Source organism: Pinus tabuliformis, chromosome 6 (genome assembly GCF_031772625.1).
Source record: "Pinus tabuliformis cultivar Carrire ecotype Pingquan chromosome 6, CPIR1, whole genome shotgun sequence".
Lineage (NCBI taxonomy): Eukaryota > Viridiplantae > Streptophyta > Pinopsida > Pinales > Pinaceae > Pinus > Pinus tabuliformis.
In genome coordinates this window covers 1486400878-1486689235 of record NC_142292.1, presented here as the reverse complement: position 1 = coordinate 1486689235, position 288358 = coordinate 1486400878, and positions in this window count along the sequence as shown.

Genomic DNA, 288358 nt, shown 5'->3' with positions numbered 1-288358 from the left:
GATAAAGGGAGTGAAGATCCAAGGCTTCACGGATGCAGATTGGGCAAGTAGTCCATCAAACAGGAAGAGAACTTCTAGAGCAATCTTCAACCTTGGGTCAGCTACGGTTTCTTGGTATAGCCAAAAACAGAGATTAGTTGCACTTAGCACAGCGGAGGCAGAGTACATGGCAGCTAGTCAGGTTACATGTGAGGCCATCTGGATGCGGAAGACTCTAGTGGGATTGTTTGGTCAGATGATGGATCCTACAGTGATATATTGTGATAATCAGAGTTGCATTAAACTCTCTGAGAATCCAGTGTTTCATGGCAGGTCCAAGCATATAGATATCCACTATCATCATCTACAGGATTATGTGGTTAAGAGGATCATGACGTTGCCATACATTTCGACCGAGGAACAGGATGCAGATATTTTGACAAAGGCATTGTCAAAAGGCAAGTTTGAGTTCCACAGAGACAAGATCGGGGTTGCTGATAATCCCTTTCTTGTTGAGAGGGAGTGTTGAAAAGTGTGCAACAAGAAATGTTAAATTTAGAATGTGCTAAAAATAGAACTCCTAAAAATAGCATGTCTAAAAATAGCAATTTGGCCAATGAGGTCATTGGCCACCTTGGGTGAGAGGTGAAACTGCTAAAAATAGAAAGTTCTAAAAATAGCATTTCTGGGTCCCTTCCTATTTATAGCAGTCCCTAGTCTATCTATAGGAAGTAAAATCAAATTTGGTCTTAACAGTAGTTTAAAATATTAACTGATTAATCTCCATGAGTTAATTATTTGTAAAAATTAAACTTGAAGTCTTTGTGAGAACATGCAATTAGTTGTCCCACTAATTAAGGAATTTATCCTTTATTCTCTCCATTGATTGTGGAATTAAGTATGAGTTCTATAATGAGAGAATTAGTTGACTTAGTGCTAACTAGTCAAGTCCAATTAGATTATTTTAACAAGTTGTTAAAATAATAAAATATAGTTTGTTAATGCTTGCATGCATGTGACAACTATTATTTTAGATAACTGAGTATTTTTTCATGGATAACTGATGCATGGTAGTTTAGACAAAGACCCAGTTGAGATCAGATGAGGGATAGTGTACTATTAGATGCTTGGATCTTCCCATGGAATATTCCTTGCATGCAGGAGGAACTAGTGTCCTCAAGGATTGTGTAGTTGGACCTGAGGTTGACAGCAGGTATGATCTGGGGCCAATTCATATATGTTTTGTAATTGGACCCCAATCAAAATTGCACAAGGAAATAGGGGATTGGAGGATAGGTGGCCAATATATTGAGGCTTAGTGAGTCTATGATCTTCATCTCTTGATTGCAGAGAGTACAGGATTGCTCTTGAGCTGAGATTTTTTGTAACCAGAAGAGGATTTCCACTTGATTGATAATACATTGTTGGGGGTTTTATGTTGGTTCTTTCCCTAGTGATACATCTTGTGTTACGTGTGATTATTTCTCTTGATCAATTATATGTGTTTGTGCTTGATTTTGCTCATGAAATCGATTTTGCTTCCACTTAATGTTTTGTAGAAGTAGATCAAGTATTATGCTTTAGGAAATTGCATATATCAGTTTGATCTACAGGTGAAATTTCTACAATTGTTTGAAAACGGTATGGAGGTTCTTAAAGAAAAAGAGGGTAAGGAAGATAGTAGAAGTATAGCAACAGCAAGGGAACAAAGCATGTGGACAGTTACAAAACAAAGTGTGGGATCTAGGAAGACAAGATCAGAAGACACATGATCAGGAGATCATGAATATTTTCTACTTTGGGAGTCTAATGCAGGAGCATTAGCCCAAGAGAAAATCATTGTAAATAAATAGACATAGGGGATCATGTAGCTTTAGAGAAATAGTTTCCTAAGTCTCAAGTCAATGTAATATTTAGGCTTTTAAGTGATTTAATTAGATAATGGGAGAATATGTAAATGCTCTCAAATAAATGAGAACATGAGTAGGAATAATGACAAAAGAGTCTAAAGTCAATTAGGACTCTTAAACAGTTCCACGATTCAAGGAACAAGAGAGGGCTTTTAGGAATTAATTAGAGTAAAAGTGGACAGAGTTCTGAAGTATGCAAAGGCATAATATGGTCCAGAGGAAACATGAGGGATCATTGAATCGAAGTGAAGGACAGAATTAGCTTTGGAGAAAAGTTGTGAAGCAAGAATTTGCTAAGGAGTCCAGCTCAGAGAAAGTTGAACAGTAGAAGCAGAAGGTAGAGTTCTGAAGGGACACGCAGAGGCGTAAAATGATTCAAAAGAATCATAAAAGGGGTCTTTGAATCCAATTGAGGAAGCGAAGTGATCTGGAGAGGTAGCAGAGTGAGGGAGTAAAGCTCAAATAATTTGAGTAGCATAGCGGAAGAAGGAAGCCTTTTGAAGAAACCGAGGGAAAAACCTTAAACATGGAGAAATTGAAGAAAACGGCATAAAATTCCAAATAAAAGGAACAAACGGAGAAGTGTAAAGAAATGCTCAGTAGCCGTTAGATCTCATAGATCAATGGCTAAGAATTAATCGCATCGGCGGGAGTCCTTTTTAAGTTATCAGAACGAGCCTTGGAGATTTACGAAGAGCGAGCAACAATTAATCATGGACCGTTGGAACATGGCCAGATCAACGGTCATGATTTAAATCGCAATTGGTGGTCGGAAGTGCAAAGGAGCGATTAGCGAAGTTTCGATATCACCGATAGCGATCTATCGGCGATCGGCATCGGGATTTATCAGCGATCGGGTGTCGGAAGTTTCGCAAATCGGAGGAGTGGCACGGCAGAGAGCCAGTGATGTGCCGATAGCCGTTGGATCGGTGATTGAAATGGAGGGCAGAGATTAAATATTGGCAAATCGGATTTTGGTTAAACAATGTTGTGGAGTGACTAAAGGAACGGACCCGATGGAGCTATAGTGGTGATTCTATAACATTTGAAATCTGTTATATGTGGATTTCCTATGTATTCCATGTATTGCGTGTTAATGCATTTCCATTGGAAATATAGCACCGATAGTGTATTTGCGACACCTGATAGCAATCAGTGATAAGAGTGGTGTCTCGGAATGCATGCAGAAACATATGAAGGGAGAAAGGTATGTTATGTACGAATTTCCTTTGTAAATGGGTTTCAATAGGAAATAGCACGATATGGCCTTTATGGATTAAATGCATGTGTAACCTATAAATGTTAAGGGGAAGGTTTATATATGCACGGCTTATGGATTATATAAGCGGTTAAGGGGTGATGTAAAGGTTCCAAAGGGTTGTAAACTCCTGAAAAGAGAGATTTGAGGCAGCCTTTAATAAAAGAGGCTAAAGAAGGCTTATAAGGGTAGATTGAGTCCCGAGAGAGGATTTAAGTGGGGTGATTGGTTCCGATACAAAGGAACTGTGTATAAGAGGTCTTTAACAATTGATATTATGAAGATTTGACTTTGTTGCAGAGTTAAATACTTGGGACAGTTGTGGATGCATTGGTAAATGCATATTGTGGGTATATGCTGGGTAACCCTGGCATCATTTTGTTAAGTATGGTTATATGCTAGGGGACCTATGCATCATGTTCTTCTTATGTGGAGCTTCATCAGTAATGTTTGGTTGATCCCTATCTCTCTTCTTATTCCTTGGATTTTTCGGACATTGATTTTTGTAGTGACCCATCTTGGGACAGTTGTAGTTCAATCTTGGATGGGTTCTCTTTCTTTTTTTGTCCATTGAACGTCTTGAAATTTCCTTTCTTCTTGTGATGAGAAGAATAAGAATTGGAGGTGTTTTTTCTTCATCCTCCTTCTTGTTTATTATTAATGATATTCGAGCTTCTTCTTGAATACATACATTCCACATTTGTTCAAATGTTGCAGTATCATTCCAATTGTTAAGTCTTGATGCAAAAGCACTCCAATATTTTGGTAGTCCTAGAAGAGAAGTAATTACAAGCTCTTTTCCTAGGATAATTTCAGGTTAGGAGGTAACTCCTCAAATGAACTATGTTTATTCATTAAGATTGTTCATGGTTATATACATGAGGGAGTGACTCTTGGGTTTCGCCTCCCGATGAATCTTCCTTTTCCATTATTTATTGTTTACATTATTTAAAAGTGTTCACCCAATCCCCATGATTAGGTGTCAAAATTCCCCCCCTTAATCTGAAGGGATGTTGGTGAGTCCAAGCATCGTTCTGAATCTTTCAATATTTTTTCTTTCAAGCGCTTTGGTGAAGATGTCTGCAATCTTATCATTAGAGGAACAATGGTGTAGATTGATTGTCTTGGGCTCAACATGATGTCGAACTAGATGGTGTTTTGGCCAACTTTGTTGCAAAGATATTATCAATCATGAGTGGGGTTGAATGTACTTGTTTTACCTACAATTCTTCCGTAATTTGCCTGAGCCACACAATTTCTTTTGTTGCCTCAGCTGCTGCCACATATTCTGCCTCTGTTGTGGAATCTACTAGAACTGATTGTTTGCATGATCTCCAAGAGACAACTCCTGATCTAAGACTCATAGCATAACCAAAAGTAGATACCCCAATTTCTTTGTCTCCATCGAAGCCTGAATCAGAGTATCCAATCAAGCTGAAGTCACCCACCTGTGTATACTTGAGTCCAAAGTCTTGAGTTCCCTTCAAGTACTTTAGAACTCTTTTTACAGCAGAAAAATGTCCCTCAGAAGGCTTTTGCATAAACTTGGAGAGGATTCCAACAACACACGAAATGTCTGGTCTGGTAGTAGTCAAGTAATTGAGACTTCCTACAAGCTATCTATACTTTGTTGCATCCTCAAATTATTTTCCTTCAATGGATGTGAGCTTTAAGTTTTGTTCCATTGGAGTAGTTAGAGGATTTCACTCAACCATGCCAAACCTATTCAACAGATCTCCAATGTACTTCTTTTAAGAAAGGAATATAAACTTCGGATGTTGAGTTACTTCAATACCAAGATAGTAATGAACATAGCCCAAATCAGTAATTTCAAAACCTTTCCTCAATTCCTTCTTTATGGATGCAATGTAGCTCTCATTGTTCCCTATCATCAAAAGATCATCTATATATACCACAATATATACAACTATTTTGCCAACTTTCTTGACAAACAAAGTTTCATCATCAAGATCATAATGTTTGAAGTTGAGTTTCAGAAGATGCTCAGTTAACTTTTCATACCAGGCTCGCAGTGTTTGCTTGAGGCCATACAAGGATTTCACAAGTTTTCATACATTATGTTCATATCCTTTCACAGAAAATCCTTTAGGCTGGGACATAAAAACATTATATTTTAGATCTCCATTCAAGAAAGAAATTTTTACATCCATTTGATGGACTTTCCAACCATTCTCAGCTGCTAGGGCAAAGAGTGTCTGGATGGTAGCCCATTTTGTTGTGGGGGAAAAGTCTCCTCATAATTAACCCCTTCCTTTTGTGAAAAACCTTTTGCCACAAGCCTAGATTTGTGCTTGTCAAGTGAGCCATCAACTTTATACTTGTTCTTGTAGACGCACTTGCAGCCAATTGGTTTGGTTCCCAGTGGAGGATCGACGAGCTTCCAAGTGCCATTCTTTATCAAGGCATCATACTCCTTTTTCATTGCTTATTTCCATTCATCATGAGAAGCAGCTTCTTTGAAGGAAGTTGGTTCAAAATATGTAGACAAATTCAGTTTACAATCATAAGAAACATCCATTTTAACAGGTGAATCAAAATCATTTACATCACCTCCATTTTTCCTAGTTGAATTTCTTGTTCCTGTCTTTCCAACCTCATCAGGATGAACACTTTCAAGTGTCTTTGTCAGCCACTTTAGAGGACCTTTCTGAGATGGTCCAAGCTGCTCAGTTGATATAGTTGGGACTAAATCAAGATTGAGTCTCCCAATTCTGTCAATCACATCACTCAAAGTATCATAAGTGGTTGGAGTTTCATGTGGGGGAGAGAGTGTTCCAGAAGAAGATTCCATAGATTGATCCAGTATATGAATCCCCCTTTCCATATGTAGAATTTGATTATCAAATTCCTAAAATGATTTTTCATTTCTGAATCTATCTGAGCAATCAAGTTGTCGCTCAATAACATTGTCAGATTTGGAAGATTCAAGGAATATTACATCTCTAGATACAACAAAATTTTTATTAACTTCATCATAGAGATGGTATGATTTGGAGGTATTTGAATACCCAAGAAGATACACTCACAACTCCTTGCACCATGTTTATTTCTATGTACTTTTGGCATCAAGGCATAGCAAGTGGAACCAAAGACCCTAAGATGCTTTACCAAAGGAATGTGGCCATACCACATTTCATAAGGAGTCTTGTTTCTAATAGCATTAGATGGACATCTATTCTTTACATATAAAGCACATAGAACTCCATCAACCGAAAACATCAATTTTACATTATTGAAAAACATCATGGAACATACCATATTTAATATTGTCCTATTCATTCTTTAAGCTACTCCATTCTGTTGGGGATTATAAGGCACAATTGTTTGATGTTTGATCCCATGCTAGCAAAGATATTTTCAAATTCATTTGAAGTGTATTCTTTTCCATTATTAGTGCAAATAGAGTTAATATGAGATTGTTCATCATTTTCAATCCATGTATGAAAGTTCTTGAATGTTTGAAAAGCATCAGATTTGTTCTTCAATAAATAAACCCCACACATTCTGGTGTAGTCATCAATAAATGTCATCATATATTCATTTCCATTTGCAGAAGGAACGGGTATTAGATCGCATAAATCTGAATGAATGTGTTCAAGTTTTCTATGTGCTCTAGAATGTGAATCATTAAAATACTCTTTTCTATGCTTTCCTAGAATGCAAGCATCACATTTCTTAAGTTCCCTAAGAATTATAGGCAAACCAGTAACACCATTCTTTTTCAACAAGTGAAGGTTGTCATAGTTCAAGTGTCCAAATCTAGAATTCCATAATAGACTTGATGGGAATGTACATTCGTCATAATGAGAATTGTATGAGAAATTTTGTGCACAAGCAGAGGTACCTTGTAGCTTGAGAAGCCTTTCTTCTTCTATCACCGTCATGACGAGTAAATGATATGATGCTTTTCTCACATCAACCTTTCCATAAAACATATGAATGGAGTGTCCTTGCTAGCAGATGTGGACCAAGGATAGAAATTTTCTCCTCAGTCGTGGGAGATATAAAACATCATGCAGAAGAATGTCTAGAAGTCCAGGCAATTTGAGCCTGATTGTGCCAAGCCTTAATGGCTTGAGTTTTGATTTGTCTGCAAAGTATACTGCTCCATCAACATTGTCAGTAAATTCTTCAAAAAAATCTCTTCTAAAAGTCATGTGGCAAGTTTCTCTTGAATCAAGAAACCAATCACTTTTCCAGGAAGCAAGTGAAGCATTAAACAAGTCTTCATTTACTCCAATATTACAATGTACCACAACATAGTGAGTGGATTCAGGTGCTTTAACTTTCTCTTTGTCATTGTTTTTACCTTTGGGTTGATTTATTTCCTGCTCAATTGTGTCCCAAGGAAACTTGCATGTGGATGCATCATGTGATCCATCTCTATTGCAATGTATGCAATGCAAATCAGACTTTTCTCCTTGAGAGAGTCTGCCCCCCCTGCCTCTGAAACTTCTTCTTCCTCTTCCTCTTTGACCACCTCTTCATCTGGAAGAATCTTGAGCATTATTATTCTCTCTATGTGCAAGACATATAGCTTCTTCAGAAGACTAAGGAGCTGTCTTTTTCCCAAAATCTTTCTCTCTCAGGAAATTTATTCACAAGGGATTCAAAGGTAATTTCTTTGAGGTTTACATTTGCTTGCAATAACTCAATATAATTTGAATAAGTGGGATCAAGTGCCTTGAAAAAATATATCAGAGGAATTTCTAGTTCAAAGTTAGTGACTTTGATATCATGCATAATAGATTTTACTTCTAATGCAAGAGCAAGAGGATCATGAATTTTGTAATTCAAGGCTGAACAATTTAATCATCAGTTGAAAAACTTCAAGTGTAGAGTGTGAGCCATAGAGTTCCTTCAATTTTTGTAAGGCTTCAAAATCATTCGAAAATGGTGAAATATGGCGACTCAACTCTTCATTTATAGATGCTACAATCAAGGCATAGGCCTTGCTGTTCTTGTTTCCCCAAATGACAAATTCCTTGTCTGAGGTAGGATTTGTTGGTTCATTGTCTCCTTCTCCAACACAATCTCCTTTCCACAACTCATTAAAAATGAGATTGCCTTTGATCTTCCACGACCATTCTAGATAGTTCTCTTTTCCTGTGAGAACCACTCCAACTATGGATATCAATGAATGCATTTAAATGTGTACTATGTAAAAAAAATGCTCCTCTACTGGCGAAAATTTGCACTTGCTGTGTAAACAAAACAGTAAAAATATCATTTTGATATGTAAATGTCAGAGGTATATATGAGAGATGTATATATGGGAGAGGTATATATGGCGGAGGAGTTTTAATGGGGAGGTATATATGGTATGGAAACACAGTATTAAAATGCAGTTATATATTTAAAAAAATCATGTATTAAAAACCGAGAGTGGGAGCGGAGTGGATTTGGACTGCATTAATGGGCAGCATTACAGTTATTATTGAACACAGTAATAAGCAGTAAAACTAGAGTGTGGTCTATGGACCTGCAATTAAAAAAACTGTATGCAGTGGTGGTATTAGTGCTGCGAGAAGTGGTGGTATGTAGAGCAGCATTTGGAAGCCACGTATGGAGGTATGGCACCGTATGGAGGATTAATGCACATATGGAGGCATCGTGAATAGAAGGTTCTACTGTGCAATATCCAGGAGTAAGGGAGAAACTGAAACAGAGAATAATGGTAGTGGAGATTGGTTTGGAGGGCTGCAAAGGGTGGTTTTATGCCTCCAACAAAGTCGGGAAGGAGGTGGTATTGAGATATTAACTAGAGCGGAGATAATAAATGTGATATGTCAGAAGTATGAATGCCATAAAAACACATTCAAATGCATTCGAGCACAACACGGTGGACTGTGGGGAAATATACAATCACATTGAGCAATAAAAAATGAATGGAGAGGGGAGTCAATGTGTTTGCAGAAGGGAGTCGATGTGTTTTCATAGGGGAGTTTTTGCATATGGACAACGTTCAATGTAACTATGATAGTGGTGTTCAACTTAATACAACAATGGAGTAATACCACCTATCCCCACCATATATCTCGAACCTACATATCGTATCAATGGTGTTATACGTAAAAATTTAACATATCCCAAACGTCAACATATTCATAGTCATAGCACCTTTGGTCAACTAGTTGTTCTCACCAAAACACAACACCTCCAAGCAGCACCCTTACAACCACAGAATCTCCAAGAAGCAACTTGACTCTTCAATAGTAGGAATAAAATGCACAAAATTAGGTAGGGATATGTCAATCTGTAGAAATATAGAACAGGGGCAGGAAGGAGTTACAAGGGAAAGGAGCAAAAAATAGAGTTGGCTCTGATACCATGTCAGGCTAGGAGGTAACTCCTCAAATGAAATATATTTATTCATTAGATTGTCCATGGTTATATACATGAGGGAGTGACTCTTGGGTTTCACCTCTCGATGACTCTTCCTTTTCCATTATTTATTATTTACATTATTTACAAGTGTCCACCCAATCCCCATGATTAGGTGTCAACATATAACTTTAAATATTTCTTGGAGTTCATCACTGATTCTAGATATCCTTATAAATTATGATGATACAATATTTTATTTCGTCATCTTAATAGTCCTTAATTCATTCTTGAGCCTTGATATTTGACCAATGTTCTTGATTGTGAATAATTTGGAGAGAGCCGCATACATTTCTTGAGCATAATCTATCTTGTATATGTATGGAATTAGGTTGTCCTTAACTCCATCCACTATTAGGTTCATAGCGAGGATTTTAGTTTCTCTTAGCTTTTCTTTTTCTTCTTCATTTGTAGGCTTCTTGATTTTTCCTTGAACAAGACCTAAAACTTTGTTCTTTTCGAGGATGAGATCTATCCTCTTTTTCCAAGCCCTATAGTTGGAGGCTCCCTCTAGTTTATTTTCTCCCTTCATTCAATTTGACATATTGCTATATTCTTCTCTTTGTGACCCTTTTCTTGAAACTCCTTTTCTACTTTAGTCTGTGTTTTTCCGTCTTCTTCACCTTAGCTTTGATACCATGTTAGAAAAACATAAAGAAGTAACTATTTTATTTTGTTGATAACTAATTGTGATATCTTTGAGTTCTTCCTACATTTCTTGTATTCTTCTTTTATCTTTGTTTCATCAAGAAATTACCAAAATAAAAACACAAAGATCAAAGACTCGAGATGTAGGTACTCTTCCAAGGCTAAAGCCCCTTTATAGGGGAAAAACCAGTCAAAATGATTCCTTTAGTATATTCAAAATGAGATAGACCAACAGACCTTCCTCCTCCACTAAGTTAGCCTTCGAGGATGATTTAGTAAATTTCAACAGTATCTTCTTATCCAACAACTTCAACCCAGCAACAACCCAGGATTTTGTCCCCCCAACAACTCAGAATTTCCACCCATCTTCAGCACTATAGTTTCAACCCCTTTAGCATCTTAGCAACTTCATACGTGGGAGGGGGAGAGAGAGAGAGAGAGAATTCCAGCTTCTTGTTCTTGATAGAGACCTTCTTCTCCTTCACTAGCCTTCTTATTCTTATCCCTTGAATTTGATACTTTTTCTAGCCCCATAAGTTTCATATATAACTTGATGACTGAGTGCTCCAAATGAGGTTGAGTTGCTACCTTTATATAGGAGTTTCTACCCCTCAATCAGGTTGACTTGATTAAGGAGGCCTAGAAGACCTAATTTACATTAAAATAAATTTATTTCTTGAAAAATAGAGCCTAGAAAGGGTCTTTTACATCATGACATGGACAAAACTATAAATAAACCCTAGAAGCCTTAGATGTTGGCTATGACATAAAACAATTGACCCAAGCATGGAATCCATGCTTTAATAAGTTAATTTTTTTGATAATAAAATTTATTTTTCTTTCTTTTCATAAATGCATTACATCACGACTTAAATACAATTATGAAGAATGACACTAGTTACATTTTTCAACAATAGATAATTTGTAGAAAAAGAAACATCTGCTCAAAATTTTCCTTGAAAGAAATTTCAGTCAGAACTTTTGGTTTAAATAGTGGTCATGTCAAAAGAACCCATTAAAACCAAATCATAAACAAAATGCATTAAAACATCAAGGAATATTTACAAAATTAAACTTCCGTGAAGGGATTCAGGAAAATTATTTTTAAAGGGATTGTCCATTGACTGTAAGGGATTTTGATTGTCCATCATGAATTTGCAGACAAAATGTGCTAGAGTGAATATTTTCTGTAATAATGAAAGGCCCAAGCCATAACTTCTAAAACTTGGTATATTCTCCTTTATCCTCATGTGCTTTGTCCCACTTGAGTACTAAATCATCTACTTCAAAGCTTTAGTTAGAGTATTATTTGTCATCAAACCAACATTTAATTATTTTTTGATGTTGATGAAACTTATTTTTACTTTTCTCTCTTTCTTCTTCTAACTCAAGTAGAGCATTAATGCTATTTTTCACACCTTGTGAGACAATTTTAAAGGAGAAAAAATATATTTGGAGGGAGTATTGCTTCTCGACCATAGATAAGGAAAAATTTAGAATTTCCAGTGGCCAATTTTGGAGCTACCCTATCATCCCACAATGCATTGAACAAGGGAGTGTGCCAATTATTATAATGATCAAACGCAACCCTTTTAAGATCTTTAGTGGATTTTTATTTGAATATTCAACAATATTATTACTCTCAGGGTAATAGCTTACTTAATCTTTAATCTTAATCTCTTTTTCTAAAGTTAAGGAATCTATATCTTGAGAAGAGAAATATGATGCATTTTCAAAACCTAGTGATTATAGAACATTGAAGTGAGTGGTATTATTATTATCTAAGAAATACTTTACCTTATTGGAATTTACTACTCATAAAGAGGATCCTCTACCTATCTTGTAAATTAATCCGTTGTTGCTATTATGTATTTATGATGTTAAGATAAGGCAAGGTTCATAGGACCAACTATATCTAAGCCCCATTGATGAGAAGGGGCTTCAACAGTTACAGGCTGAAGAGTAAAAGTAGGCTTTTGACCCTACCAATAAATCTTTGGTAGGTTTCACACTTTTGAACCAGAGCATAGGCATCCTTGAATAAGATGGGCCAATAGTACCCAGCTCTTAATACCTTATGAGTTGTGGTATCTCCACAAAAAAGGCTAAGAGTGGGACCACAATGGATTTCTTGTAAGACTTTTTGAGAATCCTCCTATTCTAAACAATGAATTAGTACCACCATCATAGTTTTTAAGGAAAAGAATGTTATTTATTAGCTAGAAAGGAGTTGACTTAAGACTTAAAGCTATCATTTTATTTGTGTCTAGATGAGGGGATCTATACCATTCAATAGAATAAATTTGAGGTCAACATACCATGAATTGGGGTTATCAACTGAAAATAAGACTTCATTTTACAATAAAGACACTTCCTTATTAGAACAAGGATCTTGATCAAGAGTATTAATAAATTAATTAGCAAGTTTACAAAAACCTTGACCTTTGACAATCTATGCATATTTTATTCCAAGATCATACTATTGAAGGGCTATCATCCAATGTGATATCTTATCTCCTAACTACTTTTGTTCTAGTATATTTCTAATCACTGGGTAAGGAGTAATAACTTTAGTTTTGGATTTCAACAGGTAGGACCTAAACTTTTTCACTTCCTTAAGGATAGTAAATTCTTGTTTTTCCATTGCTGGGTAATTAGGTTTTTCTCCCTTAAAGGAAAAGCTTATGAAAGCTGATAGGGATTTCATATTCAAGCTCGTTTATTTTTGTAAGTACAAAAACATATGTAGTATTAGAAGAAAAAATATAGAGTGTGAAACCTTTGGAGAAATTTGGGCTCAATAAGGTAGGAGCTTCAAAGATAGCTTGCTTGATTATGCAGAAGGCTTATTTTCCTTGGTCTACCCATTTAAAATTAGAGTTATTTTTTACCAAGTCTTGAAGTGGTCTAACAATTTCAGAGAAAATAAGGATAAACCATTGGACGTAATCAATCTTTTTTAGAAAGTACTACATAACTTTCTAGAAGTGGGTGGTGGCAAACTATCAGTGGGTTGAGTTATTTCAGGGTCAATCATTACCTCATTTTTAGAAATAACACATCTAAGAAATTTTCCCTTCGTTACATAAAAAATAGAGTTCATGGGGTTCATGGAAATACCAAACTATCTATACCTTTCAAATACATTGATGAGGTGTGACAAGTGGTAAAAGCTTGTTTTCAAGTAAACAATGACAACGTCTAGGTAAATGACAATAAACTCATTTATTAAACTTTGAAAAAGCAAGGCCTATTTCCCATTGGAAATTTTCCCCAACATTGATCAATCCAAAAGGAAATTTCCTATAGGAGAAGGTTCCCCATGGAGTTTTAAAGGTAATTTTTAATTGATCAACAAGAGCTACCAAAACTTGGTTGTATCCCAAAAAACAATCTAAAAGGGACATTATTTTAGATCTAGAAACCCGTTGTAAATTATGCTCCATTGGAGGAACTAGGTAATTGTACTTATCAAAATATTTATTCAAATTGTGAAGTCAACATAGAGAAAAATGTCTCCATTATTTTTCCTAACTAGCACTAGCTTTGTAACCCATTGTGTGTGACGGACATAAAAAATGATTTTGGCTGCTAAAAATTTTTTAAGTTCAATTTTGAGAGTGGGTTCAATACTAAGATGCATCTTCCTTAACTTTTGTTGAAAGAATTTACTTTGTGGTTTTATGGGGATTCAATTTTGCATAACATTATGGTTAAATTCCTTAACGTCATCGTATGTTTAAGCGAATATGTCCTTATATTCCTTGAACAACAGATGAAATCATTTTTTTATTTAGGAGTGCATTTTGTCCCCAAGTTTAGGTTTTTTGGATTAGTTCTAGTACCCAAATTAATGACTTCATATTGCATAGAAGAGTTATTAGTTTCGCAGTTAAAAATTATTTGAAATTTATTGTGTAAATCATAAAAATTTTGTAACCCTACAATAGGTTTAGGGGTAGAATTTACTAGATCAAACAATTCATCTACTAACCATTGTTTGTTCACTCACGATAAATTGTGAATTATCCCCGTGAGTAGTTTCATTAATCATAGCATCTAGGAAGATATCTTCTAAGTGAAGGAAATCAATTATCTTCTAATTATCATTAAAAACATGGTAATCAGTGATGTTATCTAGGAGAGATGATCTAAAAACAATTTAACAGAAAAAGAATCTAGCTGAAAACCTTCACCGGGAATTAGCCTAGATGTTATATGAGCTAATAAATAATATTCTTGGTTTAGATATCTATAAATAGAAGTAATATTAAAGGATGAAAAATTAGAAATATATCCTATACCGTAGCTTGATAACTCCTTAAATGAGCTAAAACACAATGTATAGCATTATACGCCTACTTAAAAATACTTTCTGAGTCACCACAGACCCTTAAAAATTCAGTTCCAAGGTCAATATCCTTTTCAAGTCCCTGAATGAGCACCTCATATTCTACAATATTATTAGTGCATTCAAATTCCAATCTACAAGAAATAAAATTTTTATTACCTTTCACATCTAGAAGCAAATAGCTAGCACCAACACCTTCTTTTGACTTGGGTCCATCAACATATAGTGACCAAAGCTCATTTTTTGAATGAATTTTAACAATATTCACATCAATTAATTTATTATCCATTGTCACCGATTTATTGGCTGACATAAGTTCAAATTGTTGTTGTAAAATTGTGAACAAGGAAGCTTCGGTGGAAAATTTTCCAAAAAATGAGTCAACTGTTAAAGAATCATTAAACATGATTGGTTTATTATAACTTTTAAGATCAATAACTACATGTTTAATGTAAAATTATCTATTAACTTTGATTTTATTATGTTCACCTTTCCAAGGTAACCATAAATGAGTCAAATCTATATTCAAGTAGCATTTTAAGTTTTGCATCCAATCCCAGCTCAAGAGCAATCCATATGCCTCTTGTATGTCTGCAATCACTATATAAATTATTTGATGAACTCTATGATCATATGATATTCTAATCAAAACATTAGTTAAATCGCCTACCACCTTGACATTAGTTTTTCCAAGTTGCACAATATTTACCTCAGATGGTTTCATTTGAGCATTGATCTTCTTGCACACTGAAAGGGGCATGACATTGGAAGAGGCTCCTGAGTCAATCATACAATTATGCACATTCCAATTAAATTTTTTGAAAGTAATCAAGAAAGGAGGTGGTTTCTTATTTTGTGGAGTATAACTATCAGAAGTTTGATTCATGATCTCAACATGATCAAATGAAGTTTTATTAAAACTATTCATATTTCAACCAAGAGCAGACTTATTTTCCTCAGTAATATGCCAATTGATTTTCTATTAAATTATTGGAATTTTAAGTAACTCAAAAAGGGAAATGTTGGCCTTTAATTTCTTGATATCTTCAATAAGGCCATATTCTATATTTATAGCAGAACATTTATGTGTTTCCTAACTACTTTTTCAAATTATTTACCTTATATAAAGATTATGTATCTTGGTTTTTAGCTAGGCCTTTGCTACATGTATTATAGGGGTGTTGATTTGCAAAAACAGACTCAGAATCATCTTCAAATAGATTATGTGTTAAGTCTGAAAAATGACCAATAGTAGGAGGTGGTTGATTTTCATCTTTTGTCTCATTGTTACCTTCGGCCTCTTCTAACTCTTTTTCATCAAAAGTTGATTCGGTTCTCAAAATTAATGTTTATAAAATGTTTTTTGTCCCTTCAATAGTAAGACCTTCATTAGGGGGAGTAGACTTCTTTTATAATTGCTTCCTAAAATATGGTATAAAATTTTCCCTATTGAATTGTCCTTGTGTTGACTTCTTTGTTAGGCCAATGATTTCATTACACATCTTAGTAATGACTTTTTGAATTCTTTCGTGATCAAGGGGTGATTTATGTTTCTTTTTTGCAAGTGGTTTAGACACTACTTCAAGTTCTTTATTGGAGGATGAAGCATGATTTTTTTGTTTATTAGGATTAGGCTGAATATTAGGTATGTCCATTTCGATAGACAAAACTTCATTAGATGTTTCCTAAAGTGTGGTATTTTGGTCTCTTTAAAACCACATAGAAATTTTAGTAGTCATGACTATCACATAATAAGCTATTACAAGGTTTTCAGTGACCATGGAATTTTTAGGAATCATGTTTTTCAATGCAAGAAACTACACATTGAAATCCTTTATTCTTTTCGCACCTTCCATTTTCATGTTAGATAACTCCATAAATAATACCTATGGTGTTTTTTCATCCCTAAATTTTTCCAACAAGGCAATTTTAAACTAGCCCCAAGACATGATACTTTGAGGGGTTTTTGTGAAATACCAACTTGTAGCCTTTCCCTAAAATATATATGGGAATAAATTGTAGACTACATATTCATGATGCACATTCTTATGCCTAATGTCTAGTATGAAAGTATTTATGTGGTCATCTACCAGTTGTTTATAGTTTGGGTTGAACTTTGGAAGAAATTTGTGAGGATTTCTACAAAGAGGATGTTGTATGCCTAGCACAACTACAACATCTTGGTATAGCCATGGACTGGAAGGGTTTTTTCCCTAATTACCTTAATTGTTTCCTTGGTTATTAGACAAATGTGTTGAACCCTGACAATTTGATAAATCAAATGATGAAGAACTCTCTTTTCCAAAGGAATCCTCAACAGAAGAGGATGAAGATGAGCTAGGTGGGGAAGGTGGTGAACCATATCCTCCTAAAAGAGTAGGTTGTGTAGATTCATAGATAGTTTTTCCAGACAATGATTGATTTATATCAGTCTTCATAGTTAAAATATCATGTAATCTATCAATAAAAATTGTGGTAGTCTAAGAATTTCCTACATGGGGATCCAACACAATAGGATATTCCAGATGAAACATAATTGGTGTAACAAGATGTTGAGACAAATGTATTTCAATGGATCCTGCCCTTTCAGTATAACTTAAGTTTGAGATAGTAATTCCTAAAATATTTGGAGACATTCAAAAATTTCATATCGAATTCGAGAATGTGTAGGAATTGTAGGCTCACTAGTGACTCAGTTTGAGAAGGTGGTGATAGAATAGAGTCAGGATACAAACTAGAGGTAGTTTCAATAGTAGGAGGGTTTGAATGAATTATGTGATGATAGGGGAGTGAATTATTTTCTTTTTATGACTACCCTTAGCCATCTAAAGTTTGATTGGCCCTCCTTCTAATGTCATTTGTTGATGTGGCCTTTTGGACCATATATCAATAAGGGGATGTGGCCCAGAACAAAGTGCTTCACATAACCTGAGCCATTTGAATAGCCACTCATAATAGGTTTATAGGCTCCAGTAGCATATATATCTCTTCCTCTTGCAAAGGAAAGAGAACTAGTGAATCCTAAGATAATCCTAAAGTTATATATACATGAACCTTAATATTTATGTTAATATACCTAAGTAATATGACATAGTTATAGAGTTATAGGTTAGCTATTAATATACAATGCTAAAATACAATACATGTTATAAAAATTATACAAGAGATATACTACAAAATAAAAGAAACAAGAAATTTATATAACTGGTAAAAATAATAAAGAATGAATGATATCCTATTCGTACAATGCTTTATATTGCAAATGCAAATTGAATAACTAAATTTAAATTATAAATCGAATTATAATTTAAATGCCAATAAATTTTAATGCGGTGTTTTATAAAAGAAAAAATCTACAAATGATGCAATCCTCTAGTGCCTTAAACAAATACAAAGAAGTATAAACTTGGTTTCACATTTCACATCAAGAATCAATGCAAATGTAGATATGTATACAATTACCTAATAATATCTCGGCCAAGGAAAAATTAAATGACCATAACAATTACCATAAAGAAATAAATATTTCAGCAAACAAGTGATAAAAGTTTATATAAATACAAAAAGTATTACAATCCAAGTATTAGTTCCATTTATATGCAAGGCACATACCCGAATGACCTAAATTCTTGAAGATATTTCTAATAATTTAGATATGAGTGATGGACATATTGAAATTATATTTTAAAACAACAATATTAATAGTTCAACACAATTATATATATATATATATATATATATATAATATATATATATATATATATACAGAATGTTGATGGTGCTAGACCAGCCAACATGTAAGGGGATCTCCCCGGTAAGAAGTCCCAATTAGACCTCAGACTGTTTGGTGTAGGATTCCCAGTAGTGGGTCGTACGATATCGCCTTGATCGCGGTTTCACATAGAGGCAAGTAAGATGTCCCTATTGGTATCAAGGGTGTGACATCTGCAGTAAGTTAAGGAAGGTGCATGAGAGGTTCTAATACACAGAGGGTAAGGTGAGTGCACCCCATGGAAACCTATGAAATGACGTAGTTAAGAATGGAACACACGAGCAAAGATGCATCACAACATAGAAGGAAAGTAAGCTAGAAATCCAAAGTGATGGTTAAACCAAAAACACATTTCGGTAAGATTCATACATACATATACACAAAATAGCTACACATGCATGTGTAAGCAAACAAATACATATATCATTTAGAGTAAACAAGATAGCCGAAATACAATATGACATATGCATGAAACATGTTAGTTTTGTTATATTAAGAAGTGTAAGTTCCAGTCATACAATACAACCATGACCAACCACTAGTTTTGACAGCGAAACGTTACAGTCACTGCCACCTACTCCTCCAAAGAGATATACTAGCTCTACATAGTGGAGAAGCCAAGGCTCATAACAATAATGTCCAAGCTCTCTCCAAGATACTCCTATCAGAAGCTTGGCTAACCAAAAGCCTTTACAATGAGTTATGAGGGACTATATATAGAAAAGGTTGGGGTGGCCCTTGACATTCCCCTTTGTGACAGTTAATCTACCCTCATGACTCTTCATCTATTCTATGACTATTACATCGAACTATCGACACTTGAACTTACACTTGACAAGACATTACATACAATCTATAAATGTACTCATGTGAGACAAATAGGCTTAAACAAGCCATGCAAGACATCACTATGACTCGGACAACTATGGGAAGACCAGCTCTTCAACATCTTCATGGGAGTCGACAGTAATGAACTGATGCCAAGCTCAGTAGTCCATGATGGTGTCCGTGTACTCTAAGATGACATCTTTCTAGAAATGAACTCTTGCCTCCATAGCATTTGGGTACACTGGTCGAGATCCTCTGTCCAACTCATCTGATAACATGCACATCATTGTCTTGAGTGTGACCAGACCAACAACATATTGATGCATGATATCTGCATTGATCACCAAGTCTGGGTTGGTGGCTATGTGCATCAACTCGTCAAAATACGAGTCAAGCTACAGTCGGACCTGTGCTTTGTTCTTTGCCTAGGTGAGTGTCCTAATAGATGGGATCACATGTGCATGTAAAACAACATCCATACTCCTAAATACTTGTACATGGGAAGCCTATAGACTAGTGATGAGCTATGGAAGGTATTCATAGTTACAGATCTAACTCTGGATGCATGTCTTCAGCTCGACCTCTCTGGGATTCATCATCTTTGGCAAGTGTAATGAGGCTCCCTTGTATCTCATTTTCCATGTTTGCATGTAATCAACAACAGCATGCATGTTCGACAAGATACATGCTCTCCTAGCACATCGCTGCTTCCAACCGTTGAGATGGACAACTGCCTTATGCATGGTACCAAACTTGGAATACAACACCCGCATGACTATGTCAAGGGACAATACTTCATCCAGTATTGCCTTCTTCAACTCTACTCTGGTGGATGCTATAAGCAGTTCTCTCCCCTGCTTGGTCGTCTGTAACTCCTTATCCATTTGCTCGTTCTCTGCTATCAAGAAGTGAACACTCGAGCTAGTGGCTTCGACATATGCTCTGGTAGCATCGACAAATGCTGATGGATGCTTGTGCGTGTTAAACATGATCACTCATTCCTCAAACTCCATAGGAGATGTGTGATCATCCAGAGTCGACACTCTGTAAGATTACACAACTCTATGCTGGGACTCATCGAATGATATGTTGTGCGTCTCTCCCTTCAGATTTTCTCCAAGGATCTTAGTGTCTCCTTGGTCTCTTGGGACTTACTCTGCTTCTGGATCCCATGAAGCTGGTGGGTCAGCCTCTTGGTGGTGAGGCATGAGGTCGATGTCTTGCTCTAACTCCTATTGCTCCATTACCGTATCCATTTTCTCAAGTGCTTGTTCAATCTCTTGAGTAAAGTCCTGCTTTTGCGATTGCTCACCCTGTCTGCTTGGTGCCAGCTAGTCGGATGAGTCGACTACCTATATGAGTGCAGTTTCATCTATCTGTACATGTTGCACCCCCTATTATACATGTTCTTGTTGCGCTGCCTTCTCCTGCCTGCGCAACTTTTGTTCCTTCTGGATTTTCTCCTTCAACTCATGCAACTCTTTCTCTATTTCCTCCATTCTCCATTTTTCTCTCTACCTTTGCGTGTTCTTCTTATCACGTTGTTGCCTCTTCACCTCTATTGCCAAAGCTTCTTTCTACGCAAGTGGTTATGCTTGGAACTTGCATCTTTTTTCCTCCTCTGCATTGTCGACAATCTTCCACTTGCCTTTGTCACGGGCCGGTATGTTTACCTCTGTTGTTGCTACTATTGTTTCTCTCCTGGATGTTGCTTCGCTAACCATTCCACAATGATACTGACCGGTTCATTGGGCCTAGAGAAACTGTAACAATATCTCCATGGGTCCTCCACCCAATGACATGCCCTGTGGATCCATCAAAACTATACTCTCGTGCAGTGATCTTTTACAAAACAATACGGGTCATACAGATTATAGCTTCAGGCTTCGAATCGATATTTCTTGATCTCTTCTGCTTTGACATTGCATGCTTGAAATTATGTATCTCATATAACCTGATCCACAATGGAAGAGCGAGATAAGGTGCCTTCTTATTCTAGTGCAGCCTAGCTAACAGTCCTGACAAGATGTGGTATGATACTTCTAGCATGACGAGCTTATCCAAGGTAAACTTCGGCAAAACATGTGGAGGCTTCTTCATGCTATACATCTGTATGAAGGTGTCAGATGGTGAGGCATACAAATCTGCTATATTGATCAGTGCCTTCATTGTTTCCTTCGACATGCAAGGTGGATCCTGTTCAAATATCATCTTGTACACCAGGGCGACAAAATGATCTGATAGTTGTGTGATAACTCCTCTTAAACTTCATTCGGACAACATTTTACACTAAGTGTTCACAAAGGTCTCTGTCGATGTCCATGCCCACTTCAAGCCCTGGAATTCCTAACGAGCACAGATTGCATCCAAGATGTAAGTGGACATGTATATTTCTACTTGCTGACCTTTTGGTAGCTGTCAAGCTCTTGCTACCTATTCCTTCAGCCTGTGAGCCAACATGTCGGACCAGTTGCATGTTTTTCCTTCACTGTCTAGTTGGTCCAAAGTGATCACCCAACTCTGCGGGAAGGTCTCCATTCTCTCTTGGTCATACAAGCAACATGAAAATATGACCAAGTATTGATACGCCTTCCGCAGTATCTTTTCCTTGTAAACTTGGTTGGGTGTCATCCTGAATTTGGCCAACTCCTTCAAGATATCCCTAAAGTCGTTATTGTTGTTGGGTATGGTGAAGGGTGTCTCCATGGTGATCACAGGCTTTGACATATGATACATTTTTTCATAATATTGTGCCCTGGAGGTAGCAATCTTTGTCCCACTTACACTGCTCAATGTCATTGTCTCAGGATCAGTGTGCGAGATGATCCAATGTATCATGTCTGTGCATGGGAACACAAGATACCTGCATGCAATATAGTACAAGCCTGACTTGTGAATGTTCACATAGACTTGGCAGTTTTTAAGGTCTTCCCCAAATGTGCCTGCAAATGTATCATTGACCTCTTTCCATTTCAGCTTGATGTCCTTGTCTACAATCAACTTGGTGTCTTCATAGATCGGCAAATTTGTAGACACTCGCTCAACTACTACTCCAATTGCACTTCTGTCAGTGTCCTTTGATCCTACTCTCTTAGAGGCCATTGATCCTAAACTGTTGAGAGATGGATGAACACCTACTAGATATGGATACATGGCGACATTCATGGAAAGAAATCTCTTGGCTAAAACCAAAGCAAACTTAAGGAATGACATGAAACATACTTTAGTATTGACTGGCAAGGATTGCACAATTTTTCTTGGGAGGTCTGGAGACTGGCTCTTGAAACTATGCAAAAGGCAGTCTAAAATGCTGGGAGGCTGGCTGGCTGCTGGAATTGCGCAATGTGAAATCCACACTGGCCTGCGGGCTGTTCGGATTGTACAATGCGCAATTCCAGAAATAGTTGAGCTAGATGTGTCGAAGACTCCTGGATGTGTTGTGGGATGTCAGAGCTCCAACACCAATGTGAAGAAATGAGCTATGAAGCATCAAATAAATAAGTTTGAGGCTCATGACGTGCATGCCACAAATCTAGGAAAAAGCGACACTTGGAGGAAAGATTCTAAAACGATCTTTGCATGTAACCTCCAGTTGCTAAAAATAGATCCCTAAAATCTAGGGATTCTTTTTGCATGTTTCCTTTTGCTATTTTGGGAAAAATCATCCCATGCATGCAAGTCAAGTTTTCTCGGTCCCGGGTGGAACCGGTCAACCCGATGGCACATGCAACAGCCTGCCTGACTGAGGGTAACTTTTGCATAGTTTCTGGGAGGAAGTTGGGCTGGCTGCCCAGAGGGATTGCACAATTTCTGGGCTAAGCAACTGACTGCTACCCAATATTGCGCAATTTCTAGGCTGAGAAGTCCTACTGGGTCATATTGCATAGTTTTCTATGGGAAGGTTGACTGCTAGGATTGCACAGTTTCTGAGCCTAGCAGGCTACCAGACAGGGTTGTGCAATTTCTGGAGGGAAGGTTGCTTCCCCTCCAGAATTGCGCAATTTCTTGAGGGAGCTTCTTATCCAATAGCTACACTAAGTCTGAGGAAACAACCTATGACGGGAATGCAACAAGCTATCATGCTACTAGAAAACCACTTGAGCTTGTGTACTTGACAGTGCAAGACATGTTGCTAAGGATGGTTGGTAGGGAGGCTCCAAAATGAGGCTAAGGAAAAATTTTGGAGGGTGATTGTAGCTACTACAACACAGAACTAATACAATAACAAAAGATGAAAATACATTATTGTTTATTTTCAGATCATGGTAAGAAAATAAAAATATTGGTCCTTCCTAATTTCCAAAAGCATGGTTATAAAAAAGTCAAAAAAAGGATTCATAAGAAATTATGGATTTCAAATCTCATATATGATTAAGGGTTAATCTATTGAACTCATTCAAACAAAACCAATACTTAAAATAAATAGAATGTATATAAAAGGCTCCACAGTCGTCATAATTTTATTATCATCCTTCATCTTCCCCTCTCAAAATGGAGGCTCTATATATGTATGTGTGAGTGTATGAGTCTTCAACGTATATAACAAACTCTCGAAAATAAAACAATTTCCAAAAACTAAGACAATAATATAACTATAATGATTGTGTGGGGTCATATCATAATTGTTTAAAATAAAATAACATAACTAACATAACATGCATAGGTGGTTCGAAACAGTTGATTCATATATACACCAACCAATGTCGTGAGAACCAATTCCATCATCTAAAATAAAAGTGTTACCTATTAAAATTGAAAGCATGGGATAAATAATCAAAGTTATTATAAAAAAGGTGGCTACAAAATCTCAAATTTTGTAGCTTCTTTCAAAACTAACCAACTAAAAAATAACTAACCATACCTTGCAAAACTTCCAACCTATAAATAGACAATTAACATCATTTTATTTAGAATATATTTTACCTTCAAAATCTAATGTTATTACTACTTTGAAATTATGACTACGACTTTTCCTTTAATCCATAAGCCTTTTTATCCTTTTCATTTTCCCTAAGTTGTCTCATCATTCTTAGTTGGATTTTTTCTTTTTGAAGTTGTTGATTTTATACTCCAGGAAAGGAACCATAACATAGTAGTAGTGTTACCAATTATTATCACCATCCTGAGCATGAGTGTTGTACTTGACAAATTCAAAATTGAGATATGGTTGGGGCTTATTATTTTTTACTATAGACTCCTCAGGAGAATCAACATTAATGAAAGCATCTTTGATAGGGACCTTCTTGCCTCTATTTTTTTGTGCTTGGGATATTCTACAAGCCAAATCTTTACTATAATTGGTTGATTACTTTCTTTGTTGTGTCTAGAGTGATTGAATAGACTAGGCTCGACATTTTCATTAAACTCAGGTTGCATCTCGAGATGTTGAAACCTTATTTTCTTAGCGATGTTACGAGCTATGCAAGCATACATCGAACTGGGAGTTTTAGCCATGGCTTCATCAAATAAATCATATTCATCTGAACGGTAGGGCTTATCAGGACCTAGATTGTCCTATCTATGAGACATAGAATGTTTTGGACTAATTGCTCAAGAACTAGGTGAAACCATAAGAGGGATTTCTATCTTGTCAGTAGAAAGAGAATTTTCGAAACTATTCCAGTGAAGGAATGATTCAGAAGAGTTTTTGAATTGAACAAAATAATGTTTAACGAGAATATAAATCAATGAATGATGAAACTGGGATTGTTCATTGTTTTTTCACTCGCCTTCATATAACCTAGCCATTTTGGAAAGGATTATGTGCAAATGAAATGGAATATTGATCATGAAGTCAATAAACACCATCAAAAGGCATATATGATACAGAAAGATGAGTCCATATCTACCCTCGCAAGTAATAAAATTCCTAAAAAAATAAATTCAGTCCATCTATTTGGTTTTGAGGGATTGGACAGGTGTACCTTTCACGTTGTAGGTGCAATTCATTGACACGAAAACTTCTCACTAAGAATTGTGATGCACATGGAAATTTTTAGACTAGTTTTAACCCTTAGTAAGAATATGTGCCACTTCATCAATGAAGCTTACTTCCACCCACATATGAATATCACCAACTATGGATTTTAGCCATTGTAAAGGGAGGTGAAACCTTTCACCACATTATCATTATAACCCTGGAAACTCTGAATGAAATCCTACCATCCAGCTTCTTTGAATAAAGCGAGGTATTCCTCATAAGCCTCAATAATCTCACCTCTAAGAAGATTTTTTCAAGCCACAGGAGCCATTAAACGAAATTTAAGAGAATTTGTATTAAAGAAATTTTGAGGTCTAAAATGAGCCTCCTAAGGAATATTATAAAATAATAGTGGAAATAATAAAATACGATTTGATTACATCATCAAATTTTAGAAGGAAAAACCAAAAAACCACTTTTTCAACTCATGTTTTCAACTTATCTCACTACGGTTTTACTCAAATTTTGAACACGAGCACTCTTTGGATGTGAAATTTCATTCCTCATCCAAGGGGTACCCATGTTGCATACTTTCAATGAACCCTGCTACATGAAAAATGAGAAATACCTGAAAAAAATGTGATTGCAATCATGTTTTTCATGTATTTCTCATTATTCGTGTAACAGAATCTATCGAAAGTATGTAACATGTGTACTCCTTAGATGAGGAATCAAATTATGCATCCAATGACTTCTCCCACATGAAATTTGAGTAAAATGTAAGGAGATATGTTGAAAATACGAGTTGAAAAAGTAGTTTTTTTTTAATATTTTACTCTTTTACTCCAAAAATGGTGAATCATCCCCCATTGTTGACATGATCATATTGAATCCTATTGGTTCTTTTAAAGTTTATTTTGGTTGTACATTTTTGTTTTGAGGTCTATTTTTTATCACAAAATTTCTCTAATGATTGTGGTTTCATTTGTAAGGGAGGTCATACAAAATAGATAAGGCTTCAAGGAACAAACCCTAACCTTACATAGTGACATGCAAAGGTGAAAGCTAAAAATTGAAATGCAAATTATGTAGGAATAAAAACCTAAGCCTCGAAATGACTGATTGGCATACAGTACTGGCAGTACTAAGCTTAGTTGATAATGTTTTAGAGCAGTAATATAACCACAAATTTTAAGACATTACAATGATGTCATGGGTGTCTAGGTGTTAATACTTTTGTATTCAAACTCAGATGAGTAGAGCCATGTCATTATATAAACATATAATTTATTTAATACCAAATCCCATTGCATCTATATACATATCCTCTTGTTGTTAAGTGTCAATTCTAGGAATTATAACTTATCCATTGTGCGGTCATATGGTGAATTTTCCCATCATGAATTTAATTACGAAATGAATGAATATACATAGTGTTAGGTTGCATCACCTCAACTCATAATAAAAACCATCGAAAACATATGTAACAAGATTTAGTAATGCTAGGTAGTTTGAAATAGTTTTGAGGTTGAACCCTTTTAATATAGCATGAAACATAAACGAAATAGCTACATATTATAATAAATTTCAAAAGGATAATTAAATCATTCATATTCCAAGACCATATATCATACAAAACACCATGCCATAAGAAAAATTCAATCCATTAGTGGGGAATAGGGATTGCACAAGAATAAAAATGAAAACACCAAATTTATATGTGAACTTGATCAAATAGATCTACAATATTATCAAGTTGTTCATAATAAAAAAAGGAAAGTGATACCTATAATTGTATAAAGATTCTTTTACATTTTCCATGTAGCAAAATACATTCGTCAATGACTTTTTGTTAGGATTTGGCGGCTTCCCTTACATTCTTTCAAGAACATCATTGAAATCATATAGCCCATGAAAAGAGAATCATTTGAAAGTCTAAAATAAATTTACACACTCATCACTCAAGCATAAAATCTCATTCCGTACCACTAAAGTAAAGTAAAAAATACAAAATAAACAAAATGATATGAGGAGGGACCCATTTCATTTGAACATGTAATGGGATTCTGTTGGGTGGCCATTACAACCCTAAAATGTCAATTTCATTTCTATGACTCTAATGTTTTCATGTGCTACAATGTACCCTTCACTAGTTTTTTTCAAATCAGAAATGTTGTATGTATCCTGCCAATCTAAGGTTTAATTATTTTTTGCTACCACCTGAAAAAAATAGTGCCATATATCTTTGCATAATTAGTTCATAAATACCATCAAAAATTTCCTATGGAAATCTTTGATGCTTTGAAAAATTAAATCCATGTCAAATCAGTTTATGACCATTGTCTCCACCCTTGAGGAAACAACTAATTTTTTTAGCTTCATTACCATATTCCATGAAAAATAGAATATCTATATATATAAACCATGTCTAATAAAAACACTTCAAAATGTAGACAAAATAATTGCCCATAACAATTGATGATAGTTGGCATCCTAATAGATTCTCGACCCTGAGTGAGTTTGAATTTAATAATTATAGTGAAAGGTGCAACTATCATGCACATGAGATTTTTGCTCATCTCTCACATGAGCCATAGAAAAGAGACTATCTCTAACTAGGTTGCATTTAGAGCTAGCATAGGGGCAGTTGTAGGGCTTAAAAGTGTGCGAGCATGAGTATTGGGTACAACTACCAACTTCCTTCCATTATTATGCATATGTATCAATAACTACAACGTAAAACCACTAAAAGTTGTCCATGTGATCTAGTGATGCATTTGTACTCCTTTGAAAATTCATAAATTATGAGACACACACCTCCTAAATCTTGGAAAGGCACTCATCCATTCTTTATATGCAAGTGATCACATGGATTAAGAGATGAATAAAATAATCCATTGTAGTGATAAATTTCCAACAATTAACAAACTCGTGAGACAATGTCATTCGCATTTTTTTTGTTCTTATTTGAGAAAATATTTTTCTTTTCATTCATGATTACACCATTCTATGTTGAAGCGATAAATATACACACTCCTCGTCCCTCCATTTTCCTTATAAAATTTTCCTCCCAATGATAGTTCAAATTCACCTCTATAAATTCTCTCACTGCTACACCATGATCTTAACTTTCTATCAAAATTACACATTTTACAATTAGAGGAAAGAACAAGTCTTCCTAGAGCTATTGCAGCAAGGAAGCAGGGAAGTTTTTGACATCGTGAAGACTATATTGGATACTATTTTATTTGACCAATCTATCCATGATAATTGTAGTGGTTGATCATTCAATAGTAGGCCATGGAGCTTTCATAGACTGCTAGCCTACATAACATCTAGTTGGGTGTAGGTTTTAGGGTTAGGTATTAATATTATGTAAAGATAGGAATAATTTAGGAAATCTTAACACTCGTGGTATCCTATCACACCCAACAATTCTAGGATATTCCAATCTTTACCAAACACTATTGTTTGCAAAATAGTTAGCATTTGTCTTGCAAAATTAGAGCGTTTCTATTTTGTATTTGACCACCATTAAGGTTTGGGTAACGTCCTCTATGTCAAATATGAATAGTAGTACTATTTGGGTGGATTGAGCATTTTAGTGCCCTACCATTCTATTGTAGCGGCTACAACCACCCTCCAAAATTTTTCCTTAGCTTCGTTTTGGAGCCTCCCTACCAACCTTTCACAACAGCATGTCTTACTTCGTCAAAGTACACAAGCTTCAGTGATTTTTTTGCAGAATGACAGCGTGCCCATCAGAACTTGTTTCACTCCCCTCACAAGTTGTTCTCCCAAACTTGTTCAGCTATAGGCTGAGAAACTCCCTAAAAAATTTGCACAATTCTGGAGGGAAACTAGCCTTCCCTCTAGAATTTATGCAATTCTATCTGGCAGTCTACTGGGCTCCAGAATTGCACAATTCTGCTAATCAGGTTTCATCCAAAAAATTGTGAAATTCTTCCCAGTAGGGCTGCTCAGCCTAGGAATTACAAAATCCTAGGCAGCAGTCAGCTTCTCTACCCAAAAATTGCATAAATCTCCTGGCCATCTAGCCCAGATCCCTCACAGAAATGCGCATTTTTTCCTCCCAGCTGAGCAGACTGTTGCATGTGCAATTGAGTTGACCTGTTCCCTCTGAAACCGAGAAAAACTAACTTGCATTCATGGGTTGCTTCTCCCAAGGTAGCATGAAAAGGCATCCCTTATTTTAGGGATCTATTTTTAGCAGTTGGAGGTTACATGCAAGGATCATTTCAAAAACCTCCCACCAAGTGTTGGTTTCCCTAGAGTTGTGGCATGCGCGTTGCAACCTAGATTTTATCAAAATCATGAACCGGATGCTGTAGAGCTCATTCATGACATCAACCTTGTAGCTCTGACATCCCACATCGTATCTAGGAGTCGTCAGCACATTCATCTCAGTTGTTTTGGGGTAAGCCCACTTCCCATGTCTTGTGTTGCATTTCTGGCGCTTTTTGTGTTTCGCTTCATACAAATGTTTTTTGCTTGATTTCAGTGAGCGCTTGCTGTCATTTTGATACATACTAGCTTGTACTAGCACCATTTTAGTTTTCATTAGCACCTCACTATTGTCGCATTCATGAAACTGTTTTTCATGAATGGTCGCCGATTTGGCGACTTGCCTCACCCACATGCATGATGATCCATTTTCTGAATCTATCATTCACCATTTCCATGCACGATAATTCACTTATTCTTACATTCAGTATCGCCATGCATCCGCATTCACATTCGCTTTCAGTTGCCCGTAGGTGAGTTTGGGCAGCCTTGGCCCGGACTCTGCCTCACCAAGACAACATTGCACAATCTTGAGAGGGAATGCTCTGTCTTCCTCTTAGGAAATGTGCATTTCTACCCAGTGACTATCCTCCAGTCTTGCATTGCACTATTCTGAGGGGCAATGACTGCTAGCCCAGAAAATTGTGCAATGCAGTCACTAAGCCTGCAACCATTTCCAACTAAGATTGCACATTACGCAATTCCAGCAATTAGCAGCCAGACTAGACTATGCTTACACAGTTTTAACAGTCATTCAGCCTCACAGCAGCCCAAACTGTGCCTTGCGTAGTCTTGGAAGTCAGTCTCGCGACCTCCCATCAAAAATTGCACAACCTTCATGATCAGTCACACAGGTATGTTGCAAATCAGTTCTCAAGTTCATTTTGGTTTTTGACTAATAGGTTGCTTTCCATGCGTTTTTCCATGTCTCCAAGTATCGTAGGTGTTCATCTGCCTCTCAGTAACACTGGTACAATGATTTCCAAGAGAGTAGAGACGAAGACACCATTCAAAGCACACCTGGGGATGAAGTCAATCAAGTTTCTATGAACTTTCCTACCCATGAAGACATAAAGTTGTTCGTAGACAAGCACATCAAGATATGATGGAAGCAACATCATAGCAAGAAGCATCATGAACAACAGTTGAATGCATCATACTAGATGTAGCGAATGCAAGAGGAAGGTTGTTGACAACACAGAGGCAGGACAAAGTTGCAAGCTCAAGCAGATCCACTTGTGATGAAAGCAACTTCGGAGACTCAGGCTATGAGGTGACGATGTGACATGAAGATATTGCGAATACAAAGAATGGAACAAAGAAGGAGTTGCATGTGCTGAAGCAGCAACTCAAGGAAGAACAGGAGTTGCATAGACGATAGAATGAGTTGCAGCAAGAACATGTATAGCGGCGGGCACAACATGCACTCATAGAAGAAACTACACCCATACAAGTTAAAGATCCATCCCAGTAGATGGCATGGAGCAGACATGGTTAGCATTGTTGTTGATTGCATGCAAGGGAATTCAGCAGCATGCATCTCATTGTGTGCACACATTGGATCTAACGCATTTGGAAACCTCACTGAGGTAAAGACAAGAAGCAAGTCTGACTAGAGCTGAACATGTAGTTGACAATTGATGGACATGACCACCAGCACACACTGGAAGATCATCATAGACACTATGCATTCGTGTGTTTCTGGTTCAACCGCACCCATAAGACCATGCACATGTTAGCATATGAGTTGGATGGAGGAACCACACCAATGCACCGAGATGCAATGGAGGCAAGAGATCACTTCAGCAAGATGTCACCATGGAGCGCATGCACACCATCACGGACGACCAAGCTTGGCATCAGCTCACCACCTTCACCATCACAAGCATGTCAAAGAGTTGGTCTCATCACAACGGACCGAGTGTTAGTGGCATCTTGCATGGCTTGCTCAAGCCATTTTGTCTCACATGGACACATGTGCATTGCCATGTAATGTCTTGTCAAGTGGAAGTTCAAGTGTCGATAGTTGGATGTAACAGTTATAGAGTAGATGAAGAGACATGAGGGTAGATGAATTGTCACAAAGGGGAATGTCAAGGGTCACCCCACCATTTGCTATAAATAGAACCTCATAACTCATTGTAAATCTTTTGGTCATCTAAGCTTCCAATGGGACTATCTTAGAGAGAGCTTGGACAGTATTGTAATGAGCCTTGGCTTCTTCACTGTGCAGAGCTAGTACATCTCTTTGGAGGAGCAGGCGGTTGTGGCTGTAACATTATGCTATCGGAACTTGTGGTTGGACATGGATGTATTGTATGACTGTAACTCACACTTCTTAATATAACAAGAACCAGCACGTTCCATGCATATGTTGTATTGTATTCTATGCTATTTGGTTTACTCTAAATGATATATGTATTCATTTGCTTATGCATGCATGTATAGCTATCTGTGTATGTATGTATGAATCTTTTTTTAACCATCACTTTGGATTGTTTTTTAACTTGCCTTCCATGTTTTGATGCATCTTCGCTCATGTGTTCCCTTCTTAACAACCTGCTATCACAGGTTTCCAAGGGCACACTCATCTCAACCCCCATGTGTTAGAACCTCTCATGCACCTTCCTTGGCTCATTACAACTGTCACACACTTGCTACCAACAAAGTTATCCTACTTTCCTCTGTGCGAAATCATGATCAAGGCATTACCATACGACCCATTGTTGGGACTCCTACACCAAATGGTATGAGGTCTAATTGGGACTTTTTACTAGCGAGATCCCCTTACATGTTGGTGGGTCCAGCACCATCAACACATTCTAGTAATTATATTGATTGGACATCGATAATATGATTATAGTGGGTTGGTCATGAAGGAACAAAATACTACTACCTACTTTCTTGAGGATATTCATTTACAATAATGATTGCATGTCAGTTATGAAGTAGGCTTTCAATCATTACTAGACTACAATAAGGACTTTGTGTGACACTCCCTAACTCATTTTGCACTTTCTCAATCTGTGAATATATATTTCTTCCCATAGAAAGAATATTGTGAGCAGAGGGAATTATTGCTACTCTTGTTACTCAATTCCCCTGCTTGGAATAAGATAATATAATAAATTGATGTTAGGAATGAGGGCTTAGTGCACATTTCACTTTATCTTTGACAAAATATTTAGTTGTGCATGTCATGCAATGACTCTAATGGGCCATACTTCCCCAATATTTTCCAAGAAGATGATATCCAAGATGAAAAATTCTCTATATGTATTTTTTATATGGAAATCCATATCACAAATTGTTACAATTGAATCTCATAAGCTCTTGGAATTAATTGATCGTTAACTAGGAGGGCCTGAATCCTGGTCATCAAGCCCTATGCTGACACCATCAATTAGAAACCATGAATGAGTATCTTGACACATACATGTTTGTTCAAGGGTGGACCATGATATCCAAGGATATTTTTGTGGCATTTGAGGGCCTCGGTTCCATATGGAAAAAGACCACATTACTCATATGGTGTTTCTTCATTCTTCGATAGATATGAACACAAAGGTGGTGTATGAATTCCAAATATTAATCATTATGTCCATATCGTACTCTCCTTGTGGTTTTTAATGTACTTACACAAACTTTTTTGCAACTAAAACTTGTATTCATATACATATGAATGGTTCTCCATTTGAAAATATTACCACATACGACATCACCAGATGTAACTCAAAATAAATACTATAACTAAATGCAATGCCACTAGGAGAAATTTTAGTGACCGATAGAGAATGCATCTATCATCCCTATGGTTAAAATGAACTCAATTACAGATGAAGCCAAGTAGACTTTGACGCTGATATAAATTCTCCCACATCTAACACTAAAAACAATGACTAGGCCATTGTAGATATTTATCTTGCCAATGAAATTTACACTACCAATATGTGGCCATTGAATCAGGAGTGAACCATGATGTATCTTCCAATCCTATTGATAATATTTCTTTTAAGAACTATTTCTAATGGTGGTAAGCCTTCTGGTCAAAGTTTCACCTTGTCCAAACCTTGTACATATAAGTACATGGATAAGTAGAATCCTAACAACTTATAACTCTTCACCTATGTAAACATAAATGGGGAAATCCTAAAAACATGGTTGAGAAATCCTTTCCAAAATTGGCTAACTATAAATTCCACCAATTATAATGAACTCATGCAAGATGAGGATGAAGATGAAGAACAAGCAAGTCTAGACAATGTGCTCTATGAAAATGTGAGACGTCATAGTATTTGATGGTATATAGGTTATTTAAGGCTTATAGCCAATCCAATCTACAAGAATACATGTTAAAACCTTGAAAAGAAAAGGGGCACCAAAAATTTAGGCATACAAGCTAAAAAATTTAAGGGTTTTGTAGCAGCTACAATAATTGGCAAACAATTGGTAGAATTTGTATCTCTCCCTCAGTCCCTTCCAAATATGTTACTAAAAATAATGACATGAGTAGGATTGAATTGATACTTTGGGTGCCAATTGAATTTCCTGACCATTAATATATGTTCCATTTGTCTATCCCATAGTTAGGTCCTATTAACACTTTTGCACACTACATCAAAAGTTCACAGATGTAAGTCTTCGATGATGACATAGATAGCATGACATAAGGTTTATTTTGTTCATAATTTAAGAGTGAATTCCTTATGTTTCTCTAGTTCTAGTGAGTTTCCATAGCCCCAATGGAGTCACTCAAGAGATCATTTCTTTGCTACTAGTGGATTTCCATAGCCCTGTCAAAGTTGCTTGCTTCACCTCTCTACACAAGAAGCCTTTCTCATGCATTCACCCCTTCTTATTTATTTTTTCTTGTTCTAAGTAGCATTATAATGGGGTTCTTTGGGTCAGGGAAGATGAGGGATATCAACTTATTTTAGGGTAGAGAGTTTGTTTCTTGTCTTGTGGAAAATAAATATTTTTTTGACTTAGGTTTTCCCTTATTTCCAAATCACATTTCCAACCCACGGGTGGATAGTAAAAGAACACAAATGAAATATGCTTGGTAGCATACTAGAAATAGATTTAAGGTTATAAATATAGTCCTTATCAACTATTTATATTTCCCCACAAGTATTGGCTCATATTTTCCTTGCTAATAGTGAAGACTCGTGGAAAAATTATCCATGATAGAGTTTTAATACCAAGGTCTACAAGTGGCTGCATTTTGGAGTGACAATCACAACCATACAAAACCATTGATTGGGATTTCAGCATTTTAGGGGAGATAGATAAGGAAATATATTCATGGATTTATTTGTGTACAAACTTGAAAAAAGGTGCAGAGAATAAGGCTTAAATGGAAATGTAAATGTATAATGCAATGGAATGAATTAAATGAGATTAGAAATGTAGTGAAATGAGTAATCTATGGAACGAAGTTAAATGCAAAATAAAAGAAATGCAATGGAATAAATTAAATTAAAAAATTGATTACAGTCACATGCAATGAAAAAGAAAAATAATGCAGAGAAATAGAGTTAAATGAACAATATGTGAGTGATGTAATGCAACTAATTAAAGCTAAATGCAATGAAGATAGAAGGAATGCTAAATAAAAGATAATTGGTCAAAAAAATGAAGAAAACATGTGAATGAAAAAGAAAAAAATTGTTAAAAGGCTAAATGAAAATACAAATGAACAGTGCAACATGCGAGAATGAACTACAACTATATACCATAAAAAAACATAATTTAAAGCATGCAATCATCTATGAAAGGAAAATATATGCATAACTATGGTTGTAATCTAAATGAAAAGAATATTGGGATCATGTGAATTCAAACTTCCAACATAGGAACCAAAGCTTCTTCCGACTTGCAAACACAAAGATATCAATGATTAGTACTAGCATGAAGTAATGTGCAAAAAAAAAAGATGTTAACTTGTGTAACTTGCATAAGAGATTAAAGGTCTCATTTGCTAGAAAAAGTGTTTTCCATAAAGGATTGCTCTAACTAGGTTGCAATTCAATCTAAATATACATAATGGTAAATGTGAAAACCCTAGAGACCTCTCAAACGGGTGCATTCATACACGTTTTCCCTTATACCAAACATAAGAAAAATAAGAGGTTTAATTGCAGAAGAGTTTGCCAAAAAAAATCTTCCAGGAAATCAACAAATATGTCTTAATATTTAAAATGAGTAACTTAAAAACACTAGAAATCTTTCAATGATGAGCATTCATTCAACAAAATTGTTCTATGGAAAGAATCTTGCATGGAAACCCTAATACGATCTCATTCAAAGATCTTGTCAAGATCATGAGGACCTAACATAACCATCAGTGAGAGATGAAGTGGCTCACCATCCTAACAAGACCCTAAACCTTCAAATGGTGGATCATCAAATTTTTGTGGCTTTGTGAAATCAATAGATGTTTATAAAACAACCAACATTGCATATATCAAGGAGATCATGGTCAACTAGATTAAAGTTTTTAAATCTAGTGCTTTGATCAGATTGGTCATTTAACACATACGATTTTTCATTTTTCATAAATGTAAATGAGTCAATTGGAGAGATTTCATGAATGGTTTTGGTTACAAAATCTTCCTATTCAATTGTTGAGGATCAAAAACAGAAGAAAGATGGGTTGGAAATTCATTGGTTTCCTCTTCCAAATATGAGGAGTCATATCCTAGTATCTGATTACAAGCTAGACCAAAAAATGGGAGTCTAGGGATTAAAAATGGTAGTTGGTATATAAGATTTGGCAGACAATTCAGGATACAAGGAATAGTGAGTACAAGATGAAAGAAGATTAAAATAATCCTTGAAGAAACATGAATTTCCATTAAGTTTTCTTCAAAATATAAATTTTATAAATTCATATAATCTTTAGGAATCAATAGATTATCATTCATGTTATGCTTTATAGTATTATTTGAATATTCATTGTCACCAAATAAAATGCCTTGGTCATGGCAGGAAGTTGAAGGTAAGAGCACATCATTAGAAGAGTTAAAAAAAGTTCCTGATAGAAAATTAATAGAATTAGCTTGAATTTTACCAGCATTAAAATCAAGAGATGGTTTACTAATTTCAGCATCATCCTTCCCCACTTCAAATGAAATTATTATAGTTCCTAAAACAAGACAACATTTCTCCTTTTCATGCAAAATTTCATTGTTACCTAGATTACTTTAGACAAAATTTTCATAGCCAACATAATAAATCATTTCATTGGGTAATGAAGATGATGGATGATGAGATATTTTAGGCGAAACGATTTCTTCCTCCAAGTCTTGAGATTTTCTTTTAGTCATATCAGAAAAATATACAAAATTTGGGATAACAAAATTAGGGACAAGACTACTAGAATCATTTGACGTAGAGCTCCCAATATTTTGTTTAAATTTAGTTTGTCTCTCAAAAAGTCCAACCAAAAGTGAAAACTCTACTACGAGATGATGCCAATATATATTTATGAGGAATTTTATAGCAAATATTGAGAAATATATGAGAAAAATATTTCATTGATTCATCTGGTCTCATTCTATGCTCGTCAATTTCTTTAAATAATTTTTTAGAAGTATGCTCTTCAAAAGTAGACACAAACTCATCTATAAATTGTTCAAAATAATGGATATATGTGTTTAGTAAGGTCTTACACCATGATTTGACAAGACCTTGAAATGGAAGAGTGAAAAGTCTAGATATAGCACTGTCATGACACACGTTGTTAGAGATACAACTCTTAAGAAATTTAAGGATATGCTCAAATGAAAAGATTTCACCATTTCCATCAAACATTTTCTTTGACAAGAGATTGAATAACTTAATAGGGATTTGAATATTTTCTCTTTCATAAAAACAACTTGGAATGAGGGCTTGGGAAGGAGGCATTTAAAAAAAAAAATTAAAACAAGACTCAAAAATGTTATCTTGTCATCTACCCTCCTTCTAGTGCCAAATATTTTGATGGGAAAAAATGTATCACCAACAATAAGGGGGTATCCTTCTATGAATTCCCAAATATACCTCACACATTTTGGGATAGGATCCCCATCCAGTATGTGGGCTTGGCTACCACCATGTGCCTTTTCCTCTTGGCTATCAAGTGAAAATAATTTAGTATGAGAACAAGTATGAAGCGTTTAGAGTATGAGGATGAAATCAACCAACAATTAATGAACTAGCAAATCAATTTACAATAATATAGAAACAAGAAAACAAAAAGAAGTACATCTCAGAGAGGAATTAGTTATCCCAAACCATTTGAGACACAAGAGTAAGAAAATCTTAGAGTTTAACTGCAAATTAATTCACAATTGGTTACTAGAATTTGTGTGGAATGATACAGCATGGATTCAAACAAACACATGGGAAATAAGAAACAAATCATATCATCAACATATTACCCACATAAAATCACACATAAATACATGATTGGAGTATCAGTTATCCATTACAACCAACATAGGAATGCATGGGAATCTATGCCAAAAAATGAAGAACTTATCATTAATAATGTTGCATTTTAAGTACAAGTACTACAAACCCATCAAAATCCAATAATGGAATGAAGGTTGCTCATATCATTTGGAAAACAAAAGATTTTCCTCACAACAACTCCTCCTATTGTCTACTAAGAGTGAGATTGCTCAAAGATATGAGTATTAACATCTATTCCGAAAGACTTCAATGCCAAAATCCCCTTTCTTTGAGGCATGAGGGTAACTTTATATAATTGTGTAGATGACCCTTCATTTCCCCCATGACCTTTCGATTCACTAATGATATTTAGACTCCTATTAACTTTTACAATTCATATTCTAAATGACTCTTGGGTAATTTTTATGTTTTCTATTTTCAAGAATATGAAAAATATATTACAATATGATAAAATAAACATAATGGAGTTTGAAGCTACAACACATGGATTTTAGTGTCATTAGAACTCTTAGCATCTTTTTCCCTGCATGAACATAACCAATAATTTGGATACAAGATGGAAACATTTCACCATAACAAAATAGGAAAATATGTAACAAGTATCCTTCCATTTATCATGAATAATATTTCTTAAATCAATACTAAGATATTTGAAGTTTACAGCGCTGAAATGTCAATTTCATTTCTATGACTCCAATCTTTCCATATGGTGCAATGTACCCTTCAATGATTTTTTTCAAACGAGGAATGTAGTCTATGTACCCTTTGAGTCTAAGGTTTAATTTGTTTCTACGACTGCCTGAGAAAAAGAGTTCCATATCTCTTTGTATAATTAGTTTGTAAATATTGTCATGGACTTTCGTGTAACAATATTTGATGCTTTGAGAAATTGAACCCATGCAAAATTTGTTTATGACCATTATCTCCAATTTCAATGAAGCACCTAATTTTTTTATATTCATTATCATCTTCCATGAAAAATAGAATAACTATATATACAATGACCATGTTTAATAAAAACGCTTCAAAATGTAGACAAAATAATTGATTATAGTTGGCATCTTAATATTATTCTTGACCTTGGGTGATTTTTACTTTACATAATGATGGTGAAAGGTGCAACTGTCATGCACATGATATTTTTTCTCATCTATCAAATGAGCGACCAAAAAGAGACTATCTCTAACTAGCTTCCATTCAGAGCCAATATAGGGGAATTTGTATGGCTTAAAGGTGTGTGGGTAGGAAGATTGCTTATAACCACCAACTTCCTTCCATTATTATGCCTATGAACCCACAACTATAAAGTAAAATCAATGGAATTTCTCAATGTTATTAAATGATTCCTTTGAACTCTGAAAAATTATACATTATGATATGCACACTTCCTGAATCTTGGGAAGACACTCATTCATTCTTCATATGCAATCGATCACACAGATTAAGAGATGAAGAAAATAATCCATTGTAGTGATAAATTTCAAACCATTATAAATTGGTCAGACAATGTCGTTCACATTTTCATTTTTCTTATTTGAGAACATCTTTTTATTTTGATTCACAATTGTATCACTCTATGTTGAAGCAATAAATATACAAACTCCTTGTCCCTCCCTCATTCTTATTACACCATCCTCCCAATGGTAGCCTACCTTCACCATTATAAGTTCTATCATTGTTGCATCATGAAATTAACTTTCCATTGAAATTACACATTATATAATTAGAAGAAAGGACAAGATTTCATGGAGCTGTTGTTGTAAGGAAGAAGGGAAGTTATTAATGTTGTGAAGACTAGATTGTTGAGGTTTTTCATTACACCAAAATCCACAGGATTTAGTAAACTTCCAAACCATTATCATTACCTTTTTGAGTGGTCCCAGGGTGGATCCTAGAGTGGCGGTTAGTCCACATGATCGATTCCAACGAGGTGAGCGTGAAAATACAATGCCCCCCTCAAATGAAAATCGGGGAATCGAACCTGAGCCAAGGCTCTGATACCATGTTGAGATTTTTTGTTACACCAAAATCCGTAGGATTTACTAAACTTCCAAACCATTATCATTACATTTTGAGTGGTCCCAATGTGGATCCCAAAGTGACAGCTAGTCCACACGATCGATTCCCAACAAGATGAGTGTGAAAATACAATGTAGATGAGATATTATTCCCTCGATCTAGTCTATCAATGATCATTGCAGTGGCGGATCATTCAACAATAGGCCATGGAGATTTCAAAGATAATCAGACTATGTAATGTCTATTTGGGTATAGGTTTCAAGATTAGGTATTACTGCTACATAGGAATAAATTCCCAAATCTTAATGCTTGTGGCATCCCGTTGCACCTAGAAAGGCCAAGAGATTCCAATCCTTACCAAACCCTAAAATATACACAATAGTTAGTATTTCTCCTGCAACATTAAAGCATTGTTATTTTGTAGTTTACCACCATCTAGATTCATCTAATGTCTTCTATGTCAGATATGAGCAGTACTGCTATTTGGGTGGCTTGGGCATTTTAATGGCCTATCATAGAAGTTACTATATTAATCAAACATCGATAATATGATTGTAATAGGTTGGCTGAGAAGGAACACAATACTACTAGCCACAATCCTGAGGAGATTCATTTCCAATAATGTTTGCATGTCAATTATGAGGAATTCTGTCAATCATTCCCTAACTCCCTTTACACTCTCCCAATCTATGAACATAACTTTTCTCCCATAGATGGCATGTTGTGAGCAAAGGGAAATATTTCTACTCTTGTTACTCTACTCCCCCCCTTGCAATAAGATAATATAATAACTCATTCTTAGTCATGAAGTCTCTTGGAAAGTTTCACTTTATGTTTGACACAAGATTCAATTGTGTGTGTCACATAATGATCCTATTGGGCCATATTTCCCCCACAATTTCCAAGCAGATGATATCCAAGAAGAAAAATGCTTTATTTTCATTCTTTATATGACAATACATATCACAAACCATTAGAAATGAATCCCATTAGAACCTAGAATGAATTCATTGTTGATTAGGAGGTCCCAAACCCCCGTCACGAAGCCCTACACTAACAATGTAGATTTTCTTGTAGATTTAATAGCTCATGCAATTTATTAAAACACAAGACAAGAATTTAGTCTACTCTCAAACAACGGAAACCAATGATTAGTGAAAAAATGATGAGCAAGATGAAGAACATAAATGGAACATAACACAGTATTTCTCCAGGGAAAGACTCAACTCAAAACCCCTACTATCTACATTGCATTAATCACACATCCAAGATGAAAATGCAATCATTGTTCTCACTAGAATAACTCCTACACAAGTATGATCAACTCTCTGCTCACAAGCTAGCTCAAGCCAAACCTTAGCCTATTTTGTTGCTCTCCAAGCCCCTATTTCCTTGCACAATTCCTACGATGAATAGCTTGTATTTAAAGGGAATTCATGCTTCCAAAAATGTGCAATCCAAACATAGGTCCTTCTCTGATTGCATGCATGATATTTACAACTCAATAAATCATAAAAATTATAGTACATTGTCCCTGCACTCTAGTCTCAATTAGGTCTTTCTCAGTACTGACATGCATGAGTTTCTCATGAGAAAATCTTTAGTTAACTGGAGTAACACTTGTGGATGCACCAATGCACCAATTGACTTTTAGTCCTCTATTAGTTCCACAAATAGTTAGAACTAATTTAACTAACCATAACTCAGTAAACTAAGTTAATCTAATTACAACTCAAATAAACTCATCCTTGACCCCTAAAATTTAGGGAGAACATATACATGACTACAAAAAGACTTCCAACTCGAAATTACTAAGATAATTAAGTTAATTAAATTTAATTAAATATTTACAAGTGCTATGAGAATATAACTATAATTTTAATTCTCAATTTAATTCAAGGACAAATTAATTGGAATTTTTGGATTCTATTTTTAACATTTCTTGTTTCTATTTTCAACACTCCCTCTCAACAAGAAAGGAGTTCAACCTGATCCTGGTCCTGAACCTTTGGAATGTTCTACATGCAACACTTCTCCCTAGTTTTGTTGCTACAAAACCTACAGAAACAAAAAAAACATCCATCTGGAATCAATATGATGCATTTGTCATCAAAGTCTCTGACTGTTATTGCCTCTATTGACTGAAAACTCTGTGCTTTTGTTGACACTTCCTTTCTACACTGTTCTCAACTCTTCTCTGCTCTCTTCAGTATCTGTCTGCTCTAACCTATGTCACTCTGATTTCTGACTGCATCAATCACCACTAATTCCTTCCGCTACTATGTAATTTGGGATCCCATAGCAATGTACAATCCATGAGATAAAACCTCTCAATGGACCCTGCCCAATTTCAGACCTCTTGGCACTATCACTTCACATTGCTCCACCTTACACCTGGAGGTATCACTACATGTGCTCCCTCTGCCCACCTGGCTCAAAATTTCCCCTACTGGAGGTCTCTACATGAGTGGATGCCTCCACTCGGTCTCCTCTCTACTTCTCTAATTGTTGTTGGTCCACAATTGTCTAAGACTACTCCTGAGGCTGCATGTTGAGAGGTAATTCACTCTTCCTCTCAATCACCAAGTCTCTAACCTTTTCATTACTCCTCAATGCTTTGCATACATCTTGTACCTCAAGAGAATACAGGTTCTTGACCCATGCACCGATTTTTTCACCTATCTTGTGGTGATGTGTCTAAGGAAAACCTTTCCCTTACTAAAAATCACATCATAGTCATGGTCTTCCAATACCGCAGCTGAAACAATATTCTTCTTTAGTCCTAGAACATACATCACATCTATGATCTTAAGAGGGGAGCTAGAATCCCTCTAAAAGGTAAATGTATTGATCTCGGTAGCTCTATATCTCTCGTCATATCCAAACTCTATGATCTACTTGAGGTCTTTCTCCTCAAAATCACTAAAGAGATCTTTGTTCCTTGTTATATCAAACAAGGCACCACTATCAAGATACCACACACCTCCCATGATAGTGTTGGCCATGCATGCAATGAGAGGGAAATCAAGTTTGAATTGTGAAGCTAGAGCTTCACCCGCTACAACTACTATAGGCTCCTTCTTGCCTTCCTTCTTCTATGGGCAATTTGTGGCATAGTGCCCATGCTCGTGATAGTGAAAACACTTGAATTTTGACAAGTCCATATTCTTGTTGCCCACCTCACCTTGGGACTTCTTTCCTTTGGCCTTCTTTGTCTTACACGTTAAGGTAAAATCCTCTTCCACTTCCTTGGAATAGGTCCCATCTCTGGTGTTCCATCAAAACTCCTCTTTGTAACCAATTTGACCATAGTCGTTCCTAATCTGGCAGCTTCTCCCTCCCATTGATAGAGTCCTGATAACTATGCCAACTATTGGGAAGTCTTAGAAGAGCTAGGCTCACCATATCATCCTCAACAACAGTGATTCCAACACTCCCAAGCTCATCTCCGCAATGGGTGAACTTGGTCAAGTAATTTGGAATTGAGTCACCCACCTCCATCTTGATTTTTCAAAGTTTATCTTTCAGTGCCAACTTCTTATGCTTATTGTTGTTCTAGAAAAGGTCTGTCAATTCTTTCCATATAGTATACATAGTCTCCTTCCCGTGAAGACTCGAGACAATGTGGTCTCGAACTCCCTCAAGGATTATCCACCTCACCCTTGCCACACACATCTTCCATTCATCCAAATATTTTGTATTCGATGTTGGTGGCTTAGGAATGTCTTGATCAATGAATTCCTTCAAGCCATTATCCTCTAACACATCCTCCATCATGTGCTTCTAGGCTATGTAATTCAAGTTGCCATCCAAGGAATACTCGAGTTGTAAACCGTAGAATTCCATCTACCGATCCTGAAGTATATATTGCAAATTTGAATTTCACCCGTAACCCAAAACTCAAATTTTCAAAATCTCCTCTAATATATTGAAATCAGCTCTAATACCATGTAGATTTTCCTATAGATTCAACAGCTCATGTAAATTCCTAAAACACAAGACAAGAATCTACTCTACTCTCAAACAACGGAAACCAATTATTGATTAAAACAATAATCAGCAAGAGGAAGAACATCAATGGCACATAACACAATATTTCTTCAACGAAAGCCTTAGCTAAAAACCCCTACTATCTATATTGCATTAATCAGAAACCCAAGATGAAAATACATTTTTTGTTCTCACTAGAACAATTCTTGCACAAGTATGATCAACTCTCTTCCCACAAGCTAGCTCAAGCCAAACCTTAGCCTATTTTTCTGCTCTGCAAGCCCCTATTTCCTTGTGCAATTGCTATGATCAATATCCCGTATTTAAAGGGAATTCATGCTTCCAAAACTGAAAAATCCAAACATAGGTCCCTCTCTGATTGCATGAACGATATTTACAACTCAGTAAATCATACAACTTATAGTACATTGTCCCTACACTCTAGTCTCAACTGGGTCTTTCTCAGATCTGAGATGCATGAGTTTCTCATGAGGGAATCTTCATTTAAATGGAGTAACACTTGTGGATGCACCAATGCACCAACTGACTGTTAGTCCTCTATTAGTTCCACAAACAGTTAGAACTAATTTAACTGACCATAACTCAGTAAACTGAGTTAATCTAATTACAACTCAAATAAACTCATCCTGGACCCCTAAAATTTAGGGAGAACATATACATGACTACAGAAAGACTTCCAACTCAAAATTCCTAAGCTAATTAAGTTAATTAAACTTAATTAACTATTTACAAGTTGCTATGAGAATAGAATTACAATTTTAATTCTCAATTTAATTCAAGGACAAATTAAATTGGAATTTCTGGATTCTATTTTTAAGATTTCTTGATGTTATTTTCAACAAAAAATAATAATTATATTCTGCCAATGAGCAACATGAGATGTGCAGTATTGGTTAGGGTTGGATCATGAGAGAAAAGGATATTCCTATGGAATTTGAAGGCCCTGGATCCTTATGGGCCATAATCGCATTACTCATATATTTCTTTTTTATGATTCGATAGATACTAGACACAAAGGTGCTAGGTGAATTCCAAAGACTCTTTAATTATATCCTAAAGGCTTGACAAATATTATTTTTAATTGTATAGCCAAGATCATGTAAATGTTTTTGAGGAGAATTATCTTTGAGAGAAAATTTTGCACCTTCACTTAGAGTTAGCCGCAACCTATCTTCTTCTTTGACAACAAAAAATTTGTTGTAATGCCTTCGGATTTTGTAATGGGTCTACAACAACATTTGTTTCTGTATATTTTTTTTGGAAAACTTGGACTTCATGTTGGTTTACATGCACCTAGTTAGCCTTAATTAGCTTTAGTTCAACTCTAATTCTTGCATGTGATGTGCACTTAGCTAGCATTATTTAAATCTAGTGCTTACATGTGGTGTGCAGTTAGCTTTAGTTAGTTAACTCGAGTGCTTACATGTGGTGTGCACTTGGCTTTAGTTAGTTAACTCTAATGCTTGCATGTGGTGCATGTGCACATTAAAATAACATAAAGCACACTTATTTTTAGTTATATTTAATTAGCCTTAGTTATTTCATGTACAACTAAGCTTAACTTAGTTGCTTTATGTATTTATTCTCAAATCAAATTTGTGTAATCAAATTTGTTCTCACTTTCAATTTTCTTTTTCAATTCTTTTGAGTTTGTGCAATTATTCTTTAGCTAGATCTGTATATGTACTCTAATAATTTTACATGGTATCAAAGCTAGATGTGCCCGAAGAAGGTGCATGAACAATATTTTGCAGATTTGAATATCAAGAATTGGAAGTTGTTTGGAGATTTTATTTGCGAGTCAAAATATTGGAGAATTGTTGCAATTGGTGCTACAACTACAAGGTGAAAGAATGGAGTTCCCATATTCAGTTTTTCTTACTCCATCTAACTACTTCCAATGGAAGCTAGAGATTTTACTTCATCTCAAAGGAAAAGGCTTGTATCAGATAGTTATGAATACGGAAGTTGAACCCAATTCTTCCATTGAAAAATATAAATACTTCAAGAGGATGGATGACGCTTCTAGTCTTCTATTGTTTTCCATATCTCCATCATTGTGTTTCCATGTGGACACATGCAACAATCTGAATGAGTTTTTGACAACCTTGGAAATTTTGTTTAGAAAGCAAGATGAGATGCGGACCCATATTCTCGAAAATGAGCTAAATTCCTTAGATCCAAACAACTTTGAGAACATTCATGATTTATTTACGAAATTCAAATCATTTATCCTACAATTACAGGATTGCAGCATCGATAAATCCAAACAAGAATTTCAATTGATCCTTTCTATTTTGTCTAAATTAGGTCTTTAATATGTTGTTTTTGTTTCTCCTTTTCATATAGTTAGACTTGCCACTGGAGATAAAAGGAAAATGCCCAAACTTGATGCATTTGTTGAGACTCTTATTCATGAGCAGGATAAGATCATCAATTTAGGTTCATTAAATTCTTCAAATGCACATGCACTTTCCATGCATGAAAAATGAAAGTCCAACTCGAAACCAACTCAACAATCTGATCCGAATGGAAAATGGCATCAACCCATGGTACTCATCCACCCATATTATTCATCGACCCATGGAATTTACCCATGGTATTGTAAATGGCATCCGCCCGTGGTATTGTAAAATCCACCCATGGTATTCATTCACCCATGGAATTTACCCATGGTATTGTAAATGGCATCCGCCCGTGGTATTGTAAAATCCACCCTTGGTATTCATCCACCCATGGAATTGACCCGTGGTATTGTAACTGAGAAATACTATAAGTAACAAGTCACATTTTGTAAAAGGACAGATTGTCTGCCACAATGTAGCCTTTACAGTTCAGAGGCATGTAGCGACCACATCTCTTCTCAGAGATAAGCTACCATCGCCCTAGCTGGGTTATTTCTATTTGTAAGTATATTTCAGTATTCTCCATTAATGAAATGAAGTATTATTTCCGTTGCATCTCTGTTTTTATGGTTATCGCATTTCTGTATTTATGGTTATCTATGTAATCTATTGCGTTCCTGCTTAAATCCGGATCAGTGGTATTGGAGCAGGTTACGATTCCATGGGAATGAGGGTTTCATGCATATTTCAGTCTCAATTTTCTTGCAGGAATTTTTTTTGGGCGGCGACTTTGCAGATCAGATATGAAATATTTGGTACAAAATTTACAAAAATAAATACCATATTTGGATTCCTCTCGAAAAATCACCCAATTTCAAAAAAAAAATGGGTCGAATCGGAGTTCGGATGTGGGAGATATCACTGATTTAAAATCAGCTATTTTCTCAAAAAATTTGTGACGGCGGAACTATTGCAGCACGAATCTAAGATCTCAGAGTGTCCAGATAAGGATTTCCAACTCATGGGAAGACACAAAATGATCCTTCTGCTTCTAAAAACAGGTTATAATAAATATTCTGAGTTATATTGGCCGAGTTATGTCCATTTTAACTTTGGAGCAGCATTCGGAGTGGGTTTCCATTGGAGACGTGCCCTCCCACCCCACTTTAGTAGGCACCTGCTTCACATTCATCAGTTTCAACATAGCAGCATTTGGCTTGGGTTATTTGGAGACGTGCCCTCCCACCCCAGGCTATTTAGGCACCTGCTACTTCATCAGCAACCAACATCATGGTTATGGGTCAACCGCACAAAATCCTTCTCATCGAAGTCCATTTGCTAGGCCGCACACTATCAGAATCACATTTGGTCACAAGCATTACAGGGTATCTCTATCCTCGGATCTTCGTTTATCAGGGTTTTGGGTTAACCACATAAAACCCTTATCTTCAGTGGCTCTTCATATTCAACAGAGGCTTTGCAGGAGGGAACTTTACGCAATGGGGACCATTGCTTCTTAAGGAGGGAGGAATGATCCGAATGGAAAATGGCATCAACCCATGGTACTCATCCACCCATATTATTCATCGACCCATGGAATTTACCCATGGTATTGTAAATGGCATCCGCCCGTGGTATTGTAAAATCCACCCATGGTATTCAATCACCCATGGAATTTACCCATGGTATTGTAAATGGCATCTGCCCGTGGTATTGTAAAATCCACCCTTGGTATTCATCCACCCATGGAATTGACCCGTGGTATTGTAACTGAGAAATACTATAAGTAACAAGTCACATTTTGTAAAAGGACAGATTGTCTGCCACAATGTAGCCTTTACAGTTCAGAGGCATGTAGCGACCACATCTCTTCTCAGAGATAATCTACCATCGCCCTAGCTGGTTTATTTTCATTACTATTTTAAATAAAAGCTTCTTTGTGGTTTTTGTTTATTCGGCATTCTCCTATTTTTCTTCTAGCAATGCAAGTTTTCAGATCTTGGGGGTCTCTCCTCCCAAGATCCATTTCAATCTTTTAGATCTTGGGGCCTTTCCCCCAAGATCCATTTCAAGTTTTCAGATCTTGGGGGTCTCTCATCCCAAGATCCATTTCAATATTTTAGATCTTGGGGGCCTCCTCCCAAGATCCAGATCACAATCTAAAGGCAAAGGAAAGGAAAGAGATCCAGATCCAAGAAAGGGAGGAAATCCAAAACCTCTAGATGATTCTTCCAGCTCCAAGGGTAAGAAGGGAAAGAAATGAAACTCCAAGTGTCCTTATTGTAACAGAGGTTATCATTTTGAATCCTCTTGCATGCAGAAGAGTATTGATGTGATGGAAAAGGTTCTTCAGAAAAATAATCTTGGTCATCACATTCCAAAAAGTGCTAAGAAGAATATGAAGGAAAAACCATTAGAAACAAGGGGTAATGGTCATTCTTTGATTACCCTTCATTCTACACCGCAAGAATGGATTATTTATTCAAGAGATTCGCATCATATGGCTTCTTCAAAGGAATATTTATTCTCTACATGCATACTCAGGACCTACTATTCTCATGGGGGACAATTTTGCAGTTGGAACAACTAGACAAGGAAGAGTGCAATTTGAAGATGGAAGTTTTGAGAATGTCTTGCATATTCCAAGGCTTTTTATGAATATTCTTTCAGTGTATGAGATGACACACATAGGCACCAAAAGGAAATTGGAATTAACCTAGATTTTGTGAGCATTTATGATATGTAAGCTAACTTGAAGATTGCATTTGGAAAGGTAAATGATCAATCTTGTCTATATACATTTCATGATTTTTCTCCTCAATCAAATTATATTTTTCTACTTATGCATTAAAATGAATAAAGTAGGATTTGGAATGAGAGATTTGGGAACTTGAATTTTAGATATATGCAGTAGCATAGCAATAAATGGATGGTTAAAGGATTGTCGACCATTGAATTTTCAAATGGTGTTTGTAATTGATGTACTCTTGGAAAGCATCCACAAGACAAGTTCGAGAAGGGTCATGCATGGAGAGCCTCTTCATCTTTGGATCTTTTACACAGTGTTCTCATGGGTCCATTTCTAGTACCTTCAATGAGAAAAGAAAGATATGTGTTGTCATTTGTAGATTATTACACGAGATTCACTTGGGTTTATTTCTTGAAACTCAAGTCTGAAGTTTTTCAGCGTCTAGATATTTTCAAAGCACATGCGGAAAATCAATCTGGAAAATGCATCAAGATCCTTCACACAAATAATGGGAAGGAATATGTCAACAAAGATATCCAAAATCTTTGTAATGAAGTAGACATACAGTTGCAGCATATCATTCCTTATACTCCACATCAAAACAGGCTGGTCAAGAGGAAGAATAGATCTTTGAAAGAGATGGCTAATTGCATGTTGCATGCAAGATCTCTTCCATCAAAATTGTGGGCTAAAGCTATCAATTGTGCCTCATAAATCCAGAATAGACTCTCTTAATATATTTGTTACTGGAAAAACACCTTTTCAGGCTTGGAATGACATGCAAGTTGAAGTCAGTCATTTCCGCATTTTCAGATCTCGAGCATGGACCTGCATTCCTACAGAGAAGAGGAAGGATTTGGAGCATCAGGGAAAGGCATGAATGTTTTTGTATATTATGATGAAGTTAAAGGGTACATATTGCTTGATATCAACATTGAAGAGATTTTTATCGAAAGGAGTGTAAAGCTTGAAGAAGATGTTTTGCATCCACCACCAAATGAACCTATTACAAATCTTCCCTCACCACTAATTGATGAGTATGCAGATGATACTTTAGATCAAAATCATGATGTAGATGATTCTTTTCCTAGGACACCTATTGGACCACTAGTTGTTGAACATCAAGATAATACTTCCTCGTGCAACTTGGAATATTATCAACCAACTTAAACACAAAAATGGCGCAACATGAGTGATCACTTAGATGATCCTATCACTATGCCTCAGTTTGAGGAAGCTCAACAAGTAGTATTAGCTATGAAACCATGCATTCCCATTCATTCTTATATGATGCATGCATCTGATCCACAGAATTATGTAAAAGCAGCTAGGCATATTGAATGGGAAGAAGTTATGAATGAGGAATAAAACTCTCTCATTGAGAACCAAACTTGGGAACTGGTTCCACTACCTTAAATCGTAAACTTTTCAGGTGCAAGTGCGTTTACCGAACTAAGAAAGCATAAGGTTGCCAAGTTAGTCGATATAAGGCATGGTTGGTGGAAAAATCTTTTTAGTAGGCACATGGTGCTGACTATGATGAGACTTTTGCTTCAATGGAAAAAATGGATTCCATTCAGGTAGCTCTCTCCATTGCAGTAGCAACAGGTTGGGAGATGCATCATATGGATGTGAATAACTCATTTCTTCACAATGATCTCGAGGAGGAAATATCCTTGGAGCATCCATAGGGAAAAGTGAAAAATTCATCTCTGGTATGGAAACTAAAGAAGTATCTCTATGGCCTTAAGCATGCACCTAGAGAATGGTATGCAAAGATGGATTCCTATTTCTTATCTCAAAATTTTGTACATTGCAAATCTGATTCCAATGTTTATTTTTTGAATAAAATTGACTCTTTATTGATCATAGTACTCTACATAGATGATATTTTGATAACAGGTAGCTCATCTTCTGTCATTGTTGAGATTAAAAATACTTTGCATAAGAAGTTTTCTATGATATATATGGGCTTGCTAAATTTCTTCCTTGGACTACAGATCAATCAGAATGGTTTTGGGATTACCATTTCTGAACCAAAGTATGCTAGATATTTTTCGGCATGACTTCACATGAGTGGTTGCAAGCCAGTAGCCACAACATTCTTATCAGGGAAAAATATTGAGAATGGAAAAGACACACCATTGGTTGATTTCATATTGTACCATCATCTTGTGGGGAGTATTCTTTATCACACTCACTCCCATACTTATCTCTCATATGTTATAGGAGTGGTTTCCAAATACATGTAGAAGCCACATGAGTTACACTAGAAAGCTACAAATCATATCCTTCGATATGTCTAGGGGACAATCACCTATGGGATTCATTATGCAGTAAATCATTCTTTGGATCTCATTAGGTTCACAGATTTATATTGGGCTAGAAAAAACCTTGATCACAAGTCCACCTCTAGTTATGTACTTAGTTTGGGATCTAGCCCAATTTGTTGGTCAAGCAAGAAGCAAGTTGCCATTATTTTATCATCAAAAAAGGCCAAGTATAGAGGAGAAGTCAATGCCACTATTTAGGCCATCTAGCTACAACATTTCCTTTTTGAGCTTTGTATCATTTTCCATTGCCTGGCTATCACATGGTGTGATAATCAAAGTACAGTAAAGTTTTGCAAAGATCCAGTGAAATGGCAGTAAACTAAACATATACAGATCCACATGCACTCCATTAGAGAACTGATTCATGAAGGGATCACCGATATGCATTATTGTCTCAGTTCTGAGTAGACTGTTGACATATTCACCAAGTTATTCACTGAGCAGAAGTTTCAATTTTTGTGATATCGTCTCAGGGTGAAGGACATGACTAGCTAGTAATTGTCTTTTCTCTATTTTTTACATTATATTTTGAGGGGAGGTTTTCTTCCCATTGGATTTTCCCTCTTTCCTCTTTTTCATGTATTTTACATGGGCACCTAAAACTGGCTTTTTTTCGAGACTCATTCATTTTGCATCACACTCACCTAAGTTATGCTTAAGGGGGGGTGTTGGTGTACATACACCTAGTTAGCCTTAATTAACTTTAGTTCAACTCTAGTTCTTGCATGTAATGTGCACTTAATTAGCATTAGTTAAATTTAGTTCTTACATGTGGTGTGCACTTGGCTATAGTTAGTTAACTCGAGTGCTTACATGTGGTGTGCACTTGGATTTAGTTAGTTAACTCTAGTGCTTGCATGTGGTGCATGTGCACATTAACAAAACATAAAGCATACATAGGTTTAGTTAGCTTTAATTAGGCTTAGTTGTTGCATGTACAACTAAGCTTCACTTAGTTTCTTTATATATTGATTCCCAAATCAATATTTTGTAATCAAATTCATTCTCAATTCCAATTTTATTTTTCAATTTTGTGATTTTGTGAAATTATTCTTTAGTTAGATCCGTATATGTGCTATAATAATTTTACACTTCAAAACAAACCCTTGGTAATCTTGAAATAACAAAGCTTCATATTCTAAATAAGTATGAATGTCTCCCACATAGATAAAATGTTACTAGATATGCAATTTTTAATGACGAAAATCCCCAGGAGTATTATAGATAAGGTCACTAAAAGTAATTAGATGAAAATATCTTCACACAACATTGAATATCATTTCATGAAAGGTAGAAAATTGCTCGAAGATGATGAGAATTTAAACCTATCACTTGACCATGCCCCTTTCACCATTAAGTGAGTCTTGGAGACTATCCCTTTAAAGTACTCCTCATTTGGAAGATTATGTGGTAAAACAAAGTATTTCACCATGAAAGTATTCTCGTAACTATTTTCATAATAACAAGAATAAGAATCATGAATTAAGTGCATACTTATGATGTTATCTACATAGAAAGGTGCCCTAATATCCAAAGTAGCATTTCATAAAGTTACAATAAATATTCAATGTTGTTGGCTTATATTACATATGGTAGATTAGAAATATATGTCCATAATATAGTGGTTGATAAGAAATATCTAACTGACAAAATTCCAAAATTTTGAAGTCATCTAGACTCTTAGAGCTATTGAGAGTTTCATTGTCAATTCAACCTCTGGACCTTGAGTTTCTACCTTATTAAAAACTTCAACATTTAATGCAGAACTTCCATATTTTTCTATGCATATTCAATGATGGAAAAAACAATATTATTAGTAGCTACAATTGCATCACCATTTATGACTTATGAATGTTTTCTAGGGGTAGCAACACCATTTTGGAAATCATTAAGTTTTGATTTTCTATCTTCCTCATTCTTCATATCAATATTGTGTATGAAATTAGAAAAAAGTGCACCAAATTTCCCTTGTATTTCATTACATGCTTCATTCATTGCATTCTATTTTGGAAATCATTAAGTTTTGATTTTTCATCATTCTCATTCTTCATATCAATCTTGTTTATGAAATTAGAAACAAATGCTTCACCACCAACTTTCCCTTTTATTGCATTACAGGTTTCATTCATTGCATTCTACTCTCTAGTAAGCGTATCAATAGAACCATTACCATCATCCTCTCCTTGCAGTTTAGTATGTACTTAAACAAACTTTTTTGCGATTGAAACTTGCGTTTATATGCATACAAACAGTCTTGTTTTCAAAGATGTGACCTTTCTGCTACATCACCATATGTAACTTCAAAGCATATCACAACCAAATGCAATGCCACAAGGAGCACCCTTGTAATGATTGATATATAACGCATATGTCATCGTTATTATTAAAATAAACTCTGCTATGGATGAAGCCAAGTAAACTTTGTTGCTGATATAAAGTCTCCCACATGTAACACGAAAAACAATGACTACGACAGTGCAAATATTTATATTTCCAAGGATATTTTCACTACCAATATGTGGTCATTGAATCACTAGTGAGCCATGATGTATTTTCCAATCTTGTTGATCAACGTTTTTTGAAAAATTGTTTATAATGGTGATAATCCTTCTGGTCCAATTGTATCCTTGTCCAAACCCTATACATAAAGGACATGCGTAAGTATAACCCTCACATCTTGTCAAAATAAATCATAAACATAAATGGTGAAATCTTTAAAAAGTTGCTAATAAATCCTTTGCAAAATTGACTAACTACAAAAATGCCACAAAATATAATGAACCCACGCAATATGTAGAAGAAGATGAAGAACAATAAGCAGGTATAAAAATGTGCTCTGTGAAAATGTGAGAAATCATGGCCTTTGATGATAGCTAAGTTATTCAAGGATTCTAATCAATTCAAGCCACGGGAGGCCTGTTAAAACCTTGAAAAGTGAAGGGGGGCGCCAAGTTTTAGATATACAAGCTAAAAATTTTGGTGAGTGTTGTAACAGATAAAACGATAGGGAAATGACAACCTCAAGCCATTATCATTGGTTAAAGGAGGAAACAACAACCTCAAGCCCTAATCATAGTTCATTAGGGTCAAACACCATGAAAAAACCATCAAACCACCACATAGGAGAATTATTTTTTGTAGGGACTTCACTACCATAAAAGACTAAAAGGAAGTTTCTTGGGATCTTATTGAAGCTTCTTTGAATGAATAACCTTGAAAATTTTCTCAAATCAACACGTGGGAACTTTATAGGTAGTATTTTTTCCTTGAAGTGGGATACATGCACCATGAATAGGTGTTATGCCCTACAAATGTGTTTCAAGGAATAAACATGGTTAGCGAAGAAGTAACAATTTTAAACCATAATTGGCATAAAACCACCTGAAATATTACTTTTCAAATGTCAAAATGTAGCATAACCTTATTTATTTCTTCTTGAATTTTAAAATTAAAGGTACCCCTCTTTTATCACAATTTATTAATCTTTAAGGGCAACACAATATTTTTGTGCAATATAATCTTTTATCATATACATTATAATAGCTTGTTACATATTTATCACAATATTACCTTATATTTATATTAATGAATGTCAAATTTGGAAACATTGTTTAACTACTCATCTTTTTTTTGTGAATTGACATTGGTATTACCTTAGAATAACAAAATATCAACATACATTATCTAGATAACCATATATTAAACACAATTCACCATAAGAGGTTTCAATCTTCCATGAGGGAAACCCACATTTTAATTTCCTATAGAGGAAATAGATTGTCCAAAGTAAGACCACCTACCACAAAACAAGCCTATTGAATACTAAAAAGCAATAAAAAAACCTACTATCATGCATAACATGAAGTCAGGAGTTTGGAGAAGTCATTGGAGTATGACCTTTGGCATTGGACCGTATGGAAGCTAGAATATCTACATCACACTAGAGGTGGCTCTCTAAATGGGCTATCTTGGCATCCATTCTTTCAATACAAACACATTGATGACACTAAGCATGATTAATGTCATTAAAATTAGAGAAGATGTCATATTGCTCCTTCTGCTTTTCTTTTAGTACCCTTCCCAAGAGGGTCTCTCTACTAATGTAAGAAAATGGAGTGAGGGTATTGTTTCCATGTTCCCTAGTGTGGTCAAGGTGAGGAACCCGGTGAGTTACCTCCTTAATAATATATGACTCTAAGAAATATTGATGGTACATAATAGAAAGAGACTCAAGGTGACAAATTTCATTATGAATTTCAAGAGGGATGGCATAGTGGAATATATTCACAGCCTCATGTGCCTCTTCCTAGGCATAATTTTGACCTTGGGGGCCACAGCCTATGACACCTCGACGGTTGTGCTTACATTGTCAAGGCATGTTACACAAGGGATGGAAAAATGACGGGTCTAGACACAACACACCAGAGGTAGAGGAATGAAGATAAGAGAGGACCATATAAATACTACAATCTTGAGGTGGCAACCAAAATAGGAAATTCCAGCATAGAGTAAGGGTATAAAGAAATAAGAGGGCACAAGAGACTCCTCAGATAGGGTAATACATCAAGCTAATGATAATACACCACCAACCATGAAATCGGAACACAAAAAATATTTTGCACCCATTGGAATAATATCCAATTAACTCACAATCTAAGGAGATAACAACAAAGGCAAGAGAATCAGGAAGTACCCCTGTAAAGATGCATGTCTTCATCCCAGATTTCAGTTACAACAAGGTTGAAGGTGTCAAGATGGCCACTAATGTAGACGAATCCTTCCGTATAAAGAAACACCCAGTCCAATGAACAACCATGCCAAAATAGCTAGTATTTTCATTTATTCCTCCATCCCACTACTGTTATGAGTACCAAGCTTTCCAAATACTAGAGACAAAACCATCACCAAAATAGAAAGAGATCGCTGCATTGCTAATAATTGGCATAGTTAAGCTCATTATAAAGGAAATAATGAAAGAATTCCCCAATAATAGAGTTAAAATAACATGCATTTACCCCTCATCGCTAGTGGTATCCATAAAAAATCGTACCTGTAGTAGGGGTGCAAGCATATTCCACCATAAATGATGTAAAGGAAAAGTATCATAAATAAGAAAAATTTGAGGATGAACACTTTGGCATATTTATTATGCATGAAAGGATTGGTCATGCCACCACTCATAAATATTTTTCTTATCGATAGAGTGGCTAACTTGCCCCCAACCTCATGCCCCTTCTTTGATATCCACCCTAATCATGGAATTATCCCTATTTTATAAAACCTATTAAATTATTATATTTATTAAATTATTATATTTGAAATATTAAAGTATGACATAACCTTCCTTTATTCATTCTTAAGCATCATAACTTCATTGGAAGACTCTCTTATTAATTTTTTAATATCACAATTTGATTATGATAAACTTAAATTTTATTGGTATATATTTTCATAATTTATTATATATTTATAAAAACTTTTCCAAATTCAATAACATTATCTTGATATTTTGGTATTAGAGTGACATATAATTTTTTTTTTTTAATATCAAAATGTGATATAATATTATTTTTAATAATTCTCCAAATATTCACATAGATGGAAGTTATCTAATATATTAGTGCCAAAATGAGACATAAAACCCTTTCAAGTATTATATTTGAAATGGAAAAATATGATATAATCATATTTTATTATCTTTGAACATCACAACGTGAGATAACTCTCTTTTATTTGGTTTTGAAATGGAAAATATGATATAATCATATTTTATTATCTTTAAACATCATAATGTGAGATAACTCTCTTTTATTTGGTTCTTAAATGTCTTAATATAACATTATGTGTTTTTACAACGTAATTTATTATTGTAGTGGGTTGTTAAATGTTTTAATATAATATTATGTGCGTGTATAATATGATTTTTTATTATTGTATTGTTGTGATATTTTTTTCTATAAATTTAGCAGGATTATATCTTTATCATGTTCAATAGAGTATATTAATCTGGTAGAGAATTGAACTTGTGACTTCACATCAATGAGTATCTTAACAAAGCACTTAAGTCACCTGACACGGGGATTTGGGATTCGTAGGATACAAGGATTCGAGTGTCGAATTCGGACACGTTGACTCCCCGGAACATGACACGTAGGATTCGTTATATATTATTTTCTTTATATATATATATATATATATATATATATATATATATATATATATATATATATATATATATATATATATATATATATATTAAAAAATAGATATTTCTTACACAAATTCTAATTAATGATACAAATTCATTGATTTCAAACATAGATCTTCATCTATAGCATGCATAGTACATACAAAATTCAAATAAATGTCAACGGTCACATAAATCATGATTCATAATTCATAAATGAAAGACAACTTACAACTACTTCATAAGTACACTGGCAACAGGGATCTCATTACTTGAATTATAAAGGTTTCATTGTACAAGGTCTTTATTATCAGCAATTAGGGTTTTTATCTTGAAGTAGTTCTTTTGCAGTGTGTTGTCATCTCAGAAAAGAAATAGCACCCAGTTGAGAAGTGGCATAATCTTGCAGTAGAATTATGACAGTAAAAGCTTGATGATGTGTTAACAAGAGTTGATTGTGCAGTGTGCAAGCGGATATGCATAGGGAATTACTTTCAATAGATAATGTGTTGTTGTTAAACTGAAATGCTAAGCAGTGAATTGGTTGTGATAGCAAAGGTTTAATGTATAGTCAAGAAGAAGTAGAGTTGACTATGTGAAATAACAAGAGTTGTGATAGTGGCAGTATATGAACAGAGATGTGTGGCACTGGCAACCCATTGACAACTAAGACAAAGTTCCTGTTACACTAATGTTATTCCTGTGACAGCAGTACTATTTTTGTTCCAACAATATTATTCTTGTGATGTGGTTGACTTGCCATTTCTTGTGAAAGATTGTTGTTGATTATTTCAAAGGCAATGAATAGATGAAGCAGCAACAGTGACAGTGAGGTTGCCATGGTTTGATAGTGATATATAGAAGTAGCAGAAAACTGAAAGAGAAATAAGGTGAAAAACCAAAGGAACAACGCGTATTTTAAGTCCGCGGATTGCTTTTTAGGGGATTCAAATCCCAGAATTGGGACACGATGTGTCCATACGGGATTCGTACGAATCCCGTACAAAAACGTCGTGTCCCGTTCTAGGATTCGAATTCCTAGCGAATCGTGTCCGATTCGCAAGATTCGGATTCATAAGAGGTTTAGGATGAATCCAGTTACTTAACAGAGCACCCAATAATCGTCTATCTAAAACCCTATAAACATTACCTTCTTGTAATATATTACACATTCATAACTACTATATATTTAATATTAATCAAAATCAAGTTTTAAAAACATAAATTAGCTGCTCTCTTATATTCATTTTTTATTTAAAAAAAAAAAACCACACAGGTTTTATGTATTAAACTTGAAATGAAAATATAAGACATGGGCCTGTTTTTATTTTTTAAACCCACAATGCAAAATATTTTATTGTTTCTTTAAATGACATAACATGATATAATCTGCTATATTCATTTTTTATTTAAAACAAAAAAAACCACACGCATAAAACCTTATAATGTATTAAATTTGAAATGAAAATATAGGACATGACCCTGTTTTTCTTTTTTAAACCCACAGTGCAAAATATTTTATTGTTTCCTTAAATGCCATAACATGATATAATAAGTTTTTGAGGAATATTTTTTAATTATATGCATTGTTATTATTTATTATATTTTAAATTATATAAATAAAATAATTATTATATATTTATATTTTTAATTATTATGTTGATAGAAATATATTTATTGGAATAGAATGTTTATAATTTTAAATTAATTATTAATAATAATTAAATTAATATTAAAGATTAAAATTTATTTCTAATGTAGTTATATTTTTTTTAATTATATTTATTAATTAAGAAAAATGTCATAAGAACAAGTGTCATATAAAATTAATTATGGTTTTTTGGACATGTGATATTTATGGGCCGTGGTATTGGCTCATGATATTGTGACAACACATATTTATAGATTAAGGATCTCTAAGAAAATGAAGGTGAATCTCCATGGATCTTGTTGCATGTTTTTTTTAAATTTATATATGATTAACTTATATATTAATTATTTTAACCATTAATTATTATTATTATTATTATTATTATTATTTTAAATTAAGTTTAATTTAATTATTTTGTATGGTATTTCTATTTTTAACAACTTGAAATTACAACCACTTAATTTATATAAATATATCAATTTTATATTTTGAAATTTAAAATAATAATATTAATCACTATTAATTATTTTTACCATTGTTGCTGCTACTACTACTATTATTATTATTATTATTATTATTATTTTAAATTTAATTTAATTTAATTATTTTTTTTTTATATTTCTAATTTTAACAACTTGAAAATTACTAACGACTTCATTTATATAGGTGTCTTGATTATATATTAAAACTAATATTCGAAATTTCAAATAATAATACTAGTCATTTTTTTTTGTTAAGAATATCATAATTGTACATCTTTTTTTTATATAACATAATAGGCTTGTAACCCATGAGGTGTAGACCTATTCGTTTGCCTAAAGTTTAGTCTCAACCAAGTTATAGGTTCCAACCTCATGGGGAGGCGGAGGAGTGGAAGCCACTTTGGAGGAAATAAACTGCCCAAGTGATGTCATAAGAAACCTATCATAGATTGATTAGTCTTTTTCCTACCAATAAGCAAACTCATGCTAATTACCAAAAACACATATAAACCTATAGAACATAACCTTTTATCGAATACATTTAATATATTTTCTTACATATTTGTAAAAACATTATCAGATATATTATATTAATTTATTTATTATATATTAAAAATAAATATATTTTGGATATGTATTACTACATTAATATTTTATTATATTAAAAATATAATAATCAATAATCAATATAGATTATTAATTTATAATATATAAATAAAATATTATTATATATGAATAAATAATGAAAATTAAGCAATGGATGGGGGGAGAGATCCCCTCCTACAACAGTGTAGTCGCTGGATAGTCAAGTGGTAAACCACACCATCATCCCGGTTCCCCTGAGAGCATTGGTCCTATCCTCGGAGCCTAATGGCAATCATGAATCTGAGGGAAATGCCTTCCACACACAACTGCGAAGTCGTGATTCGTGATACCAACGAGTAAACTAGAGACGTATCGTAGCTATATGAAAGACCATGTAATGATATGCAAGTTTATTGGCATTTGGCCAATAAAAAAGGACCTGATCAAATGGATCTAGCAGAAATGGCAGCCAAAAGGCCATATAGAACTCAAGCTGGGAGCCAGAGGTTTTTTACAGTAATTTTCTCGAATCTACAAGATAAGGAAAGGGTTTTCGAAAATGGCCCTTATTTCTACCATAATGCAGGTCTCTTCATGAGATAATGGGAGGAATGCTACAACCCAGACAAAGAGCAATTCCTGGTGGCCCTTGTCTGGGTTCGCCTCTTTGCCCTACAGGTTGATTTCTGGGATCCATAAATTCTGGAAGGTATAGGTAACTCAATTGGAAGATTTGTGAAAATAGCAGAGTCTACTCGAAGGGAAATATATACTTCCTATGTCCGCATCTATGTTTATATGAATATATCGAAACCCCTCTCAGAGTCAGTGGAGTTGGAATATGAGGAAGAGGTGTGGCAACAATCCCTAGACTATGAGCATATATTGTTTCGCTTTCACCGTTGTCATGAGTATGGTCATATGTACAAAGCATGTGCATTGAACCAAGCTAGAATGGAAGAGTTAAAGCAGTCGCAGGAACAAATCGCACCACAATATAAGAATGAGGGGTTTAAGGAGGTTCCATACAAAAAGAAGAATACAAAGGGGTAGTAGAATCAAGGATCCAACCATCAAAAGCAAAGGGTAGGCCAAAATAGGTTTGAAGTGTTGCAAGAGGAAGGGGAAACCTCAAGAGAGGCAGAACTAACAGAGGACTAGGATCAAGGTTGAGAAACGAGCAAATCAACAGCCACAGCCAAGAGGAAAGCCCAAACATAACTAACGGGAAAAGAGGAGCTAGAAAAATCAAATGATCTCACCGAAATGGAGGTCATCGGTCGATGCCTCCAAGAAGGAGATTAGCATGGAGGAAGCAGTTCTGAAAAGGCTTCTAAATGAGTGGTGACACCTAGATGAGAGAATTATTCCAGCAGACCAAAGAAAATTATATAGAGAAACGTTCCAAAAATACATGGCTAATTAAGGCCAAAGACAAGAAGATTTGTTGGGGAAACCTGGGATGCAATTGGGAAGTTCACAGGGGTAGCAAAGCCAAAGTAAAGGAGGGAAGAAAAGGGGAAGGAAAAACATTTAGGAATCAATTCAAATGGTGGGTGAGATGCTAGTTAACTCTGGAAGGGTAATATCACTATCAGTGGTATTCCACCAACTACACAAAGTTTCTCAATGATAGTAATCTCCGCTAATGTGAGAGGCCTCAATAGTTGAGGCAAGAAGAGATACTTACAAGATCGTTTGAAAAAAGTGAAGCCTCAGATAGTGCTCCTCCATGAAACAAAGGTATCAGGAGAAAAAATAGAGGATATACTTATATGATTCTGACCTAAGTATGAAGCAGTAGGAATAGATGAAAAAGGAATTCAGGAGGTATTGCCATAATATGGAACCCTACAGAGGTAAGGGTGGATTCTTGGATAGGCATGCCACGCATCTTATTAGGGTGATTTGGCACATCGAAACCAGGGAATGGGTTTTAATCTCGATGGTCTATGGGCCTCACACTTTAGGAGAGAAGGAATCTTTCCTCTAGAGCATAAGGAAGCTAGGTCAACTACATAATGAAAAATTCTAGCTGATAGGGGGAGACTTCAACCTAATAACCTTGCTAACTAAGAAAAAATGTGGAACAAGAAGAGAGGAACCAGAAATGGAAGTATTCATGAATATGCAAGTGGACCTGCATTTGGTAGACATTCTAACTATTAATGGAATACACACTTGGAATAATAGGAGGGGAGGGGTTCACCAGGTGGCCTCTCGACTGGATCTGTTCTTGGAATTTGAATATCTGATCAACAGAGAAATTTACTATGAAGCCTCATTCTACCATGTATGGCTCTGACCACTGAATCATTCACTTCGAAGTAGACTTGAAGCAAGGGCATCAGAACCACCCTTTTAGGTTTGAATCCTTTGGCTGTGTGACCCATCCTTCCTTGATAAAGTAAAGGATAGGTTGAACTCGAGTTCAAAACAGGGAAGAAATTTCATGCACACATTCCAGCTTCACTTGAAATAGTTAAAGAAGAAGATTAAGAAATGGAACAAGTAGGAATTTGGCCATATCCAATAAGACCAGGAATGGCTCCAGACCCGCATGTAACAAGTAAAACAACAAATTATAATGAATGGATGCTCAGCCTCCTTATTTATGGAAGAAGGTATGCTCCTAACCAAGCTTGAGGAAAGGAGGAAGCAAGAAGAGATCTTGTGGAAGAAAAAATCGTGAGTACAATTTCTCTGGGAAGGAGAAAGGAACACCTGCTTCTTTCATAACGTTATGATACAACATAAACAACATAATCGAACATTCTCACTACTTGACCCAGGAGGGAACAGATTGGTACAACATGAAGATATGGAAAACCTGTTGGTCAACCATTTCCAAAATCTCCTGTCAAAGCCGACCCTGACAGATCAAAAGTTATTGATAGGATAACTAGGCATATACCATAGTTGGTCAGTAGAGATCAGAACCTAGCACTCATGCTAGCAGTTACGCTTGAAGAGGTGGAGGAGGTGGTAAAAGGTTTGGCTAAACAAAGCGTCGGGGCCAGACAGATTCACAACAGAATTATTATAGGCAACCTGGCCAATTATGGGTAAAGACATCCTGGAGGTAGAAGAAGAATCCAAGTGGTCAAGGAAGGTACATCCTGCCCTCAACTCCACTTTTATAGCTCTAATTCCTACATATGAGCATTCTAAAAAGCCTTAAGGCTGCAGGCTCAATATCCTTGTGTCATGTCATCTATAAAATGCTCTCTACTATCATGGTAAATTGGTTTAAACCAATTCTCCCAACCTTAGTATCCCAAGAGCATACCGATTTTGTCAAGGGTCACCAAATCCTAGATGGTATAGTCACGGCTCAAGAAGCCATACATTCCCTCAAAATCCTCTGATCAAAAGGCATGATGATCAAGATGGGCCTATCTAAAGCCTATGACCATCTGAGTTGGACTTACCTTTTGTGGATCCTCCAAGCCTTTGGCTTTAATCCTAGATGGATTTAGTGGATATCATCCTTTATATCCTCCCAGGTGTTCTCAATACTCTTTAATCATTCACCCACCTAATCCTTTAATGCATCCCGAGGGCTTAGGCAAGGAGACCCAATCTCCCCTTTCCCGTTTATTCTCATAGTGGAAGGTCTGGGGAGATATATAAAAGTGAAGCTACAAGAAGGCCAATTCAAAGGGTTGTGCATATGGGGGAATGACATCCCTTTTAAACATCAATGTTTTGTTGATGAAAGAATGATTTTATGCCAAGCCACCCTCAAGGAGGCAAGATCCCTCTTGCTTATCCTTCAAGACTTCATGCAAGCCTCCGGAACACATATTAACAAAGAAAAGTTGGATATTTTTTCCTTTAACACCACTGTTCAGTCTTAATCCTTTCTGGCCAGAATATTGGGTTTTCATATTGGCTCCCTTCCCTCAAAGTACTTGTCAGGCTAGGAGGTAACTCCTCAAATGAGATTATTTTTATTCATTATAGCTATTCATAGTTATATACATGAGGGAGTGACTTATGAGTTTCATCTCCCAATGACTCTTCATTTTCTATTATTAATTATTTACATTATTTACAATTGTTCACCCAATCCCTATGATTAGGTGTCAACATTCCCCCCCTTAATCTGAAGCGACGTTGGTGAGTCCAAACATTGTTGTGAATCTTTCAAGCTTTTCTCTTCCAAGCGCTTTGGTGAAGATGTATGGAATCTACTCATTAGTGGAACAATGGTGAAGATGGATTGTTTTGGCCTCAACATGATGTCGAATCAGATGATATTTTGTATTGATGTGCTTCGTTCGATCATGGAACTTTGGGTTCTTGGCCAACTTTATTGCAAAGGTATTGTCAATCATGAGTGGATTCGAATGTACTTGTTTTACCTGCAAATCTTCCATAATTTTCCTGAGCCACACAATTTATTTTTTTGCCTCAGCTACTGCCACATATTCTGCCTCTATTGTGGAATCTGATGGAACTGATTGTTTGCGTGATCTCCAGGAGACAACTCCTGATCCAAGACTTATAGCATAACCAGAAGTAGATACCCCAAATTCTTTGTCTCCAGCGAAGTCGGAATCAAAGTATCTAATCAAGCTGAAGTCGCCCACTTGTGTATACTTGAGTGAAAACTATTGAGTTCCCTTCAAGTACTTTAGAACTCATTTTGCAGCAGACCAATGTCCCTCACAAGGCTTTTTCATAAACCTAGAGAGGATTCCACCAGCAAACGAAATGCCTGGTCTAGTATTAGTTAGGTAGTTGAGACTTCCTACAAGCTATCTATACTTTGTTGCATCCTCAAATTCTATTCCTTCAATCAATGTGAGGTTTAAGTTTTGTTCCATTGGAGTAGTTAGAGGATTGCATTCAGCCATGCCAAACCTAATCAACAAATCTCCAATGTACTTCTTTTGAGAAAGGAATATGGACTTCGGATGTTGAGTTACTTCAATACCAAGATAGTAATGAACATAGCCCAAATCAGTCATTTCAAAACCTTTCCTCAATTCCTTCTTTATGGATGCAATGTAGCTTTCATTGTTCCCTATCATCAAAAGATCATCTACATATACCACAAGATATACAACTGGTTTTCCAACTTTCTTGACAAACAAAGTTGCATCATTAAGATCATAATGTTTGAAATTGACTTTCAGAAGATGCTCAGTTAGTTTTTCATACCAGGCTCGCAGTGCTTGTTTGAGGCCATACAAGGATTTCACAAGTTTGCATACTTCATGTTCATGTCCTTTCACAACAAATCCTTCAGGCTGGGACATAAAAACATTCTATTTTAGATCTCCATTCAAGAAAGCAGTTTTTACATCCATTTGATGGACTTTCCAACTGTTGTGAGCTGCTAGGGCAAAGAGTGTCTGGATTATAGCCCATTTTGTTCTGGGGGCCCAAAAGTATCCTCATAATAGACCCCTTCCTTTTGTGCAAAACCTTTTTCCACAAGCCTGGTTTTGTGCTTGTCAAGTGAGCCATCAGCTTTATACTTGTTCTTGTAGACCCACTTGTAGCCTATTGGTTTGGTTCCCAATGGAGGATTAAACAGCTTCCAAGTGCCATTCTTTATCAAGGCATCATACTCCTTTTACATCGCTTCTTTCCATTCATCATGAGAAGTCGCTTCTTTGAAGGAAGTTGATCCAAAATCTGTAGACAAATTCAATTCACAATCATAAGAAACATCCATATCAATAGGGGAATCAAAGTCATCTACATCACCTCCATTTTGTCTGGTTGACTTTCTAGTTACTATCTTTCCAACCTCATCAGGATGAACACTTTCAAGTGTCTTTGTCAACCACTTTGGGGGACCTTTCTAAGATGGTCCAGGCTACTCAGTTGATTGAGTTGGGACTCAATCAAGATTGAGTCTCCCAATTCTATCAATCACATCACTCAAAGTATCATCAGTTGTTGGAGTTTCATGCAAGGGAGAGAGTGCTTCAGAAGAAGATTCCACAGGTTGATACAGTATAGGAATCCCCCCTTCAAGATGTGGAATCTAATTATCAAATTCTTGAAATGATTTTTCATTTGCGAATCTATCCAAGCGATCAAGTTGCCGCTCAACAACATTGTCAACTTTGCATGATTCAAGAAAGATTACATCTCTAGACACAACAAACGTTTTATTGACTTCATCATAGAGACATTATGCTTTGGAGGTGTTTGAATACCCCAAGAAGATACACTTATGACTCCTTGCACAAAAATTTTTTCTATGTACCTTTGGTATCAAGGCATAACATGTGGAACCAAAGACCCTAAGATGCTTTACCTAAGGAATGTGCCCATACCACATTTCATAAGGAGTCTTGTTTCTAATAGAATTAGATGGACATCTATTCTTTACATATACAACACATAAAACTGCATCAGCCCAAAACATCAATTTTACATTCTTAAAAAACATCATGGAGTGCACCATATTTAAGATTGTCTTATTCATTCTTTCAACTACTCCGTTCTGTTGGGGATTATAAGGCATAGTTGTTTGATGTTTGATCCCATGTTGGCGAAGATAGTTTTCAAATTCATTTGAAGTGTATTATTTTCCATTATCAGTGCGAATAGAACCAATATGAGATTGTGCATCATTTTCAATCCATGTATGAAAGTTCTTGAATGTTTGAAAAGCATCAGATTTGTTCTTCAATAAATAAACCCAACACATTCTGGTGTAGTCATCAATAAATGTCATCATATATTTATTTCCATTTGCAGAAGTAACAGGCATTGGACCACATAAATCTGAATGAATGAGTTCAATTTTTCTATGTGCTCTGGAATGTGAATCATGAAAAGACTATTTGCTATTCTTTCCTAAAATGTAAGCATCACATTGCTTAAGTTTCCTAGGAATTGTAGGCAAACCAATAACACCATTTTTCTTCAACGAGCAGAGGTTGTCATAGTTCAAGTGTCCAAATCTAGCATGCCATAATAAACTTGATGGAAATATACCTTCATCATAATGAGAATTGTATGAGAAATTTTGTGCATGAGCAAAGGTACCTTGCAGCTTGAGAAGCCTTTCTTCTTCTATCCCCGTCATGACAAGTGAGTGATCTAATGCTTTTCTCACCTCAACCTTGCCATCAAACATATGAATGGAGTGTCCTTACTGGTGGATGTGGACCAAGGACAACAAGTTTCTCCTCAATTGTGGGATATATAAAACATGATGTAGAAGAAAGTTTGGAAGACCAGTTAATTTAAGCTTGACTATGCCAAGCCCTGATGGCTTGAGTTTTGATTTGTCTGCAAAGGATACTGATCCATCAAAATTGTCAGTAAATTCTTCAAAAAAATCTCTTCTAAAGTTCATGTGGCAAGTTGCTCCTGAATCAAGCAACCAGTCATTTTTCCGAGAAGCTTTACAATGTGCCACAACATAGTGAGTAGATTCAGGTGCTTTACCTTTCTCTTTGTCATTATTTTTGCCTTTGGGTTGGTTTCTTTCCTGCTCAGTTCTGTCCCAAGGAAACTTGCATGTGGATGCATCATGTGATCCATCTCTTTTGCAACATATTCAATGCAAATCTAAATTTTCTCCCTAAGAGTGTCTGCCCCCCCCCCCCTGAAATTTCTTGTTCCTCTTCCTCTTCGACCACCTCTTCCTCTGGAAGAATCTTGAGTAAGATTATCCTCTCTATGTGCAAGACACACAGTCTCTTCAGAAGACTGAGGAGTTGTCTTCTTCGCAAAAGCTTTCTCTCTTTCAGCAATTTTTTTCACAAGGGAGTCAAAGGTAATTTCTTTGAGGCTTCCATTTGCTTGCAATGACTCAAGATAATTTGAGTAAGTGGGATAAATTGCCTTGACAAAAGCTATCATAGGAATTTCTAGTTCAACATTAGTGGCTTTGATATCATGCATAATAGATTTTACTTTTGATGCAAGAGCAAGAGGATCATCATTTTGTAATTCAAGGCTAAACAATTTAATCATGAGTTGTACAACTTCAAGTGTAGAGTGTGAGTCATAGAGTTCCTTCAGTTTTTGTAAGGCTTCGAAAGCATTTGAAAATGCGAAATATGGTGACTCGCCTCTTCATTTACTGATGTTGCAATCAAGGCATAAGTCTTACTATTCTTATTTTCCCAAATGGTGAATTCCTTGTCTGAGTTAGGTTGTTCTGGTTCTTTGTCTCCATCTCCAACACACACTCCTTTCCATAGCAAATTAAAAATGAGAGTGTGTTTGATTTTCGTGACCATTCTAGATATTTCTCCTTGCCGTTGAGAACCACTCCCACAATAGATATCAATGAATGCATTTTAAAAAATTGTGCACTATAAAATAGTCTACTTCTGCTGCCAATATATAAAATATTTTCACTTCTGGTGTTAAAGAAAAATTGCATTGTAATATCAATATTCTAAAAAAAATTCAATTCCATTGGCAATATGACAGAGGTATTATTGCTAGAGTTCATGTAGGAAGTTGGTTTTACCCAAATTGTAAGGTTGATCCCATCAAAGAATTACCTCTTGTGTAAACCAAAATTGTTGACTTCTTTCACATTCAGAGGTCTTCCCAAGCAGCACACACATCCCTCCTTGAGTAGATAAAAAGGAAAATGAATTCTACAAGTCTGATTATTTCGAAGAAAAAGAGACGGCTATTGCCCTTCACACTGAACAAGGATCAGGCTAGAAGGCTGCAACAAATGGGTTCTCTAGCCAGCGTGTATTGTATTGGGAGCAGCATATCTCCAACAGCGTGGAATGAGCAACAAAGAGGCCCAGAGGTCCGCATAGTCAAGCTAGGAGATGTGGCAACGGAACCTGCATAGGCCACCACAATGAAATGCTTGGGAACAGTGACGGTTCAACACTCCATCCTGACACATGGCAGAGATGGCCTTCATCCCCTCAACAACACGATGCTCACAAGGGGAATACAAGAACAATTATGCAGCAGGACAATTATGCAGTGGGTGTAGTAGTACAATTATGCAGCAGTGATTAAAAAACATACCATAGGGACAGTATGGCAGAGAGAATAGAGAATATGGCAGAGAGCCCAGAGAATGCAGAGAATATGGCAGAGACCATAGAGAATAGAGGGACAGAAATATGGCAGAAAACTGATACAAGGAGTTACAACACAAAAGATAATTTTGGGAGCTGCCTCTAATACCATTTAATTCATACAGGATCAATGATTATACTTGGGTATTCCTCTCAGCTTCAACTCCCTTAGAGTTTCAATATGGAAGGCCCTCCTTGACCGTCTACAAATCTGACTTCAAAATTGGTCCTTTCAGGCCCTCAACATGGCGAGTAGTGTAATTCTATTGAAAGAAAGTGTTGCAATTGATCCCCATCTATACACTCTAAGGCCTTGTTGCACCCAAAACAGCTTGTACTAAAATGACAAACATTTTCAAGAAATTCATTTGGAAATGGGCACAAAAAGCCAAGAAATGGGCCCTCCTATCTTGGAATTGTTTAACCAAGCCGAGAATGGTAGGGGGTATGGGTCTCAAAGACCCCCACACTCTTAATCAGGTCATGGGAGGAAAGCTCTAGTGGAGATGGATTCAGTGAGGAAATGATATGTGGAAACAGATTTGGGAAAGGAAATACAGAATGCCATCGTCCACGGAAGGGAGACTAGGAATTCAGGGGACACCAAGAGGATATACAATTTGGAACCTAGTAGCAAAAAACAAGGATGTGATAAGAAACCATGACTTCTGGGATATTAGGGGAGGAGACAAAGCACTATTTTGGTAGGAAACATGGCAACAGAGGGAAAAGTTATTCAATAGAAAAGACCTTGTCGACATATTCCTATTCACAAACCAGTCTACAAACCTAACAGTGAATAAGTTTTGGGATTCAGACGCCAGATCTACATGGCGTGAGTTGAGAAGGAAATAACATTGTACCAATGATCCAGATTCTCCCCAATGGGAAGCATATGACAAGGAGGTCAACTCCAGAGGAATAACGATTTCGGAAGGAACAAATATTCTTCGATGGGGATATAAAAATAAGGGAATGTTTACAATACAGGAAGGATATCAACTGAAAGTAGAACACCAACACCAGCATTCTACACCCATTTGGGGTAGAATGGGGTTGGCGCAATTATGGCCAAAGGTAGAATTCTTCCTCTGGATGGTTAGTCATGGACGAGCCCCCACTTTGGACCAACTACAAAAATGAAGTGTTCCGAGGCCTTCTGCATGTAGCATGTGTGGGTCACAGGTGGAAATAATGGAGCACCTATTAAATTCATGTCCCTTCAGAAATCATCTCTGGCAGAATCATGAAAACCTCTTTGGCCATTCAGAACAAGATTGCGCAAGAATTAAGGAATCAATCGAAAAATGGAGGAAAAGAGCATCCAAATTTTGTATTCTCAATAAATTCTGGGGCATCTCTATTGGATTTCTCCTTTGGGTGGTGTGGAAATAAAGGAATCAGAGGGTATTCAAAGATCAAAAACAGATATAGAGGGATGTTTGGTAGGTAATCATCAAAAACATAAACCATACTAGCAGAGAATTGATACCCGGACGATTGGAAAGTCCCTCCTTAGGAAGGTCGTATCTTGGCAATGCTCAACTTGTCCTCACAGATGTTAATGCCTTTTTCATGGAAACTTAAAACTCCCCCCAGCCAATCACCCTCGAGATATATATGTTCCCTAGAGGAGTTCATAAAAATGAACTTCGATGGAGCCTCTAAAGGCAACCCTAGTGAGGTGGGATTTGGAGACATTTTTAGATACCACCAAGGGCAAGTAGTCTGACTATTTGCATTAGACTGTGGCATCGCGAGTAACAATGAGGTGGATTTCAATGTTGTTAAACATGGATTGTTAATCAGAAGGAGGGAATGAATACATAAATTGATCATTGAAGGAGATTCCACCTTGGTGATAGAAACCATAAAAAAGCTACATGAAGGCACACATTGGGAAAAGATAAGTAAGAGTTGGAGAATAGATAGTTTAGTCCAGGAAATAAGATACCTTATTCGATACATCGCATACCTTATTCTGGTTCATGTACATTGTTCAGGTAATGTTGTTGCAGATTTCTTGGCTAACTAGGGGTGCAGTAGCCCTGGAAAGGATCTGGATGTCTCCGAGGATAGGGAGACTCAAGGTGAAGGGATGGCAGCCCTAGGAGAGATTTTGAAAAGAGATATGAGTGACAACCTAGGCCCTCGATCGGGGTGTGACGAGACGCGAGACCCCTACGTGGATCATCGTAATGCTTAAGAAAGTGAGGAGCAGGGCAAGTGGGCAACCCACCCAATGCGACCACATGCTTCAGGAAATTAAGGGTCTGATGACCCATAACCAAGTGGCAAGGAGGACCTCGGGCACAGTAAAAAAGGATTTACAAGTGGTAAATATGGTGGTTAAATCGGCATTCTGCATGCAAGCATTGTGGTTTCACCTCAGGTGATGTGGTAAGGTGGTAGTGAAGGAAGCTCGAGGGACTAGAGACCTGCACCATTGGCAAAGAACCAAGGGTGATAGCATAGGCACGATGGCACGGCTGGGTAACTGGTATGTCTCTCTAGCCTTCCTAGTTCATGAAATGGCGATATTGCAACAAGGCTCGAAGCCGGAATGGTAGGGTCTGGTGAGGATTGTGCATGGATTAATTGGACTTGGGTTAAGTCTGTCTCTGTTAGCATTTGAAATTTCGATTTAAGTCTTTTATGGAAATTTGCTGGCCTAGATGGGCATGTATGGGGAGTCGGGGCATACATCTAGGAAATTTTCTGTAACTTTTGTCAAGGAGTCCTGTAGTTCTAGGCGTCTAATGCCCAAATGGGCCTGGGGTTCGTTAGGGAGTTAGACATCTTCTGAAAGTCTCTCAAACCATAGGGGCGTGTATGGGGAATTGGGGTCTGAATTGAGCATCTGGTCTATAAGTTTTGAGAAATCCTCATTTAATTCATATAGTCAATTAGGGTCATCACTGAGCATCTCATCTGTAAGTTCTAAGAAGGCCTCTTTTAGTTCATGGAGTCAGAGGCATGGTCAGGCCTGGAGTCATTTAGCGAGTCTGAGAGGTGTAAGGCATCCATGTCATTTGAAATAAATGGAGATGGTCTAGTCTTTTGTCTACCTAAAGGCAAAGGCCGAGGGCATCGGGGTTCCTTGTGTGCTCATTCTCTGGAACAAGAAATGGGGAACCATAATGGTATCCAACAAGAAAGGGAAGGAAGGGAAAACATGTATATGGTATTTTGAAGGGAACTCTCTTTGTACACTACCATTTCAGGTATGCCTAAACTGCATATCCCTCCGGCTCTGGCATGGCTGGTTCTCACTTCGGTGAGGACTTGGGTGGTACTGCAGTCATTGGGCGACCTAGTCTACGACAGAATGGTGAAGGTAGAGGCTGGCACACGGAAGTGAGGCCATCGTCGTGGAAGTATCCAGAACAACAGGAAAGGGAAAACTCCAATGGCTTCGTCCAATAAGCCCTAGCATAAAAAAGGAAGGAAAACAGGGGAGGAGAACATGAAAAATCTCATGCATGCTTACAATGTTGGATCACTAGTAGAAGTGAGGTCTATCATCTTGGCATCAGAGGCAGAATTGAACACCAAGGAGGTTGTAGAACCAATTCCAGCAGAGGACTGGGAACCTTTGGTAATGGACCTTGGACATACCCGCGGAAGGTTGACTCTATTCAAACATTCATTACATCTTTATTGGGTAATGAAGAGCTTACTCGCAAGAGATATGTCGGAAAAACAAAACATGGATGGCCCCCAATAAACCCAGCAAGTTAAACTGAGCCTCAAGGACATTCAACAGGAAATACAAGTAGTACATGTGTAGTAGTGCCATCAGAATGTCTGCTTAGGCCGCATGGAAAAGCAGCTACAAATTCCGCAGCAAAACAAAATTCCAGGGTCGAGTGCAAAGGACCCAGCCCTGGTAGAATCATCTAAGGATTGATCGAGAAGTCATGAAACTTCTAAAATTTTCTAATATTTTTGTTGTTTTTAATGATATGGTTGGATAGCATTCACATTGTTAGTAGTTCATATAGATGGGTGATAGATATGGCAGCCTATAAGGCTTGGATAGATATTCTCAAACTGTTTATGTTTTGGATAGGTTATGATGTTGTTCGGTGGCCATCATACCTGGTTTCCTTTGGGTGGGTTGAGGCCAACGGACATATTTTTTGTAACCTGCCTTACATATGATCAATAGAAAGTTACTGCCAAGCTTACACAAAAAAAAGGGATTGGAGAAATGAATTATTATCCTTTCATCTCATGTTTAAATGACATAATAAATTCTATTATAATAAATTTAACAATAATTCTAATTTATCAAATTTTTGTAAATAAATATAATTATTATTTTTATTTTATTATTTTAAATTTTTAAGTTTAAAATTAACATTATTAAATTTTTATTTTATTTTATTTTTTCGATAAAAAATTTGTAATTTTATTAGAAAACAAAAACATATTTTGCATGTCTTTAATACACGTATATCATAGTTTCTTGCACTCAAAGATTGCACAAGAAAATCAAACTAGAATTACATTTGCTTAGATAAATCAAGCTTCACATTTTTAATTTTCCTCTTTTCTAATTTTTTCCACCCTCAAGAGTTTGGATTGGAAATTACTATTGACATTTCTCATGCACTAGACTTTGAGGGTGCTTCTTTATTGGAGTCAGGACTCTTAGATGTATGTGTTCATTTTGTACATGTTTCTCCTTAATTGTTGCGTGTTTCCTCATGTTATTTTTCTAGATACTTGATCACTGCTAAATCAATGCCTTTCCTTTCCCCTCCTCGACTTGGAGAACTTATTGATTTTTTTTCTTCCGTTGTTTGATGATTCTCATCAATTTCTTCATTGTCATCATCTGCAAGATGTAGATCTATAAAATTGTAGATTCAAGTTGTAGATTGTAATATGTTAAAACAATTGACTTGAATCTACTCTACTCATCAGCGGAAACAAAAATTGGTCGATGAAATCACGAAGCATAAAAGGAAGAATTCAATCACACATAACAATTTTTTTTTGGGAAAATACAGAGCTATAAACCCTTGCTATCTGTATATTGCATTAATAAAAAAAATGTTTGTTCAACCCGAACAATCGAGTCTGCACAAGTACAATCTATCTCACTACTTCACAAACAAGCTCCAACCAATACTTAGCCAAATATGTTACCTACCAATCTCATATTTTCTTGTGTAGTTTCCTAGGGAATCAACCCACATTTAATTGGGAAATTCCTCATCCATAATTGTGCAGTCCATCATAGACCTTCCTCTGATTGCATGCACCACCTATAAAATTCAAATGATTATAAAACTGATAGTACATTGTCCCTTAACTCCAATGTCAATTGGGTCTTTCCTTGATCTGACATGCATGAGTTAATTATGAGTGAATCTTCAGTTTACTAGTTGAGCAGTGCTGGTTACACCCCACTACTAGATCTCCCATTAATTCCTCCATTAGTTAGAATTAGTTTAACTGAATTTAACTTGGTTAAACTAAATTAAATAATTACAACTCAAAAGAACTCAACGTGGACCCCTAAAATTTAGGAACCACTCTACATGACATAGACTCCCAACTTGAATTTACTGAGCCAACTAAGTCAAATTAAATTATTTAACTATTACAAGCTTTTATGAAAATTAGAATTAGAATTTAATTCAAGGACAAATTAAATTAGGATTTTTCTTGATGTTATTTTTAACATTTCTTGTTGCTATTTTCAACACTCCCTCTCAAAAAGAAATAAATTTAACTCTATCCTGATCTGGTACCTTTGAAATGTCTTGCATGCAACTCTTGTCACTGTTGTTATTGCTACTACAATATCTACAACCAAAAAGCATCCAAACGAAATAAACTGAATCAACTGTGTCTGCAATTTTCTACTAGGGAAATAGTTGGGTTGTGTTATATTTTTTCAACAACTACACCACATACGGGGGGGGTCATAGGGGGAACGGTAGCCCCCCTGTATATTGCACAGGGCGCTTCTATGGGGTGGCTAGCCCCCTTGTTCAGGGGTAAGCAAGGGGGCGGAAGCCCCCTGCACAAGGTCTGGGGCAGCAACCCAGAAATTTTTTTGGACCCTATATTAGGTGGGTAGACCTACCTATGGTTTTGTGCATGGATTTCGCACATGGTTTTATGCATGTTGATTTACTATCCATGGTATTTTGTAGATCCGGTCGAGGGAACTATGGTTATGTTCTAATCTAGGGTTAATGGATTGGGGTTTATGAATGCTTTGGCATGTATATATATGTATTGTAACACTGAAAGGAACATAATGAAATATCAATCTGGTAGTATGATTTTGGGATCGAGGGGAAAATCTTTGTGTATATCTATTTTATGTTTTATGCTCTCGCCATTGTTTATTTTCGGTTTTTAGAATTTGTATTCAGGTAATTTCTCTACAGGGTTAATTTCTTGTTTGATGCAGGAGCATCTAGACCAGGCCAGCCATGTGACAGGATGGTCACATGTTGTGGCTAAACGCAAGACTTGAGGAAAGATTAGTTGTTAAATTTGTGTTAATTTCAATAAGGGTAGGTAGTTAATAGTGGTCTAGTTTAGTTAAAAGATGATAAAGATTGAGTTGTAACTAATTCTTTCATGTATGGAAAGGGGTAGTTAGGTATGACTGAGAGATAACTTCCTTTTGGGAGGAGAGGGAGAAAAGGTTTTGGACGGCAAGAAGTTTGTAAGCCTCTGGGCATTTGAAAAGGGCCATCGATCTGAAAATCTGGCCATGAACCAAGTGAGTTTTTGTAATTGATTACATTTGGCTAAATTGATGAGGAATTTGTTCTAGAAATTCTGTGTGAATCATATATATATTCTTGGTTAAGTTCTATTTAGAGAATGTTTAATTTACTGTGCAAAGCATATGAGGGAAGCATTTTCTTAATTAATATCAAATTATGTATTGAATGGAATTCAATCTACACATGCTAAAGGGGATGTAAGAAAAGGGACTGATCACTCTGGAGGAAGATTGAATCGAGGTTCGATTCAAGTTGGTATTCGTATATCGGCTTGGAAGGTCGATTTCCAGGTTAGCGCGGTGGAATTATGAATGGAGGGATTTTGAAAGAATCTGTGGAAGACTGAATTATAACTGAGGAACCGACTGCGTGATGGGGTATGGCGCAGAGATTGTGCCAGTGGTGAAAACAAACCATGGTCTAGATGATACAGAATCTATCATTATGTGGAAGAATGCAGATTCCAAAACTAAATTCGAAGTGGTCTGCGTGGAGTTAGAGCAATCACTGGAGACAGAATTGATAGGGTTTGATTGAGCAGACAGTCGTGTTGATGTTGGAAGCAGTAAAACTGTTATGTAAGTGTTTGGTTATTTACATCTCACCGATATATATGTTCGAGTGTTTTGGTAGATGCAGATTGGTACCGTTCGACTGGAGAATCGAGAACAGTTCAGTGGTTTTACAAATTAAGGCAGAACCAGAGAATTTGAACTAGAGAAAACAATGAACGGACCTTCGATGATGAGGTTGAATCAAATGAAGTGAGTGATGAATGAATGGTGGCAGGGGATGGACGCAGAGGTCGTTAAGTCTTTGTGCGTACTATAGTAGAAGCGTATCAAAGATGAGGGCCGTCCAAGGAAGGGAAATGTGCTGGCAGTCATACAAGAATGAGCCAAAATGGAGCTGGGTGTATTTACTTTGGAATTGGTAAATAATGGTCCACAGTGTGATTATTAACCCAAGGGCGCCGTGGTAGCAGTTAATTGCAGACCCTCTGTATATTTGTTCTGCGTGTAAGAAATTGATACAGAATGAGTACCCTAATGAAGATGCTTAAGTTTATGACTTTCAATTGAGAAGCTTCCACAATTCAGGTATGATGAAAATCGCCAGAAGGAGTCTTATCTGGACAAATATTTGAAGATGCATTTTTTTTTTTATATGCCTGAGGATGGAGAGATTATGGGTTTTGCAGGGTGAGTTCCTGCATCAAGTGGTATCAGAGCCAGATATGCAAGTGCAGTTGACGAAGTGAAGCAAGATCAACCGGATCTTGAAGGGGAGTTGTTAGATGATATTTGCTCTGGTTTGAAAGATGTTTGCAGAGTTCAGGTTGTAAGCAGATTGAAGAAAGTCTCAGCAGGAAGAAGCAGATCACAGCTGTAGAGTAGTGATAGAGGAGTCCAACAAAGGATTCTAAGTGAATGTGGCAGAACCTGAAGATTCAACAGAGGTTGAATAAAGTTGCAGATGAGTGAAGCCTGAAGGAGCAGTGGAGAAATGCTCGAAAGGTTCCAGTAGAGGACCAGTGATTACCAAAAGACCAGATCCGAAGGAAGGGATTGGTGAGGTAAGTGGCAGCAGAAGAGTTTGCTGTTGCAGAGGCTTGGTGCAACTCATGGGTGAGAAACTCATGGCAAGGAAGATGACTATTGAAAGTCATAAAGGAGAGAGCAGAGGTTCAGAAAGAGGCCACAGTAGAAAGAGGGAGAAAGAGGATGCCAAGGTAAGTGGCATAAGACAGCAGTTGACGGATGAAGAGTATGAGAAAGAGAAAGCTGAGATAGCAGTGCAACTTGGGTTATTGATGGAGTTGTTACAGGAAAATATGAAAGACCAGAGACATGGTTGGACCATGAGGAAAAGAGTGAAGTGGCAGAGGCTACAACAGAAAGCAGATCAACAGATAAACATGCAGTTAACAAAAGAGCTGAGGAAGCTCGAGCAGATCATGAGTATACAATTGAGACATGAAACAGTTTGTGAAGCAGATTGAGGAAAATGAGGTCAATTATGCAATTGTAAGGAGGACAAGACCAGTGTTGCTGAACACAGAAAAAGCAGAACTGCCTGTAGAAATTCAGGAGCTGTTGAAAGAATTCCAAGACATTGTGGTTGATGATTTACCTGATAAGTTGCCTCCCAACAGGAGTATTAGCCATCACATTGACTTTATACTGGGAGCAAGCTTGCCAAACAAGGCAGCGTATAGGATGAGTCCGAAAGACAATGAAGAAATTCGTAAACAAGTGTAAGAGTTGTTGGATAAGGGACTGATCAGAGAAAGTTTGAGCCCGTGTGCAGTACCAACTGTACTTGCACCTAAGAAGGGTGGAGAATGGCGAATGTGTACAGATTCGCGGGCCATTAATAAAATTACGATTCGATATAGATTTCCCTTACCCAAGATGGACGACATGATGGACTGTCTTAGTGGAGCAGCTTATTTTACAAAGATTGATCTGAAGAGTGGTTATCATCAGATCAGAATCAGGGAAGGAGATGAGTGGAAAACAGATTTCAAAACTAATGAAGGGCTATACGAATGGTTGGTCATGCCATTTGGATTGAGCAATGCTCCTAGTACCTTTATGAGACTAATGAATGAGATGTTAAAGGAATTTATTGGCAAGTTCGTGATAGTTTATCTTGATGACATTTTAATTTTCAGCAGAACAAAAAGAGAGCATCTTCAACATGTTCGAAAAATGTTAGAAAAGTTACAGCAGAACAAACTGTTGATAAACTTAAAGAAGTGCACTTTCTTGCAGAAGGAGCTAGTCTATTTTGGGTTTGTAGTTGCAGAAAATGAATTGAAGATGGACCCCGAGAAGATTGCAGCAATTATAAATTGGCCGTCACCGAAGAGCTTATTTGAGGTACGTAGTTTCCACGGATTGACAAGTTTTTATCGAAAGTTTATTAGAAATTTCAATGAAATCTGCGCACCAATGTTAGAGACCATCAAAAAGGCCAGCCAGCCTTTTTGTTGGACCAAGAAGGCAGAAGACAGTTTTCAGCTTTTGAAGCGGAAGATCACGGAGAGGCCAATCTTGAGGCTGCCTGATTTCAATAAACTTTTTCAAGTTCGGTGTGACGCAAGTGGAACAGCAATTGGTGCTATGCTTAGTCAGGATGACAGACCAGTGGCATTTTTTAGTGAAAAACTGAATGAAAGCCGGCAAAAATATTCCTCATACGACAAGGAATATTGCGCAGTGGTCCAAGCCTTAAAGCATTGGAGGCACTACCTACTGGGCAATGAATTCGTTCTGTTTTCTGATAATTCGGCATTGCAATACGTAATGCAGTAGCACAAGTTAAACCATAAGCACACCAAGTGGGTAGAATACTTGCAGAGTTTCACTTTCGTGTTAAAACACATAAGTGGGCAAGCCAACAAAGTGGCAGATGCTTTGAGCAGAAGAGCCTTGCTCTTACAGGAGAGTAGCATACAGGTATTGGGATTCGAACATTTGAAAGATTTGTATCAAACCGACATGGATTTTAAGGAAGCTTTTGAAGCCTGCCAAAATCCCGTATTAAGGAATGCAAGCCCGTGGTTAGACTATAATTTACAGGAAGGATTATTATTCAGAGGTGGGCAATTATGTATCCCGGACTGTTCAATGAGGGAGAATATTGTACGGGAAAAGCATAGCGGTGGATTAGCGGGACATTTTGGCATCAACAAAACTTTGGAGCAACTCGGACATTTCTATTATTGGCCTAAAATGAGCAGGGATGTACAGAGATATGTAAACAGGTGTAAAGTCTGCCAACTGTCAAAAGGACACAGTCAGAATACCGGACTTTACACACCACTACCTGTTCCAAGCAGGCCATGGGACTCGGTCAGCATTGACTTTGTTCTTGGACTGCCTAGAACACAGCGAGGGTATGATTCAGTAATGGTGGTGGTAGATAGATTTTAAAAAATGGCTCATTTTATTCCTTGCCAGAAAACTAGTGACGCCACGTACGTGGCACACCTGTTTTTCACGGAGGTTGTTAGATTACATGGCCTACCCAGAACTATCATTTCAGATAGGGACGTAAAGTTCACAGGGCACTTTTGGCGCACCCTGTGGAAAAAGTTGGGCATGCAACTGAACTTCAGCTCTGCATATCATCCGCAGACTGATGGACAAACGGAAGTGGTGAACAGAAGCTTGGGAAATTTATTACGGAGTTTGACTGGAGAAAATTCACGAATATGGGACCGAGCTCTCGCCCAGGCAGAATTCGCTTATAACGATTCGCCCAATCGTAGCACCGGACTTAGCCCATTTCAGATTTTGTATGGCATGCATCCTCGGGGAATACATGAACTACGAGATTTGGGAAAGCTGGAACGACGAAGCGCGGATGGGGAAGACTTTGCCGAAGCAATGAGCGAACTACATGAAAAAATCAAACTAAGGTTGCAGGACAGCGTACAGAAATACAAACAGCAAGCAGACTCAAAGCGACGAGAGGTGCATTTTAATGTTGGGGATGAGGTCCTTGCACATCTGCGCCGGGAACCGTTTCCTAAGGGCACATATAATAAGCTAAAATATAAGAAAATTGGTCCCTACAAAATCCTACGTAAATTTTCAGCCAATGCTTATGAGATTCAGCTGCCACCTGACATAGGCATATCACCTATTTTCAATGTGGCGGATCTGTTCCCATATAATGCCCAAACAGAGGATGATAGTGTGGTACAGCGAACACGGGACACCCAATTTCGAGACAGTTCTTGGAAGAAACAATTGCCTTCGGTAAAGTCCCATGAGAGTGAAGGGATCCTCAGCACCCAGGTAGCCAAGAAGACACGCAGGAAGGAATATCTGTGTTACCTTGTCAAGTGGAGAGACCGTCAAATGGAGGACATCTCATGGCTCGACGCGGCGCAGATACAGAAGGCTGGTTATTCGGTGGAGGAACTCATGGAACGGAGCCATGATTTTCTTTTACCCTGGGAGCCTGATGCAGGAGCATCTGGTTAACAGGATGAAGACGGAAAGAAGGTTGATATGGATTCTGAAAAGGACAGAGAACACAACTCACTAGACGGACAGCGTGTCTGTCTTTATTTTTATTTTTATTTATTGTTTTTGTTATTTTACTTTTATGTTAAAAATGCCAAGAATAATGTAATGAACTCTAATTAGGAATAGTAGTAATTAGTCAGAGTCATTTGTTTCCGAACAGTTATATTACTGTTGTAAATACAAGCAAAGGAAAACATGCCAGTTAAGAATAAGTTTCAAATACGAAATAACTATTGTAACTGACAACAAAACAACTAACAGCAGTTATCCAACTGTTCGAGGACAGTGATACAAAAGGAGGAAAAATAAGCCCAATAGGGGTTGGCCAGTGAAGAAGATAAGTAACAGAAATAAATATACTCATTTTTTTTAGTGCACATACAATTCCACGAGTGTCCTCAAATACTGTGAAAAGAAATTCAATGTTGTGTATTCCTTTGTTTTCTTTTATGGTACAAAAACATTGTTAACAGGTTCACTACAGACTCCGAACCAGAACAGAAGCCCAATAACCAAACAAAGAGCCACAACGACCAGCACAGGTCATGCAGACATAGCGCTCAGGTGTATATACATTTAACAGGTATGCAAACAAAACCATACGAGTGGTTCCAGATTTATTTTCATATAGAATTCACAGGATAGAACATAGTCATTAAAAGTCTGTATTAGTATTCACATTCTCTGTTCAAAATAACTACAAAACCAACCGAGTTCGCAGACATGGGGAACTGACACAGTTGTAAACAAAGGCCCTCAATAAAGAGTTCGAGCCCATCCCCTGAGTTTACCACAGAACCTCCCACCTAAGAAACCAACAGCAGACAGCGGCACAGAGCCAACGAAAACCAAGCAGACCATACAAGAACCCAAACAAGCACAGTTAAAACGACAAGGTGAAGCTACCCATATACTGTTCAGGGTGGCTAGGAGTCCAAGTGTTCGGACCAACGAACAGCTCCACCTGCATAAGGGCAAACGAAGAAAGGGTCAGTCACCAACCACAGCAAACGAAAACCAGAACGGAGAATCGGGAAGAAACTATTGAGGAAGTTTAACAAGGGCCATTACCTGATAGGCGAGCCGTAGCTGTAAATTCCGTAACCAGACGAGCCCCTGCTCACAGAGGAGCCGAGCCATTAGTCTCAAAACAAATAGCAGAAATAAAATCTAGCAAAGAACGGAAGCTTACCGGTTGAGTTGGCAAAGGGACGGGCAGAGCATGCCTCATGACCAGTCGAAGTTGGAAGCCGACGAACCCACGTCCACATTAACCTTACAGCTCTCGCATAGATATAAACCCTTGTGAGATACGAGTAGATAGTGACCAGAATACACAGAGGTGAATATCAAAGCCGGATATACACTACAACGACAGCGAAAACACATGCAAACGGAACCATAGTTCAAACCTTACCAGTGCTTCACCAAACAATCAATAGCATACAGGCCAAGACTTGGAAAAGCAGAGACCACGAACGCAACCAAACGCACACCACACCGTCGACCAGGCAGCAAAGTTCATACATTTCATCACAGAAAACACAGGAGTTACAAAGAATCGCCAGGAGCTCGCAGAGCTAAAGACCAGTGCAACAATGACCACCCAAGGAGTGCAAACGGATGGGGCCAGCCCACGTGGTCCCGCCGTTCCAAAGCTGATGTGTAATGCACTTACGATCTGGATAGTAATGTAATTGATTTGGTAATAAATGTTGTTTGATTTTCAATCTCCTTGGGTTACGGCATGGGTACCTTGATGGTTTGCTGGGTGGACATCTGTCCCTCCTCGGGATCTTGGAAACCCGCCTCGGTTTGGGTTTTACTCCATTCGCACTCCTTGGGTGGTCATTGTTGCACTGGTCTTTAGCTCTGCGAGCTCCTGGTGATTCTTTGTAACTCCTGTGTTTTCTGTGATGAAATGTATGAACTCTGCCTGCCCGGTCGACGGTGTGGTGTGCGTTTGGTTGCGGTCGTGGTCTCTGCTATTCCAAGTCTTGGCCTGTATGCTATTGATTGTTTGGTGAAGCACTGGTAAGGTTTGAACTATGGTTCCATTTGCATGTGTTTTCGCTGTCGTTGTAGTGTGTATCTGGCTTTGATATTCGCCTCTGTGTATTCTGGTCACTGTCTGCTCGTATCTCACAAGGGTTTATATCTATGCGAGAGCTGTAAGGTTAATGTGGACGTGGGTTCGTCGGCTTCCAACTTCGACTGGTCATGAGGCATGCTCTGCCCGTCCCTTTGCCTACTCAACCAGTAAGCTTCCGTTCTTTGCTAGATTTTATTTCTGCTATTTTTTTTGAGACTAATGGCTCGGCTCCTCTGTGAGCAGGGGCTCATCTGGTTACGGAATTTACAGCTAAGGCTCGCCTATCAGGTAATGGCCCTTGTTAAACTTCCTCAATAGTTTCTTCCCGATTCTTCGTTCTGGTTTTCGTTTGCTGTGGTTGGTGACTGACCCTTTCTTCGTTTGCCCTTATGTAGGTGGAGCTATTCGTTGGTCCGAACACTTGGACTCCCGGCCACCCTGAACAGTATACAGGTAGCTTCACCTTGTCGTTTTAACTGTGCTTGTTTGGGTTCTTGTATGGTCTGCTTGGTTTTCGTTGTCTCTGTGCCGTTGTCTGCTGTTGGATTCTTAGGTGGGAGGTTCTGTGGTAACCTCAGGGGATGGGCTCGAACTCTTTATTGAGGGCTTTTGTTTACAACCGTGTCAGTTCCCCATGTCTGCGAACTCGGTTGGTTTTGTAGTTATTTTGAACAAAGAATGTGAATAATGATACAGACTTCTAATGACTATGTTCTATCCTATGAATTCTATATGAAAATAAATCTGGAACCACTTGTATGGTTTTGTTTGCATACCTGTTAAATGTATATACACCTGAGCGCTATGTCCGCGCGACCTGTGCTGGTCGTTGTGGCTCTTTGTTTGGTTATTGGGCTTCTGTTCTGGTTCGGAGTCTGTAGTGAACCTGTTAACAATGTTTTTGTACCATAAAAGAAAACAAAGGAATACACAGCATTGAATTTCTTTTCACAGTATTTGAGGACACTCGTGGAATTGTATGTGCACTAAAAAAAATGAGTATATTTATTTCTGTTACTTATGTTCTTCACTGGCCAACCCTATTGGGCTTATTTTTCCTCCTTTTGTATCATTGTCCTCGAACAGTGGGATAACTACTGTTAGTTGTTTTGTTGTCAGTTACAATAGTTATTTTGTATTTGAAACTTATTCTTAACTGGCATGTTTTCCTTTGCTTATATTTACAACAGTAATATAACTGTTCAGAAACAAATGACTCTGACTAATTACTACTGTTCCTAATTAGAGTTCATTACATTATTCTTGGCATTTTTAACAGAAAAGTAAAATAACAAAAACAATAAATAAAAATAAAGACAGACACGTTGTCCGTCCAGTGAGTTGTGTTCTCTGTCCTTTTCAGAATCCATATCAACCTTCTTTCCGTCTTCATCCTGTTAACCAGATGCTCCTGCATCAAGCTCCCGGGGTAAAAGAAAATCATGGCTCCGTTCCATGAGTTCCTCCACCGAATAACCAGCCTTCTGTATCTGCGCCGCGTCGAGCCATGAGCTGTCCTCCATTGGACGGTCTCTCCACTTGACAAGGTAACGCAGATATTCCTTCCTGCGTATCTTCTTGGCTACCTGGGTGCTGAGGATCCCTTCACTCTCATGGGACTTTACCGAAGGCAATTGTTTCTTCCAAGAACTGTCTCCAAATTGGGTGTCCCATGTTGGCTGTACCACACTATCATCCTCTGTTTGGGCATTATATGGGAACAGATCCGCCACATTGAAAATAGGTGATATGCCTATGTCAGGTGGCAGCTAAATCTCATAAGCATTGGCTGAAATTTACGTAGGATTTTGCAGGGACCAATTTTCTTATATTTCAGCTTATTATATGTGCCCTTAGGAAACCGTTCCTGGCGCAGATGCGCAAGGACCTCATCCCCAACATTAAAATGCACCTCTCGTCGCTTTGAGTCTGCTTGCTGTTTGTATTTCTGTACGCTGTCCTGCAACCTTATTTTGATTTTTTCATGTAGTTCGCTCATTGCTTCGGCAAAGTCTTCCCCATCCACGCTTTGTCGTTCCAGCTTTCCCAAATCTCGTAGCTCATGTATTCCCCGAGGATGCATGCCATACAAAATCTGAAATGGGCTAAGTCCGGTGCTACGATTGGGTGAATCGTTATAAGCGAATTCTACCTGGGCGAGAGCTCGGTCCCATATTCGTGAATTTTCTCCAGTGAAACTCCGTAATAAATTTCCCAAGCTTCTGTTCACCACTTCCGTTTGTCCATCAGTCTACGGATGATACACAGAGCTGAAGTTCAGTTACGTGCCCAACTTTTTCCACAGGGTGCGCCAAAAGTGCCCTGTGAACTTTACGTCCATGTCTGAAATGATAGTTCTGGGTAGGCCATGTAATCTAACAACCTCTGTAACCAGAAATTCTACCTCGCACTGTTCATCAACTAATAACAGGTGGCCTTTCTATAGCCACGACACCTCGTAAGGCATGGGGTGTTTAAGCCGCTTCAAGCCTAGCTTCTCCACCATTTCGGTGGCAACCAAATTGTCTGTACTTCCGCTGTCTATAATCAATTTACAACAGTTTCCCTGTGATTTGCAAACTGTTCGAAACAGCGCTTTTCACTGGGTCTGTTCAGCCTTCTCTTTGGCTGGTTTCAACAACACCTTATTCAAAATTAGAGCTTCCCCCGTTTCCGCCACATTCTTTATCTCCCAGGGTTGTGCTTCAGCTTCCTCAGGCTGCGCAACAAATGCTCCCCTCTGGCCAATGTATTCAGCTTCTGGACATTCGAAGGATCTGTGCCCCCACTTGTGACACCTGTAGCACTGGACATTAGTCCCTCTTCTGCGACCATTTCCTCTTCCCCGCTGATATGGCTGACCTGCTCTAGTGCTTTCTCCCTTTTTTGCTGTCCCTGAAGCTCTAGAACTGCTACCTTCTTCGTTGTTTGTGGCAGTTCTCCCTCTGCCGTAGGACTGTCCTCGTCCTCTGCCATTCCCTCTCCCTCTCCTGTTGTTCTGCTTCCTATTGATTTTCTCCTCAGCCTTTACAGCACTCTGAAAGGCTTCCTCAATATTTCGGGGAGAGAGAATACTGATCTCGTCCAATATTTCCAATCTCAAGCCATTTACATACCTTGCTGTTTTTTCAGGAGTATCATCAGTATAACTAGCACGTAAATTTACACGGTAAAATTCTTCTGTATATTCCTTTACAGTCATACCCTTCTGCCTTAAATTTTGCACTCGTCGGTAAAGCTCAACCTGGTAGTCTTTTGGCAAAAAAAAGCCCTTCAGTTTTTCCACCATCCGTGGCCACCTTTTTATTGGCAACTTTTTCATTCGTCTCTTATCCGCATGGACACTATCCCACCATAAGGCAGCATGCCCTTTTAATTTAGTTGCAACAAATCTAACTCTTTTATCCTCACTGACTTCCTCATTTTCAAAATACTTGTCTAATTCGCTTATCCAGTCCAGCAAGACATCTGCGAACAGACTGCCATCATAGTTTGGAATCTCTGGTTTGGGTTTGCTGCTGGCTAACAGAACTGATCACAACAGCCTTAACTCTGGGGCTTCTTCTTCTGACCCATCAAGGAAGAGGATGCAAAAGAACCAAGTGGCACAAAAACATTGTTAATTGTAGGGAAACAGTCTGTGAAGCAGATTGAGGAAAATGAGGTCAATTATGCAATTGTAAGGAGGACAAGACCAGTGTTGCTGAACACAGAAAAAGCAGAACTGCCTGTAGAAATTCAGCAGCTGTTGAAAGAATTCCAAGACATTGTGGTTGATGATTTACCTGATAAGTTGCCTCCCAAGAGGAGTATTAGCCATCATATTGACTTTATACCGGGACCAAGCTTGCCAAACAAGGCAGCGTATAGGATGAGTCCGAAAGACAATGAAGAAATGCGTAAACAAGTGCAGGAGTTGTTGGATAAGGGACTGATCAGAGAAAGTTTGCACCCATGTGCAGTACCAACTGTACTTGCACCTAAGAAGGGTGGAGAATGGCGAATGTGTATAGATTCGCGGGCCATTAATAAAATTACGATTCGATATAGATTTCCCTTACCCAGGATGGACGACATGATGGACTGTCTTAGTGGAGCAGCTTATTTTACAAAGATTGATCTGAAGAGTGGTTATCATCAGATCAGAATCAGGGAAGGAGATGAGTGGAAAACAGCTTTCAAAACTAATGAAGGGCTGTACGAATGGCTGGTCATGCCATTTGGATTGAGCAATGCTCCTAGTACCTTTATGAGACTAATGAATGAGATGTTAAAGGAATTTATTGGCAAGTTCGTGATAGTTTATCTTGATGACATTTTAATTTTCAGCAGAACAAAAAGAGAGCATATTCAACATGTTCGAAAAGTGTTAGAAAAGTTACAGCAGAACAAGCTGCTGATAAACTTAAAGAAGTGCACTTTCCTACAGAAGGAGCTGGTCTATTTGGGGTTTGTAGTTGCAGAAAATGAATTGAAGATGGACCCCGAGAAGATTGCAGCAATTATAAATTGGCCGTCACCGAAGAGCTTATTTGAGGTACGTAGTTTCCATGGATTGGCAAGTTTTTATCGAAAGTTTATTAGAAATTTCAGTGAAATCTGCGCACCAATGTTAGAGACCATCAAAAAGGCCAGCCAGCCTTTTTGTTGGACCAAGAAGGCAGAAGACAGTTTTTAGATTTTGAAGCGGAAGATCACGGAGAGGCCAATCTTGAGGCTACCAAATTTAATAAACTTTTTCAAGTTCGGTGTGACGCAAGTGGAACAGTGATTGGTGCTGTGCTTAGTCAGGACGACAGACCAGTGGCATTTTTCAGTGAAAAACTGAATGAAAGCCAGCAAAAATATTCCTCATACGACAAGGAATTTTACGCAGTGGTCCAAGCCTTAAAGCATTGGAGGCACTACCTACTGGGCAATGAATTCGTTATGTTTTCTGATAATTCGGCATTGCAATACGTAATGCAGTAGCACAAGTTAAACCATAAGCACGCCAAGTGGGTAGAATACGTGCAGAGTTTCACTTTCGTGTTAAAACACATAAGTGGGCAAGCCAACAAAGTGGCAGATGCTTTGAGCAGAAGAGCCTTGCTCTTACAGGAGAGTAGCATACAGGTATTAGGATTCGAACATTTGAAAGATTTGTATCAAACTGACATGGATTTTAAGGAAGTTTTTGAAGCCTGCCAAAATCCCGTATTAAGGAATGCAAGCCCGTGGTTAGACTATAATTTACAGGAAGGATTATTATTCAGAGGTGGGCCAGTGAAGAAGATAAGTAACAGAAATAAATATACTCATTTTTTTTAGTGCACATACAATTCCACGAGTGTCCTCAAATACTGTGAAAACAAATTCAATGTTGTGTATTCCTTTGTTTTCTTTTATGGTACAAAAACATTGTTAACAGGTTCACTACAGACTCCGAACCAAAACAGAAGCCCAATAACCAAACAAAGAGCCACAATGACCAGCACAGGTCGCGCGGACATAGCACTCAGGTGTATATACATTTAACAGGTATGCAAACAAAACCATACGAGTGGTTCCAGATTTATTTTCATATAGAATTCATGGGATAGAACATAGTCATTAAAAGTCTGTATCAGTATTCACTTTCTCTGTTCAAAATAACTACAAAACCAACCGAGTTCGCAGACATGGGGAACTGACACGGTTGTAAACAAAAGCCCTCAATAAAGAGTTTGAGCCCATCCCCTGAGTTTACCACAGAACCTCGCACCTAAGAAACCAACAGCAGACAGCGGCACAGAGCCAACGAAAACCAAGCAGACCATACAAGAACCCAAACAAGCACAGTTAAAACGACAAGGTGAAGCTACCCGTATACTGTTCAGGGTGGCCGGGAGTCCAAGTGTTCGGACCAACGAACAGCTCCACCTGCATAAGGGCAAACGAAGAAAGGGTCAGTCACCAACCACAGCAAACGAAAACCAGAACGGAGAATCGGGAAGAAACTATTGAGGAAGTTTAACAAGGGCCATTACCTGATAGGCGAGCCGTAGCTGTAAATTCCGTAACCAGACGAGCCCCTGCTCACAGAGGAGCCGAGCCATTAGTCTCAAAACAAATAGCAAAAATAAGATTGGTGAGGTAAGTGGCAGCAGAAGAGTTTGCTGTTGCAGAGGCTTGGTGCAACTCATGGGTGAGAAACTCATGGCGAGCAAGATGACTATTGAAAGTCATAGAGGAGAGAGCAGAGGTTCAGAAAGAGGCCACAGTAGAAAGAGGGAGAAAGAGGATGCCAAGGTAAGTGGCATAAGACAGCAGTTGACGGATGAAGAGTATGAGAAAGAGAAAGCTGAGATAGCAGTGCAACTTGGGTTATTGATGGAGTTGTTACAGGAGAATATGAAAGACCAGAGACATGGTTGGACCATGAGGAAAAGAGTGAAGTGGCAGAGGCTACAACAGAAAGCAGATCAACAGATAAACATGCAGTTAACAAAAGAGCTAAGGAAGCTCGAGCAGATGATGAGTATACAATTGAGACATGAAAAACTCAGAGCAGCTGAGTTGAAAGTGGAGGTTTCCATTGGTGAAACAGAAGAAGAGATCATTGATGATTTCTTGAACTATTGAGTAAATCCAGAACGACTGGGTAATGTAAAATCTTGTATTTTTGTAGCTAACAATTGTGATGTGACTACAGGATTTAGTGAGGAGGATGCGCAATCTTGTGAAGCTGTCACAAGTATGGGGAAGAATCTTTCAGGAGATAAATACTCGGAAGAAGAAAGCAGCGGTGCGTTTCAAGCTGTTGCAGTAGAGAGAGGAGCTCAAGAAGAAAGGATGAAGACAAAGATAATGGCATATGTCGCAGGCAAATTTGTTCAGAGGAAAATGCTTGAAGAAGTAGGGGAAGCAGATGAAACAGATGAAGTTATCTGCAAGCCAGAGGAAGGAATATCTCTGGATGATGATGAGGAAGTGGTGAGATCGTATGGGGGTCTCAAAAGTTCAGAAGAGAACTTGCGTCAGCGTACTGAAATGTTGACACGAAGACTAGATTCAGAGAAACAAGTGACAGAAGATAAAACTAGTGGGAAAGACGCGAATAAGATAATTGATGCTCCACAACAGCTTGATGACCATTTGTTGCATATGCCCTTGGCTATGATGTTGCCGCTCGAAGGAAGTTCAGAGGAGGTGCAACTTTCCAAGAGCAGCCTGAGGGAGACGAAAGAGGAGAGAGAATTGAGGATCCGGAGTCTGTTTAATTTCTTTGATGCAATGAACAGTGGGCACCTTGACAATTCGCAAATTGAGCGGAGTCTACAGGCATTGCGGACACTGGCCGAATATAAGTATGCCAAGGATCTGCTTCAAGTTAGTGATTCTAATCAGGATGGCCGTGTCGAGTACCAGGAGTTTCGGCAGTATATGGATGACAAGGAACTCGAGCTTTACCACATTTTTCAGGCGATAGATGTGGAACACAGTGGCTGCATTTTACCTGAAGAGCTATGGGAAGCACTCGTTAGAGCAGGTATTAAAATGAGTGATGAAGAACTTGCGCGTTTCGTGGAGCACATAGATAAGGATAATAATGGAATCATAACATTTGAAGAGTGGCGGGACTTTCTCCTTTTATATCCACATGAGGCAACCATAGAAAACATATACAGGTATTGGGAAAGGGTTTGCCCCATAGATATTGGGGAGCAAGCAGTTATTCCTGAAGGTATTGACAGGCACACACAAGCGTCCAATTATCTTACTGCTGGAGGGGTTGCTGGTGCTTTGTCTCGAACCGCCACAGCTCCTCTTGACCGTTTGAAGGTGATATTGTAGGTGTAGACATCAGGAGCTCATGTTATTCCAGCTATTAGTAATATTTTTAGAGAAGGTGGTCTTAAAGGATTTTTCAGAGGGAATGGAATTAATGTTCTGAAAGTAACTCCTGAATCTGCAATCAAGTTTTTTTCTTATGAAATGATGAAAGATTTTGTTGTTCACATAACTGGAGAAGAAAAGGAAGAAGCGCTGACAATGACAAGAAGTCAGCGACAGGATCAAGGAGGAAAAGAAAGCAGTGCCCATCAAGAAGCTAATGTATGGGAGAAGGAGTTAGAGTTGCTGGAGAAATGGCTAAAAGCACCAGTACCTGATGAAGACTGCAAAAAGTTTGCAGTAAAAGAAGCAGAAGCAGGGGAGGAAGTTCACAACTGTGAACCAAGGCAAAGGAGCATTATTGGAATAGATGATGCAGGGGAAAAGTTGAAAACTCTTTGAAAGAGTTAAATCAACACACTGAAGTGTTGATGAAAGGAAAAAGTCCAGCACAGCAAGTTGAAACTCTGTTGAAAGGAGACACACAGTGTAGATGTGTGAGACAAAGGAAGATGCAGCTGGACAGCAGCAACCAGCTAGAGCAGGAAGGAGGAATTAATGAAGAAGACTAGCAAGTAGAACGACTGGAAGCGAAGATTGAGAACATAAAAGAACTGATGTTGAGGCAAACCAGAAGGCAAAGGCTGGCAGCATCAGAAAAAGTGATCAACGAACTACAAAAATATTTTTAACAGGGTAAGAGAATTTGTACAAAAGATCCTGACACCGCCAAAAAGTTTGAAGAGACCAAAACAGCAGTCAAAAATGTTAGACTCATTGAGGCCATCTCAGCGAGTGGTCTTGAGAATCACTCTGTTGATGATTCCTTCAATTCTCATTCAATAAAGGTGGAGCGACGGCATGGAATAGAAGGAGAAAATATAACAGTAATGGATGACTTCAGGAATCAGGAAAATATGCGCGGAAGGTGTGCATCCCCAATGTTATTACAAGTAAAAGATTTGCTAGAGGCGATGCCATCGTTGGTTGACATCAACATTCCGAACGAAATCGATTCACTGTTTGTGATGACATCCATGTTGAAGATATGCTTGCGCTATTCAAGTGTATGTGTCCAACTGGACTCTATTTTGCAAGAGGAAACCGTGGAAGCAAGAGTATGAACCAGATTCATAGTTTTAAGGGCGAAGTCAAGTCCAAACATAGTGAAAGCATGGTTGAGCTTTTCGCTGAAGTGTTTTGCTGCATGCTTTTGGCTCATGTCCTCAATGGCAAGATTTTTGTTGTCCGCAAAAGTCCTTTTAGCGTTGATGATATAATATTGGAGGGTATCAAAGAAATTGTTCGATTTCGCGAGCCCCCTGAAGAGGGTTTGATGTGTGGAATACTGTGTAGTGATCCAGAGCGTGGACCCCGCAAACGAGAGGTTGGTTTGTCTTTTGGAGAAGACGTGACTAAAAGATTTCTGCAAGAAAAAATCTTGCGCAGGTGGTCAGGACTCATGAAGTTAAAGAAGAAGATTATGAGATTGAACACGATGGCAAACTTATTACAGCACCAAACTATTGTGACGAGAGAGGGAAGATGAAGTAGGCAGCAGCTGACATGCAGCCTAAATGGAGGAGCAGAGCATATGGACAACTCCGGGACAAAGTCTAGGATCCAGGAGGAATTTTATTTTCCTTTTGTTCCTTTTTGAAAGCACATGATCGGGAGATCATGAATGTTTTCAAGCGTGAGAGTCTGATGCAGGAGCATCTAGACCATGCCAACAATGTGACAGGATGGTCACATGTTGTGGCTAAACGCAAGACTTGAGGAAAGCTTAGTTGTTAAATTTGTGTTAATTTCAATAAGGGTAGGTAGTTAATAGTGGTCTAGTTTAGTTAAAAGATGATAAAGATTGAGTTGTAACTAATTCTTTCATGTATGGAAAGGGGTAGTTAAGTATGACTGAGAGATAACTTCCTTTTGGGAAGAGAGGGAGAAAAGGTTTTGGACGGAAAGAAGTTTGTGAGCCTCTGGGCATTTGAAAAGGGCCATCGATCTGAAAATCTGGCCATGAACCAAGTGAGTTTTTGTAATTGATTACATTTGGCTAAATTGATGAGGAATTTGTTCTGGAAATTCTGTGTGAATCATATATATATTCTTGGTTAAGTTCTGTTTAGAGAATGTTTAATTTACTGTGCAAAGCATATGAGGGAAGCATTGTTCTTAATTAATATCAAATTATGTATTGAATGGAATTCAATCTACACATGCTAAAGGGGATGTATGAAAAGGGACTGATCACTCTGGAGGAAGATTGAATCGAGGTTCGATTCAAGTTGGTATTCGTATATCGGCTTGGAAGGTCGATTTCCAGGTTAGCACGGTGGAATTATGAACGGAGGGATTTTGAAAGAATCTGTGGAAGACTGAATTATAACTGAGGAACCGACTGCGTGATGGGGTATGGCGCAGAGATTGTTCCAGTGGTGAAAACAAACCATGGTCTGGATGATACAGAATCTGTCATTATGTGGAAGAATGCAAATTCCAAAACTGAATTCGAAGTGGTCTGCGTGGAGTTAGAGCAATCACTGGAGACAGAATTGATAGGGTTTGATTGAGCGGACAGTCGTGTTGATGTTGGAGGAAAATTCCAGTAAAACTGTTATGTAAGTGTTTGGTTGTTTACATCTCACCGATATATATGTTCGAGTGTTTTGGTAGATGCAGATTGGTATCGTTCGACTGGAGAATCGAGAACAATTCAGTGGTTTTACAAATTAAGGCAGAACCAGAGAATTTGAACCAGAGCAAACAATGAACGGACCTTCGATGATGAGGTTGAATCGAATGAAGTGAGTGATGAATGAATGGAGGCAGGGGATGGACGCAGAGGTCGTTAAGTCTCTGTGCGTACTATAGTAGAAACGTATCAAAGATGAGGGCCGTCCAAGGAAGGGAAATGTGCTGGCAGTCATACAAGAATGAGCCAAAATGGAGCTGGGCGTATTTACTTTGGAATTGGTAAATAATGGTCCACAGTGTGATTATTAACCCAAGGGCGCCGTCGTAGCAGTTAATTGCAGACCCTCTGTATATTTGTTCTGCGTGTAAGAAATTGATACAGAATGAGTACCCTAATGAAGATGCTTAATTTTATGACTTTCAATTGAGAAGCTTCCGCAATTCAGGTATGATGAAAATTGCTAGAAGGAGTCTTGTCTGAACAATTATTTGAAGATGCATTTTTTTTTTATATGCCTGAGGATGGAGAGATTCTGGGTTTTGCAGGGTGAGTTCCTGCATCATTGTTCATTCTTTCTGCAACTCCATTTTTCTCAGGTGTGTATGGAGTAGTCTTATGCCTGATGAATCCTAGGACTGTGAGGGAAGTAGTAGATTCAGAGGATGGAAAACTCTGGAAAGATGCCATGGTTGATGAAATGGCACATTTGCACAAAAATGAGGCTTGGGATCTGGTGGAGTTGTCAGTTGGAAGGAAACCCATTGGCAGCAAATGGGTGTTCAAGAAGAAGATGAATGCATAAGGAAATGTTGATAAATACAAAGCTCGATTGTTAGCAAAAGGTTATTCCCAGGTGCCGGGAATTGATTTTGGAGATATTTTTTCTCCTCTTTCCAAGGTAGCTTCTATTAGATTACTTTTATCTATTGTGGTTTCTTTTGATTTTGAGGTAGAACAGATGGATGTGAAGACAACATTTCTTCATGGGGATCTGGAAGAAGAGATCTACATGAAGCAACCTGAAGGCTTTACGATGAAGGATAAGAAAGAACTGGTGTGCAAGTTAAAAAATTCTTTGTATGGCTCAAAACAGTGACCAAGGATGTGGTATCAGAAATTTGATACATTTATATGGGGACTTGGCTTCACCAGAAGCAAAGCAAATCATTGTGTGTATTTTAAATTAATTGGTCACCGTGTTATTTCTTTGGTCTTGTATGTGGATGATATGTTGCTGGTTAGAACTGACAAATAAATCATCCAGGATTTGAAGACCCAAGTGTCCTCTGAATTTGACATGAAATATATTGGTGCTGCAAACTATATTTTGAGCATGGAATTTAAATGAGATCGGGAAAAGAGGAAGCTCTGGTTAAACCAGAGGAAGTATGTCGAGACAATATTGCAGAGGTTTAATCTATAGGACAATAAACCACTGAAGGTTCCTATTCCTATATGTCTAAATTTATCTGGTGAACAGTGTCTCAAGACATGAGAAGAGGAAGAGGACATGTCCCGTGTTCCATATGCAAGTGTAGTCGGTAGCCTGATGTATGCAATTGTTTGTACTAAACCAGACATTGCACATGCAGTGGGAGTATTGAGCAGGTTTATGTCAAAACAGGGAAGGAGCATTGGACAACAGTGAAGAGAGTTTTTAGGTATTTGCATGGAATTAATGATTATTGTTTGTGTTACCAAGGAAGACCAATATTGGACAACGTTTTGGACATCCATGGATTTGTTGATGCAAACTGGGCTGGAGATCTGGATTAGAGAAGATCTACAAGTTGGTATGTGTTTAGCCTATTTGGAGGTGCAGTTAGTTGGATGAGTAAGAGATAGTCTATAGTGGCACTTTCAACTACAGAGGCAAAATACATGGCAACCACTCATGCAAGAAAGGAAGGATTTTGGTTGCAAAGATTGTGTTCAAGTATGGGGTTAGTATGTCGAGCTATAAGGATAGACTATGATAGACAAAGTGCAATTTTCTTGGCTAAGAACCCTACTTATCATTCAAAGACAAAGCACATTGATGTTCAGTATCACTTTGTGAGCGATATGGTTGAGGAAGCAAAGGTGTCAATGGTAAAGGTGGACACTTTGAAGAATATTGCAGATGCATTGACAAGGTCTGTGAGCACTGAGAAATTCTCTTGGTGTAGAGAAACAATAGGTGTTGCAAGGTTGGATCAATGACTAAGCTCTCATGTGGCCCCCTGTGGAAATAAAATAACAAGTGGGAGAATGTTGGGTTGTGTTATATTCTTTCCACGACTACCCCATGTGCAGGGGGGTCACAGGGGGGTGCTAGCCCCCCCTGTACATTGCATCGGGTGCTGTGGGGGGATCACAGGGGGGGTGGCTACCCCCCCATTGGGGGGTATGAAAGGGGGAGGTAGCCCCCCTACACAGGGTCTGGGGCAGCTCCCCAGGAAATTTTTTCGGACCCTATATTAGGTGGGCGGACCTACCTATGGTTTTGTGCATGGATTTCACACATGGTTTTGGGCATGTTGGTTTACTGTCCATGGTATTTTGTAGATCTGATCAAGGGAACTACGATTATGTTCTAATCCAGGGTTAATGGATTGGGGTTTATGGATGCTTTGACATGTATATATACATATTGTAACATTGAAAGTAACATAATGAAATATCAATCTGGTAGTCCTAATTTTAAGATCCAGGGGAAAATCTCTGTGTATATATATTTTATGTTTTATGCTCTCGTCGTTGTTTATTTTCTGTTTTTAGAATTCGTATGTAGGTAATTTATGTACAAGGTTAAAACCTACAAAAATTGTGATGTTGTTGACTCTTCTACAAAGCCTCCTTCTTTGTTTTCAACACTTGTTTGCACTCCTTAGTATCTGACTGACATTGATCCTCCTGCTACTGAATATTGTGGGCTCCTGTAGCAATGTAATGATCCATGAGAAAAAAATACCTGAATGGATCATGCCCAATTTTTGAAACTCTTGGACTAAGGTTTTATATCGCCCCACCTCACACCTGAAGGTATGGATGTATGTTCTCCTTCTTGCCCCTTGGCTCGAATTTCCCCCCTATTGGAGGTCTCTGCTTGAGTGGATGTTGCCACTCAGTCTCCTCTCTACTTCTCCAATTGTGGCTGCTCCACAACCTGTTGAGGTTGCTTCTAAGGCTACATCTGAGGTTGTATGTTGAGAGGTAATTCATGCTCCCTCTCAACCACCAAATCTCTAACCTTTGCCTTGCTCCTAAAATATTTTCATGCATCTTCTACCTCAAGTGCATACAAGTTCTTGACTCACACATTGATCTGTTTCACCTGTCTCGTCACGATGTGTCTAAGGAAAACCTTTCCTTGGCTAAAAATCACATCGTAGCCATGGTCTTGTAATATCGCGACGGAAACAAGATTCTTCTTTAGTCCTTGAACATACATCACATTTTTTAGTCTGAGAGGGGAGCCAGACTCCCTCTGAAAAGTAACAGTACCAATGTTAGTCGCGTTATACCTCCCATCATCTCTAAACTCTATGTTTTTCTTGAGGTCTTTCTCTGCCAAGTCATTGAAGAGATGTTTATTCCCCATCATATAGAACGAGACAGCATTGTTGAGATACCACATGATTCCAATTACATTGCTTGTCATGCATGCAATGAGAGTGAAATAAAGTTTGAATTGTGAAGTTAGAGCTTCACCTATTGCTACTACTACATGCTCATTCTTGCTTTCTTTCTTCTATGGGAATTTTGTGGCATAGTGCCCGAAATTCTGACAGTGAAAACACTTGATGTTCGACAAGTCCTTCTTCTTTCCACCCTCCTTGCCTTGGGACTTATTTCCCTTGGCTTTCTTTTCTTTTCTGACTAATGCAAATTCCTATTCCACTTCTCTGGATGAGGTCCCATCTCTTATGTTCTGTCAAGTCTCTTCCTGCACCAACTCGAACAACAATTTCTCCCACTCTAGTATCTTCTCCCTCCCATTAACTAATTCCTAGTACTTTTTTCAGCTTTTGTGAAGTCCTAGAAGTGCTAAGCTCACCATATCATCTTCCACAACAATAAAAATGACACTTCCAAGCTCATCCTGACATTGGGTGAACTTGGTCAAGTACTTCAATACTTTATTACCCTTCTCCATCTTGATATTTCTAAGCTTGTCCTTCAATGTCAGCTTGCTTTAGTCACTGTTTGTTTGAAACAGGTTCATCAAGGCCTTCCACATTTCAAAAGGAGTTTCCTTACCATGGAGGTTCGATACAATATGATATTGAACTCCTCTAGGATAATACTTCTCTCCTTTGCCACACACTTTCTCCATTTTGCCAAATCTTGTGCATTAGTTGTTGGAGGTGTAGAATAATTTCTACAAATCTAGCTCTGATACCATGTAGAAAATCCTGTAAATTCACAAGCTCATGCAATTTACTAAAGCACAAGACAAGAATATACTTCTACTTTCAACCAGTGGAAGCCAATAGATTGATGAAAACAATAAGAACAAGAAGAAGATAAATCAATGGCACATAACACAATAAGTATCCCAGGAAAGCCACAACTGAAAACCCCCACTATCTAGATTGCATTAAATCAGAAATCCAAGATGATAATACAATGCTTTTTCTCAAAAGAACAATACCAGCACTCAGTGTGATCAATCTCCCTGCTCACAAGAAAGCTCAAGCCAATCTCTAGCCTCTTCTGCTACTCTCCAAGTCCCTATTACCTTGTGCCCTTGATCAAATAATTTGGATGAATACAATATGATCTACTCAGCCTTGAGCTTAACCTGCACAATTATTTCCTATCCTTCGCCTAATGACTTCCTTTTGCTAATACTTAGCCAAATTTCCAAGCCTCCAAGCTTCTAATTCTTTGCACAATTCCTGGGAGAATTAGCCTGTATTTAAAGGGAAATTTCTCATCCACAACTGCGCAATACAAAATTAGGTCCTTCTCTAATGCATGCATGATATTTACAACTCAATAAATCATACAACTGATAGTACACTGTCCCTGCACTTTAGTCTCAACAAGGTCTTTCTATGAACTGACATGCATGAGTTTCTGATGAGGGAATCTTCAATTAACTGGAGTAACACTTGTGGATGCACCAGTGCACCAACTAACTGTTACTCCTCTATTAGTTCCACAAATAGTTAGAACTAATTTAACTAACCATAACTCAGTAAACTGAGTTATCTAATTACAACTCATAAATAAAATTATCTTGGACCCCTAAAACTTAGGGAGAACATATACATGACTTCCAAAAGACTTCCAACTCGAAATTACTAAGTTAACTAATTCAACTTAACTTAGTTAACTATTACAAGTTTCTATGAGAAAAAAATCACAATTTTAATTCACAATTTAATTCAAGGACAAATTAAATTGGATTTTTTGGATTCTATTTTTAACATTTCTTGTTGCTATTTTCAATAGGAGGCTTAGGAATGTCATTGTCTATGAATTTGTTAACCCCGTTGTCTTCCAACACTGACTCCATCTTGTCCTTCAAGCTATGTAGATTGAGCTACCCTCAAGGGCATACTCAAGTCTCAATCCATAGAAAGACATCCTCTTGGCTCTAAAGTATGAATTGCAAATTCGAATTCTCCTGCAAACACAAACTCATATTCTCCTCTTCTATATTGATTTCAGCTCCGACACCATGTAGAATTTTCTTGTATATTCAAATTGCATATTGTAATATGTTAAAAAAAATAACTTGAATCTACTCTACTCATCAGCGGAAACAAAAATTGATGGATGAAATCACGAAGAAAAAAAAGAAGAATTCAATCACACAACACAATAATTTTTTGGGGAAAGCCACCGTTAAAACCCCTTGTTATCTGTATATTGCATTAATCAAAAAATTGAAAAGAAAATACAATGCTTGTTCAACCCAAACAATATTTGCACAAGTAAAATCTATCTCACTGCTTCACAAACAAGCTCCAACTAAATTTGATGCTTGCCAAGCTCCTATTTCCTTGGGAAATTCCTCATCCTTAACTTTGCAATCCATCACAAGCCTTCCTTTGATTTCATGGCCACCTATCCAATTCAGATAATTATACAACTGATAGTACATTGTCCTTGAACTCCAATCTCAAATGGGTCTTTCTTTTATCTTACATGCATGAGTTAATTATGAGTGAATCTTTCATTTACTAGTTGAGCAGTGTTGGTTTCACCCCACTACTGCAAGTTACACCCCACTACTATAACTCCCATTAGTTCCTCCATCAGTTGGAACTATTTTAACTCAATTTAACTCAGTTAAACTAAATTAAATAATTACAACTCAAAATAACTCAACCTGGGCCCCTAAAATTTGGGAACCACTCTACATGACTCTAGATAGACTCCCAACTCGAATTCATTGAGCCAACTAAGTCAAATTAACTTAGTTAACTATTACAAGTTCCTATGAGAATTATAATTACAGTTTAATTCCTAATTTAAATTTATTTATTTCAAGGACAAATTAAATTAGTATTTTTCTTGATGTTATTTTTAACATTTCTTGTTGCTATTTTCAACAAAAATGCCATCCCTTTAAATTTTGGGATATTTTCTTTGACCTTTTTTTTGCTAGTGGGTTTGTATTTTGAAAATGCCTTAATTGAAGACAAATCGAGCACATGAAAGATTTATTTTCAAAGTCTAATAATTGGGTCCACTTAAAATATTTATGAACCAGATGGATGTGATCATGTATACCTTTAATAAGGTCTATTTCTATGTATATACTGGAAAAGGTAAAAATCCATTTTTCTATTCTTTCTTGATATATCTTCTGAATACATTTTTCCATTCTTTCTTGATCTATCTTCTGAAACCTCCCTAGTGTGTTTCCAATGCCTTCTAAAACATGGTGATGACAGAAAGGGAAAGTGAGGTTGTGAATTCTCACCCACACCGTCATCTTCGTAACCACCATTTTTGTAGCATCAAAAGATGGAAACCATGGGGTTAAGATGAGGCCCAACCTTCTTGAAAATCATGAACCCTATTTTAAGATAAAATCATGATCTTCTTGATTATGGTTGAGTCCTTTCCCACACCATATTTTTCAAGTCATAAATTATGATAAGCATTTTTTCTTCATATTCCAACACTTGGATTATTGATGGAATCCATGTATTGTTCTGGATTTCTTGCTTCAATGTCTCCACTAGATCTGATCCCTCGATCCAATAGACATAGGTCTTCATGTTAAAGTTTTTTAGAATAATATGAAATTTTTGTAACTTCTTATTTCTCCTCTTCAGATCTGACTGAGGTCATCCAAATCCATTATTTGTCTAGAGTGTTCAGTCGACGATTAATTCTAGCTGTAAAAATTATTTCTCACCGAGATCTAAGGATATAATATAATCTTTCAACCTAGGCTTTGAATCCCATGGGTGCCATAACTTCGGATCCCCTTGATGTCATTGCATCCCCATCCATTTCATGCTCAACAAAAGAAATGTAAGCATACCTCCATGATTTCTCAGCTATTATATAGCCCTCCTCCCTGTCTTCATTGAGATCTGTCAGAAAACAAGTTAGAGCATAGATTCAATCTTGTAGGGTAGCTCTCTTTTGGATCTATGGGTGAATAAAGCAGATCTACTCTACGAAAAAATTCTTTCAACATATACATGGGCTAAAGAATAGATCTGCATCTAGGTGGTGGATCAAGGAAAAAAATATTCACATCGTTTATCATCTCCTTCTTTCTATCCACGAGAATGTTGATAATATATTTTCCATATGGTAGCCTCGCCTCTATCATCTTCTAGAGAACTCGCAAATGACCTTTGGGTTTCGCACTAGGGTATAGTACCCACAAGCCTATGCCCTTACTGCCACGAATCCATGCTTGAGCGACCCATTTAAGGTTTTGGTCTCTATTTTCAGGTTCATGATTGAATCAATCTCATTATCCATTGCAAAATAATTGTTACATGAGGTGATTATATCCACCTTCTCTTTGTTGTAGAAAGGAGACTGTAATAGTATTGCATTGTCCTTCCTCTTGCCCTCTTGTGACCCTGCAATACTTCACTGGAAACAAGAACCCTAACACAGACTGTCATTCTCATTCCTTTGTCCTCAAGATGTCTCATTTTAAATTATTTTAGAACACAGGTGAGACTACTAGCAATTTGATTCCAAACACCAAAACTCCAAAGGCCAGAGTTGGTGATGGGACTTGCTTAGTAGTTAGAAAAATCAATGAAATAATTCACATCAAATTTACTTTAGTTTTCATGAATTAACATATTATAAACATAAGTCACACAATTTTATTTTTACATATATAATTTGTGGATTTTAAAAGAAAATATATTTTTTAATCTTCTATTATTTATTTATTTATTGATGAGATTTATTCTTACATTAGTAAAAAAAAAAAATATCACAATTTAACATAATAGGAATTTTGTGATATTTTTTTGTTATTTTATATATTTTATATATTCTATAATTACTCCGTAAGGCATTCCCTTTAAGAAAGACATCCCTAAAATGCCAAGTGTGCAATCTTGAGCCATTGATTATGTGTTAGAAGATTGGGGTGTTTTCCGCCGTGGGTTTAATATGTTTTTTTTTTCCATGAAAAAATGTCTTTTTTTTTTTTTCCAAAAGAAAAAGAGGGCTGGTTTAATATTTCATATGTAAAATTATCACCGAACCTTCCTCCAGACATACGAAGGGTTTGTTCTTCCATGGCTGGCCAGCCAAGATTACAGGTAATTTTGTTTTATTTTTTAAACTTTCTTTCAAATCTTCAGAGGATTTCTTTCCATTTCCGTTCACTTCTTTCTGTGGTCTTCATCCAAGTTGTGGTGCTCTTCCATGGCTCGCCCAGATTATAGGTAGTTTTAACTTTATTTCAATTTTTCAGAGGATTTTTATCCTTTTCAGTTCGCTTCTTTCTGTGGCTTTCATCCAAGTTGCGGTGTCCTTCCATGGCTCGCCAATATTATAGGTTTTTTTTTTAAACTTTCTTTCAAATCTTCAGAGGATTTTTTCCGTTTCAGTTCTCTACCAGAAATTTTTCAACTAGGGTATTCCTTTTTTAACATTTGTGTGCAGGTATTGGTTCCTGTGGGCTTTTACAGGTATTTATATTAAATATTTTACCAGTGTTAGATGCATTTGGTTCTTAGATGAGGGTTTCATTTTTAAGTTTCTCGCCCTCTTTCCCAAACCTTCCACAAGCCATATGAAGAAAACCATGCTCTGCTAGGGTTTGTTCTCATTTCTTTCTATGGTCTTCTTCCAAATTGCAGACAACATAATTGTTTCTTGGACGAGCTTCCCTATGTTCATTTAATTTTATCCAAGCACTGTGGATTTAGAACTGTGGGTGGAGAATTTACCAAAAGAGAATAGAGATTTGTAGGTATCCTTTCTCTTAGTCTACTTTATTGAAATATGAAAATTGTGATAAAAAATATGTTGGTATGTACAGGATTTTCCAAAAAATACCTCGTTCACAGCCGACGTGTCCACAACAATCCTGTCCCTCTCTGAGAGTGGGGAACTTCAGAGAATTCAAGACAAGTTGTTGAAAATTGATTCATGTGAGACAAAGACCAGTCAAGTCGACTCCAATAAACTGAAGATTTTTTGGGGCCTTTTCTTACAGACTGGAATTGTGTGTTTTATAGCCTTGTTTATATTTTTTTGTCACATGATATGCATGTTCCGTCGAAACATTCAGAGAGACGTTGAGAATTCCAAGCATCGTTCCCATGCATTACAGCATCGTTCCCATGCATTAGGCTGTAGTGGAAAGTTTGTCAAATCATTTGCCAGATTTATTAATAAGAGGGAGGATGATGAAAGGGAAGAGAGGATCAAGAGAAAGTGAACAGAGAAGAAAATGGATCTGGAGTTTGAGATGTGTCAACCTGAGCCCCTTACCTCCCTTATTCTGACATTTTTTGTTGATCATGCCATTTCTTCTATTTAGTTTTACACTTTTAACTGCACTATTTTAGTTTCAGGTTGGGATAGCATTCATGAAGGGAAGGATTGATATCTATGGTTGGAAATGGAGCAATTTGGCACTATCCACAGGCAGGCCTTCAAATTCTTTCCCTCCTCCTGAACCTTCCACAAGACATATGAAGGAAACCATGCTCTGCTGGGGTTTGTTCTCGTTCCTTTATGCGGTCTTCTTCCAAGTTGCAGACAACATTATTGTTTCTTGTGGGCATGTTCTTTTATGCTTGAGCTAAAGTTTTTGTTAATGATCCATGGAAGGAATTCTGGTTGATATACAAGCTTTCTACTTTGGGGAGCTTGAAAATGGCTTCACTGGTTGGTCCATCAAAGTGATTTTGGCTGACATTTAAGTTGACAAGGTGGTCAAGCAGCTCCACTGCTTGTGACATTTTACTTGTGAGGTTTTTTCTTGAGAGATCCAGAGCCACCACTCTAGATTTATTGTTACATTTAATGCCAGTCCATCAACAATGTGACATAGGCATGCTGCTACTGTTGAATTTCCTGTGTGCGGCAGCAGGGGCTAGGGAAACTCGTCCAATAAAGTGAGTCAGATCTTTTAGGTTAGGCGTTTCATATACCACTGGTTAGTTATATTTTTATTTCTCATTTTATATTTCTATTTCTCATTGTTCGGGATGATGGCATTGGCATTTGTTACTGGTCCTGAGAATGAAATCAAATCAATTGGAACCATTGTTATCCTCTCCTTCAAAAAAGAATTCGAACAGCTAATCCACCAAATAATAACAAAAAAGAAATCAAGTAGCTATTCCACCAAATAAGAACTATTTCACCGGGAGTCATTTAACCAAGTGACTATACAACCAAGTAGTAGATTTTGAGTCAATCTGATACTGCTTCCTAACTTCGATCAACTATGGGATCTTTCTCCCCTCTATTTGACCTCTTGCTTGTTCCGAATGCGAATGAATGCCCTCACTCCTGAATACTGATGTCTTATCTTCCGAGACAAAAACTGATTTTATTTAAAAAAACTAATTAGAATTAATGAATTAGAATCTCTTTCAACTATCTCCATAGGCTGCTAACTGAAATTATTCTTTTAGTTATTCCTATGATGTGAAACTACATCAACCACCGGTGGGCAAGGGCCGCATGATATTTTTACACATTATATGTACATTTATTCCATCGAACACGCAGAAAATATTTACAGTGAAACACTCTTAAGTATTGTATTCCATGGGATCTTATGTTAATTTAAAGCCTTTTTGCACTTGCGCACCCTTCGATGCTATAATAATCATTCTAATCGATCGCTTCTTTATCAGCTTGTGACAAACTACTGTCCAAAATTTAGCTTTAGTGTGACTTTCAGTGGTTAAATTTTAACTAAATGGAAAAACATGGACCATAATTATTAGCTATATTATATTTTATACGGTCCAGGACTGTCAACTAATATTTTATACAGTGCAGGACTGTTACATGCTCACTATTGTGTCTTAATATTTTATTGCAAGGACAAAAGTTCAATATTCTGAGATGGGTCCCCATGGGGAAGTTGTCTTGCTTTATTGAAGAGCAGTCAAAAGCGTAAATATATGCCCGAATATGCCCTTTGATCCCGCTGAACAAGTGGGCATTAATTTTAAAGTTGTTGATTATGGATGTTTCACCTGGTTTCTTTGTCTTTGCAATGTATTATAGAAAATTGAACGTTCGAGAGCCACTAAGTGATCCACTATCTTTGTCTTTGCAATGTATTATAGAAAATTGAACCTTCGAGACCAATAACGCAATTAATTAATTAAAGAAATCACTTATATTTTCAACTTTTTATGTTATTGTTTTAGATTTCGAGAGCGTTTGCTCCAGCGCACCTTATCTTCTGAATTGACCATTGAATTCACTCTTTCCGTCGGATGTGAACGAAAATCGAACCAGATTCCACCGTCCTAGACCTCGGGGATGGGAATCGACAAGCATGGAATATGGTTGACGACTATTGAGATGGTTTGAACTGTTCAATTATCTGAACAGGTAGCCCTGCGCCGGGCAAACCGCCCCTTGTCTCCCCCGTCGTACGAAGAGATCAAACCAGTCTTTCTTCCGAATCTGGTATTGTGTCTTCGATGGTAATTCAGGTGCCGGTTTCCTGCCAGAGGTTCTTCACGATACTGCCGCCCTTGCCAATTATGCTACCCACCAGTGACGGGGGGCATAGAATGCTGAAGAGAATGACGACTCTGGTCATTCTGCGAAATGGATTATGTTCAGATTTACAGAAAGAACGAGCTCGGACTGTGGTCTCTACAGAGCATGTTTGATAGGATTACAGTCCGATTTTATTTGTATGTGTGTTTGACTGGGGTTGTGGCATTGAGATTCCATTCATGCAACACGGACGATTAGATTCTGCCAACCAAACTGTGATTGGATGAATTTAGTTTATATATTTTAATAATCTAAAAAGAAAAATCAATATTGTAATAAACTAAAATGTGATAAGAGTATGCGCTGTTGGTTAGAAATTGGAATTGATTTATTTCTATGAAGTTATATTGGTAAAATTTGATACGTTAATTTTAACTCACACCATGTATCACACATGTATTACTGAGATTTCTTCTATATAAACTGTTCAAAATTGTAAGTTGATTGAGTGCTTTTAGTAATTATCTCCAACACTTCTTTTAATTATGACCACTAATGACAATTAGTCTAAATCTCTTGGCAGGCTCACAACATCTAAATTTTGTCTATAAAATTCAAATACACTTCTGGTCAATGAATATGCAAGTATATTAGCCAATTGTTTTTTTGATTTACAAGATTCTAAGTAGATTTCTCCATTGTTCTTTTGATTTACAAGATTCCAAGTAGATTTCTCCATTGTTTACAAGTTTTCTAGTGAAGTGATATCTAATATCAATTTGTTGTCCTTTTTGATGAAAAACATGGTTATTTAACAAGGCTACTATTGTCACAATACATTGTAGTTGGCCCCTCTTGCTTTTGTTGTAGAGCACACAATACTTTGCATAACCAAATTGTTTCACAAGTTGTTGTTGTTGTTGTTGCTGCTACATATTTTACTTCAAGATGAGATTGTTACAATGGGCTTCTTTTTGGATGCCCATGAAATCACATATGAACCAATATGAAAAACATATTTGAAAGTATGCTTCTATCATCCATGCTACTTGCAAATTCATTTTTAGTGTATCCAACTAAATGATCACTATTAGTACTCGAGTGTAATATGTTATATCCTATTGTTCCATCAATATATCTCAAAATTATTTTCCCAGTCTTTTAGAGACTCCATGAACTTGTAGATCAAGCTAACAACATACATAATGTCTGGTCTAGTGGTAGTAAGATACATAGACTACCAACCAATCTCTTGAAAAGAGTTGGATCTAAATTGGATCCTATATCTGCTTTGTTGAGCTTTGTTCCTATTGCAATTGAAATTTGTGCTTGTTCACAATTCATCATCCTAAACCTCTTTAACACATCCATGACATACCTTGCTTGAAACAAAAAAAGTACTTGAATCTTATTTATTGACTTCAATGCCAAGAAAGAATCTCATCAACCCCAAATCAGTCATTTTAAACCCTTTCTCCATAGTTGATTTAAACTTGCCCACTGATAGATTCACTATGAATATCATATCATAATCATACATATAAACAATTAGAATTTGACCTTGTTCCTTCACCTTTGTATATAATATAGGTTCACTGTTGCTTCTACTAAATCCATTGTTCATTAGATATGAATCAATCATGGTATACCAAGCTCTAGGAGCTTGCTTAAGTCCTTAGAGAGCTTTCTTCAACTTGTATACCTTATTTTTACGACCTTTTATCTGATATCCTGGTGGCTACTCCACATATACTTCTTCTAAAATGTCATTCAAGAATGTTGATTTTACCTCTATTGGTAAGACTTCCCCCTATTTTGAGTTGCTATGGCTAAGATAGATGTAACTATGAGCACCAACGCAGTGATTTTGTGGGCTCCAACCCACAAAAGAATTCAAACCCCTAACTAAGCACAAACTCAGTAAATTCATGGGATCCAACCCATAGGAAAATCCAATCCACTAGCTGAGCATCGACTCAACTCCAAGTTGTGGTTTGGATTTGTTTTCAATTGCTTCTTCAATGAATCATCATCAACCATGCAATCTTCAAGTTTTTTTATTTGAACCTAATCACAGTTATTCTTTCACAGGGATGTCCAGTGTTGCAAGGGAATGAAGAGGAGCAGTGGCAGGCTTACACAACTAGACTAAAAATGAGCCATGTTTGACTTAAGGAAGTCTTTCCTATGCTACCACCTTACGGTGTTTCCTTTGCAACATGTGGTGCAATTGCTAATTTATTATATCATTACAAAAATAGAAATATTTATATTTATATTAAAATTTGAATATACATTTAATATATTTGTTGTCATGAGAGTGCTCTACAACCCATTGTAATATTTCGCAAAAGTAAAAGTATTTACTTTTATCTTTGAAAAATCAAGAATTAATTACAAAAGTAATTGTAATTTACTTGAACCCGTTATGAATTAGGAAATTAGTTCCAAAATCTAGTTTTAAAAGAATTCGTGCAACTGAAAGACAAGGAGAACAATATTGGAAAACGGGGGAAATGAAATGACTGGTGCGATTATCGTAAATGGAGAGCCATAGACCGTAGTTTTAAAAGGATTTTGGAGATCTGCACATTAAGTTTTTAAAGAAGTCGCGCAGGGAAGATCTCTTTGTGTGAACAAACGTTTCTTCCTTGAGGTACCGCCAGGCCACAACCTGTAAACCACCATTAAGTGACTACCATTCCACAAATTTACGCTCCATGTATATTGTTTGTTAGCAGTTTCCATTTAGACCCCTGAGGTTGTCAGTCCTAGAATGATTGACCTGTAAATCGAAACATTGGAGGTCGTATCTTCATAATTGAAGTGCTCCAATTCGAAGAAAGATAAGTTAACCTCTTGGAAAGTTAATTATTAATTATACCTATACGCTGAAAGGTATCTCTAATCATACTAACGCTCTTTATAATGAATTATTTATAACGCTCTTTATAATGAATTATTTATATTTTTGCACAAAGGTATAGTTAATTTTTCTAATCTCCTAGGAAAGTCCTGTAGAGTTCCTGTGCATTAAAAGGACTGTAAACATATATGTATATCTTGTTAAAGGTAAGTTAGGGATATTGTTTTTTTCTAAAAGAAAATTCACCTGAAATTTGCACACAAAAAATATTAATGAAAAAATATTAAAGAAATCATAATATTTTTCATAAAAATAATTTATGTATTCTTTTGTGAAAAAAGAAAGAAAATAAGTTATTTCATTAAAAAAAGATTGTGGGGAAATTATGAAAGCAAAATAGATTATTAATTTCCATGGAGATATTTGCATGATTCTTATAGATTCTTAATATGGATATGTGCACAATAATAGATTATTAATTTCCATGGACATATTTGCATGTTCTTATAGACTTTTAATATGAATGTGTGCACAATAATATCCATTATATTGGGAATTCTTGAAACAAGTTTTATTATATTGGGAATTCTGGAAAATAAGTTTTTATGTTAATTCTTGAACAGGGATAAGTAGCTATGGTTTTTTTTTCAAATAGAATGGATAACTTTTGTGGAGGTTGTTGAAAGAGAACACATTGTTCTATGTTTAGTTATGGTAATTCTCATACAAGCATAGTAAAAGTAAAATTGATTATAGAAAAGAATGCACATAAAAGCATAGTAAAAGTAAAATTGATTATAGAAAAGAATGCACATAATTATCATTTGCATAAAAGATTAACCATGTTATTTTAGAAACACAGCAAACAATAAGAACAAGAATTATTTTCTTTGAATCTTACTTGTGAATCATGTGCATATAGAAAATAACCCATGTTGGTTTTTAGAGAAGATTGTGTGTTTGTATGCATAGAAAGAATGGTGATTGTGTTAAAAGAATTATTCTTTGAATCTTACTTGTGAATCATGTGCATATAGAAAATAACCCATGTTGGTTTTTAGAGAAGATTGTGTGTTTGTATGCATAGAAGGAATGGTAATTGTGTTAAAAGAACGCATGTTTCATGCACAAAATGATTTAAGAAGTCATGTTATATTTCATCAAGAATGCATGTGAGCTTTGCTTTAGAAAAGATAAATAAACTTAGTTATTTTATTAGAAAGAAAAAAAAAAGATTGGTTGAAATTATGTGTGGGAAGTTAGACTAGCTTTGCTTTAGAAAAGATAAATAAACTTAATTATTTTATTAAAAAGAAAAGATAAATAAACTTAATTATTTTATTAAAAAGAAAAAAAAAAGATTGCTTGAAATTATGTGTGGGAAGTTAGACTATTAATTTCTTTGAAGTTATTCACGTGATTTTTATGCATTAGATTCCTAAAGAGAACCACTAGAGTCTTAAAGAAGAATATGTGCTTATCTTATTAGATTTTCTTGATGAGAAATATGCACAAAATATAACTACCTTGCTTGATCTTTCTTGAGAAGAAATAAATTCTTTGCATGCAACAAAATAGACTACTATGCTTGATATTTCTTGAAAGAAATATGTTATTTGCTTGCACAAAAAACAAAAATATTGTGTTTGATCTCTTGAAAGGAGATGATCTTTGCATCCATGAAAAGTACACCTATGATGCTGGATTCTTTATAAAGAATTATACATGGAAAGTATATAATTATTGTGTTAGGCCTTTTGAAGAGAAACCAGAATTTGCATGCAAAAAAGAATAATCATTGTGTTAGACCTTGGAAGAGAAAAAAGTAATCACATGGAATAAATGCATTAGATTTCCTTTGGAAATCTACTTATATCTACACGAAATAAAAAACTAACACATTATTTTTCTTTTATAACAAAGCATGTATTTGTATGTACAATATACTTTGTAAATAACTCTATCTTGGGAAAGATGTTTTTGGAAAAGGGACTTGCATTTGCATGCATGATAATGATATTTATTACGTTATGTTTCTCTTATAAGGGGACATGCATTTCCATGCATAATAGTAACAATAATAATATCTATTGTATTGGAAAGATTACTTAGTTACATGCACAAAGAAGAAGCTAAGAGGCTAGCTCTCTTTGAATAATTTTTTATCTAATTACATGCACGAAAAAACAAAGATAAGTTGCTAGTATCCTTTAAATTAAATGGATGGTTATAGTGGTTTCCTCATGTGCTAGTGCTAGTGCGAGAATGATAATAGTAACGTGGTAATTATTTTGACATGCTTGATAATTATGTGTTTATACATGCACAATATTGTTAGAAGATGCATGTTGTGATATTATATTTACATCTCATGTATGCACATGAATAGATGTTAAAAGATCACTTTTAAAGACTGGTTATTGATTGATTTAATCTAATCATGTTACCAAAAAAAATTTGACAACAATGATAGGAAAGGATAGTGATTTGTGCAAAAGACAAATTATGTTTAAAATTGTGGCAGATAAAGATGCAGATGAGTATGAGTTGTAGGATGGTCCACTGATGGAACAAGCATGCCATAAGGATATAAAGAGTGGTGTTTTGTGGGTAAATGGTTTCATGATGATTGTAATAGCTTTTATCTAGGCATGTTGTATTTTAATGATATTTCATTATAATATTTTATGACAATGGTTAAGAGATGGAATCCTTTATAAGTCATTGAGTGAGGGGTGAACACCCTCACGAGCGTTTAATAATAAAATTAAAAGTTTGTTGGTTTTCACCCTATGGGGTATCCAGGGTATATTAGTGTTTCATCTTGTGATTGATTATTGTGTCAGTTTGATGATGAACACCCTCACGAACGTTTAATAATAAAATTAAAAGTTAGTTGGTTTTCACCATATGGGGTATTCAGGGTATATCAGTGTTTCATCTTGTGATTGATTATTGTGTCGGTTTGATGATGTTGATTCCTTGCCTGATGTGATGTTCATAATGTCAAGTATGTGATTAATTAATCTTGTAAAGGGAATCATAAAATAGATGCAAGGTTACATCATACATTTTGTATTAATATACTACAACTGTGGTTGTTAATAGTTATGAAGCTTACTATTCCTCTACTAAAAGTTACTCAATGTAATAATAACCATTTTATCTATTGGTTAATGAGGATGTGGAATAGTGATTTACATAATTACTCATGGATAATTTGTGTAAAAAATTGTAACTCCAAGTCGGGGACGTTACAGGGTATATCAGTGTTTCATCTTGTGATTGATTATTGTGTCGTTTGATGATGTTGATCAAGTATGTGATTAATTAATCTTGTAAAGGGAATCATAAAATAGATGCAAGGTTACATCATACATTTTATATTAATATACTACAACAGTGGTTGTTAATAGTTATGCAGCTTACTATTCCTCTACTAAAAGTTACCCAATGTAATAATAACCATTTTATCTATTGGTTAATGAGGATGTGGAATAGTGATTTACATAATTACTCATGGATAATTTGTGTAAAAAATTGTAACTCCAAGTCGGGGACATTACACCAATACAGATATCATAAAAAATTAGAAATATTTATATTAAAATTTAAATATACATTTAATATACACATATATTTGTTGTCATGAGATGTGCTCTACAGGGAGATGTGTAGGTGTAATGTAAGAAATTTTGTCAATATATTTACATGTCTCGGAAATATGTTGAATTTATAAGATGTAAATAATTTATAAACATTTACATGTTCGCTCAATTAAATAATAATAAAATGTTAAAATTAATATAATAAAATGTTAAATATAATATAGATCTCAGTATGGAGGACATGTCCATAAAAAACTAAAAGTAATTAAAATAATAAAATTGAATTTGTCATCTTGTAATTATGAATAACTTTTTAGATAATAAAAATTCATAATATGTATATCACATTAAAATATATAATTAGTAGCTATAATTTAAGATTCATTTTACCTTATAAATTAAAATAATGATTATGTAACCATATTTAAATTTAATTAATAAGCACATAAAAACATACAATTAACTTATAATATGACAAGTCAAGATGACTTTACTAGAGATATTATTAACTTATAAATAGATTTGTTACAATACCATGGCTCATCAATATCACATGCCCAAAAACCATCTCTCATTTGACATTCAAAATATTCTATAAATACTTTTGAGATATATCTAAATCCTCTATCACATTAAAATATATAAGATATAAATAGTAGCTATAAATTTAGATCCATTTTACCATATAAATTAAAATAATAATTGTGTAACCATATTTAAATTTCATCAATAAGCACATAAAAACTTAATACTTACAATATAAGAAGGTTTTATTCACTCTCATTTTACCATGGATATTATTAACATGTAAATAGAATTTGTTACAATACCAAGAGCCAATACCATGGCTCATTAATACCGCCTGCCCAAAAACCATCTCTCATTTCACAATCAAAATATTTTATAAAAAAATAAAAAATTAATACATTTTTGCTATAGAAAATTTGTTGTAATGTCATGTTATGCTATGTTATGTTATCTAAACATTTTGACTTGGTCAAATTACATAAAAATAAAAATAAAAGAATATAATTATAATTATAATTATTAATTAAAAAAATTTCACTAATTACATAAAAATTAAAATTAAATTTAAGAAATGAAATGAAATGAAATAATTATAATTATTAATAATTAATAATTAAAACAATCTAGATTTATCTTAATTCTAGATTTGTCAAGCCATGAGAGGGAGTAACTCTCTAGAGGTGCAAATCTTTCCTCAAGTTTTGCACTCAAAAAAAAGGTTCGCAATTTGAAAGTTTTGATTCCTTTTGGCATTTGATAGATCCGAAGTTAAGATGAATCTAGGTTGGTAATAAATTCAAACATAATATTATCATATAATAGATACTTATAAAATTAAATATTAATACGAGCCTTTAAAACATTATGGTATTATTAATTTTACAAATATGAGAACATGTAAATATTATATTGTTATTAATAGTCTTGAGGGTTTTGTTGAAGTACTTATTGTTAAACCAGAAAAAATATTTTTTAAGAAACGTAAAACTTAAATGAGATTATCAAGTTTAATTTGAAATTATTTATGTTAAAATTATTAATGGATTTGATATTTTGGAGGGCACCTTCTTTTACTAGTAAACTATTGTAATTTGAATTGACCTTCTCCTTAATTTTGTTTTTCAAAAAATTAAACCACTATAACAAATACTTCTTTATTCATGGTATCTAACTTGTACAATCGATATTTTATAATTTTTCTCTTCGTAGATGAGACTAGTCTCTATAAAGGGATAAAGTATATTTCAGGGCTTTTAATTTAGCCCCTCTTTCTTCATGGTAGTCATTTTACATGTAACACCTATGATGAAAATTCCATGTAATAAAAGTTAATAAAGGAAGAATAAGACCACAGTTAAGGGATGGGTATTCCAAGTTGAACGTTGGGAAAATATATCAGACATCACTGGATGTGTTTATGGCTAAGGGAAATTAGCAAAGGCAAATACAAATGAATTAAAAAGACAAAATGCATTTTTGGCAAATTTATTTATGAAAATAAAGGAAATTAGGAGAAAAGTAAGGTGAAACCTCACAGGTTGCATGTGAGGAGGAAAATGAAGGAAAATAATGGAAATTGAAGAAAATAAAGGCCTCATTGATAAAAAGGCTTATGAGGATGAGTTCGCAAGCTTGGTCAGTGTAAACTTGATCATTGTAGGCTTGGTCAGTGTGAGTTTTTGTTGGGTCCCTATAATACTAGTGATTACCCCATTACTATTGTAGTTATACCCCTTATTTATATTGTTGTGCCCCTATTACCCCCATATTGTTATTTCTGTGCCCCATAGAATCCCTCTATTGTTATTTTTGTGGCTTTATATTATTATTGTTAGGTCGGTTGGATTATATTGTGACTCCCTAGACTCCTATATATAGAAAGGAGGTTTTGTCATTTGTATCATCCAAGAATTGTTCATTTATGTAATGTAAAGGAGGTTGCCCCCTCGAAGAGGCTGAATTCTAAGGCGTTGATCTATCTTTTCTATCTTTTCTTGAGCTGGTTTCATAACATTTGGTATCAGAGCTTTGGATTCTAGGGTTTCGCTGCTCCAAACAGGTCATCGTGGCATTTTCGCTATAACTTTTTTTCTGTGACGTTTCAGAAGTTGCAAAAAAAAACCCATTTGAGAAGAAATCGCGCTGAACCTTGGGTCCGAATTTCAGAGCTTTTCGCGCGATATTTGCGGAGATATGATCTGAGGAAGTTGGTCTTTTTGCAGACTCCTGAATTACATTCAAAACAGGTGACCTGGGGAAAATCGTCATAACTTTCTCTCTGGGATTGGATTGAAATTTCGTAAGAAGGTACAGAAAGAGGACGGACTGTAGTTTCTTGTGTGTGTGTTTTCAGATTCAAAGTTGAAACAGTGACTCGTGGCACGTCGTACAAGTTCGCTCTACTGAACCAGTCTAAAAACAAGTCACTGTGGGAGATTTCACATAACTCTTCCTTGGAGAATCCAATTTGGCTCAGACTTGTGGCATTGGAAAGAGGATGCAGAAGGCTACTACAGGTAGAAATTTCAGAATTGGATGATCCGAAATTACAGAGATACATCAGATTCAATATCAGGCTTCTATAAAGTGAAAAAAGGTGTGTAGTTTTTTTTAAATTTTTGTGTAAGCTTGGTTTAACGGAATTCAAAGGGCATAGTAAAGCATTATTATCGGTAACTGATGCCCCGAGGAAAGAAAATGCAAACACCTAGTAAGGAACCTGAAAGCTCTAGCATGACTCATGAAGAAGAGGAAGAAATGCTACATGATATATCAAAATTACAAGAACAAGTGCAACAAATGTCACGCTCACAAAAGCTAACAGAAGCTAAGATAAGTGGCGTGGAATCTAAGATAAATGGCGTGGAATCTAAGATAAAGGGCATGTAAGCTAATATGGATGATTCAAAGACATATTTGAAGAGAGACATGGCAGATTTGAAGATAGATATGAAGACAGACATGGAAGAATTGAAGAAGTTGCTACAAGAAAGGGTCACTAATGGTGAAAAGGTAGTAAAGGAAACTCATGATGAGAACAAAAGAAATGTTAATCATGATTCCATAGACGCTAATGTTTGATGGCAAGGATCCCGCCACATGGATATTACAGATGGAGCAATTCTTCGATCTCAATAATGTGCAAAACACACAAAAGGTACGTATGGAAACTGTATATTTGGAACCAAATCAGTTTGTATGGTATCAATGGCTTTGCTCTCGTAAACAATTTATCACTTGGGCAATTTTTACGGAAGAATTGATAGCACATTATGAGGATACAAAAAGCAACACTTTTTTTAGCCAATTGATAAGTCTCAAACAAAAGGGTTCAATAATGGAGCACATTGAGGAGTTCCAAAAATTGAACATAAGGGTAAAAGATATTCCAGAGGAGCATAGGATTGATGTGTTCATAGGGTCTTTAAAGGATAATATCCAACATGATGTTCGCCTTTGGGAACCTGATTCATTAGAGAAGGCATTCAGGTTAGCAAGAAAAATGGAAAGCAAAATTATGGCAACCAGGAAGCATACCACTCACAACTATAAAGACGGAAGTGTTGTTGCCCCTAGTCTTCCACAACCTATAAGGTTGACACCACAACAATTGGAAGAAAAAAGAGCAAAAGGGCTTTGTTACAGTTGTGATAGCAAATACACAAAAGGTCATAAGTGTGCTGAGAAGAAATTATTCTACATAGATTGTGAAGAGGAAGAAGAAAAGGAGCAAGAAAGGTCAAAAGAAGAGGATATACTCCAGGAACAAAGCCTAGATGAAGAACAAATAAATCCGACCATATCTTGTAATGCATTGGCGGGAATTACCACTCCTCAAACCATCAAGATAGAAGGACAAATCAAGAAGAAAAAGGTAATAGTGTTGATTGATTCAGGAAGCACCCACAATTTTATTCATTGTAGGGTAGCAAAAGAATTGAATTGCTTCCTATATCCAGCACCAGAGTGTCAAGTGATGATTGCAAATGGAGGAACAATAAATTGCTCTGGAAAGTGCCATAATATCAAGCTATCCATGGGAGAATATGTATTGACTAGCCCAATGCTTTCCATTCCAATGGGAGGTGCTGATGTTGTACTAGGAGTCCAATGGCTACAATCCTTGGGTACAATAGCTTTTAATTTTCAAGAACTTTTCATCAAATTTTCTACGGAAGGAAAGGAAGTTGAATTAAGGGGTATTGCAGGGAAACCAGGAAAGATAATCAGCTCTAATGGTATGACAAAGCTTCTAAAAAAGGAGCAAAGAGGTGTAATTGCACAATTATGTTCGCTAGATGTTTCCACATTGGAATCATCTATTTCTCCAGATCTCCAAAAAGTCCTGGACAATCATTCCAAGGTATTTGAGACTCCCAAAGGTCTCCCACCTATGCGTGATCATGATCATGCTATTCATCTGATTCCAGGAAGTGTTCCTCCAAACATCAGGCCGTACAGATATCCCTATGTCCAAAAAAGTGAAATTGAACGTATGGTTGCAGAAATGCTAGAGGCTGGTATAATTCAACCGAGTCAAAGTTCTTTCTCAGCTCCAGTAGTATTGGTGCACAAGAAGGATGGATCATGGCGCATGTGTCCGGATTATAGGGAGCTCAACAAGCTCACTATTAAAGATAAGTTCCCCATTCCTGTTATTGATGAATTACTGGATGAATTGCATGGATCAATTTACTTCACCAAGTTGGATCTTCGTTCGGGATATCATCAAATCAGAATGAAGATTGAAGACATTCCGAAAACGGCATTTAGAACTCATGAGGGTCATTATGAATTTTTGGTCATGCCTTTTGGCCTTACCAATGCACCTTCAACATTTCAAGGTTTGATGAATTCAATTTTCAAACCATTCCTTAGAAAATTTGTGTTAGTATTTTTTGATGATATACTAATCTACAGCAAGTCTTGGAAGGATCATGTTGAACATGTTGACAGGGTGCTACAACTATTGGAGGAGAAACAATTATATGCAAAAAGATCCAAATGTTTCTTTGGAGTCCAGGAGGTGGAATATTTGGGTCATATTGTATCTCATGAAGGAGTTAAGGTAGACCCTAGCAAAATTAAAGCCATTAAGGAATGGAAAATCCCCACATCCATAAAGCATCTGCGAGGATTTCTTGGGTTGACAGGGTATTATCGCAAGTTTGTTAAGAATTATGGGAGAATAGCAGCACCTCTAACAACATTATTGAAGAAAGATTCATTTTCATGGACTCCGGAAGCAACAAAGGCCTTTGAACATCTTAAAGAGGCAATGTGCCAAGCACCGGTCTTAGCTACACCGGACTTCACAAAAACCTTTATTGTGGAATGTGATGCTTCAGGAAATGGAATTGGTGCTGTTCTAATGCAAGATGAAAGACCCATTGCTTTTGAAAGTCGTCCAATCAAGGGAAAGTTTTTAAGCAAAGCTATTTATGAGAAGGAAATGTTGGCAATACTCCATGCACTTAAGAAATGGCGACCCTACCTAATGGGAAGACACTTCAAGGTAAAAACGGATCATGATAGCCTTAAATACTTTTTAGAACAAAGATTATCCTCTGAAGAGCAACAAAAGTGGGTCACAAAGATGTTGGGTTATGACTTTGAAATCATCTACAAAAAAGGGAAGCAAAATGTGGTGGCAGATGCACTCTCAAGAAAGGATGAGGATGTGGAAGCATTGTTGTGTGCCATTTCTATTATCCAACCAGATTGGATAAACGAAGCAAGGGAGGAATGGAAGAATGACGAAGAAGTGTGGGCACTTATTCGAAAGCTACAACAAGATTCCAGTACTTCTGATACATTTAGCTGGCAAAATGATTCGTTATGGTACAAAGATCGCTTATACCTCTGTAAGAATTCCCAGCTAAAACAAAAGATTCTTATGGAATTGCACACTTCTCCCTTAGGAGGGCACTCAGGATTTTTAAAAACTTACCACAGGGTTAAGAAGGAATTTTTTTGGGATGGCCTTAAATCAGATATTCAAAAGTTTGTGGCGGAATGTTTGGTTTGCCAACAAAATAAAGTTGAAACAATTAAGACACCGGGTCTATTACAACCTTTATCCATTCCAAGCCAACGTTGGGAGGAGGTTTCAATGGATTTTATCACAGGTTTACCCAAGTCTGAGGGAAAGAGTGTCATCATGGTGGTAGTTGACAGACTTACCAAGTATGCACACTTTTGTGCATTATCACATCCATTTAAAGCCAGTACAGTTTCTACTGCATTTATGGAAACAGTTCAAAAGCTACATGGAAACCCAAAGATTATTGTAAGTGACAGAGATCCCATTTTCACTGGAAATTTTTGGACAGAATTATTTTCTTGTCTTGGTACTCAGTTAGCTCATAGCTCATCTTATCATCCTCAATCTGATGGGCAAACTGAGATAGTAAACAAATGTTTGGAAGGATATCTTCGTTGCTTTGTATCTGATAAACAGACACAATGGGTCAAATGGTTGCCTCTGGCTGAATGGTGGTATAACACTTCCTTCCATACAGCAACAAAAATGACCCCATTTATGGCACTTTATGGGTATCAACCACCATCCATCACATCATATTTAAGAGAAAATTCTAAGGTTCAGGCAGTGGAACATCACATCGAACATCAACAACAAGTCCTCCAACTCTTAAAGGATAACCTCGTGTTGGCACAAAATAGAATGAAACAACAGGCAGATCAACATCGCAGTGAAAGAAGTTTTGATGTAGGTGATTGGGTATTCCTACGGCTACAACCATATAAGCAAATGTCCCTAAAGCAAGCTAAGAAGGATAATAAATTATCACCAAAGTATTATGGTCCGTACAAGGTGTTGCAAAAGATTGGTACTATGGCATACAAATTGGAGCTTCCTGCAGCTTCTCGATTGCACCCAGTTTTCCATGTTTCATGTTTAAAGAAGGTTATAGCGACAAGCTCCCAATTCAAACAATATTGCCAGAACTTGACGAGGAAGGAAAAATTATATTGGAACCGGAAGCAGTCACAGAAACAAGAACTCGACAGCTACGAAATCGATCAATTTCAGAGTATCTTATCAAGTGGAAGAACTTATCCGCTGAAGATTCCACATGGGAGGATGAGAATTTTATGCAGAAGTATCCAGAACTACTCAAGCGTTGAGGACAACACTTTTTTGAAGGAGAGGGGCATGTTGGGTCCCTATAATACTAGTGATTACCCCATTACTATTGTAGTTATACCCCTTATTTATATTGTTGTGCCCCTATTACCCCCATATTGTTATTTCTGTGCCCCATAGAATCCCTCTATTGTTATTTTTGTGGCTTTATATTATTATTGTTAGGTCGGCTGGATTATATTGTGACTCCTTAGACTCCTATATATAGAAAGGAGGTTTTGTCATTTGTATCATCCAAGAATTGTTCATTTATGTAATGTAAAGGAGGTTGCCCCCTCGAAGAGGCTGAATTCTAAGGCGTTGATCTATCTTTTCTATCTTTTCTTGAGCTGGTTTCATAACAGTTTTGTCAATTCAGTTTTGGAGCTATCTCATTATTCTCTCTCTCTCTCTCTCTCTCTCTCTCTCTCTCTCGCTCACTCCTAGACACTTAGAGTTTTCTTGGAAGCACTCTAGCTTTGGAGCAAGGAAGGAAAAACAAGAAAAAGGGAAGAAAGGAAAGAAAGGATCAAGCAACAAAGAGCGGGATCAAACAACTTCAGCAGGAATTCTTGTAGGTAACATATTGCATGTGTGATTTTCTAGCTGGTTTCGACATGCACAGATTTGAATGTTGGTGTACGGTTCTCTTGTTGTCGGTGGCATGGTTTTTCCAAGTTATGACAGTGGTTTTTATCCAAGCCTTGCCTTTTCCAAATGCCATGGTTTTTGGGGATGTTGATCTCGGTTTTGAACTTTGGAATCGTCAGATAGATTTCATAATCTGGTGCAGAGATGGTCTCAAGGTTCATTCCCAAACACTATGAATCCCTTGACTCATTTTGGCGGGATATACGACAAAGCTTGAAGGAGGTGTCTCAGTTTAGGGCCTAGTGATCTAGGATTGGATTGTGGTAAAGCATGAGAGACAAGGAGATGGAAATTTCCTCAAGGATTGTGATGGATTCTGGATGGAATTCCAATTTTGGTTCAGTTTTCTGATCAAAGCACTAGTTTTGGTGAGATCATGGATTGGTGAGGATGGAAGAGGTTTAACCTCTAGATTCCCTTGGTTATTTTTGGATTGGTTTATCCATGAGATCTCACATTCATGGTTGGAATATGGCATGGGGGTGACTAGCTGAAAGAAATATTTTCTTCAACCATGTCTACGGTCAGCTGGTACATGGAATCCCAAACCTGGTCGCATTTGCCTATACTTAATAAAAGCTAAGTTCTCTTACCTTTGTACTTATTAATATGCAGATTTAATGGTTGATATCTCACTATTATTTCCATGGTTTAATGTTGATTATAAGCATGGTTATATGATTGGTTATTGTCATGGTTATTCCATGTATTTACTTGTAACTGAAAGCATAATGGATGCAAGACCTAATTGATGTTATAATAGTTCAAGGGAGAAGGTGGTGATCCTTCTTGTCATGTCTCATAAGAGTTTTCAGTCACTCATGTTTTTTCTTGTATCTTATAACTGTAGATTACATTGATGCCAAGTGTTTGACAGAATGTTAGTCCTCGTTGGGGATGGTCAGACCTAGTACTAGAATTAGTTTTTGGTTTATTAATATTTTCACCATGTGTTTAATGGTTTCTAGAAGTTACATCAAGTCCTGGGAAATGGACGCAATTCTCGGCTTGAAAAGTGCCTTAAATCCCATGGACTCTGGCACAGGTCTATTAGAAATATCTTATGGATGTAGGTATGCAAGCTTGTGGGAGTGTCTAGATCTCTTTGGACGTTGGTATGCCCATAGCATGGGAACGTCCAAATGTTTAATATCTTAAAAACTCAGTGGGACCTAGGGAAGGATACATGAGTGGATGGAATGACTCTTAATAGTTTTATTGTTGATCTAGAAGGTATGTTTGATGTGTTTTCATTGATTCCACTTCCTTAAGGTCACCTAGGAGGTTGAATCATATCATAGTAGCCTCTCATCACATGTTTACCCCGATTCGTTGATTACTTAGGTAGATATGGGAGGAGGATGTTACAAAGTGGTATGAGAGTGAGTTGAACTCTCTTCAGCTCATATCTAATACCACATAGTGGTATCAAAGCATGGTTCACCCCTCTGATTGGATGGGTTTTGTTTTGGTCATGCATTCATGTCATTTGCTTATGCTTGTATTCCATGTGTGTGTTGCATTTACATGGTGTTGATCATGGTTGTAGCGATGTCGTCATGTGAATGTTTGGCATTGTTGTGGGATGTGTCATCATGATTATATGGTTGCATATGCATTTGTTATGCATGTATGGCAGGTCAAACATTCATTGTGAGGTCATTGTATGCTATTAGGTCATCATGATGTTGTTGGTTGTTATGAGGTTGATGTGTTGGTTGAGATAGAGTAGGAGACATAGATCATTAAAGTGAAGTGGCAGCATTAGACCTCGAGGCAAGAGCATGTCGTCATACAAGTTTGTATTTTGGGCATGAAAGTATGTTAGTTAATGGATTGTTATATGAATTAGGGTTATATACATTAGGTTTATGTACATGTGTATTGATGTTATGGTTACATACATGATACATGCTAATTGATTAACGTAGTCATATGCACATATCAGATAGTCATGAGTGGTAGTAACATGTGGTTGTATGCATTTCTCTTATTGTTTTATGTTAGATAACTTGATGATTATGTTATATGTTGTTTATGAGTATGTTATAGGTTAACTTGTTGTTGTTATATGATAGTTAGCTTGATGATTAGGTTATATGTTGTTGATAAGCATGATATATAACTTGTTGTTGTTATATGCTAGTAACTATATGATTATGGTTATTAGATTAAGATATTAATATTATATGTTTCATGCTAAATTGGATTGGCCTATGTAGATGGTTAGGGTTATGGAATTCAGGTATGAGAAGACTTATTTATGAACTTGTGTTGTACTAATCTAGATTGGTGGTACATATGTGATTGCTATGTATAAATGGAAAATGTTTATGAGTTTATTATGTGAACATGTTAGCTAATGACTATTATGGATATCATGACCTTATTTATTTTTGAGTTGATATGTTGTGAAGTTATATCATCCAAATATGGATTGATTTTGTAGACAAGGTAGCCTCCCCTGAGATACATTAAGGTATGTGCTTTCTTATGTCATCTACCTTGTGCTTGAAGGTTTGATTATGTCGTCTATTTGGTGTTTGAGTGTTGGTATCTATTATGTCATCTATCTGTGGTTGAATGTTTGATTACTTGCATTATATGAGTATGTGTCTATAAGATTGACTGAATTAACAATATTGTTTTAAGATGATTATACTAACACATATGTGTTGAGATAGCTGACATGTACTTGAGTGTAATAGGTGACAGTTGTAGTATTATGTCTAATGACTATGAGTTGACTATGAATTATGACACAATTTCTAGTCTTGGTAAAGCTTGATTTCAAATTGATAGATATGATTATATTGGTATTTGGAACATGTGTTTGACATGTGTAAATGGTGCAGGAAACATTCTTGGTATTAGCATGACAAGGTAATAGTTGATGTGTTTATATAACTAATAGTTGGGTGATGTGGCAGTGCATAGTAACACTCAATTGTAGCAAGGAAAAGGTCAAAGAAAGGAATTGGGAAAGAATTCTTTTGGCTATGTTTGGAAACCATAATTCCAAACGAATGAGTGCTTTGCATACATGAAGTCTTCTTAATCTTAATCTTATCTGACATTATATGGATATGTGCTAGATTCATGAACTTGTATTTGATATGTATATTAGCTAGTCTCTAGTTAAAGGTGGATTTGTCAAGGGAATTGGAGTTCCTTGAGAGATGGTGTGGATGTGCTCAATTGCAAGAAACATGCTTGGTGCAATAACGTAAGGTAACTAGTGTATTGTTATGTTTATTTAAGCACTGACAGTTATGAGTTGATGGAAACATCATATAAGGGATTGCATGGAAAAGAAATTTCCATGGAATCTCGAAGAAGGCTCAAGTTGAGCTTTCCCTTGGAAGAACTGGGAACCATAGGGATTGAGTCATGGTGTCTATTTTTAGTCTTGTTCTTTTGGTATTTTAGTGACTTGTTGTGCTTGATTGCATTTTTTTTGCGTCTTGTGCATGGCCATGCCACTTTGGTTGTGGTGTTATATTGTTGTTAGCTTGCAATGGTTTTCTTCTTGTTTGTTTCTTGTCTTTCCTTTTATGTTTGGGGTCTGGGGAATTGGTTGGGAAAAAATAAAGTTAATGGATCCTAGGGAGCGATGAATGAAACCCAAAAGGTGATGTAAGGCCTAGATGAAGCTCAGTTCATGTATAAGGGGAGCTAAAGGCATGTGTTTAACAACTAGTTGGATTGGTTGGATCCATTGGTGTAAAATGGACAATGGCAGGACATCCATGAGAAAAGTATTCATGAAAGGTATAGTAAATATATTTGAGGCATCAGATGCCTTAGCTACATTTGTAATTGTTGTTCTTTATGTTTAAAATGCGTTGCACGGATAACAAAATTTCTCTTAAACTTGACCTTATGATATTTGGTAATTATGTTGTGATCATGATTGTGTTGATGTATATATATGTATACATGTATGTATGTAGGTACGTTGTTTTCTGGCGAGATCATGGTTGTTTTGTGCTAATGTTATATATATGTATGTGTGTGTGTGTGTATCTATTACATTGTGTAATCGGGTCATCAGGAATCATTCTTGTCGAGGAATGATTTCTTATACAGGTGAATGGCATGAAGATATTCCTGGTTCATGAGGAATCAAGTGGGAAGAGTAGCCTGACAGATCTTTGAGGTTAGTATCATGTGGATATGAATTGATATTATGTTATTATATTGTGTATATGTTTATGTTATGGACAGGAAAATGATGAGAGATGCGTCGGAAAAATGAAAATAGCATTATGCGCAACATGCCGGGACAAGCATGGATGGCGGAGAGACACTGGAAGCAAGGTTGCTTGGTAGAGACAATGTGGTTTTGGATGTGTGGTACTACTATTGTGCATATGTTGTATATGTTGTACATGTTTCATCTGTGATGTTGTATATATATAGTGTGTGTACATGTTTTTATGTAATGTTATGTACGTGATGGTACATATAGTGTTGTGTGAATATTGCATATGCAGTGTTGGGCATAGATGGTGTTATGTACATGTTGGATATGTGGTGTTTTGTGAATATGGTGTTGTGCACATGTTGGATATGTAGTGTTGTACACATATGATGCTATGTACATGTTGGATATGTCGTTCTATGTACATATGGTGTTGTGTGCGCGTTATACATGTGATGCTATGTACATATGATGTTGTACATATGATGATACAAGTGGTAATGTGAGCATGTGGTGTTGTGTACATGTTGTACATATGGTGTTGTTAAACATGATGATTTGGTCAAAAATGCTAGTTTGACTTGATTGTGACAGGATGCAAACAAAATTGCAAGTATACCTTGTTGATGGGCTACCAATGAGGTAAGATTTGAAGTTATTTCAATTTATTTTAATCTAATGGAAATTATGTGATTGGTACAAGAAAGAATGGAAATGTCTAGTTGGATGGTTGAAATCGACTACAATAATTAGTAGCAACAATGAAAGGAATTGGAACATGTAGTAGTATGCTAGTAAAGAACTTCAGGAGTAGAGTCATTGTGGGACATTGGTACCCAATAGTGTCCATCGATTTCCATGAGCATGCGATGACGGGTATGATGGTTTGAGGCATGTATATGCCTTGGTTGTTTGACTTTCTAATGTTTGGAAGCCTTGCCAAGGGATGGATCACCCGGAATAGGGGATGTCAGGGAACTTGGAAGGTGAGTGACTACATCGAAAGGGTGACCGAATTTTCCCAAGGGACAATGTAGTAGAGAAAGGAAGGTCAGGGATATATTTGTTTTGGTCATTAAAATTTCCAGATAGAATCAAATGCACATTGGGAGTGCGTCCTGGAACAATGAGCTAATAACTGTTCACTGAGAGGACAAGTGGCGCAAGATTGTAGTGTTGGACATTGGATGCAGCTTTGACTATGACAGTGGATTTTGGACTTCCTCAGAAAGAGGTGAAACGTGGCATTACTTTGAGGGTGGAGGTGTGAGCCTCTAGATTCCCTTATTTTGGATGCAGGCATCGTATCCTTTTTTTTTTTTGTTTTAGAAAATGTGCATATGTGAATATGTGGTTATTGTAAATATCGTAATGACCTATGTTATAAAGCTCCATTAAGCGGTATGGTTGTTATCTGGTCATGCTGTCGTGATGTTTTTCTTTTGACTAGGTTCTTCATTGTAAATACTACAACAAGCTAGGTTATAAAGCTCCATGGGAAGTATGTTTTCTTTCCAGTGGTTTTTGCTGAGGTCTTGGTGTCGTAAAAAACCAAGGATGGTGTTCCCCAAGGGGGAGGGTTATGTAACAACCCTGTTGAAAATTCCATATAATAAAAGTTAAGAAAGGAAAAATAAGACCACGATTAAGGGAAACGTATTCCAAGTTGAATGTTAGGCAAAGAAATCTTAGTGGGCATCACTGGATGTGTTTAGGGCTAAGGGAAAATGGAAAAGGAAAAAGCAAAGGCATTAAAAAGGGAAAAGGTATTTTTGGCACATTTATATATGAAAATAAAGGAAATTAGGAGAAAAGTAAGGTGAAAGGTCACAGGTTGCATGTGAGGAGTAAATTGAAGGAAAATAATTGGCATTGAATAAAAGGCAGGCCTCATTGATAAAAATGCTTCTGAGGATCAGTTGGCAAGCTTGGTCAATGTAAGATTGGTCAATGTATGCTTGGTTAGTGTGAGTTTTGTCAGTTCAGTTTTGGAGATCTCTCATTATTCTCTCTCACACTCTAGGACACTTATATTTTTCTTGGAAGCACTCTATCTTTGGAGCAAGGAAGGAAAATCAAGAAAAAGGAAAGGAAGGAAAGCAAGGATCAAGAAAGGAAGAGCAAGATCAAGTAGCTTCAGCAAGAATACTTACAGGTAACATATTGCATGTGCAATTTCTAGTTGGTTTCGACATGCATGGCTTTTCATGTTGGTGTACGGTTCTGTTGTTGTCGGTGGCATGGTTTGGACAGGTTATGACAGTGATTTTCAACTTAGCCTTTCCTTTTCTATATGCAATGGTGTGTTGGGATGTTGATCACGGTTTTGAGCTTTGGAATTGCTGGATGGATTTCAAAATTTTGGGGAGGTGGTCTCAAGGTTCATTCCCAAAGGCTTAGGAATCCCTTAACAAATTTTGGTGGGATACATGGTAAATACTAAGGGAGGGGTCTCGGTTTAGGGCCTAGTGATCAAGGATTGGATTGTTGTAAATCCTGAGACACAAAGAGATGGAAAATTCTTCAAGGATTATGATGGATTCTGGATGGCATTCCAAGTACTGTTTGATTTTATGATCAGAGCACCACTTTTGGTGTGATCACAGATTTGTGAGGGTGGAGGTGGTTTAACTTATGGATTCCCTTGTTTGCTTTTGGATTGGTTTATCCATGAGATCCCACATTCATTCTTGGGATATGGCACGGGGGTGACTAGCTAAAAAAATCATTTGGTTCAGCCATGTCTACGGTCGGGTGGTGCATGGAAGTCCCGAACCTAGTCAGATTTGCCTATTTTAATAAAAGCTAAGTTCTCTTACTTTTTTACTTATCAATATAAGAATTTAATTGCTGATATATCACTGTTATTTTCATGGTTTAATGTTTCTTATAAGAATGGTTATATGATTGGTTATTGTCATGGTTATTTCATGTATTTACTTGTAACTAAAAGGATAATGGATGCAAGTCCTAATTGATGTCATAATAGTTTAGGGGAGAAGTTGGTGATCCTTCTTGTCATGTCTCATAAGAGTTTTTAGTCATTCATGCTTTGTCTTGTATCTTAGAGCTATAGATTGCATTGATGCCAAGAGTTTAACAGAATGTCAATCCCAGTTGGGGATAGTGAGGCCTAGTCCTGGACTTAGTTTTTGGTTTATTAGTCTTTTCATCGTGTGTTTAATGGATTCTGGAAGCTACAACAAGTTCTGGAGAATGGCCATAATTTTGGGCTTGAAAAGTGTCTTAAATCCCATGGACTCTAGCACATGTGTGCTAGATATAGTCCTTAGACGTAGGCATGTAGGCTTGTGGGAGAGTCCAGAGCTGTTTGGACGCTGGCATACCCATAGCATGGGAGCGTGCAAAGGTTTAATAGCTTAAAAACTTAGTGGGACACAAGGGAAGGATACCTGAGTTGTTGGGATGGTTCTTGGGAGCGTTGTTGCTGATGTGGAAGGTATGTTTGATGTGTTTCCGTCGATTCCACTTCCTTAAGATCACCTAGGAGATTGAATGCTATCATAGTATCCTTTATTCGCATTTTTATCCCGATTAGCCAGTTTCTTTGGTAGATATGAGAGGAGAGTGTTACATTACACTTGTACAGTAAATACCTTCTATTATAACTTTACATTTTACACATAGTAGAAGCTTCTTTTTAAAAAAAGAATAGTATAATTTATCTTTTTTTAAGATTACGTATTATATAATACTTATAAATTTATTAGTTTTTTTAACTCTTTTAAATAAATATTTTATGTTATAAATTTATTCTTTATAAATAAAAAAATAAACATATATAAGAGACAATTTAATTTACTGTTTTTAATTTAAAAAATTTAAAAAATTTATATTTTTTAGTTTCCTTATCATTGGAATAATAAGTGTGTAAAAAAGGATTTTTTTCCAATAAAATCAAAATTAAATAACCACTATAACTTTCAAAACTATGCTAATCCACTTATTTGCATTATATTAATAATTGAAATTATCATAAAAGTTTATTTGAAAATATTTATATAAAGATATTTCCTTATATTATATATTTTAATTATACTATTTTTTATATATATATAATTTATTTTATATTTATATTTATATAGGTTAATTAAGATAAGTATATTAATATTTTTAAAATATTTTTAGAATTATATTTATTTATTATTTATGAGCTGTAAAATAATTAAAAGTTTTAATTCAAAATATCATAATTGTTAAAATTCAACATAATTATCAACAAAGTAAACAATATACACGAACAAAATGATAAAAATTATATATGTATGTATAATTAATTATGATACTATTGTCATAAATGATAGAAATATGTGAGAGGGTGATTACACATAACATAAATAATACTCTATATTTTATTGATTATAATGGTTATATATATATATATATAGATATAGATATAAGTCACTGACTCATAGATAGGGAAACGGCTGCTTTTATATTGACAATTTGGGATTCAATGACACATGGAAACATTGCTTCCAATACCCTCTCTTAATGCTTACATGTAAATAAAATGCACATTACAACAATAAATGAATCTTTGTCATATTTGTCTGATATGGTCATCACTGGCACTCACATCCACTCTAAAATGTCATGGTTTCAAATTTTTTCTTCACTACACTTTCTAGATTTCCACTTGATCCATTTAAGACATAACGCTTCATATCATCATTGACATACTTTGTAGAATTGATGCTTCTCGAACTCCTAGAGCATGATGGGTTAGTCTTGATACTAAAATATCATATGGAACTGCCACCATCTATTGAATCCATGACCCTTTGTAGCCTTCATCAGTTATCTAGGATAACATTCTAGATATAGAATGTCTTAAACAAGAAAAACTACAACTTGACCATGTATAAAATAACATATACGGATGATCCCGAGGCATGACAGGTCACATCAGATTGACCTTATTAATAACTACCAATAACTAATACTCCTCATATTAATCATATTTTATTCCAACACATATGTCAATGATGAGGTGGACCGATTGTTTTTCCTCGTAGGCGTCCTTGATCCAGCTTATGAGATTTAGATCTAGTGTATTCACAGCCTTACATGTCTTCTTCAAGGCAGAGCTTCGTACATTTACTGTTGTCATCTTTCCATTAGATGCAAACCCTGTAGAGAGGAAAAGCAAATGAGAAAATTTTTGTACTTTTCAAATGCTTTGGTGATTTCCTTGTATATATCTCTGTGGTATTGAAGATGTTGAGTCTAACTCTATCCCCCTATCGTGCAGAGTCCCTTATCTTTGTTGTTAAATTTATTTATGGACCTTCAAATATAAATTAAAAAGTAGGCTGAAATAGAGGATTCCAACACCAATATATACTCATCTGATAGTTTGTGGGTCAGAATATAATTCCTTTACATCATCAAACTACTCCTCCAAATCTTGAAATAAGCTGGAGTTGAAAATACTATGAGATTTTTCTTTTTATTGTGGTTAATGAAGTGAATTATTTGATTGAATATTTTGATGTGGCACATAAGGAAGAGACCTTCATTGCAGTGATGATATCCTAATTCTTAATCGTCTCTCTTCTTCTCTGTGTGGGGCCAGTAGAAAGAGAAACCACTAGCCTATAAAATAATCAAAATCCTTCGCTTCTCCTATCTCATGACATTTATTTACATATATCATTTCTTTTGTAAGTATCCTCATGAAATGGAAATTACTTAGCCACCCACACATAGTAACATCCACCTCCTTGACTGGGATCAAATGGTGTTTTGTACCATTAAACAATGCCTCTACATTTATACACAAGATGATGTAGAGATATTTAAGCCTAGCCAGACGACAAATCCCTCTATTGAAATCTTATTACAACACCACTTAATTATACAAATGTAACCACCCATCCCATATATACCCACATGTAGGTTTTAACCCCATACAGAAATTACCTACATACAAATTCTAAAACACATAAAATAAACAATGCAAGATCATAACACATAAAACACATATACACAGAGATTTTCCCCTGGATCCCAAAACTGGGACTACCACCTTGATTTTTCATTATGTTCCTTTCAATGTTATAATACATATTTATACATGCCGAAGCATCCAATACAATGGACTGAAAACCATCGTGTCCAATACCATGGACCGAAAACCATCATGTCCAAAAAGCATGTGCGAAAAACATGCACAAAACCATAGGTGGGTCTGCCCAACCTAACATAGGGTCCAAAACCAAAATTTTTTGGGGTGCTGCCTCAGACCCCATAAAGTGGGGCTATGGGTACCCCTCAAACCCCCTGTGACCTCCCCCCCCCCCCCCCCTTCTAACACCTGGTTAACTATGTGGGCTAGTCGTGGAAAGAATATAACACAAACCAACATTCTCCCACTTGTTGTTTTCTTTCCACAGGGGGCCACAAGAGAGCTTAGTCATTTATCCAGCCCTGCAATGCCCATTGTTTCTCTACACCAAGAGAACTTCTCAGAGCTCACAGATTTTGTCAATGCATCTGCAGTATTCTTCTAAGTGTCCACCTTTACCAGCAACACCTTTTTGCCTTCTATCATATCCCTCACAAAGTGATACTGAACATCAATGTGCTTTGTCTTTGAATGATGTGCGGGGTTCTTTGCCAAAAATTGCACTTTGGCTGTCACAGTCTATCCTTATAGCTTCCTGTACTAACCCCATACTTGAACACAATCTCTACAACCAAACTGTTTCCTTGCTTGCATGAGTGGCTTCCATGTATTCTGCCTCTATAGTTGATAGTGCCACTACAGATTGTTTCTTACTCATCCAACTAACTGCACCTCCAAATAGATAAACACATACCCACTTGTAGATCTTCTCTGATCCAGATCTCCAGCCCAGTCTGCATCAACAAAGCCATGAATATCCAACACTCTGCCCAATCTTGGTCTTCCTTGGTAGCACAAACCATAATCACTACTGCCACGCAAATACCCGAAAACCCGCTTCACTGCTGTCCAATGCTCCTTTCCTGGTTTTGACATAAACCTGCTCAATACTCCCACTGCATGTGCAATGTCTGGTCTAGTGCAGACCATTGCATACATGAGGCTACATACTGCACTTGCATATGGAACACAGGACATGTCCCCTTCCTCTTCTTGTGTCTTGGGACATTGTTCAGCAGATAACCTCACACCTACAGGAATACGAACCTTCACCACTTTACTATCCTGCATATTAAATCTCTACAGTATTGTCTCGACATACTTCCTCTGGTTTAACCAGAGCTTCTTCTTTGCCCAATCTCTTTTAATTTCCATGCCCAAAATATATTTTGTAGCACCAAGATCTTTCATGTCGAATTTGGAGGACAATTGGGTCTTCAAATCCTAGATAATTTCTTTGTCATTTCCAACCAGCAAAATATCATCCACATACAAGACCAGATAAATAACATGGTCACCAATTAATTTAAAATACACACAGTGATCTTCTTTGCTTCTAGTGAAGCCAAGTCCCCGTATAAATGTATCAAATTTCTGATACCACATCCTTGGTGACTGTTTTAACCCATACAAAGACTTCTTTAACTTGCATACCAGTTCTTTCTTACCCTTCACCGCAAAGCCTTCAGGTTGCTTCATGTATATTTCCTCTTCCAAATCCCCATGAAGAAATGTTGTCTTCACATCCACCTATTCTACCTCATAATCAAAAGCAGCAGCAACAGATAAAAGTAATCTAATAGAAGTTACTTTGGCAATGGGAGAAAAAATATCACCAAAATCAATTCCCGGCACCTGGGAATAACCTTTTGCTACCAATCGAGCTTTGTATTTCTCCACCTTTCCTTCTTCGTTTGTCTTCTTCTTGAACACCCATTTGCTGCCAATAGGTTTCCTTCTAGCCAGCAACTCCACCAGATCCCAAGCCTCATTTTTGTGCAAAGATGCCATTTCATCAACCATGTCCTCTTTCCAGATTTTTCCATCTTTTGAATCTACTACTTCCTTCACAGTTCTGGGATCATCGTCAATGATAGATAAAGAAAAATTTGAATAGAAAGCAGATGGACTATACCTTTCTGGCTGCCTTCTTTCTCGAACTGATCTTCTCACACCCAGAGTTTGTGGCTCTTCATCTTCTGATTCATCCTCTGCTGTAGAGTCTGATTTTTCATCCTTAAGCTCAAACTCTATCTTCTCAGGTTACTTTGGTTGGACTTCATGTTTAATAACATATTTTACCTCTCTGAACACCACATCTCGGCTGTACACAACCTTCCGTGTGACTGGATTCCAAAGCTTATAACCCTTTAAGCCATCCTTATACCCAATAAAGATGCACTTTTTAGATTTACTAGCCAACTTGGTTCATTTCTCCTTTGGAACATGTACATATGCATCACATCCAAATACCCTCAGATGTGAAAGAGAGGGTTTCTTACCAGTCCATACCTCTTGTGGAGTCCTATCCTCCAACGTTGAAGAAGGTGACCTATTGACCAGGTAACATGCAGTATCCAATGCCTCTACCCATAATTCCTATCCTAACCCGGCACCACTGAGCTTGCTTCTTGCCCTTTCCATCAATGTCTTGTTCATTCTTTCTGCAACTCCATTTTGCTAAGGTGTATATGGAGTATTATTCTGTCGTGCTATACCACACGTCTTACAGAATTCTTCTAATTCCTTGCTGCAAAACTCTCCACTGTTATCTGTCCTCAACACCTTTATCTTCTTCTCTGTCTGGTTTTCCACCAGAGCCTTAAATTCTTTAAACCTGTCAAAGACTTCAAATTTCTTCTTAAGGAAATATATCCATGTATTCCTTGAGAAGTCATCTATAAATGATAAATAGTACACAGACTTACCTAGTGATGGAACCTTCACAGGTCCAAAAACATCACTGTGCACAAGCTCTAATATCTATTTCATCCTCTTACCACCAGAGGGGAAACTCACCTTATTATACTTCCCATATACACAATTTTCACATAAATCAAAATCCAGAGAGCTATTACTCATACCTTCTACCATACCTTCACCATGAAGTATTCGAAGGCCCTTCTCTCCAATATGTCCAAGCCTTTGATGCCACAACATAGTCTTCTCTCCAGAGACCACTATATTTTCTGCTCCACTTTCAGGAACCACAGAACTATTGCACCCATCAATAACAGTGCTACCTTGCAGCTTGTACAGAGTTCCAATTTGAACTCCCTGCATCAATACGAGTGCTCCCTAAACCATTTTGCAGGTATCCTTCTTGAACACTTTTTTTACACCTGCATCATCCAACTTGCTTACAGAAATCAGATTTCTGACCAATGCAGGAATATGCAGAACACCCGGAAGTGTTCTAACCCTTCCACCTTGCAGCTTCAACTTTACTTTTCCACGACCAATGATTCTAGCCTTCTTGTCATCTCCCAAGAAGACATCACCACCATCATATTTCTCATACTCGCAGAACCACTCTCTATGGGGAGTGAAGTGAAAGGATGCACCTGAGTCAATCAACCATGCCTCATGATCTACATGTGTACTTGAAGAAGCCAAGTACACATCCCCACCTTCATCTGAGGTGGTTTTCACCTCTGCAGAAGGAGAATCATCATATCCCTTTCCTTTATCAGGAGCTTTAGATTTACAGTCCCTTTTGAAGTGCCCTTCCTTTCCGCATTTCCAGCGCACCACCTTTACAAGTTTTCTTAGAGATTTAGATCTCCCACTCAATGACTTATTTTTGTTTCTATTCTGGGACTGTCCTTGTACAAACAAGGCATCACCATTTTGGTTCTCCATATTTTTCCGTCTCATCTCCTCCGTCAGCAAGGCTAAGACTATTTCATCAAACTGCAAGACAGTTGCATTGCTACCTATTGCAATAACCAGACTATCCCATGAATCTGGTAGAGAACACAACAAACTGATGCACTTATATTCATCTGAAATTTTAATATCAACAGATGCTAACTAACTTACCACAGTATTAAATGTGTTCAGATGCTCTGTCACTGAGTCTCCATCTTTCATCCTCAGGTTATATAGCTTTTTCCACAAGAATAGCTTATTCACCAGAGACTTAGATTGGTACAAAGTCCCTAACTTGTCCCACAAAGCCTTCACCGTAGCTTCCCCTGATACATTCAGCAATACTGAATCTGAAACACACAATCGTATTGTGCTTTTTGCCTTCCAATCCAACTTCTTCCATTCTTCATCAAACACTCTCGTCGGTTTAGTACCCAGATCTACTGCGATCCACTGATCTTTATCCACCAACAGATCCTCCATCTTGAGTTTCCACAACTCAAAACTCTAACCATCAAATTTCTCAATCTCTATCTTTCCACTGCTCACCATCTTCTTTCACCAACAAAATCGATCTTGCAGATCTCCCATTGAACAAGGTCTACCACAGGCCCGAGCGAAACCCCTCAGCAACAAAGGCATCCCCTTGAAGCCAAAAAAACTTTGATACCAAATGTAGGTTTTAACCCCGTACAGAAATTACCTGCATACGAATTCTAAAACACATAAAATAAATAATGCGAGAGCATAACACATAAAACACATATACACATAGATTTTCCCCTGGATCCAAAAACCGGGACTACCACCTTGAGTTTTCATTATGTTCCTTTCAATGTTATAATACATATTTAATGCTGAAGCATCCAATACCATGGACCGAAAACCATCACGTCCAAAAATCATGTGCGAAAATCATGCACAAAACCATAGGTGGGTCCGCCCAACCTAACATAGGGTCCAAAACCAAAATTTTCTAGGGCGCTGCCCCGACCCCATAAAGTGGGGTTACAGGTACCCCTCAAACCCCCTGTGACCTCCCCCCTCTAACCCCCGGTTAACTACATGGGCTAGTCGTGGAAAGAATATAACACAACCCAACACCACATTCACCAGCCTTCCAAGGGTAAACATGAAAGGAAGAGCTACTATGACATTTTTCAACCCCCTGGATCACATTAAGGAAGTGAAATCAATAGAAATAAACCTTACTGGATTTTCTCAGGTGTTGGAGGATCCCCAAGGGCTAAACCACCCTTTGAGGTGCCCAAACCTTGAGTTAAGACTTTTTTCAATGTCCTGTACTGCTAAACGTTGGCACAACACTGCAAAAATTTGACTATAACCCTTCAGTTGCATGCATAAGCCTTCCATGGAGTAGTTGCATTATTTTCCACCCATCTCTATGTCTATGACCGTGAGACCTGATGCACATTTTCAGGGCTAGTCTCTAGACCATTGCCCATAACTTATTGAAACTTTCTAGAACAATGACTAACACAAGGACAAATATTTCCATATAAAACCTAGCCAATAAATTGACCTAACAAGGCCTAACCATGAAATTAATTTCATCAAACACATCATGAACATGTAATCTACAGTTCATGAATGGATAATTAAACATAGGGTTTGATACTTATCTTAGAATCATCAAGAAGGTAAAATTCCCTCTCATAATAGCTGCAATAAAATTTGTTAGTCCATGCATTCATAAATGATTCATATATTCATAAAACATGTCAAGATACATAGACATTAAAATCATATAACCAAATATAACTAGCTAATAACCATCATAGAATCCAGCAAATAGCCAACATATAAACTGTGGAAACTCAACCATAATATCACCATCATAATAAATACATGAGCTCATAGATCACAATAGAAAATACCTCTTATTAGCATATGAAAATTCCAACCAAGTTAGGGACTTCCACGTATCACCCAACCATAGATTGGGTTGAACAAATCTTTCTTTCAACTAATCACCCCCATGCCATATTCCAATCATGAATGTGGGATCTCATGGAATAACCAAAATAAAACCAAACCAGGGCTTATAGAGGCTAAACCACCTCAACCCTCAACCAGTGATTCCACCTCATGATCAGACACCACGAACCATCACTATATTGGTCTCTACCTAAGTTGTTTAGGGCTCCAGAGCATTTGTTCCAACCTGACTCTAGGACTAGTAACTAAACCAATAGTTTCCATAGGGCTCTAGAGTGTTTGTCCAACCAAGGCTCTAAGAGTAGTAACTCAATCCACCAAGGGCTCCAGAGTCTTTGTCTAACCAAGGCTCCGGGAAGTAATAACTCAACCCATAGCCATAATGAACATGAGCACCAACTAGAAAAAAATGGAGAACCCCATAATACCATGGCGATCTAGGAAATGGCAAGGCTAGGCAGAAACACAGTCAATCCAGCAAATGCTCCATGCCAATGATAGATCATAACCAAATAACCACATGCATATGCCATGCATGTGAAAGCTAGCACGTATTTCATGTATGCAACTCGATACCTACAAAGAAAACCCGTTGTAGTTGTTGATCCCGATGTCCTCTTGCACTTTCCTGCTTTTCCTTCACCTTCTTTCTCCAAATCCAAAGTATGCCACATTTCTCCAAGAGTGTTACAAGAAAAATCTAAGTGTGCAAGAGTGTGTGAGAGAGAGAAAATAGAGAGAGATCCAAGATAAAACTGACAAAAGCCATGAACTGATCCTCAGAAGCCTTTTTATCATTGAGGCCTCTACTTTCTTCATTTTCCTTCATGTTTCCTTCAATTTTCCTCACATGAAAATATGTGACCTTTCACCTTTCTTTTCTCTTATTTTCCTTTATTTTCATAAATAAATGTCAAATAATGTCTCTTTTCCTCTTTCCATTTCCTTTGCCAATTTCCTTAGCCATAATCAACCAAAATGAACACCCACTAGGATGTTTTTCCCACCATTCAACTTGGAATATGTGTCCCCTGACCTTGGTCTTATATTTTTTACATGGAAATTCAACCAGGGGTTGTTACAAAACCCTCCCCCTTGGGGGAACATTGTCCTCAATGTTCAATGACACCTACAACCAGCAAACCACTGAAAATAAAACATACTTCCCATGGAGATTTATAACACAGTTCGTTATAGTATTTACAATGTCCACTGCTGAAACATGACAAACATATTGTTTACTCGAGCTTTATAACAGAACTCATCATGGTATTTACAATAACAACCACATATACTCATGCACATTTGCTTCAACCAACAAATAATCATATTGTCTTTGGAGCTTTATAAGCATAGCTCAATACATTACTTACAATAATATACACATATACACATATGTACATTTGATCTAACCAGTAAATAAAAGGATATGATGTCAATATCAGCAACAAGGGAATCCATAAAATCACACCTCCACCCTCAAAGGAATACTAGGATTCACCTCCTTCCCAGGAAGTCCAGAATCCACTACCAAAGTCCAAGTCTGCATCAAATGTCCAACACTACAATCCTCATGTTTCTTGTTCTCTCAGTGAATAGTTATCGACTCGTTGTTGCAGGACGCACTCCAAATGTGCTTCTAGTTCCATCTGGAAATGATAATGACCAAAATCAATGTATTCCCTGACCTTCCATTCTCTGCTACACAGCCCCTTAGGAAATCTAGTCACCCCCTTCCATGAAGTCACACACCTTCTAAGTTTTGTGGGCATCCCATTCTCTGGCAAACAACCCCTCAGGCGACCCCTCCCTTGGAAAGGTTTCCTTGCACTGGAAGGTCCAGAAAAAAAGGCATATTCCTACCTCAAAACCATCATACCAGTCATAGCATGCTCATGGAAATCAATGGACATTGTTGGGTACCAGTGTCCCACAATGGCCCTACTCCTAAGTGCTTTACAATCATAATGTTTCCTATCCCAAACCCTTTTGTTGCTACTACTAATTCTCTGACAACCAATTCCAACCACCCAAACAAGGAATTTCCATGATTTCTTGTAGCAAGCACATAATTATCATTAGATTCAAAACTAATTGAATAAATTCACATCATACCTCATAAGTGGCCCGTCAATAAGGTACACTTGCAATTTTGTTCGCTTCCTATCACAACAAGTCAAACTAGATCTTTGACCAAATCATCATGTATAAACATATCACATTTGGTTAGCTCAAGGTGCAACCATCATAAATCACAAGAAATCGCCATAAATTAGTGTCATTGATCACATACATAATTAAAACTGAAATAAAATACTTATACTTATCTTTCAATTGGTTATTTTCTTCTACCTTTGTCCTTTGTCTTTTCCATACACATGCCAAGTTGGTTTCCACACCCAACAACCACCCAGTACCTTCTCTTCTCTTCAATCATGTACATATACATACAATGTACATCACATGCATACACCCACACATGGTGTACCACACAACAAAATACATACACCTACACCTAGTGTACAACACAACACATACACCTACACTTAGTGTACAACACAAAACATACACCCACACCTAGTGTACAACACAATACATATACATACATAGAGTACAACACAATGAATACACATGTCACAATACAATGAATACACAATACACATAACACAATATCGCATGTGCACAACACAATGTGTACAACATGTCAACAGAACCACCTACACAATGTGTACATAAAACAACACCACCTGCACAACGTGTACACAACACCACATGCACAACATGTAAATAGTACCACATGTACAAAACACCATATGCATGACATGTGCACAACACTACATGTACACAACACTACATGTACACAACACCATATGAACGACATGTACACAACACCACCTGCACACAACACCCCATGTACAACATGTACACAACACCACATGCACACAACACCACATGTACATAGCACCATATGTACAACATGCACACGATGCCTTATGTACACAACGCAACATATCCAATGCGCACTCAACACCATCTCCACATAGATCTGCATAAGAAACATGTACATAACACCATCTATACACAACACTACATAAACAACATGTATAGAACACCATCTGTACAAAAAACTACATAAAAAGAATGAACAACATATACACAATATTATTACTGCACATCTAGAGACCTGTAACACCTTCCTCCCAAATCCACCCAAGTAACTATGCCAATTGGAGTAAACATGAGACGAGAGGCTACTATGATTAGATTAGACCTCCTATGTGACCTTAAGGAAGTGGAATCGACAAAAAAACACACACATTCATCCAACATCATCAACAGAACCCTTAGAAGATAAGTCAGCCACTCACACAGCTTGTCCCTGGGTCCTACTGTTGTTCTAGATCTTTTAGGCCATTATCACTTGCACGCTATGAGCAAGGGAGTGATCAGCAACCTAAATTTGCTCTCATAGGCTTGCTTGCTAGTGACTGTGGACCAAAATTGCCAGTTATGTGCCAATGAACCCGAGATTTAAGCCACTTTTTTAGGCCCAGAGCCCAAGCCATTACTCAGAATGGAATGATAGCTTAAAATCAGTAAAAGTACATGGAAACAATGATACAAAAGAAATAAGTTGAACAAGACCATGACCAGACCCCTACTAGCCACGAAAGACATTTATTCAAACATATCATCAACATGTAACCTACAGGTGTAAACAACAAAATTAAGTGTAGGCATCTCATACTTATCTGAGAATCGTTATGAACCTGTTGACGATGCTGGACTTGCCAACATGTCAAGGGCATCTCCCCGATAAGAAGCCCCAATTATGCCTCAAACCATTTGGTGTAGGAGTCCTAGTAGTGCGTCATAAGGTAATTCCTTGACCGCGATGTTGCACACAGAAAAGTAAGATAACTCTGTCAGTAGCAAGGGTGTGACTAATGCAGTGAGTCAAGGAATGAGTATGAGAGGTTCCAACACTTCAAAGGGAGAGGACGGTGAAAGTGAGTTCTAGGTTGAAAGGGATCAGTCCCAACTCTGCTAGGAACACACAACATAAAGAACATGCATAGCTTCCGGCAGAGCAGTCGACACAGATGTAGAAGTCCCAACATACAAGGTAAGATAACACAAACAACACTCACGAATCAGTCTGAGATGAGTGTCATGGTTAATATAACAAGGTTCAGAGAAAGGTTTGTCTGATGTCCGGTAGAGTAGTCGACATGGACGTGACAGCATTAACAACATATGCAACACATTAACAATGAGATTCATATAATTACATGTGAATCAGTTCATACACAAGTTGTTAGGCCCCTATACTACTAGTGTAACCCCTTATTGTTATTAGTATAACCCACTTATTATATTGATGTACCCATGTAGTGCCCATATTGTTACTATTGTGCCCCATAGAAGCCCACTATTGTTATTATTGTGCCCTTACATTATTATTGTTATGTCGGCTCTGATTATGTTATAACCCCTTAGACTCCTATATATAGAAAGGAGGTCTTTTCATTTGTATCATCCAAGAATTGTTCACTTATGTAATGTAAAGGAGGTTTCCCCCTCGAAGAGGCTGAATTCTAAGGCATTGATCTTTCTTTTCTATCTTTTCTTGAGCTGGTTTCATAACATTTGGTATCAGAGCTTTGGATTCTAGGGTTTTGCTGCTCCAAACAGGTCATCGTGGCATTTTCACTCTAACATTTTTTCTGTGACGTTTCAGAAGTCGCAAAACAAAACCCATTTGAGAAGAGATCGCGTTGAATCTTGGGTCCAAATTTCAGAGCTTTTCACGCGATATTTGCGAATATATGATCTGAGGAAGTTGGTCTTGTTGCAAACTCCTGAATTAAAGTCAAAACAGGTGACCTGGGGAAAATCGTCATAAGTTTCCCTCTGGGGATCGGATTGAAATTTCGTAAGAAGGTACAGAAAGAGGACGGACTTTAGTTTCTTGTATGCATTTTTCAGATCCAAAGGTTGAAATAGTGACACGTGGCATTTCATACAATTTCGCTCTTCTGGAAAGGTCTATAAGCAGGTCATCTTGGGAGATTGTGCATAACTCTTTCTTAGAGAATCCAATTTGGATCAGACTGGTGGCATTAGAAAGAGGACACAGAGGGCTACTATAGTGCACAATTTGAGAACTTAAAGATCTGAAAGTACAGAGTTACAGTAGTTTCAAGGTCGAGCTCCTAAAATCAAGAAAAAGCAAGATGAGGAAGTTTGATGGCAAGGATCCGGTAAATTGGATACTTCAGATGGAGCAATATTTTGATCTACATGGTGTACAAATGTTACAAAAGGTATGTATTGCATCTTCATATTTAGAACCAGATCAATTTTTATGGTATGAAGGGCTTTGTTCTCGTAAAAAACTTGTTACGTGGTCAATTTTCACGGAGGAAATGATAGCACATTATGAGGATACAAAGAGCAACACCTTCTTTAGAGAAACACCACAACAATTGGAAAGAGTAAAAGGGCTTTGTGACATAATGGAAAGCAAAATTATGGAAACCAGGAAGCATACCCCTCACAACTATAAAGATGGAAGTGTTGTTTCTCCCAGCCTTCCACAACCTACAAGGGTTACACCACAACAATTGGAAGAAAAAAGAGAAAAAGGGCTTTGTTACAATTGTGATAGCAAATGCACTAAAGGTCATAGGTGTGCTGAGAAGAAATTATTTTACATAGAATATGAAGAGGAGGAAGAAAAGGATCAAGAAACATCAAAAGAAGAGGATATACGCCAAGACACCACCCCAGAGAAAGAAGAAATGAATCAGACCATATCTTGTAAAGCATTGGCAAGAATTACCACTCCTCAAACTCTCAAGATAGAAGGACATATCAAGAAGAAAAAGGTGCAAGAAGTGAAAGATCACATCGAGAAAGAAGAAATGAATCCAACCATATCTTGTAATTCAATGGACGAAATTACCACTCCTCAAACTATCAAGATAGAAGGACACATCAAGAAGAAAAATGTTCAAGAAGTGAAAGATCACATCGAGCATCAAGAAATGAATATGACCATATCTTGTAAAGGACTGGAAGAAATTACCACTCCTCAAAAGATAGAAGGACATATCAAGAATAAAAAGGTTCAAGCAGAGAAAGATCACATCGAGCATCAACAGCAAGTTCTCCAACTTTTAAAGGATAGCGCCACTTCGGTGCAAAATCAAACGAAACAACAGGTAGATCAACATCGTAGTGAAAAATGTTTTGATGTAGGTGATTGGGTATTTATACTGCTACATCTCAAGCAAGCTATTTATGAGAAGGAAATGTTGGCAATACTACATGCACTTAAAAAATGGCGACCTTACCGAATGGGAAGACTCTTCAAGGATGAGGATGTGGAAGCATTGTTTTGTGCTATTTATATTATCCAACCAGATTGGATAAACGAAGCAAGGGATGAATGGAAGAAGGACGAAGAAGTATGGCCACTTATTCAAAAGTTGCAAAAGATCCCAATTCAAGCAATATTTCCAGAAATTGAAGAGGAAGGAAAAATCATATTGGAAGCTGGAGCAGTCACAGAAACAAGAATCCGACAGCTACGAAATCGATCAATTTCAGAGTATCTCATCAAGTGGAAGAACTTACCCGCTGAATATTCCACATGGGAGGACAAGAATTTTATACAGAAGCATCAAGAACTACTCAAGCATTGAGGACAACGATTTTTGAAGGAGAGGGGCATGTTAGGCCCCTATACTACTAGTGTAACCCCTTATTGTTATTAGTATAACCCACTTATTATATTGATGTACCCATGTAGTGCCCATATTGTTACTATTGTGCCCCATAGAAGCCCACTATTGTTATTATTGTGCCCTTACATTATTATTGTTATTTCGGCTCGATTATGTTATAATCCCTTAGACTCCTATATATAGAAAGGAGGTCTTTTCATTTGTATCATCCAAGAACTGTTCATTTATGTAATGTAAAGGAGGTTGCCCCCTCGAAGAGGCTGAATTCTAAGGCGTTGATCTTTCTTTTCTATCTTTTCTTAAGCTGGTTTCATAACACAAGTACATAAGTTAAACAACTTATATCATTAAAGCAACCAGAGCAATCCAACTACAATAATAACATATGCATGAAAATGTGTCGGCTTTATTATATAAATAAGTTTAAGTCACAATCATACAATACACCATGTAAACTTGTTGGCCCTATCAGTAGAACATTATAGCCACATCCAGCTGCTCCTCCAAAGAGATGTAATAGCTCTGTGCAGTGGAGAAGCGAAGGCGCGTTACAATATTGTCCAAGCCTTCTTCAAGATAGTCTTACTAGAAGGTTGGCTGACCAAAAGCCTATACAATGAGTTATGAGGGACTATTTATAGCAAAGGGTGGGGTGACCCTTGACATTCCTCTTTGTGACAGTTCAACTAACCTCATGACTTCACCTACTCTATCACTGTTACATCCAACTATTGACACTCGACTTACACTTGACATGAATCAACATTACAATGCACATGTATTCATGTGAGACAACATGGCTTGAGCAAGCTTTGCAAGACATCATTGACACTCAGTCCGCTGTGGTGAGACCAAATATTTGGCATGCTTGTGATGGTGAAGTTGGTGAGATGATGCCAAGCTTGGTCATCCATGATGGTGTGCATGAACCTCATGGTGACATCTTGCTGAAGCGAACTCTTGCCTCCATTGCAACCGGTGCGTTGGTTTGGCCCCTCAATCCAACTTTCCTGCTAACATGTGCATGGTCTTCTTGGGTACTATTGAACCGGCAACACACTGATGCATAGTGTTCGTGCTGATCTTCAAGTGTGTTTTGGTGGTCATGCACATTAACTTGCTGAAGTGCGTGTTCAGCCCCATTTGGACTTGCTTCTTGTCTTCGCCCTGGTGAGTGTGTTGAATGGGTTGGATTGCATGCGTGCACTCAATGACATGCATGCTACTGGATCCTTTGCATGCAATCAAAAACAATGCTCACCATGTTTGATCCGTGTCAGCTTCTGTGATGGATCCTTAACTTGTACTGGCGTAGTTTCATTCATGAGTGCATGTTGCGCCCACTGTTGTTCCTGTTCCTACTGCAACTCATTGGATTATCTGTGCAGCTTCATGTTCTTCCTAAGTTTTTGCTTCAACACATGCAACTCCTTCTTTGTTCCATCTTTTGCCTTCACGCGATCTTCATGTTGTATCGTCACTTCATAGCCTAAGTCTCCAAATTTGATTTCATTATCAGTGAATCTTCTTGATCTGGCAACTTTGCTCCACCTTTATGTTGTCAACAACTTTCCTCTTGCATTCATTGTGTTTGCTTCATTTGTTGTGTTCGCTACATTCGGTATGCTACCTTCAGCTGTTGTTCATGATGTTTCTCATTGTGATGCTCTTGTCCACAAACAACGTGATGTCTTCGTGAGTAGGTAAGTCCATGGAAAATTGATTGACTGCATCCCCAAGCAGGCTCTGAATGGTTTCTTCGTCTCTGCTCTCTTGGAAACCATTGTACCTGTACTGCTAAGAGGTAGATGAACACATGTGATACCTAGAGACATGGAATCACTCATAGAAAGCAATCTGTCAGTCGAAAACCAAAATGAACATGAGGAATGACTTGCAACATACCTGGGTGAATAATCATGAAGGTTGTGCAATTTCGGCTGGGAGGTTAGGAGACCGACTGCTAAGATTGCACAAGGCACAGTTCGGGCTACTCGGAGACTAACTGACTATTGGAACTGCAAAATGCGCAATCCAGTTGGGCAGTTGGCTATTGTGATTGCAGAATGCGTGATTCCAGCTGGAGAAGACTGGTGGCCCAGGGACAGATTTGCACAAATTTTTGGGCCAAGTAGCCAGTGACCTCCAGAAATGTGCAATTCATTCTAGGAGGCTAGTGCTGGTCCAGAATGCACAAATTTGGAGAGGAAGATGATCCTTCCTTCTCCAAATTGCACAATGTAGCCTTGGTGAAGGCAGAGACTAGGCCAAGGTTGGCCTGACTCGCTGACGGGAAACTGAAAGCAAGTAAGTCGATGAAATGCATGGTGACACTAAGTGATAGTAGAAGTGATAAACAGTGCATGCAAAACATGAATGGAGGATTGAGCAAACATATCAACATGCATGTGGGTGAGGTCGTTCGCCGGTTGGGCGAATGTCCGTGCAAAATAGTTTCATGCATGCGACAACAGTGAGATAGCAATGGAAATTGAAACAGATCTAGGACAAGCTAGAATATATGTAAATAATAGCAGGCGTTCAAATAAATCAAGCAAACAATACTCACACAAGCGAATACACAAAAAGCGACAGAAATGCTGAAAAAGACAAGTTGAGGCCACTTACCCATGAATAGCTGAGCTGGATGTGTCGAAGAGTCCTGGATGTGCTGTGGGATGTCAGAGCTCCAAGATCGATGTGAATGAATGAGCTTTGATGTGTCAAATAACTAATTTTGGTCTCAAGATGCGCATGCCACAAATATAGGAAAAGCCGACACTTGGATAGAAACTTCTAAAACAACTCTGCATGTAACCCTCGGCTGCCAAAAATAGCTCCCTGAATCATGGGATGCCTTTTACATGTTGCCTCTTGCTATTCCGAGAAGATCAAGTCAGACATGCATGCAATTCAAGTTTCCTTAGTCCCGAGTGGAACTGGTCATCGGACTATCCATGCATGCTAGTGCTCAACTACTTGGGAAAAATGTGCCTTCCTGACTGTAAGTTGGGCTGGCTACCCAAGGGGATTGCACAATTTCTAGGCCCAACATCTGATTGCTACCCAGATTTGTGCAAATCCTGGGATGAACTACTTGTTGACGGGAAAAAATGTGCAATTCCTACTGGGAGGGTTGGCTGGCAGGATTGCACAATCCTAGAGCTCAGCAAGTTGTCAAAGGGAATTGCGTAATTCTTGGAGGGAAAGGTTGGTTGCTCTCCAGAAATGTGCAAATTTCACTAGGAAGCTGCTCAGCCTGTAGCTGGACCAAGTCCAAGTGAGCAGCCTGTGAAGGGAAAAGATCAAACTGTGAATGACAGGCTGCCTTTGAGCAAGAAAGACACTGAAGCTTGAGGACTTGACAAAGCAAGGCAAGCTATTGTGTAAGTTTGGTAGGGAGGCTCCAAAACAGGCTAAGGCAAAATTTTGGAGGGTGGTTGTATCCGCTACAACAGAACCTTTTTTCCCTCATGTCATCTGTTGCATTAACATCTATTATGTCATAGACACATTACCCATTCATGTACAAGTAAAAACATGCTGAGAGACATACATATCTAATGCCATAAAATATACATATAACCAACATAATAGGAACATAAATACCATAAACATATCATCCATCAAAATCCACATATACATCAATACATTTACACATGTTTATCAAGGGAATGAATTTATCATTAATGAATGCAATGAACCAACCAGAGATGGGACTACCACATTCCACCCGACCATAACTTGGTTGAGCCTAGTCCCTCTTCAACCAATCAACCACGTGTCATATTCCAAGCATGAATATGGGACTCAAACCAAAAGAACTCAACCAAGGCATATTGAGGCTAAAACACCTCACCCTCATCAATAGAAACCAGGATTCACAATAATCCATCCTGGATCACTAGGCCAACATAATGAACACATCATAATAGGCTTTAAATCATGATCTTCACCTGATGAATAGGCCAGACAAGAATGGATGCCACTAGACTTCTCCACCTACACCATGAGTAATTTTCATGTCTCCTAGTCTCTCAAGTTGTACCACAATCCAAACATCGATCACTAAGCCCTAAATAGAGACCCACTCTCTAGGCTTTACCGCATACCCCAAACTTGGGATTACTAGGCCCAACGAAGAGAAAACCACCTCTTGGATTTACCATATATCATGTCATTCATAGGCAAGGATTCCTAGGCCCACCGAGGCAACATAATCCTAGCTTTACTGCAACCCATAGTATGGATCACTGGTCACTAGGCTAGTGGATTTACCATGATACGCAGTCTAATTTAGGGACCACTAGGCCATGTGCTCCATCATTTGAAGATCCACCCCACTCAGCTTCAAATCCATCCAGCAATCCAGCTCAACCAAAACATGAGAACCCCATCACATGATGGCTATCTAAAAATGTTAAGGCTAGGTTGAAAACACTATTACACATGGAAAAACCCAAGCCACAACAACAAACTAACCACATACAATACCATGCATGCCAAATCTAGGAAGGAAAATACACATGCAAATCGATACCTGCAATGATGCCTATTGTAGCTATTGGATCCTGCCTTTCCCTTCTTGATCTTTTCTTCCTCTTGCCTTCTTTTCCTTTCTTTCTCCAATGCCAAAGTTCTCCAAGAAAACTCTAAGTGTCCAAGAGTATTAGAGACAGAGAGAATAATGAAAGAGATCCAACACTGAACTGACAAAAGGTTACTAACTAGTCCTCATAAGCCTTTTTATGGATGAGGCCTCTATTTTCTTCATTTTCCATCATTTTCCTCCTCACATGCAACTTGTGACCTTTCACCTCCTTTTCCACCTAATTTCCATTGTTTTCATAAATAATTATGCCAAAAATGCCATTTTTCCTTTCGAAAGCCTTAGCCATTTCCTTTGCCAATTTCCTTAGCCATGAGCAACCAAAGGAGCACCCACTAGGATGTTCTGCCCAAAATTCAGCTTGGAATAAGTGTCCCATCGACCATGGTTATTGTTTTTAACTTTTATTACATGGAAGTTTCACCAAGGCTGTTACAGAACCCTCCACCTTGGGGGACACCTTCCTCGATGTTCAATCACACATATACCTCAACCATCTGCTGAAAGAATACATATTGCTCATGGAGCTTTATAACATAGCTCAATGTAGTATTTACAATGAAATATCTTCTCAAAATAAAAACATCATGATAACATGACAACATACAGCATAGTGGAGCTTTATAACACAACTCATTACGGTATTTACAATGATCATCCTACTGAGTTCCAATCCACATGATATCATAACATCATTATAACTTAACCACATGATAGCATAGTAACATAACGACATAATCATAATAACATGACACCCATACCACATAGTGGAGCTTTATAGCATAGCTAGTTATGGTATTTACATCCATACACATGTGTACATATAGCAACATCATCAAAATATATGTATACCAAAACATATGCCAAATCATATACCAAAACATATATTAAAACATATACTAAACACCACATCTAAGCATATATAAAAACATTATATAGCATATACCAAACCATCATAAAGCATATATCAACCACCATAAAGAATATACCGAATCACCATAAAGAAAATACCAAACCACCATAAAGCATATACTAAATCACCATAAAGAAAATACCAAACCACCATAAAGCATATATCAAATCACCATAATGCAAACATCAAACCACCATAAAGCATATACCACACCACCATATCAAGCTTCTTTGCCTCAATCGGAAAACAAGGAAGGATACATAGCCCGCATTTGATCCTCCATCTCCCATGTAGCTTCATTGGACCCAAAGTGCTTCCATTGCACTTTAACTTGCTCAATTTATTGGTTCCGAAGCATGAGCACATTTTTCTGCAATATATATCGAGGCTCTGGCTGGAATTCTCCATCTAGTTCCACCTGCAATACAGACCATTCAATCACATGATCAACATCCTTAACATACTTCTTAAGCAAAGATACATGGAAAACATCATGGACCTTCACTGTTGGAGGTTGTGCAAGTCGATAGGCTAATCACCCAATTCTCTTAATGATATTGAAGGGTCCACAAAACCGTGGTGCCAGCTTGGCACATGATCCAATCCACAAGGAGATCTTCTTCAGTTTGATGTGCAAGTACACCTATTCCCCAACCTGGAACTCCTTGAACAACTTATTCATGTCTACATAACTCTTCTACCTATCCTATGTTGCCTTTAGATTCTTCTTGATCACCTGCATTTCCTGTTCCATGTCTACCAACATATCTAGTCCAATCAATACCCTGCTAACTAGATCACTCCAACTGATGGGAGTGTTACAACTCCGCCAATACAATGCCTCAAGAGGACTCATCCTCAATTAATATTGATAACCTTTGTTATATGTGAACTCTACCAAAGGGAGATACTCTTGCCACATCCATTGTTGATGCATTACATACATCCTTAACATGTCCTCCAATATCCTGTTAACCCTCTTTGTCTGTCCATCTGTATGTGGATGATAAGTTGTACTGAAGTCCAACTTTGTGCCCAAACCTACAAATAACTAATTCCAAAAATTGTAAGTGAACTTCACATCCCTGTCTGACATAATCTTCTTTGGAACATCATGCAGTCTAACCACATCTAGGATTAATACTTTTGCTACATCACTAGCTGAGAATCTGACTTCACAGGAATGAAGTGTGCAAACTTTGTTAACATGTCCACAATGACCATGATGGAATCATGTTGCTTCACTATCTTCGGCAACCTTGTGATGAAATCCATCGAAATGGCCTCCCATTTCCATTTAGGAATTGAGATCAGTTGTAGCAATCCACCTAGATGTTTACACTCTGCTTTCACTCACTGACAATCGAAACATCTAGCCACAAACTCTACTACATCCCTCTTCAAATTTAGCCAATAATAAAATTTCTGCATTGTTGTCAGTGTCTTTTGATAACTTTGGTGACCTGAATATGGTTCCGTATGAAACTACCTTAGGATCACCTTCTTGAGCTCATTGTTATCCGGTACATATATCCTATCTACGAACCTGACCAATCCATCTGCTGTAAGAAAATAATCCATACCCAGTGCACCTACACTTGTACCTGTACCTATACTTGTGCATGCACCTGTACTACCACATCTACCTGTACCACTACATGTATCTGTTCTTGGACCTTTACCTATACTTGTACCATGACCTATACCTGGACCTGTACTATCACCCTACTACAACCTGTGCACAATCTCCATATATCTGACATCCTATTGACCTACCTGTAAGATCATATCTTGTAAGATTGTCCCATAGGAGCTCATAGCTTCCAAGTGATGTACCTATAGCCGTCTATTGAGAGCATCTACCAACTTGTTCTCTTTACCTTTGATGTACCTAATCTCGAAATCAAACTCTTTGATCGTGGCCAAGCATCTAGTTTGCCTGGCATTTAGATTTGGCTAGTCAAATAAATACCTCAACCCAATGTGATCACTCATAAGTACAAACCTCCTAATAAGAATATAATGTCTCCACATCTTCAATGCATTTATAATATATGCTAACTCAAGATCATATGTTGGGTAGTTCTGCTTGTGCTCATTTAGTTTTTGGGGCTCATAGCATACCACCTGTCCATCCTGCATAAGGACTCCACCAAGCCCTCTCTTTCAAGAATCTATGCATACCACAAACTCTTTGTCCGGATCTACAATATGTAGCACTAGTGCATGTATCAACAACTGCTTAAGCTACTCAAATCTAGCCTCACACTTCTTTGTCGATTCGAACATCTTACATTTCCTTTGCAATGATGTGATGGGATAGGAAATCTCTGAAAAGTTCCTGATGAACCTTCGATAATAGCCTGCCAGACCCATGAAAGTTCTTACCTCATCCACACTCTTAGGAGCTACCCACTCCATGATGGCCCTTATCTTCTCTAGATCCACTGCAACGCCCTCCTTGGAGACAACATGTCCCAAGTAGTGTACCTCAGTTTGAAAGGAACTACACTTGCTAAGCTTAGCATACAATTGGTGCTCATTCAACAACCTCAACATTGTTGCTAAATGCTCGGCATTCTCTTCCTCATTTTTAGAATATACCAGTATATCATCAATGAACACAATAAAAAAATTATCCAAATATGGATGTAACACATTATTCATCAAACACATGAATGTAGTTGGAGAATTAGTTAAGACAAATAGAACAACAACAAACTCATATGCTCATACCTGGTCCTGAACCTAGTCCTGTAAATGTCTTCCTCTTTGATGTGTACCTGATGATATCTGGATCTCAAGTCAATCTTCAAGAACATTGGTGCTCCCTTCAGCTAATCGAACAAGTCATCAATCCTCAACAAAGGGTACCTGTTCTTGATAGTCACTTTTTTCAACTACCTATAATCAATACATAATCTAAGAGTACCATCTTTCTTCCTCACAAACAATATTGGTGTGCCCCAACATGATACACTTGGCCTAATGTATCCCTTGTCCAACATTTTGTTCAACTACAACTTTAACTCAACCAACTTAGGTGTGCTCATCCTATAAGGTGATTTCGATGTTGGAGTTTTCCCTGGAACTAACTCAATATAAAATTCTACCTCCTTGTCAGTTGAAAACTCTGTAATGTCCTAAGGGAATACATCCTAAAATTGTTGCAAGACTGGGTACTTGTTCAACACATATGAATCCTCATCCTCCTTACCCTTATCAGTAGAAATGTGTACTACAAATAGTTTGCATCCTTTCCTATGGCTATGATTTGCTTTCATAGCTGTCACTATCCTAACTTATGTCGATATATTCTTACCCTGTAAGACTCCTGGTTCCCCATTTTCATCAACGCACTCAATAGATTTATCATAACAGTCTACCTTGTTTCTATGTATATACAACCAATCTATTCCCAACAACATATTGTATGAACCCAACAATAATACATTCAAATGTGTTGCAGTAGGCATACCATTCAAATCAAATGTGCAAGCTCTTATCCAATGATGAACTCACTTCTTTGTACCTGTAGCCAACTGCACTAACCAAGATTTTGCATGCAAATCCTTACTCAAACCACACTTATCCACCAAGTCAGGACTAACATAGCTATAATTAGATCTAGGGTCAATCAAAATAGAAATCACTTGATCACGAAGCTTACTGTCCATCTCAATGGTAGATGCTTGATATTATGCATGCCTGTTGTCCATGGTTGCATAGATGCAAGGAATACTCCGGCCTACATATCCAAAAGTCTGTGCCTTCTAGGCACTGTATATCTAAGGCATACCACCCTAATTCTATGGAAAATCTCTCTTGAGATGCTCCTTGCCACATGTCCAACACTCCAACCGAACAATATCATCACCTTTATGCTATTGTGACCCATGTCCCTGTCTCGTTTCATTAAACTTCTTTTGCATTGCCACATTTTCTTTCTCATCTGCATATGAAGGCCTTGTTCTCTTAGTCTACCATTTACCTTTACCTTTGTCCTTTTCTTTCCATCCATGATGAGATTCATTCTTACGCTTTGATTGTTCATAGCAATGATTCAGTTTCCCAATAATTTCCTCAAGTGACCGAGGCTCATCATACTCAATACCATCTCTAAATGCTAATGGAAAACCACTAACAAATCATTGAACTCTAGACTTCTCATCAGTAAGATATGGTACATACCTCAATAGCTCCAGAAACTTGGTTGTGTACTCTTCATATGTCATTGATCCCATCTTTATCTCACAGAATTCCTTAGCCTTATTGTGGTAGTACCTTTCTAACAAGTATTTCTTTCCGAAAATCCTCTTGAACTCCCGCCAACTCAAGTCATATGTCCTAATATATCTGACTTTCTTAACATCTTCCCACTAGATGTATTCTTTACCTTTCAAGCTGAATATAGCTATTATGGCCTCATGTTATCTGTGTACTCATGAAACTCAAAGAATTTATTCATCCCAAGTATCCAAGCCTCTTCCTCTTCCATCTTCTTCACATCTCCATCAAAAGTAGGTGGTTTTTCTTTCTTGAATTCATCTGGAAAGTATCCCCTATCATTCCTCCTATAAGGGTGATAGTGATGACAATCATGATGTCTATCAGAACTAGAACTAGAATAGTACCTATACCCATCACCCCTTCTATCCATAGTGTCCATCAACCTGCCATATCTCACCGTGTCAGATCTATCTGACATGTGTCTACATGGAGACCTACTTCCATATGCCCCATTAGTTTTATCCTCATGTCCATGGTTGATTTGAAGTAGCCCTTGTCACTGCAATTCTAACAAACTCTGAAGAAGTATAGCATTCACCTTTGTCTGCTTCTCTTGTGCATGTATGATCCTATCATTATCTTCCTTACAACTCATTATTTCTTCCTTTAAGATTCTTAGTGTAACTACCAAGTTGGAGGATTCCCAACACCATACTACTCTTCAGATTCATAGGGAGAGTCCTTGTAGTCCTTGTAGTCAGCCATCTTGCTAGCCATTTGATATTTCTTCCTGCAATGCATAATATGTCAGATAAACTAAATCACAATAAATCAACGTACCTTAGTATAGCTTGGGGAGGATACCTTGTCTGCAATATCACCAAGTCAATGTGATACATGTATAACATAATCATAATGGCATATAGACATATGCAAATGAATATATCAACACATAAACATCACTCTAGTTTGGGTCCAGTCATCAATGCAAGGCCATATCAATAATGCATGTTATGACCTCATGCATGACAATAACCATTACTCCATTGTACACATTGCCACATGCAACCGTAAATATGCATAAGAACTACCTAATCAACTACACATACGCATAAATGCATGTAGTCAAGCATAAGCGATAAATTCTTGTAATCAACCTACAAGACTGATACATGTACTCAAAATATTCAAAAATGTAACCTAACATACAAGAATGTAAGTAGGCGACATAAAATCAAAATGTAAGCAACATATAATTGATATACAGTGAGTCACATACTCATGACAAGTGCATTTCACAAAATCAATATCAAGTTTTCCTTAACAACCATACTACAACCATAGTCAAGCATCAAGCAATGCAACAAGCACATGGAATGCAAGTATAAGAAACACACATGCAATTGACATGTATGTATGACCAACACACACCGCCCATCCAGTCTGAGAGTTGAACCATGCTCTGATATCACTCTGTAACACCCTCCTCCCACATCCACCCAAGTAACCATGCCAACCAGGGTAAACATGAGATGAGAGGCTACTGTGATCAAATTTGACCTCCTATGTGACATTAAGGAAGTGGAATCGATGGAACATCACACACAATCATCCAATATCATCAACAAAACCCTCAAAAGACAAGTCAGCCACTCAAACAACATGTCCCTAGGTCCTATTGTTGTTCTGGATATCTTAGGAAATAGTCGCTCTCTTTCTATGGGCAAGGGAGCAACCAGCAACCTAAAGTCGCTCTCATAGGCCTGCCTACCAATGACTATGGATCAAAATTTTTGGTTTTTTTCCAGTGACCCCGTGATTTAATCCACTTTTTTAGGCCCAGAGCCCAGGCCACTAGCCAAAATGGATTAATAGCTTAAAATTAGTAAAAGTACAGGGAAACATTGATACAAAATAAATAAGTTGAACAAGACCAACCCAAACCTCTACTATCCATGACAGGCATTTCTTCAAACATATCATCAACATGTAACCTATAGGTGTAAACAACATAATTAAGTGTATGGATCTCATACCTATCTGAGAATCGTTATGAACCATTGTTCCCTCGTTTATTTTGCTACATTATCATCTATTAGGTCACCGACACGTTATCCATTCATGTACAAGTAAAAACATGATGAGATCCATACATAGTTGTTGTCATAAAATATTCATATAACCAGCATAATAGGAACAGAAATACCATAAACATATAAACCATCAAAATCCACATATACATCAATACATTTACACATGGAAATCAAGGGAATGAATTTATCATTAATGAATGTAATGACCCAATCAGAGATGGGACTACCACGTTCCACCTGACCATAGATTGGTTGATCCCAGTCTCTCTTCAGCCAATCACCCCCATGCCATATTCCAACCATGAATGTCTGACTCAAACCAAAAGAGATCAACTAGGGCATACAATGGCTAAACCACCTCACCCTCATCAATAGAAACTAGGCTTTATCGTAATCCATCCTGGATCACTAGGCCAACACAATGAACACATCATAACAGGCTTTATGATGATCTCCACCTCATCACTAGGCCAAACAAGAATGGATGCCACTGGACTTCTCCACCTACACCGTGAAGAACTTTCCTATCTCCTAGTCTCTCAGGCTTTACCACAATCCAAACCCATATCACTAGGCCTTAAACGGAGACCCACTCTCTAGGCTTTACTGCATATCCAAAATGCGAGATTACTAGGCCCAACGAAGATCAAACCACCTCTTGGCATTACCATATATCCTGTCATTCACTAGCAAGGATTCCTATGCCCACCGAGGCAAGACAATCCTGGCTTTACTACAACCCACAGTTTAGCTCAGGGGTCACTAGGCCAGTGTATTTACCATGATCCACAATCTGATTCAGGGACCACTAGGCCATGTTCTCTATCATTTGGAGATCCACCCCACTCAGCTTCGAATCCATCTGGAAAACCAGCTCAACCAAACCATGAGAACCCCATCACACTATGGCTATCCATAAATGGCAAGGTTAGGTTGAAAACACTATTACAGCTGGAAAAACCCATGCCATAACAACAAAAGAACCACATGAAATACCATGCATGCCAAATCTACAAAGGAAAATACACATGCAAGTCGATACCTGCAATGATGCATGTTGTAGTTTTTTTATCCTGCCTTTCCCTCCTTGATATTTGCTTCATCTTTCCTTCTTTTCCTTTCTTCCTCCAATGCCAAAGTGCTCAAAGAAAACTCTAAGTGTCCAAGATTATGAGAGAGAGAGAGAGAGATAATAATGAAAGAGCTCTAACATTGAATTGACAAAAGGTTACCAACTAATTCTTAGAAGCCTTTTTATGGACGAGGCCTCTATTTTCTTCATTTTCCATTATTTTCCTTCATGTTCCTCCTCACATGCAACCTGTGACCTTTCACCTCATTTTTATCTTAATTTCCATTATTTTCATAAATAATTGTGCCAAAAATGTCATTTTGCCTTTACAAAGCCTTAGTCATTGCCTTTCCCAATTTCCTTAGCCATAAACAACCATGTGAACACCCACTAGGATGTCTTGCCCAACATTCAGCTTGGAATAAGTGTCCCATCAACCGTGGTTATTTTTTTTTACTTTTATTACATGGAATTTTCACCAAGGCCATTTCAAGACCACACACTAACTCTACCAAGCAACCTTTCTTCTAGTGTCTTTCCACTATTCTTTCTTCTTCCAACATGTCGTAGATCGCACTGCTTTCATTTTGCTAATGTATCCTTCAGCATAACATGTCCATCACATAAACATAGACATAGTATAACCACGTAATATCAGTTCATTTCCACATTATACTAACCTCATAGATCTGTCAGTGCTACTTGTCCCACTTGATTCCTCATAAACCAAGAATCTCTTCATTCCATTTGCCTGCATAAGCAATCATTCCTCCATGAGAATGATCCCTAACAACCTTGTCGTACAATGACATACATACATACATATATATATGTACAAACATTAGCATGAAACAATGAAGATCCTAACGACCTTATCAGACAACGACATACATACATGCATGTATACATATATAGATATCATCATAATCTTAATCACAACACAATTACTAGATATCATAAGATCAAAGTTAAGAGAACTCCCTTTATCCGTGCACAACATGCACAACATAGAGAAAAATAGTTCCCAACATAGCTAAGGCATTTGACTCCTCAAATCCATTTACTATACCTTTCCTATTACATTTCTCATGATTGTCCTTCCACCATCCATTTACCCCAAAGGACCTAGCTAGTCCAATTGATTGTTATATTCTTGCCTTTAGTTGTCATTATACATTTAACGGGCTTCATCAAAGTCTTTACATTACCTGTTGGGTTTCATTTAGCTCTCCCCGAGCTCCATTAACCATCCTTCTTCCCCAACTGAATCCCAAGACCCTCAAAACATAAATGGAAAGAACAATAAACAAGCAAGAAGAAAACCATGAAGACCAATAACAATACGACACCACAAACAGAGTGGCATGGCCATGCACCAGGCATAAACGAAACTACAAATGAGGCACAAGCAAATCACAAAAGACCAAAAGCACAAAACTCCCAACAAATACCATGACTCAATCCCCATGGGGCCCCAATGCCTCCGAGGGAAATCTCAACCCAAGCCTTCTTCAACATTTCATGGCAATCTCTTTGCCATGCAATTCCCTATATAATACTGCCATAAACACATAATTGTCAGTGCATAAATAAACATAACAATATATCGTTTACCTTACCTTGTTCTATCAAGCACGTTGCCCTGCATCTAAACACCTTCACATATGTAATCTCTAAAGTAACTCCAATTCCTTAATGGATCTATCCATAACTAGAAACCAGCTATTATATCTCTCATATACATGTTCACAAATATAGTACATATCCGCATAGTTTAAGAGAAAATCAAGGTTAAGAAGACTTCATGTATTCATGCAAAGCACTCATTCTTTTGGAGTTTATGTTCCCAAACATAGCCAAAGGAATTCTCACCCAATTCCTTTCTTTTACCTTTTACCTTTCTACAATCGAGTCTTACTATGTATTGCAACATCACCCAACGGTTAGTTATATAAACAAATCAAATGTTACCTTGTCATGCTAATACAAAGCATGTTTCCTTGCAATTGATTCATACATGTCAATCACATGTTCCAAAGACCAAGACATCATGTCTATTAATTTGAAATCAACCTTTACCAATATCAACAACCATGTCATAATCTACAATCAACTCACAATCAAAGTCTTAATACTACAACTAGCACCCACTTACACTCAAGTACATATCAGTTGTCTCAACACATATCATCTTAAAACAAGATCATTACTTCATGTAATCATAAAGAGACATACCCATATCATGAAATTAATCAAACATTCAAACAACTTGTAAACATACCATGTTAGATAAACCAAATAGATGACATAATCAAACTCAAACCTCAATGGATCTCAAGGGAGGTTACCACATATGCACAGTTAGTCCAGTTTAGTACGACACAAAATCATAAATATATAGACTCATACCTGAATATAATAACCATAATAATGTACATGGGCCAATACAAATTAGAATGATACATATAACATTAAGATCTTAAATACAATGACAATAATTATCATGTGTATCATCATAATGGATATAACAACAAATCAACTACCATCCATGACTATCCAACACACATGCACATGATTGCACTAATCAACTAGCACCTATCATGCATGTAACCACAACAACAATATAATTATAGAAATGGATATAACAACCATTAACCAATCATACTTGCATACCTAAATGTACAAACCTATATGAGGATCTCCTCTTACCCCAAGGTCTAGTGTTGCAACCTTGCTCTGATTATCTGCATCTCTTTCTCTATCTCATCCAGCACATTAACATCATAACATACCAATAACATCATAATTACATAAACTAAAACATTGACTATCCCAATGCATGCATAAAAATCACCTAGACAACTAACTTGCATGCATTACAAACACCTTACGCCCATCCAATCCAAGTGTTTGAACCTGGAAGCTCTGATACCATTCCGTAACCACCCCTCCCATATCTACCCACCTTCACCACCCTGCCAAGGTAAACATGAGATGAAGATCTACTATGACATGACTCAACCTCCTAGATCACCTTAAGGAAGCGGAATTGAAAAAACCAAACCTTACTGAGTTCTCTCAGGTGCTATAGGACCCCGAAGGGATAAACCACACTTCTAGGTGCCCAAACCCTGAGTTAAGAATATTTTGAAAGTCTTAGACTCCCAAACGTTTGCACAACACTATAGAAATTCAAATGTAACCCTCTAGTCGTAGGCATAATCCAGTCAGGGAGAAACTGTAGTCTTTCTCACCCATTTCTATGTCTATAAACGCAAGTCCCGAGGCTCTTTTTCAAGGAAAGTCTCCAAACCACTGCCTAGAACTTAATGAAACTTTCGATAACAATTACTAACACAAGGAAAAATCCTTCCATACAAAACTTAGCTAAGAACTTTACCTAGCAAGGCCTAACCATGACAATCATTTCATTAAACACATCGTGAACATGTAATCTACAAGTAATGAATGCATAATTAAACATAGGGGTCTGATACTTATTTAAGAATCATCAAGAATGTGCAATTCCCTCTCATAATAACTGCAATAACATTTGTTAGTCCTTGCATTCATCAACCATTGATATATTCATCAAACATGTCAATATCCATAGACATTATACATCATATAACCAACATATAACCAACCAATAACTGACATAGAAACCAACAAATAACCAACATATAAATAGCAGTAACTTAGTCATAATATCACCATCATAATCAATACATATTCTCATATATCACAATATAAAATACCTCTTATTAACATATGAAAATGCTAACCAAGTCAGGGACTTCCACATATCACCTGACCATAGATTGGGCTTAACCAAATATTTCTTTAAACCAATCATCCTTGTGCCATATTCCAAGCATGAATGTGGGATCTCATGGAATAACCAAAACAAAACCAAACCAAGGCTTCAAGAGGCCAACCTACCTCAACCCTCAACTAGTGATTCCACCTCATAGTTGTACAACACTAACCATCACTAGATTAGTCTCCACCAAGTTGTCTAGGGCTCTATAGTTGTTACAACTCAGCTCCATGACTAGTTGTTCCATGTCAATTTGTCACCATGACACTTGATCATTTGATGGATATTTTTACCATCCATGAACATGTTGAAAGCAACTCCCTTAGAAGTCAAACAACTCAAAATATGATGAAGTACATAAGAAATTTGGGTCAAATAGCTCTCACACCTTGTTAAGTTCCACATGCACCAAATCCTCTAGCATTTCTTGGGCATGCCGTGAAATTGACTCTGAGAACAGCGCATGTGAATTCTAGAAAGTAAAAATATGAAGTACATTCTAGAAACATAGTTGGTTGAATATTTCCCAAATGAAAGCTTCCAAGTGATAACTATTCAAACTATAACCCTCATAAGATGCATCTCCATCCCTTTTCTCATGGTAACCTAATCCTTAATTAAGGGAGGTTCATCCTCTTCTTAGGGATATGAAACTTCCCCCTCTTTGATCTATAAAAGGACTAGAGGGTTGAGGGATGAAGGAGGTCGGAATTCAGAGAATACAAACTTATGTTGTTAGTTTGAGATTGGAGAGCTTGTTATCTAAGGAGAAGATTGAAGAAATTTGGGAGGGACTTCATGGCATCAAGGCGAAGGTTGTAAGGCTCCTCTTATATTCTGATTAATACAAATGAGCACTTTCCCCCATTGATTTTGTCTTTTATGGATGATGAATAGTTTGCAATTGTTTATTATGTTCATTAAGGCAAGTTCAATCCCTAATTTCCTTGATCATTAGGCTAAGTTGTTTGAATTATTATATCACATGTGCTTTTGATCTTTTTTATGGTTTATGTTTGCAAGTCCTATCAAAAATTGAAGAGTTGCATCAAGTCACAACCAGGGATCTTCATCAGGCATTTCGTGAAACCAGTAAGAGGTTTAGCCATTAGTTAGACTGCTTATAATTTTAACAAGTTCAACTTAGGGAAAGAGTAAGTTCATTTGTCATGATTGTTTCTAGTTTCCATTTAGGATATAGGGAGATATCTCTTGTCCGCAAGAGGGATTTTCAGTGTAACAAACTGGTGATTCCGCTGGGGAGAGTCTCTATTCTCATATTTTTCCTTAGCCTCTCTTTCTGATTTTTCTGATTTATCCAGACATTAGTCTTCATAAATTAATGACCTTGTTTATTTGATTGGATGATTTTCGAATTTTTTTTCTTTAAGTTTTCCTCCCTGCGTTGTTTCTATTTGTACACAGAGTGCATCTCTATGCCCTTTTTTCCATAGAAACTGAGGGCATGCGCTCTATTGCCTACTGGAAACCCACACAGGCCTTGAATTTTTTTAAAATTCCATTATAGCTTCAACCAGAACCTGAATTTGTCTTTCTAAAAGTGTCATTCTATTTGTTTGGACTGTGTGTTCTCTTTTCTGAACTCAATTGATTTCTTTTTTGATGATTTTTTGAAGATTAGGTCCTCTTGGAAGAATACCTTATGGTTTTGCCTGGTTAATTTGTTGATTGATCAAAACACGTTTGAATCTTTTTTTTGAGTTATATTCTTATGTTGTTCTATCAAATACACTGGTTAAGCTTTAAAAATTGTTTATTTGTAGTCAAAATCACTTTGAATTACAAATTAGGGTTTCTGAAGACCTTGTGCTTTTGTGAAAGAATCGTGGTTATTTTTGCTTGATAAAAGTTGTTGCTTTCATCTTGGGAAAATTTTCACGATTGCACTGTTATTGCCATTGAATCAAAGCATTCATAAGAGAATATCTTTTTTCTCCAATCTTCTTGATTGATTTCTATATGTTTGAAAGTTTCAAGTGATTAGAAGAAAAGGGTGTTTTAGTTTATTTTGATAATTAGGGAAATCTGGAAATTAGTTTGTTGACTGTGTTTTTCATTACAAAATAGTGAAATTGGTTGTTTTGAGAAAAGTGGAAAAGTTGTGATTTGTTGCATTTTATTTCTCAAAAATCAAAGAAAACTCTTTCGTTTCTCTAAATAGAATTTCATCAAAATTGAAAGTTCCTTTTGCATTTTAGAGTGCCTTAAGATTTCGAGTCGTGTGACCACATCATAAGTTTCACCTTCATCACCCATTGAGTCAAATAACAACATAATAATACATCGTTAATTAAAATTCACTTAGAATTTTATATTTTTTTAGGGTTCTTGTCACCTACAGTAGCTTAAGTGTAGGGATTTGGAATAGGGAAGGAAGTAAACTTTCCAAAGATACAAACAAACAATAGAATCTTGAGTTAGGGAGAGAAAATCCAATTATTTCTATTTTTCTCTAGGAAGCTCTTCTTAGACATAAGTTAAGCACAAGGTCATGTAGAATCTGGTGAAGTGATCTGACCCACTTCATTGGCCTAGATACAATGATTTACAAGTATTACAATGATACCGAAAGGTACTTGGGGTCACTTGAAAGTAAACCTCTAATCGATCATGTGGAGGAGACTTCAAGGGGATTGAGCTTGTTACTCTGCCCTTGAATGTACGTCCGATCTACGACTGTCCCCCCAAGTAAAATTGTTGTATTTGGTGAACATAATAACTATAATCCTAGGGATCTACCTAAGGTGATGGCAGAGGGAAGGTCCTGCTATACCTGGAACATACATTGGCTAGACTCACTTGGACTCTCTGGAGGGTAATCTTTGCTTGAGATGGTTTATAGCAAAGTTACTTGCACCAGACCGTTTCATTAAGCAGGTTATCAGGGTAACTAGTTCCAAATACTCATTTTCTATATAAAAAAATTCACCTTGATCTCTTCGATGTTTGATTTCATCACCAACTAGTAAATATTGATCTCTGTGAAGAGTAAGTTTGTGTGGTTTGAAATCCTAGATTTTTCAGTGCGTGTTACTTTTTGTGTTGTTTTTTTACTTTTTAGAGACTTTAGGTGTAATTTATATATTGTGTGATTAATAAATTAAAAAAAAATCATTGTGGCGGAACTACCAAGACAATCACATAGGATACTTGGGGATCTGCCTGAGTATACACCAATTCAGTTGGAAAATATTAAAGCAGAAAAATCTAAATCATCTGAAACTAGAACTGCAGCAAAAACTGAAACTCTACTATTATAGATTCTGATGTAAGAGGAATTGAATTTAATTAACCTATAACACCTACTCTTTTAGGCACTTAAGTAACTCATAATTTAACATCACACTCAGCAGCAACTGATTTACAACTTACTGAACTCGTTCAAACTAAATTAGATACTGGAGAATCTTCCGATAGAAACCCCATTTCTGAACCAGATATTGACGAACTTGAGTCTGATATATCTAAGCCTGGAATTCATACATCTGCTACATGACATATTTCAGATCCTCCACTTTCACCACATGTGAAACTTATCATTACTGATAGTCTCCCTCCTGGTCTTATTGATATTGAAGAACTTGTTTTGGACAAAGAGAAAGGACCCATAGTTTCTACCAGTGAACTTGCAGATATCTCAGAACTTTTGTTTCGATCTCTTCACCCTGCCCCTTGGTATTTTACACCCTTGACCTTTTTAGGGCAAGGGATTCCACGTTACAAGACTCCTTATTCTACCGTACCTAGTTTTGAGTGACCCACAATGATTCCTAGAAGTGTTGTGTCAGATACATCCATGTATTCCACTTCTCTGGAGTCCACATTGTATGGTAGTTTTTTACCACATGGATATCACTCTCTCGCAAGAGCTTCTTCCTCGAATTCATCTTCAAACATGTCAACTAGTGTAATTAACCCTACTAATGAAAGTTTGGCATCTGAACAAGTCATTAATATGATTTCTGGTAATGTTGGTATCCACGAGTTAACCCAACAAGTGGTTATTATCCGCCTGGGAGGAAACCATCGTATCCTCCACCTGGAGGGCAGCCTTTTGGTGGACCTTACCCTGCAGCTGGGGGGCAGCCCCCCACCAGAAACTACTTTTACTATGCTTAAATGCCTCAAACTAGTTTTGATCAGCTCGTTATTCCTCAACCCACCTTTGAAATGCCTTATCCTAGATTAAATATAATCTTGAACCCTTCTCAATAATCAATTCTTGTTGCTTCTCAAGTGCCTTTGTATCAACCTAGCCAACATCTTGGAAAACCTATGCAGCAACTACCTTTTCAAGGTATGTCTTCTCAAGTCCAACCAACCATCCAAGCTAACTCATCGACACCTTCCCATCAATCTCTTAAGCAGTCCGCCCAAAGTACCCATTAAACCATAGGGTAGTCTGTTATGGAAACAGTTGTTCAGAAACCAAGTTCAAGTCCGCTAAAACTCCCATTCCAGGAGTATCACAAATAATTGTCCCACTTACATCACAAGTTACTATGCAACCACTTGTTCAATCTTTACCTCAAGCTTCTGTGTTCAATCCATTCCTACGATTCTGTTAGAACCTCAAATACCTGTTGTTCAGCCTAGTGTTCCATATATGCAAGTACCTTTTCATGGGCTACCTTTCTAGGATTTACCCCAGAGTTAGTTTGTTCAAGCTACACCTTTTCAAATTCAATTTCTCCAAGGTCAACCCTTGCAAAGTCAACCATTTCAAGGATAGTTTTTTCAAGGTCAAATGGGTTAGAATCTCCCCTTCCAGAATCAACCATACCTAGGTCATATGTTTCAACAACCTATTCAACCACAATACAGTATGGCTCATCCTGGATACCCAAGAGGTATGCAGATTCCAACTACTCAGGTTATCCCAAGACATCCTGTATATCCTCCTCCCGGTATGGGACTCGCCCCTCAGGGTTATCAATATCCATCGCAACACCCTAATAGCCAGTTGCCTTTCATTGGAACTTTGGATTTTCCTAACCTCTCTCAGTTAACTAATGATCCACTTCTTTATTTACCCTATTGGCCGACTATTCCTACTAAGTTTCCCAGTGATATTCCTAAGTTTGAAGGTAAGTCGGGTGAAGATCCATCCAACCATATCATGACCTACCATATTTGGTGTGCGTCCAACTCATTAAATGATGATTTTATTAGATTACGAATTTTTCAATGAACCCTAAGCGATTCGACAATCAAATGGTATGTAGAATTTCTGTGTGCTTCCTTCAACATGTTTAATGCCCTTACTACATCCTTTTTGACCCATTTTCAGTTACCTGTTCGGTATGACAATGGAACTGAACTTTTGACTTCTTTAAAGCAATCAACATCAACCCATATCTCAGATCACATTCACGAATGGAGACGAAGACGTCGCCTAGTTAAATTTTACATTCCATACCATATTATGGCTAAATGGTTCATAAAGTCTCTTTTACCAGTAATAACTGAAGATGTGGCCAAAGGGGGTGTTGTAACTAAAGAGCAGGTAATTTCCCACACTCAATATCTCAATCTTGTTTATACTTAGTCAGGTACTTTGTATGAAAAGATCCCAAATTTACCCCGATCTACTCCAAATAATCCACCTTTTCTAGGATCGCATGCCGTAGATGGAATGATTGGTTCTATGAGCCAGAAATCTAGGAACAAAAAGAAAAACTCTAAGAATTTTCAAGCTTCGACTCTATCTGATTCACCTGACAAAGATCCTTATCCCGGAATTACTTCTAAAATAAACGTTGTAGATTCATCTACTGGAAGGGGTAAGTCACCCGAAAATAAGAAAAAGGGAAAAGGAAAACTAAACAAGAAAACTGCTCTAAGGAGAAACCAACCAAGAATGAACCATCTAACAAAAAGAGTAAACCTCGATATCCTTGCTTGATTTGTGAGGAAGATCATTACACTGAGTGCCCTCATTGGGCCGAAGGTCCAAAATCGTCAAAAGTTTGCCCACACCCATTGTTTCGAAGGATCATTTTCCTCAAGACATTAAAATGGTCTCTCATGACCAATCCTTCTCATCCCCATTGACAAATATCATGATGATGTCTTCTAGAGTTATGGTAGCAACGAGATCCAAAGATTACATGTCAAAGAGTCCTATTGAAAATGGAGATGACTCAAGTTCATCTAGTCAAACTTCCGCGTCTACTCCTCCATTTTCTGAACCAATACATATTGAAAAACTAAATCCTGATATGATAATTCATCCGCCTCCTAAGGGTGTGCTTCGTAAGCCAACCTTTAATCCTCATCTGAGGGTTGCCTAAAAATATAACATAGTCGAAGATCTAGATACGTCACCTTTGGCCAAGTCTACCCTTGAAGTGTTGCGAACTTGTCCAGTGCAAAGGAAATTATTATTATCAGCCATAGCAGTTGTAGATCCTCAAGACTCCCATTTGATTGTTTTTAATCTCGAGAATCATGTCCCACACCAACTGGCTTTTCAGATACTAGTTCACGTCATAACTCGACAAGTTTTTCGAATAGTGATTGAAGAACGAATGCCGACATGTATTATGTCCATTGCATGTTGGAAAGCCTTGGGTTCTCCAAAAATCAATCAATATCCCATGACTTTGAAAGCCTTCGATGGAAGAGGTTTTCATCCGTATGGAATTTTAAATGATTTTCTAGTTGAGTTAGAGGGAAAAACAATTGCGATAGACATTGAAGTTGTTGATGCTCAACTTGATTACAACCTTTTGCTTGGCCGAAGCTAGACTTATGCCATCGCAGTAGTAGTCTCATCATATTTTAGGATGATTATGTTTATTCACAAACGAAGAATTTTGAAAGTAGATCAATTGTCCTACTATACCTCTCACCATAATTCTACCAGCAGTATCCCATTTGTTGGAAAATCCACCACTCCATATGAAGAAGTTGGTGTCGGCCTGCTTAAAGACTCATCTTTGATGGGAACTTCCACGTTCCCTCCACCCGTTCTTCTTCACAATGAATCACAAACCAACATGATTACATCAAGTACTTTCAAAATGGCAGATCCATGGATAGTACAGTCAAAATCATAAATGATCTTATATGGCGATGAAATGCCTCGTAGTCCTTTTGAGTTAGCCTATGAGGCCATTCAGTATTTTTCCAACCCATTAACATATAATGACAATCAAATGAATATGATCATTGATGAATATTCTCATTTGTTGCGCTTGGAACCAATCTCTATGCCTGATCCTTTTAACAAATATTTTTTAACTGATGGAGGGATTATGGAAGTTATGATCTTGGATGAAATGCCATGGAACAATACTCAGCATCATTCAACTTTCTTATCATATTTTGATAAAATTGAGAATAATTTTTCATCATTATTTTCATCTGAGACCCTTAACGATCCTCAAAATCTGATATCTACCCTTTCTTCTAGTTCTGAACAGAATTTAGGGAACATGTCAGCAACAGTACCTATTGATATCTTAGTGAAACACGGAATAATTGAAAATATTCATATAGGAGCCTCTTATTCGTTAGAAGATATTTCAACTTACAAAGCCCTATTTCAGGAATTCCTTGACATTTTTGCCTGGTCCTATGAAGAGATGCCAAGAATCAACCCTAGCATTGTTGTACATAAAATAAAAACTTATCTAGATGCTAAGCCAATTAGACAACTATTACATCCTATACATCCGCGAAAATCTGCTACTATCAAAACTGAGGTTGAGAAATTGCTAAAAGCAGGATTCATCTACCCTATTCCTTTAACCGATTACGTATCAAATATTGTGCCCGCTAATAAAAAGCAGGGAACTATTCGAGTGTGTTTTGGTTACCGATATATCAATAAAGCTTGTCCCAAGGATAATTATCCAACTCCATATATCGACCAAATTGTCGACGACTATGCCGGAAATGACATCTTTTTCCTTTATGGATGGATTTTCTGGCTACAATCAGATAAACATATTCCCTTCTGATCAATATAAAACTGCATTTATATGCCCATGGCGAGCTTTTTCTTATCGCAAACTCCCATTTGGCCTAAAAAATGTTGGAAAAAAGTTTCAACGAGCAATGTCTTATGCATTCCATGATATCAACCATATTGTTCAGCCTTATTTAGATGACCTCCTGGCTCATTCCATCAAATGGCAGGATCACCCAATGCCCTTAAAATCGATTTTCATGAGGTGTAGGCATTACAATATTCGCTTGAATCCGCATAGATGTTTTTTTTGTGTGCAATCTGGTCACCTTCTAGGTTTCATCATTTCAAAGGAAGGAATTCATGTCAATCCCCTCAAGGTAGAGACAATTTTGAATTTTCCTACTCCTTCTATCCTTACTCAACTCTAAAGTTTGCAAGGGAAGGCAAACTTTTTGCGTGGATTCATCCACAATTATGCTAAACTAACACGAGGTTTTACTCGACTATTGAAAAAGGGCATTCCATTTTTCTAGGATGAGCTTGCTGGTAAAGCCTTTGATGCATTAAAATATGCACTGACTAATGTGCCTTTACTACATCCACCTAATTATCATTGAGACTATTTTCTATACTTAGCTACATCTGATGCCACCATTGTCATCGTGTTAGTCCAAGAGGGTGATTCTAGCAGTGAACATGTGATTTACTATTTGAGTAGGAGTCTCACTAAAACTGAGATTAAATGCGCACATGTGGAGAAGCTAGCCTTGGCAGCTGTGCAAGCTGTTCAATGATTCCGTCACTATATACTTCTCCAAAAAATTACTGTCATTTCAGATTGAAACCCTATGATGTATATTCTCACGAAGCAACTACTAAGGGGAAAATACTTGAAGTGGATAGTCATTTTACAAGAGTTTGATCTAGAAATTGAAAAATCCAAATCAAAGAAATCCTTAGTTTTCGTTGAACTATTGTGTAACTTCCCTCACATTGATATAGAAACTATAGCAGAAGATTCTTTTGTTGACGAATCTCTCTTTATTATTAGTGTGTTAGATCTGTGGTATGGAGACATCATTATATATCTCCAAACAAAAAAATTTAGGCCTGATTTATCCAAAATTGATCGTCAGCGAATTCGATACTAATCCCAACAATACAACATTATTGGAAACACTCTTTATTGTCATGGTACTAATTTTGTATTCTGATGTTGTTTAAATCTTCAAGAAGACGAAAAAAATTAAATGGCTACCACTCTAGAGCATGTGGCAATCACATGTCTAAGTATGCTACTGATCAAAATATATTATGTGCTGGCTATTTTTGGTCGTCAATGTTTAAATACTGCATCACTACAGTGAAAATGTCATAATTTCCAAATTTATGATCGCAAAATGCGAGCACCTCCTGCTCCTCTTCACCCAATCGTAGTTGCCAATATTTTTTCCAAATGGGGAGTCAACTTCATCACTTGTAACCTTCACTCGGCCAAGGGGCATGGATATATCATCCTTGCAGTCAATTACTTTACAAAATGGGCCAAGGCAATGCCTACATATGGAGACGACGGTGAAACTATAGCGATTTTCATTTTCAATCATGTGATTGCTTGATTCAGCATCCCACAAGCTATTGTTACAGACCACGGTAATCATTTTCGTAACTTCATGATGGTCAAACTATCCGCGAAACTCAACCTTCGCCATGATAGCTCTACTTTGTATTATCCACAAGGTAATGTTTAGGTCGAAGCTGCCAATAAAGTTTTAACCAATATGATTAAATAGATAGTTAGTATCCATAAAGGAAATTGGCACTCTATGCTATTTTCAGCACTATGGGCATACTGCACTACTGTAAAAACATCAAACGGTTTTACCCCTTTTCAACTCATTTATGGTTTGGAACTCGTATTACCTATTGAATGTGAAATTCCATCTCTTAAATTAGCTATCGAATTATTACCTTCTACCTCTATAGATGAAGAACGCTTTGTACATTTAGTCCATCTAGATGAAAATCGCCGTAATGTTGTATTGGCTAGCGAAGCTCACCAGAAACGTGTCAAAGCCCAATATGATCAAAACGTTAATCCTCATACATATTCAGAAGGTGACCTAGTCTTGGTATATGATCAAGCTCATGACAAGCTAGGTGCAGGAAAATTTGAGCCCATGTGGCACGACCATTACATCATTAAATGTGTATTAGCTAAAGGTGCCTATGAGTTGATTGATTACAATGGTGTTCCTTTGGGAAAGCCTAGAAATGGTCTTTACCTAAAGAAATATTTTTCATAAATTCTTGGTGAATATTTGTACATTATTTACCATTTTTAGGTATTTGTGATAAATTAGTGTCTTTTACTGCTTCTCCTGCTTATCTCGTTTTTACACTTGATTCGCAGATGTTGACATTTTCTCCAACTTACATTGGCTTTGTTGATGGCGCTAGTCATAGTACCCATAATTTATCTTCCACAACCTAGGTTATTTATTCACCCAGTAGAGAGCTAGTCTCTATTCACGGAATAAATCTCGGTCAAACAACAAAAAATATCACGGAATATAGTGCATTCATTGAGCTATTGGATGATGCCATTACATTTGGTATCCGACGTTTGATCGTTAGGTTAGGTTCGCAGCTCGTAGTATTAAATTCAAATGGTGTCTATTCAGTAAGGAGTTCAACCATGTTAAGGATGTTTTTATGAGTCTGTCTCTTGGAAAGACAAATTGATTATATCGAATATCAAAACGTTCCAAGATCTTTGAACACATTGACAGATGCATTGGCAAATCATGTGTTAAATAAAAATTTGCAACATTTGTAAATTAAAAACAATATTCATTCATAAATTGATCGAGATAAACATAGATAAAAGTAGCAGACTTTTCATTACAATAGAGTTTGGGTGTGTATACAAAATATGTCATCCGAGGAAATAAGGCCCCCTGGACTTTTATTTTCCAAATAATGCTGACACCAAAAAGTAAAAAACAATCCTAGAAACTAGAACATTTAGGCATGGTAATTCTCATGGTAACACACGATAGCACAAGCAACTCGACGTAGAAAGTGTCTGAGCGACTCGAGAACCCCAACTATGTGCCTCTGATAGGCACATTGAATGTCATCAACTCCAGTCTCTGGGATGTTGGCGGACAACCTCTCAAGATTGTGCTCCAACTCTGTCAGGATATCATCCACCTCTGGGTTCACTGCTGCAGCAACCATAGGTTTCTCGTCTCGTCTATCATACCGTCTCATCTAAGCTGGTCAGGTTGGACCCACATATGCACATACATTTCATACAATTAGCCTTTGAAGACAAAAAAACTTAAAAATTGAAAAACTTTGAAAATATGCCAAAATGTGAAATTCTTACCTAGATCACCCCACTGAGCTCTGGCTGGAAGTGGGATATCAGGGTCACCACTATAATCTATCTCGACAAGTTATGAGTCCTCGATCGGAACAATCTACTGGCTCAGCCAATCAAAAAACTTTGTCATATACCTCACTATAGAACCGTCACCTCCATGGCATGCCATCAGTGCAACCCACCTCATCAAGCGTGGATCCCTTGAACCCCCCTCGTATGCTTGAATCTGTTGTGGCCTAAGAATAGGAACCCTTTCTAGGGGAAAAGCAACCAGAATGGCACCATAACTGAATTTTTTTAGTTTACCATTCTTGCACCTAGTCAGTTGGCCCTTCATATTCACCACTATTGCCTCACACCAGTGGTATACCATGGAATCCCAGCATTCCATGACCATCTACATCTGTGTCTGGGTGGCTAGGTAAAGGGTAGCACTACCACACAGTTTATAAACAGCGAAAGCAATGGTCCTCAAGGGTAAAAGTTCGATGGACTGAATGTCAATCCATCCATGTTTGGGTGGTGCACCCCTACAAAAGCATTGTAGGTATCCATTAGTAGTGTCTCCCCCTACTGTCGATCCAAATAGTGAAAGATTAGCTCCCCAATGAGATAACCCAGTTAGGAAATATATGTCATCAACATCAACGGTGAGGCGATGATCTATAATCACAAGACACTGTTCCTGGACATTCCAGGTCCTCACCAACCATGTCATTAGATCTACCTGGGCTTTCATCCCAAGGATTAGCTAGTACATCAGGAAGCCGCAGTTCTTGAGAGCTTGTAAAGTGGCCGGATCTGCCAGAGCAGCCACATCATTGGCTTCATGCTCTCTTTCCCTCCATTCCATTTTTTAGTAAGAAAATGACCTGAAATGACCATTTTAAAGCAGTTAGAAGCTTTTTTGAAACTCATTTCATGTTTTTTGGACTTCAAATTTTGTTTTTAAAATATCCCACGGTGCCTATGTGACCGCCCTTTTATGGACAGGGCGTAGCTGCACAAAACATTCCAGCAGAATTCCACACAGGCTGAGAATTTCCATATGGAAAATTTTATCGGCCTACGCGGGCCTGATTGAACAAAACCTGTGCAAGGCTAAGGGCACATTTTTGGACAAATATTTGTCCCAAAAAACCAAATGAAAGCTTAAAATGAAAAAATAAACAAATAGAAAGCTAAGTTATGGAGATATCTTCTACCTAGAGGAAATGACACATGATTTTGTCCATCGGTTGGCTCAAATTAGTCCTGGAAGTTTCACAATAAAAACCCCTCTCTCTGCTCTAAACTGGTGAAAATGCAAATGGTAAAAATAAATTACTTTTTCCCACTTTTATAAGTTTTTTAGCTTAAAAAATATTATTTTTTATATTTTGAATCTTTTTAAGAGGGAAAACATCTTTTTGAGCAGTTATGACGGGTTATTGAGTTTAAATGTGCAGGATCGTTTATGGAGTCAAGATGAATCATTTTTTACATTTTAGCATACTTTTATCGCTTTTTATGCTCTTTAAAAAATTACAAAAAGTGAAAAATCATGGAGTCTTCTTTTAAGCCCTTTTCAGACTTTTTCAAAAAAAGAAAATATTTTCGAGTACTTGCTTATTTGAACTCGTAAAATTAAATGAACAACCGTCAACTCAGTATAATATTACCCCTTTTACAGACTGAGCCAGGAACATTTACGAAAAAGGTATACATTGATCAAACATGGTCAATAGAGTTCTCTCTTGTATTATTTTATCATTTTTCAGACCTGAGAGACTAAACTGATGAAAAAGAACCTGATTGAGTCTAATTATGTTTTTCTTCTGACTCTCTAAAAATGAAAAATGCCAAGCTTTACTTTCTCCGGTCTCGTTAAAAATTTATGGTTAAAGAGATTAATGAGTTTTTATTTTTGTGTCTTTTTCAAAACTCTTAAAATAAAACGACATCGATTTACACATTTACTGGACTCATAAAAAATTAAATAGTATAGGACTCGTTAAGCATGAAGAGACCGAACGATTCCTTCTTAGCGTTCGTTAAAAATACTTAGGTGGACTCATCCGAAGGATGAGCTTACAGTACAAGCATATGTTATCCTCCTCAAGCTTGTAAAAAATAAAGAGGTACTCTCCAGTGATGGTGGGGGCAAATTGGGGAAGGTGTCCATTTTACATCATTAGTTAAAAGGTAGCATGTCCCTCTTGAACATGGCACTCCGTCACATTCATGTACGGGTTGGGAAATCCATTTTCCTTAGAGTTAATCAAACCTCATTGAAATTCTTCATGTTTTTGGGTATTATCGTTGAGTCAAATGCTGCCAAATCATTATAAGTGTCATTATGTGTTCAAGAGAAGTTCAACCTTGGTTCAAATCCTTTTTAAAAATCTTTTTCTTCATTCGCTTCAGCCATCCTTGAGTCAGTTTTTGCAATTATTTTCAAAACTTGATATCATGTTTCGTGTTGTATGCTTACCTACAATGAATCACTTCCTATCGACTTTAGCTCATTATCTAGAAAGTTGATTTAGAAACCTTCAGTATCTTGAAGCCTACATGCCTTAATGGCAAGTTTTTCACTTTCGATGATAGATTCTCATCATTAGCTTTTGTTCGAACGATTCTATGAGTGTTTGATTTTAGATCACATATTCACACTTCATAGATTGTACTGGGAGCACCTTGAGAACCATTATCATTATTGGTGGTTTCTCTCACGCTTGTTAATGGTTCACATCATTGACCAGTAATCAAGTGGTTTCTACCATGTTCGACTTCGAGACATTAACTCGCATGGTTAGAATCGTACTGTGGATCGAGAGATGGAGATCAAGACCCTGGATCTAGTTTCATCAATCTAGGTTGTGAGGAGATTTTATATTCATGATTATGTAGACAAATGGTTGTGTCCATGTTGTGCCTACCATCTATATGATCTTAATTTTTCCATGCTTGTTCATTGTTTTCTCTTTACTCTTAGTATGGGAATTGTTGGAAATAATACTGAGAGGGGGGGGGTGAATCAGCATTATCAAGTCAAATATTCCTTTTTCAAAATCAAATGATATACGCTACTTCAGTCAATTAAACCCGTGTATATACGCAACTATGCAGAAGAAAACCCGTGTATATAATGCAAACTTTTAAATGACTTTATCTTTCTGATGGGGATTATTAATCTGTGTTTGAGAATCAAATAACCAGTAACCAAAAACAGTAAAACAAAGCAGAAAGACAATCGCACACAAGAACACAAGATATAAGGTGGAAACCCAATGTGGGTGAAAACCACCTACTGCAATTCGTCTCTATCTTCTCTTTAATTAGAAACTTCTTTTTACAATTGTACTGGTGCAGTCCTTTACCAGTACGCAGGCTACAACCTGCAGAGAGCTACAACCCTCTCTCATTTTCCAGCTTCTCCTGGAAGGGAGCTACAACCCCCTTAGCTCTTGCACTAGCCAAGATACTAGTACGTAAGTGCTGGCCTACAGAAGGCCACAACCTTCTCTTTCTTTCAGGGACCACGTTTCATAAATTTTTAGACTGGATCCACAAATAGCATCAATCAAACATCAATAATTTCTGCATCACCCAATCACCTTTTCACCAATCAAAACTGAAACAAAATAAACACTTCTCTGACGACTGTACCCAGATCACAGTAACAGTAACCACACACCAAATCTAAACCCAAAACACTGCAGCAATAAAGAGAAGCAGCAAGATCACAACTCAAAATATATACACCACTTTAATAACCTGAAACCTGCGTGCATACGCTTCTGCGTATGGAACAACCTGCGTATACGTTGTTTTCCTTCACTGAACCAGCGTATATACGCGTCTTCGCTTCACTGAACCTGCATGCAGATCTATAAAAAATAATTCGCTTTTTCAGATATTCAAACACCAATTAACCCAGATTATCAGTTTTATAGATCAAGCAAGTGCCACATGTAACAGATGAAAATCATACAGAGATACTATCATTCAAGCTTAAAGATTATGATCCATCAAGAGAACTTATCCTTCTCTTTGTGCTAAGGTTCCTCCTTCATTCAAATCCAGATCTGCACCATAACCCAATTACCAATATTCCAGATCTAGCACTTTATCAGATATTCAACAAATAATTCAGATGATATTTTGACACATGCTCTCCTTCCTCTTTTATATTTTTAGGCCTTCCACAATACCACGGTCCAAAACCATAATAAACCAATACCACGGACCCAATACTTGGGATCAACACGTCTGACGAGGTACCATGGTCCAAACCATAGGTTCAAATACCAAGGACTAACTACCACGGACCAAAGGTAAGTTCTCCAACATATACGCGCTTTTCTTTGCATGAAAGTGCGTGTATGCGCACACGTGCCTTTGAAACGTCTAACCCGCGTGTATACGCGTCTTAGTCTAGATGAACCTGCGTATATGTCTTTTCCTTCATTCTGAAAGCCTGAACTGAGATCTGTTACCAAAGAGAGTTGCCATCAAGACAACACCTGTGCCATAGCTCCAATCGTTTGCCATAATGCCAACAATCTCCCCCTTTGGACTTGATGGCAACCCAAAATCCTCAAAGTCATTCTCCCCCTTTGACATCAAGGGCAAAGGTTTGTGCTCCCCCTGAGTACATGCTGAAAGTTCTACCCTGCTGTGCTGACCATGCTCCCCCTGACTGTAGGCAAGATCTGCAAAAGATGTTCTTTAAGAATAACCATGACATATACATCATGAAAGACCTTCCTATCACCAAAATACTCAATACATACATCCATCACCCAACCAAGTGGGGATCATCCACCCAACCAAGTGGGGATACATCAGAAATTTACAGATGAAAACCAAGTTCATTACATGTTCACCCCAGACATAGTAGGGAAACCAAAATAGGTCGTTACATGACCTTAACACCATAGAGAGATACCAAAAAAGAGTTACATGACATAGAGATGAAATATCTAGAACAAGACTTATGAAAGTCACCAATAACTGATAGCAGTAGCATCTGTCAATCACCATTCAGATCAGCAACCAAGATTTCCTTTTGTTCTCCCTCTGCCTCTGTTCCATCTGAAACCAACAACAGCTGTGAAATAGAACCAAAAGCTTCTAATATAATGCCAACAATGCATTATTAGAAGATTATCTGCTCCCCCTGAACCTGTGCCGGATGGTCTCTGTCAGACCCATATCAGAATATCTTCAACCAAAGCGTGTCCCTACTAATATCCATCAAACCTCCATATCTGCGACTGTCTCTGCACAAACCGGCGTATGTACGCGGATCCTCCTCAGGAAACTTGCGTACACCCATTTTTCTTTGAAACAGACGAGTTTTAAAAGAAAGATGATGCATCAACTACTCCCAGCTTCTGTCTGAGGTATTCAAATGTCTCCCTGGGCAGTGGTTTGGTGAGAATATCAGCAACTTGCTCCTTAGAAGGAACATACTCCAATTTGACCTTTTGTTCCAACACTTGTTCCTGAAGAAAGTGATACTTGATCGGTATGATCTTGGTCTTTGAATGCCTGACTGGGTTCTTTGAAATGCTGATTACACTTGTATTATCACACAAGATGGAGATAGGTGGTGTACACGCGATTTGAAATTCCTGTAAGGTTTGCATCATCCAAAGAAGTTGAGTGCAACAAGATGCAACAGCCACATATTCCGCTTCAGCTGTAGATAAAGCAATCGAACTATGTTTCTTGCTGAACCAAGATACTAATATGGAACCCACAAAAAATGCACCACCACTTGTGCTCTTCCTGTCATCCACGCTTCCAGCCCAATTTGCATCTGTATAAGCATGAAGAGTGAGATCTGTATCTCTAGGATACCATAAGCCATAGTTTTGAGTTCCTTGAAGATACTTGAAAATTCTCTTCACTGCCTGAAGATGAGTTTCCTTTGGATTTGCCTGAAATCTTCCAACTATTCCCACTGCATGCATGATGTCTAGTCGGGTACCTGCCAAATAAAGTAGACTTCCAATCATAGATCTATAGGTTGGTTGATGTACTGCTGCTGATTCATCGTTTGCACTGAGACTACATCCTGTAACCATAGGAGTACATACTGGTTTCGAATCTTCCATGCCATACTTCTTCAGAATCTGCTTGAGGTACTTGGTTTGAGACAAGAAGATACTGCCTTCATTTTGTTGGATTTGCAATCCCAGAAAGTATGTCAGTTCTCCAAGCAAAGACATTTCAAATTATTTCTGCATCACCAAGGCAAAGCTTTGACTCATAGCTTCTTCATTGCTGCCAAAGATAATATCATCTACATACACAACAAGTATTAGCAATTTGTCATTTTCAATTTTTATATAAAGATTGCTATCTGCTGATCCTTTTGAAAAACCTTGTTGATGAAGGTATTTGTCCAAATGGTAGTACCAAGCCCTTGGAGCCTGTTTAAGACCATAGAGTGCCTTTTTCAGTCTGCATACAAGATTTGGATCATTCCCAAGAATGAAACCATCTGGCTGCTCAATGTATACTTCTTCTTCTAAATCTCCATTCAGAAAGGCTGATTTCACGTCCATTTGAAATACTTTGAACTTCTGAAAGCTTGAGAGAGCAAGGAACGTTCGAATGGCCTCAAGTCTAGCAACGGGAGCAAAAGTTTCTTCAAAGTATATTCTTTCTTGTTGAGCATACCCTTTACACACAAGTCTGGCCTTGTTTCTGATTACTTCTCCATTTTCATTCAACTTATTTTTAAAGATCCATTTTGTCCCTATGACATTCTTATCTTTTGGTCTAGGAACCAACTCCCAAGTGTTGTTCTTTTTTATCTGCTCAAGTTCTTCATCCATTGCCTTGACCCAACATTTATCTTTGCATGCCTCTTTTACATTTTGTGGCTCAGTGGAGGAGAGCAATGCCAAATAGAATGAGGCTTCTGCATTGTTCTTCTTGTTTGTACACCTGCCTCTTTCTGCCCCAAAATTTGAGATTTTGGATGATTCTTCTGAACATACCTGGATGGAGTCTTCTCTTCTATCCTTATCTGTTCCTCTGGTGTCTCTTGAGGTTCTTCTTCATCATCAATCTGATTTGGAGAGTAGTCTTCATCCTCTTCGATATTTTCATAATTTACTTGCCTTGGAATGTATCCTTTTTCATCAACCACTACATCAATGTTGGCAACAATTCTTCCAAGTCTTTTATTGTAACACTTATATGCTTTGCTGTGGGGAGAATAACCAAGGAGAATGCCTTCATCTGCTCTAGGTTCAAGTTTGCCAAGCTATTCATCATTATTCTTAATGTAGCATTTTCTTCCAAAAATTTTGAAATGCTTTACCGAAGGAGTCTCACCATACCAGAGCTCATGAGGAGTTTGAGTGTTGTTCACTCGGACATTTGTTTTGTTGAGAATAACCACCGCAGCAAATGCAGCTTCACCCCAGAAGGTTGCGGGAGTCCCAGACTCATCAAGCATAGCACGAGCCATTTGTTGGACCGTTCTGTTCATCCTTTCCACCACTCCATTTTGCTGAGGAGTCCTAGTTGTAGAGAATTCCCTTCTTATTCCATTTTCTTCATAGAAATCGAAAAATTCATTTGAGGTAAACTCCCCACCTCTGTCGGACCTGAGGCACTTAATTTTGTGATCTGATTTGTTTTCAGCCAAGGCTTTGAAAGATTTGAATTTTTCGAATGCTTCGTCCTTGTGTTTCGTAAGTCCCAACCAAACCATCCTAGAGAAGTCGTCAATGAATAATATAAATTATTCTTCTCCTCGAGGTGACCTTGTCCTAAATGGACCACATACATCTGTATGGACTAGTTCAAGAGGCCTGCTGGCTGATCCTTCCTTCTCAGGGAAGTTAGTTCTGGTTTGCTTACCAAACTGACATGATTTGCATATGGTGTTGTCTGGAATTTTGATATCTGGAAGATCACGAACTGCCTGGTATTTGCATGCTTTCCTTATTTGTGAAAAGCTTAGATGCCCCAACCTCCGGTGCCATAACCAATGTTCATCATCCTTGCTCAAATAGCATTGTTGTTGTCCTTCTTCAAATATGTATAGATTATTTGGAGTTCTTCTGCCTTTGATCATTGTTTTTCCTGTATCAAGATCACGAACACTACATCCATTTGATCGAAATATTACCTTTGTTCCTTGATCGCACATCTGACTGACACTTAGTAGATTATGCTTCAAGCCATAAACATACAAAACATTTCCAGCTTTGACCTTTTCTTTCAACTGAGCAGTGCCTTTTCCTTTTATGGCTGCAGGGGTATCATTTCCAAAAGAAACTTTCTTTCCCTTTTCTAAAGCAGTATATGATTCAAGTTTTTCTTTATCACCTATCATATGCTTCGAACATCCGCTGTCGATGTACCATAGATTTTCTTGTCCTTCTGCATAAAAAGCTATCCCACATCTTTCTGTTTTTGGTTCCTTTATTCTCCACGTTCTGGTGCTTGAGGCTTGTTCCTTTGTCTGCCGAAACCTGCTCTTGCATTCAGAATCTTCATGATCGAAGTTATTACAAATAGAACATTCAATTTCATTTTCAAGGGCCGAAAAGTTGTTATAGGTCCTTTTCGTAATCCCAGTCATACTTCTTTGTTTTTGAGCTTATCTAGTCATGATTGTCTTATAAGAAACACATTGAGCTGCTTTGTGACCAAAGTTATGGCAAGAGAAACATTGGCCATTGAAGAAACTTCTGCGATTATCAAATCTACCAGCCAAATGATTGTAATTTCTATTGTCATCCATTCTTGAAGAAAATTGAGAAGTTTTTACCTGTGGCTGGTTGTAGCTTTTGTTCACTCTTAAGATGGATTGCCCCTGGTTTACCTGGTAGTCTTTGTTTGTTCTTGATGTAATTCGTCCCTGCTTTACCTGGTGATCTCCATTGGGCTTTTGCTCATTCCTCCTTGTTGCATCAAGATAACTCCTTGAGGTGGATGCTTGAGATGTTTCTCCATTATAACCCAGACCTGTCTTGATTAGTAGAGAATGTTGTACATTGATAATCTCATCTAGAGTTTCAGATCCTTTAACAAATTTAAGATTAAGAGCCTTTGTTTTCTCAATTTCTTTTCTAATGCCAACAATTTCACATTCTAACTTCTCAAGAGATTTTTCCTTTTCATCAAGTTGGAATTGCAGAGTACCAATGATCATATCTTTTTCTTCTAAACATATTTTGAGTTGAGAAATCTCTTCATAAAAACCATCTAAATCTATAGCGTCCATGTAATCATCATCTTCAAAGGCCATTAAAAGTTTATAATCATTACCTCGTTCATCTTCGTCACTATTTGATAGGCCATCACTATCTTCATGAGTGTAGTAACTTTTCTTAGTTGCATTCTGTTTCTTGTTCCATCTAACAGGTTCCTTCCCTTTGTCAATCTTATCCTTGTGAGGACATTTGGTAGCATAGTGACCGACTCTTCCACAAGCAAAGCATTTGAAAGGTAACTTACCTCAGAACCGTCTAGTACCCTGCTGAAGATTTCTGACAAAATTTGATTCTTCTTCTTCTTCTGACATGTGTCCTGACTCATAGTACTCTCCTTTGCCTGAAGCCTTAAAGGAAGCTTCTCTCCTGTCTAATGGACCTCCTTTCCTCATTTCATAAGAAGTTAGAATTCCGTGCAGCTGTGACATTTTAATGCTTTGTAGATTCTCCTTTTCTTCTATTGCAGAAACTTTAGATTCAAACCTAGGGGACAAAGATCTTAGAACTTTTTCAACCACAACAACCTCTTTTATTTCTTCACCCAAATTTTTCATACAATTAACAATCTCATCTACACGAAGAAAATAGTTAGCCACACTTTCATCATTATACATCCTGAGATTTTCATACTAAATCCTGAGGGTTTGAAGTTTTGCTCATTTTACCTGATCATCTCCTTCATAGCTCAGAACAATCTTGTCCCATATCTCTTTTGCGGATTTAAACTGCATTACCTTGACAAATTCTGATTGAGATAGGCATCCTAATAGAGTATTGATCGCCTTTGCATTTGTTTCATATTTCTTCTTCTCAGCCGGATCTGTAGGAGTTGTTGATGGAAAAGTATACCCTATATCTATGATATCCCAGACTTCTGTACCAAGAGATTGAAGATAGGCAGTAACTCTTACCTTCCAATAAACGAAGTTTGTCCCATCAAAAATCGGTGGCCTGATTGATGCTTCCCTCTCGTAGTTGCTCATGATGAACGATATTCCTTCAAGCGATCAAGCTTCTTCTAAAGGACCTGCTTTGATACCAATTGTTGGAAATAATACTAAGGGGGGGGGGGGGGGTGAATCAGTATTATCAAGTCAAATATTCCTTTTTCAAAATCAAATGATATATGCTACTTCAGTTAATTAAACCCACGTATATACGCAACTATGTAGAAGAAAACCCGCGTATATAATGCAAACTTTTAAATGACTTTATCTTTCTGATGAGGATTATTAATCTGTGTTTGAGAATCAAATAACCAGTAACCAGAAACAGTAAAACAGAGCAGAAAGACAATCGCACACAAGAACACAAGATATAAGGTGGAAACCCAATGTGGGTGAAAACCACCTACTGCAATTCGTCTCTATCTTCTCTTTAATTAGAAACTTCTTTTTACAATTGTACTGGTGCAGTCCTTTACCAGTACGTAGGCTACAACCTGCAGAGAGCTACAACCCTCTCTCGTTTTCTAGCTTCTCCTAGAAGGGAGCTACAACCCCCTTAGCTCTTGCACTAGCCAAGATACTAGTACGTAGGTGCTGGCCTACAGAAGGCTACAACCTTCTCTTTTTTTCAGGGACCAAGTTTCATAAATTTTCAAACTGGATCCACAAATAGCATCAATCAAACATCAAGAATTTCTGCATCACCCAATCACCTTTTCACCAATCAAAACTGAAACAAAATAAACACTTCTCTGACGACTGTACCTAGATCACAGTAACAGTAACCACACACCAAATTTTAACGCAGAACACTGCAGCAATAAACAGAAGCAGCAAGATCACAACTCAAAATATATATGCCACTTTAATAACATGAAACCTGCATGCATACGCTTCTGTGTATGGAACAACCTGCGTATACACTGTTTTCCTTCACTGAACCAACGTATATACGCGTCTTCGCTTCACTGAACCTACGTACAGATCTATAAAAAATAATTCGCTCTTTCAAATATTCAAATACCAATTAACCCATATTACCAGTTTTATAGATCAAGCAAGCGCCACATGTAACAGATCAAAATCATACAGAGATACTATCATTCAAGCTTAAATATTATGATCCATCAAGAGAACTTATCCTTCTCTTTGCGCTAAGGTTCCTCCTTCATTCAGATCCAGATATGCACCATAACCCAATTACCAGTATTCCAGATCTAGCACTTTATCAGATATTCAACAAATAATTCAGATGATATTTTGCCACATGCTCTCCTTCCTCTTTTTTAGTTTTAGGCCTTCCACAATACCACGGTCCAAAACCATAATAAACCAATACCACGGACCCGATACTTGGGATCAACACGTCTGACGAGGTACCATGGTCCAAACCATAGGTTCAAATACCAAGGACTAACTACCACGGACCAAAGGTAAGTTCTCCAACATATACGCGCTTTTCTTTGCATGAAAGTGCATGTATACGTACACGCGCCTTTGAAACATCTAACCCGCGTGTATACGCGTCTTCGTCTAGATGAACCTGCGTATATGTCTTTTCCTTCATTCTGAAAGCCTGAACTAAGATCTATTACCAAAGAGAGTTGCCATCAAGGACAACACCTGTGCCATAGCTCCAATCCTGTGCCATAATGCCAACAGGAATGCCTACCTCAAAGATGATTTTTGATATATATTTTGGATTATGTTCCCTTGAATGTTCCTTGCAAGTTTCCAACCATTGCCTCTAATCCGATCCTTGGAATGATAAAGCGCTTCAATCTTTTAAACTTATTTTTCATACTTCACACTTTAGGGGGCAATCTGTTACATGTCAATTTGTCACCATGACACTTGATCAGTTTATGGATATTTTTACCATCTGTGAACATGTTGAAACCATCTCCCTTAGAAGTCAAACAACTCAAAATATGTTAAACTACATGAGAAATTTGGGTCAAATAGCTCTCACACCTTGTTAAGTTCCACCTGCACTGATTTCTCTAGCGTTTCCTGCACATGCGCTAAAATTGATTCTGAGAATAGCGCAGAGTTGTGCTCTGTCTATAACTATAAACCCGCGCATGTGAATTCTAGAAAGTAAAAATAAAATTTACATTCTGTTATCACTCCAAAATTTCTCTAGAGTTGTTATGAAAGATATGATAGAGGTAACCATAAACCTACTTTGGATATTAGGATCTAGCCTTCCTAATGCTCAGAGAGGTCTCTCTCTTTATGATTTAACTTTGTTTAGTTAATTGATTTTAGGCTAGTTATGATTGTACTTGGGTTTTGATTTAGATTTGGTGGTAGAATCACTGACTTAGATGGATAGAGGGATGTCTTTTACCATTGGGCTATGGTGTCAAGTGTCAAACGGACAGGACTAGATCAAGTTCTAAATATAGTTTTTACAGGGCAAGGTAGCTGAGTAAATTCAAATCTTAAGGCAGGATGGTGAAGTTGGTTTCAATCGGGTCCAAGGAGATATTAAGGGTTCCTTAAACTAGATAATGAAGGAAGTGAAAGAGGTCAACCAGGATGGGAGAGAAATTAAGGATTCGCAGATCTCGCGATCAGAAGAAAACATTAAAATGATTAACTTTTCAAGACAGAGTGTACTTAAACAAATTCTGTAATATAATTCCAGTTAATTCATTCTATTTAGATAACATGCAAGTTTGTGAAATACAAAATAAAATACTTCACTGAAGTAGCTCAATACATGAATCCTGTAATGCAAACTCTTTATTACTCAGTCCAGTCTGCTGACTTGAAAAATGGTACAGTGAACCCTTAGGTTTCATATCAATACTACTATATAAATTTCTAGCAATCCACCCCCTATACTTCGAATTATGAAGTATTTATGCAAAAATAGTTTACAAAATATCCCAAACTCTCTTGGGAATTATTCTAGGAAAAAGAAATATCTTCATGCAAAGAGAAAATATTCAACTGCTGCAATCTGTCCCTGCTTATTAGGCTCAGTTGTCTTATTCTTTGATCTTTTGTTGTTTTCTTTGCTTTGTTGTTGGTCTTCACGCTGACTGTTCTTTTTAATTTTCCCTTTTATCTGATACTTTTTCATCTTGCTGACTTGTTACTTTTATTTTACTGCTCTTTTTTCACTTCCACTTTGTAGTTTTATAGTAAATCATTTAAATTTTCCCATGTCTCTACATCTGGTAATTTAATATTTATCATTTTTCTGTAAATTTCATCTGCTTCTGTGTACATAGCAAAGGTGGGCCTGTTCACAAAAAGGTGTTTTACCTCATGTTGGAGGTAGAAAAGGTTCTCAAATGTCTGGTACAGAACCTTTCCTGTAGGCATCTCCTTCATAGAGGAATGATTGGCTTGATCTCTTGCCACCTATTATCACTTGAAAATTCTAATGCCAAAATTTCTCATACTAGCTTGATGACAGGGGTCGGTGCTAGTCTAAGTTTGTTTTTTGTTTTTCCTTAGAGTCTAAGTCTTAGGGGGTCTTGAGTCAAGTATGCATTCTCCTTCATCACTGGTCATTCTCATTCATCACCGGTCTCATAGCCATGTGTCAGTTTGGTTTAAAAATTACTATGTACCACAAAGCCTTTTAGGTGATTTCGTAGCGCATGTAACCATTCTGAAGTGATTTCGCAGCGCATTAATCCTTTTTAGCAGTTTCGCAGCGCGATACATTTTAGGTGATTTCGCAGTGCATAATTCAAAATTTACACTGACCGCGCTACGAAATCAGAGATTTGTGCATTCTGCAATGAATCTTTCCCAACTGTCAAATCTGTCAAGTTAATCTATGGCTGCGTCATTCATTGTCAGTTTATGCACTCCACATATCATGTCCAACTGCTTATCTCCATTATTACAACCACTAGGTACGTTGGTACACATGGAATACAAGTTCCAAGAAAGGCCAGGTATGCACAGTCTTAATGATGATTGTATGCCTTGCATGAGAAACAAGTCTGCAAGATTTCAATTTGAAAATATTGTCATCAAGCGAGGCAGCTATCAAGCGAGGTAGCCATTCAAGCAAGGCAGAGATTGGAGTTTGAGCAACACTAGCATTTCCAACTTACATTACACTAAATATTCATGGAGGGATCGGCAGAAAGGAAAGATCACAGGTCAGGAAAATGTTTAAGAAACGAGCCTGAAGGTTTAGACATAACCTTGAAGAACAGAGAAGTCGAGCATGCATTTAAACAGGCTGGATGTTGGAAGTTTATATAAAAAGCTCTGTTATTAAGCTTATGTAAATACTCTGTTTCTTTGGTAATACAGTACTTGCTTCTACTGCTCAAGAATCATACAGATTTCAATGTATGTGTTCCTGTTGTTGTCTTTTCATGTTTCCTATAGTCTTATGAGTATTTGATTACTTAGAAATCACTTGCAGTGTTATAATTTCCTTCACATACTTGTAAACTGTCCTCTTTGTGTTTGGTGTACTATAACTATATTGAAATCTGAATGCCTTGATTTTATTGCAAAGCCAATTCTACTGTTAATGCTAAAGGACATATGACTCCATAAGCCCAATGGATGCTTGTTAATTTTGATTCCACCACCTTCATTCCTATTTGTTTCACAAAGAGTTAGCCATCTTAATCATAATTGAAAACCTTCAATCCTTTGAGAGAGACCTCTCAGGCTAAGGAGGCTAAGCCTTAGCTAAAGATTGGTTTGAAATAGTTACTTGAAGTATTCCTGGTCTGCAGCCTTCCAGGGCTTGATTTTGAGATAACATTTTGGTGCGTCTGTCGGGAGTCTGAAGATTATTCATTCCCGAAAATAAGAGACTGAACTTCTGAAGGTAGCAGGAGCTCAAAAGACGTTTCGAGGCTGCATTTTACCTTGGTGACTCCATACAATTTCAAAGTTTAAAAGGTGGCTTAGAGAAGGAGATATACACGGAGCAATCCTGACCCAAATCCACCTACTCCTGTGGACAATCCAAACACCATTTCAAGGAGCAGACAAAGTTTTACTGAAACTCCAGGTACTCCATCTTTTTCAAAATCTTTGCTCTCTGAATTTTCAATAAGTCCTGAGGATAAAATTGTTGATGATAAAATTCATGAGGTGTTGTTGAGGTATGAGAATGAAGAAGAACTTATTGGAATTATTTTAGATTTACAAAATAGATGTATTGATACTTCATCCTTAGTGTCACAAAAAGATAAGGAGGAATTTTGGGAGGTTGTTACTTCAAAATTATTGTTAGAAGAGGAAGATTTAAACAAACTAAAAGAGCTTGATCCTTTTGAAGTCTTACTCAAATCTAAAACCAGTCTACCCCTTCCAAATTGGAGTACCTTTGTCAGTGGTTTGCAAAGTCCAAATAGTCCTTTTCGTACCAGCACTTTATCTTCTGCATCTTCTAGTCCTAGTGGTTCTCAGACACTAGGAAACCCACCTCATATCAGTTCTGGTTCCACTGTTCATACAGTACCTACCATCACTGCTCCTCCATTCGTTATGGCCGTACCTGCTAGGTATGCTCCACTAGCCCTCCCTACTGTTTTACATGACCTTCCCAGCAAATATGCTGCTAGAATTCCAACATGGGGTGGAGATGAAGACATTACAGCAGAAGAACATGTAGACAGATTCAATGATTTTGATGACAGAGAGGAAATTGATGATGAGGATGTAAAGCTAATATTTTTTTCTCAAACTTTCATTGGAGAGGTTAGAAAATGGTTTAAAGCTCTTAGAGCTGGAAGTATTCATAGTTGGGCAGAGTTTGAAGATAGTTTCCTAAGGAAATGGGGAAATAGAACTAACCCTATCCAAGCTCTTACTGAATACAAAAATCTTAGAAGAGCTCTTGATGAAACTATCCAAAACTTCTCCAAGAGGTTTAATAAAATATACAATTCCATCCCAGCTCATTTGAAACCTCCTGGGGCTTTGGCACAACTGAGATATGCTGAAGCATTTGATTATAATTTCTCCCTGTTACTCAGAGAAAGGGATTCTGCTACTCTTTCTGATATGCAAAATGATGCAATTAAAGTGGAAGTAAACATGATTGCTGCTAAGAAATCGAAGATGGCAAAAGCCAAACTAAAAGAAGAAGAGAAACCTTCTACATCAGCTCCAGAAGATAAGTTTGAAACGATGATGAAGACCATGGAAAAACTGATGGATCGGTTGGCTCTTGGGAATACCTCTGCTCCCCCAGCACAACAGGAACCTCAATTTAGGAATCCTCAGTTCAGAAGACCTCAAAATCAGCAAAGGCCAAGAGAGAATAGAAATCAACAGCCATATCCTCTAGTAAGACCTCCTTTCCAACAAAATTTGGTGGATGAAGAAGATGAACCTGAAATTCCTAAGGAGTCCATCCATTGTCTTGATGAAGAAGTGTTAGGGATTTTCTTAACTAAGGAAGAACATGACGAGTCCAGTATGACCAAACCTGGAGAAGAGCCTTCAAACTATTTAAAGGGCTATCAACATGCTATTTTTGAGATGCAAAAGCAATACAATCTCAGGAATAGAAACGTGCCTATTATAGCAAGCAAAGCACAGCCCAAGAAGGATGCTTCAAAGGTAGTTGAAGATAAGAAGGATAGCTCAAAGGTTGCTGAAGGTAAGAATGATTCTCCACCTGGCAAAAAGGATATTCAAGCCCCATCACCTACTAAAGAAATTAAAAACACTGTCTCTGTTTTTAACCTTGAGAATGAGATTGCAAAAATCAAGATATCAGTCCCCTTTAGTGAAATCCTCAAGGTAGACAAATACAGAAATAAGATTGTTGAAATGCGCAATTCACAACCAGGAGTAGCTGATATCCTAAATGTACAAGAAGATAATCCTATTATTTGCTTGGGTCCAAGACTTGAAGATGAACAAAATGAAGAGTTCCCTCCTTTCTACATAAGAATTAGTATTCATGACATGACTTTACATAATGCTATGTTAGATTCAGGGGCATCTCATAATCTTATGCCCAAGGTGATCATGGAAAGACTGGGATTAGACGTAACTAGACCATATAAGGATTTATTTTCCTTTGATTCAAAAAGAGTTCAATGCATTGGTTTGATTAAATATATTGTTGTGGGTCTTACACAAATTCCAGCAAAAACAATTGTCATGGACATTGTTGTGGTTGACATTCCACCCAAGTTTGGGATGCTTCTTTCAAGATCGTGGGCAGCAACAATCAAGGGCACAATGCAGATCGACCTTACCTATGCTACTATCCCTGTTTTTGGTGAGCAAAGAAGACTGTATCGGGAGAAAATAATGGCTTATATGGTAAGTAGCAAGGATAAACCTCAAAACTTTCCCATTTATTCATGTGACACTGGTCTTGGATCAGCCATCCTTTTCAATGAGTCAGCTGAAGAGGAATCAGAGGATAAGTTTTCAGAAAACCAGTGCCAAGGAGATCAACAAAAAGATGAAAATGAGACAGCAGGTTGGTGGTCATTATATTTTGATGGATCAGCAGGAAGAGAGGGGGCAGGAGCTGGAATTTGGATCACAAGTCCTGATAAAGAAAGTAAGTTTCTCTCCTACAAGTTGAATTTTGATTGCACTAACAATATGGTCGAGTACGAATCTCTAATTTTGAGATTAGAAGCTTTGTTAAAATTGAAAGCTAGAAATATTGTTGTTTGTGGAGATTCTGAATTGGTAATAAAACAAGTGGAAGGTGCTTACCAAACCAAGGATGTAAGGATGAGGGCATATAGAAACTTAGTGTTGGATATGTTGGAAAAGTTTCAGGCTCATACTTTCAGTATCAAAACCAGAGACCAAAACTCTATTGCAGACTCTCTTGCTGTTTCAGCCAACCTTTTTATTGTTCCTACACACTCTTCTGAAAAATATGAAGTGGAAGTCCGTCATAGACCAGTTATACCAGATAACATCATTAATTGGCAGGTCTTTGAAGATGATCAGCAAGTGAGGAATTTCATTGAGTAAAAGGAAGAATTTCAGAGCACTCAAATGGATCAGCAAAATATGTTTGTGGAATCAAAGGAAAAGCCTGAAGTCTTACAATTAAAAAACAACTTGATTCCAAAAGGTCGCATTCCCCTTGAGAAATTGTTTGATCAAAATGATGTATAAAAGCACCAAAATTAAAAGCTGATGAAGAAGAAGTGGAAAGCTACAATTTAGGAGATTCACTGGTGCCTAAGATAGTCAAAATTTCAAAATTTCTTTCAGCTGATATGAAGACTAAATATGTTGAGATGATGAAAAGGTTCATTGATGTCTTTGCATGGAGATATGCTGAATTGAAACAATATGATTCCTCAATTATATAGCATACCATTCCTATTAAGGAGAATGAAAAGCCTTTCAAGCAGAAGTTAAGAAGGATTAATCCTCTTCTTATGCCATTGATTGAAAAGGAAGTGAAAAAACTCTTTGATGCTAAGATTATTGTTCCAATCAGATTCTCAAATTGGCTTGCTAATTTGGTCCCAGTTAGGAAAAAGAATGGAGAGATCAGGATTTGTATAAACTTCAGAAAGATGAATAAAGCTTCATTGAAAGATAATTATCCTCTTCCCAAGATGGATTTGATTCTGCAAAACATTTTTGGTTCACAAAGGATGTCTATGCTTGATGGTTTCTCAAGGTACAATCAAATTCTTGTTCATCCAGATGATCAAGAGAAAACAGCTTCACAATGCCATGGGGAACATTCATGTACGCCAAGATGCCTTTTGGTCTCATGAATGCAGGAGCCACCTTCCAGAGAGCAATGGATATTTCTTTTGCTGAAGAAAAGGACAAATCAGTGGTGGTTTATCTTGATGACATCACAGATTTTTCAAAGAGAGAAGAATATCATTTGAAGCACCTTGAAAGAGTTCTGCTAAAGTGTAGAAGGTTTGGTATTTATCTTAATCCAACCAAAAGTATTTTTGCTTTAACCTCTGGCAAACTTCTTGGTCATATTATTTCTGAAGAAGGGATTAGGATTGATCCTAATAGAGTTAGTGCAATTCAAAAGCTAGATTTGCCAAGAAGTAGGAAAGAGATTCAATCCTTCCTTGGAAAAGTTAACTTTGTTAGAAGATTCATTCCTAACTTTGCTGAAGTTGTCAAGAGTATAACAAAGATGTTAAAAAAGGGAGTGGATTTCAAGTGGACAGCTGAAGCAAAGAAATCATTTGAGGAGATCAAGAAGGCACTCACACAAGCACCAGTACTTATCAGCCCAGATTTTACCAAGGAATTCCTTATTTTTACATTTGCTTCTGAGGACACAATTGCTGGAGTTCTGCTGCAAAAGGGAAGTCAAGGTACTGAACAACCTATTTCTTTCTTTAGCAAGACATTAGCAAATGTTGAACTGAAATATAACATCCTAGAGAAGCAAGCCTATGCTTTGGTGAAAGCAATAAAGGATTTCAGAATTTATGTTTTGCATTCTCACATTGTTGCCTACGTTCCAAATGTTGTTATAAAGGATATTCTAACACAGGCTGATCCAGATGGAAAAAGGGGCAAGTGGATAGCAAAATTGTTAGAGTATGACATTGAGATTAAACCCACAAAGTTGGTAAAGGGTCAAGGCTTAGCCAAGCTGCTGACACAATCAAATTTGGACTGTCTTGATATTAACTTGAGTACAGAGATCTCAGAAATTTCTGAAAATGAAGAGGAATTGGTCCAAATAAATGAAAAATTCTTGTTGTCAGAATGGTACAAGGATGTAGCATTTGTTTTGCAGCATAATAAAGCCCCTGCTAATCTTTCAAAATCCAAAGCCCGGTTTGTCAAGCTGAAATCTCTAAGATATTTTGTGTATGACCAAAATTTGTTTTGGAAAGATGCAGGAGGGATATTGTTAAATTGCCTCATTGAAGAAGAAGCTGATAAAGTAATTGATCAATTCCATAAGGGAGATTATGGAGGACATCACTATTGGAAAGCTACTGCAAACAAGATCTTGGGGGCTGGTTACTTTTGGCCGACTATGTTCAGAGATATCTATAAAAAGATCGCTACATGTCATGAATGTCAAGTGTTTGAAGGAAAGAGGAAGCTTGTGCCACTGCCGTTGGTTCCTATATATGTTGAAGCGCCCTTCCAGCAATGGGGATTAGATTTCATATGGGAAATCCATCCTCCTTCATCAAGTCAGCATCGCTGGATTCTCAAAGCCACTGATTACTTTACCAAATGGATAGAAGTGGTCCCAACAAGGCAAGCAAATGATTTAGTGATTATTTCTTTCTTAGAAAATAATATATTATCAAGATTTGGTTGTCCAATGAAGATTATAACTGACAATGCTCAAGATTTTAAGTCGAAGAAGATGATTAATTTTTGCCATCAGTATCACATTTCTCTTGGGCATTCCACTGCGTATTATCCGCAAGGAAATGGCCTTACTGAATCATCAAACAAGACCCTTGTAAGAATCATCAAGAAGCCGTTGCAGGAAAATAAGAAAGCTTGGCATTTGAAATTAAAGTATGCTTTGTGGGCTGACTGGATTTGTACAAAGAGATCCATTGGAACATTGCCATATGAGTTAGTATATGGTGTTGAAGCCATATTTCCAACATCCCTTGGAGTGCCTTTGATGAAGATGATTCAAGGATTAGAGGAGGAACCAAATGCTGTACAAAGAAGAATCAATCAGCTGATAGCCTTGCAGGAGAAAAGAAATGAGGTGTTTGACAGTCATCAACAAAGTCAGAATAGAATCAAGAGAACATTTGATAAAAAGATCAAAGAAGTTACCTTTCAGATCCATGATAGAGTGTTGAAATGGGAAGCTAGAATTGAAGAAAAAGGTAAGCATGGTAAATTTGAAAATTTGTGGAAAGGGCCATATCAAATTTCTGCTTTTCATGGAAATAATACTTACATTCTGCAAGAGATTGATGGAAAACCATATGCTAGAGGACCTGTCAATGGCAGGTTCCTAAAGCATTATTATTGATCAAAATTCTGCCAGTTTCTCACAACATTGTATATACCCATTTTATCAATTTTTCTTTTGTTGCAAATAATGACAAGCTGAACAGAAAGCTCAAGCCCGAGGTGAAGGCCCAAGAAGCTGGAAAGAAATGCTCGTCAAGCAAATCTATGTTTTTCATAAAATGGACAAAGAACTGGACCTGTGAGTTCTTAGTGTACTACAGGAGCACACTATCCCAAGTGGAACCACTATTATCACTTAAGAATTCTAATGCCAAAATTTCTCATACTAGCTTGATGACAAAGGTCAGTGCTAGTCTAAGTTTGTTTTTTGTTTTTCCTTAGAGTCTAAGTCTTAGGGGGTCTTGAGTCAAGTATGCATTCTCCTTCATCACTGGTCATTCTCATTCATCACCGGTCTCATAGCCATGTGTCAGTTTGGTTTAAAAATTACTATGTACCACAAAGCCTTTTAGGTGATTTCATAGCGCATGTAACCATTCTGAAGTGATTTCGCAGCGCATTAATCCTTTTTAGCAGTTTCGCAGCGCAAAAGTCCTTTAGGTGATTTCGCAGCGCGATACGTTTTAGGTGATTTCGCAGCGCATAATTCAAAATTTACACTGACCACGCTATGAAATCGAAGATTCGTGCATTCCGCAGCGAATCTTTCCCAACTGTCAAATCTGTCAAGTTAATCTATGGCTGCGTCATTCATTGTCAGTTTATGCACTCCACATATCATGTCCAACCGCTTATCTCCATTATTACAACCACTAGGTATGTTGGTACACACGAAATACAAGTTCCAAGAAAGGCCAGGTATGCACAGTCTTAATGATGATTGTTAAACACACATGGACAGCAAGAGAGAATATGAAAGATAAAACATGCAATACAATTTTATTAACAAATGGTTTACATTTATAGTACATGTAGTGACCGTTGGGTTTCACATCCCAAGGTCTCTTGGACTGCTTTGGTCTATTCGGCTTCCACACTAACCCATTAAGGATTAGGTGTCCAACATTCCCCCCCTTAATCTGAAGGGTTATGTATGAGTCCAAGAAGAGAGCTGTAATACAAAATGTGCAAAAAATGCATGGCAGCACTAGGCTAAATGTGCTCTCTGAAATTTTGGTATAAAGGGCAGTGGTTTAAGGATGACCACCAACACTAGAACACTTAGTGCAGTTCCCAGAACTCTTCCAAAACTGGCAAGAAACTAAAGTTTTCTGCTAGAGGAAGTGATCTTATTGTTTTAAAGAGGGAAACCTTCAACCATAAAAGGGAGGTCTCACCCCGCATAAAAGGTAAAACTTCAACCTGAAAAGGGAAGTCTCAACCTGTGATGGTTTAAGGATGACCAACAACTCTGGAATTCTTAATGCAATTCCTTGAACTCTTCCAAAACTGGCAAGAAGGTGGTGTCTTCTGCTAGAGGAAATGTTCTTAATTGTGTTCCTGGAATTCTCCCAAAACTGGCAAGAAGCTGAAGTCTTCTGCTAGAGGAAGTGTCCCAGATTGCCAACTAAAGGCATGTTCACGGGCATCTTTGTCTCTGGCTACAACTCTGAAACTGGTGTGGCAGGTTGTGGCTCAGGCTCGCTTGATGTGGCTTTGAAGCTTGTAGATGACAATCATTTCCCCCCCTGTCAGATACAAGGTGAGAAGATGGAGAAAACTGAACTGCAAGATTGTTTAATACTCGAGAACAAGTTCTGACATGTGTTTGGAATATCTTCTTGGCTGTTGATGCCCATTGCCAAGAAGCGATCCATCCAAGATGAATCTTTGTTCTTGCAGGACGTTTGTTTCTGAAGCATCTATGTGAAGAATGGTTGGTTTTATGACAATGCTTACATGGATGAAGATCAAAACAGTGATCTTTCAAATGGCCAACTCGGTCACAGTGTTGGCATTTCACAATGTGTTTTTTTTGTTGTTGTTGTTGTTGCTGTGGAAGAAGGATAGAATCTGGAACAGCTGGAGGCGAACTGTCATGAGGAGCAAGTGAACTGTCATGAATGAATCCAACACTCTGAAACTGAATGGGCTTTGAGTAGTCTGGAATATGAAAGGACAAGTCCTTGTCATATCCAAGACCAGTTCTGTGCTTGTTGTGGACAAGCTGTTCCCAAGGTCTGATGATGGGCTTGGGAAGTGCAGACTGAGTTTTTGCATCTGCATGTACAATTGTTGCTTTATTGGGTACTAAATCTGAACCAACTGTAACATTATTGACTTGCTGTTTATGGGATGTAGTCTCAATGTTCTGAACAGAAACATGTTTAGAATGATGACTCCTCTGTTTTAATTCTTCTTGCTCAAGCTGAGATTCAAGTTGTAAAAAGTCAATCTTTTCATGTACATCTTGTAAACAACTATGAATATCGGTGAGAAAATCCTTGCTGATTTTGACTGTATTATCCATAGTAGAGAGTATTAGATTTTCCACTAACTCTAATATTGCACCGATTGGAGCCATTTCTAACCTCAAAAAATAGTAAAACAATGAGGAAAAGATGGACACCAAATAAACTTATGGCAACAACTTCAAATCAATCAGCTTGTAATAGATTCAACATACAAAGAATGGTGATATCCGAAAAACAGACTCCTCATTCAAAAAATGAATTTTCTTCAATTCACCTGAGAATTTAACTTCCAACAAAGCATGCTCCACTCTTCAGCAGGATCCAACTACATTCACAAAACGCATCATCACTAGTTCCTGCCTCTTAAGTATTTTGTTACAAGGTACAGCTGCTCAAGGACAGGCAGTCTAACTGAATCTTTTAATTATATAATTACAAGATTCCCAACTGTACAATTACCACCGTAAATTTGAACTGAATGATGTTCTTACTTTCAAGTTCTGACAAAAATCACTCTCAAGAAATATCTATCCCTACACTACTCCCAGTGCTCACAAACGAAATCCTGTGTACAAGAATACTCTCCAGCAAGTGTATGAAAGCTCCGATACCAACCAGGTGTATGAAATTAAACTCACTACTTTAAAACGGGTCACATCAACTTTGTCTTCAAACATACATGGAATGCTCCAACCTTGATAAATGAATAACAGATAACATATACATCCCAACCTTGATAAATTAATAACATATAACATATATATCCGAGCAAAGCCGTTTTTCGAAAAGCTTAATTTTTCCTAGAAGGCTTAAGCTTGTTATTTCTCTGCATCTTGATATTTGAAATATTGTCGAGTTCTAAATCGGTAATATGAATATTCTTTGCCCAAAAAACGTCCACCGCATAAAAAATATACAGAAATAATTTCTTGTATATTTATCAAGAAATACTGGACATGCTGCTCATCATCAACTTCTTACCATCTAAAGATGGATCAGTAGCCTCGTGTTCAATGCGAAGGGTTCAAGCCCAAGAGCATGTTGTTGCCAGAGGGCAAGTAGACCACATTAGGGCTCCGAGAAAGGGTGGAAGCAATCTCCTTGGTAGCCTCGATACGCCTGAGCTCAATTAGCCCTAGTCCTGCAGCAGACGTGGCCAGGGAAATAAGCTTAGCAGCCTCACTCTCCCCCTCTGCTCTCACCACGGCAACTCTCCACTTTCATTACTCATAGCACGGTATAGAGGTTTGTACCACAAAACATAGGACCCAGGGCAACCCGCAATAGCATAGATTATAGCAAGTAACCAAATATTGACCCCATATCCCTTAATCCATGCAACAGTCACTGCTCATTAGAACTTAAGGTACCATGGACAAACTCTAGAACAGGCATAGCTTTCATGTTGAGTTGTTTTTAAAGAGCAGTCCTTGCAGCAGCTCGTGCAGCTTCCTGCTTCACTTCCGTTGATTTTCCCGATCAGTTCTGAAAGACAGCGTCGTTTCTTGCTTCGCAAGAATGCTAGGCTTCCCACAGACGGCGCCAAGAGACTCTATTTTGAGTGGCAAGCAGCAGCAAAGATACAGCAGTGTGGGTTTCAGAATATCGATATACAATGTATATATCCTCGAGATACTCTGGATATTCAACACACGGCAGTGACACGATGACTAAACTTGAAGTAGGTAAGGAGCATTTACGCACTCAACCGCTAAAACGGCAGGAGTTTTAGTGGCTCAAGGCACTCTGCCGCCACCACCAGCTAACAGATCCCGGAAAAGAGATCCCTTTGGCGTGACTCCATAACTTCTATCCAGGAAAATTAATCAGCAGAATGCCATTCGGAGACGATACCACTGAGCCAATGGAGGGTCGAAAGGCCGCTATACGGAGGGTCGACTGTTCGTAGGGCTGACTGTGGGGAGACGGAATTGCTGAATGGTGCTATGGATTCATAAAATGTGTGACTATTGGGGACAGATAAATGCAAAGGAGCAGTGTGTGATTCCGTTGTGCATTTAGTAGCATTCAACACCACAATATTCACGCCAATAATACACAGCATTCCACGCTAGTGATACAGAACGTATGCAGCGGATATATGGAGACCGACTGTTCATCGAATATGGGTGGAGATGAGTCGTTTACCTTGCCAGAGCAGTCCAGTCGTAACGTTCAGTCTCAGATAGCCCTTAATAATGTGATTTGCTTGTGCCTTGCAATATAGCACTGGCCTGACATCGCTGACAAAACTGAATGTTGTAACCAGGAATATACCAGTGACACCAGTACATAGAAAGACTGTAACGGTTCCTTCAAGGGCAATGGCAGTTCCTTCAAGGGCAGTGGTGATAGATTTGATGGCAGGTTTGAGCAGGAAGGAGCGTTTTTTTTTTTTCGATGCTGCCGGGGAATCCAACAAAGGGTACCAAAGATAATTGAACTCACAATGCTTTTGCAGGCAGATTGTATGGAGAGAGCCCAACTAAAAAATAGATAACAGAGGATCCAGAATGTCAGATCATCAGGGCAGTGCAGCGTTCAGCATAGTATGCACACAACGCGAGATGTTCGCTCGCTCAGAAACGCTCTTCCGAATATGCATAGAGAGGCCACAAAACAAGTGGCTAAAATATGAGATTGGACAGGTCAGGAAGGTACCCGCTCTGATACCATGTTAAACACACATGGACAGCAAGAGAGAATATGAAAGATAAAACATGCAATACAATTTTATTAACAAATGGTTTACATTTATAGTACATATAGTGACCGTTGGGTTTCACATCCCAAGGTCTCTTGGACTACTTTGGTCTATTCGGCTTCCACACTAACCCATTAAGGATTAGGTGTCCAACAATGATTGTATGCCTTGCATGAGAAACAATTCTGTAAGATTTCAATTTGAAAATATTGTCATCAAGCGAGGCAGCTATCAAGCGAGGCAGCCAATCAACCAAGGCAGAGATTGGAGTTTGAGCAGCACTAGCATTTCCAACTTACATTACACTGAATCTTCATGGAGGGATCAGCAGAAAGGAAAGATCATAGGTCAGGCACATGTTTAAGAAACGAGCCTGAAGGTTTAGACATAACCTTGAAGAATGGAGAAGTCGAGCACGCATTTAAACAAGCTGGATGTTGGAAGTTTATGTAAAAAGCTCTGTTATTAAGCTTATGTAAAGACTTTGTTTCTTTGGTAATACAGTACTTGCTTCTGCTGCTCAAGAATCATACAGATTTCAATGTATGTGTTCCTGTTGTTGTCTTTTCATGTTGCCTACAGTCTTATGAGTATTTGATTACTTAGAAATCACTTGCAGTGTTCTAATTTCCTTCACATACTTGTAAACTGTCCTCTTTATGTTTGGTGTACTATAATTATATTGAGATCTGAATGCCTTGATTTTATTGCAAAGCCAATTCTACTGTTAATGCTAAAGGACATGTGACTCCATAAGCCCAATGGATGCTTGTTAATTTTGATTCCACCACCTTCGTTCCTATTTGTTTCACAAAGAGTTAGCCATCTTAATCATAATTGAAAACCTTCAATCCTTTGAGAGAGCCCTCTTAGGCTAAGGAGGCTAAGCCTTAGCTAAAGATTGGTTTGAAACAGTTACTTGAAGTTTTCCTGGTCTGCAGCCTTCTAGGGCTTGATTTTGAGATAACACCACCTCTCTGATTTTCCTGTTGTAGTCTTCCTATGGCATCAATCTGTCATTTATCACCAAGGGATTTGGCAAACCTTTCTGCCTTAAATTATCAAACATAACCATGAACCTGTCTATAGTTGTTGGGCACAAGATCCCCCAAGGGAAGTTTTGGGGCTTAGAGCCCAGATTTTGGTCAAAAGTTGTAACCCTGATGTAAAGACTCCGCATTTTGTGGGCATGGAGTGCGTAGTTTTTAAAAGATTCATAGGGTTGTCTGACCTCAATTTTGTAATGTAATGTTGGCTGTAGAGATCTACCCATGGTCTGCGAACCATGGGACTGTATAAATAGAGAAAGGCTCTAAGTAGTTAAGCGATCAATAGATCATGGAATAATGATGATGAGGATGAAGAGTTGAGACATATCTGAAGTGTAAAGTCTAGTTTTGGGTTGTAGAGTAGGAGAAGGCTCTGCAGCTAAGTGTGCAAAGGCCTAGTAGTCCACCGCTGAATGCGCGGACCCCTGCAGCTGAGTGCGCAGGGCGAGTCGAGTCTGTAAACGTTGGAAGTATTAATAAAGAGAAGTTTCATATATATTCTGTGTATTTATTTCATGTTTTATGCATTGAATATATTGGGTATAAATTGTAATTCTATTGTTTATATGATGCGTGAATATATATGATCGTATTGATTAAGTGAATATAAGATATAATATCAGTTTATGCGAAGTTGACTAATATCTGTAAGAAGATAAGTAAAATTCGCAGTGTAGATTGGGGAAATAGTGAAGTTCGCTGCCATAGTAGTGCGAAAGCATCTCAGCCCTTGGTTAGGGTTGCGCAAAAGGTGATTATAACATATTGTGAGGGTATTGAAGGTTAGAATAGTGCGCGAATTAACCTGCGCAAAGATAGGCACAGTTGGACTAAATCGACACCTCAGACATCTCAAGGGTGTGGAAACTTGGTTCCAGCATCCCCCCATACCGCTTCAGGTGAGATTTCATTCTGCGCTCCACGGGCTGATCCCGAAAGGGCCAATAGTGTATGGATTTGTTTGGCTAAATAAATCAAACCTGGGTCAAGCCCCATCAAGCCAACAAATGGTTTCATTGCTGGGACCGGAATCTACATAGATATTTCTGATGTCGTGTCATTGGAATCCAACTAAGAAGGAAATTGAAGGCTGGCTGGATAGAAGAATTCACAAGTTCGCAACATAGGAGAACGGGAATCTACAACTATCAAAAGAAGAGTGGTTGGACTGTTACCTATACATGGAGATCCACGAAATCTTCTTCGCGTCCTTCCCTAGTGAGCTATACGAGTGGATCATGAAGCTAGCAGATAACCAAGGAAGGTGGAAACTTGACGATCCTATTGTGTGGACCCCAAAGTTAGTGCGATGATTGGAAGCATCAAAGGATAATATCACACATGATGTTGATCATTGGCTCAATTGTATCATAGAAGGATTCATTATTGAGTTCGCGGTTGACACCTCATTTAGCTACAACGAGGCAAAGCGACTCTTTCTCAAAGGACCGCAAGGTAAGTACGTAAAGTCTTTGAATACTTAGATTAAAATGTTATTGTGCGAAGAGAGGGTTATGCAATTACCTTGATGTTCAGGGCTACGTGAAGTGGAAAAGCTTATAGAAATTAAGGAAGTAAGGGACCATAAACTAGCCCCTTGATTTTATCTCCGCAAGGGGACGAGGAAGAGCTCACGAAGGTCTCACTGCAAAGTGCGATCCATATGATAAGGAAAATAATTCCGCGAATACCACCTCCACCCACACTGCCACTAGCTTCACCACCATCACCTCCATCTTCACCCGTACCACCTCCACCACCACCGCAATTCAATATGGCAAGCACAGTGAAGTTGCCTATGTTCAAAGGTTTGGGAAATGAGGATCTGGACCAATTCTAGTTCGTGGTAAGGGTTGTATGGGAAGCACAAGGAGTTACATATGACAATATAAAGAAAGCAACACTGGTTAGCGCCCTACAGGACCGCGCGCTGACCTGGTATATTAAGCACTCCAATGATAATCTAAATGCGAGAATTGTGGATATCCAAGTAGTTCTGAATAGAGAATTTAGCAGGCCAAAGTCTGAAGCATAGTCGATCATTGGATTCAAAGAGATCATGATGCTACCAGGTGAGACTCCTTGGGAGATGGATCAAAGGCTGAAATGTATGATTCACGAAGCTAATATGAATTTGACGGATGGACAACATCGCAAGTGGTTTGTAGCTTCGCTAATGCCACATTTAAGAAGTGTGCTATCGCAGTAGAAGATAACGACTCAGGCAGAGGCCTTAGAGATTGCTATGAGGCTACATGAGACCCCGATGTAGGATCCTAACTTGGAAGTTGAGCAGATCCACGCGTAGCTGAAGCATTTATGCCTTGAGATGCAAAGTCTAAAATAGGACAGGACAGCTTGACCAAAAGTGCGCAAAGAGGTGTGGTGCATAAAATGCAAGGGTCAAGGTCATGACAAGGACCACTGCCCGATTTTCGCAAATTACCTTGTAGGAGGAGAACCGATGCCCTTAAGACCAGAAGTGCAAGCAGGACCTAGCGTGGCACCTGCTTTGTGGTGCACGATTTGTCAAATAGCAGGAAAACATGCCACGGACAATTGTCACTTGTTACAAAAGTATATGCAAAATTCACAACAATTGTTCTGCAACTTTTGTAGGTCAGTGGGACACGATGAGCGCACTTGTAGAAGCTATGATTTAATGATGGATAGAACTCCCACCTACAGAGTTTAGGCTGAAACGCGACCCCTTGATCAAAATGCAGGAATGGCGCGAACAGGATTTCAGGGGCGCAAATAGGATTTCAGGGGTGTGGACAAGGCCGAGGCAAAGGAGGACCTAGAAGAGGTCGCGGACAGTTGATATGCTACAAGTGCGGAGGGCTAGGACATTATGACCACAATTGCACAAATCCAACACACCCATCATATTTGTATTGCAACCTGTTTGATCATGAGACAGAAGATTGGCTTACACTAATAGCTAGGATAAGCGACAAAGGAGCGCTACCGCCTCCCCTAACTTAGAACCTACAGATGATGAGGTATGAGCCGCGCGAGGAAGGTCCAAATGTGAACATTGTGCTTCAAAGTGGAATCATGACGGGAGATGACAAAGGAAAACAACTAGGAGATAGTACTTGGGTTCGCAAAGCTCCAGCGAAGGAAGCAGAGTTTGATTTGGAGCACACTCGGTAAACCTTCATGGAAGCTAAGAAGAGCTTCTTTGATGCCTCCACTTCAGGAAGCAAAGATAAACTGGAGCTAGATATGGAACCATCTATGCTCACAACGTTGCTGGAAACATGTATGAAGCTACTGCACGATAGTAAGGCGGTGAAACGGTTAGAAGAACTCATTAACAGATGCGCTAGGACCACGCTAGGAGAACCGTGTGTAGTCAGGAAAATTGAAAAACATAAGACAAGAACGGGAAGAGAAATGAGACTAACCGTGCAAATCGGAGAATATGTGATGGATCAAGTCATCCTAGATCTAGGATCCAATGCGAATGTTCTGCCGAAATAGACATTGGAGCGAATGGGGCGACCTATGCTACAGTGGTCTCCTATTCAGCTGCGAATGGCGAACCAGCGGAAAATAATACCCATGGGGTGATTGCAGGGAACAATCGTGGATATTGAGGGAGTGAGCGCACTGACAGACTTTGAAGTGATATAGATTGTTAATGACAGCAATCCCTACCCTGCTCTCTTAGGAATTGATTGGGCCACTAACATGAACGAGGTGATTAATCTGAAGAAGCACAAGATGATTTTGGAAAAGAAGTCACTACGCGTAATTATACCCCTGGACCCTGCTAAAGGATCATGTTAAACGGAGCCGGTGCGTGACTATGAAAGTGATGATGATTTGGACTGCATCTATAAGATAACGCCGCGAAACCAGGATTGGTTGAATCCCACCACGGATGGGTGAATTGCATGGGAACGCGAAAGCTCCTGTACTTCAGATTCTGATGAGGAGATGGAGCGATGGCAGAACCGGTTACATGAGGTAACTACACTAAATTGTAATATGATGAGAAGGTCGCTGCATTGCATATCAACATAAGTAAGAGACCTACCTACTTATGATGGCCTAAGTGTGATAGATACCTTCTTGAATAAATTTGAAAGGGAGGTGTCGGAAAAGCAACACTTCCAAGCCTTGGACGCAGTACTACGCGCTATGCCTGCAAGGTGGTGGGTTATGCACAAAGGGAGCTTTGACGACCAGCGCAAATGTAGAAGGATGATGCGCACATGATTTGGGAAGCCTAGAGTGTGATTGACAGACAAATATAATGGACGGGATAGTCCATGCGCACATCTAACCGGGTGGGTGCAGGCATATGGAAAAAAACCTACGTGGGTGCACATGAACTCTGTGCTGAGAAGTATGGTCAATAAGCATGTGTTGGGGGGGGCAGCTGAGTAAATGGATCTTAGTGTTGGGGAGACATTATGCAGGAAGAACAATCACGCAGAATTACTCAACAACGTATGCCACATGCTGAACAAAGCATGCAACACGCAACGAAGTGATTGGGACTTGTGTGTACCTGTAGTATTATGGGCTTATAGGATGACATCCAAGAAACTGACAGGATAGACATCTTTTAGGCTTGTCTATGGAGTGGAAGTTGTAATGCCTATGGAATACATCGTGCCTACTCTACGCAAATCAGCACTCACAGGTATGACAGACCGCGTAGCCCTTGAGGAGAGGCTTGCGTAGTTGGAGGAGCTCGAGGAGGACCAATTTTTGGCTGGATTTCACCAGTAGGTCCAAAAGCAGCGTGAAAAGGCTTTGCATGATCAACATATTAAGTTGCGCACCTTCAAGGAAAATGATTTGGTGTTGTTGTACGATAGTAAGTTCGATAAATTCCCAGGGAAGCTCAAAATGCATTAGCTGGGACTGTATGTTATTAATGAGATCACAGATGGTGGCGCGATGCAGTTGGTAAAGTTAAATGGAGAACTCTTCCCAGGAAAAGTCAATGACAGTCATTTGAAGGCATACACAGGTGGCCCGGCCATCTGACTAGCTGACAGAAGCATAGTCTTAGCACTCCAAGCAACTAAAAGGAGGCGCGGGACTATAAAATACTCTACCCAAGAGCTGCGCGATGTCAGGTCTGCGAGTAGTAGTGAAGCGTTGCAGGGTCCGCGAAAGCACGAGGGTAGCTACACTGCCGTGCGGATCAACTGGAAAGTGACCATTACAGTCACTATTCACGATGTAATGCTTGGTTTGAGACCAAATGGAGTGGGTGACATGCATTTAAGGCGAAATTTATGGGCTAGATTCTTGAAAATCTACCGCCAAGTGAGCATTAATGGACTGAATGTGGGGGGAACAGTCGAATTCAAATTCAAAAGGTGCTATAAATTACAAAGGGGTGTCTACAAAACAACACTTAGCAATTTGAGAACTGAGTTGTTGCACACCCGGACACTCATGATCCCAGATCTATTCGATCTTTTGAAGGCAAAGTCGTTATTTGAGCACTTCCCCAAGCCGTTGAGAGAATTTTTTAATAACACTACAGTCACACCTGAGAAAGCCATGGATACTGGAGTAATGACTACTAAGGAAGCCGCACAGGTCATTACAAAAGTAGAAGTCCCATAAAGTGCCGAGATAGTCACAGAAATCCCTAAATCGCTGTGTACGCCACAACCCAAGAAAGACAAGAACATTATGGTATCAGTACGTGTATCCCCGAGAAATCCATTCAAGACTAAGCTTACCATGGAAGAAAAGGGGAAGGCAATCAATTTGGAGGCCGATGAGGAGGAAGAATTTGAAGAAATCCTGGTAGAGGAGGAGGAGGATGTAGAAATGGAGGTTGACACCTAGGGTGCAGACCCTCTGACCAGGTTGCCCGCATATGTTCCTCCGCGGAAGGGAAAAGAAAGGGTGCCCAAAGACATAGATGAGAGCAAAAGCTCTCTGCAAACTCTGCTGCTCCCTAACGACATAATTTTTTAAGGAGCGCACTTGGGGCGAGTTCCTGTACTAAAATTTGAAGATTAGGATCTCGCAGACCACGAAAAGTTCCCACATTTGGCAACCGTGCAGTTGATGTGCTAGAAGAAAGACACGTTGAGTAGAGTCATAGAGTTGGAGCCCCGTAAGTGGCTGAGAGGTGTAGAAAAGGCAGGATTGTTAAACCTACTCTGGGTGCCACATTACCATCATGCCCCAGTGACCTTTTTTTCATCAAGCAACTGCTCTGCCTGGTGCATGATGGGTGCTTGTGGCTGTAGGAGCCCAACCCCATCACAGATCATTTGATTCATAGAATTACCTGGCTTGCTTGCAAAGGGGAGGACCCAGTGAACATCTTGGAGGGTAAAAGTGATGATTTGGCCATTGTGGAGGCCATGACGAAGAAGTTGAAGTTGGAGAAGAAGAAGAGAGGGTACACGATTTCCAACATCAATAACCCGACATCAAAGTCACGACACAGATATTGGATGGAAAGTTTATGCGGAAGTGTCGTGTGGATGAGGTGCCCGCACCGGTGGTTGCACTTGTCACATAATGCGCAGAAGGGGTCCAGTTTAACTGGGAGAACTACTTGTGCAGCGACTTCCTTGAGAACTGTCGCGAGGCACAGGAGCAAGGGAATACTTTTCATTATGTGTGGTTACTGTTGTCTATAGTACTGGTGGCATGGGAATTTCTTGAAGACAGCCAATTGCCAATGATCGTACAGGACCTTTCGGAGGTAGCGAAGTACGCTTCACTGTGGGCAACTAGAGATGTGCATAGAATTAGGGACAGTAAGATATTCTAGGTGTTCATGGAGATGAACATCAGAATGGGGATTAATTGCAAGTCGCGGTTATTGCCCACGTCTACAACAGTCTGCAGAGCTTCACGGAGTTCAAGGGAGATTTACATCACATTTACATCAAGGTGTAGAAGGACCCCATGAAGTCATGGCGCAAGCTACCTTATCTTGCAACTGATAATGTCATCTTCGTGGTTCTTGAGTCGTGGCTGTCGGCGTGGCACGCTCCATCCAACTCTTTTGCGGAAGTAGAGAAGTCCGTCGTACAGAGGAAAAAGGATGAGGTGAAACTGTCGATGGTACAGTTGGTTGAGAAGCACAGGAATGAAGCAGCAACAGCCAAGGCTCAGGTGGTGCGGGATGCTACGAAGGTGGCGGAAGAGTAGCAGAAGGTAGCAGAGGAAGAGCACGAAGGACAAAAGTCGCCTTCACCCAAATAGGAAACAGATATAGAGCAAGGTGGCATGGACCCATAGACAGCATCCACATAGTTGAAATGACAGTGCCCAAGAGAACAAGTAGGGCCATGGAAGAAGTCGAAGGCTTCCAAGACTTCTTTCGACCCGATCACCCTCATTGAGGGGGATCTGCACAAAATTAGGGAGATGGTGAGGGATGTCACCGCGGAGACCCTCCAGTAGTTCACAAAGGAACACCAGATGGTATTAGGGGCTCTCCGAGCACAGATACAGGAGTTGCAGGTGTGCACTCCATAGGCTGGCACTATGTCAACCAGCCTCGTATTAGGCACGTCCACAGCTGAGGAAATGATGCTCGCCTAAATGACCAACACTATAGTGCTACCAGAGGGAGCACTTGTTACAAAAAATGAGGCCAATAGGCCTATGGTCAGTGGGGTGAAGGGAATCAGGATAAATATGGCTACGCTCCTTAGGCAGACGCTCTATGTTTTCTAGGATGGAGTTACTGCAGAATTGCGAGCCAAGGAGGGTCGCACGCTCTAGGACATGAGTGAGCAGCGCATCAACATTGAACAGTTGAGCTTGCAGCATGATGAGGTAGTGGCGTAAAACCGACAGCTAGTGCAGGTGGTCAAGGAAGCCTACCAGATGATCCCAAAGCTAGCCATCCAAGCAAAAGAACTAGTCGAGGCACGCATCCAGAAACTAGCAGCAGGGGTGTGCGAAGCAAAGGAAGAGATGGCTAGGGTTCAACTCGAACTGAACCTCTAGATAGCTGAACTGCAATTTAAGGCGTAGCCTTCAACTCCACCAAAGGTTAAATAACAACGCACCAGCGCAATTACAGAAGCAATAGTGGAGGTCAACAATGTAGTGAAAGACTGCACAAAGTTGTTTGAGGAGTCGTTCGAGGTTCTCACCACTCTGCAGAGGATCCGAACATACAACGCCTAGAAACAGAGGCGCGCAAGCTACAATAGAAGTACAACAAAGTAAAAGGGACCACATAGACGGTTTCCCTTACACATAGTCTCGCAAGGATGCAGTAGGAAAAAGCGCTCAAGGAGCAGGTGGATATTGCTCGACGTAACGAAACAGTTTTGAACGTTTGCTTACAGTTGTGGATTGATGAGGCATATGTCATTACATCCTCTATTGAAGAAAAGCTTGCACAGATGCAAGGAACACAAGAACAAGTTTAGGGAAGCAGTTTAGCTACAGCGGTATTTGAACAGCGTGTCTAGGAAGTGCAGTAGGCAGCCGCTCAATGCGCTACCAATCTTGCAATGATCCAGGCAGAATTGGGAGGTCTTTGCTCAAATATCTCCGCATCGACAGAGTGACTCAAGGGCGAGTCATGATGTTTGTGTTGGGGGCATGTTGGGTGCGGGATCCCCCAAGGGAAGTTTTGGGGCTTAGAGCCCAGATTTTGGTCAAAAATTGTAACCCCGATGTAAAGACTCTACATTTTGTGGGCACGGAGCGTGTAGTTTGTAAAAGAGTCATAGGGTTTTCCACCCTCAATTTTGTAATGTAATGTTGGCTGTAGAGATCTACCCATGGTCCGTGAACCATGGGATTGTATAAATAGAGCGAGGCTCTAAGTAGTTAAGCGATTAATAGATCATGGAATAATGATGATAAGGATGAAGAGTTGAGACATATCTGAAGTGTAAAGTAGGTTTTGGGTCGTAGAGTAGGAGAAGGCTCTGCAACTGAGTGCAAAAAGGCCTAGTAGTCCGCAGCTGAGTGCATGGACCCCTACCGCTGAGTGTGTAGGGCAAGTCGAGCTTGTAATAGTTGGAAGTATTAATAAAGAGAAGTTTCATATCTATTATGTGTATTTGTTTCCTGCTTTATGCATTGAATATATTGGGTATAAATTTCACTTTTATTGTTTATATGATGCATTAATATATATGATTGTATTGATTAACTGAATACAAGATATAATATCGATTTATGCAAAGTTGAATAATATCTGTAAGAAGATAAGTAAGATTTGCAGTGTAGATTAGGGAAATAGTGCAATTCGCTGCCATAACAGCGCAAAAGCATCTCAACCCCTGGTTAGGGTTGCGCGAAAGGTGATTATAATAGATCGCGAGGGTATTGAAGGTTAGAATAGTGCACAAAGTAACCTACATGAAGATAGGCACAGTTGGACTAAATCGACACCTCAGACATCTCAAGGGTGCAGAAACTTGGTTCCAACATCCCCCCATACTGCTTCGAGTGAGACTTCAGTTCGCGCTCTGCAGGCTGATGCCAAAAGGACCAATAGTGTAGGGATTTTTTTGGCTAAATAAATCCAAACCTATGTCAAGCCCCATCAAGCCAACAGTAGCCAGTTGCATGGTTTGGCATTTTTCCTCAAGGTTCATCATTAAATTCCTCTTGGTGAGCACTTTTTTCACCTCTAGTATGGTTCCAGTCCTGTCAACTATGTCCAGCTCCTGCAATTCATATTTATTTTTATAGTTAAGGAAGTGGATTATTCTGGTGGCTTCTTCTAGCATGTCTCCAAGTTCAGCCTTAACTCTATGAATTGCTTCTGTAGCCTCTTTGACTAAATCATTTTGCTCAGAGATGACTTGTGTAGATAGCCACATATCATTGATAGAGTCAATGATATTGGCCCATAGCTTCTCTTTAGCTTGGCCAAGTGGCTTCTTCAATGTTAACTCTTTTTCTAAACTCTTCATCCTCTTATTCAACCTGGTTGACTTCTGAATTTCATTCTTGTGCATTATTTGGGCAAGTTTCTTCTCATCCTCCAAACTTATTATTTGTTCTTTTAATTTATTTATCTTTTTGGTCTGAATGGACATGTCCTCCATTGATTTTACCAGTTTTCTTACCTCATCACTTGGCTGAGATGTTGTTGTGGTTGAACTTGTTGCTGATGTAGATGTTGTTGCAACTGGAAGTACTGTACCCAGTCAAGCTATGGGAATCAATGAAGCTGCCAAGGTTGATGGTATTGTTGTAGTCACTGTTGGAATGGCAGTGGCAGTGGTTGTCTCAAGGCTGGCCTGTTTCAGCTGTATCAAGCTGTGAAAGTCCTTCTCTATTTCTTTCAATTGATAATTTAATTGGAGAATGAGATCCATCATCTCCTCTTACTGAGTTTGTCTTTCAAGGACCTCCTTGGTCTGTGGATGCTCTAAATGGGGCAGCTTCAGTTACTTCTTCAGAGCAGCAATATCCTCACTCTTATTTTTTATTAGTTTCTCTGCAGCTTTGACATCATTGGGATTATACCCAAGCTCAATTACCAAGTCTTCCAGTGACTTGATTCTATTGACTTTGGCCTGTGAGTATGCCTTTTCTAGTTTATACTGTGTTGTGTTATTATCCAGTGAACTTTTGAGTTTGTGCACAGTCATTGCTTTATTTGTCATGGTGCAATAAATCATCTCACCTGCCTGCTTATGGAACACAATTTGGTCAATAGGGTGAAAATCCCTAGCTAAAACTTCAAAATTTGTTTTCTTGTAGTCTGCTGATGATCTTTGCTGCTGGACTATAGGCTACATGAATGTCATTTCCATTTTACCTATCTTAATGGAAAAGGCTGACATTAATCTATTTTGATTTGCAGGTGTTTGCTTAAAGTACTGGGCATAAGTCTCAGCCGTTAATGCCTCATTCCTCAACTTAATTTCCTTGTATTTCTCTTTAATATCTTTCTCTTTATCCACAGGCTTGATGGATGAAGAGACTTCAATGCCGAGTTGTTTTTCAATAAGTTAGGTGTTTGAGGTAGAAGGTTGGTGTGTTTCTTTAATCAATGGTGTCTTCTTGTTTAGTTACAGGATTAAGCTTGGGCCTATTCCTATAACTGATCTCAAATTGGTCATCTATAGTGTCCATTGCTGAGCTAGAACCTTCTTCCCTGGTTATCTTTTCATTTTTGTCTTCATTGGTTGGAGTCTGCAAAATAGGAGGAATATTCATCTGTTCTTCTAGGGCTGGAACCTGCAGAAAGGAACTAGTATCAATCTGCTTTTCCACATCTATCAAAGTATTATCCACATCTACTACAGTATTATCCATGTCTATCAAAGTGTTTTCCAACCATTCTAAATAGTTGGTGAATCTCTCAATGTCTGGCCTAGGATCATGTATGAAAGGACTCAATTTGACTTTGAGCCTTAGTTTATTTATGACTCCATAAGGGTCATGTTGCCACATAAAACTACTTTCAAGTTCATCTGTTGTAGGATTTTCTCTACCTCTGGTCCAGCTTCCCTATTATTACAAGTAAAAGGGCCCAATTGACTTTTCATTTTAAACTGGGTATTTTTCCTAGCTGACCAGAAATTAACTTCATCAAAGTTTCTAATTTCCCTAAAGTACTCTAATTCAAATATCCTCATGGGGAGGTATTTGGGCAGCTTGTAGGGATTAAGTTGGCATCCATATATTCTAATTTGTGTTTTCTTGGTATATATACCAGTCTCCCACTCTATTGTTCTTTTCCAACTATAAAAATCTCTTAATCTCCTGACTAATCCTGGGCTAATAGCTATTGGTTAGCATGTTTATAACAGGATGAACAAATGAGTCAATGAAATATTTATAGGAAAAAATAGTGGAGTATCTTTGGATCAATGGTGTTCAATAGATGACATATCTTGGATTGCCTTCGGTGTCTAACTTCTGGATGCTGAATGGAAACTTGTTTGACTGAAAGTACAAGAACATATGAAATAACACTGATGAATATTTGAATACTCTCTCAGTTGGTAATCTGATAAATTGATCATGGATTATGTCTATTATGAACTGAGCATAGTTGTAAATTGTAGCAGGAGTCTTGCCTAGGAAAAAGATAGAAAGGAAAGCAAGAACAACCTCATCCACATGTTCATTGGAGGTGTACCCTAGAATGCAAAAGAGCATGGTAATAATTTGTTTGCCTCTCTCAAAAAAAATGGTGGCAGCATATGGAGGACTATTTGTAGGATTATGAGACTCCTCTATGATGAAAGTTTGAAGAATCTGGGTCATCTTGAGAAGGTCTAGCTTGGTGTAGAGTTCAAGTAAACCTTCAATGGAAATTGGGGTCTCATTTGGGCTTGGCTGAATATGCAGCATTTGATTAATTGATTCTGCAGTAATGGTGAATAAAACTTGTTGGTCAGGGGTGACTATGGCTCTTTGACTAGGAATATAGCAAGCTTGGCAAAAGTGGATGATTTGTGGGAATTGGTGTACCTATGGGAACAAGTACTTGGGAAAATTTGACTCCCAAAGGTGAATGTCAGCATTCTGGTGCAGGAACTTATCTTTACGCAAGCAGTGGAGTTTCAATAGGTAAGTAGGGGAAGCAGTGTCCTTGATTTGAAAGTCTCTGTCGGCTAATGCAAGGCGGCCAATATCCAGGTGAGGGGTTTGTAGGGGTCTTACATCCAGAGAAGTTTGGGAAGCCATAATTTGGTATATTCAACTGAATTAGTCTCTTTGTGGCTTTAGGAGTGAGGTTTAGAAGCTTTGGAACAGTGGGGAGGGTAATAACAATCTATAAAAAAGGGTTTGGGTGTATAGTAGGTTTCTCTTCAGTTCAGGAAGGTTTTTTAATTAATTTAATTAATTAACCTTGGATAATTACTGTGTATAACTTCAAATTATAGGGCCGTTCTGGTTATATCAGGAATACCTGGAAATTTGATGGTTTGGTGTGCAGACGGGGTTTTGTGGTAGCTGCAGAGGGTACTGAGGCTTGAACTGGCTATTTGTTGCTTCAATTTGGTGTCTGCAGCGTCTTCAGGTGGCAAAAGGTGGCTAAATTGGTCGCTCAGAGGTTCAAGGTGTCAGAATTGGTTTAGCAGAGGTTTATAGTGAAAACGAGCGAAAAGAGAAAATTGGGGCTTTTTCGGCCTTTTAACCAATAACGGTTACATTTTGGCGCGAGATTTATTGAATGAACAGTGGGCAGTTTTTTCTTTATGCGAGGAGCTAGTTTTCGGTGATATTGCACTGCTTTTGGGATGAGGGCAGTATTTTTTGCGAGCACACAGTATAACCTAGTGCCACCACTTCGCCAAACAGTGCTTGGCCAAAACTGCTAATCTCGCGTGCTCTTGGGCCGTTAACCATCAGACGATGAATCCACGCAATATGACTATGCCCCGTTGGATCTGGGTGTGGGAGATGAGAGGGATATCACGCAGTTGAGTTGCACGGATGGAGTCGAGAAAGTGGTTGGCGGGGCCTAGGGTTTAATTACAAATAACTGTAATTAATTAAAGGGTAATGATGGGATTTATAATATAAGTTGTTGGTTAATAAAGGTGGGACCATAGGTTATATGGCGGGGTTTTTTAAATGCACCAAGGGTTGGTGGGTTAAAAAGGGTGTTAGGAAATTATAACATGGGGGATTTATAAAGCGGTACTTTAGGAAAAACTTAGGATAAAGTGTTTTTGTGGGCTTTTAAGGGAAAAAGGGAAATTAATAAGGGGGGAAGTAATATTTGTGATGGGAATGTGTTTCACACTAGGGAAAGGGGTTTTGGGAAGGGAGAATGATTTTTGAAGGGTAATATCTAGGGATATGTGTGAAACCAAGGGGTAAAAGGTCAAAATGAGGGGAATGGGTATTTACAGGTAATGAAAGGATAATGAGGGGAAATTAGCAAATAAGTATGTGGGGGTGTAGTGAAATGAGGGGAAATTAGTAAACAAGCTTTAATGAATATCCTTTCTTTTTCACAATTCCTCCTGCACATGAAACATAGGATTAAGCATGATGAATGTTCTTTTGACTTAGAAACCTTGTGTACTTTGCAAAACTTCTTCTACCTACCCTTTATTTACCCTAGCATTTTCTCTTCATTCATTGGGTTCATTTGAACTTGCTAACCCTTTATTTCTTTTTCTTTTGATAAAAAAACTATCTAATTCAAACCTTATAACTTCTAATGGCTTAGATTAAACTGATGAGCTCATTATTATTCTCTACCTAACTACTGATCTGCCAAGATTAAACAGTTTGGCTAGATCTTTATTCTCTATCTATCAACATGAAATTTAAAGCATGAATGAGCCAAGATTGAACTATTTGACCATCATGGATTGTGGCATTTTTGACAAGCTGCACACAATCTTATTTTGCAAAGTAAAGTAAAAAGTAGTGGCATTTGGATTTGCACACTTTCATGGTCTATTTTTATCTCTTTTGGGGTTCATATTTTTTAATTTTTTAATCTTTTTTTTTTCTTTTTGTCCTTTGATTATTCTTTTAGGACATACCCTCTTTAAATTTTTTAATTTTTAATATGGAAAACATTTTGTAGAAAGCAAAAGTATGTACAATATTAAAATAATAACCATAGCCAATTTAAAATTATGAATCCTATTATTATAGGACCCTAACACATTCTAGAAACATAGTTGGTCAAATATTTCCCAACTGAAAGCTTCCAAGTGATGACTATTCGAACTATAACCCTCATTAGATACATCTCCATCCCTTTTCTCATGGTAACCTAATCCTTCATTAAGGGAGGTTCATCCTCTTCTTAGGGATACGAAACTCCCCCCTCTTTGATCTATAAAAGGACTAGAGGGTTGAGGGATGAAGGAGGTCAGAATTCAGAGAATAAAAACTTATGCTATTATTTTGAGATTGGAGAGATTGTTATCTAAGGAGGAGATTGAAGGCATTTGGGAGGGACCTCACGACATCAAGGTGAAGTTTGTAAGGCTCCTCGTATCTTCTAATTAATACAAATGAGAACTTTCTCCCATTGATTTTGTCTTTTGTGGATGATGAATAGTTTGCAAGTGTTTATTATGTTCATTAAGGCAAGTTGAACCCCTAATTTCCTTAATCATTAGGCTAAGTTGTTTCAATTATTATATCACGTGTTCTTTTAATCCTTTTTATGGTTTATGTTTGCAGGTCCTATCAGGTATTGAAGAGATGCATCAAGTCATAACCAGGGATCTTCATCAGGCATTTCATGAAATTGGTAAGACGTCTATCCATTAGTTAGACTGCTTATAATTTGAACAAGTTCAACTTAGGGAAAGAGTCAATTCATTTGTCATGATTGTTTCTAGTTTCCATTTAGGATCTAGTGAGATCACTCTTGTCCGCAAGAGGGATTGTCCGGTGTAACACTAGTAACTCAACCCACAACTGACACAAGGCTCCAAAGCATTTTTCTAACCAAGGTTCCAAGAATAGTAACTCATCCCACCAAGGGCTCCAACGCATGTGCCCAACCAAGGCTTCCAGGACTAGTAACTCAACCCATGTTGTTACAGGGATTTCAGAGCATTTTTCCAACCCAGGCTCCAAGAACTAATAACTCATCCGACATCCATTAGGAAGATCAGCAACAATATATATATATAATTAAATTTAAAATTAAAAAAAAAAAAAAATTAAAAAAAAATATTTGGAAAACCCACAACACCATGGTTATCCCAGAAATGGAAAGGCTAGGAAAAACCACTAGAATTTCAGGAAATCCTCCATGCCAATGATAGATCATAACCAAATGACCACAAGCATATGCCATGCATGCCAAAACTAGCAAGAAATTCATACAAGTAACTCAATACCTACAAAGAAAACCTATTGTATTTGTTGATCATGTTGTCCTCTTGCACCTCCCTACTTTTCCTTTTCCTTCTTTCTCCAAATCCAAAGTATGCCACAATGCTACAAGAGTTCTCCAAGAAAAATCTAAGTGTGCAAGAGTGAGAGAGAGATAGAAAGAAAATAGAGATAGATCTCCGAGCTAAAACTGACAAAAGCCATGAACTGATCCTCAGAAGACTTTTCATCATTGATGCCTCTATTTTGTTCATTTTCCTTCATTTTTCCTCACATGCAAATATGTGACCTTTCACATTCCTTTTCTCTTATTTTCCTTTATTTTCATAAATAAATGCCAAATAATGCCTCTTTTCCTTTTTCCATTTCCTTTGTCAATTTCCTTAGCCATAATAAACTAAAATGAACACCCACTACGATGTTTTTCCCACCATTTGGATTGGAATACATGTCCCATGACCTTGGTAGTATTACTTTTACATGGAAATTCAACCAAGGGTTGTTACAATAGATCTACAGAAAACAACATGAAAGTCACATGCTAAACTTCTCACAGATATAACCAATTTCAACCACCATTTAACAACTCATATAAATGCTCAAAAAAAATACTCTCAACAAATTATCCTACCCTAATCTATTTACATATGATATGATCTTAAGCAAAACCGCAAAAAAATATAGATATAACCATAAATACAAATATGCAACAAAAATAACACTTCATTTCATTAATATCAGAATACTGAAATGTGCTTACAAACAGAATGGAAATAAACTAGCTCGGGTGATGGTAGCTTATCTCTGAGAAGAGATGTGCTAGCTACATGCCTCTCAACTGTGTTAGAATGAGGCTCAAGGACCTATTTATTTTTTAACAACAAGAGAAACCCTAAACAACCAAAACCCTAACCTCAAGAGAAGTAATGCCAAGAGTTTTTGGGCCCCGTTGGGGTTATTTGGGCAACAAACTTCCGAGGGTCGTAACTTGGTCATATTATCTCCATTTGGCACGTACGATACCTTGTTGGAAAGGTCTATAGTAGTACTATAGTATTTGTGGAAAGCCCTTACCTATAGTTACGGGCCTACAGCTGACCTCAAAAATGTTGTTTAGGGGGTCAAAATTGCTTCGGAAGTTCAGGACCTGAAAAACTGCTAAAAATAGTAAATGCTTAAATAAATAAGGAAACAAATGAAACCAACTGGAGGTTTAGGTGTAATAATTGGGTGGCCACCAATATCAACCTATATCAATCCTCCCCCCTTAGGAAGCAATAGTCCCCATTGTGTGCAGAGCCTCCATGAGGTGAGGAAATTTTTGTTGAACCTAGTCCCTAGTGAACCACTTGCCCTGGTGAAGGAGTTGGCCTGATTGGACAACTCAATATAGCTAGATCCTCTATTGGCGAGTGTTCTTGATTTATGTGTCCATGATATGATCAGTTGTGGCCTATTCCATGTAGTACGGGTTGAGCTCTATTAGTGTGAGTTGTTCTGCAATGTTGGATGTGTCCAACAATGGTGCAAAGTATGGTTGAAGGTGGTCTACATTGAACATTGGGTGCATACTAAGGAATGGTGGGATGTTGAGCTCAAAGGAATTGTCACCGACAACCTTGGGGATGGTATATGGCCAATATCATAGCGGAAGAAGCTTCTGATGGGGTTCAGCGAGGCGCTCCTTCTGCAAATGTAGCCAAAATTTGTCGCCCACGTGGAACTTGTGCGACACTCGATGTTGATCATGGTGTTGCTTGTACTTAGCATTGGATTTGTCCAATATATCATGGACCTATTGACGGATGTGTTGAGTGCACTAAATAAGTTGTTAGCACTATCGGCTTCAGACTGGACGTGAGCCAAATCTTTCTGAGTGGTTGCAAATGGTATGGCCACCCAATGGGACTTAATTGTTGAAATCCCAGCCCCACCTAAAAGGGGTTGTGGCTTGTTGAGCTGTGGAGAGCTCTTTTGTAGCTGTGCTGGACATAGGGGAGACTTTCATCCCATGTTCGTGGATGCTTCGAGTTGTACATGTGCAGAATGTGTACGATCATCTTGTTGACAAAGTGTTTTCCAACCATTCTAACTAGTTGGTGAATCTCTCAATGTCTGGCCTAGGATCATGTATGAAAGGACTCAATTTGACTTTGAGCCTTAGTTTATTTATGACTCCATGAGGGTCATGTTGCCACATAAAACTACTTTCAAGTTCATCTGTTGTAGGATTTTGTCTACCTCTAGTCCAGCTTCCCTATTATTACAAGTAAAAGGGCCCAATTGATTTTTCATTTTAAACTAGGTCTTTTTCCTAGCTGACAGGAAATTAACTTCATCAGAGTTTCTAATTTCCCTAAAGTACTCTAATTCAAATATCCTCATGGGGAGGTATTTGGGCAACTTTTTGGGAGTAAGTTGGCATCCATATATTCTAATTTTTGTGTGTTCTTGGTATATATACTAGTCTCCCACTCTACTGTTCTTTCCCAACTATAAAACTCTCTTAATCTCCTGACTAATCCTGGGCTAATAGCTATTGGTTAGCATGTTTATAACAGGATGAACAAATGAGTCAATGAAATATTTATAGGAAAAAATAGTGGAGTATCTTTGGATCAATGTTGTTCAATAGATGATAGATCTTGGATTGCCTTTGGTGTCTATGTTCTGGATGTTGAATGGAAACTTGTTTGACTGAAAGTACAAGAACATATGAAATAACACTGATGAATATTTGAATACTCTCTCAGTTGGCAATCTGATAAATTGTTCATGGATTATGTCTGTTATGAACCGAGCATAGTTGTAAATTGTAGCAGGAGTCTTGCCTAGGAAAAAGATAGAAAGGAAAGCAAGAACAACCTCATCCACATGTCCATTGGAGGTGTACCCTAGAATGCAAGAGAGCATGGTAATAATTTGTCTACCTCTTTCAAAAAAAATGGTGGCAGCATATGGAGGACTATTTGTAGGAGTATGAGACTCCTCTATGATGAAAGTTTGAAGAATCTGGGTCATCTTGAGAAGGTCTAGCTTGGTGTAGAGTTCAAGTAAACCTTCAATGGAAAGTGGGGTCTCATTTGGGCTTAACTGAATACGCAGCATTTGATTAATTGATTCTGCAGTAATGGTGAATAAAACTTGCTGGTCAGGGGTGACTATGGCTCTTTGATTAGGAATATAGCAAGCTTGGCAGAAGTGGATGATTTGTGGGAATTGGTGTACCTATGGGAACAAGTACTTGGGAAAATTTGACTCCCAAAGGTGAATGTCAGCATTCTGGAGCAGGAACTTATCTTTACTCAAGCAGTGGAGTTTCAATAGGTAAGCAGGGGAAGCAGTGTCCTTGATTTGAAAGTCTTTGTTGGCTAATGCAAGGCAGTCAATATCCAGGTGAGGGGTTTGTAGGGGTCTTACATCCAAAGAAGTTTGGGAAGCCATAATTTGGTATATTCAACTGAATTAGTCTTTTTGTGGCTTTAGGAGTGAGGTTTAGAAGCTTTGGAACAGTGGGGAGGGTAATAACAATCTATAAAAAAAGGGGTTTGGCTGTATAGTAGGTTTCTCTTCAGTTCAGGAAGGTTTTTTAATTAATTTAATTAATTAACCTTGGATAATTACTGTGTATAACTTCAAATTATAGGGTCGTTCTGGTTATATCAGGAATACCTGGAAATTTGATGGTTTGGTGCGCAGACGGGGTTCTGTGGTAGCTACAGAGGGTACTGAGGCTTGAACTGGCTATTTGTTGCTTCAATTTGGTGTCTGCAGCGTCTTCAAGTGGCAAAAGGTGGCTAAATTGGCCACTCAGAGGTTCAAGGTGTCAGAATTGGTTTAGCAGAGGTTTATAGTGAAAACGAGCGAAAAGAGAAAATTGGGGCTTTTCGGCCTTTTAACCAATAACGGTTACATTTTGGCGCAAGATTTATTGAATGAACAGTGGGCAGTTTTTGCTTTATGCGAGGCGCTGGTTTTTGGTGATATTGCATTGCTTTTGGGATGAGGGCGGTATTTTTTGCGAGCAGACAATATAACCTAGTGCCGCCACTTCACCAAACAGTGCTTGGCCAAAACCGCTAATCTCATGTGCTCCTGGGCCGTTAACTATCAGACGATGAATCCACACAATATGACTATGCCCCGTTGGATCTGGGTGTGGGAGATGAGAGGGATATCACGCAGTTGAGTTGCACGGATGGAGTCGAGAAAGTGGTTGGCGGGGCCTAGGGTTTAATTACAAATAATTGTAATTAATTAAAAGGTAATGATGGGATTTATAATATAAGTTGTTGGTTAATAAAGGTGGGACCATAGGTTATATGGCGGGGTTTTTTAACTGCACCAAGGGTTGGTGGGTTAAAAAGGGTGTTAGGAAATTATAACATGGGGGATTTATAAAGCGGGACTTTAGGAAAAACTTAGGATAAAGTGTTTTTGTGGGCTTTTAAGGGGAAAAGGGAAATTAATAAGGGGGGAAAGTAATATTTGTGATGGGAATGTGTTTCACACTAGGGAAAGGGGTTTTGGGAAGGGGGAATGATTTTTGAAGGGTAATATCTAGGGATATGTGTGAAACCAAGGGGTAAAAGGTCAAAATGAGGGGATGGGTATTTACAGGTAATGAAAGGATAATGAGGGGAAATTAGCAAATAAGTATGTGGGGATGTAGTCAAATGAGGGGAAATTAGTAAACAAGCTTTGGTGAATATCCTTTCTTTTTCACAATTCCTCCTGCACATGAAACATAGGATTAATCATGATGAATGTTATTTTGACTTAGCAACCTTGTGTACTTTGCAAAACTTCTTCTACCTACCCTTTATTTACCCTAGCATTTTCTGTTCATTCATTGGGTTCATTTGAACTTGCTAACCCTTTATTTCTTTTTCTTTTGATAAGAAAATTATCTAATTCTAACCTTATAATTTCCAATGGCTTAGATTAAACTGATGAGCTCATTATTATTCTCTACCTAACTACTGATCTGCCAAGATTAAACAGTTTGGCTAGATCTTTATTCTCTATCTATCAACATGAAATTTAAAGCATGAATGGGCCAAGATTGAACTATTTGACCATCATGGATTGTGGCATTTTTGACAAGCTGCACACAATCTTATTTTGCAAAGTAAAGTAAAAAGTAGTGGCATTTGGATTTGCACACTTTCATGGCCTTTTTTTATCTCTTTTGGGGTTCATATTTTTTAATTTTTTAATCTTTTTCTTTCTTTTTGTCCTTTTATTATTCTTTTAGGACATACCCTCTTTAAATTTTTTAATTTTTAATATGGAAAACATTTTGCAGAAAGAAAAAGTATGTACAATATTAAAAGAATAACCATAGCCAATTTAAAATTATGAATCCTATTATTATAGGACCCTAACACATTCTAGAAACATAGTTGGTCGAATATTTCCCAACTGAAAGCTTCCAAGTGATGAATATTCGAACTATAACCCACATTAGATACATCTCCATCCCTTTTCTCATGGTAACCTAATCCTTCATTAAGGGAGGTTCATCCTCTTCTTCGGGATACGAAACTCCCCCCTCTTTTATCTATAAAAGGAGTAGAGGGTTGAAGGATGAAGGAGGTCAAAATTCAAAGAATAAAAACTTATGTTGTTATTTTGAGATTGGAGAGATTGTTATCTAAGGAGGATAATGAAGGCATTTGGGAGGGACCTCACGACATCAAGGTGAAGTTTGTAAGGCTCCTCGTATCTTCTAATTAATACAGATGAGCACTTTCTCCCATTGATTTTGTATTTTGTGGATGATGAATAGTTTGCAATTGTTTATTATGTTCATTAAGGCAAGTTCAATCCCTAATTTCCTTGATCATTAGGCTAAGTTGTTTCAATTATTATATCACGTGTTCTTTTAATCCTTTTTATGGTTTATGTTTGCAGGTCCTATCAAGTATTGAAGAGATGCATCAAGTCACAACCAGGGATCTTCATCAGGCATTTCATGAAACCAGTAAGATGTCTATCCATTAGTTAGACTGCTTATAATTTGAACAAGTTCAACTTAGGGAAAGATTCAGTTCATTTGTCATGATTGTTTCTAGTTTCCATTTAGGATCTAGTGAGATCACTCTTGTCCGCAAGAGGGATTGTCCAGTGTAACACTAGTAACTCAACCCACACTGACACAAGGCTCCAAAGAATTTTTCTAACCAAGGTTCCAGGAATAGTAACTCATCCCACCAAGGGCTCCAATGCATGTGCCCAACCAAGGCTTCCAGGACTAGTAATTCAACCCATGTTGTTACAGGGATTTCAGAGCATTTTTCCAACCAAGGCTCCAAGAACTAATAACTCATCCCACATCCATTAGGAAGATGAGCACCAATAAATAAATATATATAAATAAATAAATATATATATATATATATATATAATAAAATTAAAAATTAAAAATTAAAAAATAAAAATAAAAATAAAAATAAAAAAAAATATTGGGAAAACCCACAACACCATGGTTATCCCAGAAATGGAAAGGCTAGGAAAAACCACTAGAAGTTCAGGAATCCTCCATGCCAATGATAGATCATAACCAAATAACCACAAGCATATGCCATGCATGCCAAAACTAGCAAGGAATTCATACAAGTAACTCGATACCTACAAAGAAAACCTATTGTAGTTGTTGATCATGTTGTCCTCTTGCACCTCCCTACTTTTCCTTTTCCTTCTTTCTCCAAATCCAAAGTATGCCACAATGCTACAAGAGTTCTCCAAGAAAAATCTAAGTGTGCAAGAGTGAGAGAGAAATAGAGAGAAAATAGAGATAGAGCTCTGAGCTAAAACTGACAAAAGCCATGAACTGATCCTCAGAAGACTTTTCATCATTGATGCCTCTATTTTCTTCATTTTCTTCATTTTTCCTCACATGCAAATATGTGACCTTTCACATTCCTTTTCTCTTATTTTCCTTTATTTTCATAAATAAATGCCAAATAATGCCTCTTTTCCTTTTTCCATTTCCTTTGTCAATTTCCTTAGCCATAATAAATTGAAATGAACACCCATTACGATGTTTTTCCCACCATTTGGATTGGAATACATGTCCCGTGACCTTGGTAGTATTACTTTTACATGGAAATTCAACCAAGGGTTATTACAATAGATCTACAGAAAACAACATGAAAGTCACATGCTAAACTTCTCACAGATATAACCGATTTCAACCACCATTTAACAACTCATATAAATGCTCAAAAAAAATACTCTCAACAAATTCTCCTGCCCTAATCTATTTACATATGATATGATCTTAAAAAAAACCGCAAAAAAATATAGATATAACCATAAATACAAATATGCAACAAAAATAACACTTCATTTCATTAATATCAGAATACTGAAATGTGCTTACAAACAGAATGGAAATAAACTAGCTCGGGTGATGGTAGCTTATCTCTGAGAAGAGATGTGCTAGCTACATGCCTCTCAACTATGTTAGAATGAGGCTCAAGGACCTATTTATTTTTTAACAACAAGAGAAAACCCTAAACAACCAAAACCCTAACCTCAAGAGAAGTAATGCCAAGAGTTTTTAGGCCCCGTTGGGGTTATTTGGGCAACAAACTTCCCAGGGTCGTAACTTGGTCATATTATCTCCATTTGGCACGTACGATACCTAGTTGGAAAGGTCTCTATTAGTATTATAGTATTTTTGGAAAGCCCTTACCTATAGTTGCGAGCCTACAGCTGACCTCAAAAATGCCGTTTAGGGGGTCAAAACTGCTTCGGAAGTTCAGGACCCGAAAAACTACTAAAAATAGTAAATGCTTAAATAAATAAGGAAACAAATGAAACCAACTGGAGGTTTAGGTGTAATAGTTGGGTGGCCACCAATATCAACCTATATCAATCCTCCCCCCTTAAGAAGAAATAGTCTCCATTGCGTGCAGAGCCTCCATGAGGTGAGGAAATTTTTGTTGAACCTAGTCCCTAGTGAACCACTTGCCCTGGTGAAGGAGTTGGCCTGATTGGACAGCTTGATATAGCTAGATCCTCTATTGGCGAGTGTTCTTTATTTATGTGTCCATGATATGATCAGTTGTGGCCTATTCCATGTAGTCCGGGTTGAGCTCTATTAGTGTGAGTTATTCTGCAATGTTGGATGTGTCCAACAATGGTGCAAAGTATGGTTGAAGGTGGTCTACATTGAACATTGGGTGCATACTAAGGAATGGTGGGATGTTGAGCTCAAAGGAATTGTCACCAACAACCTTGGGGATGTTATATGGCCAATATCATTGCGGAAGAAGCTTCTGGTGGGGTTCAGCGAGGCGCTCCTTCTGCAAATGTAGCCAAACTTTGTCGCCCACTTGGAACTTGTGCGACACTCGATGTTGATCATGGTGTTTTTTGTACTTAGCATTGGATTTGTCCAATATTTCATGGACCTGTTGACAGATGTGTTGAGTGCATTAAATAAGTTGTTAGCACTATCGACTTCAGACTGGACGTGAGCCAAATCTTTCTGAGTGGTTGCAAATGGTATGGCCACCCAATGGGACTTAATGGTTGAAATCCCAACCCTACCTAAAAGGGGTTGTGGCTTGTTGAGCTGTGGAGAGCTCTTTTGTAGCTGTGATGGACATAGGGGAGACTTTCATCCCATGTTCGTGGATGATTCGAGTTGTACATGTGCAGAATGTGTACGATCATCTTGATGACAACCTTTGTTTGGCCATCAATTTGGGGATGGAAATTTGTGGACTTAGTAAGCCTTGTATCTAGCATCGACCAAAGACTCAACCAAAATGAAATTAGGAATTTGATGTCCCAATATAAGACAATCGACTATGGAATCCGAAAGTGTACCCACACTAGCTCAAAGAACAGCTTAGCAGTGGCCTTCATTGTGATACTCTTCTTGCAAGCCACCATGATTGACATCTTAAAGAATTTGTCGATAACCACAAAAACACAATCATTATCGTGCTTAGTAGTAGGTAGGCTCGACATGTAATCCATGGAGATAGATTCCCAAGGTTGAATAGGAGTAGATAGAAGATTATATAGGCCTTGCTTCTTGATAGTTGGTTTGGAAATGGTGCAGGCGGTGAAGGATCCAATGTACTTCCCAACATCCTGACGAAGTTTCGGACAATAAAAATACTTCTACAATACCACCATTGTTTTCTCTACTCTGAAATGTCCAGCAAACCAACTGTAGTGCACCTCCCAAATCATCTTGTCACGTTCGCTTAAAGGAATAAAGATGTGTCTCAGGTGGCATAAGAGTGCATCCTAAAGGCAAAAATTTGGAACTTGCTTCCCTTCTAGGAGTGTCTGGTATGTTTTGTTGAATTCCGGATCACTCTGGTAAGGATGCGGCCACGTCGAAGTCTCATGCCCACAACAGTCGAGTGCAATGATCAACGCCATGACTAGTGGTCATCTGAGGTAGTCTGCAACATTATTAGTGCTTCCCTTCTTATACTTAACGTTCAAATGAAATTGTTGTAGGTAGGTGGACAATTTCTGATGGCGATAGTTCTGCAACTTCCCTTGTGTCTGTATGAACTATAGGGGTCGGTGGTCTGTGTGGATGACCGTTTCCTTCCCCAAAATGTAATGATTCCATTAATGGTAGGCCTGCACAATGGAATAAATTTATTTCTCATAAGTGGGATACCTTTGGACTATGTCTGAAAGTGTCTCACTTTGTTAAGCCACTTGATGCCCCTTCTGAGTAAGAATTGCACCAATAGCATAGTTAGAGGTGTCTGTCTCAATCTCAAATGGTTGTTGCAAGTCTAATAATGTGAGCACTAGTGCAGAGCAGAGGCAATGCTTGAACTCGACAAATTCCTTCTATTAGGCTTCGGTCCAAAAAAACTTTTTTTTTTCTCCACCCTTGGTGACTTGACTTAAAGGCCAAGTCATATGAGAGAACACCAACACAAACCTATGGGAGAAATTGACAAGACCCAGAAAGCTGCAGATCTCTGTTAGAGTGGTTGGGGCTGGCCAATCCCGAATGACTTATATCTTGGCTCGGTCCACATGCACACCCTACTCATTAATGATGTACCCCAGATATTGAACTTGGGTCATGCCAAAAGTGTATTTCTCCAAATTGGCACACAACTTGTGTTGTCCCAAGGTTTGAAAGATTTGTCGAACATGGTGTAGATTCTCTTGCCAACTCTAGCTGAAGATAAAGATGTCATCTAAATACACCACCATGAATGCATTGGTGAAGGGTCAAGAGATTTTTTCCATCAATCTCATGAAGGTTGCAGGGATATTTGTCAACCTAAAAGGCATGACCAACCATTTGAAAAGGTTGTCATTGGATTTGAAGGCAGTCTTCCACACATCAGAGGGTTAGATAGGCACTTGGTGATAACCAGACTTTAAGTCAATCTTGCTGAAATATTTGGGCTCCTTGAGCTGGTCTAGAAGGTCATCAATCTGTGGGATTGGGTACATATTCCGAACAATGATCTTGTTTAGCGCCCGATATTCAATACAAGGTCTCCAGGTCACGTCCTTCTTCTATACCAATACAATCAGGCACCCATGGGCTAATGAGTTTGGCCTGATGTGCCCTTTCAGCAACAGCTCTTGAATCTTCATCTTGATCTCATCATTCTCCGAAACAGAGTGTTAATAGATCATTCCATTAGGTAGTGGCACTCCCAGGGTCAGATCAATGGAGTGCTTGACGTGATAGCGTAGAGGTACCCATGTACATGATGCGAAATTATCCCTATACTCCTCCACGACCTTGTCCATCTGCTACTGTTGTGCGGAGGAGCCTTGTCTGGAAGCCGCGACCACAACCTTCTTCTTTCCCTAAGGGAAAATCATAAGGAAAACAAATTTTCTAGTCTCGGAAATGATCTTACTGGATTTCTTTGCAATGATCAAATATGTGGTGGTAGGCGGGGCTACCTCTGGTATCTTGTACAACTTATTTCCAAAAGTAATAATCATAGAGAAAGGTCTAGACTCGTATACATCATGTCACTTCCACAAGTATGGTTTTCCTAATAATGCATCACAAACTTCACGAGGAGCAACATCAAACAATACCTCATCCGTGAAGGGTTTGATGTTATAGGGAAGGCGTCACTGCTGGATGACGCAGAGATCTCATCCTTGGTGAAGCCATCTGATGGTGTACGAATGCAGGTATGTTGTTGTTGGTAGGCCCAGCCGCTTCACGACCTCTGCTGAAATGAGCTTCTTTTGGCCCCTGTTGTCGAAAATGAACTGTAGCGGAGAACCCTTCACCCACATCTGTGAGTGGAACAGGCGTTCCCCCTCTTCTAAATATCTAGGCTCATTCTTCTAGATCTTGGTGGTTGCCAAGGTGGCACTGGGATCTGCGTCAATGGTCTGCTTCCCTTTCTCATTCCTCTTGTCAGGTTCTAACTCAAAGTCAAAACATGCATCTCAATCGGAAGCCTTCATCTCAGCCACTGGTGACTACTTGTCTTGACACTCACTTGTGTTGTGAGTGGAGCTCTTATGGAACTTACACCATTTTCCCATGTCCTTATTTGTCTTCGTGGTGTTGTTCTTTTCTTGCAGCTTTGGAGGATTGTCTCGAGTCGCCCCGCTTGGATTTAGCCTTTTCTCTATGTTTTGGGGGCACCTTTTCTTTGCTTCAGATTCGCAAATCCAAAGTATTGCTTCTTTTGTTTAAACTTTTTCTTAATCTTGACAGCGTATTGGTATATCGTGCCAAGTGAGCAGATGTCCAGGAACTCCATCTTGTCTCAAATGTACTTGTGTGGATAGTCACGGTACTTGAGTACTAAATGTTGCTCAGAATCCTTGATACCCAACTTTGTGCAAAGGGTATGGAAAACATTTGTTAACTCTGGCACATCTTGGTCCCTTCCTTGCCATAACGTGGTCCACTTTATGTATGTATCTTCACAGCTCCCAACAAGGTAATGTTGTTGCTTGATGGTATCTCAGAAAGAATCGCAAGTGGGTGCAACTGAAAATAGTGAGGATTCCCTCTCGTCCTTTTGTTCACAGTAGGTTTCCCACCAGTCCTTGACGTGTGGGGCGGCTTTGAGAAGTGAAAAAGTAATATTTTCCCGATTGGAAAAGTCATGAACTGAAAAATATCCTTCTAATATATTCAACCATTTATCTATGGTGTTTGCATCTATTTGACCTTCAAATATGGGAATGTCAAACTTAAATGTACCTTAAAAGGAGTGGTGCCTCCAGAGTGGTTATTGGATGAAGATGTGTTTCTTGTGTGTAGTTGTCGAAGGATCTGGGCAAAGTTATCCATCATCACATTCCTCTATCACTCGAGGGCTTTCTCAAGTAATATTTTGATAGGATCTCCTGCCCCCTCATCTTTCTTTTCTTCTTCCATAGGAGGTCATCGGGGTTTACGAAACAAGTCTTGCAAAGGTTCAACTGGATCGAGCCCTAACTCCTTATACCTTGACCTCGTTGGGAACATGCGAAGAAAAAAAGAGAAAGAGCAGAATGATCTGATACCATTGGTCCAAACTGAAATAGGAACCCAACAAAATACAGATATAACCATAAATATAGAGATGCAATAGAAATAACAATTCATTTCATTAATATCAGAATATTGAAATATGCTTACAAACATAATGGAAATAAACTAGCTCGGGTGATGGTAGCTTATCTCTGAGAAGAGATGTCTCAGCTACATCTCTCTCAACTATGTTACAATGAACCTCAAGGGCCTATTTATTATTGAACAATAAGAGAAAACCCTAAACAACCAAAGCCCTAACCCTAGGAGATGTAACACCAAGAGTTTGTGGGCCCCATTGGGGTTAGTTTGGAAGCCAACTTCCCGGGTCATAACTTGGTCATATTATCTTCGTTTGGCGTGTACGATACCTTGTTGGAAAGGTCTCTCCGAGTACTACAAGGTTTGTTATAGGCCCTTGCCTATGGCTTCCAGCTTGTAGGAGACCTCAAAAAAACATCGTTTAGGGGGTCAAAACTGCTCCGGAAGTTGAGGACCCGAAAAACTATTAAAAATAGTAAATGTTGAAATAAACAAGGAAACAGATGAAACCGACTGGAGGTCTAGGTGGAATAGGCGGGTGACCACCAATATCCACCTGCATCAACATAGGATTAATAAACTCAAGGCTCTCTCACATCTTTGTGGCTCTCCTGTGAAGGAATTAAGCCAATACCTTCTCTAGTACCATGATAATTATATGAGAGAAAGAAATTAAAAATAACACAAGTCACACTCCATGTTTTATTGATCATAATGGTTACATATATATAGTATATAAGTCACTAACTCTGACAAATCTATATCCTAAGAAAGTGGACCTAGATAGCTAATACAACTCACACATAGGAAAACAACTACTTCTAGATTGACACCTCAAGACTCATAATGACACATGAAAGCATTACTTCCAATAATAAAATTATTTTTGATTTAAGTATCTATATGAATATTAAAGAAACAATTAAACAATATATGTATGTATATATAATTAATTATTATACTAATACTATAAATTTATTTGTGATTTAAGTAGAAAATTAATATTATATTTTATATGAATAGTAAAGCAACAAGAAATTTAATATTATCATTTATATGAATATTAGAGAAACCATTAACCATAGAGAAACCATAAACCATAGAGTGGAAGTATAGCCAATTTCTTAACATTTCAATTTCAACCACTTCTTTTCAATTTCTGAACATTTTTAAAAAATTCTCGTGTATTTTGAATATAATTTAAATATGATTTTATTCACGTGTTTTAAGATTTAAGTCCACGAATCAAGACACTTCTCAAGTTCAATAATGTTAAAAGAAAATAAATTTAAAAAATAAATATTATATTAAATTTATAAGTTTCATTAAACATTGGTAAATTTGTCTTTAAGAAGATTTACTACTTAATCAATCTTTTATCCATGAATCCCCATGCATCACTTGATTGAAGTGTTGTAACATCCCTAGTCATGTAAATATTTGTTAGTTACTTTTATGATGTAAGGACTCAGTGAATTTGAGATTAGGTGAAAGCTTAGTAAGGAAACTTTAGATGTTTAAACTTTATTTTATTTCATTTCTTTAAAATGTCGTGACAAGTCAAATAATTACAGGCAAAAGACTCTAACATAAAAATCTTTATTTTCCAAGTAGTTAGACAGTTGCTTCCTCCTCCCTTAGAGATTTAAAACATCTCAATTTAAGAAGGCAAGTGAAAAGAGGTGAGAGAAAAGAGAGAGGTTTGAGGAAAGTGACAGGAGAAACCTTGAGCGGGACACTACCAAGGTGAAGAAGGGCATTGCTAAAGGTGTTCTTGAGCTGGAAAAGAGCTAATGGAAACCTTGAAGTCTAGAGTTCTTGGCAAGATGAGGATTATTGAGGCTTAAGAACCGAATATTGTTTTTTAACTACTTTGTAAATTAAGGCTCAAGGGGAGACTTGGATTTAATTGTGAATCTCACTTGTTAGGTGGTGGAGTTTTCTTTCTAGTTTAATTACTTAACTACTGAACTAATGCATATAAATGCATCTATTTTCCATAACTCATTTAAGTTTAATAAATTTTGTGATAAATAATTCTTTTATGGAATGTAAATGGATATCTATAAGAGGCATAGGACTTCTGTAAATATTTTCATGTCTTTGTGATCAAGATAGTTCTTATGATTATGTGTAAAAAAAATTGTAACTAAAGAGAGAGGGTGTGCCTTCTGTATTAAAATATCTCCTAAAATATAGTTTTACTTTTCTTTTAATCTTGAATGAGAAGAAATATTCACATAGTACCGAAAAACATATTAGACTCGGGACAAACAAGCAACTCAGTAAAACACAGTTAAAAAAGGGAACTGGTTCACCCCATATGAACAATTGAAATTCATTCGAGGAGTAGTTCGGAACCCTATAGGTGTTATGATATTGTACCACATGGGCAAAGAGAAGGTCCCAAGAATATTAGGTCGCTCTTTTCTAATAAGCACTGTAAATATTAAAATAGGGGACACATAAGAATAGAAAACTCTATGTTGGAACTTTATCACTCAACAAGTGCCATTAATGTGACCATAATGAAAACAATCCTATACTAGGTAAACGAAGTTGCCATCGAAAACACATACATGAAAAATACATATAAAGCTAAAATATAGAGAAAATTCAAATACGTATAACTCGTACAAGAACCATATTTATTTAAAACTCTTGTACATGAAAAAGTAAAAATCAAAGAGTTTAGTCGCAAATCAAGAACGCACTTAGCTCTCTCGAGGAAAGAAAGCATAGTATTGGAACATAATCCCATATGCGGAACCTAGATGGAAAGTAATATAAATTCTGATATGAGAGTAGTAAGGTAGTAGTTCACAAAATAATTAGTAACTCAAATTATAGGAAGTGCAGTATAACTTCTGTTAAATTTACCGAGGCATCACGACCATTTATTAATAACAAAATTCAACCTCAAAACCCTTGGTTCGGGTTAAATCAAACCCTTCATTTTTCTTATACACATGTTGTATTATGTAACAACCCCATTTATACGAACTAATAGTTAATATTTGACATATAAATAGGGAACCTTTTAAATTTTTAGCTTTTGAAAATAAATCCCAACTCTACAAATTTCCTTAAAAGCTTATAATAGAACCCATACTTCGAAATTTTATCGCAAATCGCATTTCGCAGTTTTCCATATAGCAATTATAAACATATTAAAGAAAATCCTGAAATGCGATATGTGATAAAGCCCCCACGCAATCGCACTGCGCAAGTTGCAAATTAATAAAGCATGACATTGTGTCACCCCTTAAAAAATTGCGAAATGCGATATTGTGATTTTCACAATCGCATTTCGCATTATCTCTGAGAAACGTTATATGGCAATGTTCGAAAATTGTGATGCGGAAAATAAGGCATGAAGCGTGGGAAGTTACTGAGTTTTAATGAAATATTAAGTGGTTTGACAGAGTAATTAATGTTTAGAAGCTCAAGGAGAGAAATTGATGTTTTCAAGTTATGGCTAGTTAACACAGAAATCGCATTCAAAATCTTCCCATGATTCAAAGTCATTTCAAAGATCTCTTAGCCTTAATTTCCCTCTATTGTGTGCACTGATATATCTCTCTTTCGTTTCAGGCAAGCTTCCAAAGAGATGTCATTACGGAAGGTAATGCAAAAGCAGAAGCAGCAAAGCATTTCAAAGTCTGAGGTTTCATAAATGTCGCCCATATTTGCTGATATAGTTTGCAGTGTCGATGGAGGAGCAATGGCATGGGAAGTCATTTACAATAGACTTGAAGATGAGCGCCTAAAATTACTATCACCAAGGCAACAACGGACTCAATAAAACCCTTCGGAGTTCAATTCAAAGATGTTTATTGCTCCTTTCGTCACAGAATAGGAGCAAGAGCCAAGCTACTCCCATACACTAATATGATTAGATAGGTGGTAGAAAATCTCAATATTGAAGACAAACAATTCAAGAACTCAAAAATGGAGCTGATGGGATCATTCAAACCCGAAAATTTGAAACAAATATATCATCTCACTGACCCTCAGGATATATATGACAAATCATTTTTGGCCAACTTCGCAAGGCATAATGAAGAACCCTTCAAGATGATTCAGGGCTGGAGAGTCCCAGAGAACAAGTTCAAATATGATAAGACGGGTATGTACCCCATTGCTTCTTTAGCAAGTCCCCATAACTATGCAACTTCTATGTTATGTAGATTATATGGATTACCTAATAATAACAAGTTCTCCATTGAATGGGTCCCTTTAATCGATGCTTGTGTCAATTCCCATATAATGAATTGGGCCACTATCCTATCTGATAACCTAGCTACTGCTATTTTTGAATATTTCCAAAAGAGATCCACCTCCACATAGAACCTTCCTCCATTTTATTCAGTGCCTATATCATGGATGCCATATGTTTCTATACTAAGTTTCCAATCATGGGTTGGAAATGGACTTTGCAAGACCCCTACCCCATTCATATTAGTCACAAACAGATCTAGGAATCCAATTTTATTCCCCATTTTTCCAAAATATGCCATGGTGTTATTTTACCATTACACCAATTGATTTTGATAAGAAAGCCCCCAAATTTTCTAAATAAGCCACTACAGACCTTCCTGTAGTAGGAAAGTATTTTGTTGGACAATGGTTTACATATATTAGAGTTTATGGTAGTACAACAGACCCGCATGTACTCCCTTTGTATGTCTCTAACAAGCTTTTAGCCAGAGAAATAGCTCACCAAATTGTTGGGAAGGGCTTGACCAAGACCTTGAAAGATAGAAAAAAATCATTATGGCCACCCTTTCCCATCCAGTGTGGTTCTTTTTCATTGGCAAACTTCAACCATGCAAACAAAGAATTACTAAGCTTAGAGAGCCTCAGGCTCCATACTCTGCCAAAGAGGCAATTCGACCCAAAAAAAGTATCACAAAATGTTACTACAGCACTAAAACTCAAACCCTATGTCCATGAAGCTCAGGAATTCGAAGATATTTTACAATCAGCTGAATCATTCGAACAAGCCTTCGATTAGGCGAAGGAAAATTTGAATCCTGATGATTTTGAAAGGTTTCAAGAATTTAGAAATCAAAGGCTCGAGACAATCCCATTACATTTGTTAAGAGTTGATGACAAGCCTATGCCCAGTGTAACTATTAACAGCGAAGGGCCAAATTCTCGTATAGAATCTCAGGTGAACACAACCTAGGATACAAGGAAGACACCAGAGTCAGAAACTACAATGGAATCCAGCAAAATGTCAGCCAAAAACAGGTCATAAGTGACCTAACTAAAGATATCGGCCACGAAGGCAAAAGCAACGAGTTGGAGCAGGAATGGGACCAATTTAATAAAAATATCCAAGATACTCACAAGACAACAGATGTCCTGGAAACCACAGAATATCATACTCCAAATCAAACTCATAAAATTTCAAACTTAGGGCCAATGAATGAGTAAGGGACAAGTTCTCAAAATACAAAAATCATCCCTACATTTCCGACATCTGAAATTATTCTAAAGGTTATAGAGATACCTCCCTTAGATGTATTCTATAGCCCACTGCATAAGGCTATAGTAAGAAGATAGAGGAAAAGAAGGAGAGTAGAAACACCTGAAATCCCACCTAGGAATGAACCAATGGACATAGTCTCGAGGGATATTCCTTCAAACCTAGCTAAAAATTTAACCAAACTATCGCAATTTACAAGGGCATATTCAACTGCCACCATGGATAAAGCCACAGAAATATCCATTTTGTTAAGGTAAAGGGAAGAAAGGATAGCACAGCTCGAGCAACCGCTGGAGATAGAGAAAGAAAAGGTGAACAAGCAGGTCGCTGAACAAATAGTCCATTTGCAGCAGAGTATGGAAGTATTAAGGATAAACCATGAAGTAGACATCTCTAAAAATAACACGCAAATCCAAGAGTTTCAAGAGGCCATAGCAAAGTATAAAGATGTCCCTACTGTCATTGAATTCATCAAAGAATCATTGGAGCTAAACTCCATTATGTCAAAACAACAAGGTCTATTCTGCCACAGGATGTCCCCTATCACCCCTTATCTGATGACCAGTGACCAATTAACAAATAAGGCAATTGATCAGAGAACCAAGTTTAATGATTTAAATACTAAGATCTCTGACTACATTGAATGGCAAGAATCTGAAGAAGGAAGAAGCGCTAATCTGCCAAAAATAGAAGAAACACACAAAGATATATTGTTCACAGATTGGGATGCACGGATCAAGCAGGAAGAATTGGCAGTAGCAAGAGCAACAGGAGTGGCTAAAAATATAATAAAAGCAGTCAATCACACTTTTCACACCACCAACTTGATAAAAGAAGGTAACCCAAAGTCACTGCCAGATTTGAATGACTTGGATAAAAGCTGGAAGGCAAAGGTGAAAAACCAAAGGGAGGTGATCACAAAATTATCGAAGACTGACTGGGAGGCATATTGGCAATTCCTTGTCAAACCTCACAGCCAAATTATGACGTTGAATTGTTCACTCAATTCAACACAAAGGATGTTGCCACCTCTCACAGATGCCATCTTCGCAGGATAGGTTAGGACACAATTCGGGGCACCTCCTCAAGTGAAACCAATGGCTGATATATGCGACCTAAAGGAAAAGCTGGCAGACAACAAGACATCTTTATAACCTCTAGTCATCAAATTACTTTTATTTTTAGAGTTAGTTGCTAGTTAAGAGGAAGGTTGTTTGAAACCTCCTCAAGATATTTTTTATAATATATTTTTGAACTTTAGTTAGATAGTATTTATACCCTTCTCATGCATTTAGAGAAGGGTCCAAAATTTTATCAAAAACATTTGCAAAGAATGCACTTCTGTAAGTTTGTGAATGCCTTGATGAAATTATGGAACATGGTCATTACTTTTGATTATCAAACTACTTTCCTTTGTTGATGCACTACTGTATGCTTGGAGAATAATTTGATTTGAAGAAAGGAGCTAATCTATGTCATTAGTCAAATGAGAAGAACCTCACACATATGGTACTTTTATCTTGTATGATTAGTTATTTTTTGTTAAATTAGTGATAACATTTCATTTTCATGAATTATATATGGAGTATGTCCTTTCCGTTATGTGTTAATTGCACTACTGTATGATGCCTAGTTGAAAGTGTTTATTTTCAGATATGATCATTAATATATGCGATATAGTTTATATATTTCTTTGACTAACTATTTAGTAAAAGAAATTATATTTACATGTTATCATCTTTTTTTAATATGTGAATGATCTTTATTATCACATACCAAACAAATATATTTTTAGATCGCATATCACACAGAATACCCCGGGTTTATATTAGATTAAGTTAGCTAGAGATTTGCATGCTAGAATAGGTCATTTAGTTATCATTATTCTTATTGCAATCGCTTGAAAACCACCCATTCTCATTTTCAAACCCACTCTAGGAAACTAGTCCCATCATCCCCAGTTGGAGCCACCACATCAAACGGAAAAGGAGTTGTCTTCAAGGTCTAGACCAAGTGGTTATCCCCCATGTTGGAGCAGCAGAATTCTGAGGCTTCAAAATTTTGGCACTAGAAGGAGGGCCATCCAACTATGAATGGCATATAAATCTAAAGATCAATTAAAAAACGTTCATAAGAGTCAAAACCCCTCCACAACTTCTACCTCTTCTAGATCTCATTCAAAATCTCCGAATCAGAAATCTGAAGTTGTAGAAACATCTCCCTCATCTCCTGAAGTATTAAGACAACCACCTTCTTCATATTACACTCCTAAGTCTCCCAAAGCGCACTCCTTAATGCAGAAATTGGAACAGATATCCATTTTTGCAGAGAAACTTGAAAATCCCGAAGCTTATGAAGAAAGTGTCACTTCCATATTACAAGATACTGGTGTATTAACTCGACTACAAAGTGAAAATCTTGGAGTAACCCCTTTTGAGTTTCCCATTCATTCACGACGTAAGAAAGCTGCCACATCAAAATCTAAATCAGATACCAGCGAGATCACATCACCTTTCCCTCCATTTACTTCCCCATTCACTTCTACTCAATCCACCTCTTCACAACAATCCATTTTTTCGACTCAAACAGTTAGTGCTGCTACCAGTAGTACTAGTCCAGTAGTAAGTTCTTCACCATCACCATCTACTTATGGATCTGCTTCCTCATCTTCACAACCTTCCACACAAGTTATGGCCAACCAACCTGCTCAACCCTGAGCAAACCTTGGTGCTTTACTAGTTACTAATCCAAATGCTCTCCTAGCAAACCCAAAAAAATGGTTACCTAATTATAATACTGATGATGGTCTTCCTGCAGAAGAAAATCTAAATAACTTTATGTTAGCCATGAATCTTAATGGATTGCACATGAAGATGTTGTTATCATATTGTTTCCTTATACTTTCTAGGGATCTGCAGGATCTTCGTATTTCTCCCTTCTAGCAGGCTCAATAAGAAACTGGGACACTTTTGAAGAAATATTTCTCGCAAAATTTGGTGATGATAGATTCGTGGCATCTTTAATCAATGATATTTCCAACCTAAAAGCAAGTTCAGATGAAAGGATCAAAGACTTCAATTCTAGGTTCAACAAGTTGCTAAACAAAATCCTAGTTGCCTCTAGACTTGCAGAAGATGTGCAAATTGGATGGTACATATCCTCCCTTCCCTCTAATATCGCAATTTTTGTAGATAAAGCCAATAAGGTTACCCTCGTAGAAAACATGAAAGAAGCATTGTCTGTGGAAAGAAGAATTATTGCCTTAGAAAAGAGGTCACAGATAGAAGAAAGGAAATCAAAGAAAGTGACTTTCAAGAAATACTCAAAAAAGAAAGCTCCAAAGGACCCTTTCGACCTTGAAGGCCTTGAAAAGGTGTTAAAGACCATGTCAAATGAAATGGTCGAAATCAAGAAACAAGTTGCAGAATCATCTGCCCCCAAGAATCCTTTCGCCCATTCAAGAGAAATCCTTCTTCTACATCCCAACCACCAAATACTATTTCAAACACTGAATCCAACCAAGAACCGGAAGAAGACTCAACAACTAAAGAAGAAATAGAAATTAAAGAAGAAGTTGAGTTAAATGGAATCTAGGAATTCATTCTTCCAACTGAAGAGGAAGCACAAGCTATGCCAGTAACTACAAGAAGTAAAAACTCTATTGATACGTCTACAACAAATCAGAAACAAAAATTTGCTACTCCTGTAAAGGAGAAGACAGTAAGTAAGAAATCTAAGACTACTCAAACTGATTCTATTCCATTAGATCCTCCAACTGCTTCCAAAACTTTAGTAATCTCGGATACAGTGGAATATAATATAGTCGAAGATATGAAAAAGACAAGAGCAAATATTTCATTGCATGAATTGACTAAACTCAAACAACAATAGAAAATCTTACTTAGAGAATTAAAAGCAGTTCTTGTAGCTCCTTTACCATCTGTTGTAGTTACTCAAGCTGCTAAAGATATGGGAAAACCTCCTTCATCTTCAAACAAAGTAAATCCCACAGACCTAGTTTTGATAGGTGATAGATCTATTTCTCATACTCCTCCATTTCTTCTTACTTATGAGATTTTCAACAGAAACGTCCATAATTTCCTTGTTGATTCAGGAGCCTCCTCAAACATCATGCCAAGAACTATGTGCACCAAATTAAATATTACACCTCAAAAATCTGTTGTACACATAGTTCAACTGGACAGGACCAAAGTAGAAGTACTTGGAGAAATGATATCAGTTTCAATCAGGCTTTCCTCTAATCCAAAGGTTTCATAGATAATCGATATTCTAGTGGCTAATATCCCTGAATTTTATGGTTTAATTATGAGTAGGGATTGGTCCAAAAAATTACATGGATACTTTGCAACTGATTGGTCTCATATGTGGTTACCATACAATGGTAAGCCGAACCAAATCAGAGTGGACCGTGAGAAATTCATGAAGTACACAGTCATTGATCTCGAGGGAAGCAATGAACATGTATATTTCACCAATAATATCATCAGAAATTACTCAGTTGAGTCATTCTTGGGATCCTTTAATGCACAAAGATCTCCCTTTCTGGATAATGTCGTAGTATCTTAGATGGAAAAAATTTCGCAAACAGATGCTTCCAAGTGTATAGATGTAGTTGATAAACTTGTAGATAATTCATTATTCTGGACTCTTTATTTTGATGGTTCCAAGTTTGAAGATGGTTCAGGTTCTATATTTATCTTAATCAGCCCACAAGGAGAGAAAACCATGTTATCCTGCAGACTTGAATTTCAATGCACTAACAATACTGCAGAATATGAAGCATTGATTCAAGGGTTGTACAAAGCCATTGGCCTTGATGTCAAGTATTTGCAAGTATATGGAGACTCTAAAATAGTCATTAAATAGGTAAGAAACAAAATCCATTATGTGTCTAATCATCTCAAACATTATCAATCTCTAGCCTAGAATCTTACTTCTCACTTCGTTGCTTTTAACATTTCTTCAGTCCCCAGATTACAAAATGCAAGTGCTGATTTACTTGCCAATGTAGCATCTAAGCTTATACCTTCAGAGGAATTTAGTCCAAATAGGTTTTCTATAGAGTTCATTTTTAAACCATCCATCCCTGATAATGTAACAAATTGGAGAGTGTTTAATAATGATGCTGATATAATCGATTTCCTTACATCAGAAGGATCTTATGAGGAACAAATCATAGATGAACATAAACATGATTTGAAAATCAAGCATAAACAAGATCAACATCCAATTCCAAATTATGTACCCAAAATGGAAGATCTATATGATTTGAAAGACAGATTTAAAAATATTTCTAACTCCAAGGCGCAGAGTTCTACTTTGAGATTTGAAGTGGTAAACCTAGGCACAACTGAAAAACCTCAAAAAGTCAACCTAGGTCTTGGTTTATCATCCAAAGAAAGGATATCATTCTTCAAGTTGTTGAAAACATATAAAGGTGTCTTTAACTGGGATTATTTAGATCTCAAGACGTATGATACCTTTGTAATTCAACATATTATACCGATGACCTCTAATGAGAAACCAGTTCAACAGAAGCTTAGAAAGATTCATCCAAACCTTGAAAGCCAAATCAAATCTGAATTAAACAAACTTTTGAAAGCAAAGATAATATTTCCTGTTAGACACTCAAAATGGGTATCAAACATGGTTCCTGTTAGGAAAAAGAATGGAGATATTAGGATTTGTATTGATTTTAGGAACCTAAATAGAGCTTGTCAAAAGGATAACTTTCATTTGCCTACCATGGAGCAAATATTGCAATCAGTTGCAGGTTTTGAGTTAATGTCTTTTCTAGATGGATTCTCAGGATATAATTAGATTCTTGTACATCCAGATGACAGACTAAAGACAACATTCAGGACCAAGTGGGGGACATATGCTTATCAGAAGATGCCTTTTGGACTCATCAATGCAGGTGCTACATTTCAACGTGCCATGGATATTGCTTTTAAAGCTATGATTAATAAATCAGTTGTTATTTACCTAGATGACATCACAGTCTACTCTGGGAACATAAACAATCATTTTAATGACCTAAAGCATCTCTTTGAAAGATGAAAGAAATATGGCATTTCTTTGAATCCCAAAAAATCATACTTTGCTTTAGCAGAAGGCAAGCTTCTCGAATTCATAGTGCCCAAGAAAGGAATTTATATTGATCCTGATAGTATTCAAGAAATTGAAAATATTCCTCTCGCACATAATAAAAAGACCAAGCAATCATTCCTAGGCCAGATTAATTTTGTAAAATGATTTGTTCCAAATTTTTCACATATTGTTCTACCTCTTCAATCAATGATAAGAAGGAATGCAGTTTTCAAATGGGGGAAAGATGAAATAGAGTCATTTGAGTTAATCAAAACATCCATTATCAATGCTCCTTATTTAACAACTCCAAACTTTCTTAAACCTTTTGTATTGTACACATTTTCATCTGATACATCATATGAAGCAGTTTTAACATAGTTGAATGATCAAAACATTGAGGCACCTATCTCTTTTTTTAGTTCCAATTTATAGGGTGTCGAGCTAAACTACTCAGCTATTAAGAAACAATATTTTGTTGTCTTTAAAACCTTGAAACATTTCAGGAATTTTCTCCTCAGGACTCACACAAAAATAGTGGTACCTTACCCTGCAGTAAGGCAATTGTTGATTCAAAGATAAGTGGGGGAGAAAAGAGCCAATTGGGTCACTACACTTCAAGAGTACGATGTAGAAATCCGGCTAGCTAAAATTGTTAGGGGCCAAAGTTTTTGCAGGATGCTAACTAGATGCTAACTGGAGCTTCCCACTTATCAACAAAAGAATACCAAGGTAATGAAGTGCAAATATTAGAGGTAACCCTCAATGATGCACAATCACAGTATGCTGATTTGAAGTTTTATTTAAAGAATGGATATGCTCATATGCATCTCAATTACAAAACAAAGTGTACTTTAAGGTTGAAATCAAATCAGTATGAATTAATTGATGATGTATTATTTAGAAGAAACTATGATTTGGTATTATTAATATGCCTAGAAAAAACAGTAAGGCAATTGTTGATTCAAAGATAAGTGGGGGAGAAAAGAGCCAGTTGGGTCACTGCACTTCAAGAGTACAATGTAGAAATCCGGCGAGCTAAAATTGTTAGGGGCCAAAGTTTTTGCAAGATGCTAACTGGAGCTTCCCACTTATCAACAGAAGAATACCAAGGTAATGAAGTGAAAATATTAGAGGTAACCCTCAATGATGCACAATCACAGTATGTTGATTTGAAGTTTTATTTAAAGAATGGATATGCTCATATGCATCTCAATTACAAAACAAAGTGTGCTTTAAGGTTGAAATAAAATCAGTATGAATTAATTGATGATGTATTATTTAGAAGAAATTATGATTTGGTATTATTAATATGCCGAGAAAAAACTAAAGCTGAAAATATTATGTAGGAGTTACATCATGGACCAGCTGGAGGTCATTTCGGAGGAAACACCACAACTCATGTTAGAAAATTATATATTACGGAGCAATGGAACACATAAAATATTGCAGAAATATAAACACAGAAAACGCACAAAACAAGAGAGACACAGATATACGTGGTTCACCCAGTTTGGGCTACATCCACCCCGAACAGCCAGTCCTTCCTTTCTATTATCCAGCAAAATGAAGAGACACAACCTACAACAAATCCGTTGTAATATCCTCTGTTTTCTCTCATAGTCTCACCTCTCTGTTTCTCGCTCACATAGAATACACATCTATCACACAGCCTCAAATACAATACCCTCATACAAAGAGAGGGGTTGCCTTCTAGGGCAAAAAACCCTAAACAAACATAAGTTCTACCGTCAGATCATCCGCCTAATGAACGGCCCAGATTGACTAGAAATTACTATACTTTTACAAGGCAATTTTACATTTATTTTTGGCTTCGGGGGCGCTGGCCCCCGGACCCCCCAACCGGGGGGGATGGGCCCCCCCGGACCCCCGCGGGGGGGACAAGTCCCCCCCGCACCCCCCCGCATGGAGGGGTGTACAAAACTTCCTGGGGTATACATCTGGCTGAAACAAAGACCTCTGAACAATCATGCTCCACACACAACAATCTCCCACTTGGAGAATGATTGTAGCAACTCCACTGCTGCTTCATTTGCTAGACAATTGCTCCTCTTTGGACCTGGTTGTTTCTCATCTTCATCGTCATCCTTGAAGACCAATTGAAACTGAGCATGTTCTCAGTTTCTCCCTGGTTACAACTTTTGTTAGCATATCTGTAGGATTCCGGCTAGTGTGTATCTTTTCCAGCTTCAACTCTCCATCTTCCAACACTGATCATATGAAATGATACTTGAGCTGTATGTGTTTAGTCCTGGAATGAAATGCTGAGTTCTTTGCAAGATGAATGGCACTTTGGCTATCACTGTATAACGTGCCCATATCATGCTTCTTACCTAACTCACCCATAAACCTTTGTAACCAAATCATTTCTTTGCTAGCCTCTGTAGCAGCAACATACTCTGCTTCTGTTGTTGAAAATGCAACAACACTTTGGATTTTTGAAACCCAACTGATAGTTGTTCCTCCAACAGTAAATACATATCCTGTAGTGCTCCTCCTGTTATGTCTGTCACCTGCCATATCTACATCAACATATCCTTGTAGGGAGATGTTTGAACCACCAAAGCATAATGCTTGATTTGTGGTACCTTTCAAATATCTGAGAATCCATTTCACTGCCATCCAATGTTCCTTTCCTGGATTGTTCATGTACCTGCTTACAACTCCCACTGCATGTGCAATATCAGGCCTTGTGCAGACCATTGCATACATTAAGCTTCCAACTGCTGATGCATATGGAACTTTAGACATATAATCCATGTCTTCTTGGGTCTTTGGGCACATTTCCTTGCTAAGTTTGAAATGGCTAGCAAAAGGTGTACTAACTGGTTTTGCATTGTGCATGTTAAATCTTTTCAACACCTTTTGTATGTACTCATTCTGAGACAATGTTAATTTACGATTTTTCCTGTCTCTAGTTATTCTCATACCAAGGATTTGTTTTGCAGCTCCCAAATCCTTCATTGCAAATGAATTTTCCAATTTTCTTTTGAGCACATATATTTCCTGCATGTTAGATCCTGCAACAAGCATGTCATCTACATACAATAACAATATAATATAGCTGCCATCATTTTGCTTTTTCAAATAAACACAATGATCAGAGTGACATCTAGTATAACCTTGTTAAGACATAAACTTGTCAAAGTTTAGATACCACTGCCTTGGAGCCTGTTTTAAGCCATACAAGCTCTTCTTCAACCTGCACACTAGTTTCTCCTTCCCTTTCACCTCATATCCTTGTGGCTACTGCATATATATCTCTTCCTCCAAATCCCCATGGAGAAAGGTTGTCTTTACATCTAACTGCTCAAGATGCAAATCTTCAGCTGCTACAAGACTTAAAATAGTTCTGATTGAAGTCATTTTAACAACAGGAGAAAATATTTCATCAAAATCAATACCTTTCTTATGTGCAAACCCCTTCACCACAAGTCTAGCTTTATACCTCTGTTTTCCTCCATCTTCTTCCTTTAGCCTGTAAACCCATTTATTCTGCAATGCTGTTTTACCTGCAGGCAACCTGACTAAGTCCCAAGTCTGGTTATGTGCTAAGGAGTCCATCTCTTCTTTCATGGCTTGCTCCCACTTCTTCCTGGTTTCTACCTGCACTGCTTCTTCATAACATTCGGGTTCACCAGAATCAGTCAACAACAAACAATATAATGAAGGAGAGTATCGTTCAGGGGGTCTACTTATCCTGGTAGATCTTCTAACACCACTTTTAGGTGTTTGGGGTGCCTGTTGTTGTTGTGGTGGTTGCTGTTGTTGATTATTATTATTTTCAGGCACCTTTACCTTTTCAGTGATGTCATCAAGAACTGTGTATTCCTTGTTTTCGTTTTCTTTCTTCTTTTCCTGCAACTGATTCTTATACAAGACCTTTTCATTGAATATTACATCTCTGCTCCTAATGATTTTGTGATTTTCATAATCATATAAGCGATAACCAAAATCATTAACACCATATCCAATAAAGGTACATTTCTTTGACTTTGCCTCAAGCTTTGTTCTATTTTCTTTATCAATATGGACAAAGGCCTCACAACCAAAAGGCTTTAAAAAGGAGTAGTTTACCTTTTTACCTGTCCATGATTCCTCTGGAACACCACCATCCAAGGAACTTGAAGGCCCTCTATTTATTAGATAAACAGCAGTATCTACAGCATCTGCCCAAAACTGTAAAGTCAATCCTACATGCAATCTCATGCACCTTGCACGCTCCATGATTGTTCTGTTCATCCTTTCTGACACACCATTTTCTTGTGGTGTTCTTGAAACTGTCTTCTCTCTGCGAATTCCATGCTCTGAACAGTTCCTATCAAACTCTTTGCTGCAATATTCACCTCCATTGTCTGATCTAAGACACTTCAATTTCTTTCCTGTCTCAATCTCAACCAAAGCTTTCCATTTCTTGAAAGTATCAAATACATCATATTTATTCTTAATACAATAAATCCAAGTTTTTCTAGTTGCATAATCAATAAAGGTAACATAATAACGAGAGCCACCAAGAGATGATACCTGAGCAGGTCCCCATACGTCTGTATGCACAAGCTCTAATTTTTCGTTCTTCTTTTCTTTCCCAACTCTGAGAAATCTGACTCTCTTCTGTTTTCCATAAATGCAGTTCTCACAGAAGTCCAAATCAACATTCTTCAAACCCGGAAACAAATTCCTTGAGTGAAGAATCTTCATCCCCTTTTCACTCATGTGTCCGAGCCTATGATGCCATAATGCTGCGTCTGCTCCTTTTGAAGTTAAAGCATTAACAGAGTTAGAAATACCATTGCATAAATACAATGTACCAACCTTTTCGCATTTTGCTATTACCAGGGCTCCTTTGGTGACCTTCCAAGCTTTATCTGTGAAAGTTGTCACACAACCTTCACCGCCTAACTGCCCTGTTGAAATCAGATTTTTCTTTAGATCTGGAACATGCCTTACCTCCTTTAATAGCCATTGGTTTCCATTCTGCTGTTTTACAAGAACCTTACCCATTCCAACGATTTTACAGGGTTTATCATCACCCAGACAAACTTGTCCAAAATATCCTTGAACATAGTCATGAAAGTATTTCTTATCAGGTGTGGCATGGAATGAAGCCCCTGAATCTACCACCCAGGAATCAGTAATATTTTCGAAAGAAAGAATCAAAACATCTTGTAACACCTCACCTGTCACATTTGCTTCATGATTGTTTTCTTGTTGTGCATCTCCTTCTTTTCCCTTCCAAGATCTACAATGTTTCTTTAGGTGTCCTTTCTTTCCACATTTCCAGCACACTATTCCCAATCTGGACTTGGATCTGCCTTTCCTTGATTTACTGCGATATCCTGAGCTCTTTCCTCTTTCCATTTTTCTTCCTCTAGACTCTGCACTCAAAGCATTTCCCGATGTCTCACCGGAGCTTTTCCGTCGCATTTCCTCGCTAAGGATAGCACCGACAACATCATCAAACTTTAAAGTACTAGATCCAGAAACGGAGTTACTAATGGCCATTACCAAACCATTCCAACTTTCTGGTAATGAGCACAAGAATAACAGAGCTCTAACTTCATCATCAAAGTTTACCCCTACAGAACTTAACTGACTTGTAACTGTATTAAAATCATTTAAATGGTTTGCAACAGATCCACCTTCCAACATATTCATATTAAATAACTGTTTCATAAGAAATACCTTGTTTGAGGCCGAGGGTTTTTTATATAGTTTCGACAACGACTGCATCAAACCCTCTGTCGTGGTTTCCTTCGAAATGTTGAAGGCGACTGACGCAGCAAGGCACAACCGTATTGTTCCGAGTGCCTTTCTATCGAGAAGGTTCCATTCTTCGTCTTTCATACCCGTCGGCATCTTTGTTTTTCCGCCCAATGGTAGGTATAGATCTTTCTGATACATATAATCTTCCATCTGCATCTTCCACAGCGAGAAGTTTTGGCCGTTAAATTTCTCAACCCTAAACTTACCATCTTCCGCCATTGCTCCCACTCAAACTAGGAACCCTTCTTTCCTGTGAGTTTATCAGCCAAATAGACCTTTGGCTCTGATACCAGTTGTTAGAAAATTATATATTATGGAGCAATGGAACACATAAAATATTGCAGAAATATAAACACAGAAAACGCACAAAACAAGAGAGACACAGATATATGTGGTTCACCCAGTTTGGGCTACGTCCATTCCGAACAGCCAGTCCTTCATTTCTATTATCCAGCAAAATGAAGAGACACAACCTACAACAAATCTGCTGTAATATCCTCTGTTTTCTCTCACAGTCTCACCTCTCTGTTTCTCGCTCACACAGAATACACATCTATCACACAGCCTCAAATACAATACCCTCATACAAAGAGAGGGGTTGCCTTCTAGGGCAAAAAAACCCTAAACAAACATAAGTTCTACCGTCAGATCATCCGCCTAATGAACGGCCCAGATTGACTAGAAATTACTATACTTTTACAAGGAAATTTTACATTTATTTTTGGCTTCGGGGGCGCTGCCCCCGAGCCCCCGCCGGGGGACCACTGGCCCCGGACCCCCCCAACCGGGGGGATGGGCCCCCTCGGACCCCCGCGGGGGGGACAAGTCCCCCCCGCGTGGAGGGGTGTACAAAACTTCCTAGGGTATACATCCGACTGAAACAAAGACCTCTGAACAATCATGATCCACACACAACAACTCACAAAATCCTGCATGTAGGTTATTATTGGCCAACACTATTTAAATATGCACAGACTATGCAAAAAAATGAAAAACTCGTGAAACTGTCGTTGGAAGAGAAAATAAACCAGCATTCCCTTTACATCCAGTGAATATCCAACAACCATTTGAACAATGGGGATTAGATATAATTGGTGAGATTGTTCCTAACTCTTCCAAGCAGCACAAGTACATCCTTACAGCTACTGATTATTTCATGAAATGGGTAGAAGCTATCCCACTAAAGGTAGCTAATACAAAAAGTATTACAGACTTTATTGATCAGTACATAATCACCAGGTTTGGCTTACCCATAGCTTTAATGTTTGATAATGCATCTTATTTTTCTGGAAATACTATGGTAGAATTTTCCTTAAAAAGAGGTTTCAAATTGAAGTATTCAGCCAAATATTATCCACAAGGTAATGGATTAGCTGAATCAACAAACAAAAACCTTATCAGAATCATCAAGCGAACTATAGACCAAAATCATAGGAATTGGCACAAAGCATTGACATTTGCTCTTTGGGCAGACAAAATAACACAGAATGCCTCAATCGGTTCTTCTCCTTTTTCTTTAGTTTATGGAAAAGAAGCAGTTCTCCCCACAAACATAGCAATCCCATCTCTCACCCTAGTGCAATTTATTAATGAAAATCCTTCATCTTCTATTCAAGCAAGACAATTCCAGATCCTTAATCTTGAAGAAGAAAGAGAAAAAGCTAAAGCTACCCATTCCCATCATCAGCAATTAGTCAAAGCCTCTTTTGATACAACCTCTGCCAGTCATAAAACCTTTGAAGTAGGTGATTTGGTTTTGAAAGGGGACAAATCACATGAGGAAAAGGGTAAACACACCAAATCCCAAAGACTATGGCTTGGACCATTCCAAATCATTGAGAAAATTGGTCCATCAACATTTCTTTTACAAGATCTGTTAGGTAGAATTGATTCCTTGCCCGTTAATGGGAAAATTTTGAAAAAATACTTTTCCTAGAAGACGGTCTCTACTAATTTCGTATCATATTGTCTTTAGCATTCTTAGGAAAATAAAGGTTAAGTAGTATTTACTTAGGCTTCTCAAAATAAAGTCTCTATTAATATTTTGATTTTTTGCTTCTATAAATATGAAAAGTTAAATAAATAATTATAACATTTGAGTATCAAAGTGAACCTTATTCCTTTGAAAAAACTTGACCTTGTTAAAAACGCTTATTCTATGAACAGTCTCTTATCTTTATAAAGTATATACGTTTTGTTATCAGCCAAGAAAAGAATCTTTAACCTAGTAAGGACTTTCTATAGATGAGTATCTCAAAACTCTATTATTGTCATCCAAAACTCTTAAAAAGGGCCAATGATTCACCCCATCTGATAAAATTTTCTTTTTTAAGAGCGTAATTCTAAAATATGCAAAACTTAAAAGATAATAAGTCTCATTACGATCTTGTTTACCATGATCATAGGCGAATAATTAAACTGGTATTACCAAAACTACGTATCAAAACAGGGTAATAGCCAATGATCTAATCAATCAAAGGACAAGGGTATCATCAAGAGCCAGCTTGTTCAGTTTAGTTACAACCAGTGAATGGCATTGTCATTATTGGGTTACCAAGCCTAGACAATGTCTTTTAAGAAACTTGAAAAGAAAATTACATGAAAGGAAAAAACAAGGTATAAATGAGAAAGAAAGAAAAAGAATATCATTTTGAATTCTGAAAATTGTTTCGAATGGGACAATGAATCATTGTTGGTTAAAAGATAACCCTGCCGAGGCTATGAACGCCTAATGGCAGCAAAGGCTCTATCTATGATAAATGAGTAAACAATAAAAACTAATATGTAGAAGACACCTGCTATATCTCTTTAAATCTTAGTATTGACTAATGCAAACATTTGTATTTTTATCACTACAAGAGTAAAGTAGTTGAGTAAATATATTGAGTGAGTGATTATGATTTCAGAGAAATGTTGTTTAGTTTATAACTCATGTAATTATTATTCCTATAACTCTTCTAATTTTGAAAGTTTTAGAAATTTCAAAAGACCAATCAGAGATAGCTGGTTCTCCCAAGTGAATCGCCAATTGTTGTACTATGTAACAACCCCCCCATTTATACGGACTAATAGTTAATATTTGACATATAAATGGGGACCCTTTTAAATTTTTAGCCTTTGAAAATAAATCCTAACTCTACAAATTTCCTTAAAACCTTAGAATACAACCCATACTTATAAATTTTATCACAAATTGCATTTCGCAGTTTTCCATGTAACAATTATAAACATCTTAAAGAAAATCCTGAAATGCGATATGCAATAAAGCACCCAATGCGATTTTCCGACCACAACACTTTAAGATCACAGGATCGCGCTTCACAGGTCACAAATTAATAAAGCATGCCATTGTTTCACCCCTTAAAAAATTGCGAAATGTGATATTGCGTTTTTCGCAATCGCATTTCACATTATCTCTAAGAAACATTATATGGCAATGTTTAAAAACTGTGATGTGGAAAATAAGGCATGAAGCATGGGAAGTTACTGAGTTTTAATGAAATATTAAGTGGTTTGACAGAGTAATTAATGTTTAGCAGCTCGAGGAGAGAAATTGATGTTTTCAAGTTATGGCTAGTTAACACAGAAATCGCATTCAAAATCTTCCCATGATTCAAAGTCATTTCAAAGAGCTCTCAGCCTTAATTTTCCTTTATTGTGTGCGCTGATATATCTCCCTTTCATTTTAGGCAATCTTCCAAAGAGATGTGATTATGGAAGGTAATGTAAAAGCAGAAGCATCAGAGCAATTTAGAGTCCGAGGTTTCAGAAATGTCGCCCATATTTGTTGATACATTTTGCAGTGTCGATGGAGGAACAACGGCATGGAAAGTCATCTACAACAAACTTGAAGATGAGAGGCCTAAAATTACTGTCACCAAGGCAACAATGGACTCAATAAAACCCTCCGGAGTTCAATTCAAAGATGTTTCTTGCTCCTTTCTTCACAGAATAGGAGCAAGAGCCAAGATACTCCCATACACTGATATGATTAGATGGGTGGTGGAAAATCTTAGTATTGAAGACAGACAATTCAAGAACTCAAAAATGGAGCTGATGGGATCATTCAAAGTTGAAGATTTGAAACAAATGTATCATCTTCCTGACCCTCGGGATATATATGACAAATCATTTCTGGCCAGCTTAGCAAAGCAGAATGAAGAACCCTTCAAGATGATTCAGGGTTGGAGAGTACTAGAGAAAAAGTTCAAATATGTTAAGACGGGTATGTACCCCATGGCTTCTTTAGAAAATCCCTATAACTATGCAGCTTCTATATTATGTAGATTATATGGATTACCTAATAATACCAAGTTCTCCATCGAATGGGTCCCTTTAATCGATACTTGTGTTAATTCCCATATAATGAGTTGGGCCACTATCCTATCTGATAACCTAGCTACTGCTATTTTTGAATATTGCCAAAAGAGATCCACCTCCACAGAGAACCTTCCTCCATTTTATTTCAGTGCCTATATCATGAATGCCATCTGTTTCTGTACTAAGTTTCCAATCATGGGTGGGAAATGGACTTTGCAAGACCGATACCCCATTCATCTCAGTCACAAACAGATGTGGGAATCCCATTTTATTCCCCATTTTTATAAAATATGCCATGGTGTTATTTTACCATTACACCAATTGATTTTTGATAAGAAATCCGCTAGATTTTCTAAATAAGCCACTACAAACCTCCTCATAGTAGGCAAGTATTTTGTTGAACAATGGTTTACATATATCAAAGTTTATGGTAGTATAGCAGACCCATATGTACTCCCTTTGTATGTCTCCAACAAGCTCTTAGCCAGATAAATAGCTCACCAAACTATTGGGAAGGGCTTGACCAAGACCTTGAAAGATAGAAAAAAAATCATTATGGCCACCCTTTCCCATCCGGTGTGGTTCTTTTTCGTTGGAAAACTTCAACCATGCAAACAAAGAATTACTAAGCTTAGAGAGCCTCAGGCTCCATACTCTACCAAAGAGGCAATTCGACCCAGAAAAAGTAGCACAAAATGTTACTACAACACTAAAGCTCAAACCCTATGTCCATGAAGCTCAGGAATTTGAAGATATTTTACAATCAGCTGAATCATTCAAACAAGCCTTCGATTGGGCGAAGGAAAATTTGAATCCTGATGATTTTGAAAGGTTTCAGGAATTTAGAAATCAAAGGCTCGAGACAATCCCATTGCATTTGTTAAGAGCTGATGACAAGCCTACGCCCAGTGTAACTATTAACAGTGAAGGGCCAAATTCTCGTATAGAATCTCAGGTGAACATAACCCAAGATACAGGGAAGACACTAGAGACAGAAACTAAAGCGGAATCCAGTAGAAGGTCAGCCAAAAAATAGGTCATAAGTGACCTGACTAAAGATACCAATCCTGGAGGAAAAATCAGCAATTTGGAGCAGGAATGGGACCAATTAAATAAAAAGATCCAAGATAATCCCAAGACAACTGATGTCTCAGAAACCACAGAATATCATACTTCAAAGCAAACTCAGAAAATTTTAGAGTCAGAGCCAATGAATGAGAAAATGACAAGTTTGCAGAATACAGAAATCATCCCTACAGTTCCGACATCTGAAATTATTCTAAAGGTTGCAGAGATACCTCCCTTAGATGTATTATACAGCCCACTACATAAGGCTGTAGTAAGAAGACAAAGGAAAAGAAGGAGAGTAGAAACACCCAAAATCCCACTTGGGAATGAACCAATGGACATAATCTGGAGGGATATTCCTTCAAACCTAGCTGAAAATTTAACCAGACTATCACAATTTACAGGGGCATATGCAACTGCCACCATGGATAAAGCCATAAAAATATATATTTTGTTAAGGGAAAGGGAAGAAAGGATAGCGCAGCTCGAGCAATAGCTGGAGATAGAGAAAGCAAATGTGAACAAGCAGGCCGTTGAACAAATAGTCCATTTGCAGCAGAGTATGGAAGTATTAAGGATAAGCCATGAAGCAAACATCTCTGAAAAGAACACGAAAATCCAAGAGTTGCAAGAGGCCATAGAAAAGTATAAATATGTCCTTACTATCGATGAATTTTGTCAAAACAACAAGATCTATTATGCCATAGGATGACCCATATCACCCCTTATATGATTACCAGTGACCAATTAACAGATAAGGAAATTGATCAGAGAACCAAGTTTAATGATTTAAATACTAAGATCTATGAATACATTGAATGGAAAGAATATGAAGAAGGAAGAAGTGTTAATCTACCAGAAATAGAAGAAACACACAAAGATATATTGTTCACAGATTGGGATGCATGGATCAAGCGGGCAGAATTGGCAATTGCAAGAGTAGCAGGAGTGGCTAAAAATATAATAAAACCAGTCAATCACACTTTGCACACCACCAACTTGATAAAATAAGGTAACAAAAAGTCATTGCCAACTTTGAATGACTTGGATAAAATTTGGAAGGCAAAGGTGAAAATCCAAAGGGAGGCAATTACAAAACTATCGATGACTGACTGGGAGGCATATTGGCAATTCCTTGTCAAACCTAACAGCCAAATTATGACATTGAATTGTTCACTCAATTCAACACAAAGGATGCTTCCACCTCTCACAGGACAAGTTAGGATGCAATTCGGGGCACCTCCTCAAGTGAAACCAATGGCCGATATATGCGACCTAAAGGAAAGGTTGGTAGACAGCAAGACATCTTTATAACCTCTGCTCATCAAATTACTTTTATTTTTAGAGTTAGTTTTTAGTGAAGAGGAAGGTTGTTTGAAACTTCCTCAAGATATTTTGTAAAATCTATTTTTGAACTTTAGTTAGATAGTATTTATACCCTTCTCATGCATTTAGAGAAGGGTCCAAAATTTTATCAAAAACATTTGCAAAGATTTCACTTCTGTAAGTTTGTGAATGCCTTGATGAAATTATGGAACATGGTTATTACTTTTGATTATCAAACTACTTTCCTTTGTTGATGCACTACTGTATGCGTGGAGAATAATTTGATTTGAAGAAAGGAGATGATTTATGTCATTAGTCAAATGAGAAGAACCTCACACATATGGTACTTTTATCTTGTATGATTAGTCTTGTTTTGTTTAGTGATAACATTTCGTTTTCATTAATTATATATGGAGTATGTTCTTTCTGTTATGTGTTAATTGCACTACTATATGATGCCTAGCTGAAAGTGTTTATTTTCATATATGATCATTAATATATGTGATATATTTTATACATTTCTTTGACTAACTATTTAGTCAAAGAAATTATCTTTACATGTTATCATCTCTGTTTAATACGTGAATGATCTTTATTATCACATACCAAACAAATATCTTTTTAGATCGCATATCACACAGAATACCCCGGGTTTATATTAGATTAAGTTAGCTAGAGATTTGCATGCTAGAATAGGTCATTTAGTTATCATTATTCTTATTGCAATCACTTGAAAACCACCCATTCTCATTTTCAAACCCACTCTGGGAAACTGGTCCCATCATCCCTAGTCGGAGCCACCACATCAAACGGAAAAGGAGTTGTCTTCAAGGTCTGGACCAGGTGGTTATCCCCCATGTTGGAGCAGCAAAATTTTGAGGCTTCAACACAATGCAAGATACATGGAAACTTATTACAAGATAATACCCATAACCTAAGAAGTTATGGCTAGAAAGGTACAAAATAATTATGAAAAACATGTGCCGAAACGAAAGAGGTTATAAGCAGAACCTGGAAAAAAACAAAATTTAAGTAAGTCCAACTGTGAGCTCTATAGAGAATGAAATCCTGAAGGAAAATAAATTCAGAACAACCTCAACCTGCATAAATCCATAAAAAAAGGTTTAGTTACACCCTTACACAAGACAGTAAAGAGAAAAAAAAGGGTTAGCATAGAGGGTTAGTACTTGTTAAAGAATCAAAGAGTGTTCATCGCCGACTCACTTGGAGAAAGATGTAAATTCCATTAGCATTTTTATGGACCCATTACTCTTAGAGAAAGGAACTTGCTTCAAGGAGGATGGGTGCTCTTACCTATGCATATGGTCGTCACTCCTTAATCTACACCAGTGGAAAAGGAAGTGGAACCTTGTCCCTACTTATAGAATAGCAGTAAACCCACATGAGAATGTAGAATAATAATATGTGAAAATATTGAAACGAAATGGCTAGATTCGATAAAGCATGCCTGAAAATGTACGTTGGATAAGGATAAATCTAAACTCTAGCAGTGTAGGGTTTGAGTTGCAGTACCCAGATACCCTTAGTGAAATACCTGAATGACCGACTGGGCAACTCGGCGAAGAGTGGCTTGGTTACCCTTAACCGCTCAGCTGGAATCAGAGACGTAGGATTAAGCCATGGGAGGATGAAGGGTGGATCCATGACCAAGTGTCTGATGCAACTGGTGAATAATTAATGAAGCAAGTATTGTAGATAGGTCAAGATACTTTCGCACAACCCTTCGGAAATTTAACTTAAGTTCTAGAGTTTAGCTATTGCATGAGGGGTTCATACTAATACCTATGTCCAGGAGACTCTAACATAGGAATACATTTGCATTATTTGCAAACCTATAAACATACATTACAATTGGAATTAAGGATAGGCCAGAATAATAAAAACAAAGTACACATGTTAATCACCTAATGATAAATGCTTAATTAACTTGGTAATATAATGAAAAAATATAAATACAATGATGTTTATGAGAATTATGAGTTATGTGAAATGTTTTTTCTTTTTTTTGAGTTGTGGTGCATGTGACAAGTTCTTAGGTAGAGTTACACTTTAAAGGTCTTAGGGAAAATATCCATGCCCTTAAAAATGATGATCACTCATCTTATCCTACTTGTTGAAAGATGAAACATTTGTGTCTCCTTCATGTGAATCTCCTCTCCATCGTCTCCTTAATACTCACACCTAACTCCTTATTTTCCCTCATATTTTCCTCCTTTTTATTGATCTTCCACTACAAGGAAAAGACCCTCTAGCAGAGGTTTTTGCGGAGTCCCCTATAAAAATAGCCCAAAAATATGTTTGTAGTGGAGGTGGTCAAGTGGATGTTTTAGAATATTTTTCTTTCACAGTGCGTCTAAATTACTAAAGCGCACCAGTGCTTTCTTATCAATACATGCACTGGAGTTGCATATAACATGGTGCATCGTAGAACTTTTTTTATGAAATATAAAAAACCACGGTGCACTAAATACCCTAATGCACCGATTCTCGAATATTCTCTAGCACCGGACTCCTTCATATAGTAAAACATGCTGATGTTATTCGAAAATGATGGCCCGGTGCAGTAAATGCACAACAATGCCACAAGGCATCGCATAAAGCATACAGATAGATAGTTTCTAATTTCCAAAGCATGACATGTGCTATTGTAAGTCCATAGCACTAATGCATTACAAGTAATGTAAAACCCTGGTGCATCTCAATAAAGCACTGTGATAATTTTTAATTTAAAAAAAAAAAAACACGATGCTTTTGTATATAGACTGCTTTGGTGGGCTTTAAGATGTGCACCGGAGGAGGGTTAAAATTAAAAAAACCCTCCTCACGGTAATTTTCATTTTTTTCATCTATAGTGCAGGAGAGCTCTGAAGCACCAGTGCCACTCTTGCCACGTGCAAATGCCCTAACATCGGTGCTTCTCTATCTCACCACCTTTTAGTACTATGCTCATTGCTTGAGTTTTCAACTTTTTCAAACGGTGTGAAAATCTGTTTTTCTCCATTATGTGTCCATAATGCCTCCCCATCAACCAAATGTCCATGTAATCTCTATGTTTCTTTCTAATTTAAGTTTTTAGTGGATTAGAATTGAAAAATAGGTTGAATTCGTTATTGTTTTTGAAAAATAAAAAAAAATCAACGCGTGATGCACTCAATACTTACACAAGTATATGATTTTTGGGTTGGTCCTTGTGGTCTTGTTTCCTATGAACTAACCATGTTGGGGTTACTAACAATTAGTTGTTCTAGTACTGAGAAGCTCAGGAGAGAACTGGACATAATTGTCATTATAGTGGTTTGGAGGTGTGGTATTTCATGTGAATTCTTAGCCAACATAATACTGCAGATAAGTATTTATGGTGAATACTTGTTATAGTGTTTAAAGTATTGTGAATATTTGTACTTTCTTAGAATAAAAGCAAATGTCATAGAGATTTAAATGGTTCTAAATATTTGTGCATTCATGGAACTAATATATTGTTGAGTTAAAAGGTGCTTGTGTATGATTGTTACACTTTTGGGAATAAATTACAATCAGGATATGCTACAATTATAAAATTGTGTTAAACATTATGTGTCATTTCTAATGGTATTCGTAAACTAATACTGGAAATGTGGATTAATATCTACGATGAAGAGATTCTTGTAATTTGAGAAAGGAGTTAGTATAGCAACCAGGGTATTAGAGTAAATAAATAAATATAAAAAAACACAACAGACTGTGATGTAAGGGTTTAGAAGATACCCGACACTAGTAAAAAAAATTAGAATAATAGTAAACAATGAACTTCTACTACATAAGAAAACTCAGGAATGAGTGGGCTCAATAGACAATAGATATTGGTCAAAGTTCATGGTCGAGGTTAGTCCCCTAGCTAGGTTGGATTTAACAAACCACCTGGGTATAGTCCTGGATCAAACCTGGAATTGCAAATAAGCCCTGGGATATTTAGACTTTACCCTGAAGGTTCACTTAAATAATTGTACAATAGAAATAAAAGAGAGTAACAGTAAAGCTTTACATCTACACAACCATATACCAGAAACCCAACAACTATTTTAGAACATTGTAAATCTATGCAATTCAATGATCATCTATCTACAATTAAACTAAGAGCATGCATCAAGAATTATACAAAGGAACTATAATAATTCATATTCAATATTCTATTTGTTCAACTCTTTTCTTTTAAAATAAAAGTACTGAAGAACAATTTGTTTTTGTATCCACATATATACTTGGAGGAAAAATTAAACGCAAAGCCCATCTCGTCACAAGAAACCTCTTAAGAACGAGCCTAGTAAATATGTACAAAATGATGCAGAAGAGAAATAACATGAATTGTTATCCTGAGAAGACCTCTCGTACGTTAGAATCAAACAATTAATTCAAATCAAGTATTAAAATCCTCCCTATATGCTCTAAATTCAACAAAATTTCTAACCTCAAATAGTGTAACTCAAAGTTCTTAAGAAAAATTTACAGAATAACAACAATATGCACCATTTTTTATATGACCCACGACGTCTCTCAAAGAAATCGTCCCAAAAATATGGAGAGTTTTCCTTTTAAACAAGGATATAACCAACTGTGTATATACATAATAATTTTAGAAGTAATGAAGTGTAATTACTGCAACCCTACTAATGCTCTTCTCGAGAAAAAAGATAATTTGTACACCTAGAAAAGAAAAACCCTGCATTAGGAAAATGTGACAGGATAATCCACCTACTCATTTCCAAGAGAAGATTCAACAAGCTAGTAATAAAGTATGAGGGCACTACCTATGTAGGACTCTGCATTCAAATAAGATATTATCACTAAGAAAATGCTTGAAATGAGTTCCCAATTTGGGAATAAACACTCAGAGTTAAAACCCTCTAGTAGTACTTGAAGGAACCTGTTAGGTCCCTATAATACTAGTGATTACCCCATTACTATTGTAGTTATACCCCTTATTAATATTGTTGTGCCCCTATTGTCCCCATATTATTGTTACTGTGCCCCGTAGAATCCCTCTATTGTTATTTTTGTGGCTTTATATTATTATTGTTAGGTCGGCTGGGTTATATTGTGACTCCTTAGACTCCTATATATAGAAAGGAGGTTTTGTCATTTGAATCATCCAAGAATTGTTCATTTATGTAATGTAAAGGAGGTTTCCCCCTCGAAGAGGCTGAATTCTAAGGCGTTGATCTATATTTTCTATCTTTTCTTGAGCTGGTTTCATAACATTTGGTATCAGAGCTTTGGATTCTAGGGTTTCGCTGCTCCAAACAGGTCATCGTGGCATTTTCGCTATAACTTCTTTTCTGCAATGTTTCAGAAGTTGAAAAAAAACCCATTTGAGAAGGCATCGCGCTAAATCTCGGGTCCAAATTTCAGAGCTTTTTACGCTATATTTGCGGAGATATGATCTAAGGAAGTTGGTCTTTTTGCAGACTCCTAAATTACATTCCAAACAGGTGACCTAGGGAAAATCGTCATAACTTTTTCTCTGAGCATTGGATTGAAATTTCATAAGAAGGTGCAGAAAGAGGACGGACTGTAGTTTCTTCTATATATTTTTCAGAGCTAAAGGTCAAAACAGTGACTCATGGCACGTCGTACAAGTTCACTCTACTGAACTAGTCTATAATCAGGTCACTGTGGGAGATTTCGCATAACTTTTCCTTCGGGAATCCAATTTGGATCAGACTGGTGGCATTGGAAAGAGGACACAGAGGGCTACCACAGATCGCAATTTTAGAACTGGATGTTCTGAAAGTACAGAGATACATTAGAGGCAATATCGAGCTCCTACAAAGTGAAAAAAAAGGTGTGTAGATTCTTTTAAATTTTTGCTTAAGATTGGTTTGAAAATTTATTTTGAAGGAATTCAAAGGGCTAGTACAGCATTATTATCGGTAACTGATGTCTCGAGGAAAGAAAATGCAAACACCTAGTAAGGAACCTGAAAGCTCTAGCATGACTCATGAAGAAGAGGAAGAAATGCTACATGATATATCAAAATTACAAGAACAAGTGCAACAAATGTCACGCTCACAAAAGTTAAAAGAAGCTAAGATAAATGGCGTGGAAGCTAAGATGAATGGCATGGAAGCTAAGATGGACAATTTGAAGATAGATTTGAACACAAATTTGAAGACAGGCATGGCAGATTTGAAGACAGATTTGACAAATTTTCTACAAGAAATACTTACTAATGGTGAAAAGGTAGTAAAGGAAACTCATGATGCGAACAAAAGAAATGTTAATCATGATTCATAGACTCTAATGTTGGATCGAAGACCCACCATATTCCAAAAATCGATATGAGGAAGTTTGATGGCAAGGATCCCGCAACATGGATATTACAGATGGAGCAATTTTTCGATCTCAATAATGTGAAAAACACACAAAAGGTACGTATTGCAACTTTATATTTGGAACCAAATCAGTTTGTATGGTATCAATGGCTTTGCTCTCATAAACAATTTATCACTTGGGCAATTTTTATGGAAGAATTGATAGCACATTATGAGGATACAAAAAGCAACACTTTTTTTAGCCAATTGATAAGTCTCAAACAAAAGGGTTCAATAATGGAGCACATTGAGGAGTTCCAAAAATTGAACATAAGGGTAAAAGATATTCCAGAGGAGCATAGGATTGATGTGTTCATAGGGTCTTTAAAGGATAATATCCAACATGATGTTCGCCTTTGGGAACCTGATTCATTAGAGAAGGCATTCAGGTTAGCAAAAAAAATGGAAAGCAAAATTATGGCAACCAGGAAGCATACCACTCACAACTATAAAGACAGAAGTGTTGTTGCCCCTAGTCTTCCACAACCTATAAGGTTGACACCACAAAAATTGGAAGAAAAAAGAGCAAAAGGGCTTTGTTACAGTTGTGATAGCAAATACACTAAAGGTCATAAGTGTGCTGAGAAGAAATTATTCTACATAGATTGTGAAGAGGAAGAAGAAAAGGAGCAAGAAAGGTCAAAAGAAGAGGATATACTCCAGGAACAAAGCCTAGATAAAGAAGAAATGAATCCGACCATATCTTGTAATGCATTGGCTGGAATTACCACTCCTCAAACCATCAAGATAGAAGGACAAATCAAGAAGAAAAAGGTAATAGTGTTGATTGATTCAGGAAGCACCCACAATTTTATTCATTGTAAGGTAGCAAAAGAATTGAATTGCTTCCTATATCCAGCACCAGAGTGTCAAGTGATGATTGCAAATGGAGGAACAATAAATTGCTCTGGAAAGTGCCATAATATCAAGCTATCCATGGGAGAATATGTATTGACTAGCCCAATGCTTTCCATTCCAATGGGAGGTGTTGATGTTGTACTAGGAGTCCAATGGCTACAATCCCTAGGGAAACCGGGAAAGATAATTAGCTCTAATGGTATGACAAAGCTTCTAAAAAAGGAACAAAGAGGTGTAATTGCACAATTATGTTCGCTAGATGTTTCCACATTGGAATCATCTATTTCTCCAGATCTCCAAAAAGTCCTGGACAATCATTCCAAGGTATTTGAGACTCCCAAAGGTCTCCCACCTATGCGTGATCATGATCATGCTATTCATCTGATTCCAGGAAGTGTTCCTCCAAACATCAGGCCGTACAGATATCCCTATGCCCAAAAGAGTGAAATTGAACGTATGGTTGCAGAAATGCTAGAGGCTGGTATAATTCAACCAAGTCAAAGTTCTTTCTCTGCTCCAGTAGTATTGGTGCACAAGAAGGATGGATCATGGCGCATGTGTCCAGATTATAGGGAGCTCAACAAGCTCACTATTAAAGATAAGTTTCCCATTCCTGTCATTGATGAATTACTAGATGAATTGCATGGATCAATTTACTTCACCAAGTTGGATCTTCGTTCAGGATATCATCAAATCAGAATGAAGATTGAAGACATTTTGAAAACAGCATTTAGAACTCATGAGGGTCATTATGAATTTTTGGTCATGCCTTTTGGCCTTACCAATGCACCTTCAACATTTCAAGGTTTGATGAATTCAATTTTCAAACCATTCCTTAGAAAATTTGTGTTAGTATTTTTTGATGATATACTAATCTACAGCAAGTCTTGGAAGGATCATGTTGAACATGTTGACAGGGTGCTACAACTATTGGAGGAGAAACAATTATATGCAAAAAGATCCAAATGTTTCTTTGGAGTCCAAGAGGTGGAATATCTGGGTCATATTGTATCTCATGAAGGAGTTAAGGTAGACCCTAGCAAAATTAAAGCCATTAAGGAATGGAAAATCCCCACATCCATAAAGCATCTGCGAGGATTTCTCGGGTTGACAGGGTATTATCGCAAGTTTGTTAAGAATTATGGGAGAATAGCAGCACCTCTAACAACATTATTGAAGAAAGATGCATTTTCATGGACTCTGGAAGAAATAAAGGCCTTCTAACATCTTAAAGAGGCAATGTGCCAAGCACCGGTCTTAGCTACACCGAACTTCACAAAAACCTTTATTGTGGAATGTGATGCTTCAGGAAATGGAATTGGTGCTGTTCTAATGCAAGATGAAAGACCCATTGCTTTTGAAAGTCGTCCAATCAAGGGAAAATTTTTACACAAAGCTATTTATGAGAAGGAAATGTTGGCAATACTCCATGCACTTAAGAAATGGCAACCCTACCTAATGGGAAGACACTTCAAGGTAAAAACTGATCATGATAGCCTTAAATACTTTTTAGAACAAAGATTATCCTCTGAAGAGAAACAAAAGTGGGTCACAAAGATGTTGGGTTATGACTTTGAAATCATCTACAAAAAAGGGAAGCAAAATGTGGTGGCAGATGCACTCTCAAGAAAGGATGAGGATGTGGAAGCATTGTTGTGTGCCATTTCTATTATCCAACCAGATTGGATAAACGAAGCAAGGGAGGAATGGAAGAATGACGAAGAAGTTTGGGCACTTATTCGAAAGTTACAACAAGATTCCAGTACGTCTGATACATTTAGCTGGAAAAATGATTCGTTATGGTACAAAGATCGCTTATACCTCTGTAAGAATTCCCAACTAAAACAAAAGATTCTTATGGAATTGCACACTTCTCCCTTAGGAGGGCACTCAGGATTTTTAAAAACTTACCACAGGGTTAAGAAGGAATTTTTTTGGGATGGCCTTAAATCAGATATTCAAAAGTTTGTGGCAGAATGTTTGGTTTGCCAACAAAATAAAGTTGAAACAATTAAGACACCGGGTCTATTACAACCTTTATCCATTCCAAGCCAACGTTGGGAGGAGGTTTCAATGGATTTTATCACAGGTTTACCCAAGTCTGAGGGAAAGAGTGTCATCATGGTGGTAGTTGACAGACTTACCAAGTATGCACACTTTTGTGCATTATCACATCCATTTAAAGCCAGTACAGTTTCTACTGCATTTATGGAAACAATTCAAAAGCTACATGGAAACCCAAAGATTATTGTAAGTGACAGAGATCCCATTTTCACTGGAAATTTTTGGACAAAATTATTTTCTTGTCTTGGTACTCAGTTAGCTCATAGCTCATCTTATCATCCTCAATCTGATGGACAAACTGAGATAGTAAACAAATGTTTGGAAGGATATCTTCGTTGCTTTGTATCTGATAAACAGACACAATGGGTCAAATGGTTGCCTCTGTCTGAATGGTGGTATAACACTTCCTTCCATACAGCAACAAAAATGACCCCATTTATGGCACTTTATGGGTATCAACCACCATCCATCACATCATATTTAAGAGAAAATTCTAAGGTTCAGGCAGTGGAACATCACATCGAACATCAACAACAAGTCCTCCAACTCTTAAAGGATAACCTCGTGTTGGCACAGAATAGAATGAAACAACAGGCAGATCAACATCGCAGTGAAAGAAGTTTTGATGTAGGTGATTGGGTATTCCTACGGCTACAACCATATAAGCAAATGTCCCTCAAGCAAGCTAAGAAGGATAATAAATTATCACCAAAGTATTATGGTCCATACAAGGTGTTGCAAAAGATTGGTACTATGGCATACAAATTGGAGCTTCCTGCAGCTTCTCAATTGCACCTAGTTTTCCATGTTTCATGTTTAAAGAAGGTTATAGGCAACAAGCTCCCAGTTCAAACAATATTGCCAAAACTTGAAGAGGAAGGAAAAATTATATTGGAACCAAAAGCAGTCACAGAAACAAGAACTCGACAGCTACGAAATCGATCAATTTCGGAGTATCTTATCAAGTGGAAGAACTTATCTGCTGAAGATTCCACATGGGAGGATGAGAATTTTATACAAAAGTATCCAGAACTACTCAAGCGTTGAGGACAACACTTTTTTTGAAGGAGAGGGGCATGTTGGGTCCCTATAATACTAGTGATTACCCCATTACTATTGTAGTTATACCCCTTATTAATATTGTTGTGCCCCTATTGTCCCCATATTGTTATTACTGTGCCCCATAGAATCCCTCTATTGTTATTTTTGTGGGTTTATATTATTATTGTTAGGTCGACTGGGTTATATTGTGACTCCTTAGACTCCTATATATAGAAAGGAGGTTTTGTCATTTGAATCATCCAAGAATTGTTCATTTATGTAATGTAAAGGAGGTTGCCCCCTCGAAGAAGCTGAATTCTAAGGCATTGATCTATATTTTCTATCTTTTCTTGAGCTGGTTTCATAACAGAACCCCTCAAAAAACTAGAAATGCTACACAGCATGAAAACCGAGGAACGCTTATTAGAATCAACCCCAACCAAATGTCTGTTGAAAGGTGGAGCAAGCTACAATAAACCTAACCCTTCTCAGCTAAAAATCATTAGTAGAAACCCTCGAATTGAAAGCCAAAGGAAATGTGCCCTAATTATGAGATATTAAGTTAGTAAATCCTATAGGAATTGTGAACCTCGGGTCTTTATGAAAACTTGGAAGAGTAGTGGAACATACAAAGGAAAGAAGACTAACATGCCTGAGAGGATTTGGAGGTAGAACCTTCCAAGTAGGCTGCCATTGTAAAGGATCTGTGAAGCCGAGGCAAAATTGGGTAGTTTTTCCTTAGTTCCTTGAAGAGTGGTAGAACCATAGGATTGAAACCCTACAAAATCAATGATGGTATCCTCTCCAAGTGTAAAAGCAGTGAAAGTCAATCAAATATATAAGCCATATGAACCTTATGCCAGTTCTGTCTAGCCAATGCACCATTGGACATGTTGATTGTTTTACATCAGTCATGTTACAAATTTTGCATTAAAAGAAAAGAAAAATGTACTCTTGCAGTAAATAGATTTTATATGACACCCAACACATGTGCAATAAACACCATATTAAATCAAGAATTAAGTGATCAGACTTAGGCTGCAAACACCTTCGCTCCTATAATGCTTATGAGTATAGTGTTAAAGAGTCCTCTTATAACTCTAAATATTTAATATTATCCCTTGACCCAAATATCATGTAATTTGGAAACTTTGTGGCATGGTCATTCTTAGTAAAAGGTAAAAAACAAAAAAAAATGTATATATAAGTATTGAGTGAAAAGATACTTACCGTATGAGTATACTTGAGCTAACAAAATTCAAGATGCAGCTACAAGAATTGCTTGACAAAGGGTACATCCACCCCAGCATTTGACCTTGGGGAGCTCCTGTATTGTTTGTGAAGAAAAAGGATGGAACTCTAAGACTTTGCATTGATTATAGGTAGCTTAACAAGTTGATTATTAAAAATAAGTATCTTCTACCTACAATAAATGACCTATTCGATCAAGTTAAAGGCACTACATTTTTCTCTAAGATCAATTTATGATCAGGTTACCATCAAACCATAGCAAGAGAGGAAGACATTTGCAAGACAGCATTTAGGACCCTTTGTGGACATTACAAGTTTTTTTACTTTCCATTTGGACTTACCAATGCGCCAACGACATTTATGAGTTTAATGCATAGTACTTTTCACCCATTTTTATACAAATCTGTCTTGATATTTATAGACGATATCCTTGTCTACTCAACGAATCTAGAACAACATAAATAACATTTATGGATAGTGCTTCAAGTTTTACGAGAACATCAATTATACACTAAATTTACCAAATCTGACTTCTTTAAAAATCAAATATAATACTTGGGGCACCACATTTCAACAGAATGGATATTTGTAGACCCAAAAAAGATAAAAACCATTATGGAATGGCATGTACCCAAAACCATTGCATATATGTGATATTTCATGGGTCTGGCAGGCTATTATCGTCATTTTATTAAGGCATTTTCCTGCATTTCTTACCTATAACTTCCCTACAAAATAAAGGAAAGACTTTCAAGTGGTCAACTGAGTGTCATCGAAGTTTTAAACAATTGAAATAATTATTAACCACTACCCCAGTGTTAAAGATCGTTGAACCAGACAAGGAATTTGTGGTTTGCACAGATGCCTACCAAGAAGGGATAGGGGGAGTGTTGATGCAAGAAGGGAAGGTGATAGCTTATGAATCTTGGAAACTAAAGGAACATGAGCAGAGGTACTTTTCTTATGATTTGGAATTAACTATCGTAATCCATGAGCTGAAAGTATGGAGACATTATCTATTGGGCAAGAAGTTTATGTTAATGATTGATCATAACAATTTAACTAGTTATTTTAAGAAACCTAACCTTATTTCTCATCAAGCAAGATGGAATGCCTTTCTTAGTGAATTTTGCTTTGACATTAAGCAATTAAAAGGAAAGGAAAATTTAGTATTGGATGCATTAAGTAGGAGGGTGAACTTTTTGTATGAACTTCACTACAACCAAATAGAATTTAACTTTTATGAACAGATTAAATAAGTTGCCCAAAAGGATTTGGACTATAAATTTTTATGGCAACAGGCCCATCAGGAAAAAAACCCTAAAAAATAGTCTGAATATAGTATTAAAAAGGATAATTTTCCAAATTTTAGAGGAAGAATGTATGTTCCTAACCATATTTCATTTAGACAGATGATTTTGGATGAATTTCACAGAAGTCCTTATGTTGCCCATCCCGGCTATCAAAAATTATTTTTAGCAATGAAATAGGACTATCTATGGCCAAGATTGAGAAGGGATATTTTAGAATATCTAACTAAATGTTTATAATATCAACAAGTTAAAGTTGAGCACCAACATCTAGTCGGTCTTCTTCACCCATTACCCATCACTGAATGGAAATGGGAAGTTATCACGCTAGAATTTATAACATAGTTACCCAAATCCAAAAAACACAATGACTTAATTATGGTAGCAGTGGATAGGTTAAGTAAAATAACACATTTAATTCCAGTGCAATCTACATATTAGACTGTTCAAATTGAAAACATTTTCATGAAAGAATTGTTTCAAATGCATGGGATTCCCAAGGCAGTTATTTCAAATAGGGATGTAAAATTTATCTTTGCTTTTTGGAAGGCTCTATTTACTAGATTGGGCACCCATGTATAGTTCAGTACTGGATACCATCCATAGACAGATGGGTAAATCAAAAGAGTAAACCAAGTCCTTGAAGCCATGTTAATAATGTATGTTATGGAACCAGCCAAATGGGAAGAATATATAGACTTGGTTGAATTTCCATATAACAAGAGTTGCCATGGAAAATGAGCCCATTTGAGGTATTATATGGGATAATATGTAGCACCTCTTCCAATTGGAATGGACCTTAAGATAGGATAATGCTAGGACCGAACATGTTATAAGAAATGGAGCAGACTGTGAAGAAAGTCTGACATAATTTAAAAGCTTCCCAAGATAAGAAAAAGGCTTATACAGAGAAAAAGAGAACCTATCAAGAATTTAAATTTGAGGATCACGTATATGTATGAGCTAAACCAAAGAATAGTACTTTAAGCTGGGTTGGTTGCACAAAAATTTCCCCTCGACTCGATGGCCCTTTCCAAATACTAGAAAGAATTGGACTAGTGATGTATCGACTGACACTACTCAGTCATATAAAAGTTCATAACGTATTTCATGTTTCATTATTGAAGAAATATGTATATGACCCTAGGCATATTATTAATTGGTAGGATGTGCAGGTAAAATCTAAATTGAAAATTAAATTATGTATATGTACTTTTGATTTGATAATTAGCAAGAACTAATGACAGTTTATGGTTTTATATCAGGTCGAACCAAATGGAGCATTCATGTTAGAGCCTTAGTGTATTCTCAAATGAAGAGAAATAATGTTACAGAGGTGAGCCATCACCGAGGTTAAAGTGTAGTGGAGGCACTTTAGCCCAAAAGATGCCACCTAGGAGGATGCGAGCTTTATGCAGGAAGCTTATCCTTATCTATTCAAAGGGAAAAATAACACCAAGGACGGTGTTATGCACAAACAAGGGAAGATGTAACACCCTCGATTATTGTAAATACTTGTTGAGTTACTTCATTTACTTTCACTTTTTAAGACTTAAAAACTTATAGGCTTAGTGGAAAAGCCTAACAGAAATTTTGATGATTAAAGTTTTATTTTTATTTTTTATCTTAAAAAGAAATCTAAGGGAGTCATGGAATTCACTAGAAAGAAATATAGATAAAAATTCTTTTACCAGATAGTTAGAAGTTAGTTACCACTCCCTCCTTTGAGATAAAATATTATATCAAAAGGTAAAGAGCCAAGAAGGAAACAAAGGAAGAAAGGTTGGCATCTTGGAGTAAGGGAGATGGAATTTGAAACCTACACAGGACATTGTGAGGGTGAGGTGAGACACTGCTTATGAGGTGTTCTTGAGTTGGTTAGAGAGCCAATGGAAGCCTCAAGTCTTACATAAGCCTATAATTTTTGGGTTGGACTTTGTGGTCTTGTTGCCTATGAACTGACCCTATTGGAGTTATTAACAATTAGTTGTTCTAGTACTAAGAAGCTCGGGGGGAGAACTGGACAAAAATTTACATTCCAATGGTTGGGAGGTGTGGTATTTCATGTGAATTATCAATTGACCTAACACTACAGATAAGTATCTACAGTGAATACCTATGACAGTGCTTAAAGTGTTGTGAATATTTGTACTTTTTAGAATAAAATCAAATGTCACAAAGATTTAGATGGTTATAAATATATGCATATTTCTGGAACTAATATACTATTGAGTTAAAATGTGCTTGTGTATGGTTGCTAAACTTCTAGGAATAAATAAAAATTAGGCTATGATACAGTCATAAAATTTTGTTAAACATTTTCTGTCATTTCTAATGGTATTCGTAAATTAAGACTAGAAATGTGGATTAATTTCTACCAGGAAGAGATTCTTGTAAGTTGAGAAAGGAATGAATATAGTAGCCAAAGTATTAGGGTAAATAAGTAAATAGCATAGAAAATTGTGAGGTAAGGGTTTAGAAGATACCCAACACTAGTAAAACAAAAAAAAGTAATAGACTGATAGTAAACAGTAAACTTCTACTATAGAAGGGAACTCGGGAATAGATGGGATTGATAGACAATAGATATTGGTCAAAGGTCATAGTCTAGGTTAGTCCCCTAGCCAGGCCAAATTTAACCAGCCACCCGGTATAGTACTGGATCAGACACAGAATTAAAAATAAGCCCTGTGATATTTAGACTTTACCCTAAATATTCACTTAAATAATTTTATAATAGAAAGAAAAGAGAGTAATATTAGAGTTTTACATTTGCACAGCCATATACCATAAACCCAACAATTATTTTAGAACATTGTAAATATTTGCAATTCAATGATCATCTATCTACAATTAAAGTAAGAGCATGCATCATTAATTATAGAAAGGAATTATAATAATTCATATTCAATATTCTATCAATTCAACCATTTTTTTCGAAGGAGATATACTGAAGAATAGTATGTTTCTATATCCACATTTATACTTGGAGGAAAAATTAAATGCAAATCCCATCTCGTCACAAGAAACCTCTTAAGAAGGGGCCTTGTAATTATGTATAAAATGGTGCATAAGAGAAATAATAGGAACTGTTATCCTGAGAAAACATCTTGGAGGTTAGAATTGAATAGTGAATTCAAATCAAGTATTAAAACCCTCCCCATATGCTCTAAAGTTAACAAAATTGCTAACACCAAATACAGTAACTGGGAGAAAGAAAGATGTACAGAATAACAACAATATGCTCCATTTTTTAAATGACCCACAACGTCTCTCAAAGAACTCATGCCAAAAATTTGGATAGTTTTCCTTTTAAACGTGGATATTACCAAATATGTATATACATAATAATTTCATAAGTAAATGAAGTTGTAATTACTACAACCCCAGTAATGCCCTTGGAGAGAGTAAAGATAATTTGTGCACCTAGAAAAGAAAACCCCTACGTGTGGACAACGTGCCAGGATAACCCACCTACGCATTTCCAAGAGTATATTCAACAAGCTAGCAGCAAAGTGTGTGTTAGATAGCTAATCCTTGGGATTAAGCTTGGGTCAGTTTGAGTAGTTATTGGATTCCAAGAAGACTTGGAAACTAATTTAATTGTTTCCTCTATGTATTAATATGTACACATTGTACATCATTGACTAAGATAATAAGTAATAGACAATTATTTGGTTTCTAGTTTGATTAGCTTACAATGGAATCAAAGCAGAAGTTAATCTTCTCTATCAGATAAAATGAGCCCCTAATCTTGTGGCCATCCAGAGCATTAGGTAAGAGGATGATTTTACCTAAAAATTGTGCTTGGTTCCACCTCAATGAAAAATATTGTTTGGCAAGTAAATCAGGTATGGTGGGCGGAGAAGTAGCGAACGAGATCTTAAGGTTAATGAGATCATTGTGGTAGAACATTTTGAAATTTGACTTTATTTTTCTGCGAATTGAAAGGTACGTTTGATTTCTCACATTTTACCACACGATTAAATACAATGTTGCTATACATATTATGATTCTATCCTTGGATATTATTGAATATCTGATGCACAAAATGATCTTTGCTTGACCCTACGGCCATATATGCCCACCACACGGATATTACTCTAAATGTGGGACATGCATGTGCTTTTGCCTCAACTAAAGTTGTGTTTCCATATAATAATAAAAATGGGTGTTATTGATTTCATAATATTTTGAGTGTTTAATTCATTCACAAATACCACTCAAAATTATGGTGAAGATGTCATTGAGAATTACAATACTGAAAAGCTACACGAGCCGAGAAAGAAAAAGTTCGGGCCTGTGGTCGAGAAATTTAATACTGGTTGATTTTGTTTTGAATTCGGTCATCTGTGTGGGAATTTTATGTGTAAGGCACGTTGAATGAAATATTTTGGAATCTAATAGTATATCATGATTGGGAACCATTGGTGGTGGAAAGAAAACCCGACAAATGAACTATGACCAAATCTGAAGAATTTCGCGTAGAGGCAGTGAGTAATAAGATGAAGCTCAAGGTATTGTTTTCTTGGAAAACGAAATCTAAAATGGATTTTAGTTTGTGAGGTACTGTAATTTGCATTGTTGTGGTTTTGTTAAATGAAAACCGTTGATTTTCATGGAAGGCTTTACTTTGGATGAATTAGAGACATACAAGTTTTATATAAAGTGGGTTGAATATTGAAGAATTCTCTGTTTCTATCGAATCAAAGATATAACCATTGGAAATGTTGCAAGAGATTATTTCTATAGTCATCACTGTTATCAATATTTAAATAGAAATTTTGGCTTTTTAATAACTATGACTTAATCATAAATTAAATGCATGGTGCCAATCATAGTCTTTGAATGCAACATAAAGCTACCAAGTAGAGACTTGTAGGTTTCTGTCTTGAATGATCAAGGCCTATAACATGTGGCAGCTACTATGAATAATAAACAAAATTCAAAAGGAAAGACTAAAGCTTGGAAAACAATGAACTCCTGATCACCGACTCCTAGTGAAGGGTTTGAGATAAAGCGGAAAGGTAGCAAGGAATTCATTGGCTCAAATCGTTTTATTTTCTTTGTAGTTTGGTCGCTTCTTCATTTATTTTTTCTAGGGCTCTCTTATGAATTCCATCTGAAATTTGGGGTCAAAGGTTCGACTCAATTAGTCATTTGAAATTGTATTTTGTGTTTAAAAATTGGAATGGGTTATTGTTGCTAGAGTCGTTGGTGTTGTCCGACTGTTGATTGATTGTTATAATCATGTGTCCCCATCACTGCTATCTAAAGCGAAGTCTGAGTCAGAGTCGTATTGGTATAAGCATCCCAATAGAGAAAACTGAGACTCTGATGACATTCTGCAAAGTCTGAATGAGATTCTCTAAGACCGGAAGTATCAATTTTCGAATGAGCCTATGTCTGGTAGAGTGAACAACATACAAAAAACTTGTATCTATTTCCTTGGTTGATTGAGCATCAACAACTAATGAAGATTTCAAGCCTTTAAAACGCGATGATGTCCTAGAGTGCTCTAGCAGTTCAGTGCAAAATGTGGAGAAAAGGAGCTTCTGCGGCCTTGTTGTGCTACACAAGAATGACATCAAGTTTTGATTTTCATTTTGTTGAATTTTAAATAATAGAATTTATGGATATGAAATTAGGAAGAAGAAAATGGTATTATGGTTAGCAAAACTTCTTACATTTGGTGTATTGAAGTTCACAAGTTCAAATTCTTGACAAGATAATTTTGGAAGCAATTTTTGTGTTTTTTACCACAAAATTTGTTAAAGTTGAAAAGTCAAAGTTCAAAGTTATGGTTTTGTTTTAGCGGCTACAACCACCCTCCAAAAATTTTCCTTAGCTTCGTTTTGGAGCCTCCCTACCAACCTTTCATAACAGCATGTCTTGCCTTGTCAAGTACACAAGATTCAGTGATTTTATTATAGAATGACAACTTGTCCATCAAATTTTGTTGCATCCCCCTCACAGGTTGTTTCACCAGACTTGGTCCAGCTGTAGGATGAGAAGCTCACTCAAGAAATTGCGCAATTTTGGAGGGGAACCAACCTTCCCTCCAGAAATTGCGCAATTCTATTTGGCAGCCCGCTGGGCTCTAGAATTGCGCAAATCTACATGTCACTGTTCACTGGAAAAAATGCACAATTCCTCCCAGTAGGACTGATCAGCCCAGAAATTCCATAATTCTGGGCAACAATCAGTTGCTCTACCTAGAAATTGCACAATCCCTCTCGGCAGCCAACCCAACTCCCTCCTAGAAATGCACATTTTTCATCCCAACTGAGTAGACTATTGCATGTGTAGTTGAGTTGACCAGTTCCCTCCGAGACCGAGAAAAACTAATTTGCATGCATGGGTTGCTTCTCCCAAGGCAGCATGCAAATTCATCCCTTGATTCGAGGATCTAATTTTAGTAGCTAGAGGTCGCATGCAAGGATCATATCAGAAACCCCCCACCAAGTGTCGTTCTTCCTAGATTTGTGGCATGTGTGTCACATCTTCGATTTTATCAAAGCTCATGAACCAGACGCTGCAGAGCTCATTCTTCACATCAACCTTGCAACCCTAACATCCCACATTGCATCTAGGAATCGTTGGCATATTCAGCTCAGCTGTTTTGGGGTAAGCCCACCTTCCATGTCTTGTGTTGCATTTCTGTTTCTTTTCATGTTTCGCTTTGTGTGATTGTTGTCTGCTTGATTTCAGTGAGCGCTTGTTATCGTTTTGATGCATGTTAACTTGTAGAAAAACCATTTCAATTTTCGTTCACATCTCACTACTGTCACATGCATGACACTATTTTGCACGGACAGTCATTGTTGCGACAACTCGCTTCACACGCATGCATGCTTTCCTGTTTGTTGAATCATGTGCTTGTTGTTTGCATGAATGATCATTCACTCTTATTTGCACTCATCTCATCATGCATTCACACTTCTCTTGTTTTCAATCGCCCGTTGGTCGAACTGGGCTGCCTTGGCTCGGACCATGCCTTGCCCAGCTAGCACTGCGCATTTCCAGAAGTGAAGGCTTTGCCTTCCCTCCAGAAATTTTGCAAGTCTAGCCAGGCACTGACCTATAGGAATGCATTGCACAATTCTTGGAGGCAGTGTCCTGTTGGCCCCAGAAACTGCGCAATGCAGTTTGCTGGTTGCATGTCACTGCTGACTGAAATTGTGCATTGCATAGTTTCAGTCTTCAGCAGGCTAGGCTGGACTATGCATTGGCAGTTCCAGTGGTCAGTCAGCCTACTGACAACCCGAATTGTGCCTTACGCAATTTTGTGAGTCAGTCTCCTGACCTCTTGGCAGATGTCGCGCAACCTTCATGATCAGTCACACAAGTATGTTGCAAGTCAATTCTCAAGTTCATTTTGGTTTTGACTGGAAGATTGCTTGCCATGAGTGTTTCCATGTCTCCAGGTATCATAGGTGTTTATCTGCCTCTCAGCAACACAGGTACAATGGTTTCTAGGAGAGCAGAGTTGTAGACACCATTCAGAGCACACGTGGGGATGCATTAGATCAAGTGTCTATGAACTTGCCTACCCACGAAGACATCGAGTTGTTCATAGACAAGTACATCAAGATATGATGGCGGCAGCATCACAGCAAGCAGCACCATCAACAACAGCTAAAGGCAGCATAACAGATGCAATGAATGCAAGAGGAAGTTTGTTGACAACATAAAGGCAGAACAAAGTTTCAAACTCAAGCAGATCCACTTGTGATGAAAGAAACTTTGGAGACTCAGGCTATGGGGTGACGACGCAACATGAAGATCACGCGAAGGTAACGAATGAAATAGAGAAGGAGTTGCATCTCTTGAAGTAGCAACTTGAGGAAGAACAGGAGTTTCATAGACGAGAGAATGAGTTGCAGTAGGAACAGGTACAACAGGGGGCGCAACATGTACTCACGGATGAAACTGCGTCTGTACAAGTTATAGATCCATCCTAGCAGTTGACACGGAGAAGACAAGGTGAACAGTGTTGTTGATCACATGCAAGGGAATGCAGCAACATCCATATCATTTTTTGAACACATGCGATCCCACCCATTCGGCACACTCACCGAGGTGAAGAAAAGAAGAAATTCTGACTAGAGCTGAACATGTACCTCAACAAGTTCATGTGCACGACCACCAGCACATGCTTGGAGAGCAGTGTAGACACTATGCATCAACATGTTGTTGGTCTGGTCGCACCAGGACAACCATGCGCATGCTATCAGACGAGTTGTATAGAGGATCCATATCATTGCACCCAGATGCAATGAAGGCAAGAGTTCTCTTCAGCAAGATGTCACCATTGAGTGCATGGACATCATGATGGAAAACCAAGGTTGGCATCAGCTCATCACCTTCAACCATCACAAGCATGTCAAAGATTTGGTCTCACCACAATGGTCTGAGTGTTAGTGATGTCTTGCATGGCTTGCTCAAGCCATTTTGTCTCACATGGGCACATGTGCATTGTAGTGTAACGTCTTGTCAAGTGGAATTTCAAGTGTCGATAGTTGATTTAACAGTCATATAGTAGTTGAAGAGTCATGAGGATAGATGAACTGTCTCAAAGGGGAATTTCAAGGGTCACCCCACCCTTTGCTATAAAAGCACCTCATAACTCATTGTATAGGCTTTTTGTTCATCCAAGCTTCGATAGGAGTATCTTAGAGAAAGCTTGGATAGTATTGTAACGCGCCTTGGCTTCTCCACTGTGCAGAGCTAGTATATCTCTTTGGAGGAGCAGGCAGTTGTGGTTGTAACGTTCCACTATTGGAACTAGCGAGTGTACATGGATGTATTGTATGACTGAAACTTGCACTTCTTAATATAACAGAGCCATCACATTTTCATGCATATGTTGTTATTGTAATTGGACTATTCTAGTTGCTGTAGCAATGTATGTTATTTAACTTACGCATTTGTGTATGAACTATTTTGTATGCAATTGTATGAAATTTGTTGCATATGTGTTGTTGGTTTGAACATCACTTTGGATTGCTCGTTATCTTGCTTTCCAGCCGGTGATGCATCTTTTCTAATGTGTTCCCTTCTAAGTCAAGTACTATTACAGGTTTCCAAGGGGCGCACTCTCCTCACTCCCCATGTGTTAGAACCTCTCATGCACCTTCCTTGACTCAACACAACTGTCACACCCTTGCTACCAACAAGGACATCTTACTTGCCTCTGTTTGAAATCGCGGTCAAGGCATTACCGTACGACCCACTTCTGGGACTCCTACACCAAATGGTCTGAGGTATAATTGGGACTTCTTATCAAGGAGATCCCCTAACATGTTGGTGGGTCCAGCACCGTCAACATTTATGGTGCTAGAAGGAGGGCCATATGACAAGTTAAGCCCTCATCATCTGTTTTGAGTCTTCGCACATCTATCATGGAGTTTGTTATAGTTTTCTCTCTGAAATGTCTATCCAATGGACATATCTTTCACATCGAGAGGGAGTTCTTGGATCACTTGTCACAAATCGTGTATGATGGTGAAGGCGAAGTGGCCTGGCCTGAGCACTTACATGATTTCCATGCACTCATGAAGGGCATGGAAGATTTTAATGAAATAGAGGTTTGTTCACTACTCACACACACACTTCGCAACCACCCATCATAATGGTGTGGCACACTACCTCATAACTCCGTGCACTCATTCAAGTAGTTCAGAAATGTAACAGGATCTGTTTTCCACCATTTTGATCTTGAAGTACTTGATAAAAAAATTGTTAAAGAAACGGAAGGCCCCGTACAAATCACCTATGGAGTTTTCGGAGCGCTTCCATCTATTCATGTTTGAAGCCCCGAAAATTCAAATGAAATTTCAGTATCTCATGGACAAATTTGAATATTGTCTTATCCAATATGTCAATCCCAAGAAGACGTTCAAGCTCAAACCCCGCTCAGTATACTTCGATGATGGATTTGTACAATCACAGACAGACATGGTCATTGTCACAAGTGACTATCCATCATCCCCTCATCAAACAGCTCCACCATCGCAGAGTGATGTGGGAGAGCATGAACACACATTTGTTCAACCGTCACATCCTCCCGACATCGCTCCTTCCGATTTTCGTGCAAGCTTGGTTGGGAATCCCATGGGTTATCACATGTATTTCATACCTCAACCTCCGTCCTCATATTCTGATCATCCTCCGGATTGCACTATCTTGTGTTCTTCCGTTTCAGACTCTACACCTATTTTGAACGAGGATCGATCTATTGATGAAGTTGGTGTTACACAACCAAAACACATTGTCATTCAAGAAGAGTATGTCTGGGAGCTTGAACATCCACTGGCAGCAGAGGACCATCCCTGTCTGTCCGTACCTCCTCCATTTTTTCCTGACCTCCTTGGTGATCTTTCCATCCCAGATTTTTCATGTGTATCTCCGTCCACGGAAGCACCCATTGTTGATCATTCGTAGGACACACCGAATGTCAGTCCATCATCTGACAACGGAGAGGACCAATCATTCTTTGAACATCCACTTAATTTTTCATCTATCTTTTCTGGGAATGCAAAGGATGAACATTCCTGCTTCTCATCTATCCCTCTCTGCAATTCATCAAAACACGAGGATGCCGACCAACATCCTGAGTTTTCTGATCTTGGTTTTCGTGATATGTTTACCTCATCATCCGATCACAACGTTGATTCACTCATTGTTAATCCATCCAAGCCACTGGTCTACGATGATCCATCTGTCAACGAAGTCGAAAGCTCATAGACTGTCGAGGCACTTCAGCCCGAGCTGATGGTTATGTCAGGCCCTCACTGTCCTAAAGTTGGTTTCACTTCCGATCAGGAAATTGTTCAAACATGCAAGGCTCATCATCACTCATTTGTATGCATTGAAGATAAATCTAACACTTAGATTTCACTTCCTCCACTCGAACTACATGATCCCATCACTCATGCATTGGAGGAATCTTACTCAACAAGCACACTTGCGCAACGCAAGTGGTATACCTTCCTCACGTGTGCTTGCATGTCACAATCAAGAGTGTGCATATGCTTAACATCTACACGTAGTGTCACACAGCATCATGGTAAGTCCACAGAGTGCATGTCATGCGCTTTCACTCATTTTTGTTTTGTGGACGCTTGTAAGCTTGGAGTGTGTCTGTCTTCATTGTTGTATCTTTCACATCAATTGGTTCGCACAGCTGTGTTGTTCACGAACCATGCATTTACCGACATAGGTCAACCAATGCACTAGTGGTTGCATTGTAAGTATCACTTCATGTGATACGACCCATGCAATATTATCTTAGGAGTAGGAGTAGTATTTGCTTTTTGAGTTGCTTGCTTGCATGCATGTTTGCTTCTTTCTTTGTGTGTTTGTTTGTTTGCTTGTTTGTTTGCTTACTCGCTTTGCTTTCGTATTTGCTTATGCTTCTTGCTTTTATTCTTGGTTTGTTTTCTTGTTTTTGTCCGTAGGTTAGTTTTGCATGGACTGTGTGCCACTCTTGAAACAAGCTGGGTAAAGTACAAGAGGACTTGTACAGCTATCAACATTTGGTTATCTGTTGTCTGCTCTCTTATGAAGAACTTGTTACTTTTAGTCCATGATACATCAATGGAAAATACATATTGTTTGAAGTGAACCTTGGTGAAAACACAATGCTTGTGCACTAACTAGTGTCACCTACTCTAGTCGGTTGTTTTTGGGTTAACCATCGGCAGCTCAGTCAAGTAGAGTAAGGTGAGGGGGAAAACCTTAACAAGCACGTTAGAGGTATATAATAAACTACTTATCTGAAGGAACAACCTCTTCTGCTCTCAATAAGTAGGGATCCCTCTTCCACCACTGAAATGAATAGGTGCAATGCATAGTTATGAAAAAATGAAAAAAATAAAAAATGAATAAGGCGAAAGAAGAGAAAGGCTTCTTGTGTAGAGAGGTGATGCAAGTAACTCTGCTAAGGTACTAACCAGGCTCACTGGCAGTGGAGCAATGCTTGTGTTCTTGCATGACTCTACAAGGGTACTGTCCAGGCTTGCTGGCAGCAGAGCAACACCAAAGATGAAACTAATACTCTGACGGCTATACGTCTTGTGCACCAATATACCCTCAACCCTAATCGAAACAATTGTGTTGAGTTGGCTTGGAATGTGTGTCAATCGACCAAGAGAATGGCAGATGCTACATCTTACAATCAAGCAAGTGTGGAAATCAAGATGAACTGAGAACTGAACAATACTTCCAGAGGTGTTAGACTTGATTTTCACGGACAAGGTCCATTCAGAGAGCTTGAGTTCTACCAGTGTGTCACCAAGTGTTGTAGCGCCTACAACCACCCTCCAAAATTTTTCTTAGCTTTGTTTTGGAGCCTCCCTACCAACCTTTCACAGCAACGTGTCTTTCCTTGTTAAGTACACAAGCTTCAGTGATTTTCTTGTAGAATGACAGCCTGTCCATCAAATCTTGTTGCATCCACCTCACAGGTTGTTTCAACAGACTTGGTCTAGTTGTAGGCTGAGCAACTCCCTCAAGAAATTGTGCAATTCTGGAGGGGAACCAGCCTTTTCTCCAAAAATTTTGCAATTCTGTCTGCCAGCCTACTGGGATCCAGAATTGCATAAATCTACTTGAAACTGTTCACTAGAAAAACTACACACTTCCTCCCAGCAGGATTTCTCAGCCCGGAAATTGTGCAATTCTGGGAAATAGTCAGCGGCTCTACCCAGAAATTCTACAATCCCTCTGGGTAGCCAACCCAGCGCTTTCCCAGAAATGCGCAATTTTTCCTCCCAGCTGAGCATACTGTTGCATGTGTAGTTGAGTTGACTGGTTCCCTCCGAGACCGAGCAAAATTGATTTGCATGCATGGGCTGCTTCTCCCAAAGCATCATACAAAGGCATCCCTTGATTCAAGGATCTACTTTTAGCAGTTGGAGGTTGCATGCAAGGATCATTTCATAAACCCCCCACCAAGTGTCGCTCTTCCCAGATTTGTGGCATGTGCATCACATCTTTGATTTTATCGAAACTCATGAATCAGACATTGCAGATCTCATTCCTCACATCGACCTTGTAGCTTTGACATCCCACATTTCATCTAGGAGTCGTTGGCACATTTAACTCAGTTGTTTTGGGGTAAGCCCGCCTTCCATGTCTTTTGTTGCATTTCTGTCACTTTTTGTGTTTCGCTTTGTGTGATTGTTGTCTGCTTGATTTCAGTGAGTGCTTGCTGTCGTTTTGATGCATGTTAGCTTGTAGAAGCACTGTTTCATTTTTCGTTCACATCTCACTATTGTCGCATGCATGACATTGTTTTGCACAGACGATCGTCGTTGCGACGACTCGCTCCACACACATGTGTGCTTTCCCATTTTCTGAATCTTGTGCTTGTTGTTTGCATGAATCATCATTCACTCTTGTTTGCACTCATCTCATCATTCATCCACACTTCTTTTGTTTTCAGTCGCTTGTCGGTCGGACTGGGCTACCTTGGCCCGGACCGTGCCTTGCCCAGCTAGCACTGCACATTTCCGGAAGCAAAGGATCTTCCTTCCCTCCAGAAATTGGGCAAGTCTATCAAGGCATGCATTGCATAATTCTTGGAGGCAGTGTCCTGTTGGCCCCAGAAACTGCATAATGCAGTTTGTTGGTTGCATGTCACTGCTGACTAAAATTGCACATTGCGCAGTTTCAGTCCAAAGCAGACTAGGCTGGACTGTGCATTGCGCAGTTCTAGTAGTCAGTCAGCCTACTAATAGCCCGGACAATGCCTTGCGCAGTTTTGGTAGTTAGTCTCCCGACCTCCCAGCAGAAGTCGCGAAACCTTCATGATCAGTCACACAGGTATGTTGCAAGTCAGTTCTCAAGTTCATTTTGGTTTTCGAGTAATAGATTGCTTGCCATGAGTGTTTCCATGTCTCCAGGTATCGCAGGTGTTTATCTGCCTCTTAGCAACACAGGTACAATGGTTTCTAGGAGAGCAGAGTTGAAGACACCATTTAGAGCACACTTGAGGATGCATTCAATCAAGTGTCTATGAACTTGCCTACCCACGAAGACATCAATTTGTTCGTAGACAAGGACATCAAGATATGACGGAAACACCATCATAGCAAGCAGCACCATCAACAGTAGTTGAAGGAAACATACTGGATGCAATGAATGCAAGAGGAATTTTGATGACAACACAGAGGCAGAACAAAGTTGCAAGCTCAAGCAGATCCACTTGTGATTAAATCAACTTTCGAGACTCGGGCTATGAGGTGACAGCGTGACATGAAGATCACACAAAAGTAGAGAACAAAATAGAGAAGGAGTTGCATGTGCTGAAGCAGCAACTCAAGGAAGAACATGAGCTACATAAACGAGAGAATGAGTTGCAGCAGGAATAGGTACAGCAGGGGGTGCAACATGCACTCACAGATGAAACTGCGCTCGTACAAGTTATAGATCCATCCCATCAATTGGCACAGATCAGACAAGGTGAGAAGTGTTGTTGATCGCATGCAAGGGAATGCAGCAGCATGCATATCATTGTGTGCACGCATGTGGTCCCACCCATTCAACACACTCACTAAGGCGAATACAAGAAGCAAGTCCGGCTGGAGTTGAACATGTACCTCGACAAGTTCATGCGCACGGCCACCAGAACATGCTTGGAGAGTAGCGTAGACACTATGCATCAACATGTTTTTGGTCCGGTTGCACCAGGATGACCATGTGCATGCTATCAGATGAGTTGGACAGAGGAGCCATATCAGTGCACCCGAATGCAATGAAGGAAAGAGTTTGCTTCAGCAAGATGTCACCATTGAGTGCACGGACACCATCACAGACAACCAAGCCTAGCATCAGCTCATCACCTTCGACCATCACAACCATTTCAAAGAGTTGGTCTGACCACAATGGTCCGAGTGTCAGTGATGTCTTGCATCGCTTTCTCAAGCCATTTTGTCTCACATGGGCAAATGTTCATTGTAATGTAACGTCTTGTCAAGTGGAATTTCAAGTGTCGATAGTTGAATGTAACAGTCATAGAGTAGTTGAAAAGTCATGAGGGTAGATGAACGGTCTCAAAGGGGAATGTCAAGGGTCACCCTACCCTTTGCTATAAATAGCACCTCATAACTCATTATATAGGCTTTTTGGTCAATCAAGCTTCGATAGGATTATCTTAGAGAAAGCTTGGACAGTATTGTAAAGCACCTTGGCTTCTCCACCGCGCAGAGCTAGTATATCTCTTTGGAGGAGCAAGCGGTTGTGGCTGTAACATTCCACTATTAGAACTAGCGGGTGTACATGGATGTATTGTATGACTGGAACTTGCACTTCTTAATATAACAGAGCCAACACGTTTTCATGCATATGTTGTTATTGTAGTTGGACTATTCTGGTTGCTATAGCAATGTATGTTATTTAACTTATGCACTTGTGTTTGAACTATTTTGTATGCAATTGTGTGAATCTTTTTGCAGATGTGTTGTTGGTTTGAACATCACTTCGGATTGCTTGCTATCTTACTTTCCAGTCGGTGATGCATCTTTGCTCGTGTGTTCCCTTCTAAGCCGAGTACTATTATAGGTTTCCAAGGGGTGCACTCACCTCACTCCCCATGTGTTAGAACCTCTCATGCACCTTCCTTGACTCGCCACAGTTGTCACACCCTTGCTACCAACAGGGACATCTTACTTGCCTCTGTGTGAATCACAATTAAGGCATTATCGTACGACCCACTGCTAGGACTCCTACACCAAATGGTCTGAGGTCTAATTGGGACTTCTTACCGAGGAGATCCCTTGACATGTTGGTGGATCCAGCACCGTCAACAGGTTTCAAAGTGTATCATCAATGTTGTAAATGGGTGCATGATCGGTTGAACCCGAAACCCAGTTAAATCATCGTCAATTTGTTTGTATTGGGTGCATTTTCGGTAGTAGCCAACACCCCTTTTTTCAAAGTTGATTGCTGGAGAAAATGGCCAAACTCAATAATTTGCTACAGTTATTGAAAAATTTAAAGTCATCTACTATTTGTAACAGTGTCCAAGTCATCGAGGACACACTCTTTGACATCCAATCATGTTTGCAAAATGCTAAAATCACAATTGAATTATTGGAGCTAGAGTCCCAAATTCAGCGAGATGAACTACATGAATTACAAAAGAAGAATTTTGAACCTGTTCGTGTTCAAAACAACAGTTTGTTTGAGCCTGATCATCAATAAGAGAATGATTAGAAAGATGAAGTGATTTCAGGAGAAAATTTGGATGCGATTAGAAGTTCTGAATTGAAACCTGTGAAAAGACCATGGGAAGAGATTACACACAATAAACATAGAACTGGTTTGGGTTATAACAAGGATATTCTAGATGTATCTTTTCACATTCCATATTTTGCTAAACCTATACAATTCTGAAGTGCTGGATTTTTGGATGGTGTTGTTCCAAAACAAGTTGATAGATGCCAACAGTGTAATAGAGTTGGACATGTGAAAGATCAATGTTTTGATCTTCACCCATGTGAGCATTGTGGAAAACGCAATCACCATACAAATAGATGTTCCAGAAAGAATACTACTCCAAGAGAGCAGCTAAATTTCAGATTGATTTCTTCTTGGGGTTGGACGAAAACAACCAAAAATATTTACAAGTCATATCGAAGGATATGTTGGAGAGTGAAGATCATCCTTGTAGTGATGAAGAATACTTCTCACCTTGTCTCTGACAAGGGGGGAATTTTTTATGGTCTACTACAGGTTCGAGTTCGAGATGTCAAGCAAGCTTGAGTTAGCATTAAAATGATTGAGTTTATTGAGCACTTCCATATTTGGAATTGTTCGGGAACTATCATGATAGTTCCAGAGTTTTTGGTCACCTTAAAACCACATTTTTTGTTGTTCTGAGAACTGTTATGAAGGTTCCAGAGTTGGTGTTGGTTGAGACCTTGAGTTCTCCCATATTGGTTTGTGGTCATCCTTAAAAACTATTTCTTGAGAGACATTCAGCTCTTGGCTGAGATGCATTTTTTCATTTTGATCTCTCATTCTTGGACTTTGGTACATCCCTTCGGATTAAGGGGGGAATGTTAGACATCTAATCTTCAGGATTAAGCTTGGGTCAGTTTGAATAGTTATTGAAGTCCCAGAAGACCGAGAAACTAATTTAATTGTTTCCTGTATGTATTAATATGTACACATTGTACATCACTAATTGAGACAATATTTAATATACTGTTTATTTGGTTTTTGGTTTGATTGTCTTACAGTATGAGGGTGCTACATGTGTACGACTCTACATTCAAAGAAGATAGCATGAGAAAGAAAATGCATGAAATGAGTTCCCAATTTGGGAACAAACATTGAGAGCTAAAACCCTCGGATAGTACTTGAAGGAACCCCTTGCCAAACCATGAATGGTACACTGGATGAAAACCCAGGAGAGCTTATTGGAATCAACCCTAACCAAATGTCTACCGAAAGGTGCAACAAGCTACAAGCAACCAAACCCTTCTCACCTAGAAAAAATTGGTAGAAACCCTCGAATTGGAAGCTAGATGAATTGTGCCCTGTTTATAAGATATTAAGTCAATAAAGCCAGTAAGAATTGTGAACCTCAAGTATGTATGCAACCTTGGAAGAGTAGCAGAAGATACAGAGGAAAGAGGACAAACATGCTTGAGAGGGTTTGGAGGCAGATCCTTCCTAACATGCTGCCATTACAAAGGATATCCAAAGCCCGAGGAAAACTGGGTAGTTTTTCCTTAGTTCCTCGAAGAGTTGCAGAACCGTAAGGTTGAAACCCTACCAAATCAATGGTGGTACCCTCTCCCAATATAAAATGAGTGAAAGTCGAGAAAATTCAATAAGCCATACGAATGTTAAGTCAGTTGTGTTTAGCCAATGCACCATTGGACACATTGATAATCGTACATCAACTATGTTACAACTTTCCATCAAAAGAAAAACATACCCTTGCCGTAAATAGATTTTATATGACACGCAACCCAGATATCATGTAATTTGGAAACTTTGTGGCATGGTCATTGCTAGTATAAAAAAATTATTATTATTAGTATTAATATATGTATTTAAGAATATTTCAATCTTCAAAATTGTCCCCTATAGAGCTCTTCGAGCTCGGACAATGATGTGCATCTGATCCCACTAATTTGGCCTACCGATCCACCAAAAACCCCTAAGAATACATGTGCAGGTACCCTATTCCTTGCCCACCCCACTACCACTTAAGTGTATACTTTTCTGCCAATTATATCCTCCCCGTCGCTTAGGCTATCCAAGTAGTAGGACAACAAGGCAAAACTAGAAACCAAAGTGAAAACATTATATTAATTGCGAAAATTAAACATTGCAATTTTAATTAATCAATATTAAATTAATAATGGTGAATAAGCAAATTAATGGATGGAATCATACACATAACTATTATTAATTAATTATTTATTTATTTATTTATTATTTTTAGTTATATATTAATAATTAAATTTATAAAAAATTATGTTTTTAATTTAAGCTGATTTCCAGCTCAAAAATGATCTGTTTTTAATTTAAGGTGGATTCCAGCTCTGAACTAAAATATGCTCAAACATATTTCGAAATGGAATTTGATGAAGAAGTGAAATTCCAAAATATTTCTAAAATTGGTAATAGAGATATACATGACTATGCTCTGGTGAGGCTGGGACTATGTAACAATATTGGGAGTAAGGTAAATTGATTCCAAACATCAAAATTCGAAAATGGTATTTGTGACATTGAATATCTAATAAACTAGAAAAAAAACTGAATAAACAAATCAACATAATATTAAGTTAACAGAGTTTTCCTAACTAATTTATTGATCAACCAATCATCAACAGCCAAACAGAGCCTAGCAACTTCTTCCAAGGCTCTTTGAACTGATCAAACCTAAATAAGAAGAAATTCTGAATCAAAATCTTGCTCCAGGTTTTTAACTGTCTCCATCACCCACATCTATTGGAAACAGAATAGCGAAACAAAATGGCTAAGTAGATCGACTATCAAAAAAAGATTGCAGCTCATATTGCCTCTGGTTATCTTCAACTATCCAAACACATTCTGATTTAATTGAATGCACTTGCTAATTAATTCAGGAACTGTTATAGGAATGTGTAATAAGAATGATCCATCTCTGCAATTTAGAATAATGTTAATCAACAATAAATTTACTGGTTGTTAGAGCAATGTTTATTTCAAATATAAGAACGATTCTGCTTCAACACAGAAGAGGAAGGATCATAATCCCTTGTTTTATTGTACTTTCTTATTTTATTTTATTGTATTTTTTTAAGCGTTTTTCTGTTTTGAAAAAAAAAATCGTTAAAAGCATCTTCAACTACTTTACATCGCATTTTCGACCCAGAGAGACGAAACTCGCAGCGTCGCGCGCATCGCTCAAATGTGGAGATGCCCAGAGGACTTGTATCTTTGTGCTGCTACCTCCATATCAATCCGGCTGCAATATATACTGCGGAATCTGTTATCTGCTTTGCCTGTAGGGAGCACACTCTCAACAGGAAAACCCAAAAAGCCACTTTAATTGGAGCACAATATTGTGGGCTACCCTTCTGGAATCGAAATGTCCGCCTCTCAATGGCAATGTTGAATTGTATGAGTACAACTCTTTGATAAAGATAAAGTTGATTCGAAAAGGCCTGTAAACTGTTCCTAACGGTGATATGCAGTCTACATCCAGCCTTATGACTGCCTCGCCATCATTAAAATGTCCATGATGGGGACTTATACCTCGGAGAAAGGGAGAAAGATCTACAGAAGATTTGGTAAGCAAATTAGGAGGCGTTGTATACTTGTTCAGTAGTGACTGTATTTAAAGTTTTACTATAGGTCAAGATTGCAGTTTCTGGAAGATTCGATTGTAGTTTTGGCTGGTCTACTGGACATTAAAATATCATTCAATTCAATTAATAAAAAAAAAAAAAACAAAATAAGTATTTTATTGGAAATCTAGTCATCATCTCTATTATAAAATAAGTATTTTATTGGAAATCTAGTCATCATCTCTATTATAATATAGAGATAAAAAATATATAATATATAAATAAAAAATTTAAAGGTTGAATTTTTTATTTAAAAATATATAATATATAAATAAAAAATTTGAGATAGCTTTATAAATGGAAGGGACTATATGGATGAGGAATCTGGATATTCATTTTTTATGTTCTATTTTTTGTTTGTGAATTTTGATTAAAATTTAGTTGCTATTCGTTGAAAATTAGATTTTAATTGGCTGAAGTTGTACAATTTAATTACAATAAAGACTTTAATGGTTGAACTTATTTTTTCAATAATAATGTAAATTTTGCAAATTTTTAAGCCGAATTTTAATGAGGTTGAAACCGTCCTTTCAGAAAAGTATCATTGCAATTAAGAACACTGTTGTTTCAATGGATATGCTTGTATATGAAGTTAAAACACAATCAGGGTTAGAATATGGTTTCATGTAAGGAAACAAATTAACACTTTCAAATTTTAAAATAATAATTCGGAATTTTGAAATATTTAATAAAAATAAATATTTTTTTTATAACTATTGAATTATTATTTCATGTAAAATAAATTTCATTAAGTAATAATAATAAATCAATTTACATTATCAACACACTAATAAATATTCTCATTTCCAATTCCCAACTCAACTATAATAATTTTATTATCTTAAAAATTCAATATAATATAATAAAACCTTTATTTTATTGACAGTGAAACACTAAAAAATATTCTGCAATGGAAAATCTTGATACTATTTTGAAATGTTACAAATCGTCTACAGTGGAAAATCTCAGTACTATTAATATTATATCCTTCTGCCATGAAAATGCTCAAACATCTCCTCCATTGGAGAATCTCGATGCCATTAAGAATAATGGCAATATTTAAAAAGCAATAAATTGAACCACCGAGCAGCAGGTGAAACATTCGAGTTTACAGAATACAGATGTACTACTGCAAAAGCCAAAAGTGTTGTAAAATCTATTATTTCGGGGATTCTCAATCCAATCCATTATAAACTATGTACTGGGCAAATCTTATATTCAGCACCCACATTTATTAAGGTTGACTCCGGAACTTTGCACATTTCATGGCTTTTTTTTGAGGTTTTTATACAGCACATTTACAGATTAAGGTTGACTCCGGAACTTTGCACATTTCATGGCTTTTTTTGAGGTTTTTATACAGCACATTTACAGAGAACACAATTCCATTGCTATGCTATGTCTAAATTTGGTATTTCTGCTGCAGAAGATGGTCTGCATATTGCATTGGAGATGGTTTTCTTCCTTTTTCCTGATGGGGACCACCGTTCACTTATATATACTATGTTTTTTGACGGTTTCCTTATTTTATTTCTGGTTATATGCTTTATATGTGGTATATATGTGGATTGTGGCCGAGCAAGGTTAAAGGCTGGTTGTTTTTCATATTTTTCATATTTGGATGGAGGCATATAGTTTTACATGATGCCAAATTCAATTTGGACTAGATGTACAGGTTTTATACTATATAATTTACAAAATTAATGTTTGTTTTTTTTCAAAAAAAAAATATCATTTTTTAATTAAATTTATTAGATTTATAAATAAAATAAAATTATTATTATTAATTTTTAAAAGATCATAAATTTAATAAAAAGATGTAAACTTTGGATTTTTTTTTCTTAGAAATTTCACATTACTTCAATCACCACTTAATCAAACCCTACAATTATCTCTATAAAATAAAGTAATTATCAATTTATTAAAAAAATTATCTTACATAATTTTTTATTAAATTAATATGTATAAATTATTAATAACAATAATTATATATATATATATATATATTTATTTTAATATTTAATATTTTTTGAATTAATTACATCATATTTAATTTATCATTATAATTTAATTTATCATTATAATTGGAGTGAAAAATTGAACTAGTAATTTTACATCAAAAATCCTTTAACCAAACACTCAGCTTTCTATCCCAGTTTAATATTATTAAAATACATATATACATATAATTAGATAATTGGTTACCATAATGCAAGGAACTATTTTAGCATGGAAAAACGAAGAGATCGTTCGAGTGGTGCAACAGAGATGTTCGGTGCAAAAGAGAGAATTTTCCAGTATTTTAATAATGCTACCTTTTATTTTTTTCCGATGGATGTTTTTTTAATTTTAAATATTAAAAAATAAAAAATAAAATTATTTTCAAATTTTAAAATACGAATTAAAGAATTAAATTTTAAATACTTAAATAATTAATAACAAAAAATTTTTGGAAAAAATTATATAAGAGTAATATCGTTGACATATTTCTAACCAATTAATATGATTATTTTGAAAATAAAATAATGAATCAAATTTTATTTTTATTTTTATTTTTGTTTTTATTTTTATTTTTATTTTATTTTTTAAATTTTTCATCAAGAATATAAAAAATTGACTATCATTATAACGATATCGTTATAGCACAACGTAGACAAAGCTCAAAACCAAGTTGAAGACTATTGCAGCAAAATGTGACTCAATGCAGCGTAAGCACAAAAGTAAAAGCCACGGACAGTAGTGTGACCGAGCAGGGCCTCCATGAAAGATGGCAGCTGAGAGAGAAGAGACTGAAGAATTTTTGAAAGGATAGTTTGTATGGTTTAAATTGTAATTTTGAGTAACTGGATAAGTTTAGTGTTTTATAATTAATTTAGAATTATAATTTATAGTGTTTTGTTTGAGGTTTATTTTACAGGGGTTAGTATGAGTGTAATGTGTAATTTTGTTTATGTTAGAGGTGGAATTCACATGTATTTTTCTTAAAATAATAAAAATAAAATAAAATATTTTTTAAATAGAAAAATAATAATAAGTATACTATGTATGTTAAGTTAGTTGTTTATATAATATAATATAATTTTATCTAAAATAATTAAAAGTAAAAAGTGGATTTTATATATTTTTTTTTAATTAACGTGGGATTTAAATAAATTATTTGAAGATTTATTTTAATTAATTTATATGGATATCAACTTCACCATGAACACCTTTTACGGAGGTGCTTTAACAATTAGAACTCAGCCAATTAAGCTAACCCTCAAGACTAATTATCATAACACTTATAGGTTTATTCATTTCCTCCAAACCTCTGAAACAAATATCTTCTATCATAACTTTACTCTTCATAAGTGAAATACAAACCTCTATTTAAAAAATAAATAAATACAATTTATTACTTTTAATTTTAAAATCATATATTATAAATATTTTTAATTTTCTTCTAAATCTCTCAAAACAAATCTTGCAATTACAAACTTGGCATATGTGAAATCAATTTACCAAAGAATACCACAGGGACTATAGCTATACATGGGTGTTTATCTAGCATAAAATTGTTTTGACCAATCATTATATTCAATGTTTAACCAAGGTTTCAGCCGAAATATTTGATCAAAATAATTGTTTATACAAAGTTTTAATTTGAACTTTTTATAGCTAGAAAAAGAGTATGATTTTATTAAAACTTAGGATAATCATTTCAAATTTCACATGAATAAGCTCCAAACCAAGGCTTAATATGAAAAAGGGATTTTATTTCCTTACCATAAATCATTTTAATTTCTTTTTTTCTTAAAGAACTATAGATAGATATAATATTTAGTAGATAAAATTTTTAAAAAGAAAATATGTTTATTAAGGCATGAAAAAATTAGGAAATAAAGGTTGTACGAGAAAAAAAATCTTGGTAGCAATTAGCAAGTTGTTAGGATAAGGAAAAGTTTAGACATGTTAGAAACTATTAGGGCGCTTTTAGGATTTAGAAAAACTATGGATAGAAAAGATTTTGAAAGTAAGGAAAAAGTGAATCTACCTTGAAAAGCATGAGTGGTTTGTGGATTGATTTATAGATCTAGGAAAATTTGTTTTATTTTTTATATGTTATTATGGATTGATTTATGGATTTAGGAAATTTATTTTGTTTTTAGAAATGGAATAGATTTATCATTCCATTCTTCAAATTTGAAGCTTCAATAGAATTTGATATGTATATTTGGACCTATAACTTATAATTTAGAGTCTGATATACACATATGGAGTCATGATATTTATTCTTTAAAAGATTTTGTTTGAATTTGAGATAACAAATTGTATCAAGGTTTAAATGTACTTTTTCTTTTCTTTTATTGTATGTACCCAATGGCCAATGCATCTAATGAATACACACAAACACCCAAAGGTTTGATCCATCATTACATCCATTTTCTGACCGTGGAATTCATCTCACTTTTCTTCCCTAAGTGAAAATAATTATTAGAAAAATATTGCATGTTGATAGTTTTCTATCTTGTAGGGAGCAATAAAAACGAGAGATGATGTGAAATTCCTTGGAAGAG